Source organism: Arvicola amphibius, chromosome 8 (assembly GCF_903992535.2).
Source record: "Arvicola amphibius chromosome 8, mArvAmp1.2, whole genome shotgun sequence".
NCBI classification, from domain to species: Eukaryota; Metazoa; Chordata; class Mammalia; order Rodentia; family Cricetidae; genus Arvicola; species Arvicola amphibius.
In genome coordinates this window covers 22,952,592-23,240,949 of record NC_052054.1, presented here as the reverse complement: position 1 = coordinate 23,240,949, position 288,358 = coordinate 22,952,592, and the positions used below count along the sequence as shown (strand labels likewise).

The 288,358-nt window shown below is 42.6% G+C and overlaps 1 protein-coding gene across 5 annotated transcripts; it reads right to left on the bottom strand.

Annotated features, from left to right (window-relative positions):
- Window positions 1-81,373: 81,373 nt before the first annotated feature.
- Hivep2 (HIVEP zinc finger 2) lies at window positions 81,374-272,450 on the bottom strand. 5 transcript variants are annotated; one of them, XM_038340008.1, is made up of 10 exons: window positions 271,902-272,450; window positions 229,541-229,615; window positions 161,921-162,022; window positions 103,783-103,827; window positions 97,439-102,980; window positions 96,331-96,485; window positions 93,047-93,222; window positions 89,719-89,820; window positions 88,123-89,018; window positions 81,374-83,839 (listed from the first exon to the last, which is right to left on the bottom strand). In XM_038340008.1, exons 5-10 carry the CDS (start codon window positions 102,587-102,589, stop codon window positions 83,015-83,017), a joined length of 7,305 nt encoding a protein of 2,434 aa, XP_038195936.1. In that variant the 5' UTR covers window positions 102,590-102,980; window positions 103,783-103,827; window positions 161,921-162,022; window positions 229,541-229,615; window positions 271,902-272,450; the 3' UTR covers window positions 81,374-83,014. The 5 variants fall into 5 exon arrangements, with proteins under 5 accessions (XP_038195936.1, XP_038195937.1, XP_038195940.1 ...); XM_038340009.1 differs by lacking the exon at window positions 271,902-272,450 and adding an exon at window positions 271,504-271,566 and having other exon boundaries at window positions 229,541-229,618; XM_038340012.1 differs by lacking the exon at window positions 229,541-229,615.
- Window positions 272,451-288,358: the final 15,908 nt, after the last annotated feature.

Sequence of the window (288,358 nt, the reverse complement as noted above, 5' to 3'; positions counted from 1 at the left end):
AGAAGCAGAGGGGAAGAAAGGAAAAACTAAGTTCCTGCCAGGTGTGAGCATCTTCTTAAGAGAAAAGACATTTAGGTAAAATATATTGTCCAGTAGAGACAAAAGAAAAGACATGAATGATGCCTCTGTAACTGGCTCAAAGGGATGGCAGCATTCAGTCAAAGCCAGAGGGGTTAATGAATACCTGCCCTGTGCCTCATGATCCTCAAACACTTCCACATTTAACCCTCACACTCCCAAGGAGTTTGTAAACATCAGGGCAACTTCTCACTTGAATCTGGTATCAAGAGATTTTGGAAATTTCTGAATCTGTTCTACTACTGGGCAGGCCTAGAGTTGGGGTCACACTTCTGTCTCTGGGTCACAGCTCACTCACCTGCCCCACGGTGACTGTAACTCTTCTTCACAAAATACAGCTGACTCTTCATTAGGAAGAAGAACCAGAGTGACAGAGTTAATGGCATCTTCAGCCAGGTGGGTAGGTATGTCTCTGCTGTCATCCAGGCATATCTACAAGCATGCTGTCCTGGGATTTAAACCCTTAGCCTACAGGGTATCCTTGGTGGGAAGAACAGGTCAGACCCATCTGCAGCAGAGAGCTGTCAGATACAGCTCTCAGTTCTTGCACTCCCAGGCCGGGGAGAAATCGCTGGACCATAACACCAAAGTCCCTTGTGGCCTTTGGGAAATGCTGCTCTTTCACCAAACCAGAAAGATCCTTGTCTGCCTGTTCCTGGCCAGCTAGATCTGGAAAGCCACCAATCGCCTTGGAGATTCATCTGGGTCACTCAGGAAGTTCTTTGGCTCCATCCGTGGCACCCGCGACAACAACAAAAATAGAACGGGTGTTTAAGAACCTTAACACAGGGTTCCCAGATGGCAATCTGGCTTTTCATCTCAGCAAGAGGGAAATGGCAAAGCCAAATTCAAGAACTGAAAGGTCAAGAAAGGCTCTGCTTGGGCGTGCTTCCGCTCAGCATGCTGGCAGCTTAAGGCTGGATCCCCACCTGGCAGCTCCAAGGTGTCTTCTCAGTAAAGCAGCCACAGATTTACTGGAGGGCGTTGAGTGCTTCTCCTCGGTCCCTTGGGCACAAGCAAGGCAAAATGTCTTGTGATACAAGGCTGAGGCAAATAAAATTACTTCCAATATTTTTTGGATGGAGCCTGTGAGAGGCCCATTGAGAAGCACAAGCCAGATTTCACACATATTTAATTTTTAAGATGTAAATAACATTAAGTTTTTCGACACATCCATATTGGCTTTAGCTTCATGTTATAATTCAAAGTGGCTTATTTTTTTTTTTACTTTAAGTGATTCTCAACCCATGATTATTAAAGAGAATGAATTATGCATTTACCTTTTACATTTTTCGACTGTTCATGGATTTTTCGAAGCAGAATATTTAATAGGTAGAAACTTTGTACCATAGTCAGCTATTTCAGTATTAGCCACGGGAATTAACTGGATGAAATCCCTGGCTTTCTCTCCTTGGCACGCCTGCTACAACTTCTAACCAAAGGTGTTCCCACTCCACAAGGCATCTTAAATACAACCTGTGTCTCCCCTATTTTGATAGAAATCTTTGGAGACTTTGGAGTCCAAGAAAACCGAGTTCAAACTATTTACCAACTGTGTGTGTACTTCAGTCTCCCCATGTTTATTAGAGACAATGAGTTCTTCATTACACTATGCTGCGGTGTTCATTCACTCATAAATGTAATGTGGTGGAGGGGTTCAACAACTGGCAGTCTGTTTCCATAAGCATTGGTATTTTTTTCTTCTTATTATTAATTTATTTTGCCCCAAAAGGTGAATCCTCATTCCTACATCTTACACTGATATTCACTGAAATGTCCCTACTATCAAACATCTCTCAGAGCTATTTCTCTGATGTGACTTTTCTGACCCCTATGGCTTGGTGACTCTTCCACCTAGTTCTGTGTGACCTCTGTCCTATTCTTTGATGGAGGAGTGTCTATGTGTTACTTTCATTGGTTAATATAGAAACCGCCTTGGCCCTTTGATAGAACAGAAAATTAGGGAGGTGGAGTAAACAAACAGAATGCTGGGAGAAAGAAGCCAAGTCAGGCAGACGTCTCAGTTAGTCACCATGCCTCTCTTCTCTGAGACACACGCAAGTTAAGATCTCTCCTGGTAAGCGACCACCTCGTGGTGCTATACAGGTTACTAAATATGGGTTAAAGCAAGATATGAGAATTAACCAATAAGAGGTTGAAACTAATGGGCCAGGCAGTGTTTGAATGAATACAGTTTCCGTGTAATTATTTTGGGTGTAAAGCTAGCAGGGTGGCGGGAAGCGGCCCTTCCCGTTCCACTACAATTCTTTTCATGACAGTTGTCATTATGACATTATGCTATTTTTTTTTCTCTTTGCCTAACTCTGATGCTTCCAGTTAAAACAACAGCCTGTGGACAGCAAGACACAAATGTTTCTTGAATGTGTGTTGAATGGCTATTAGAAAACTATCTTGTTTCGTGCTCATATTTTTTATTGAACTGAAATAAAAATGGCCTTCTGTTTTCATTATACCTCAGTAAGGGTTTCTATTGCTGTGAAGAGACACTGTGACCATGGCAACTCTTATAAAGAAAACATTTAATTGGGGTGGCTTGCTTACAGTTTCAGAGGTTCAGTCCAGGATGGGGGAATATGGCAGCATGTAGGCACATGTGGTGCTGGAGCTGAGAGTCCTACACCTTGACTCAGAGGCAACAGGAAGTCAATAGACTGTCACCCTAAGTGAAACTTGAGAAAAGAAATCTCAAAGCCCACCCCCACAGTGACACACTTCCTCGAACACGCCCATACTTCCTAGGAGTGCCACTCCCTTTGGGGGCCATTTTCTTTCAACCTCCACAGCTGGTTTAAAACATTTTATCATTTAAATAATTTAGTAAAGATTTGCTCACCTTCCTGGACTTAGGGGGAGCTAGGAGGACCTTGGATTTAACACAGTGAAGGAAACCCTGATGGCTCTTTGGCTTGGAGAGGGGCGGAGTGGGGTTATGGGTGGAAGGAAGGGGAAGGAAGGGGGAGGAGGAGGGATGGAGATGGAAATTTTTAATAAAAAAATGAGAAAAGAAAACAACAAACAAACAAAAAAAGATTTCATCTCAAGTTACAACATAATAATTAAAATCAAGGTGAAACACCATATTTCTAGTAGACTTAAGCTTTTGTTTTGATGAGCTTTTAGCTTTCCATCCTTGAGATCCTTCCATAGAAAGAATTCCTTCAAGAGCTGGTGGGAATGCTTCAGAAGAACAGACAATTGTGTCACTTTGAGACCCTCTTTCTCTACTTATTGGAGAGAAGAGTTCAGGTAATTGGAAGAGACTTTTCCTACTCTAAAACGTCTCTTGTCATTTTGTAATGGGAACATTGGTAATATGAAGGCTTCTTTCCCATTCTATGAGGCAGTGTTACTATCTTTTTCCCCCGATTACACAGTTCCCAGTTAGCAAAACAGAGCTCAATTTAATTCTTGGGCATTGCATCCACTCTTCAAGCCTTTCCCAGTTCCTTGTGAAAGTTCAGCCAGGGCTTTGCTTGCCTTTCATGAACATGTTTCTCTCAAGTCACTATGGATTCTGTTTGTAGTCCCTTTCATTCTAGCTGTGTCTTTATGCTGCTTCTATTTCTCCTGGTTCTACCTAGGCTGCAAGGGCCTCAAACTTTGGAGTATAATATTTTCCACTTGATTTCTTTATTTTCAGAATGAACTACATTCCAACACCTCATTCAATGCTTTCATGAAAAGTTAGGGTCTCAGAATAACAGAGTGCAGATATCTTACACTGGCAAGCTTCTCATGGTGTACAATAAGCATCATAGATGTACTATCTGAAAGTTTGTCAGGAATATTATGTTAACAGAGACTTTACCTAAAGTAATTCTTATTAGGAACCCAAGTTCAAGCTTGAAATGAATTGCTCAGTCACCACAATTACTGCGATGCGGGTGGTTTTGTGAAGTGAGCAACAGAGAGTTTAATTACTGAAACAGTGATGTCAGCTCTGTCTAGGTCACCTCAAGCACGGAGCTAGTCTTAGCTGGTGGATGAGCTTTAGGTTCCAAGGTGAACTTGAAATCTGAGAGAGCTGACGAGAGACAAAACACCTGTTTTTTCGCCCGATGATTCACACAGATCCCATGGGAGGAGGTGAGCGCCCCAGCCTCCACAAACACTTGAAGTACTTACTTGAACCTTTGTGCACACACTTACTCCACACTGTCAAAAACTCAGAGAAAGGAGAAATATGTTAAAGTTGAACAGTGGACGTGGAACATTCACAGAAAAGAATAAAGAAGTCACAAGAAATGTTTTTTTTTTTTTTTTATTTTGTTTGGGACCCCTCCTGGGTGAACTTGAATTACCCCTTTCCCTTGCAGTGGGAAGACCCTGTAATCAGCTGCTTAAGGAAAAATTGTCCTCTCCACTGCAGAGAAGAGCCTTGGGGTGCTGAAACCTCGGTGGAAACCTCCAATTGCCGATATCTCAATGGGAACCTCCAATTGCCGTGCACCGCGCCCCCGTATCTGCGTTCTATGCGCTGGCACCCAGTTCGCGAGATTCAGTCAAGGGGCTGGAGGTTAAAATACACAGACACACACAGACAGAGACACGGGTCATCCTTGAATTCCCCAAGAATGCCCCCGTTATTGTGTTCAGGGGCAGATTATTTAGCCATTGCCACGCCCCAGCCAAACCCACCAGAAACCACTCTGCCATCAGGAACTCCTGAAGGTCTCGTGCTCAGAACAGCTGTAGGCACTCAGATCAGGGGATTACAAGAAATTCAGGATCTGGGGTCTCACTGCTCCCAACATTGGGGTGCAGACTCTATCCACTCCCAGAAGCAGAGTTCTCAGAAGTAGTGCACAGGGCAATTCGTTTTCTCCTAGGAGGTGGCTACAAGTTTAAGCCCAAACCCTTGCAGGTAATAGAGAGTTGCTGCTCCCATGGCTCCAATCTTCTTCCCTCCCCAAGATCTCCAAGGATGGCAGCAGTTGGGGGAAGATTTGGAGCTGAGCAATTCTCCCCATCTCTCTCTTTCGCTCAAGACCTTATTGCTTCTGACTCTAGGCCTTTCTCAAGTGCAGCACTAAAAAGATAATGAAGCGCTGAGGCCAGACATCACTAGAAGCTTATCCTGCAGTCACAGTTCCCGAAGCAGGCTCCAGAATCTTCAAATCCAAGCTGCCCTGGGTCTCAGTTACGGCAGAATGTGAACACCCACCATCTTCTAGAAAGTGGCTCTCACCATGAGAATTGCTGCAAGCATCCCCTTCGGCTATGTAAGAAAACACAACAACTTGTGCAGATTGATAGACTGACTTCCTTACTGGAAGGGAAAATAGGAGGCGGGAGGAGGGAGAGGTAGGGGAAGAAGAAGAGGAGGAACAAGAACAAGAAGAAAAGTTTCCATCAACAAAGAATATTCCTAGACTGGATTATTGAGGAAGTATCCTTTCTGGAGATGTTCCTGTCATCACTGCACTGTATATTTATATTTTTGTATATAGAAATATTGTATATTTATTATATACAAATAATATAATGTATATAATTATGTAATAATATATTATATATTTAGTATATATAGTTTATGTATATTTCTGTACCAAGACTGCCTGTTCTGCTAACAAGGAGGTGTTAGTAAACTATAAAAGAAACTTAAAATAACATAGAGAGAGCTTATTTATAAGCAAGAAGCAGCATTGAACAATGGTCATTTTCTCAAAATTTCAAGGTAGAGAATATTTCCATTCCTCGCCTAAGCCCTCAGCAAAACCCTCTTCATTTAAGAAACCCCTTCTGGGCTCATCTTTCCATTTGTGGAGGAAACACCAGACCAAGTAAAACAACCATTTGCTGAGCACCCAAGGCTGTAGACACACCAGTAACATAAGCGTCACCCTTGTTAATTTGAATCATCTCCCCCAGGGCATTTGTCTTTTGTGCATGGAGATTCTGACAACCCCTTGGCACTTGCATTTTGTCATGTTGTAATGGAGCGAGTTTCTATTCATTTTTATCACGCCAATTACATGCAGTGAATCAGATCCTTGCTATATAGATGTGTGCTGGGAGCCCTCCCCAGAGCCACAAGCCACAGAGAGCCCTGCTCCCATGGCTGCCGGTGGCTCCTGACAGTGCCTTCCTCACCTTTTAAATAGCAGATAATTTCATTTTTTTCTCCTACTTGAGCATGGACCAGATCATTTGCATTGTAAATAAAGCCATTTCTTGTCTTTATTTCCATCATTTTTGATTGCTTTTGGCTGCTTAACTTGGATAATTTAATCGCAAGCCATATGAAAGAGAGCAGAGAGAGATTTTTAAATAAGTCTAGAAGTAAGCACAAAACAAATCTCCAGCAGGAGCAGATGGCTACTGCCTCTCTGGTAGCAGAAGCGTTGGAAGTTCTTAGAGCACCTTCTTGGGGTCATGGGGGAAATGCAACAATGTCTCTTCAACAAAGTCCTCTAAGGTAAGCTCTTCAAGGAAGTCCGCTCAGGTGAGCTTGTGATGTTCCATGTGCAGTATCATGCTGGAAGAGATTGGTATCGTATTCATGGTAGATGGGTGAGCAGGTTCTCTGCACCCAGGCCGTATGTGAGGGTCTGCTTCTGCTCTGCTTGTCCTGGAGCCCAAATAAAGTCAGAGTGGAGTTCATTTCCTGACATCATCTGTCTAGGGTGAAAAAAGGAAGAAACATTGTTCATAAGGATTTTATCTTTGTGTACTTTGACAGTTTGGAGATAGCAGCCTTTCCTTGACATAGTGAGACATCACCAAGATCATTCTTCAGCCTAAATTTCTTTAGATAGACTTCATTTTTTCTGGTATGATGCCCACGCTTATTCTTTCTCCAGGGAGTGGTACGCAGGCAAAGCTCTCTAGGTTAACATGATGATCCTGAAGTTTCTTTCAAAAGGTTGTCCTTCCTTACCCACTTCAGGTAGCTTCTTGACAATGCCAATGAGCAGCAGGCACTGAATCCCACATACCACGTACCGTCTGGAGAAGATGGAGATCATCATGCCACCTACGGGTCATGTGAAGACAGTCAGGAGTGCATGCTTGCAGTCTAAGCCAACTTTCTTCACAGTCTGCAAAAGCAGAGCTCTCTTCCGGAGAAGCAGAGATGGCCGAAGTTAAATCTTAGGGTCACACCCTCTAACTTCACTAGTGAACTCTGGCACTTCGTGACCAACTAGATCCACCATGCTTTCTCATTCCTTCCCCATTTGACTGACTGTCTTTCCTTCTGGAATATTTTATTCTCGTATCACTCTGAGTTGGTTTTTCTCTTACTCAGCCTCTTACAAATGTCTTCCAAACTTTAGTGGCCCCCAGAGTTCCATAACCATGCTTAGCTAGTTCCCTGAACCCCTCAGTTTTTCTTCTGTCTCCTAACCATTCCTGAACACCACTCTTGCTAGAGATATTTGCTGCCAGAGAGCTCTTCCAAGACGAGATTCATTGTCTAATGCCTTGTATAGCCCATGTGTGAGAGCTAAATTCTTTATTTCTCTCTGCTTCTTTCCAACTCTTCCCATTCTTCTGTCTAGTAAAAAGTCCTGCCCATCTGAAGCTCACAGCAAGCATCTTATAGTTCTGAAGACCTCTTCTGTTTAAGCCAACCTTCTAAACCTTCCTAAAACAGGGGCCCTCTATGTTCCTCATGCTGTGGTGACCTCCCACTCATAAAATTATTTTTATTGCTACTTCATAACTGTAATTGTGCTACTATTATGAACCAGAATTTAAATATTTGTGTTTTCTGATGGTCGTAGGTGACTCCCAGAGGAGTCAAGACCCGTAAGTTGAGAACCACTGGCTTAAGCCTCCAACCTATGAGAGTTGCTGCACGTGTGATCATCATGAGTGTGCCACAGGTCACACACGTGTAGAGCTCTAGCTTTTGTGTAAAACTAAAACAAACAAATAAACAAATGATGTAAGGTCACATTCCAACTTGTCATGTGATCACTTCTATAGACTTACAAATAATGCTTGCTGCAATCACAACTTTTAATACCAAAACCTTCCTAGGATCATAGAAATTGTGTGTGTGTGTGTGTGTGTGTGTGTGTGTTTTGTTTTGTTTTTAATTTGTTTGTTTTCGGAGCTTGGGTTTCTCTGTGTGGTGCTGGCTGTCCTAGAACTCACTCTATAGACAAAGATGGCCTCAAACTCAGAGAGATCCTCCTGTCTCTGACTCCTGGGTGCTGGGATTAAAGGCTTGTGCTACTCCCACCCCTCTCTATCCCTGCCCAGGAAATCATAGGATTTTTATAGAAAAAATAATTTAATTTCTTCTTTTCTTCTACCTCATATTTTTATTTCTTTCAGTTGCAATAATTTTAAACTAGTAGGCATTTACTTCTTGCTACCACTGTGCATCCAGAGTGGGCCAGGAGGGGAGTTTCGATCTTCACCATCTCCTGGGAGTTTGGGCAACAAAAGTCCTTACTGTGATACAAGTTGCCACTATTGATAATGCAGAGGAAGCAGGACTAAGCTGGTTGTCGTCTAGTGACAAATATCCAACTCATACAGTGACACCGATTGCCTTCCTTCATAGGCATTAGAACCAACCCACTGTCTGTCCGACCACAAGAAAGACAGACAGAAACATCAGTTTTCTGTGTGCCAGAGAGAGTCGACGTGATGCTCTGACTTAGCCATGGTCATTCCCCTAAGCATGTCCGGGTGTTGTGCTCATTCCCATCATAATGCAGTAGACATAGCTACAAGGTATGGAAGGCACATGTGTCTTGGAGCCACGTAGTGTGGGTTTAAAACTCTCTCCTCTGGCTTGTTAGCTGAGCCTGTGTAACATGGGAAACTCTTGACCTCTGTGAACCTCCAGTCTCGTAAGTGATAAACAGACATTTGCTAAGATCCGAAAAGCTTTAGTGTGCTAGAATGTGAAACGAGCTCATTGCCATGTCGAGCAAGAGAAGGGCACTCTGCGTGTACTAGCTTCCTCCCTTTTCTTCACCGGTATACTAACTCGTGTTTTATTCTTCTTGTCCTTGGCATGCTTATGATCATGGATTTGCTCTTGTCTTAGGTTTGTAAAAACTGCCCTTAGCAATGCCTGAGTACAGACCCCTCCATGCTATAAAACACTGTAGTCCCACCAGAGCTTCCAATGCAGCTGATTCTCCAGGGCTCTATCATTAAAAACTTCTCTTTTTAATCTTTATAAGATCTTTTTCTCTTAACCTTTATAAGATCAATTTCGTTAAATAATTTGGGGGTCATTCTTTATTCTGTCCTGATTTTAATGCTGTCAGTTTGAAAAGACCATATTCTACCTCATTATGTAAATATAAACCCTTCCAAGACAAGGGTCCCCTGTTATAAATCTTTATATTACAAGAATACAGGAAAACATGTTGTATGTTGTCATATGTAAACACGTTGTATGTTGTCATATGTACACTATCAGGTACTATCATGTGGTTAGCTAGACATATTGGTTTGCTAAGGCTGCTGTAACACCATAATTCTAATGACTGAGGTTTCTAAGTGGTGGCATATATCTGGAACCCAGCACTTGGTAAGAGGGGCAGGAACATCAGGAGTTAGAGATTCACAATTGATGACATTAGAAGTTTGAGGCCAGCTTAGGCTACATGCGACCCTATTTTAAAGTACAAAACCGAACAAGAAAAATATCTGTAAAGGAGGGTAGATTCCTTCTGAGAGGTGTGTATGAGAATCTGCCTCTGTGTTTCTCTCTGAGAGCCACAAAGTTTGCTGACTTGTTTAACCCCTGGATGTTATGAAATCATCCCAAGCAATTCTATTTACAAACTTTCATTGGAAGTGAGTCTGAATACAGGCAAATTCCTGGCTCCTGCAGGACTTCAGTGCCTACAAATGTGCCTGCAAAGAACCTATCTTCCTTCCTACCTCTAATGCCAGAACTCTGCAAGAATGGGCAGGTATTCAACTAGTTTTGTAGTGGGAGCTTTATTGGCACCAATTCCATTAAGAATAAATGTCTTGGTTCCTAGTTATGGACATACCACAAAGGTATTAGGCCAAGTAAATTCTCAAACACACTATTTCAAGTAAAGCTTTTGTTAAACAGTAGATTTGTCTAAATATATCCAGTTGAAAAAGTGGTTAGACCCTCACTGAACTTCTGCAAATAACTATACTGCCACAAAAAGCAAGGAAACCAAATAAAAATACTTGTTTCTGTGTTCTGAGATGTCAGGAAACAATAACTTTCAAAGAATGTTTTATATTAAGCCTCAGAAGTATTCCATACTAAATTGAGAAAGACCTATCAATAGAAAGAAGAAAGGGATTTGGACTTGAGGACTATCTAGTTAAACATGAGACATTAAAACAATATCAATATTTCAAAGCAAAGAAGCACAATTATTTCCCTTCTTTTCAATCCAAGTTAATAAATGTTTTTCTGATCAGGTTTCTGCCGGCAGCTGCTTTCATAAAATCAATTTATTCTGGACTGACAGGAGTTCTGGAAAGGCTTTGTGGGGGTTGTCTGAGGCATGTCAGTTCCAAAGTCCCCATTGTAAGAACCACGGTTAGGCACAGCAGCTTGTTTGGGCTGCCTTCACAAAGCCCTGCCGACTGGCACTATAGACAATGGACATTTATTTCCTGACATTCCCCAAGACAGAAAGTCCAAGGTCAAGGAGTCAACGAGGTAAGTGCCTTCTGCAATCTCACTCTCTGTGTGCATGCTGTCTCTCTTTGATGTCTGTAGCCTGATCTCTTTCTTTCAGGATAACAAGCACACCACCTCGGGCCTCAAGATGATGGCCTTTCTTTACCATCCTGTCTCCTTAAAGACCTTGTTTCCAACCATATTCTGCTGAGGTTAGGACTTCAAGATACGAATTGGCTGTGGGAATGATAATTCAACTCATAACATTAAGTAAGAAGTTCTCTACCTACCCTTCATTAACAAGCAAATGTATGGCTTCAGTCAAGCGTGAGAGGAAAGTCAGAGCAACTTGCTGTCATTAATTAAGACTGACTAGATGTTAATTCATCAAGTGGTCAGTACCATTGTCATGGAAAAATAGTAAAACTTTCCACTGCAGTAAATAAAATGTGTAAGTCTGTTAACTGCATTAGGTTATTATTCCTATTCCAAGTAAAAATGTACTACAGACTGACAAATTTTAAGACCGTCTAATCCATCTTGTCAAAATATATAATGCATGCAACACATTTATGAACCAGCAAGATGTCTCAGCAAGTAAATGCATTGGCTGCTAAACCGTGGCACAATACCCCCACCCTATCCACAAATACGAAAATAAATAAATATATTTTAACAATTAAAAATGAAGCACATGTATGTGTATTAATAGCTTTTTTGAGGCACAATATTAGCTTAGAGAAAGCTCAGCTGCTTATTTAACAGTTTTTCCATGAACTGCATACAATGTTGAACTGATTAATAATAACAGAATATACAAAAAACACTAATTATTATCATCTTTTATAACATAAAAGGTAAAGTCTTTATGATTTTTAAAATCTATCTGGACAAGTCTCAAAGGTACATTTAAGTATAAAAAGTATTTTGAAGTTTTTTTATTTAATTCTTATTAAATAAATTAAATGTGCTATTAAGAGGGGAAGGATAATTTGATTCAGAACACTGATGCACAAGAACCATGAAGGATAGGGTTAATACTGACCCAGTTTAGATACAATTCAATTAAAGTGACAATAACAAAAGTATTTTAAAATAAACTTTAAGAATAGAGTTAGAAGAAACCACAAGAATCCATGGCTGAGAAAGTTTTGTTACTTGTTTAAAAAGACAAGGACATTACAAAGTCGTTAAGAGCCACAGAAAGTAATCTTGCCAACATAATAAGACCCTGCTTTCCAGAAAAAAAAATGCCCAGTGAATACAGAATACCTTTTAAAGATTTTGTTTAAAACAGACAGACTATTCTAAAACTAATCCATCCCCGGGAGGTCTTTAAAGTGGAACACTCTTCTTGTTTTGTGAACATACTTCAAGAGGTGAGCACACTGAAACAAAATTCTTTCTCTTCTCATCCCGATGGAAGACAGAGACGGGATTCTCCTCTTTGCCTTGAACTATGGGATGCTGGATACAACCTATGGAACATGGGATAAAAGCAAAAACAGTATGCATTCCATGAAAGAAGGGCCCCCTGGAGGCAAGCTCCGCCTTTGCCTCAGATTAGTACATAGAAATAGCTGAATTCCTTGGTTAAGTTTTCCAATGAGGATACTTTTGGGTCAACACTTTATTACTTGTGGAGTTCTTCTCGACATTCAGTGAAGAAACAATATTAATTATACACAAACCACGCTAGATACCAGAAAAGATCTGCCCTCCAGATCTTTTAATGAGGCCCGTCTTAACCAAAAACCAAAGACCAATGCCTCTGTCATAAATTGAAGTAGAGTACCAAGTGGAACATTACAAGTCAAAATCCTTCATGAATATGGAAGAAGCATCCTTATAATTTTAACAAGTTTAGACAAGCAACTCATAAGATCGTTACCATGGTGAAATGTTATTCATTCCAGTGACGCAAGTTTAACAACAGAAGAATCAGTTACTGTATTTTGTCATATTAATAAACTATAAAATAAAAACACATGCCCTTCTATAGAGACATAAAGAAAATAACTTGACCAAGCTGAATACTCACTAATTACTTTTTAAAATTATAAATCACAAAGTCAGTTTCCTCAACTTAATAAGGACATCTAATAGGAATCAATAGTAACATCATGAGAAAATTAAGCACAGTCAACTAAAGAGCAGTCAGTGTGGTCAAGGATACATGTTCTTACCACCACCATTCAGCTCTGTAATAGAGATACTAAAGAATGCAAGAAGGCAAGAAAATAGGCATGAAGGGAGGCAAAATAAGACATGCAAATGAAGAAAAAAGATTCATAGACAATATACTTTCCAGGTCTCTGTATGAAATTGTAATCCACTAAAAATATTCAAACAGTGGGAGTTTAATGAAGATAAATCATAAGTAAATGATATATAGAAATCATTTGCATTTCTCTATAACAGTAATAATTAGAAATTGAAACCAACAATATCATTCATAATAACAACAAAAAAACTACTCTAACAAAAATTGGGCACAAGACTCACATACGGAAACTACAAAGTACTGTGTAAAGAATGTCTGAGACAATCAAGTAAATGGGACTCCATAAACCTGTAAGGATGACTCTTTTAATTTAGAGAGTATGTAATCTATTAGCACTTGTTGAAAGGAGAATGCATTTAAAATAAAAATCAGACACACAAAAGACCAGTCATCTCAGTTTCTTTGTTGACTTGACCAAAGCAATCCTTTCCTGCTCACCAAAGAGGGATAAGTGCACAATAAGAGATCTCAGAAAAGACTCAATTATCACTGTCCCCAACAGGCAATGGGTTATTACTTCCATATAAGCCATATTCTATAAGCATATTGCTCTCCTGAGAATTCAGTTGAGTCTAGCCCAGTACCCTGGTAACCACAAGTCTCTGAAGCCAGTTGTAGAAAGACACAGTAGCCAAGCAGCAAATGTCTTTACAAGTGATTCTCTTCCTTTTATAGTCATAGCCAGTCCAGCGAGCTAATAATTATTAATCACTGCCATGATTCTATAAAAGAGTAAAACTCTGGCCTTGATATAAACATGCATCAGTAAGCCAACAGCTGTGTCGAGAAACTAAAGATAAAAACAGAGAGGAAGAGGAAAAGAAAAAAAGATAAAACAGAGGAAAGGTTCTACTGCTACTATGAATTAACTTGAGGAAGCCCCCAAAAAATGTGCCTGGCCTGAAGGACCACCTGGCCTAAAGGACCACATGACCAGTATTTCTCTTACAACATAGTTTACTGCTTTATTTTATTTGTCTGAGTATTTTTGCCTGCATGTATGTATACCTGGTGCCTATGGAGGCCAGAAGAGGCTGTCAAATCCCCTGAAATTTGAGTTATAGATAGTTGTGAACTACCATAAGGTGGTAGGAATTGAACCCTCATCCTGTGGAAGAGCTGCCAGTGCTTTTCCTCACTGAACCATCTTCTCGGCTCCTCTTAAAACAGTTTATTTGATTGTCTCTGAGTTGATGCAATTCTACTGTGATATTAATACAACCACCTCAAAATCTATTGCTTACAATTTGTATAACTTTGAAAAGATTAAAAGCATGTTCTATTCAGCTGCTTTAATAAAATGTCACCAACTGGGTGACTTAAAGACAAAAAAGCACTCCCCGCAGTTCTGGAGGCTAGGAAACCCAAGACTGGGCTTTTCGTACCTTCGTTTTCTGGAAATGACCCATCTATCCAAAGCAACACCTTTTGGAGACTCCTTTACAAAGACACTGGGACCTGATCCCTTTCATAATAGTTATGTCTTTATGGACTGGTCAATTCTCAAAGACCCTAGTTTCTAATACCACCAATTCTAGGGTTAAGGGATAAACAAATTTAGAAAGTATACAAGGATTTAGAAACCACACCAATGATCCATACAAATGCATTTTACTCATTAATTAAGAATGGCCGATCAGGTACTAACATAGGTAACATAGGTACTGAGAACACTTTGGGAGTGTGTTTTAACGAAATACGTGTGCAATACCCAAAGAAAATTAAAACATCATAATATCCAATAGGCCATAAAACTGTAGCTTTTAGATCGCTGACCTTTTTTGTGCCTTTTTAAATATTTTGTTTTTTAAAGTATGTGTATGTGGGTGGGGTTGTGGGTGGGTATGTGCACTTGGGACCCCCACCCCCGCCCCGCAAAAGGCCGGATGTGTCACATGGGGCTAAAAGCAGTTGTGAGCTGCCTGACATGGGTGCTGCCAAACAAACATGGATCCTCTGAAAGAACAGTATCCGTTTCTCCAGCCCCCTCTTTTAATAGCTCTTAAGAAATCCACAGTGACACAGTGTAGGTACTAGTCAAAATGAATGGCAAACCAAACTAAGGTACAAAGACATATCCTCTACAGAACTAACTAATTCTTGGGGGAGACCAAGAGAAAGGATTCAAAGGACAACTTCCTTTTCTACCAATTTTCATATTTTGAACACTTTTTCTGAATGGCTTAAAGGTAAGTATTTGGTTTGGGCATGGACTATCCAGAGGGAAATCTTCTCTTCGAAGTAGCAGTCTCCCCCTCCCTACAGTTCCTACACAATCAACTGAAGCAAAGTACCAAGATGAGGATTAAAGAAACAGCTCATGATACGGGTCCATGGAACCAAATGAATCCACTGTGTGTATAGGCAATCCAGCTGGAACTGGTATATACTAGAGTGTATTGCTAACCACCTCTAAAGCTCTCCAGATTTATTTCATCTTTCATTTTTATTGCAGAATTATCTGTTCAAAAGCATCGCTCATTGGAAGCCTAATGAAGTACAACACATATGTAGAGCTGTCCTTATTGGAGCTTTTTGTGGAGACAGGAGGGCTCTTTGTTGTTTGCTCCCATGGCAACCCTTATTTAGTCTTTCATGTTCCTTGCACTGTTCCACAGAACCCCCGAAAGGCTCTGAAGTGTGTTTAACAATGTATAAACTCAAACCAGTTACCTTAAAAATAATGAAATACTAGCAAAAAAATAACATAAGTTTCTGTAATCAATGCATGTTCTTCTCAAAGTTCATAGATATCGGAACCACAGTTGAAATTAAAACACATGTGCAAATTCTCTGTCCCCCTCCTCCCAAACACTCACCATTTCTCTCTGCACTAACAACACGTTAATTTCTTTGGGCCATCACTCCTCAAATGCTAACGGGTCCTATTTGCTTTCCATTCTATTAGATGTTATTTTTGTTTATCTTTCCAAGGGACCGTTCAACACCCAGCTCTTTCTGTTGGATCACTTTCATGTGAGTTATCTGGTGAATGAAAAGTCCCAAAGAACGGCCCCTCGGGGTCAATATCTCCGCACGCTGAAGGATGTTAGAAATGCTTTGTGGAAGTTTCCGTTTTGCTCATACACACGTGACTAGAGAGTCTTGTGTGTTTTCTAGAGCATCAAGGAGCTCCTTGACAGGCTGTCCTTTGCTCTGTCCCTTCCTGCTCCTAGGTCAGCCTCTGTTTCCTGCTGGGTCTCTATTCCTAGAGAGCCTCATTTTCATTGTTCTCTTAGTGTTATCGAGCTTAATGAACTGTTTTACGACTTGAATTCAAAGAACGGGGCTTTTGTGGAGGAAGGCAAAGGGGCAGGGAGGAAAGGCGGGGAGACAGAGTGTGGGGAGAAAGGGATACTCCAGCATGGTAGGGTTGCCTTTTCCAGTCCTCCACAGATTTTTCTTCCCTATCAGATAACTTGCTGACCTTATCCTATGCTCCAGCTGATTGCAATTACTTGAGTTTGTTAGGCCGACCAATTTTAGAAACGTGGACAATGCACATTGCTGCAATCAGATCTGCATTAAAACCCAGAAATGAAGCATACATCAGTTGTTGCCACTGGAGTTGTTATGATGTATTTTTTTCCCTAAAGAAATACCCTCATGTCAGCAGGCCTGAAATAAATCCCTCCAAACTGCTAACATGACTTCTGTGGATAAGTCTGGTATCTTCTATTCAATTAACCTATATTCTCATGAAACTCAGTTATTTTTTTTTATCAGTTTTGTCTTGGTTCTTTCCTGTTCTTCTCCTTTGTGGGTTTTATAATTTGTTAAAAATATTTCTTGGTTTATTTGTACGTTAGAGAATATATGCACATACATATGTAAAGAGGCTAGAAGAAGGTGAAAAATGAGAGCACCAACAATCCCTTTGTCTATGCCACTTTCAGAAGAAACTTTACAGACATTTGTGGGGATGCCCTGTTTTTTATGAGGGTGCCGAGATCTGAATTCTGATCCTTATGATTGCTCAGTGAGCCCCCTTAACCACTGTGCCATCTCTCCAGCTCCGTGTTTTATAATTATGGGAAAACGTTTGTATTTGTTGCTTTTCTCATCACTATGACCAAACTGATAAGAAAAAAAAACAGCTTAAGGATATGAATTATTTTGTCTCATAGTTTGAGGACAGAGTCCCTTGTGGTAGGGAAAGCATAGCAGAAAGACTGGCTTCAGTTTAGACAGCAGGAGCTTGGTGTCTTAGGTAGGGTTTCTTTTTGTTGTTGTTGTTGTTTTTCCAGTTTATTTATTTTTTATTAAAAATTGCCATCTCCTCCCCTCCTCCTCCCCCTTCCCTCCCCTCCCCTCCACCCACACCCCCACTCCCTGGTTTCTATTACTGTAAAGAAACACCATGACCACAGCAACTCCTATAAAAGAAAACATTAAATTGAGGCAGGCTTACAGTTTCAGAGGCGTAGTCTATTATTGCCAAGGGGAGAAGCCTAGCAGAGTGCAAGCAGACATGGTGCTAGAGAAGCAGCTGAGAGGTCTACCTCTTGATCCTCAGGCAGCAGCAGGAGGTGGGTGTAGCTTGAACATACGGGACCTCAAAGTCCATCCTTACAGAAGACATACTTCTTCAAACAAGGCCACACCTACCCCAACAAGGCCACACCTCCTAATAGTGCCACTGCCTATGGGCCAAGCATTCAAACACATGTGTCTATGGGGGATATTCCTATTCAAACCATCACTCTTGGGGAAGCTAGTCACATTGTGCTCATACTGAGAGATATACACTGATACCCAGTCAAGCATCCTCTGGTTGTCACTTTGTATTGTCTGTGACTACATTCTTGGGATGATGGCTCTCAAATACATGAGGTTCTTCCCTCTTCATTTAAACCACTCTAGGAATACCTTCACGGACATGCCCCGAAATGTGTCACCTGGGTGATTCTAAACCATTCAGGCTGACAAAGATTAGCCATAATATCATTTAAAGGTTCAAAACACATGGAGGAGATAGATAGTGGAGAACTGTGCATTTCTCAGTTTTAGAATCTCAGTGCTTCTTGTCCACCAATAAACAATTTATATCTCTATCAGCCACCACTAGAAAGAGTACAGTGATTATGTAACCCCTTAAATCATTGTGATTTGTGGTAACCACCAAGTGGCATTTCTGACTTTAGAAATACCACCCCCAGAAATTGCCATCATCTCTACAATCATTATCCTTAGCTGCTGTAGTTGGGGTCTGGACACAGAGCGCTCATTTCAAGGGCAGGTTTGGGGCTGGAGAGATGGATCAGCTGTGAAAGGCTAGGCTCACAACCAAAAATAAAGTGCAGGTTTGTTGTTGGGGAAGACTGACTACAATCGAGGACCTATCTGCCATCAGTGAATTGTAAGTTGCCAAGCAGAAGTAAAAGATGGGGAGGAGATAGAATGGGAGGGTAGGTCTGCAGAAATAAGGGAGGCTTTGGAGCAACTACCCACTGTCTTAGGGAAGAGAAGGCTTAGGGAAAATATTTTGACAGAGCCAGAAATATAGATGGGAAACAGAAAGGTCAATCATTTGCCCTGCATTGCGACTCTCAACTCTCTTACCCTGCCTGTTGTTTTTAAGACATGCTTTAGAGTAAGGGCTCACCAAACTAATAGAAAAGAGAAAAATAACCCCAAAGGGAGCAAGGTCATGGAGCATCTTTGCATCAGCATCGAGTCATAGTTTCATGACCATACACCTCCCATTTCACTTCTTTCCAGGAACACTAGGAAGAAAGGGCAGAGAGAGCCTGACACAAAGCTGGGAGTTGGGGGCAGCCCGCAGCCAGCACTTCTTATTTCATGTCTTTCTCCCTATAGTATCTGGCTTATGAAAGTGGAATGACCCCGGAGTCTGATTAATCCTGAGTGCTTTAGAGACACTGACTTCCAGATGGGCAAATGTGTGGCTTTTAATTCAATTCAGAAAGTCCCTTTCCAATGTCTCCACGTGCTCGCCCTATGGCCCAGTATTTCACTTTTCCCTAGTCACATATTTCTCAGGTCATTTCTCCCTCAGGAACCTGCCTTTCTTCATCTGTTCTTGTCAAATGCCAACGAAGCAGAATGACTCCTGTATTAAAGTCAGCTTGGTCAGTATTAATTTTTTAACTCTGTAAAACCACACTTGAAATTAATATCCTTGAGCTTGTCATTGAAACCTGGGGAGGGAGCCCCTAAGGGTACAAGAGGTGCATATCTTCCATCTCATGCTCTCTGTAGGATGTATATTCATCAAATGCCCCTGCCCTAATGTGGGTACTTTTTCTCCTCCTCCCCTCACTTCCAACATAAAGCAGCATGACTCCATTCATATAAATTACTAGCAGGAACTGCTATATTCAAAGTGATTGATCTGCTTTGTCAATGGCCATTACGCAATAACCTCTCACCTCTTTAAGCTCTTAAATTATTTTCCTTTTAATGCGGTTATTTTATTGGAATCCTCTACATAGACTGTTAGATTTATACTATCATAGAATAGTTTCCATTCATATTTCTTGACCCTGCCAGATATAATCGATGTGTTGAATTGAATGGCTGGAGGTATATGGATAGTTTTGCAATTGCTGATTAGAATCACTTGCAGAAAAGTCACTTGACTTTTCTGGAATATAGCAGGAGTGAAGGGAGGCCAGGTGGGACAAGAAACTCCTAGAAGAGGCAACATAGCCAGGTGGTCCTGGGCTATGTAAGAAAGATAACTGAGCACAAACCACTGATCAAGAGGACCAGTAGAATATCTTCGTAGTTTCTGCTTCAATTGGTTCTTCAGCCCCCAACCTAACTTCCTCAATGATTAACTGTAGCCTGACAATGTAAGCTGAAATAAACCCTTCTCTCCCCAAACTGCATTTGCCAGGGTATTATAGCAACAGAACGCCAACTAGGGCACCAGGATATTATGTCACAATAACTTCTACTTAGGCCTAAGAGACTCTGACGATCCCCTGATTCTGTTAATCCATCCAAATCTCCAATGAGTATTTAGGAGAGCTCGATATGTATAAACTATCACTTTAGACATTGACGATAGTGTGGTCAACAAGCCTCCACTTTACCCTACCAATACTTCCAGTCAAGGGAGCACTGATCAGTGGAGGGAATTCTTTACACCAGCTGCAGCAAACAGCCGGTGTAGGGGGGAAGCTTATAGCCTTGTGATCTTGGGCTTAGCCAGTAAAGGTAAAGAAATTTAGTTAAGAATTTATGAACCGTTTTCGAAAACTTAAAATGATTGGTAAAATCCAACGGTTTAATGATGGTAGTCTCACACAAAACCAAAACAAATGACTCTGAAAAATATTAGGATTCCCTTTCATCAAACTGAGAAATCTATAAGGGCAACATTTTATAATAAGGTAACTAAATAGCAAGACAATGCCCTCAGAAGAATTATCTCACTAAATTTGCAATCTTCCTCTGGACTTCGAGGCAGCGTTTCTCTAATTTATGTGCTAGGCATTTCTTAATTTCTCCAGTCTCCTTTGACAGTCTTTGACTAATGCATTAATCTGTTGACTAAAATCCTTGTGAGGAAGGCAGCATTGATCAGAGGCTTGGCCTTAGAGAATACTTATATACTGTTAATGGAAGCCACAGTCAGGGCCCTTGAAGGCAACAGGGATTGGCTTCCCGCCTCCTCCTCGGGAGATGCAGAAATAACACCTGAACTAAGGATTCCCGATGGATCGGGTGGACCTTTCTAGTTTGCTCTGTATGAGCCACAGCTATGTATGAAAATTGCATCACAGATGTTAGGTAAAGATAGGAATGTGACTTTCCCCACTTAAGAAGCTCATTTTAAGGTAGGAAATTTGAACTTATTACGTTGTTGTTTGTTATTCATCAAAACCTTTTTTCTCTCTTGCTAAATCAATGATAGGTTAGCTATGTCTCCCATATGCATGTGACTGTGGAAAATATTTTTGTTAAGTTCATTTAGAAATACTTCATTCCCACATCAAGAGTTTTTCTGTCTTTCTTTAGAAAATAATAATATATGGCGTGCCAGCCATATTTTACTCATTTCTAACTTTATAACAAATTTTTTTACGTGCCTGCATGTCTGTGTGCACACCATATAAATGCAATTGCCAGTGGTGACCAGAAGAGGGCAAGAGATCCCCCAGGAACTAGATTTAGAAGCAGTTATGAGCCACTATATTGGTGTTGAAAACCAAACCCACGTCCTCTCTCTGTAAAAGTAGAAGGTGCTCTTAACCACTCTTAACACCAACCTCCCCAGACTTTTAACTCTTAAGTGATTATTAAATATATAAAAGGTACTGTTTTTACATTTCTTTCCAGGCCACATGCCTAACACTGAGATTCCCCAGAGGAGGTCCTGATGCCCAACTATCGACAGTCATGCCAAAGCACCAAGGACCGAGACGCCTTGGGGGTGGGGGAGAAGAGAGCTGCCCTCCAAGGCAGAGCTGGCCAGATGCTTACAGACTCATTTCTTTCCCCCGAGCACGGAAAGAAACTGCATCTCTGCCTACCTGGAAGTCTGAAGGAGTCAAGAAATTGAGTCCTAGGAGAGAAAATAAGCCCTTCTGGGCCTCACCTTGTGCAAACCTGGGCAAACTTCACCCTTTTTCTGGGCTACCCAGCTGCCCCGGATTAGGGCACCTCTTTCAAGAGGATGGAAGAGATGATGGGGCGATGATGGGGCCACTCGTCGACCTCTGGAGACATAAGGGAGGTAGGTTGATGCTGAATGAGAGACATTAAGAAATGCACATCTGTGAAGGCTCTGGCTGGGGGTGGGGCTTCCTCCTTCCGGCACAGTCTTCCCTAACACAGCAGATGAAGGGGATTGTTAAAGACAGACTCTACCCAGTTTCTACTTGGAGTCCTGTGAAGTAATTGGCCCACTGTGCTGCTCAGTTACAGCCTCTCATGAGAAGACAAAGCAATGCCCTGGAAGCTATTCTTCCCTGCCCCTGAGCAAGGGATGCTCCCAGTACCCTGAAGCCCGACCGTCTGGGGGAGGGTTTCACTACTCATCCCCAGACGTGGCAGGAGTATTCTCTGATGCCCTCCCTGTGGCAATGATCTCTCTATTCCTCAGCTCGGGGCTGGGAATGTGGAGGGACAAATCCCGAGCAGTAACGTTAGATTTTGTTGACATGTGAAGCAATTCTGGCAAACCTAATGAGCCTTGTGGTTGTGATTTATATCTAGTTGGGAGAGATGACATCTGGATGTCTGATTTATTCCCTAGCAAAATGCTGGCTGAACCTAAAATAAGAAAATAGAGATTTATGTAACAGATTGCAGAGCCTTAATTTAAGAATGACTAGGAACCCAGCAGACACTCCGCAGCGCTGCTGTGCCCGGAATCACATGCTCCGAGTGAATATCGCCTTTCTTAAAGGACTAAGTCACATGGCGAGAATAAAGGCCTTATTTCTCCAAAATTCAACACCACACCTGAATCTCTTCAAGATGACAGGTTTGTAATCCAGATAAGTCTTGGCATTCAGTAACATGCTGACTGCTATTTTTAAAAAGCAAAGAGCTCTTGAAGAATCTAGCAGAGAGCCACAGTTTATTCCAATTCTCCTTGGAAGCCCACAAGCTACTTCATAATGTTGTCCATGCCAAGAGAATCAGAAAAATCTTGGGACTTGAAGAGGAAGGAATCCTATCCCATCTATTAAGAAATTTAAAGTCACTGTCATAATTGTTAACTCTTCAGAGCCCTAAAGTGTTTTTTTTTTTCTGGACCCCATTCCTGTCCTGAGCACTAAAACACACCCGCTGGCTGGTCTGGGTGATTCTCTAGATGGTGCCTGCTTTGCCATTTGCTCTTCTTATCTTGCTTACACTGAGTCATCTAGTCTCCCTTCTGGCTTCCAGCTGTCCATGAGCTCCAGAACACTCGGAGCAGACAGGCCAGCCCTGCTAGAGAAGGCGGAGGACTCGGCATGAATGGCATGTGCTAGTCTTACTCTGACTCCCTTTTGCTGTCTCTTTTCTTGCTCTCTGTTCTGGCTCAGCTTCAGATGTTCTGATAAGGTACTAAGTACTAGCTGACCAATACATTCACCATGGTGGCTGGATGAAATTTTTTTTTTTGAATGAGAGGAGAAAAGAGGGAGGGTGGAGAGAGGAAAAGACACAGAGAGAGAGAAAGAGAGAGAAAGAGAGAAAGACAGAGAAAGAGAGTGATGAAAATGTAAAGAATGATGAAATAAATAGGGAAAGAGGAGACAGGGGGAGTGAAAGAGAAACCAGACATTGGGAAAAGACCACAGAAAGCAGGAAAGCTCCATTTCTATCTTTATGTTCAGCAGGCCAGAAAGGTAAGTCGTCCAACAAAGACTCACAAACCAGGGTGTGTTCATACTTAACTTTTACCTTTAGACAAAACTAAAGCTCTTGCTATTGTTCCTTCCTTCTTTCGGATTCCCTAAGAATGAGGGGATCACACTGAAGAATGCTTTCCTGCGGTAGCAAACCGCTGTCTGGCCCAGCAGGCCTTTGGTGTATGTTTGGGAAGGAGTTATTGCTGTAACACTTGGGGAATGCAGTCTTGTCTCTGGCTGGATTGACCTCAGTAAACTCCCTAGGGCCCGTCCCTGGCTGCAAGGCCATTTTACCTTTTGTGGAGATCTCTAGCAAGGGCCCCATGGTGCATGGTGGCTTTAGTTCTTTTACATCCTACACTCTGGGTAATACAGACCTTAGGATAAATTACAAAATGGTTCCCATGGTTCCCTCCTCTTGCATTTAGGTCTTCACTCAGGAAAAGCCCGCTGTCTTGCTGACACTGATAATTTCCTGGCATGGTCCTTGTCTCTGCTCTGCATGGAACCCAGCAAAACCAGGATGGAGACTGGGTACTTCATTGCGTCCAGAATCAAGTGCTGCTTCTCTTTCTTGGGAAAGAATATAGCAAATGGCTTTCTCCATACAGGCCCTCCCTTCCAGCCCTAGTTCTCAAAGCAGGGATGGCATAGGCAGCTAAAGAAACCCAAGGAAGGAGAATTCCTTTGAGAGGAGCTGGCACTTTAAATATCCTTTCTGTACCCCACATGTGCCCCAGGTTAGGGGAAATGGATTTATAGCTCAACAGACAGTCTGAAATGAAACAAGAGGCATCACCCAGAGGCTGCAGAGAAGGAAGTGTGGGCCGAGTGGGCATGCGTATCCCCATGTTTTCCAAGGAGCAAAGAGCCATTACCATATATGTACCAGGTGAAGAGAGAAGACACCCTCCATGGGCAATAAAGTGAATTTGGTCTTGAAAAAAAACAAAGGAATGGGTGGAAAGCCATCGTGTTCAGTTGCTTGAGTCCTACCATTTGGAAGCTGTGTGGTGTGTTGCGGGTTAGTCCCTATCCTGTTCTTTGTGTTCTCTGCAACAGAGGATAGAAACACCTTCCTCATAAAGTATTTATGAGTATCTTAACCTCTCCCACACAGACCTCTCTCCTGTGCAAATGACTCACTAGAACACAAGAAGAGGGTGGGAAATGATGGCACGGGCAAGGGGCAAGTCTCTAAAGATTTCCTCCTTCAGTGTCTAACAACCCACGTGAACCCCAGATCAAGTGAGAAGAGACTCTGGTAATAACTGTTCACTCGGCTGATCCCCCCACCACCCTCACAGCCATCCTGTCAAAGGCAGGGCTGTGGCCAGATCCCCAAGTTCATCAGACCTGTGTTGGAATCACATCTTTGGAGAGAGGCTGAGTGAGCATATGGCCAGGTACCACAATCCTCCTTGCCTTGTAATTGTTGCAAGAACCAAGTAGCCAGTGCATGGAAACTTAAGCCCTGTGTCCGTTGATGACGATGTAGCTCCTGTCATTTTTATTGGTAGCAACATCTTCTGTCCACTTACTAAGTAAGCTTTCAATAAACACACTGCTGGCTGAGAGGTTTCCTCTTTGTTTAGTTTGCTTCATTCCCCAGCAAGTTTTCCAACCCTTCCTGATGCTGTTGGAACATGTGTGAATTTCATTACTCCACAGACTCAGAGTCCTCCTGCCTCACGGCCATTCCAGGGCTGTGCTAAGACATAGGAATCCACTGTCAACATAGAACTGCGTGCTTGAAACTGAGAATGAGCATCCTGACCAGCTCAGTAAGGCAGAGTTTGCACAGCGTATGTGCTTTTAAGTGGAATCACCTTCACCTGAGATACCATCTTTATTGTTACGCTTTCTCTCTGTTTCCTCCTGAGCACTGGCAAGATGCACTAGGTGTTTTCTTCTCACTTACATACCAAAATAAAATCTCTTCCAAAAGACTGGCTTCAGAGTTCTGATGCCAGGGTGTGGGAGCCAGCCCCTGAGTCATCCAGCTGAAAGCCAAGCTGAGGGGAGGTGGTTTTCATTTTAGGAACTAGGGTTAGCTTCCTGGAGACCAAACACAGCGGCATCAATAAACAGGTAGACAGGAGGTTGTAATAAAAGAGGAATTTAAGCTTCAATTTAAGTATTAACTGGAGAGGATGCAGTGGTCAAATACAGCCAAAGAATAGGATGCTTCTCTGCACAAAGAACATGCTCAAAATTGGAAGCAAAATTAGGATGCTTCTGCTACCACATCACTAACATGGGTGGAAATAGCATTCTCTTAAATTTGCTTTTCTTTTAATGGAAATAGTCCAGAAATTTCCTAATGGGTATTTTTAAGGACTATTTTCTTATATTCATTCTATAAACACTTAATTTTTAATAACTTTTTTTTGCTAAGCTGGGAATAGAATCCAAGTTCTATTGGATTTTATTGTGTGCTATATCTATATCTATGGTGTGCTAGATCTATGACTTAGCCACATGCTAACCATCCCCTGGAAACATTTCTAAGCACGACCTATGTACCAAATGCTGGTATCATGGACAAGAAGACACCAAGGTACCTTGATGCTGTGTAGCCCTATTCCACAAAAAATAGATCCCAAACAAGCAACGCCAAGGGCTCATGAATGAGCTGTGACTCAGGACAAGAGTCTGAACCTTCTCCCCGATCCTCTGTCACTTGCTTGCTGTGTGCGCTTTGAGCAGAGTAAGTGAGCTACTCTGCTCTGCACACAGTGAGTTACAATATGTGTCTTCAGGTCAGCCTTTCTAAGTGTGACATACTCCCATCTGCACTGTGTTGGAGGGTCAAAGGACCAAAGTCTGTCATTTGCTTCTTCATCATCATGCCCAGGGTTGAGACCGATGCCTGAAATAAAAGGGGTTCTCAACAAATGCTTATCAAATGACCAAAACTTTTAAGAGTCTACCGTTGTGACTGGTGTTGTGAAGGAAATGAATAGGGTCCTCTGAAGGAGAAGAGAGGGATAGCGGGGATGCCATAGAAAAGAAGGGTCTCTTTTGTGGAGACCCACAGCCAAACATTAGGTGAACCTCTGGAAAGCCTGTGGAAGATGGGGAGAAAGGATTATGGGAGCCAGAGGGACCAAGGACACCTCAGGAAAAAGACTTAGAGTCAACTGGCCTTGGCTCATGGGGGCTCACAGAAACTGAACTGCCAGGCAGAGAACTCAGATGAGCCTGACCTGGACTCCCTGCACAGTGTTGCTGTTGTGTTGCTTGTTCTTCCTGTGGGCATCCTGGCAGAGGGACCAGGGGCTGTTTGTTGCCTTCTCGTTGGACTCTTTCCTCCTACTTGGTAGCCTTGTCTAGCCTTAAAAGGAGAGGAGGTGCCTCATCTTGCTGCAACTTCATATACCATGGCTGACACATGGGAGGCCTACACTTTTCTGAAAAGGAAAGAGGGGACTGGGGGAGGGGCATTTAGAGGGGAGGAACTGGGAAGAGAAGAGGGAGGGAGGGAAAACTGATGGGTCTTGGAAAAAATAACTCATCGATTAATGAATAAAAAAGAAGGGTATCTTTGTGAGAAGCTAAGTGGAGAATATTCTAGAAAAAAATAATGAGTCCAAATGCACTCTGTCAGGAGAAGCTTCTATCGTGGTCGTTGGTGTCCCTGTGTAGCCTGTGATACCACCATTGCCTGCTGACTGCCTTTGCCTTTCTTCTTTATTTAGTCTATTTCCATAAAAGGCAGCGTCTGGTTGTTCTCAGCTGGAGCACCTCTCCCCAGAACACCTCCTTTCAGCAGGAGTGGGGAAATGTGGGAGAACAGGAAGTGGTTCCTCAAACACTCCCACTCGTCCAAGGACCTGGCTAGCTTCCACGTGATTGTACCAGAGTTCCCACGCATCTCTCCCTGCTTCAACTCCTCTAGATTTCCTGTCGCTTTCTGAGGACAGCTTGGAATTTCCAGAATTTGTCCTTGTGTTTAAGGAAAGCATTTGGCTTTTGGCTCATAAAACTCACTTCTTGCAAGAGATTCCTATATTATGTTTCCATTCTTTGAGACCATGACTCTTCTAAAAGGTCTTACTTTCCTGACTTTAGAAACAGTGACATGTTTTCAAAGGAGATTTATATTTTAGTAATACATAAAGCACCCTTCCCTCTGTTTTTTGGTTGGGACCATGTGGAGTCTAGTAGCTTTACCTGTGACTAGGGAGACAGGAAGGAACAGAAGCTTTTGGCTCCTCCTGAGAGCTAATTAAGTGGCCAGGCCACACACGTGCCCAACTAGAGAAGGAGACACTTTAGCTTCCATCAGGCCGCTTTCTAAACTGTCCCCTCTCACCATCTGTCTCTTCAGACTTGTGGTTCCCTAGCGATGCTGAATGGCTCTGCCATTCACCAATAACCAGGATGAAATAAAGGAACGAGAGAGGCTCTAAGTACAGGCTCTGACTTCTTGGCCACGCTTGTTTGACGTCCAGGGTTCAGTCATCAGGTTGGGAAATGCAATCCTTTGGGGACAGATAACATGTTTACATTGCACAATATCTTCTACTGAAAGACAACACCAGTTCCCTCTGTCTTCTTCCAGACCCTGGAGGATATTCTCGAGGTTGGGGTTCTAGTACCAGGGGTAACCTTTTGTGCCTTTGGAAGTCTTCCTGGCCTCAGCATCCTTGCCCATACAAGAAAGCCTTAGGCTTGGTGTGTGCTTCAGTCCTGAAACATTCCATGAATCTCCTGAACAAGCACAGACTTGTGGGCGCTCTCCTGGCACTCCCGGAGAGGAATTTGCCCTGCTGGGGCTGGGTTTGGAGTGCAGCATTTGGGGTGGCTATATCAGCAGCCCGTATCTAATGCATTTATCTCCCTGGAGCAGGTTTGGATGGGATTTTTTATTAGATTGTTAAGGGAAATTATGTGTGCACGCGTGTATGTAAACCCACATGTGCACACAATCGACCCTTCAGTATTGACAGACGGATGTGGTGGAACACCGGACACACAGCTGTTTAACATCTTGCTTACCTGAAACAGCCCAGACTCACGATAACTAATGACAATCGGCCTGCAGATAGAGCTACAGGATAGTCTGATGTATCGCTTCTCATCTTTCCTTGCCAGGAACGTGGTCAGACACAACTGGGCGGTTATTTCCATCATGATCCTGCTCTTTTATCCCTCCCGGAACAAGGCAGGACCTTTCCCGTGCTCTGCGCCAGTGCACACGTGGCCTTCTCTCAAGACTGATTTGGAGAATTGCTGGTGTCTTCTATGATTTCACAGCATCACACATTAAAGTTCAGAGTCTTCATCCGTCGTCTTTATATAACTCGAGCTATTTCGAGTCCTACTTGAGAATGCACAGACTCAGGCAAACGCAAGACTGTGGAGAGCCTGGCTTGTCTCCAGGGCCGACTCTCCAATGTGGAATTGCTGCCACTTGCCTGTTACAAAATACCTTCCCCTCCTCTCCACACAGCTATGGTAAGGCTTTCGGAGACCACCCTGACTCTTGGAGAGAAAAGGATGTCTGAACTGAATATTGCCTCGAGAATTATTCCCGCGGTGTGGAAACCATTACCCCAAGGGTACATCCTGAGTCCCACCAGCCAATGGTCTCAGAAAGACTGCTGCTGGGAGAGCAAAACCATGACCTTTCTGTTCACTGGGCTTTCTTGGTGGCTCGGGTCACCTCTCACTTGTTCCACATCACATCTCCCTCTCTGGGCTGTGAAGGATTCATCTTCCTCAGCAGTAAGCGCTCAGCGGTTCACTATTTATTGAGAACCAAGGAGGAGGAAGTTCAGCAAATCCTCCTTTTAAAAGTTGGCCCAGACTTATGTAAGTGCGTTGAAACGAAGAGTAGAAACAGATGATGTTAATTCGTCTCGTCTGCTCGGTACCTGCAGCGCAGCTGCGTTGTTGGTGAGCATTGCGCATATGTTCCATTGTGCCGGTACCACGTCCCTCGGCTCCTTCAGTGCACCAGCCATCTTTACGCTGTGTTTCTTGGAACATACGCATACATTTATATATTCCATCAGTGGTTCCTTATTTCATATGGTCAGCCAGAATACACCCATTTCTGCGAAAGCGAAAGCTACTGCATGCTTCCTAAAGAAAAATGGGGATACATCCCTTAATTTTCTTCAGTGGGTCTCCACCCCCTTTCCTTCAAAATGTGTGACGTCATTCATTTTTCTCACCATCTCCTTTATTGTACTATCATGGGAGTTTAATGTAGACTTTAATGTGTGAGGTGTCTGTCTATGGCACATGTTGATCTACATAATCTAACCCAAGGTATTTTTATCAGTGTAAAGGAAAATGTCTTTTATCATGTATTATGTAGAACTAGCCTTCTCTGTCCCCTCTGCTTGATGATATTCTTGTTGAGATGCACCATAGGAAACCTAAGAAAACAATAGCCAGCATGCATACTCTGCAAAGGCCCCTCCAGGGAGGCCCTGGGATGATTTCTGCCTTCATGCCCTACCTCTCCTCTACAGTACAGATCATCAATGTTCTGAGATACAGTTGACAGTCAGATCTAGTGACCCCTGCTGTGCTGTGTGGGATGGTCTTGCCTTAGCATCTCCTACCCCTTAGAGATGCTTTCCTGGTCCTCTACTTCCTCTGCCTGTAAGGAACAAAATGAGCCCTCTTGGGACATCACCCATCACCTTCCGTTCCCCTCGAGTTTTTCCAGTGGTGTTCCTGAGTGGACTATGGATTGCAGACAGATTGAGAATGAGCCTGTGTCTAGGGACTTTAACATCTCCTAGGTCCACTGAGGGACTTTTCAGTTGTTGATTCTACAATGGAGAAACAAACATATCAATAGCTGAAAGTACAGAAGTTTAAATAGTATTTCAATATAACATTTTAAGAGAGTGCTTATTAAATATTAGAGACTCAATAAATATTGCATTTCAATAATTCAATGAGTCATATATTTTTGATGGGCCAAAGTAATTTTCCCTGCCTAGTTTTTCCCAGATGAGTAAAGTATTCAATAACAGCAAGAAGACCTCAATCTCTGTTTAGATGAATGGAAAATGTAGCACTCTGACCTGAAAATTGTCATAAATTTACACATAGCATGTTTTGGGAAATGCACAAACGTTCAGCGACTCTTCTGCAACTGAAAGCTCTAAGAATCACATCAAAGTAGTGTTTTTTTTTTTTAAACACTGTGTCACATAAAAAGTGGGAAGTATGCTCTGGCCCCTGCTGGGGGTCTCTCTCCTGCCTGATATCAGGGAGAATCACTGTCTCTGTGTCAAAAATTCAGGCTAACAGGAAGGCTGCAGTAGAATTTCTCCTTGTCTGAAGCCTCTCCCAGAATGCACTCCCTCTTTCCTCTCTCCGTGTTCTCTGCAAAGGAGCTAACCTTAAGAACACATCAGCCGGCTCAGCCCACTGTTATTTCAAAGTGCAGTTCACATGTGAGAAAGGAGCCTGTAGCAAGCCGTACAAGGTATTAAAACTGTGACTCACTGCCAGACAGAGAACAGGTATTCTCTGTATACACACACACACACACACACACACACACACACACACACAAAGTCATAACATGCTACTACTAAAATTAAAATTTAAATTTTCTCAAAACAGACCTGATATGAATGTGCTTAAATGGTAATGTCACAACTTAAACCCAAACAGAAGAGTCTAATTTTCCAGTGAATTCGGGGAAGAACGTTAGATAATACTAAATAGCAGTAGCAAAACAGAGATGCTCCCTGAAAAATGATTTCAGGGAGTGATGTCATGGAGTTATGAGAGAAGGGTAGTCTGGCTTTCTTGGCAATGTGATTTTTAAACCAAGCTTGGAAGCAATTTTCAAAAAATTACTGTTCCACAAAAATGCATCAGGCATATAATTCAGAAAAGCAGTTGCTCTGAGCTCATGACAGACCCCTCCTCTCTCTAGTTCATCGCTGGAGCTGATGCTGTCAATCAAAGAGAAACCACAGGCTCTGCTTGACAAATTCAGCTCTCACTTCCTGTTTCATAACAAGCTCCCCTTCCTTTTGGGAGCCTGCAATCTGCTTTATAAACACATATATATGATAAAATGAAGCAAAAAATCAGGGAGAGAAATTAGGCTTAGGACTAGAAAATACTGCTTTTCCTTCCTTCCTTCTTATCTTCCTTCCTTCCTTCTTATCTTCCTTCCTTCCTTCCTTCCTTCCTTCCTTCCTTCCTTCCTTCCTTCCTTCCTGGAAGATGCTGAAGGTTGGGGCGAGCAAGGAAAGATCGATACACATCTCCATCGAGTCAAAAGAGGTTGAAAATGAAGCATTCATTCAGCCTCTCGCTTGTTTATGTTTGTGGTGCAGATAAATATGTGGCTGTTTGGGAACTGAATTGGTCCCTTTGGATATTGTGAAGTGGATCTTGGAGGAATAATGAGCACACACTTATTTTAAAGAGCAAAAAGCAGTATAAAACTATGAGCAAAAATAACAGAGCCCCGGAGTGGATTTTGTACGATGTAATAGAACAGAGCCTAAGTTGCTTATCATCCAGCTGAGAGCAATTCCTAAGGACATCACCCAGAGAGCTATGAAACTTGAAAGGGCAGATGTTCACATCCTAAGCCAGAGCTCATGATTGACAGCCCACTTACAGAGCATCGGGGGTTTTGGGAAGTGTGCCCACATCCAGCCAAGATCAAACCTTTTAGGATGTAAGTCTATAAGAAGGCATGTGAGCAAGGAATCATAAAACAAAATGGTTAAGTCGATTTAATATTAACCATATTTTTTATCCACTTTAAGTAGAGCCATAAATAAAAGTTCTTCAGGGACATGGGGAGTTAACTTGGTGAGCAAAGGCTTGCTCTGTGTGCATGAGGACCTGAGTTCCACTCCCAGAATGCAGTTTAAAAAAACAAAAAAGCAAGGCATGGTAGCACACACTTGTAACATAATTCCAGTGCTGGCTGGGTCCCTCCTGAGTGCTCCCCAGGCCAGTCTAAGCAAATGAACAAGCTCCAAGTAAAAGTGAGACACCTTGCCTCAAAACAAATGAACACACTGTGGTTTCAAGATATAGGAAGCTCAAGCTAGAATCGAACTGAAAACCTCTTCCCCTCTAGCTAGCTAGCTTTCACAATGCCAGATAACGTGATGCAGACTGCTGCAGGGCTCTGGGGGACAGGGGTAGACAGCAACAGGGTGAACTAGCAGTGAACGCTACAAATTAGGCTACCAACCTACCAGGAAGATGGCCACACGTGCAATAGCGGTAGGAATGCAATGGGCAAACCAAGTACTTTCTGACTGGATTTGAAGAATGCTCCACAGGAAAGAGTATTCAACAGTTGGTATCGTGAACCTGACCAAAATCCCATGCCTAGGCAGGCCAAAGGCCTATATATGAAATTACTACTAGTGTTTAACTAAATAGATAAAATGTAAAACTTCCTTCTCAATAGCTAGGTCTATGTTTTTATGGATTTTTCCCTAATAAACCTACTCTTAACCCTAATCAGAGAAGTCTTTCTTTGTACTGAATGGTAGTAAATGCTGAGAATAGTCAAGAATTAGTGCTCAACTTTAAACAAGTCAATTCACAATCCACTCAAGGCTCAGAAGACATTGAAGAAAGGATGGAAGGAAAATACAAACTGGAAGATAAGGAGAAGAGCAGTAGATGTGGGAGGTCCTTCTGTCTTGGTTAATGAATAAAGAAACTGCCTTGACCTGTTGATAGGGCACAACTTAAGTAGGAGGAAAAAACTAAGCTGAATGCTGGGAGAAAGAAGGGTGCAGTCAGAGAGAAGCGATAAAGCCACGGGAAACAGACACTGGAAACTTTAGCCAGTAAGCCACTGTCAAGTGGCGATACACAGATTAATAGAATGGATTAAATTAAAATGTAAGAGTTAGCCAATAAGAAGTTAGAGCTAGTGGGCTAAGCAGTGATTTAATTAATGCAGTTTTGGTGTGATTATTTCCGGTCTAAGCTAGCCAGGCGGCCAGGAACTAACAAGCAGCCTCCCTTCTCCAATAGGCAGTGAACTCCCATCCTCTAGACAGACACAATAATGTAATCATGAACTTGCAGCATTCACAATTACCTACACTGAATCTGCCTAAAACAGGTCAACTCAACTGTCATCACAGATCTGGGATGAGTTTATGGGACCCAATCACTTACTGTTGAACTATTCACAACTGACAGACTCTGGAGGAGCCTACTTCAAATGTGTACCCCTAGTGAATCCAGAGGTCCCTAACGGTCGTTTTCATTCCAAGGCTGCACAATAATGCTTGTCAAACCCAGAGGGACACAAACAGAACATAGAGACATGAATGAGGAAAAAGAGATTTGTAGGAAATGAGGTGGGAGTAGATAAGGGAGGGGGAGATTACAGAGAAGAGTAAGAATATTACAGTATTGAGAGAGAGAGAGAGAGAGAGAGAGAGAGAGAGAGAGAGAGAGAGAGAGAGAGAGAGAGAGAACGTACCATGTGCATGCATGTGCCTATGGAGGTCAGAAAATGGCACTGGATGCCTATGCCTGCAGATGAAGTCATAGACAGTTGAAGGCCACCCTACATGTGCTGGGATCAGAACGCAGAAACTCTGGAAGAGCAGACAATACTCTTAGCTGGCGAGCCATTTGTCCAGCTCTAAGTCATGTGTTTTTAGCATGAGCTTCTTCAGCCTCAGAGAGACCACGCACCACCTCTGCTGTTTTCTGCGGCATCTTCCCAGGCCCCTCCCTGCAGATCACAGCTTGATGAGAACAGGAGAACAAGCCTGTCTTGCTCAACACTAGTGCCCGTGCCCATTGCAGCTCTTGTTACACAACAAATTTAGGGCAAATATTAGATTGGTCAAAGACTAAACACAAGTGTGCTGGCCTATAATGATTGATGTATAAGACAATGACTGGTAGGAGAAGCACTTTGTGCTAACTAGCAGCAGATGTGAGAGCAAGATGTGCAAGATTTAATATATTAGCAGTGAGTCGAGATATCAAGAGTCAGCACAACGAACGCTGGGTAGATGAAGCAATCCAAATTTCCAGCATAAAGGGATGAGATAGTTGTGGTAATCCCTTAAAACATTGTATCTGGCTCTGGGAAAAATAACAAACAAATAATCTAGGGACTGACTAGTGAGATAGAATCAAGAACCACAAGGGACCTGAGAACCCAAGGCAGATTAAACTTCCAAAGGAGTCTTTGATCTCTTATAAGCTGAGTGTGAGTGCGTGTGTGCGTGTGTGTGTGTTGTAAGATAAAGGGTCTAGATTAATTATTTTTGCATGTTGCTATACATTTTTCTAGCACCACTTGAGGAAAAGTCCCTCATTTTCACATTTTTCATATTCCCTTTTATTTTAAAGAAATGATCTCATATAGCTGAGGCTGGCCTCAAACTCACAGTGCAGCTGAGGATGACCTTGAACTCCTGATCCTCCTGCCTCTGCTTCTCAAGGGCTAGAATTGTGGACATGTGCCAGCATGCCCACACCTCATGGTATATTCTTGGCACTCTTGTCAAATATCCTTCAAGAAAAATTAAAATAACTCTGCCATATGACCTATTAGTTCCATATCTGAGATGTCATTTTAATAATATTCACACTGGCCAAAATATAGGACCAACCAAAGTAAATGTCCATCAAGAGTTGAATAGAAGGAATGCATTATATACATGTCATGAAATACCACTAAACATTGAAAAGAAGAAAATCCTTCCATATGGCACAACATAGATGAAGCTGGAGGTTATCGTACTAAACTAAGTAAGACTTTCACAGAAGGAAGAATCCTTTATGGATTTATACATATGAGGCATCTAAAACAACCTAACTCATAAATGTAAAGATTTGTGTGGTGGTTGTCAGGGACTGGGGAAGGGGGAAATATGGTTCATCTCCAAGACTGCAGTTACAGTAGGTGGCTGAAAGACTAGATATCTGTAGCATAGCAAGCTACTGCAGCACACAGTGTTGAACTATAAGCTTAAATTAGTTGAGAGAGTATTGTTCATGTTAAGTTTTCTGAACACAGACACAGACACACACACACACACACACACACACACAAAGGGACCTAAGCAAACTTTTTGACAATAATTTATCTGAGTGTCACCTTAACTGCATGATGGCTCATTGGTCCAAAAGCATGCCAAATGCTCAAAATTTTACTTAACTATATGCAACTATTATTTATCAAATTATATCAAATGAATTTTTTAAAGAAGCTATCTTTCTTTACAGCAGACAAAGACTATTACACAAAACCACAACTGGTCAAAATACAGAGATCAACTGTTCATGGAGGGATCAGCCCCAACTGTTAAAGCTGCACAGTTCCCATACCTAAAGGCCCAGGGAACGGTGTGGAAGAGGGATAAAGACTACAAGAGCCAGAGGACCAAGAAGTCGATATGAGATCCGGTCTCCTAGAAATGACAGGGAAGCTACACCCATGAGACCTCAGGAATATGGCTGCCTAAACAAAAGCTGAACAATGACTGTGCTATTGTGGAATGAGGAGACCTCCTGGGACCCAACCCTAGACATAGAACTACAGGAAACTAAGGAATGTCAAGACATGAGAATTTGTCTTCCCCAGGGATGAACCCTCCCCCAATTGGTTATCCAGTACCAAGTGGTCATCCCTGAGATCATGTACATGCAAACAACACTAAATGAACTTAGCAGGTTGTATTTATTTATGAGTGTGTGTATATGTGTGTGAGAGAAAGACATAGACATCATGTACACTCAACACTAAATGAACTTAGCAGGTTTTTTATTTGTGAAAGTGTGTGCATGTGTGTGTGTGAGATAGATAGATAGATAGATAGATAGATAGATAGATAGATAGATAGATAGAGTGTGTGCCTGCATGCAAAAATAATCAGAGAAAAAGAGGTCATGAATTTGAAAGGGAATCAGGGGACAAGGGTGGTGTTAGACAGAGCTGATGGGAAGGGCTAGAGGGAGGAAAGGGGAAATGGAAACGGGGAAATTATATAATTATACTTTATTAAATTTTTTTATTTAGAAAATTTTAAGGAACAGAATAGATTCAGGGAGACCTGAGAGCAGTTTTCTGGCCTGGAGAAGAAGGATTTGGCATATTATTGCCTGTGACTCCAGAGAACAGAGAACAAGGAATAGTTTGTATTGATAAAAGGAAAAGGTCCTGCTAAGTAGAGGTATTTGGAAGTTAACTGTGCTTATTCAGCATTTTCAAATGATGCTGTAAAAAAACAAGTAATGATAAAAAACTAACTTTAAACTATACACAATACACATTTTCAAAATAAAAATGTTTCTACATTTGCAATCGACACATGAACAGATTTCTGGAAGATGCAGAAGCATCCCTTCAACTGCCAGTGGTGGTTATCTCTGAGATAGTGGTAAAAGTATCTACAACTTTTCATTTTATACTTCTACTTTTGCCTTCTGAAATTATGACAGTGATGACAAATTATTTTTCTAATAATAGAAAATGCCTTAAAATAAGAGATGATTGCATTCTTGACTGGAACTATTTCAGCAAAGTTGTTGGTAGCTCACAGAGATGCCAGAGAGGAGACCCTGTTTGAGGAAGGGGAGCAGAGACTAACCTCCCACAACTGATATTTGTGGTGGTCTAGATGATAATGTGGTGATTCAATGAATAATTAAAGCTTATTTATCAGCAGACTCAGAAATCATCTGTTCCACCTCTTAATGCCAATATTTAAAAGCTATAGACAGTAAATGCATGCAGATGCTAGCTTCTGATCAATCACATCTATGCCCATTGTCTACATTGGTGTTTTCTCCACTAGCAAACAAGTGACTGTCTTAGTTAGGATTTCTATTGTTGTGAAGAGATACCATGACCATGGAAACTCTTATAAAGGAAAACATTCAATTGGGTCTGGCTTAGAGTTCAGAGGTGTAGTCCATTATCTTCATGGTGGTGTGCAGGCAGACATGATGCTGAAGATGGAGCTGAGAGTTCTGCATCTTGATCCATGGGCAGCAGAAGCAACTGCCAAACTGGACATAGCTTAGGCATATGTAAGTCTCAAAATCTACCTCCATAGTGACACACTTCCTCTAACAAGGCCACACCTTCTCCAACAAGGCCATACTCCCAAATAGTGTCACTCCGTATGGGCCAAGCAACCAAATACATGAATCTATGGAGGCTATTCCTAATCAAACCACCGCAGAGATGCAACATACTTTAAAACAGCCAGCGCAGTGTTACAGGAAGCCACCTGCATGTGCATCCTTCTCAGTCAGGCTACACACTCACGTATTGGGTGTCTTTGATACATGCACATTGGCAAACTATTTTTCCACCCACCAGTTCCCAAATAACTGACACAGAGACATAATGTTAATTACAAACACTTGACCAATAGCTTAGGTTTGTTACTACTATGTTAAAATTAAAACCTTCCTTTTTAATTAGACAAAAGGGGGGAAATGCTGTGGAATAATCCTTTTGTACACTGTGAAGATTTGTCACTTGGATTAGTTTAATAAAAAGCTAACTGGCTGGTAGTTAGACAATAAATATAGGCAGGACAGCCACACACAGAGGACTCTGGGAAGAAGGGCAGAGTAGAAGGTAGAGCAAGATGCAGACAAAGCAACATGAAGTTCATATATAAGGTAAATGAGCCTTGGGGCAGCACATAGATTAATAGAAATGGGCCGCTTTAATTGATAAGAGCTAGTTAGTAATAAACCTGAGTTATCAGACAAGCATTTATAATTAATATTTAGTCTCATGTCAGTTATCTGGGAACTGGCAGACAGGAAAAAAGGTCCACCAACACATACTTATGCACTGAGTCTCTGGCCTATGACACACACTCATTCACTAGGCTTCTGGCCCATAATACACTCACCCACTTGGTATGTGGATGTCTGGCCTTCATAAACACTCATCCATGAAGTGTCTGGCCTTTCCCTCAGCACTGCAGCCCATTTCTCATGGCAGAGCTCATGTCAAGTATCTTTTACAATGAAATGACCCATTGCAATGCAGACTTTTAGAAACAAAGTTTAAAGTCTCTTTTGTCACGAGGTTTTCTTAACTTGAAATTTTCATCTTCATTTCTTCGAGGCACATAATACTTTTTCCTTAGTATAGTGAGCCCTACTCACATCTATTTGCTTTGTTCTTTCTCTGCATAGGAAGTTTGGATGTTCTCATATGGAGTGATTACATGAACTTCAGTAGAAGTCAAAAGAAGACCCTTAGTTTTAAGGAGAGCCTTAGGTAAACATCCCAAGGCCAGGGTGTATTCATCATAAACCTTCTAAGATGTCCAAATTCTACGCAGATGCGCTCAGGAGATTTCCTTTACAACACCCAAGGCCTTTCCAACCTTTCTACTCTGCCCCCATGATTCAGAATTGACTCTAGGCAAGGGCATGAGAAGTATTTCCCGGCCAGTGTCTGTGGTAGAAACTCACACACTCATTTTGTAGAGCGCTCTCATACAGCCTTCCCTGGGCGGGAGCCAGAGAACAAACAGAAAGATACAACGGCCCATTTTCCTGCAAATCTTAGATGAAAAAAAATCAAGATGACTCAAAGAATCACAAGGTAACGGGTGGTGATGAACAATCCATTACCATCAGTTTTTTGTTGTTTTTGTTTGTTTGTAAATACTTCTTGGGTTCAGAAAACTTAGCTGATGAACTCAAAGTGCTTGCTAAGGAATAAGAAGACCATGACAGAGTAAGCTTCCAGCTGCTGGAAGGGCTGGTGGAGCCATACAGGCCTCCTTGAGGACAGACATCACCCTGCATTCTAAACGAAAGAGTCATCCATAGACCAATGTCCTTCACCTCTCTTGTGAGTATGATAAAGACACAGAGTGGAAGGACCATCTAGAAACAATAGAAAGTCTGAATGTTCCCAAGGTCTCCGAGTGATCACAGCCATGCTTTCTAAGTTGCAATTGCTCTCATCTACACACAGAAAATTCTGCCCAATTCGCTCACAATTTGCTCCTGAGCTTATCAAGGTAGCTCCTTTCTTAAGCAAGCATAGCCTAAACTTTCACAGTTGTTCATTTAACCCATCGCTCATCTTTAATCTGTTTCTAATTCTTTTTTCCACACCCGATGTCTCTCCTTCCTCAAAGAGGGTAATTAAGAATGACAGATTTTCAGGATTAACCCGATGACCCAGGAACTACTCTATATCCTACACTAGGGGGCGCGGGAGGACAAAAATTCGGAACCATCTAGGCTGGGTCCTCTCTTCTCCAGACGTGATTTCCCAATGGCATTACTTGGAAGACTAGAGTTACTAGAAATTTCCTTCACACTCATGAGCCAGATGTCTCCCAGATCTTGCTTCTTTTCTCAAGCCATTGCCGGAGATAGGCATTCAGATGACCCTCGGGTCCCTTCATAGTCCTACCCTCTTCACACGTGTTTCCCGCTCAGTCGGGCTCCACTGCTTTGCGTCTTTGACAGATCACAAGCCTACTTTCTTTAGATTCCCAACATTTCAGGTGGCCTCTGCCTTCTAAAATCGACTAAAATCTATTTTAAAAAAAAAAAAAAAAAACACATCATGTTCATTCTCTTCTTGCTGTGTCGTATGAGGGGTGAAGAATCCAGAACCAGCACTGCGGGATAAGTGTTCGAAGTTACCGTGAGGTTTTCAGTATTACAGTGGGCTTCAGCCTTCTGGAAGTTTTGATCTTAAGAGGGTCTTTATTTCTCATCAGGCTCTCTACTCAGCAACTTTAAAAATTGTGATTCTTTGAAACAGTGTGTAATCCCGCATTTAAACAAATTGGAGCCCACTTCAAAACAGAATTAAAATGATTTCAAAGAATGACAAGAAAAACATTTCTTTTGGCAAGGAATGACAGGAAGCCAGAAGGACTAGAGGAGAGATCCAGCGGAGAGTGTAAGCAGGGAGAGACCTTCCCCATATGCGTGGCCATCAAAAAACTCTTACGATCCCGTATGTCGGGTGTGCAGGACACAACTCTGTCACTGTTTTCTTTTTGTTGATTTTTTTTCCCTAACTCGGCTCCCTCCCTCCTGTCCTCACTCCATTCCTCCCCATTCCTGTGATGCTGAAAAACACTTCCTACAACAGAAAAGATGTGACAGAGCAAATGCACAAGATGAAGAGTGGGAAGACCCGGGGGTGGGCAACACATACAGTCGGCCTCAAAGGGAGACATGACATTGATTGGCACAAGGTACAGACTGGGTTTCTTCTACATAAATTTTGAAAGAAATAACTTCGTGGGCTTCTCTTTGTAACAAATGTTGTGTGAACTATTTTATGGCATTGCTACGTGGAGTAAAATAAGGATGCCTGGAACGTGCACCAGCGGCGTCTCCACTTCCATTGGACTCCCCCCAACGACATCTCAGCATCGCTGGATTCATTGTTGTTGTTATCATTATTATTTGTGGGTATTTCTCCTGCACACATGTCTGTGTACCGCATGCACCCCTGGTACCCACAGAGGCTGGAAAAGGCCTTTGCATCCCATGAAACTGGAGTTACAGATGGTGGCAAGCTACCACGCAGGTGCTGGGAAGTGAATCCTGTCCTCTGGGGAAAACGTCAGTGCTCTTGACCATTGATGCATTTCTACATCCCAGCATCTCTGATTTTATTTTCAGCAGACCGTCAAAACCATTCATCCAGTGGGTTTTACCAGGTGGCTGGTGGAGCTTATTTATCAAATCCCCCATGTTTATTGCTTGCAGAGTAGCGTAGTGAAGTAGCGTCCTCCCGTGGCGACTGCCTCTGGGCAGCAAGCGACTCACGGATAAGTGTTCGAAGTTATCCAGTGGACTTCTCTACCATGCCTGCTTTATTCCATGATGTAGTTCATTGACACTGACCACACAGAAAAAGGTCTGATAAATAATTGCATGTTTTCCATGTACCCAGACCCTGTCCCACCCTTTACATCTGGCAGACTGCTGGTGCTATTTGCCTTCTTCTCTGGGGCTAGAAAATATTCAAGTTTTCCCCCAAGGGAAGGCATTTCCTCCCCATAAGCCAAAAACACAATTTATCTCACTCACTTCTTCAGCAGTGTAAACCCAATTTTAATCGGGTAAATTTTCCATTGCTGTAAATATATGTTGTGCCCGCCAGGGGTCCATTTTCCCCAATGTGGTCATTTCTATTGCTTTACATGAAAACATAGAGCTTCCAGCCTCATCTAGAGTTCATGTATGGCCACGAGGAGAGGAAAGACCATGCCAGCCCAGGCTTTGATCTGGGGAAACAAAAGGAAACAAGCCAGAGGCATGGGCTAGAGGTGTGCAAAGAGGAGCAGAGATGGGAGAGAGCTCAATACGTGAAGGGCTTGCCTAGCAACCATGAAGACAGGCATGCCTTCTGTCCCCAGAATCAATATAAAAAGAAGAGAATGGCGGTATGCTCGTCATCACAGCAGCGGGGACGAGGTGACACCTGAGGCTCAGTAGCATCCAGCCTAGGCTATTTGGAGTGTTCCAGACCGGTGTTAGCCTGTCTCAAAAACAATCTGAACTACCCAGAAATGGCACCAGAGGATGAACACACACACACACACACACACACACACACACTGAGAAAGAAGAACATGAGACTCAAGAAAGGGCCACACAGGAGAGAGAAATATGATCTGGATTAGCCAGACAATTTAGAGAGTGCCGTGTATCTAAGCATGGGTTGTGATAGCGCTATCATAAACCATTGGGCACTGAGCAGTCAAGCTCAGCAAAGAATGACCATTAGGTTAAGGATGCAGAGCAGACTGAAGCTATGGTAAAACTTGATGAGTTTTGAAAGGCCTTTTGGTTGCAAGTATCAGAAATCTAGTCAAAGAAGCCTAATCAATAAATAGGAAATTATTATAAATGATGTCAAATCATCTTCGGAACCCAGAAGAAGGTTCTGGCTTGTCTTGATTCTTCTTGCAAATGGCCAGCGTTCCTCCAAAGTCTGTGCCTGTGCCAAACACAGATACTAACCTATGGTCATCTTTCTTAATGGTAGTTATGAATTCCCATGAGGAAAATAATGCTTACCCAGTGTGAGTCAAGTGGGACCCTGATGCAAACCATGACCATAGTAGATGTGTTACGGCAAGCCTGGTTACTTGGGGTTCCCTTTTGTGGAGAAAGGAATCGTTCTTGGAGAAATGTGGTGTCCCGGGTTTGACAGGAGCTTCAAAAGTTATTTACATCAATCTACCAAAAGTCTGCTGTTGCATTTTAATCGTGAAGTCAGCCTGAGGTGAATATAAATGAAAAGAAGTAAATAAACAGAGTTGTTCTCTTAAATAATAGGGCCAGTTTAAGAGATCCCAAATCAGTTTCTCAACCTCTGGGTCATGACCCCTTGGCGTGTTGGATGACCATTTCTTGGGGATCACCTCAGACCATCGAAAAACACAGATATTTACATTACAGTTTAGGACAGCAGTAAAATTACAGTTATAAAGCAGCAACGAAAATAATCTTATGGTTGGGAGTCACCACAAGGTAAGGAGCTGTATTAAAGGGTCACAGCATTAAGAAGGTTGAGGACCACTGCTGTAGAGTGCCAGTCATGGATGGGAATGGCACCAAAAGAAGAGCTTCTGTCCAAAAGCATATGGGAAAGATTGCCCAGTTCAGTGTGCGCTGGGTAATATCTGAAGAATCCACAGATCATTCTTGGGTATGGATGGAGCTGCTCAGCATCCTACACGTGTGCAAGTGTGGGCTGTTTTATTTAAGACTGAAGCTGGGTGAGGAACTTTGAAGCAGCTAAGCAAACCCTGGCAGCTTTAGAAACATGGAAGGAAATGTTAGCATTCAAGACATTCTCAGAATTATGAATCAATTCACCAAGTACTTACCGTGAGCCTACTTTATACGTGGTGCTATTAGATACTGTATTTGGTCAGGGATCTGAGACTAGAGGGCCACCCTCGACTATTGTAGGAAGTTACTTCAGGGGTTGTGAGTTGAATGCCAGGACATGTCCCCAACCTCTTCTCAGCCGTTCTTCTAAAACCCAGAGAAGTACGTGTTCCCTCCTCCACTCTCCTGCCTGCCAGGGTTTCCAGATTTGTTCTGTTTTGCAGTTGCATCAAAAACCACACTCGATTCCAATCCCCACAGAAGGCATAAATTAACATTTTATTATGTGTGCTTGTTAGGGTCTCTTAAAGTAGACATGCAAATTTCAGGCTCCCACAATAAATTAGGGCATACCCAGATGAGCTGAAAATAAACCCGGGTTGCCTGGGCCCAGGCCTTGGAAAGCAGGGCCCTGCAATGCTATCCGAGGACAGATACTCACCTTAACTTCTGTTCTCCAGTTGTTGACCCTGGCCTCTGACCATTTCCTGCTCTGGTTGGCACTCTGGTCCTCTCTGTGCAGATGCCATTGGCTCACAGGACTCCGGGTGGACGTTTGTTAACAAGGGACAGTTTCACAAGCAGCTGTAGGTGAACCTTTTACAGGTCTCTGGCAAGAAAGGTGTGGGGTGGGGCTGAGCGTCCAGCAAGCAGTTGTACAACTATGTCGGCCTTGGCCTTCTACCTGGATTCCCTATTTCGAGGCTACCCTTTGATCTCTGATTCCTACGGAGTGACTTTAATTTTGCACCTTATAACCTGGAAAACCTTCAGATTAGGAACCTGGGGCTACATAGAGCTCGGCCTGTCTTGATGTAGTAAGGGTGGCAGGACCGGCAGATGCCAAAGGATAAGGCAACCTGGCATGTCACCCACTTGTATAGTGAGCTCCATCAGCATCCCTTTTACAGTGTTGTGTTTTTTGTTTTTGTTTTGGAATGTAGAGTGCTTAGGAGGAAAGGCCTGGTAATAAATCTTTAAGTCATGTTATGAGGGTGGGGGGGTCTCTAACAGGAGATCATGAAGCCCAAATCCTTTCCCTTTTCTCTTTCATATCCTAACCATGAAATGAATAGCTTGTACTTTACCACATGGGACCCATACACTGGCTTGTCACGTGTCCAAAGAACTGGAGCTAAATAACCGTGGTCTGAAACCTCCAGCACCGTAACCCCAGATAAACTCTTCTCTTTATGAGTTAATTACCTCAAGTATTTGTTACCAGAGTGGAAAGCTGGCTAACACAAAAGGAAAAGAAGAAAGGAGAACCTTAGGGAACTGAAGCTGTGTGGCTGTTTCCTCCTAATTAAAACATTTTCTTCTAGAGGAAGCCTTCTCTAGACTCAGGTAAGGAAAACTTAGGGAAGCTCCTGAAACTTATAGGATTCCTAAAGCCTCTCTTCAGGGTTATAAAAACGCTAAGAATTCTGGAGAGAGGAAGTTCTGACCAGCCTGCCATCTGTCATTGTCCCCTTTGAGTCAATGCTCCTGGAAGGAACTCCTCGGTAGACCTGTAAGTAACTTCAGTAACCTCACCGGCTGGCAGAGTCACGTTTGAATGGCACCATTGCTTTGGTCTATCATCCCTGTGTTGAGTGAATATACATTTGTTCCCATCTCCCCGGGAAAAGAAATCACACTATGGCTGACAAGCATATGGTCTACAAGCATCTGTGGTTGAAAGGAGATTCTAGATCTAACACAGTGCGCAGATGAGGGGCCTAGTGATTTGAATGCACGGTACTTGAAGGGGATCCTATGAGAACTCTCCTACCATATAGAGTACCTTTGAAGCCACCTTCATGTGGGTCCTAGGTTAAGAGACTGTCGGGATGCCTCCTGCATCCAGGAGTCCTGTCTCCAGGTAAATTTTACATGGCACTCCCCTGAAATGAACAAGTTCCTTTAGCTTGCTCAAGGATAATCCCATATTCATAAAGACTACCAGGAGGTCTCAGTGCTTAGCTGTCATGTTGTTGACATATGTTTCTCCTCCTAAACTCCTTCTTAGCCTCTCACCTCCCTCCTTCCGCTTCTCCTCAGCCTTCCTACTTCTGCTCTCTCCTCAGTCAGTTCTTAGTATCCATTTTTACCTTCCTGCTCTGTAGAGAGCTGTGTGTGGTTCTTACCTTCCCCCAGTGGCATTTAAAGTGTTTCTTGGTGCAAAACATCCTATTCATTGCCATAGAAACAGGAAACTCGGTGTGGAAGAAAAAATGGGGGGAAGGAGTCTGACACTCTGTGGCTGTGCAATTTTGTTATTTTGCCCAAATCCATAAATGGCAACACGCTGAGAGATATGCAAACGCCGACCCGCTGTTAGAACGAGCGAGGGAAGGCATCTCATGCCTAGGAGACTTGCCACAGGTTTTGAAGCAGGCAAGAACGGGCTACAGGGGATGCTAGTCTTCCCTCAACCCGTCTCGGTGTCACTGGGTATAAGATGAAGTTATTATCATTCCCCTTTTATTCTTGCTGGGGTCACAGGAGGGTACCCAGTGGGACAGTTTGGTCACCTCCTGTTGGGCTAATCTGTAGCTAGCACAGGCCTGTGTCCTCTGTTCTTGACTGTGAACTCCCTGCTGTAAAACTGAGATGACATTCACAGCCACACAGGTCCTAAAGCACTGACGTTCTGCATCTCCAGGCCAACCTGGAAGGTTCGGAATCTTTTTCAAGCCACTGATTTCAAAGATGACTCTTCAATATTCTTTCAGCACTGCCCTTGTTTGCCAGGCCTCTGAGCACTCCAGTTCCCTGGGGTGCTATTATCCCTAAGCTGAGAATAGGCCTGGGAGCTGTGGAGCACAGCACTCAAGCTAATGTGTTCAGCCTTTGCTGGTCATGGGCTTTCTCATAGGAGTTCCAAAGTCCAAATTCAGCAATGCTCTTCCTCACCAACCAGGACAATGGCTCTGTGTCCCTTATGGTATATATATGTATGTGTCTATTTGGTATCCGTCAGTCACAGAGGCTGTTGACCAAGCTGTTGACCTCTCCACATGCTTGCAAGGTCTTATTGCAAGGACCTATGAACTCCATTTGCAGACCCTCCAATCAAGCCTGAGTTTTACCTACAGCTATCTTATGAAATGAATTCTCAGTGTCCCCCTACACTAAACCACTCAGTTTAGAAACCAACTGATAGGAGGAACCTGCCCAGAGTCTACCAACATAGACAGGACAAAAAAAGGTGGGTTGGGGGGGGGGGGACACTGGACAATAGTTTCTTTCACTCCTCACTAATTCTGGTCTGTCCCCAGTGATCCTATAGGAAACAGCATTCCAAATTCTCTTAGAAACGATAAGTAATAAATTCCTCTGTCGATAGTATTAACTTCTGCCAGTCATCTACCTAGATGAAAATCCATCTTTCCATGTCTGTCATATCAGTGGTGGAATATCCTGCCTCCTTACACAGCACAGCTATGAGAATACTGTCCTGGGGCCATGGTCACTTGGTGATAGGGAAATATCATCTTCTTCTAGAAATAAAGTGACCATATATCTCCTTGTGTTCTACAGAGTCTGGCTTTACCCCTGTTGACCTGTGGCATTGGGAATATTGTCCTCATTCCCTCACGGCAATTTGGGTTTTAAATATAAATAACATGGCCACACTAAAAGAAAAGACAGAAAAATAACCACCCACTAAATAGATAAATGTCTTTTTAAAAAATCAGAGAGCTATTTACATCTTAATCATTGCATCTCATATCTTCACTTGGGGAAAGGGTCTAAATCAGCAGAGGAAACTTTCCAAAAATATCCGGGTTTGTCTTCACGTCATAAGGAAGGAACTAAGAAGGAAAAACCAGATGAAGACTGTATACAAAACCATCATGATGACACTGATTTGGGGATTTTTGGTTTTGTTTGTTTGCTTTGTGTTTGGGGAGAACTGAAGACGTAGCCCATTAGAACTAAGACGTCTTCCGAGGGAAGGAAGCACAATGAGTCTACCAGTTGTCCAGTTATCTCCATGTGTCTCAATGTTTGGTATGGAAGAAACTGTCTCATTATTCATATGTTCTGGATACCCTGAGTGCTCTATATAGTATGGGCATTCACATTAGCTCCTATCCTAAATGAACTTATTCTATAAGGTAACACACTAACAAACATGGGATGAATTTCAAAAGCTGTAAGCACGGATCATTATAACCCCATCCAAAGAAGACTGTTGCTGATGCAGATAAAAGAGAAAGAACATAGCTAGGAAACTATCGCAAACGGTTAGGAGACAGTCCAGTGTCAAGGATATACAATTACACAAGTGCTACAGACCATCTGATTCTGAATTCTGGTTTGTTTATTTGCTTTTCCTGTGAAGAAATTAAGACTCTTAGGCATTGCCAGTAAGAAAAAAATTACTAAAGCCCAAATAGGGAAAATTGATTATGGCTGTTTCAGATTTTCAACATTTGCCCAACTGCCTTCCCCATTCCTTAGTAAGGAGTAATGATGAAACTTGTCCTTCAACACGCCAACCTTTGTTCCATGAGGAGAGAATTAGAGCTGGAGATGGAACAGCTCCCCCACCATTCTCCCACAGCAGTCTGTCAGAGGGTGTTTGTAATCAAGCCTGAGAAGTCTGTGACACACAGCTGCACAGACTGTGATAGCGCATACGTCAATGAGAACCCACCATTTAGCAATGCGCCACAACGAGGTTTGGTGTCTCTGCATCCTCATGAGATGCACAGTGACTTTGGTCTTCTACGGAGTTATAAATAAAAAAAAGCCAGCTTGAATGATTTGCTGAAGTGAAGCTGAGGCAGGAAGAGAAGTCCTTCTCACTTGACCTGACTTACACGATATCCCTGGTCTTGCTCTCCCCAGGTAGAGTGCATTCCTATAAAGAGAAAACTGGCACCCTGGAATTATTTTAGAGCCATGGAATGTGAGGTGATGTGGGATACTAAAGATGATTCCACCCCCCACACACACCTCCTCACACACATTTTCTTCTTAAAGATAAGGAGTACTGGAGTTTGGAGCGTTTAGTGGAATTAATAGAGTTTGGAGTGTTTAATGGAATTCCTCAGCTGGCATTTTTCTTTTGCTCTGAGTTAAACACAGTCAGATTCTCCACCTTGGAAAGCAGAATGTGCTGCATTGCTCAGCTATGCACAGGAGTTTCTGTTGTGTGACGTGTACACTTGGCTTAGATAAAAGAACAACAGATGTGTTCTGCATCCCCAAACTATTTAAAGCCTTGAAGAACAGCCCAGGGGAATCCCAAGGCACACGGTCACACCCTCTTCAGTGCCCTCCACGTGTGATCAGCTTCTTATCATCTTCCCTGTCATCTAATTTCTACATTATGCGCCTTGCTATCGAGTCCTGGCAGATGAGAGTTGCCCTCATCATCATATTTAGTTGTAAAATGCCCACTAAACATTTTTGAGTGTGAAGAGTCAGGCAATGCACTATTTTAAATGTTTCATCTTAATAAATCATAACAACTCCATATGTTATGCTGTGCCCATTTGGGGGAGGGGGATGAGGAAAATAAACCTGTGGTCATGTCATCCTAATAATGATAATGCTGGGCTTGAATCGAGGCCATTTGATTGACGAGCCTATAGTCTTTGTCTTTGTCTGGATGCTCCCGATACAAATAACAACAAAGGCAGCCATCACTTCCCCCAAGAGCACAGTCATTAAGACTGACTTCACTTTGGATTTCCCCCAGGCTTTCTGAAGTGTAACTGACCAATTAAGAAGTGTGCATATTCCAAACGGGAAGATGCTTTGTCACACAGCTGGGTTGTGACATGGTTCTCACCTTAGGTCACTGCCTTCTTCCTCTCAGTGTCTCCACTTGCCAGTTTGATTGTAATCATTTCAGATGTGTCTGACATTTTATTGTCTATGTCGGAGTGTTTGCCTGCATTTGTATGTATTTACCACACGTGTGCCTGCTGCTGGCAGAGGTCAGGACGTCAGAGCCCCTGCAACTAAGTTACAGATGTTTGTAACTTACCACATGGATGCAGGGAATCAAACCTGAGTCCTCTCTCCCAGGTCAACATGAGCTCTTAACTACTGAGCCATCTCTCCAGGCCTGGACCTAACATTTTCAAAAACTCTCAAAACGAATCCTATCAAATTGAGTGATTCTGACACTGAAACTGCTGCCACTTTTCCCAGAAAAAAAAAATGTCTGAGGTGTCAATTTTGATGAACTTCAGCGAATGGAGAGATGCCAGCGGATGAGTGGAGCGGACCTCTAGGAGTGTTTATGAGCATCGACACGGGAGAGGATCATCGCTGAATTAGGGTAGCACTATCTCAAAAGCTGGGAACTCAAGTGGGATTAAAGAAGAGGCAGAAGCTTACGGCGGCAAGCATATTTTCAGTCTATCCGTCTGTCTGTCTCTGTCTCTGTCAATCTGTCTGCCACCTTCCCCTCACTTTCTGGAAGCCAGCCATAAGGCGAACGGCTGGGTCGCACCTTTTCCGCCATAATGAACAGTCACCTCCGCAACCATGGGCCAAAATAAACCTGTACTTCCTTTAGAAAACGGTTATAATTTCTGGTTCACACCTCTAGAACCTTCTTTCAGCTGTAACACATTCTCCTTCAGCATCATTACTGCTTTACTTCCTCCCTGGAGCTTCTGGCTGACAGACAGCCCCGCCCCAAGAGGCAAGCTCCTGGAAACACTGCCTGTTACAGTAAACAGCTGGAGAGAGGAGATGATAAACTTGTCCTAAGCTGCTTCAGAGACCTCATCACCTTTTCAACTTCCCTTTCCTCCCCACTGCTGCCACTCTGAGCTTTACTTCCCAGTTGTTCACTTCCTCATCGGCAGCACAAGAAGACAGGCTAGAGGAGCCCAAGGCAAATCCCAGAGAACACCAGACAGAGCATTTCAGAAGGAAAATTGTTACACCGAGGTCAGACAATCACTGTCCTCTCTCAGGCTCTTAAGATAAGGGTGAAATCAACCCTGTGTATGCTACAGAAGAAGCCATGGGGCACCCGCCCAATGGCACTACCTGCAGGGGAACTTTATCCATTGTCGTTAACTTTCATCCTGGGGACTTCTGAGACTGCCTACACATACTACACCTAGTCAGAGCTATACCATACTGTTTCTGGTGCATCCGCCTTCAGATGACAGCACACAGACACTAATCCTGGCAAACCCATCTTCCCAGAGGGGCTATCTATCGTCATAAGGCTTCCCTATCTTCCCAGATGCTTTCTTAGGAAAGACCCCAATTTCTAGAACTCTTTACTTCACTCCCATGAGCTTCCCCTCTCCATATTTTTGGAATTGTTCACTGTCCTTGGCAATGCTGGGACATTGCTTCTTGTGAGATCACGGAAGGGCATGAGATAGCAAGACCAAGTTCTCTCTCTCCACAGCATCTGTTCAAGGCCTTCCCGCAGTGTTCACCCTAAAGAGTTCCTCAAGCTCCTCTCGAAGAGCAGGTGCCTGTGCTGCAGAGACATCTGTAGATGACTTAGAAGTTTGTGTGAGAAGTTCAAATTGGGCTAGTTGTTTAAAGTAGGCAGAAGGATGACATATCTTCCTTCTAAGAAAGCTGCTCGCAGTCTAGTTCCTGAAGCCCACGTGGATCTATTAACTCGTTCTTCAAAGAAGCCACTGCAGAGAAGCCAAGTTAGAGATGATTTTGGACAAATAGAGATGTAGCTAGTCTAATCATACGAGCCCTCCAAATTACAGAAACTGTCATGCTGAGATCAGAGAGGTGGGTAACAGGGCAACAGTGATGGCTTTGAATGATGGAGAGACCATGAGCCATGAGCAGAAGAATACATACATCCTTTAGAGAAGGAAAGGGAAGAAAGGAGGTTTTCATTTGGAGCTTCTGGAATAAATAGATCTTGTGAATACCTTCATTCTCCCCCAGAGAGAACCGTGGGACTTCTCCCATCCAGAATTGGAATAGAATACATTGGTGGTGTTTTAAACCAAACCTTTGTGGGAGTTAACTCTAGCAGAGATTGGAAACTAATTCAGCCCAGAAGCATGAAGAGACAGAGATCTTGGATTTCTGTGTCAGATTAGAGTAATAATCATCACACATTCACCTCTAAACTGGCAGGTGCCTCTCAGTCACCTAGTGCAACATGAGTTTGTTTTTAGACACAGGATCGCATGTAACCCAGGATAACTTTGAATCCACCATGTCACCAAGCATGACCTCAAATTCCTAATCCTCTAGCTGGAATCATAAATGTGTGCCAGCATGCCTGCTCATATCGGCCGTCGTTTGAGACATGGACTGAGGACAGAGAAATACTACCACCTATGTTCATCTTCAGTTCAGGGCCTTTAACACCAATGTCCTTTTGGAGAACAGCGCAGTCACAATGCAGAGTTACCCACTGGTTTCTAGGGTCTGAAGCCGTGAGCCAGTACTGAGGGTCTTTGACATAGCCTGGGACCAGGAAAATGGCTACTCTCAACTCACTCTAGAGGCCACAGGATCTGTCTGCTGACACTGACTGAACACTCATTGTGACACCTGAGACTCATGTCATCAAGCACGCTGAACAGAGACAGCTCGACGGGGTCCCCTTGTAGTTTAAAACTCAGCCTCTGGAGATTTGGTCAAAACTAATAAAGCAAGTGACAAGGTAATGGTTTTTTTTTTCTTATTTGTAGACTTCATATTTTCTCCCAAGCACTAACAGAATGAGTCCCCACCGGCACCCTGTGAGTATAATCTTGGAAGACTGACTTTATATTCTCTCTTGTTACTTGGAATCTTCAATTCTGGAGACAGAGTTATGAAACTTTAGTGAGTAACTAGTCGCAGCAGGAACTGGATGCTGGCTGTTACTTGATTCCTTAATTAAAGACCACTATTGTTATTAATTAGGCGGAGAGACAGGGGCTCAGAAACTTTAAACAAGTCTCCAAATTCACAAAAGGGTGAGGAGGCGAAACTCAGAGCGTATCTGCCACGCTGCATTCTCACACATGGTTGCCTGCGTTCCTAAGCGTGAGGAGTGTTCAAAGACAGGAAGAAGAATAACACATAATGGGTGAATAACTGGTGGTCCAGTTCTGAGTCACACGTTTATGACCTCGCTCCACTTCCAAGCTTCCTCCATTGGTAGCTTCCCTCTCAGGGAGGGATGAATTGGGAAGTAGCAAACCTCTTCCTCATTTTAAAATGGAGCGCCTATGAGTGAGTGCCTACGTGTATTTTGATCTGCAGCCCCTTGACTGTCTTGGGAACGGCTACATGGTGCAACCCCCACTTGTCACAACTGAGCTGCCTGTTACTTTGGTTGCTTTTCTGCTCCCTAAAATCCATTTTTAAAAAGAGTTTATAATATCTTGGAGGCATGGAGACTGGTGTGTCTGAAGTATTAAGGTTATTAGCTCTCCAGCGGCCACTCAACTCTACTTCCAGTCTACACGCAGAATGTACTACTTCTGTCTTAGGCTCCAGTGGCTATTGGTGAGGAAGCCCTAACCTTCTTCCTTTACTTTCCCTCTGCCCTGTAACTTTCTGAATTTTCTGGTCATTTCAAAGAAGGTCTCAGGTTCCCGGATTTGCTATGCAGATGGAACGACTCTATGATTTCCTTGTGAATTTTATCCTAATGCTTTGGTCCCCTCTCAATGAGCAAAGTACTGTCAGCAAATAGTATACAGTAGGAGTGTTTGGCTGCTACGATAATGATGAAAGAATTCATACAATAAAATAATTTTGTGTCAGTTTCACTGAACTCAATTTTTTGGGGGGCAGCAATATTTCTATTTTAGCCAATTTTTTTCCCATCTGTGTAATGACTAGCACCTCTAAGGTTTTATACATATGCAGGTTATACTACAATGTAATCCATTTCCAGGCATGCACTGTGTCAATAGATGGAATAAGTAAGAGAAATGGTTTCTCTGTGGTTTGGGAGTTTGGGGGGCTTTCTGGATTATGTTTGCAGGACAGGAAGAATCACAGAGACTTTGTACACGTAGATGGGTCAAAACGTAAGAGTAATGGGGTGTGAGAAAAGTAGGTCACCCCCCGTGGAGGCTGCCCTGATGCTGGGAACAAAAGAGAAAGTCAGCCATCTGGGACTTGGCCTTGGGGTTTTTGATTTAAGGTTCTAGTTAACAAGTATGAAAAACTGCTTCTTATTCCTGCGTTAGGCTCTTACTCCAGGGTTCATCAGCCACAGGCAACTATCAGCAGGTAGCTGTACTCAAGAAAAAAAAAATGAAGCTTCCTCTGAAGCATTGTGCAAAACTGGGCTGCTCTAAAGGTGGACAAACACAGAGCAAAGACCAGGGACCAAGACAGCAGAAAACAAAAACAAATGAACAAACCAGACAAAACAACAGGAAGCTTCAGAACGGTGCAACACCAGGAAAACCAGTTACCCGTAATTTGCCTTAATAATGGCTCATGATAAATGGAAAATAAGCAAAGCAGAGATGAAAAAAATAACTGGAGGTTCTGCAGGTGCCAGACTGTGTGCAATCAGACTTCACACACATCGAGATCACATAGCAAATGTCTAGCAGCAAACTCTTCCCCCAAGGGAAGCTGAGAGACTTCAGTCTATTAGGATGAAAGCAGGATACATTCTCAATCTTTGTTATAAGCATACCTAACAACTAGTCTTCTCACAACCTGTCCCCAATCCTTTCCACCAGAACGGCAATGACTCCTTCCTCCCACGATGCTCTTAGGGAGCTTCTGACCTCCATCTTTTCTTCCCATTCCTTAATTGTCTTCTGCTCTTTTTTGTGATCTTGAAATTCATTTGGGATGTTTTCCCGTGGAGCACTGGTCGTTTTTTGTCAATTTGACACAAGCTCTGTCTCAGCTGAGAAGGGGCAACCTCAACTGAGAAAATGCCCTCAAAAGACTGGACCTTACAGAGACCTATGCGGTATTGCCTTGATTAAAGATGGATGTGGGAGGGTCCTGAACACTGAGAGCTGTTAATCCCTGGCAAAGGGGTCCTGGTTGTATAAGGAAGCAGGATTAGCAAGCCATGTGTAGCAAGCATCCCTCTGCTTCAGTTTTTGCTCCAGCTTCCTGTCTTGAGTTCCTACTGAAATTACCAGGCCGGAAAACGGACCACAAGACACACAACGGACCCCACTTTTAAGAGTTTATTAAGAAGAGGAGAGAAAAAGGTGCTCACGCCTGTTTCGCCTGTCAGAAACTTGGTGCCAGAAGAGGACAAGAAGCCGTGGTGTCGTTTTTTTAAAGGCTGTCTAGTGCATGCGCACAGGGGTGCACATAGTCATCGCATGCGCAGATCACGTGACCACGCTTCACGTAGATCATGGATAGCTTGAGGGTCTGGGTGGCTATGTAACTTGCCTGAAGGCTTGATGAAGCATGTGTGACCATGGAACCTGGACGTGCCAGCGCTTGGGGCCGCCAGAGTACTGGCAACTTTGGGTGCTGGAAATGATGACACCCTACCTCCCTTCAGGGACTGACTTTGATATGAAGGGTAAGATTAAAGGAACCCTTTCCTTTCCACATTGCTTTCCATTGTGTTTTATCACAGCAATAGAAACTCTAAGACAGGTGCTTAAGATTTTCCCCAAATCTCCGTGCTTCAAACACATATCTCAAAGTTATGATTCTTCTCTCATTTCCAAGGTTACCAAACATACGAGAATTTCCTCAAACAGACTGTTGCATGGGAAATCTAAAGCTATGTTTTCCTCTAGTTAACTAGCTGATCAAAAACAGGCAAAAACCCGGGCAGTGATCTCGATAAAGTCAGTGATAGACTTGAGCTTCTGCCCGGCTAATTACTAAGAACAATGAAAAAATCCAGGGAAAATGCTTAAGAACCTCCATCTTCTATTCAGCGATACTGGAGGATGACTCCAGAGGAGGCTAAATTCTAGACTGGGAAATGGGAGGAAGAAAAGTCAACCATGGAGAGCTGGCCGATAGTCTGTTCTTAACTATAGTTCAACTTTATCATGGTGCAAAAGCAATACACATTTAGTAGAAGCTGCACTTTGCATTCAGCAATTTTTACCTTTGTTTAAATTAGTGGTGCATGCTAGGATGGTCTTCTGATGTCAGGGAAGGTCAAGCTACAGTCCTTGAGTACAGCAGTCAAGTCCTACATGGTCATTCTGAAGTGTGGAAGAGATTTGGCCCAGCTGAAGGCTGAAAGGTTTATGTCTGGTGGTGCTCCATAGGAAATGAGTCAAGAAGTATCACACTCATTTTTTTTTTCTGCCTCAACTTGACCAGGTAATGTGTTCAGGCTTGTTCTGAAAGGTTTTGTGGGTTGTGTCAGTATTAAACCAATAGCCTTTGAATAAAGTATATGATCATCTCTATTGTCACTGAGCCTCTTCCTGTTGATGGAAGCCTTAAGGAAATAAAGATTGACTTCTCTGGGCAAAATAACTTTTTGCTCACTGACAGTTTTTAGTATGTCAAGAGAAGGGTCTGTGGAATCAGATTTCTGTCACAGACTCAGCCACTCCGGCACATTCTCCCAATGACTCAGCCTGCCAAGGGACCATATTCTTTGTCTCCAACCATCATTCATGGAGCTGTTGATGCTGCCTACTTGCGCCCCATCTTATCATCAGCTATAGCACTCTGTTTCTGCTAAAAATCACTCTCAAAAGGATGGACAGAAACACTAATTCTAGAAACACCATCTTCCCAGAGGAAGGTGGTGCTGTAGCTTAAAGCAGCCCAACCCAGTGAATATGTCTAGTTCCCATGCCCTAATCACTCTTAGTCTTATCATAGCTACATTGATCAAATGTGTGTATATATGTGTTCAGGTGTATGACACACAGACAGAAGGACAGGCAGATAGGCAAGTAATATAACTAATATATGCTGCCGCTGAAGATAGATTAATAGATTGATGATAGCTAATGGATGATAAATAATGGTGGTGGCAATGATAGTGATGAAGATTATAGACAGATTAATAGACAGACATATAGACAGATAGAAAATAGGTGATCATGGTGATGATGAAGAGGAATAGATAGATAGATCTATGTTAGAAGATAGATGATAGAAAAATAGATATATAAATAATAGATAGATATAGATAATAGGTATTTGATAGATACATAGTTGATAGATGATAGAGTTGATAGCTGATAGACAGATAATACATTTAAGTGTACATAACCCTGTGCATGTGCATGCTCACATGTTTGTGCATGACTACTTAGGGATGATAGAGCAGAAAATAGTGGACCTATGTATTTCAGACCTTCGTCTTGTATTAGGATGCCCTTAAGGAGCTTTAGAGAAGGTAAAAAAAAGCAAGCTTTGGAGCCACCATGTTCCCCAATCCCATAAAAGCTGAGCTTCCTGATCATCAGAGTGGCATAAGAATTATTGTAGTATGCTTGCTTTAACAGCCCCTCTTATGTTAAAAGCAATAAAGATATGGGGGGGGGGTCAAGAAACAGCTTAGTTAAAGGCCCCTTGTAAACCATGGAGATGGAAAGATTGCTCTATTTATTTAGAGAAGGAACAGGAATTGAGGTTGCTTCTATACCCTAAGCATACATTTTCTATTCATGTCACAGCACCGAACAAGGGGTTAAAAATATAAAACTTGGGTTTAGGTTGCACTGCTATCACTTAGGATGCACCTCCATGGCAACTTAGGATTTAAATGACCCAGAACACTATGGAAACACTATTGTTCTATGACACATCCCAAGAAATCTCAGGAAAATCAAAGACTAAGAAGAAGGTTGCAATAGTGGACCACAGGAAATTCTTTCTAGATTCACTTGCTACTTCACAAACTATGATTTTTATAGAATAATGAGGCAACATGAATCCAGAATGGGGCTTTAGAGAATTTCCCACCAGAGGCTCAGGATGGAGTCACACCTCGTACAAAAGCAAAATTTACACCTTCTTACGTGTTTGATCCCTGTTATGTGTTCAAAGAGATAGAACCATCCTCATGAGAACAATGTGAACTGAATCTAATCAAGAAATTATTATAGGCCTAAGGAGATGGCTAAGTCATTAAGATGCTTGCCTTGTAAGTGTCAGGACCAGAGTTTGATCTCTAACATCCATGTAAAAAGCCAAGTTTGTTAGTCCCTGCTTGTAGTTCCAATGCTGGGGGTAGAGGCAAGAGGATCCCTGAAACGCATTGACCAGATGGTCTAGCCAGCAATGAAGAGATAATATCTAAAACAAACAAGCAAACAAAAACGAGGGAGATGGTACCTAAGAAATGACACTTGGGGTTGACTTTCGGCATCCACATGCACATACACGTGTACCTGTATACACACATGCGTGTATGTATGCACACACCACATACACACACATTTTTATAATTTTGTTGTACGGTTGTTTGTATGTTAGTGCTGTGTAGCAGGCTTTATTTAAGGTTGCCAACCAGCTCCTAAATAATGGCATGGAGACTTATTAATTATGAATGCTCAGCCTTGTCTTATGCTTGTCCCCCTTATTTCCCACTAGATCTCATAACTTAATTTAACCCATTTCTCTTCATCTACATCTTACCTTGGAACTTTTTACCTTTCTTTCAATCTGTGTGTCCTACTTGTTTCTGGCTGGCTGGAAGCTTTTGGATGGCTGACCCTGGGTATCTTCCTCTCTTTTTCCCTTGTTTGTTGCAAGGAGAGCCAAGCTTGTTCATCCTGGCCACCTAGCTAGCTTAGCCCCGAGATAACCACACAGAAACTGTATTAATTAAATCACTGCTTGGCCTCTTAGCTCTAACTTCTTATTGTCTAATTCTTACATCTTAATTTAACACATTTCTATTAATCTGTGTATTGCCACGTAGCAGTGGATTACCAGGTAAAATTCCCAGCGTCTGTCTCTGGTGGATTCATGGTGTCTCTCTCTCTCACTCTGCCTTTCTCTCAGCATGCAATTTAGTTTTCCCCACCTACCTAAGTTCTGCAGTATCAACAGGCCCAAAGCAGTTCCTTTATTAACCAATGAAAGCAACACAATACAGAAGGACTTCCTTCACCATTTCCCCTTTTCTGTTTAAACAAAAAGGAAGGCTTTAACCTTAACAAAGTAAAATTACATATAACAAAACAGTTATCAAGCAAGAATTACAGTTACAATATTTATATCTACTTTATCTTTTATTGTTGCAGGAGCTCCTTCCACTACTTCAGCCAATAGCTGCTGGGATACCAGCCCATTGAGGCATGGTCTCTCCTTCTTTAAAAAAAGCAGCAACTGCCCTCTACTTGCTCTCTGGCTTCCAGCAACTAGGCTCCCTTCCTGATTGCGCAGAGGGCTGTTGTCTGGGATGGTGATCTGTAAGTTTTTCCCCTTTAAGTAAACAACCATTCTATTAATCATAATTCCAAACTGATGTGGGATTGTTTGTGATTTATGCCTTCATTTTATCATAACTAAGGAAAACTATAATTACAACTATAAATTCTTCAAATCCATCAAAGACTCCAGAAGGATATAATATTACCTAAGTAAACAGGAAGTGCATAATAAACAACTTTCAAACCTCTAGAAATGACAGAGACATCTTGCTGCCTCGACAGTCACTCAACGTTCTTCTGTACCATTGGGGCATCCATCTTCAGCCTACAGGCCCATAAAAGACAGTGCCACCTATATTGGCAGTTTGTCAGTCACTTTCTTCTGTGTCCTGCAAAATATCCTGCAGACTCTTTCATGAAACAGGAACCCGCAGGATCGTCTCATCTTTAGGCAAGTTCTAAAAAGGGGAGGGGTGCTGTGGGACAATGGTTTGTACTCTCTCAATTTGTATTTTAAATAAATTGGCCAGTAGCCAGGCAGGGAGTATATTCTCAGTGACCAGGAAGGAAGTAGAGGTGGGACAACAAGAATTCTGGGAAGAAAGAAGTCCTAGTCTGCAGTCAGAACCCAGTCACACTAGTTTTCTTCTCTTGAGCTTAGATTCCTCCTCCTACTTATTTTTACTACCTACCAGCCCCTCATGTACCTCCTCTACCAGCTATTAACCATTCAGCTTTTTATTAGAGCAATCATGTGCCTTAGGCAGGCAAGGTATAACATGTTTGCCTAATTAAGGTGATATTCCACTAGAGTACTGTATTAGTTTGCTTTCAATTGCTATAAAAAAATATCCAAAGCAACGTGGATAGAAAAAGGGTTATTTTATTTCCATTGCTGTCATCAAATCCCTAACACAAAGCAAATATGCAAGGGATGATTCATTTTGATTCATTGACCACCGAGGAGAAGGCATGGTGGCAACAGTTGCTAAGGTTTGTGGCCTTTGAAGCATGCACTTACCTGGGTGGACCAGGATACAGAGTCAGGACAGGAAGACAAAACAAAAACGATGGACTATTAACCTTTAGGCCCATCCCCTAGGGACCCACTTCATCCAACTAGGATCCACTTCCTAAAGGTTCCATAACCTCCAGCCCCACCATCGGGGGACCAATTGTACAAACATGTGAATCTGAGATAGACACTTGACATCCAAACTGTAATACTATTCCATTTAGTTAGCATGAGTTGGTGAAAGTATGCTCACTGGTTCCCCCTCTTATGTGTGTGTTTGTGTGTGCATGTGAGCGCGTGCGATAGAGAGAGAGAGAGAGAGAGAGAGAGAGAGAGAGAGAGAGAGAAAGGTGTATGCAGGTAGAAACAATGGCAAGATAAAAATTCCTGGACCAACAAGATGTACCATCAGGTTAAAGGACTTGCCACCAAGCCTAAATAACTGAGTTTGATTCCTGGGAAACACGGATAGAAGAAGAGAACTCACTCCCACAACTGTCCCTGACATACACATGTACAACATGCTACACACACACACACACCTAGTCCTCTGACTTCCATCTGTATACCATGTCACATATACACTCATACACATATAAAATAAATAAGAAAATAAATAAATGTTATAACAATTTTAGAAAGTAATTCCAGGAGTATGGAATCGTGACATCTGGACCCCGTGTGTGGGATGAGTAACAGGTGTTTGTTTCTCCATCTTGAAGGCAACATGGCCACCAATGAAAATGAATGGCTGTGACATTACTGTCACTAGAACATAGAATAGAACAACTGTAGCATGGGGACGATTACTTCAAAAAGATCACAGAGAAACGTCCATGAAATTAAAAAAACAGTAATGTGTTCAGTGACTTGAGGAGTAAATAAAAAGAATCGTTGCATGTTTCCGTCCTGAAAGTATCGAGACAGCAAACTGCAGCAAGAAGCACAGCTCTGAACATTCGGATCAGCCGTTGCATCGGTGAGAATTCAGTGTTCCCGTTTACTAAACAAGCGGAGTCTTTGTTCTCCGTCTGCTGCATTTGTGCTCTGGGTTCTCGCTTCTCATCAAAATCACCCAGAAGGCCCAGATCTTGGAGAACAAGAATGATACTGCATCTAACAACTTGGCTTCCAATCTGAATCCCCAGGAATCGAATTCCCGAAGGGAGGTTTCATCCAAACGAAGCCCCCACAGGCAAAGCCTGTTGAGAGCCAGCTTTAGCGAGCTTTCCGAGCTCCTGCGGCAATGCCCAGAAATACAGGCAAACGTCAAAGGATGCCAGGGAGCCAAATGTGTTTCACGCTGTGAATGTGCCAGGGAGTGTCTGAAGGTGTCCATGACAACCCAGGCTGCTCCATCACAGACCCCAGGAAGCCCCATCGCTTAAATCTAAAACTGGCCAGAGAGGAGGCTTACATCTTCCCAGAACCCCCAACACTGTTCACAGAGGGAACCCCACGGCGTGCCCTCATTCGGAAGGTCTCTTCCTTTTGTGGGTACTGCAGGAGCTACAGGCAGGGAGCTTCCTGGGATGAACAGAAGGACCGCGTCTGTGCGTGTTCACACATCCCTTTTCATTCCCTCTCACTTCAAGAGGCTTCAGCTTATGTTAAAATTTTAGCTCTGATTTCCCAGTCGAGTTTTGAAGCTGGCAATAGTGCATCCGAGTTCAGGTATAATATAGAGCCCCTCTCTGCCTCCCGCTTCCAACCGTCGCTGGCAAGGATGCCACTCACACTTTCCCCCTTTCAACACAGACCTGGCACTTTTCATGCTTTCCTCGGCAAATGATGGATGGTGGCTGAGCTAAATATGGAGACAGGGTTACAGACACATTTTGTTCCCGTTAAACGGGCTGTTTCTTGGGGGCTGCTTCTCATCCACTTCCTGGTTTCCTTTTCCCCCAAAACTGGGAGCCTATGAGGGGAGTCAGACAAAGAACAGACCTCATAGACACAATCTAACTTCAGACTCAGGTGCCTCTGTTTGCCTGCTTTCTTCTCTTGGTAGAGAATAAAACACCTGTCACTGTTGTGATCTGAAATAAATGGGCTCCTTGAAATCAGTGACACCTGTTGTTTGGTGGCCAACTATGGCATTTCTGGAAGACCACTGATTAAAATTCTTCTCTCACCTAATTTTTTTTTGTTTTTTCACTTTTGAGAATTTCATACATGTATACAAGGAACTATCATCATATCCCTGATGTGGGATTCTCCTCTGTATGCTGTAATTACCATTAATGAATAAAGAAACTGCATTGAGCCTATAGTTGGGCAGAACTTAGATAGGCGAGGAAAACTAAACTGAATGCTGGAAGAAGGTGGAATCAAAAGGAGAAGCCATGGAGCCGCCACTGGAGAGAGACAGACTACTAAAACTTTGCTGGTAGGCCCTGACCTTGTGGTCATGTATAGATTACTGGAGATGGGTTAAATTAAGATGTAAGAGTTAGCAAATAAGAAGCTAGAGCTAATGGGCCAAGCAGTGATTTAAATAATATAGTTTCTTTGTGATTATTTTGGGGCTGAGCAGCCAGGAACCAACAAGCAGTCTTCTTACTACATATCCCCAGCCCCCCATTTAAACCCCTGCAAGTCCTCTTATATTCCCTATCCCCACACCACCTTCAACAAGCTGACCACAGGGTTTCCTGACAAATTACAAATATTGACAAAAAGTTGAACACTCAGGCTTTAGAGCTGAATACACTAGATAATTCTCTCTCTCTCTCTCTCTCTCTCTCTCTCTCTCTCTGTGTGTGTGTGTGTGTGTGTGTGTGTATGTGTGTGTGTATCTGGTGAGCTTTGACCACAGACAAACTGTTTACAGTTTGGGGATGGGGGTGAACCTCTGTCTTCCAGGTAAGGTGCTCTGTTGTAGCTAGGCTGTTGCAAACACAGGGAACCTTGGACTGATGAGGCAACATAGTGGTAGACCGCTTGCCTTGTATGCACAAGCCCTGGAAAGTGGAGGACAAGGGGAGACAGAGAGAGGCAAGGAGGAGAGTGGGAAGGAGGAGAGAGGGAGGGAGGGAGGGAGAAAGGGAGGGAGGGAGAGAGAGAGAGAGAGAGAGAGAGAGAGAGAGAGAGAGAGAACATACATTTAGTATATTCCTTGGAGAACACCCACATCATTTGGAATTTGTTCTGTTATTTCCTCATATGTTCATTGGGTTCTCAGATAAAGGCAAGGATTCTACAGAGTCAGTCCTTGCTCGTGGGATCTCATTCAGTGGCTGTTATTTCCTCATATTTTGATTGGGTTCTCAGATAAAGGCAAGGATACTACAGAGTCAGTCCTTGCTCGTGGTATCTCATTCAGTGGCGCAGAATATCCCTTTGTCCTTTCACAAAGGAGGCTAAGTTTGGCAATTTATTTATGCTAATTTCTACCAGCTTTTTCCATATGAAGGAAACATCTTCGTTTATGGTTAATAAAAACTACCCAGTGGCATCAAGTTCCAAATATCATCAAATTCAGCTCCTCAAAAATCATTCAAGTAGTGACTTTCTTCTCTATCAATCGGTCATTTATTTTTTAAGCATTTATTTGCTGTCATATAGTGATACTTATTTTTAAGCAATAAGGTATAACTATTGGATTTTTATTACTGTTCAAAAGGCCACAAACATGCTTGGCCTCTGAAAAGGGTCTTCATTAAATTTCAACTGCTGTTGTTGATAATGGTTGCCTTAACATTAATATCTAACTCGATCACGTTCTAGCTTAGATAATATATTACACTGCTTTACAAATAGCTTAAGAACTTTATAGCAATCTGTTCCATCTCTCCATGCCCTGGATGTTTGAACTATTGTCATGTGATGTATTTCTTATATATATTATCAGCACAAGAATGGTTATGGGGGGTTTGAACCAATCAATTGCTTTTAAACTGATTAAATTGAGAGGGATTTGCTTTAATTTTGCTGTATATTTTCCACTTTCAATAATTCTTTACAAAGATCCAAATGTGTATTCTGTATCTGTTGCTTCTACTTAAAGACTTTCATTGGACTTCTTTTTTTCATGTGCTGGTCTGATGACAGTGAATTCTCTTGAGCTTTCCTTGTCAAAAATTTTTCATCTGCTTTCATACCTGAAAGGCATTTTTGTTGGGTAGAGGATTTTAGGCAGATTGATTTTCTCTCCTCACTTGACAGAGTCAGTTCCTCATCTTTGGCTTGCACAGCCTCTGACCAGAACTGTGTTGCCATCGAGACAACTGTTTCTCTATCAGTAATATGTGGGTTTGTATTTAATTGAAACATGCTTTTTTTTCTTCAACACTGTCTTTAACAATAGGATGTGTTTTGATGTGGCTGGTTTGGGCTATTCCAAGTCGTGCATATTAAGCTTCTTCCATTTGTAGGTTTATGGGGGATTTTGTTTGTTTGTTTGGTTGGTTCATTCTCTCTTTTTGAAAACATGGACACCTGTATTTATAGAAATACAAATACATACATGCATACTTCATCTATTTTAAAATGCAAACATAATGGAAAAGCTTCCCATAAACTATATGCTAGACATCCAATTATTGCTACCAAATAGGCAAATTTTGCATTAAATATAGGGAAAATGAGAGCTGTAAGACATTTGTGGGATGCATTTCTGTATCCACTGTCATTCGATACCTCCTTACACTTTTACTTTTCCAACTATCAAGTGTGCTTCATTTTGGTTTGCTAAAATTAACTCTTCCTAAAATATCCTATACACAATACGAAAACAACCAATGTTCTCCAAAGCTCACTTTTAAAAGACAGATCTTTATTCTCCTTACAAATCAAAATTTGTTTTCCTCTGTCACTGACTGCTTTTGGAAAACCTCAGTTCTCTCCAAGAGGGAACTTTTGAGGAGGCCCAGGAAGGCAATTGCCCCAGGTGATATTTAACTTCCTATCCCCCCCCCCAAAAGCTTCTCTAAAGGTCTAGAACAGTTTGGATTCTGCCCTTACCTTACAAGTGGGCTTCCATGGGCCTCGAATAATGAAAACGTGTTCACTGAACAATTGATATTGAAGACATATTGATGGCATTGAATGGAAAAAGTGACGGATCATAAAAGTCCACAAATAGTCTTAGCGTGTTTTATTGGAGCGCATTGCTAATTGGAAGGCTTCATCGAAGAGTAGAATAGCTATGCAACTGAGTACCCCAGAGTGTACTTCAGGACTCCCCTGGACTTACACAGACAGGCACAGTCACAGGCACTGTTTACACTAGAATTTCCTGTGTGTCTCATGAAAATATCTTTTAATAAAGATCACAAAATATGATTGACAGGAGTACCAATTCCAAATGGAAAACGTCATTAATTTCAGGGGCTGACAAGGATTTTGGCAGCAATGTGTGGTAACCGGTTTGCGCCTGAGCCAAAGAGTCCAATTGGAGGCTTTAACCAAGAGGAGTGCTGTGGGAACAGACAGGACAGGAGGAGGTCAAGGGTTAAACATTGAAAACTCAAAGGACTTGGCAATATATAATCAGTGATACCAACATCCCACTCTAAAAAAATAAATAAAACAAGAAGCAAACATGAAGATTTCATACACTGGAGATGGGGAGAAAACACAGCCTTCTGATGGGTTTGTCCTGTCTCCTTCACAGGGTTGTCATGAGTATCAAAGAAAGGGACTGTGAAAGCTTTGGTTGTTTGCTATATGGTGCTCTTGTGATTTCTATGAATGAAAAGAGGGATAATAATGTGTTTATTTAAAGGCTTCTTTTTTCTTTATGAAATCCCGGGAGAGAAATGAATTTTGCCACACGAAGCAGTCTGAGTGCACATCTCTGCAGGGACTGCAGCTGCTGCTGCTCGGCACATTGGACCAAACACGGATTATTGTTTCCTCATCAAAAGGGAAGTTGGTGGAACCCAGACAGCTCATTTGTCCCAAAATGCAAGTGGGTGATTGAGATCTGCGCTTCCAGGAGTCTCTGCTTCCCTCCGCTGGCTCAGGGACATGGGAAGACAAGCACCACACCGCGCCCAGTTCCATTACCAACTTCAGCCTTTGCTGTACTGCATGGAGCATGCGTCTTCCAAGGGATGAAGTCCAGCCCAGATTTCCACAATGATGTACCACTGTCACCAACCCCTGTGAATCATTGTGATTGACATGACAAGGAGGTACAGGTGGCAGACTTGGCCAGTCAGCCACAGGTCTTCCTGACAGAGCTCAGCTGCTGTGCTTCTTATAAGTGGGAAAGCTAATGGGACTTAATTTTTTAAATAAATGCATCTTATATATCTGGAACCTGTTAGGAAATTTCCTGTTTTGCCTGGTTTAATTTCAGCATCAAATCACCCTCGGAGTTAATTATGTGATCTAAATTTTATTTTACTGTAGAGAAAACTGAAACAGAAAAAGATGAAATAAGTCATCCAAATGAAGCAGCTAATATCTGGCATTTTCTCACCCTGGAAGTGTGCCTTCAGAATTCACCCTTTTGACCATTAGAGTTTATTGCCTCCCGGCACTGCAGTTCAAGGGTTAAGGCCAGGAAGGTCTTAAAACAGATTTGAATCCAAGGTGAAAACAGAATTAAAGAGGTCACAGTGACTTCCTGGGTCAGAAGAAAAGGCGAGAGCAAGCTGTATAGTCCTGCTGTGGAATTGAAAACTTGCCACTTAGCAGCGCTGTGAGTACAAGGCACCCACTAGGCTTTTCTCATCTTACTTTATCTGTCGCGTGAGGGTGCAAACTGCGAACACAGCGTGGAGTGGCCAAGAGCTTTCTTTACAAAAAGAAAACATACAAAGAATCTTGGAGTAGTCCTTGGCATTAAGGATGATCACTAGTATTAAGAACTCTCTTCCCAGACAGTTTCTCTGAAGGATGTAGCTTTGGATTTTCATTCTAGATCATTTGTCCATAGGTGGCCGGAAAAAATACCTCCCAGACAGGGAAAGATGTGGCTAGAGGAGGAATTGAGAAGGAAGAGGACGCCGGAGAAATTGAAAGCCCTCCCCAGAATACAAATGTGTCCCCTACAGACTTCCTGGCCATGACCATGAAGTGACCTTCTGGAGTTCCTTCCTTCTTTCTGCTGGGGTTTCTGGCTCCCGTGAAGCAGATTCTCGGAACTTAGACTCCTTAGTAGTCAGTTCCCCTTTCAACAGCCACAGAGCAACAGGATTGCTCAAGGTCTCTGGTGTCCTCCTCTCACCGAGACACACAGAGACGTCATCTCACCAGGGACAAGCCCTGTTGTGACAGTCAGCCACCTTGATGGAAACGGAGCTGGAAGGTAGAGTTTCCCGGCACAGCTAAAGCAGTTTAGTGCCTGGAGGAAACCCATCAGAATAGATGCGGTTTCAACAACTCACTTCACAGGTTGAGGAATTGAGATTTAGAGATGCGATTAGCCCTGAGGATAGAGCTGAGTGACAAAGGCATGTGTTAACCCCCAGGTTCAGTCCCCACTGATGGAAAGGAGAAACATATACACATACACAAGAAATACTTGGCAAAGAGTACGTGGCTGGAAATGAACAGAATTGAGGCTAGGCAGGTTTCAAGTCCAGGGGTCAGTGTCTTTTACTAGGCTCCTGGGAGTAACAGGACTTCTCTGGTGTCCTTTGGAGGCCTCCATAGCACCTGCATCCTGATTTTAAATACTGTTGCCCATTAAAGGACATTGGTTGTGTTTTCTGTTCATGAAGAAAAGGATTTCGTACTTAGTGATCAGTGCCGCATTGCAGTCTGGTGAGGGGTCACTCAGTTCTTACGCATGACAATGTCTTCTCCTTCATGGAAAAATAAGGGTGGAAGGAGAAGGTTTTGATAGAGGAAGTACTGCAATCGCTGAAAGCCATGGCAAAGTCAACAAAGCATTCCAATGAAAAAAATCCATCTAGAGATTTTTTGAAAAACGATAACACATTTGACTCATTTATACAGGCCACAAGCAATGACTGAGGCATGCAGTAGGCACTTGGTAAATACTGGTTGAAGGGCTTGTTTTTATTACTCAATCGATATATGTCTAGTCTGGGCGAATTATGTAACATTAATTTTTAAAGGAATATGATTTATAAACCAATTAAATCACATTAGAAGCATCCTGAAGCTTTTGTCCTCTTTTACCTTCAGAGATATTTGAACACTTTTTATGATAGGTCAAAATAATAATTTTACTGCCTCGGTGGCCCCTGGAATACTTCAGCAAAGGTGTCATAATTAGAGGAGATTTTCTGTCTTCTTAGAAGTTGTTAGATAACGACAGACAGTCAGACAGGCAGCAAGGTCTGAGACAATGGTTTTCCCATTTTCTATATACCCTGGAATTCTTCACTCAGAAGGAATATTAGTTGGAACCTCATGAAAGTCCTGGCCTAGAGATGTAGAATTCTTGCGCCTGGGTCTGCACTATTTACCACATGGAGAGACAGATTCCTGCAAATGCCCCACGGCCTGAGTGGTCTCTAGAAAAAGTCATGTACAGAATTTCTGTGGAACAGGTTATCTGTTTCTCTTGAGCTCTGAATGAATGAATGAATGAATACCTTGGACGGTGGGGCAGTTCCCAATACTTTCTTAGCCAAGGACAGAGGGGTGTTCTTTCGTTCTTTAGCTTTTTAGAACTATTACTGCAAAAAGTAGATACCTCTCCAGATGAAGGATGCCTTTTAAAGCAAGTTATTTTATTCAACCTTGAATGAGTTTCTACCAAAAATCTGTACAGTGTTATACAGTGAGCAAGATCCCCACTGAAAAGAAAGACCACACTGAACTACAACATATGTGATAGTGTTTGGAGATAAGGTCTTTGAGAAATAATTAGGTGAGATGAGGTCATGAGGTTGGGGCCTTCATGACTGAATATGTGTCCTTTATGGGAAGAGTAGGAGAAACTGAGGCTCTTCTGCCATGAAAGGACACAGTGATGGTGAGTCAGCCCCTCAAAGACAGGAAAAGGACCCTCACTAGGGATGGAATATGTAGGCACCTTTGCCTTAAACCTCCCAGCGTCTAGAACTACAAGAAATAAGTGTCCATTGTGTAAGCTAGTCTATAGTATTATGTAACAGCAGACCAGTGAAAAGAACACACATTTCGAGTGCACTCAAGTCAGGTAACACTTGACCGGGAGCTGCTGCAGCTTCCCTTCCCTTTATTTTCGCCACCCCACTGAAAAATCTTCTGTGAATAAAGGCAGATATGTGAAGAGCTCTCAAAAACATTCCCACAGTCCTTAGGAATTGGCACTAAGGGGATTTCGAGTGTGTGAGTTCAACCCTAGCTAACATTTCAGGTCCGTGAGTATAAAAGAAGCAAGAACTGAACAGGAAAGACTTGTACCGAACTGGATGAACTGGGGCTTCTTGAATGAGGACAAGCCCAGAACACCTGCCAACTGCAAAAGAATATGACCTACACTCACTGCAACAAATTGCCTAAGAATGATTTGGCAGAATTCCAGGTAACACTTTGCTTACAACCACCACCAGGAAATGGCTAATAAAATACCAAGAAATGAAATGGATCCTAGCTGGAAGTTGCTGCCTCCTCCCCTCAGTGCGAGCTCTTTACTATTTTACATTCCCGTATACACATACATACATATATACATATAAATATGTGTGTGTGTATAAATGCACACATATTTATATGTATGTATATTTATATACATATCAAAATTGGAATTTAAAATTCTCACAAATTAGATAGATAGATAGATAGATAGATAGATAGATAGATAGATAGATAGATAGATAGATAGATAGAGGAGGATCTGTTTGACAGAATTCCCTTAAAATACATGCTGAAATTCCTTGCCTTATATAATGCCCCAGAAAGTCGGGGAATGAGGAGGGTAGGGCACAAAGCTGTAATGGGAAAAAATGAGAATGAAATCACATTCCCACAGACTTGGTCATTGTGAAACAATTGTTGTTTCCTTTGCCTGGGTTTCCTCTTCTTATCAGTCACCCCCAATCAGTTTCTCAAGTGATAGAAGGTTCAGCATCTTCTTGGCAAGTTCACTGAAGGCCTTAATGGTTCAGGACAGAGAGATCACAGCTATGCAGACTGTCTAGGGATTTGGTCATGTATCAGCTATAGCAGGAGATGTGTTAAATAAATCATATCAGCTGTGTTCCCTATTCATGCCTTGCAGGAAGTGCTGTTTCCACAGGCTCCTGTGCTCTCAGAGATAAGGAAGGTTAGCCATGTTAGAAGTTTTTAGACAGTCATTGGAATTTCAATCTAGATATAGAATATGGCAGTCCTCACAGAGCAGAGACCGACAATGTCCATCAGGACTGGAAGAACTTGGATAGCTGTGATCCCTTTGTGGATTTGACACTGGGTATTGTGAGTGTGCGTTTAGGTTATGTCTAGTACAGACCCGGCTACCAATCTCTAGGACTTCCTTCACAGTAGCAGTGTACACAGTAGGCTCACTAAATCAAACCGTGTTTTGTGGTCTGCATAAAAACATAGCAGTAGACAGCGTCTGTTAGAGAATCATTATTTATCACCCAATAAACTATTGATCACTTCTCTTTATGTGACTTGAAGCTTATTCCCATCGGGAACCAAGGCAGGAGATAAACAATAAGGTAAATAATGGCGATATGAGTTTTGATGTCTGCATTATGAAAGTTTTGTTACCTTGAGAATTACTCTGGGGGTGGGGTGAGAAGGTGTACGTGTGTGGGTTGAGGAGTGGAGTGATGGATATGGGAGTGAGCACCTCCTTCACAAGACGGAAACACGCATAGTTCCAGACAGAATAGCCGCAATCTTGAAGGTACTCAGAAGTAAGAGCAGAAATGAAAGATAAACAAATAAGGCGCGGAATGAGGCCGTCTGTGCAGAAACTGTACCCATTCATGTGGTGGGAAGGAAACATAAAGTCATGAAGCAATTATATTCTTTCGGGACCATACAACCATTGGAACTATGGGCAAAGGAATTGTGCTTTCTCATTTCTTTGGAATGTGCATTGAATGTGTGTTGACGTCAAGGAATGCTTTAAAATGGAGGAAAGGCTGGGTAGCAGTCTGGCTTTTCTACTCAGTTCCCAGAACTCTCTCATTAGGGAACACTTTCATTGAACACGTTCGTTGACCACTTTCATTGCGCTCATATTTACATCCCAAACACTTTTCTGAGGTGCCTAGAAGAAGTATTTGATGGGGATGAAAGAACACCAAAAGAGACATGGATGCTCAGTATCATATGTGACTGTGAAGTACGGTGCAGAAAGAGACATTCATGGTGCCAAGGGCATTCACACTATAGCAAAATTGCAGTAAGGAAGTGTACTGATGCCCAGTTTTCCTTAAGTTCCGTGCTTTGATAAGGTGTATTTGTCTGAGTTCTCCAGGGATACATTTCTGGAAGGAGGCAGATGACAAGCACCTAGCTCAGGTGACTGTGAAGACTAAGGAGCCCAAGGACCTGGTGGAAGCTCACCTCCCAGTTCTAAACCTTCAGACAGAAAGAATTCTCTCAGAGCGAGAGCCAGGCTTTTCTTGCCAGTTGCTCTGAGCCCACCTCCTCCAGAGACTGTAATCTGCTTTACCCAGTCCCTGGATTTAAACATTTATCTCATCTAAAAACCCTCACAGAAACACGTTGAATGAGGTCTGAGGAAATGCTGGTGCTCTAAAGCCTAGTCAAATCAACACATAAAATTATCTTCCACACACAGAGACAGCCATTTTATTAGGAATGTAATCAGATGTGTTCAGAGATGAAGAGCCATACTGTAGCTAACTTGAATGGTAGAAATGGGGTGACTGGGGAATCTCTCAACAGTAAGTGCATCTGAATGAAGAGAATGCAGATGCCCTTTCTCATCTTCACCAGCCTTGTTTACTGTGGGCAGAGACTGCTTGTTCATTTTCCCAGCTGGCCAGACTTGAAATAATTGCACAGAAACTATATTATATCAATACTGTTTGGCCAATAGCTTAAGCGTATTTTTCGCTAGCTCTTATATCCTAAACTAACACATCTCCGTTAATCTGTGTATCACCACAAGGTTGTGGCCTATCAGCAAAGTTCATTCCAGTGGGCTTTGGCAGGGGCATCTGTCTCCTGCAGTGGCAACATGACTTTTCCTGACTCTACCTATTCTCTATATATATCTCTTCCAGGCTGGCTATATTCTGTTAAGCCATTGGCCCAAAGCAGCTTCTTTATTAGCCAATGGCAATAAAACATATTCATAGCATATAGAGGAGAATCCCACATCAGTTTACCTCCTGCTGAGCTCTGTTAAGTGTTCCTCCAAAAGTTTATATGTTTGAGACTTGGTTACAAACATGGTTGTGTTAGCAGACAAATATTAGGGAGACGGGCCCAGGGCATTAGATTGAGGTACTTCTCAAGAGAGAGTGACTACAGAAAGCAGCTAGCCTGGTCCCCACTCCTTCCCTTCCTGGTTCAATGGAAAACCATTTGTTCCTACATGTGTTGTGGGGAAATAACAAGTTTCCTCACCAGACTGAACCAATGGACTCTCCTGATCTTCAATGTTTGTACTACTGTAATTTCACCAGAGAGAAATTCAGGCTGAAGGAACACAGTTTCAGCCATGTTCTCATTAGACCCTGCTGCCTGGACTCACATGAAAAAACACCTCTTTGTTTGCCTGTTAGCTCACTGAGATATACATCTTTACAAGGCCAACCTTCAACCATCCTATTGACTGCAAGTTCTCCCATATCTAAAATATTGCCCTGTGCATATGGCAAGTCCTATTTTTTTAAACAGATTGGTAAAGGTTAATATGTCTATAGGCCCCACTCTTCTGAAATAAAACTACTTAATCTGCTCATTCAATTTCTTTTGTATGTATAGACTTTTGTAGATTGTGGTAAACATTTCAGTGGTATATGGCATGGTATTGACTATTAGCACTAGCCACAGAGTATTACTACAGGGTGGTAAGTATTACTGACTGATAAAATAAAACTTTTTTTCCCCAAAGTAATTCTGATGGTCTGAAAATTGAATGATATTGACCTAGAGGATGTAAAGATATTGATAGAAATAGTAGTAAGAAAACCTCTTGGGACTGGGTCTTTGTATTCCACACATCCAGTGCATTATTTAAAGAACAAAAAGAAGGAAGCCTAAATGTTTATTGACTGCAAGAAATAGCCTATCAGTAGTCAAAAATAGGTCACCCCAGAGAAAGGACATAAGGAAAACAGTAGATGAGTTTGCAAGTTCAACACTGTAGAGTAGTAACAGCCCACTGGGTAAAGAGCTCCTGATAGAGGAAAGATCCCAAAATAGTGTGGGAGAATTGTCTGTATTCTGTCAATCATATTTTAAATAAATGCTGATTGGCCAGGCAGGAAGTATAGGCGAGTCAAACAGACAGGAAGTAGAGGCAGGGTGATGAGAACAGGAGAATTCTGGGAAGGAGGAAGCCCATTCCTCCCAGTCGAGCCCAGACCACCGAAGAAGGTCTGGGCTCTGTGTTCTGCCCAGCTGAGAAAGGTACCGAGCCATGTGGCTAACATAGATAAGAATAATGGGTTAATATAAGCTACAGGAGCTAATAAGTAGCCTGAGCTAATGGGCCAATCAGTTTTATAACTTCTGGAGACCTCCGTGTGATTTTCTTTGGGGCTTGCCAGCTGCAGGGTACCAGGCGGGATGGAAACCCCAACAAGCAGGCCCCTTCATGTTATACAAAAGCTTAAGAAAAGTTAAGCAACAGCACAAATGGCATCTGCCCCCGGGCCATGCCACCCTCTTATCATTTGTTTAGGTTTGTTTTAGGGGTGGGGTTGAGCCTTGGGGGTTTTGCACCTATGTTCAACTGATGACTCAGACTTCCCAGCAAGATATATATATATATATATATATATATGTGTGTGTGTGTGTGTGTGTGTGTGTGTATACATACATATATATGTATATATACATATATATACATACACACACATATATGTGTATGTATATATATATATATATACATATATATATATATGTCTCTGCAGAAGGAATTCACTGTGTATTTACTAGGTGGTGAGAACCAAACACAGACCAGGAATTGCTTTTTCCTTGGCTGCAGACATTGTTAGCCGTCTCCAGTCACTTTGGTGCTGAGTGCTTGCCCTTGGCTGTGCTGTGCCTGCCTTCCCTGCAAGTCCTTACCCCAGTACATCATTGCTGCAGTCATACAATGGGAGGTGTTTTCATAATCCTCACCCAAAGTCTGCTATTATCCATGGTTGGTGCATCCAGGGGAAACTGCAGGTCTTCCTCAGATCTCATTCCTTGCACACTTACTGCACGTGTAGCTTACTCTTGACTGTGCAGTCTTCTATCTGCACAGCTAGTATAGTATGTGCTTTAATACAGCTGAGCTATTCTAGGATTCATTTCAAAACTTAATGTTATCATTGGATGATAGCCTTGTAAATGTACAAATGTATGACTCTTGATTACCCCATGGACACAAAAATCGGTTTCACCACTAACTTCTCCAAAGCTTGAGACAAAACAGAATTATCAATCCAACCTTTCTTTAAAAACTCATAATATGATTAGTATAGAGTAAAGGGAATCTTTTGTTTGTTTTACTTTACTTTTCAACACAGAGTCCTTCACTGTTCTGGAATCCAGTATACAGTCCAGACTAAGCTCAAAGTTTTGACAATCCTCCTGCTTCAGACTCCAAAGTGCTGGGATTACAGGTGTGAGTCACCATAGACTAAAGTTCACAATACACAGCCCCAAGAGCAGTGACACATGTGTGCAGCTACAGAATTGTCAAAACAGCCAAAACATAAGACAGTGACCCCACCCTACCTCAATTCCAAAACGCCCTCAGGATGCTGAGATTCAATCTTCCCTCCATCACCACGTCAGACAACACTTGATCAAAACAGTCTTTGTGTATGAAGATATTGACCTTGTTCCACAATTTTATTCTAGTGAAATAAATCTTCATGAGAATGAATCAAGGGATTAAACTGAAATTTTCTCTGTAGAAGGAGCAAAAGGCAAGGGAACATTGCACCTTTGAATCTACTTCTATCATATATTTTGTTCGTTGTTTTCTCTGAATTATGTTATTAGTATGTAGGAGTCTTAGTTGATAAAAATGGATAATGGTATATGACATGGTAGCTAAGCAGAAAAACACTTTAGTACTCATAGCAAACAAATACTTAAATTATTATTATACTTATATTAATTTTCTGAAGTAATCGATAATAATTAAGCCATTTATCTAATCAGGGATGTGAAAATATACTCAATTAGATCTCTGACTAAATCTAATTGAAGTTTTGGGTTCTAAAGAACCCATAAGTTGGACTGCTCAAAGGGCACAAACAGTTAAAGAGCTTTCCGACAAGCCTGAAGATCCAAGTTCGGTCCCCAGGAGCCACCTGAGAGAATTGACTCCATCAAGGGGGAACTAACACACACATACATACACAAATAAGCTAGCATGTGACAAAATAATTCTAAAATTTATAAGAAATAATAATTATACTGAACACTGAGATTTAGGAAACTGTTAAATATTATTTATATAATATTAATATTAGTCAAAGAAAACGGTTTTAATGTCATATGCCAAGCTTTGGGAGAGGAAATGAATTTTAGGAATACAAAAAGACCTATTCAAGGTCAATCAGAAGTGATGGAGCAGGCATTTGAACTCACACATCTCAATACTTTTTGACCTGGAACACTGTGTGTGTGTGTGTGTGTGTGTGTGTGTGTGTGTGTAACACAATGCTGTAGACCAGGCCTCTGGTCTCTGAGCCATTTGTTCCAGAACACTCTCTTGCACCATGACCACCAGCTAAGATGTAGCAGAGCTCAGGTTTGAATCCATGTCATCTAGTTCCTCAACTTTGGTCTCCAACACCACACAATGTTCCCTTTAGAGCAAAGGGGCATAACCCTGTTGGGGTTGCCCACCAGATATTATGTGTATCAGATATTCACATTACAATTAATAGCAGTAGCAAAATTACAGTTATGAAATAGCAACAAAATAATTTTATGACTGGGAGTCATCCCGACATAAGAAATTGCACTAAAGGGTCGCTGCATTAGGAAGGCTGACAGCCACAGATCTAGAGAAAGACATCAGTTTGATTGGTGGTAGCTGAAGAAGGAAGGGAAATGGTTGAGGTGTTCTGTGCCTGCACTTGGTATTCCTGGTAAGATATTGAGTTAAAAGCATGACAGAAACCAATGAATCCTCATCTTTGTGAGTGCAAAGCTAAACAAAGCAGAACCACAAAATTAAAGTTGGAAAAGTAATTATTACCCGAAGCCTGTTAGTGGCACCATAGGCATGAAGTCCAAAGCCAAGTTCTTCCCGAACAAAGAAGAAATGAGGACGCCGTTCATAGGACTTATACACATTCCTAAAGAACAGCAGTGCAGAGATGAGCACATCTGAGCATGCTGAGTGTAAAACCATTCTCTAATAAAGAAATATTGGCCTTGGCTCAGCTCAAGATCATAAAGCACATTTTAAAAAGTTAAAATAACAAACAAGGATGTTGTAGGTATATTCTGTTTCCATCAGGAATTTTTAGCTAAAAAAAATGAAAACTTTTAAATTCCATTGATCATGTATATATATATATATATATATATATATATATATATATATATATCACAAATACAAGAACCAGAGGTTCTTCTTTGAGCAGATACTCATTGAAAACCCACTAGGCATGCAATTAAAAAGAAATCGCATCCACTAGACTCAAGGGCAATAGCATTATGTGTTCTTCCAAGGTGTACTGACCCCTGGTTGATCAATGTTTGCATCCTGTAAAGACTCTCAAGTGCCTCTCTCTAACTCTGACTCTACTTGTCACCTTGCCAGGTGCATCTCTAGAACCATAACCCCAAACATCTGGAAGAAGGTACCATTCAAAGGGAAGGAGACCAAATGGAAAGATTTGGAAGGCACAGCTGTTACATTATCCTATAGTCTTCAAGATTTCTCTCTTGTACAGATTGTTGACAGTTTATTTAAAAAAAACCCAAGGAAATAGCAAAGGATGCGTTTCTGAAATTTTGTTGAAAATTAAAAGATTTTAATAGGTTTAGTTCTAATGTTGAGGCCCAAAATGTTTGCTGTTTTATGAGAGAGAGAGAGAGAGGAGGAGAGTGGAGAGGGGAGAGGGGAGAGGGGAGAGAGAGAAGAAAGAGAAAGGAGGAGGAGGAGGGAGGGGGAAGAAGGAGGGAGGGAGGATTGATGGTGTAAATTCGGAAAGAAAGAAATTCGCATTCCAAAATGCCATTCCTGCTCATTCTTGCCATCTTTACCCACATAGCGGCATTGTTTACATTGGTGTTTATAGTAACTGGTTGGTTTCAAAATAGTTATTTTAATTTTGAGGTCCTGCTCATGGTTAAGGAATGTGAAAAGGAGGTTTCTGTGGTGATGATTTCATTTTAAGCCCAAGGTGCAGCTGATTAATCTCCCTCCCCGGCATCCCACCACCAACACAGGGAGATGATTAACACAGGGAGCTAGGCTAGTTAAGGGATAAAAACTGTTAATGCATATTCATTGCTGAATGTTCCTTAGAATTTTTGCTTTTGTTTTGTTATTGTTGTTCAGGAAGGTAAAACAGAGAAGTTAATTTGACTCACGAAATTTATTTAGACTGGACCAAAATCTTTGAATAGGAACAAATGATTTCAAAGAGCTATGTAGTTGCCTTTGCCTTGTGAATATGTTACTGTGTGTTTGCTGCTGCTGTCCTCTATGCTAGGACCTCTTGAGTGAATGGGAGAAATCATCTCAACGGTGGAACTGGAGTTAATGGATGGTCAACCTATAGAGTAACGAGAACATAAAGATTGATGCATGGCACTTAAAATATTGTAACTTCCACACGCACTTGCCATCTTGCCACATGGCGCATCAGTACCACCTTCCCCTCCTGTATGAGTCTGCAACCGGAACCCCAGGCAGGCAGTTAAGGGTGCTGAAGTCCAACTGTTCGGAACCCTAACTTCCAGCTGTGGTCTATGTAAAGAGAACTTAAAGACGTTCAAAAACTACTAGGTGAGGAGAATCAATTTCACTTTTACTTTCATTCATATTTTCTATATGTATTAACATAATAAAGTGACAAATTTCCAACATGTCTTCCCAATACATTTACTTAATAGGCATAGGTCTAAACATTGTTTTTGCATTCGTATTCCATACATTAATATAGGGTTTATAACTAAAGTTATACATACAACTTGCATAAAAGTGCATGGAAATAAAGTCCAACTATACCTATCAGCCATAACTGACTTCAAGTGACGGGAAGAGCTCAAAGTGAGGGAGCCTTTCATCTCAGTCTTAAGTTCTGGGCAAGATTTATCTTACTATGTCCCACACGCCCTGCTCTCTCTTAGCATGTGATCCTTCTAAAGGTTTCCCTGGGCATGTTGTCTTGTTATGTTATACTCTCACCTGGTAAACACCTTTACACCCCAACAACGTCGCTACACCCCAACACCTTCTGCTGGATGGGAAGTCCCTATTCCTCCTTGAGACCGACTTGCTTCATATCTTTGCTCACTTCACGAGTCCCTTACAAAGCCTTGCAATGCCATCGTTGCCATCTCTTGTCCCCACACCACGTTGTCTGCTTAGCAGTATAGCACAGAGCACAGGGTCACTAAATACGTTTGAATAGAGGACTGAAATCATGAAAGGGAAACTTCCTTTTTTTGGAACTTGTTTTCAGATACAAGTCAACATCAAAGGCATAAGTTACACAATGAATGATTCTGGAATCAGGTCAAGCTGGGTTTGAAATTCAGCCCGTCATCTTATACAACACGTGTTTCTTTTTTTTTTTCTAGTACTTTAGTGGTCAGGGAGATACTAACTATGATGATACTTGGTACGGACCATCAGAAGTAAATAACAGATGTCATCCCTAAAACAGTAGATACCTTTCTTGCGTAGAACACAGAAAAACCATCATCTCTGCTTTCATAGAACTGTCCAGGTATGCATCTGCCTAGGCTCAGATTTATAGAGATATAAGGGAACTTTACTGGAGAATGGAGATCAAAGCTTTCTCTAGCCCTTGTTAACCTAAGAGGTTACTGCATGTAATCGGGGAGTGAGAAAATGATGATGGTGAATATAACCCAATGGAGCTTCTGAGTACTGAGTGATAGGAATACCAAGTCCTTCCAAAAGTCCCCACCACACTTCTTTAGGCACTTGGGTAAGATCATTCCCAGGGTAAGACATTCAGAGGGGCAGACTTAGAAACTATACACTGTCCTAAAAGCAGATGGTCCCAGCCTTTTCCCCTTAGAGGGGCATGCACATTTACACTGAGGTAGACTGAGAGAGCCCACATAAGTCTAAAGAACATGATGTTGTATTTTCCATTGTAACATCAGCAAGTTACAATGGAACTATAATCGATCTCTTCCTAAGAGCATACTCTGGCTATAGCAGGATTCCCAAGGACCTAAACTCAACTGAATGAGGAGCCATCAGTAGGACTGAATAACACAAATCCCTAACTAGACACTTAGTGGTGGGTATCAGCCACGTGGTCCATGATAGATATTAATTTTGTTTTCTGCAGCCCATCATGATTTCCCTAGCAACAAGAACAGAGTTGGCATGTGACAAGTGCTGTTTTTGCCAAGTGAATGAAGACACCTAGAGATGCGTGTCACAGCATTTAACAAGAGTGACATGTAGCTTCCACAGATTGATGTCCAATTCAGGAGCCACTAGCCACATGTGGCTGCTGAAGTTTAAAGCTAAATATATTTGGAAACAAATCAACATTTTAATTTCTCAGTTGTACACACACTTCAAGTGCTCAACATCCATGAGTAGCCATGGGTAGTTTTGTGGTTAGAAAGTGCAAATATGGACTGATCTCATCACTATTGAAAATTTTATTGGTCAGTAAAGCTTTACAAATTAGTTATCCAGGGCTAGACGATGGCTTAATATGTAAAGGTGCTTAATAGATAAAGTCATGGGACCTCAGCTTGACCCCCAGAACTTACATAAGTGCTCAGAGTTGGAAGGCTGCAACTTGAGCCTTACTTCATCAACGAACGTTCTGTTTCTATCTTCACTGCTCTATAGGTTTTAAAAAGATGGTTGGGTTAATAATTTATGATATTTTTATTATAAAGCTTTTACAATGCTCCTAAGTAAACAGTTATTAAATCATTATACAGTGTTGCCTTTCTACTTAAAATTATGTATATATGGGTATTAAATATATACAAATGTATATACATATATAGTCATATGTATTATTCATATATGTGTGTGTTTGTACATACATGAGGACAAATGTTTGAGCAAATGCTTGTAGAGACCAGACATAAACATTGATTCTCATTCCTCAAGTGCTGTCCATCTTTTTTTTGAGAGTCCCTCATTTGGCTGATAGCTCATCAAGCAGACTATGTTGGCTATCTTATGAGTCCCAGGTTCCTTCTTTCTCCTGCTCCCCAGCACCATGATTATCAACATGTACAATCACACCCAGCTTTTTTTCTTAATTAAAATTTAAGGTTTTGACCATTTCATACATAAGCACTGTACTTATATTTAGCACTGTACTTATTATTTACTTCCTTTCCTCCCTTGCTTCATGACCTTTTCTATAATTTTACATATACATGTATAGTATGTAATATGTATCACACACACACACACACACACACACACACACACACAATCACTCACATGGCTACTTTCTTGCTCCAGTCTCTCTTCCTTGGCTTTCCAGACACAAAGCATGAACTAGAAAACAAGACTATGTTCTGTTTTGCGATCCGGCTCTGAACCACTCAGCCAGATCCCCATGGAACTAACTTCACTTTGCTTACTTTTTATGCACATACAGTTTCGCCCATCCTGGATCACACCACCTGTGCTTTCCCACTACACCATTCTCCTAGTGTGCTCCCTATCAGAATACAGACTATAGAGAGACCATCACAGCCTGAAACACAGCCTAAAAATAGTATGTTGACAAACTCACCTGCAATGGAGTACCATTTTGTGTGCTGTGATGGTCTCTCTCTTCTTACTTGCAAAACTACGGTCCTGATTACAAATCCTGGCTACTACAAGCCACATCTAGTGTAGTTTTTAATATTAACCTTTGCTCACATATAAATCTCTATGCTTACGTGAACTTCTGGGCAGCAAACGCATCCATCCTAGATGCCCATGATCTTCTCAGCTCATAGTAGGTACTCAAGCAGGGTTTAGCAATGAAAAGTGAACAAAAAAAACCAAAGGCCCAGACTCTCCCACCCATCCCCCCCTCTCTCACACACACAAGATGTCAAAGGAGTAAGACAAAATTCTCTATACATAGTCATAATGTGTTGGAATTTCTTAAGCTGGTTGGTTCTGCTGACCTTCAATTCACCTTTGTAAAACAGAAAAGACAGTCTGACTCATAAAACAAAACAGGTAAGTGATAAACCCACCAATTTGAGATTTTATGATAAAAACACTAAACCACTAAGAGCTTTTGACCTTTTATGGTCATTTTTATTACTTTTGTTACTAAAAAGATTCTTTTCTTTAAAATCCCCATGATTTGTAGATATGTTATGGTATATCTCTGATGGTTTTGACTTTAGACACAGTAGCAAAAGATTTTTCTAGTGGAATTTCATTTGCATATGTCTGAGACTACTCAGACACTGTGCCTGTTTCCCAGGCTCAAGCTTTGGTTTGGATGATATCATTTCTAGGACCACACTCTAGAAACTGCCTGCCATCTCTGTGATTCAGATGGCCCACTGAATCTAATAGTTGTCTTGTCTCTTGTTAAAGACTATCTGCAGTTGGCATGCCTCAGGATGGAAAGAACATAGTAACTGAAATCACTTATAGGTTAATAATCAAAATCCTCCAGGAAACAAAACCAAAAATGAAATGTAAAATATACACATACACAAGAACTAGACACCTCAAGCATGTAATTGTATATTTATTTCTCTTTTTAAAGAACACTCCTTAATGTAATTCAATATACAAACTTGGTTTCACAGAATTATAATCCACGATATAGCACAAAGATAACCCAGATTGTGTGTGCGCATGCACATACATGTGCGTGTGTGTGCACATGTTGCTGTACCCCTCTCTCTACTCCACTCTTCCAGACCTGCAAAGGCTCTTCCCACCTTCAACACTGATCAAAAGCCGTTCTGAAGGTTATATACAAAAAAACTTCCTCCTCCCAAGAGTTGCTTTCTCTTGAAGGCTTCTCTTCTTCATTCCCCCTGAGACAGCCAGGAGTGACACTCTTCCCCTGTACAAAGGGCAAAGTGGCATCCCCTAATGCTGATGTTAACCCTGTAACCATATGGACAGGCTGATGGGAAGAGCTGGGGAGCAGGTCTCCATCCCCTTTCCCCGCTTCCACACCCAACCCTCAAGTCCAAGTGCAATCCCTCCGTGCAGCCTTAGTTCCAGTCACTATCCTGTGCAGCAAGAACCAAGATTTTTAAGCCCAGGTCTTTTCCATGGGCAGCGCACAGCACTGCCTACCAAGCCACCGGGCCGGCCGATAACCAAGCTTTACACAGTCCCATGTGCTTTGTCATTTGAATTTTTAAAGACACCCTAGCATAGGTCTGTGGCAACCTAGTGTCCAACTGAGTTACACAAAACTGTACCAGTGATGCACTTGTACATATTTACATGGGGCGGAATGTTTTTTCCCATATTTTTAGATGAGTATATAGATCAACATGTTCACATAAGACCAAATACTTTTAATATTATTTATAACTGATTTATAAAGCTTTGAAAAAACTCACAATAGCACATTGTTTACTTTAATGCTTTACGGTACTATCCATTTAAAATCACAATCAGCACTTAAGTTATTGTCAATCCAGCAAACGAGACAAAAAGAATTTACAAGTTAAGAACCAACTGATACATCCTTTATCTTTTTTTGTAACTAATGCATAAGTGCAGAATAAGATATTCTAGCTTAAATATCTTGCTTACAATGGACGTTTCTGTTCTAGTTACGCAACAGTAAATCCATGCTTCACATAGAAAAGCAATCCACAACATTAAGAAAAAAATGTACAATTTATGAAACAAAATAAATATTAGTATTACAGAATCAGAGCTGTACATAAAAGCTGTTCAGTTTTTATCATATAAAAATATGTTTTAGTGCAACCTCACATATATATTGATGCTGTTTTGCTTTACACCATTTAGATCCAAGTGTCCAAAAGAGGAAAGAAATTACATTTATTACAAAGCAGATACACAAATTCTAAAATATGTACAAATTACTGCTAAAAAATGCTTATAAGAATATAAGCAAAGTAAAGAAAAGGCACAAACATCTGTACAATCTTAAAAGTACCAGACCCAATAGGTTAATTTCAAATTTTGTTTTGGTCAGGCTCAAGATGACTTGTTAATTTACCTAACTGTCTTCAAAGTAACAAAAGTATTTATAATAGCCAACTACTGTAACTTAGGACAGGCATGCTATCAACTCGGTTACCTCTATTCCTAGAAAAACAAACAAAAAAGTGTGTGGGGGGGGAGATGTGGAAATGAATGTGTCCATGCATCTCAGATCAATGTAGCTGATTCTTGTCTGACGAAGGTTCATTGCCTTCCTCTGTGCTTAAAGACAATTCCTTGCTGCTGTGGAAGTCTGCCTTCTTCTCATCCACACCGCTCTTGCTGTAAAATGTGGAGTGGGCTATTGCAGTCTGTGATGTACCCAAACTGTCCTTTTCACCATTGTGTAAGTCAGGGTGGGCGGCTGAGGTACAAGGCTGACCTGGCTCAGGCCCGCTAAAGTGTCTAATGCTGACGTGTGCACTTTCCAAGGGTTTCTGGTGGGGCTCCTGCACCCACGTGGGCTGGTCGGCCCCAAGCAGAGCTGCCTCTTCTGTGGCAATCCGGAGTGAGGCGATGGCTTTTGTGCAAGTCTGTATGTTTTCTTCCTGTTCCCTCTCTGTGGCATTTAGGCTGTCTTCTGAAGTGCTCTGTTTCATCAATAGCCGCGGGGAGGAGGGTGAACTAGGTAGACCAGATGACTGTAAAACTTGAGGGGTTTGTTTCTCATGCCGCCTGGAAAGGGTGTAGGGATCCTTAGTGAAGGCCTCCCCTGGTGCTCCTTTCTTCTCCTCAGAGCCCTCCATGGGCAGAGGCAATGTGGGTGGAGGATGTAAACCGGAGAGGGCAGGTGGCATGGAGTGAACCATCTGGATCCCACCAACTGGCACCATGGGGATAGGAGCTCGCACTTGCTGCTGAGAGTGGAGTGGAAGATGACTGAAGACAGAGTCAGTCGGACCCTCAGGGGAAAGGCTGGAGCCGCCATGTTCATAAGCACCTTCTTGGTCTCCATGGAGACTGAAGTAAGGAACCTGAGGTAATCCTCTTCTTAGATTCTACACAGGAAAACAGAGCACAGAGTCTGTTCAGATCCGACCACTTTCCATTCTTCTGCTACGCTTCCTCCCTCTCTCCCTTTCTTGCCACCCCCAGTCCTCCCTCTGGATGCCCAGCACCTAGGAAGAATTTCTCAAAACTGAATAGTTTTCTCGGCTGTCGTTTTCCAGTTCTGTAATGAAGGTGCGGGCCTGTGGACAGTGGCTTTTGTTTCTAAACAGCAGGGTGCTAAGGTAGCCAGTGAATTTCCCACAAGGTACAAAGTCGCACACTGGCTATTTTCTTCATAAGAGCAATTGAAAAGGATGGATTCACCAGGAAAACAACTAACAAACAATGCAAGAAAAAAAAATCAAATCAAACCAAACAATAAACAAATCGCAAATGCTGATGGGATCGAAACTAAAAGGAGATAGCATTATCAACTACTCATGTATTAGGCTGAGCGGAAAGATATTCCTGAGATGAGGTAGAAGTGACAAGTTGGCAAGAGGCTTGTAGGAAACCCTTTTTCCCATAAAGGATGGCTGGGCGGTTATGAGAAACCTCAAACCAGTTTCTGTCCTGTGCAATGTCTTGGGCTACAGGAGCACATCCCTCCTCAGGAGAGGCCACTTTGTGGTGAGCATCTATCTGGCTGAAGATATCCCTGCTGTGGAGAAGTCTTACTGTGCAAAGCACTGATCTACAAGAATGCACACCTACTAAGAAGAGACCTGATAAAGAATGCAGGTTTCTTCAAGTCCTTGTTCACAGCCAAATCTTCTAGAAATGACTGTGTTGAGAAGGAAGCAAGTAGTTGCTAACCATCACATGTGTTTAATAGTTAATCATTTATATTCAATTTTATAGCTGGAAATCAAAGATGATTATGCCTTAATTCCTCTGTTGATATTACTTATAACATAAATGTTTTCTTGAAAATTAAGCAAAAGTATTAAGAAACTGGAGCCAGATTTCACGGTTTTAGTCCTGAAATGAAGGTTTAATTTGCTATACTTGTTTTTGTAGCAGATCATAATTCAGATTGCTGGATTATTGTGCTCTAGTAAATATATCAGATTCTCAATTGCTATGATTCATTAATAATGTACTCCACTGTTGGCTTATATGAGAACTCAATATAGATTAAAAATTTGTCAGGTACAGTGGTAATCTAGGAAAGCAATCTTAAAATCTGTTGTACTTCATCTCAAGGATGCCTCCGCTCTCAGATTCAAGGACTGACTCCTACCATTAAAGATTCACCCAGTTCTATTTAGATTTGAGCCTGGCTCAGGAACTATAAATTATGCATATGCCTGCTACTGTGTGCCATGCTTGGAATTTGTTGTGCTCTGGGCTACATCTTATCCAAGCTACAGACAAATGGTTTTTTTTTTCTATAACACAGATGAAATGGTTCAGTCACCAGCCTTGAGATCACCAGAACCTCAAAAGCTAGGATGGGGGGACATTTCAGGACTCAAGAAGACTCCCCTAAATGCTGTATAGGGTGTGTTTCCATTCTCCTGTTATGTTTCCATTTGTTCTTTGTGCCATCCACTGCATATACCTCATGAGAGTGCAGATCTTATCAGCTGGCTGAGGAAGGGGTCAGCAGAAGACACTAGGAGAGATGTGCCATTACACAGATCCCCTTGAGATTCCCGACTCTGGGCTGATAGCAGAGTGATGAATTAGCTTCTAAAACTAGAAGACATTCTGTGTGTCCTAAATCCAATAAAATCTGGGCTCTCAATAGACACTTCAGATTCAGACTGTCACTGATCAGAAGTGAAGTGATAACCATAGAACTGGATGACTAAAACGCACAAGCTTTTAAAATTCTATTATCTAACTGAAGATGTGAGGGGGGAATCTTAGTGCTGCATTCTGCCTTCCCTAAATCTGCTCTCTGACCCTAAGTTCAGACTAAATTAATTATTTCTTGTATCAGAGTGGGCATCAGAGTCTTCTCATACCAGTCACTGTACCAGTCATTGAGCCTGGCATCAATGTTTGCACAATGACAGCAGAATTCTAGAAAAGGGACTACGGTTAGTCATATTCCAGTTTGATGTTGTCATACATTATTAGAAGCCTTCGCCTGATAAAGCAGTCAGAAGAAATACCCGTCAGAGCACAGCCAGGTCTATTTTGCTCTGACCAGGAGCACCTTGTTCATACCTCACAGAAAGATGAAAGTTTCCCTGCTTATCCAAAAGGGATGAGTGCACATCAACAGAACTGGACTGGGTAGCAGGCCAAAGGCTGTGTGATGTGGGAGAGAGTCTTCTGTTTTAATAAAGAAACTGCCTTGGCCAGTCCTTAGGTGGGTGGAGTAGACAGAACAGGAAGAAGGAAGTGAGGTAGATGGCTCAGACAATTGTCCTGCCTCTACAGCCAGATGCAATGAAGCCAGCCACCAGGTCAGATGTGCTGAATCTTTTCCGGTAAGACACCATTCATGGTGTTACACAGATTATTTGATATGGGTTAGTCAAGATGTGAGTAAGAGGCTGAAAATAATGGGCCAGGCAGTGTTTAAAAGAATACAGTTTCCGTGTAATTATTTCGGGTGTAAAGCTAGCCGGTGGCCGCATGGCGGGACACAGCCCCGCCACTCCTTCTACAGCTGTGTCGGTGATGAAGTCTATGAGCTCTGTGAGATACCCAGCCATTTTAAAAAGAAACGACAAAATAAAATAAGCAAAACCCTGCACAAAAATTAGTACAAACTCAGTAACTGCTGAAACTAATTTTCTTCCAACTACTTTGTAGTCTCAATCAGAGGGTCAAAATTAGATGAATTCTTTTATTGCTTAATTCCTTTAATTAATTAGTTAATTAATTCCTTAATTCCTTTGCTCGAGTTTAACAGCATGTTAAATCAATGTCTCTGTTTTCCCGATGTTATTGCCTGAAAGAGTTCCACCACCTCATACAGGCCAGTTATGGTTCATTTGGCCAAATGCTGAATCAAAAGCTTCAGGGATGATGGGTCAGGACTGGTTTAGTACGCCCTGCCAGCATCACCCTGTCTCCATCAGAGGAAGCATTTGATGCTATCCCAGAGAGATTTCCTGCTTCCCATTCATGATGCAGTAACTTATGCTGCACAAGATACATAGATATGCAAAGATATGGTGTCTTTTCTTAACTTGCTAGTGTATTAGGTTGAAATCAGTAATGTCCATACTGCTGGGCATGGCTCTGCAGGATTGCAACATCGGGATAAAACTTTGTACCTGATTTACGATAAAGGGTGATGAGGATACAGGGAGGAAAGCTGGGAGCTTTCCTGAAGTTGGAGAACGACAGTGTGAGCTTACGATTCAAGACAGCAGTAGGTGATGAGAAGGAGGGAACGGGCCGCAAGGGCAGGGATAGACAGAGTTAGGAGTTGGCAGTGGCTTCTATGACTGAGAAAGACCATGCTATATCAGACAGAATCCAGAGCAAAGAGAATACAGACAGAAACAAAGATCCGGAAACTAAAAGGACTCTTAAAGCAAACAAACCCAGAAGCATGCCTCTGTGCTGCCTGTCTTTTGACAGCCTTCTCCAGATGAAAAGAGACACCAAGATCTCCTGGGCTTCTCTCAAAGGCGTGTTACTAAAACCCTGGTTTCAGGATGATCTATGACTGCCACTGCTGCCACCTTGGTTTATAGTAAAGGTGAAAGGCAGACGCCTCAGAATATTCTCGAAGTTCTCTGACTGCTCATTCTCTAGGCCTACATTTTCACTTAGGCATCTCTACCAGGTGAGAACAGCAACAAACACAGAAGCCTTTGTGCCTTTAACTCCTGAGCTGCCTATGTCGCACTGCCTTTTTCTCGGCCCTGACCATTTTCCAGTGAGCACTCATGTTGGGCAATGTAATGAATATATTTTTACCAAAGCATTTTGGAAGTCAAGGACGAGGACTGGATCAGAGTCCTCACCTGCTGAAGAGTGCCTATCACTAACACGGAAGTGTCCTCATGTTTGACTATGCAGGCATGCCATCCCCAGGGCTCATGCCTCGAATTAATTAAGCTTAGAAAGCATTCCAAAGGCTTCACCTGTTCCCAGCTGGAAGTTCACTCCTGATCTGATGCAATATTATACCTGGAATAATGCCACAGCCACGTCACCAACACAGTGTGTAATAAAAATATCTTCCTGCTATTTGTATTAATAGGTTCGCTCCTTCCCCCAAGAGACAACCACATTATAATATACGCCTTACTATTATGCTACAGTAAATACCAATGTTCTGCAGCTTTGGTGGGAAGAGAGCTCAGGTCATACTTACAGGAGGCCCCAATACAATTGGCTCTGTTTGCAGATACTGTCCCATGGATAATGACGGGTTATGATATAAAGCCCTTCTGGGAGATGGTGCTCTGATGGCCGTCATATATCTTTTCTCTCTTCTGGGAGAGAGGTCTCTTCTTGCTGTCATATCTTTTCCAGGAGACAATGGCCTCCTTGGGGACAAATGCCTTCTTGGCGAAGCATCCCCTTGAGACATCTCTCTCCTCAATGCCGCTTCCTTTCTTGGTGACAGATGCCTCATGGGTGACAAATCTCTTCTAGGTGATAAATGTCTTCTCGGTGACAAGTCTCCTTTGGGTATCAGATACCTCTTTGGCGAATTATCGCGACAGGGTGAAGAATCATATCCTGGAGAAGAATGGTGACTTGAGGGGGAGAAGTCCCTTGGGGAGGAGCTCGGCTCCGAAGACAACATGGCCTCTTCATCCATGCAACTCGGGATGTCTAACCTGTCTTTGTCTGGTTCAGAGTCCGTACTTTTGCTCTGGAACAGTCTCTGATATTCTGTCATCTGGGTATCTTCGCAAGAGTCACTGGGTGTCATGAGCTGAGTAACCTGAATGCTTGGCAGAGTAACCAAATAGCTGATCAATGAAGAATGTCCCAGAGAGTTATCTGGAGGAACTCCATGGGGTACAGCGCCAACATTGACAGGCAAAGAGGAGAACCTAGGCGGCTGAGGACTGGTGCTTCTTGATCTTGTTTTGGGTGTCAGATCTCCCTGGTCATCAAAGTCATCATCATCTTCATCATCGTCGTCGTTATCATCTCCGTCTTCGCCATCAGATTCCTCAGCATCTGAGAACTGGTGATCAGTTGAAATGCTAGACATGCTATGCTTCTCAGATGTTTTGTGCAAATCTTCCATATTTTCTGAAACAATCCAATAACAGTGATTAAAATCCCACATTCGAGGCTAGGAGCTGGCATCTGCCCCAGCACTCTTTCCCAAAGTTCTCCTTGGCCCCTTAGCCCTCTGAAACAATCACATCTGTGAACTACTCTTGGACACTTACTTGTCCCTGCCTCTTTGGTTTCATCCCTGAGAAGTCCAGAACAGGATCTCATGCTTTAGACTTCAGAGATGATGCATTGGGAAACTCTAAACAAATGGGCGTGGCTAATATTGCTGATAACAAAGGCATTGGCCATCTCAGCTGCTTCAGGTGCCAGTTTGATTTAAGAGGGATGCCTCAGAAGGTTTGCTGACCTTCAGATTCTCTACTGACTGAGGGTAACCATGGATATTTTTTCTACTAAGTAACCTCTAAATAGGAATACTAACACATTAATATGCTTTCAACTTCCTCCAAAAGCTCTATAGCATATAAATCATAACTGTATCCCCTCATACACACACAGCCCCTCGCATTTTTAGATACAACTATGTTCTTAGTAAGGTCTCCCCACCTCTAAAAAAGTGACACTTGAAATGTCTTTATTTCTCATTAGTAGTTTCGAAGCAATTCAGTGTGCCATTTCATTTCCTGCAGAGTATTTAAGAAAGTGACAGACAGTGTCACTGGGCTATAAAGCCCACCAAAGAGGCTAATCAAATCAGTAAGTCACACACCTGCTTCTTCAGTTTCTGTGTCCTCGACTGATGTCATTGAGACTCCCAGCTCCAGACATTTCTTCATGTGTGCTTTAGATTTCATGTGTTTCGTTAGGTTTCCTGGGAAACACAAAGAAGAAAACAAGATAATTAACTGGCTCTCAAACTGTGGTGATTGAAGCCAAATATGTGTGATGAATTATCTTGTGTATATACATTTTTCTATGCCATGAAACTTATCGAAAAGAGATTCAGGGGTCAGCTGAGATGTACAGAGCCTGTTATTTCATTCTGATGAAATTATCACATCATTTTCTGTTGTCATCTTGACAATGCAGTAGCCATGTACCAGGATGGATCTGATTTTCAAGTGCAGGCTCCTAGCAGCCTAGCTGGAAACAACCTGATAGAAGAATTTGTTCTCTACTAGAGCTATGCTTCCTATAAATAAATCAAGAAATTACAACTATTTTTTTATAAAAATTGCTCTTATATTATTATTAATTTGTTGCTTACATATCTAAGGATTCTAAGTATTAGTTTAATACCCCCAACAAAAAATATTTCTATACCTTTATTGCTCTTATCAAAGCATATTATCTACAAATTTTTAAGTAGCTCAAAAATTTGGGGGCTATAATAATTCTTAAAGGTATAAGTTAATTAAACTTTATTAAATTTCTGCAAATTCATGGAACTTGTCTGTTTCTTGTTGGGGAATTTTATTGTAAGGTATGTTACTTTTGTTCATGCTGTGGAACATTTCTTTAATGATGTAAAGATGTGTTGCTTTTGTTTATGCTGCATTTGTTTAACTCTGTGAAGCTGTGATTCTTTGCCTGTCTAAAACACCTGATGGTCAAATAAAGCACTTAATGTCCAATAGCAAGGCAGTACCAAGTATAGGCGGGGCTGGCAGTCAGAGTACAAACAGAAGGAGTAAGGAAGAGAAGGAGCAAGATGGAAGGAAAGGAGGACATCAGGGGTCAGCCACCCAGCCATGGATTGATAATAAAAGTAAGAAAGATAAAAGCCCACAGGGAAAAGGTAGATGAAATAATTTTTAAAAAGCTGGCAAGAAACAAGCCAAGGCTAGGCATTCATAAATAATAACAACAATCTGTTTGTGATTTTTTTGGGGGAACTGGGTGGTGCGCCCCCAGAGAACAAACAATGAGCCAAAAAGCACAAAGGGTAAACAACAACAGTTTCTGCTACGGTTTTTGTGTGGATGGTATGCATATGGGTATAGATGCTAATCATGGCAATATAATTTATAGTCAGTCCCCTGTATCCATGACTTCTTTATCTGTAGACTCACCCAAGATATTAAAAAAATGAAAAACACATTATCTGTATTGAACAAATTCGAACTTGTTTCTTGGGCATTCAATACACAATATGATTTTAAAAACTTGCGCAGCAATTACATTGTATAAGGTCCAAGAAACCAAGAAATTATTTAAAGTATACAGGAGAATGTGAACTATGTGCCAGTGATACAGGACCTGGTATGGGAGGGGGTAAGTATCTGTGGGAGGTCCTAGAATCAATCCATCATAAACACAGGGTAACTGTATTTCAATTTTAGTATGCTTCTTCATATATAGTACATATGAAGTATACATATTCCAGAGAGGAACTCAGCTGGGCTCTAGAGCCCCCCTTCCTCCCCATCTAAGTAGTTGGCAGTTAAAAATTAGAAGTGGAAACAGTCCCGTCTTGGCTTTGATTTGCAGAAGCCACGGGCACTTGAGGTAGTATACAAGAGCAAAGAGAAAAAGAGAGAGCTGGGAGCTCAACAGGGGCAAAGAGGAGAATTGGATCTTCACACTACACCTGCGCTCAGAAAACAGAACTCTGAAAAGCAGGTAGTTCAGCAGCACATGAGTCCTGCGGGGCTTCCCAGAATGTTTTGCTCACCCCCGGAATTCCAAGACCTCTAGCTGCACACTTCCAAAGGCTGACAAGGAAACTCCATTAATGATGCAATGTACACAATTTCCTGCCGATGATCCAGGCAACGGTTCAGAACCAAATTTAATCGGCTACCTAGAAATGGACTGTTTCATCATCCAGTTCCATGCACCTCTCCTGACAGTGAACCACATGCCCGGTGAAGACATAACCTGTGTAATGGCTGGTGGGTTTGCAGTGTGTCCTAAAAATGCACCCTTTCAATTTTCTTTCCTCTCAGAAACTTCTCAGTAATCTGGACCACACTAAGGGAAGGGGGTATTTAAAGAATGGCATGCTTATTTATTTTGAAATACAAGTGAATATGCTCCCTCTCTCTTCTTGAACTTCAGGAGAGGCATTATGGACACATAAATACTCCCCTAATAAACGTCCAATATTTGAAGACACTAAACATTTAAACTTCCATCAAGAAAGCACACTTTAAGATTGCGGCTACAACTGAAAAAGGTATACATCTCCCTACCGGATTATCATAATTCCTATCTGCTTTTAACCGTTGACATCAGAGCAGGTTACTTGATTTAAAATTTAAAGTTAAGACTCTGGAAATGAAGTGGGGTTAATGAGGGGCTGTCTACAAGCTACCTTAGACAGACCTGACAACTGAGTGTGAAGAGTTTCATCATATCACAGAATAATAGAAATGTAAGAGCAGCAACCAAGAGCGAAACATCTCTGCATAAATCAGCCTACTGAAACAGATATTTGGAAATGATAAAATGTTATTTCAGGGCAGGTCCGAGACTAACTGTTGAGGTCTAAGAGTCAGCCTTGCCTCCATGTCGATGAATACACAGCAGAAGCTATCAAATCTCTATACATAATTAATGCAGCTATGGATGGAGGGGGCCCACCGGGGAGTCGGTAGGGCGTTACATTATTTATACTCTTGAAACTGACGATGGCACATATTTTCTTCCCCGTTGCTTTCCTTGCTTAGCCACTGCCTCTCATGTACTGTCTCCCTGCAGAATTTCAATATTGGTGCAAATATTATCTAGCCCACATAAATTTCCCACATGAAGTAATGGCTATCCAGGCACTTCTAAGCCACTTCCTTCAGAGACAACCTGCCTGGCCCTATGTCTGTAGCTCTTAATTAGTCATAAAAGGAGCCTTCCAGTCTCACATACATCCTTTGATCCTGGGCAGAAAGGAGGAAATAGATCTCAGGGGGTCATATTTTTCACAAACAAAATACTCTTTTCTGTTGGTGAAAGTGAATTAGAAAATAGTATTCAGAATCCTAAAGTAGCTAGAAGTTATCCTGAAACGTGCCCCCATCCCCCGCAAAACAACAACAACAACAACAACAAATACAAAACGAAAGCAAAAAAACCAATGGCGGCAAAAATCAGGCTTTTACCTTTCGTCTTGAAAGCGAAATTACATAACTTGCATACATAAGGCCGGACATCAGTATGAGTGCGTATGTGTTTTTTGAGCATGCTTGGCTTCTTACAGCGGATCCCACACTCTTCACAAATGTACTTTCCACGTCCACGTCCTCTGACATACACATAATCTTCGTTTGATTTGTACCTATTTGAAGAAGAGGCAATCTCCTATGATTTTAAATACTCTTAGCATGTGATACATCAAGCCAAAAGCTAATCATTGCCTGACTTCAATTTTTATAAGGGTCTTTTCCTTCTTGACTTCTATGAACCCTGGGAAGTTTATACAGCAAATACTTGAGACGATTATGTAACAGATTCATCACTGTAAACAAAATGTCCCTCCATATGGAATTACACATTTACAGATGTAGTACACAGATGTTCCAATAGGTTTACATAAGCCTAAAGAGATACAGACCTCGACCTGTATCTGCATTAGTATTGCCTCCAATCAGGGAACCTTGCTAAAAGCATAGCAACATATTAGAATAATCATGCTTCATGCATAATCTGCTAACATGACATCATCTACAATATACGTGTGCAAGCACTCCTCTACACTTGCTAAAATAAGCACAAGCGAGAATAGACTTCTTCCTTGCCAGCTTCCACTCGACTTTTGCAATCCTGGCACATGCGCGCCTCAGAAATTTCATCTTTACACAGGCTGAGCTCACTTCACCAACTGCTGTCTACAGGTTTGACCTGTCCTACCTAGGACCATGAATCTGTACTAACGTGGAGTCTGAATGCCGACTGGTTTCTTGAAGGCACGGTTGCATAATGAAAATGAGAGACTCTGGAATAAAATTTGTATTTGTTTCCTGAAGGACTTCACAGAGAGGTTTGAAGGGGTATCTGAGGTCATCCACTTCCGTGAAACTGAGTAGAGGAAGACTTAGATAGAAGAGAAGAAACCTACCCAATGGTCTGCACTCTCATTTTGCTTAGAGAACACCAGCACATGAGATATAAGTCAGTACCCCATAGGCTTCTACCGCACAATCAATGAGTAGTATGATCTCCTACACGGCAGCAAGACTAGAATTTTAGATCCCATATCATTCTGGGAAGAAAGCATTTCTAAGGGTGTTTTGGGTAGCTTCCAACAGTAGGCTAACATGCAAAATTCCTTGTTCACCTGTGTATTTCCTTACTGGTATTTAGATCTATAGCTGATTTTCCATTCTAAAAGGCTGGTGAGTATTCCCATCTTGCTCTAGCTAATACCCCAAACAGGTATGAAGACCAATTCAAATTTTCAGAAAGCTTTTCAAAAAGAAAAATATCCATCGACCTACTGGGAGGCCAACTCTTCTATGGATAATACTTCATCTTAGCATGCTTGACATTTTGGTCAGTACTAACCTCGGGGAAAAATGAAGGTCAACAATTTTGCAAGCCCTTTCTCTTTTTATAAAACTCTTAACTTTGGCTTGGTCTTCAAACCTGTTTTCTTTTCACATTTGAATTTTATAATAAATCAGAGTAAATCCTCAAGATACAGAAATACCCTTAATACCCTTTTCCGTTCAATTTCATCCTCTGTTGCTAAGGCAGTGACACTGCTTAAGGGGACACAGTGATTTTACAGAAAGCCAATATTCTTCAGGGAAGAGTACTCCAGGTTTATCTATAGCCTGTCATCATAGCTGATTAGAAACACATTTTATCCTCTAACGAGAACTTGTTTTCCGTTTCTTATGATTAACTCACTTCCAAAATGGAATAAAGTAAAATTCTACATAAATCTATATATGAGCTGAATGTGTCCAGATAGCTCTTTATAATAGTTCTGCAGACCCACAAATCTACCTGATACATAACGGATTTTGAAAAAAAGAGTAATTTAAAGAAATACTTATTCACCATATCTGTTAGGTAACCTGGATAATCTGGCAATGATTCTTCTGTGTTGCTGTTACCACTTTGTAATCAACAATACAAGAGGTGGGAACACACTGTTTGCAATGAAAGCCTGGGTACCAGAAATGGCTAGAGAACTGGTTCAGAGATTTAAAAGTGATTGGACAAGGGAAAAAAATAAAATGCATGTACAAGCTTTCTGAATCATCAAAACACAGCAATGAGAGATTCTCAAACATGCTTTGACTTATGTTCTCCTTTAGTGGAGACGGACTCCCAAAGCATATAGTAATCCTGATGGCTCCTGCAAGCTAGCGGTACATATGCAGTTCTCTGAAGAAGGCTGCTGCACAAAAGTACGGTAACTGATTCACAGAGACCATGCTGTCTCTCAGGAAAGATAAAATTTCCACGTTCTTCTCATTCGCATAATGAAATGAGGGATGTCAAAATTTACTGAGGCCAAGTTCATTGCCTACATGCAACTGTGGCAAAAAGACTCAATGAGTAAATGGGGCAAAAAAGCCAAGGGCAACTCAATTATAATAAAAACTCCAAATTGGTCAAACTACGAGAAAATTTCTGTAGTAAAAACTAACATTGTTATCCTTCACATACTATTGGAATGAAAGTATGTTCGTGAAACTATGTAATTTATTGATAGGTTGGTGAGATAAGACTAATGGCATGAACCCCAAAATGTAATTAATTTTTTTTTATCTAAAATCGTAGATCTAAACTTCTTCCATGGATTACATCAAATAATATATTTCTATTGAACCATAAAACTAGCTATTACATGTACATACTTTCTCTTGATATACACATAAGAAAACCACTGGGCCTTACTACTTGAGTTTTAGTGGCTCAGAATGTTAGAAAAGAGATTGTTATCTACCAATAGAAACAGGGAACAATGTGATAAGTTGACTTGAATCAAGAGCAAAAAAAGGAGATGGGGTGGGGTGTGAAGCTCTCAGTATCCCATGAAAGTCTGCAGTTCAAAGAAACGTTTTCTTAGGAATATAGAGAAGTATGCATGATTCACTAACATCATCACAGAATACAAATATGCCCACATAGTAATCCAAATGCCCTTAAAATATTAAATAATGAAGGAACTTAAGTGAGACAAAAGGCTGCCAACATAGATTTCATATAAAATTCGAGATGTGAAACTCCATGCATAGTGGAGCAATGCTCACTGAGGACAAGACCTAGAAGATAGATGTGGTTGCAATCTGTCACCAGCCAGAGTTTATACATTTGACTGAGAATGGAAACTTCCTTTGAGATTCTGCAAGCGTGCCCACTATTTACCACAGGCAAACCCTCAGGACCTTCCACACTAACAGGAAACATTTTACATTTGGGTTTTCCTTACCCCCCTTCAAAGATCTTAATTCGGATTGGCTCGGTTTGTTTGGATCCAAGATCTTTATCTCCGTGCATCTCTCCTTTCCCTCTTTCCTTTAAGACGTTTCCCACTAATTTCCTTTCTAGTTTGCTGCCAAACAAGAAGGGTGCATCCGGTTTCATCTGCAGGGTCAAAAGAGAATCATTTCACATGCTTTCTCCAGGATACACTGGTCCGTTCATCCCACACCCCTGTTAGCTCAGAAGTTAGTTTCAATTCCATAATGAGAGGCTGTGGACTGAATGAAGAAAACAAAAGGACACTGGGGGTAAAATCAGAGGGAAGACGGGTTTCCAGAGGGTGAATTCAATGTTTGTTTAAATGCAGGGGCACTGGCTGGTTCACACTTCCTCTGCCCGGTGTTGAGAGAGACTTCAAAGACACATTCTACATTTTTGAAATAGCAAGCCAAACAATCCATATTAAGACGTGATTTCAAAAATCACTGAAGGCAAAATAATCATGGACATGCATGAGAAACATATTTTTTAAATCTCTATTTTTCACATTATTAATTTGGTTTATTCTAAAGTTATTTATATTTAATTTTTTTTACGTGTAAGTACTAACTGTTTGGGAGCAAACCAAACCAGCCAATAACAATAACTAGGGGGAGCCATTTTTGAAAAGATATAGAGAATATAAATTTTAGCCAAATACACCACTGGATCATGGATGATGGCATTCTCTAATCTGAGCACTAACACCCTTCACACTTTTTTTCCCAATCTTTCCTCAGTATCCATTTTTTCTTAATTCCCCATTTTAAAAGCCCCTGAATTCCTCATGTCTGTGCTATCACTCAGAGGACAGAGGAAAAGCGACCAATGGACCTTAGTCCCAGTGGGAGAATTTTCCATGTCTGGGCTGAAGTAGGATTTCCTATCCCCTGAGGCTTTCCTGGGAGCCCACAGAGCTAAGCGCAGGCTATGGCTTCTCCACCCCTAGGTAAGACCAGATCACTTAGTATTCCCCAGTTTGTTTGACGCTTTTGATCTTCTACCCTTCACGGTACAATCTGCCTAGTATTAGACCCACAACCCACTGTGTTTTCTGACCCTGGGTCTGTCCTTACCTGTGCAAATTGCTTCCAGGCACTGGAGGATGTGAGCTTGCCAGTTCCGGGCCTGTGCATAGCAGCCAGAGTATAAATTTCTGCAGTGATTTTTTGTTTGGATCTCAGAAGGGCCAGCGTGGTCTTGGTGTTCAATCCTGATGGGTTTGGGTTACAGGAACTAATGCACCATGAAGCATAGACTGAGGACTTGAAGGTGGCCTGTTGCACAAAATTGGGTTTTGTATAATTTAAGAAGCACCAACTCACAGTAGTTGTTGTCCGCAGACTGGGGAACTGAAGGATCTGCTGGAAATCTGTCACGTCTGTGAAAAGAAGAGTGGAATTCGCCACGTTTCCTCCCGGGCCAGAGGCCATGTGAACCAGCATGCCGACAGGCAGCTTGCGGGCCTTCCCTTCCTCTTCCTGCTGACTGCCTCCCGTGGGCAGCGAAGAGCTCTGGGGGCTCAGGCTCATGTCTGACGCCGTCTCATCGATGTCCAACTCATCCGAGGACTCTCTGCTCTCCGAAGGCCCGCTGAACTTCCGCCGTGGAGGTGCCCTGGAACCCGGAAGTATCTCCCTGTTGGGAGGGAAAGGCCCACTGGCGGACGGGTGGTCTTGAGAAGAGGAAGGCGACAGGGAGGAGAAGGAAGATGACCTTGACTGGGAGCCATCCTTGGGCTCCGAAGCACACCCTTGCCTCACCAGTTGGGGTTTCTGGGGGCGGGAGAGGCCCTTCTTGATGTCTGAGTTGGTCAGCTCCACTGCACTGAGCTCTTCCACAATCTGCCCGTACATCTTCTCCTCTTTCACCCGTTTCTGCTGCTTTGTTTCCATGAAGAGCTCCAAACTGCTGGCTGGAGACAGCATCCGCTTGCTGCCTCCGAGAGAGGCTGCGCTGTCTGAGGTGGATGGTAAACACAGGGGGATGGAGGATTCTAAGCCCAGAGGTAAGGTCTGAGGTACTTTCCAAAGAGGGTATTTCTCCAAGCCTGTGTGCTGCCCAAGCACTTGGGCTATGTTCAGTCCTATCCCTTGCATGGCTGCGTTGGTTACCAGTGTTCTTTGGGTCATATTCTCATCAACCTTGCATATGACAATTGCGGGGCTATTCTGTCCGAGTATCTGAGAAATGCTTGTGTACATGACGCTGCCGTAGGATGGGACATGGGTCTGGATCCGAACAGGAACCACCGTTCCCGGGAGAGACTGCAAAGGCCCGGCATTTTCAGAGGCAAAATCTTCTCGAAGAAGCTGATCAGTGGGCGTTTCAGTGGATTTACTGTTTGGGTCTGACGGAAACTTCGGAGGGAGGTTCTTGCAGTGTAGCCCTGGTGTTGCGGAATAACACGGGTATGTCTGCTCTTTTGCATGTGGGTAGTCAGCGGATTTCTTTCCAGTGTGTTCTGCTACGTGCTCTAAGGGGTAGCTAGAATGAATGTCAGCTTGGAAAGAAGGCTTGGTATAGCTGTTCTGAGGGTGAGGAGCAAAGGGATGGGGGAAATGTGCCTGCCACCAGGGAGGCTGCTGAGCTGGCAAATGAACCATACAGACAGTCGGGTACTGAAACTGAAACAAGGCATTCTGGATAGGGGAAAATGGGACCGTGTCTTGATGTGGAAACAGATGTGGCTGCTCGGGTAAGTGCTTGCTTGCCATGTAGGATGCTGGTGGCATCAACGGATTTCTCAGAGATTCTTGACTGTCCATGTGCATGATCTGTTGCTGGGCAAGGTGGAGTGGTGGCCCTGAGCTCAGCTGGCCACAAGGGCCGACCACCTGCTTTCCTGCGTCATCCCCGGGGAGAGGTGGGAGCACAGAGGACCATGCAGCCCTGAGGCCAGCGTGCAGTTGCTCCATCTGCTCCTGCTTGACGCTGGGGTCAACACCGGCTTCACCTTGGACAATTTCTGGGGAGCCGCTGAAGGAAGCCTGTCGCACCAGAAAGCATTTCTTCCTCTCCCGGGATGGTGATAATGTTGATGGAGATGCTCCCACCACCGGAGCGTGGGACAGATTCCCATAATCAAATGATTTACTCCGTATCTCTGGGACTTCTGTCGGATGAGGACAAGGCATTTGCTCGGAGGAGCAACGCCGCATTTCTTTCTGGTGGTGATGACCTGGGACAGACAATGAGTATGTGCCCGCGGGAACAGTCAAAAACTCAGAATGTTTGCCACTCTCATCCTGCTTAGGGGGTGCCGTGAGCTTAACCGTTTCTTCTCTCTCGAAGGACATAGAGAAGCTGGAACTGTGTGATAAGTTACTTTCTTGGCTGGGACTTCGAGAGAGGCCGGTGCCTGTGGACTCGAAACTGGACTCCCCTGAGGAATGCTCCATGTCTGCAAGCCGCAAGCGTTTCTTTTTGGGAGGCAACTTCTCAGCAGGGAGTTGGGAAAGGGTCTCACTTCTCTGGGGCCACTGGAATTCCTCCACAGGTTTTTCTGGCTCCTTGGCAGGAGCTTCCTTCTCCTTCTCAGGCTTGTCGGGTTCCTCTGTGACTCTGATTTCGGGAACCTGAATGTTGTGCTGGCGAACAAGCCTCGGCTGTGTATGGTAGGATTGCTGTGGCACCTGCTGGGAAGGGGTTGGCTTGCTTCCACTTTCTGCACCATCCCCGGGAGGAGCCCACTCTGGGCTTACAGGGGCTTCTAAAATCTCACTGTCACATGTCTCAGAAGGTGAGGGGGTCTTGTCCTGCGAACCAGCCACCATTTCTGCCGACTCAGATCTTTCAAAGGAATTGGGCCGGCTCAGCGAGTTTGTGTGCTGAATCACTGAGATCACATTTCCAGGAGGCTTCCTGGCCAGGTCTGACATCTTGTCAGGATCAGCAGCTGAGGGCACATCCTCTGACCCAAGAGATGAACTTCCAGATGGCAGCTGGGGACGAGCTGGGTCAAAACGTTCCGAGTGACCATGCGGAAGGTTCTCGTGGCCAGGCATGGCAAAGCCACCCCTTCCTCCTTCCTGTATCTTGGGGTCATACTCTGAAGACATCATGCCCACAGGGGCGCTTCCCATGCCACCACAGATCATGGGTGCATCCTCCTCATCCCCGACGCTCTTCTCCTTCCTGCGTTTTCTGTTCTCGTAAGGAGTCCCAAACATGGTTGTCACTCCCTGCGATGGCACGGAGGGGTCCATGAAGTAGTCCCCTCCGTGCTTCAAAGAGCTCAAGCAGGAAATGTCCCGGTAGCTTGGTTTTGGTGTTTCAGGGTCTTCCCACTTCTTATATGGTTTACGGCAGACATCGTAGTCATAGCCAACCCTGTCTCCAGGAACTAATTTCTTGTCCTTCACAGATAAGCTGGCAAGGCTCTTGGACATCCTGGCAGGGTGCTCAGACTCCATGTGCCCCTCCTGTACTGACGGCAGCTCGAAGGCTGCTTGTCTTCTTAGCATGCGCTGGGGAGGTATGCCTACCGTGCCGGGATAGAACACATCATCTGATCCTGTCATCCGTTCATCAAATGAGTGACTTCCTCTCAAAGAAGGAGGGATGCTTAAATTAGTTGCTGAGGAAGTTGGCATTGAGTTGCTTCTAATGAGGGGTGAAGAGTCCACAGGCGCCTCTAAGAGAATCGGATTGCTGCCGGGGAAGTTTCCTGGGTAGAGTTTTCCTTCATTCCTGATGGATGACGGGATGGCCTGCGATTGCCTGCACTCACTGTTGAATTTTGTTGGCCTCAGCATGCTTGCTTGAGTAGGGTCCATTTCTCCTTTGTTGGAGATCAGCTGGGAGACGGGATCTTCAAACATCTTGGCCTCCAGCCTGGTGTTCACATGAGGTAATGGTTCCATGATGCCTCTCCGCCCCATGGTGGTGCGCTCCTGACCAGTGGGAGTAACACTGAGCGTATTCCTTGGACTAAGTCGACAGTATTTTCCAAAGATGATTTCTTCATAAGACTTTGCATTTGTGTTGGGTGGGCTTATCTGCTGCTCTGCACTTTCTGAGCGAGAAAAGTAGCCTGAGTCAGTGCTTCCTTTGCTGTGCGGGCTCAGAAGGTTGAGGGATGGCTCAGAGTCTTGTCCTTTCTTCTCTGAGAGTCGCAGTGCAAGCTTCTGTTTCACTGTGTGAGAGTCGTCCGCCTTAGCATTTAAAGACGGATTTGGGAGCATGTCAGAGCTCAGATACTGAGAGCTCTCATTAGGTAGCGGGATCCCGCTTTTGGGGATAATCAAAATTGGCACCTTCATTGGACCGCCCAAGGATTCTTCCAAGGACCCATGGTAGCCACCCCTGCTAGCAATATCCAATGGGATGGGAGGGCCAGGGCTCATTTTGTCGGGAGCCTCAGCAAATAAAGAGCTCTCCTCATCCGTGTCTGTACTCTGCTCGCCATCCGAATGTATCTCTGCTTCTACATCAATGAAACCGGCCTCGAGGTCCAACTTAGATACAGATGACTCAGTGAAAGGTACCAACCCGGCCTTAATCGCGTGGGCATGAGACTTCCTGTGCTTATATAAATTGCTCTTGGTCTTGAAAGAGAAACCACAAGGTATGCATGGATATGGCCGCTCACCGGTGTGTGACCTGATGTGTTTCTTCAGGACGCTTGGTTTGGCACACGCCCTGCTGCAGTACGGGCAAATGTATTTGCCGGGCTTTTTGGGTTTGTGCTCCTTCCTGTGAGCATCTTCCGCCTGTTCGATACTTTTCTGGGAGTATTGGCTGTAAGCAGGGCTGAGACTTGAGATCTTCTTTCTAGGATAACCACCTCCATGGCTGTGGACAGGAAAAGGGAATAAGTCCTCAGAGGCAACGGATGGCAAAGGGCCAGGGTAAAGCCAGGGAGGGCCTTCTAGGCTCTGGTGTGGCTTGTTGTGCATGATGCCCTGTGGCAATGAGTGCTGAGGGAAGGAGAGTGAGTGTTGGCATGGGTAGGGGCTCGGACGGTGCGGCGGGTATTGCTTCTCTGTGACTTGATGGACGCCCTCGCCAGGCGAGGCCAGCTTCCCAGAACCAAACAGTTGTGCTGACGCGGCATTTCCGATTTGCTCGGGATCTATTTGCGGCTGCCGCTGTCCTTCCTGACTGCCGAAAGTGCTCATCTTAATAACAGCTGATTGTTCCTGCCTCCATCCACCTGACACACTGTCAGTTTCTCCAGACCTTGAGGTAGCTTTTTGTCCTAGAGCTGTGTCCCCCGTGTCCATTTTTGTTACACAAGGTCTTAAGTGCTACTTTGCCTGGAAGCCAAGCAGACTCATGGAGTGTCTCCAAGGCTGTGCTTTTTAAATCTGGGTTGCTTCCATGTTCTTGGTTGTCTGCAAACCTGTGGATTGTTCCCTCTCTCTGGAACCTTCCACACTCACACTGTAATCGGTGGGCATTGGATGGAAATGTCCTTGAACCAAGCTATACTACAGTTCTCTCCATCCTACAAATGTCCATCTTCAAAAGCAAAGTGCAAAGCTGCAAGGGTTCCTTATGGCATTTGAATTTTTTTTTAACTAGGATGAAATTAGGGTGCTGAATAGTCCAGGAGAAATTCTGCCCATCAGCTACAGCAAAGATCAACAGCCAGCTTCACCAAAGCACAGGGACCTGAAGGACAAGAAAGCAAGTGGTCATAAGGGTCTCCAAATAAGACAGCAATACCCATGCTAAACCATCAGTCTGGAATTGGATAAACTACAATGTTTTTCATTCCGATAAATTATTTATGGCTATTGCATTGGTTACCTAATTCAAAGATATTAATTTCAAACCCAGAATTATGTCATAAGCATAAATTTCCTCCATGCCTAATATGCAGACAAGTTTTATAAATACTCCTTAATTTTGTTTAGGAATTGTATGGGGAGCCTGAATTCAGTGGCAAAGCAGCATGCTTCTCAGCACGAGTATGAGGCCCTGGGTTTCATCCGCATACACATCCCAAAGCATCTGAGGGACAGTGTACTGTAAATATTACTTACAATATATGATTTTTAAAGCCTTAATTAGAAACTTGAAAGCTATTTCTAGCCAAGATTTTGTGACTTGCATGCAGAAGTGTATTTCATAATTTCATATAGCTTAAAATAAATTATACTCATATATCTGTATTAATATAAAATATAAAAGTAAATAATAAATATAATCAATGTTATGTAATGCATGTATAACAAAACATAACTACTTGGGATTTTATACGTTACTACAATACATAAGTACATTTATAGCTTGAAAAGAGCAATCAGCAGAGCTAGATCAAAGGTTGACAGAAGATACAAAGATCTTCAATGAACTTTGGTGACATTGTATCAAACTGTCTTAACAAAACAGTCCTAAAACTTTCATAACCTGGAAAGCAAAGCCAACTTGGAAGACAGTTTAAAAGGTCGTTTAAAAATGAAGACGTTACCTGAACAGTTTAGAGTTCTCATGGGCATGATTGTCCTGACGCGACCTGTGTACAAAACAACCACCATTAGGAAAAACTACTGCATCAAACTACAGCATTATTATACAAACATAATGTTCAGTGCACCAAGGATGGGAGTCTCAATGCTATGTGCCTAAATCAATGACAAAGATTATTTTACAATGTACTCTCCTAGAGTGGTAAGCCTTATGCTGGGCCACCAAAATAGTCATAAGAGTTGAGCCAGTGCTTCCTTTGAGAGATCATACAAATTTTTTCCAAGTAAACAAGCTATAAAAAGTTATGTGAGGCATATGCCAATATGCTAATTATTTGAAATGGAAATCAAGAAAGTAATCCCATTTGCAATAGTTTCAACAACAACAAAAAGAATATATTTAACCAAAGAGTTGAAAGATCTCTACCATAGAAATTATAGAACATAGATGAAAGAGACAGAAGAGAATACATAAAAACTTGGAAAGATAATCTAGCTTCATGGTTAGTAATAATCAATATAGTTATATAACCGTACTACCCAAAATAATCTATAGATTTAATGTAATGCTAATCAAAAATACCACAGACATTCTTCACAGACCTAGAAAAATAAAATTCTAAAATTCACATGGAGACATACATGTGAGGTATAAAAAGAATGAAAATTTGGGGGCCATCACAACAGTTCAGTTGGAAAAGTGTTTGCCACACAAGTATGAATTTGAGGCCCAGAGTGTTGAGGAGGCAGAGACAGAAACATGATTATCCAATCAGTATTGCCAACTCAGCAAGTTCCAGATTCAGTGAGAGACCCATGCCCCAAAATAAAATAAAAGAAGGTGGGAGTGATGGATGAAGACACGTGTTGTTGCCCCCCACTAATCTTCACATGCACACATGTACATGTGCACCTGAACACACGTGTGTATATTAACACACAAACATGAACACACAGAAGGAGAGATCCCATTGTTTGCAATAACTCATGTAACTGAGGACCATTACAGGATGTAAAATAGCCCAGAGATGGAAAACAGTGAACCATATAATAACATCCCTATGTGGAATCTAAAACGCTCTCATGGAAGAAGAGTTGAGAGCAGAGTGGAAGCATCCTAGCTATTCGGAACGGTTAAGGGAGATGGGGATCACTGGGTATTAAGGAATGTTAGGAGCAAAAGTTTTACTGTGCTATGATATAGTTAGGAGATCACAACATGCCATATAATTCAAACTTGAAAAAATGATCTTGAGCTGGATTTAAACATTACAGACTTGCATGGTGACCCTGTAATTAAATGGATTTCGTTTTATATAAGAACTTAAATTTAATTATTAAAGTTTTAAATAGTAACTTTCTAATTCTCAAGACTGATACATATAGCAAAGCTTGACCCACTACTAATTGATGATTGACCCACTGCTAATTCCTTAGATATCAAAAATTGAAAATTGGGCTGGGTGGTGGTGGCACATGCAGGGAGGTGGTGGTGGCGCCTGCCTTTAATCCCAGTACTTGGGAGGCAGAGGCAGGTAGATCTCTTTTGAGTTGGAGGCCAGCCTGGTCTACAGAGCTAGTTCTAAGACAAGTTCCAAAACTACAGAGAAACCCTGTCTCGAAAACAAACAAACAAATAAAAACAAAAAAATTGAAAATTGTGGCTTTAAATTTTTGAATAATTGACAATTTTGAATATTTAAGATTTGAATATTTAAATGGGCTGCTTATTTTCATAGTATTTAAATTACAGAAGTGTGAAGGAGTCCCTCAGAGAAGAGTGAGGAGGAAGCCACTTGGTAATTGTGAAGATTTTAAGTGAATCCTGGACTCCCAAAAAGGAATCCCGAATGTAGTACCCAGTGGATCCTAAGGCTTTGGAGCTAAGTCCTACCAGTCAGGATAAAAGCGCAGATGTCTCCATGATAGTCTTTGTGGTAGTCCTTATTGAAACAAAACAGCTAAGTTAATGGCTGAGAGTCCCTTCACTGGAAGTTTACCTGTAAGTAAGTGCTTGCGCACAAAGAATTGTGTCAAAGGACTCTGAAAGCAAGGCTCACAGAGAAAACAGGACCATAAGAAAAAGTACAGGTGTGTACTGCTACCAAAACTTGCTCAGGAAACAGAAATTGAGTGAAGGAAAACTTACTTCATATGAGTAAGCATATTATAATCCTGTTTTAATAAAAAGAGATTGAAAGTGGGTGGTGGTGATGTACATCTTTAATCCCAGCACTAGAGAGGCAGTGGCAGGTGGATCTCTGAGTCCAAGGTCAGCCTGGTCTGCGAAGTGAGTTACAGGACAGTCAGGGTTGCATAGAGAAACCCTGTCTTGAAAAAAAAAACAATAGAAAAAGAAAAAGGGAAATAAAAAGAGGTAGAAGATAGGTTTCATAAAGATGCTACTGTGTGTGTATATGTGTGTGTATGTGTATGTGTGTGTATGTATGTGTATGTGTGTGTATGTGTGTGTGTATCTGTGTGTGCATATGTGTGTGTGTACATGTGGAGGTCAGAGAACAGCCCCAGTTGTCCATCTGTAGGTGTTGCCCACTTGTCTGTTTGTTCTTTTGAGATTAGGGTTCTCATTTGCCAAGTGCTCTGGGCCGGCTGGCCAAGAAGCCCAAGGATTGGATTGTCTCTACTTCAACAGCGTGTGCCCCCATGCCTGCCCTTTCTATGTGGTTCTGAAGATCAAACTCAAGTTCTCTAGGTTGTGCAGCAAGGTCTTTTCCAAATGACCTATCATCTCTCCAGTCCTCCAGCAACTTTTAATAGTAGTGAAGTTGTAGAGAGCCAATCATTTATAGCCAGACATTTTAACAGGAAGCTTTTTCCTTAGTAGCTATGTGGCATAATAAATAGATCTTCAAATCGCCTGTATAGAAACTAAGTCACATACATATTAATGTTGATTTGTTGGAAAGTTTTACATTGAATTGAGGTTTGTCTCCTCACAGTGATTTTCTTAATTTCAAAGAAAACTGATGGCCTCAAAGTTTATCAGTGAGAATTTACGTCAATCAATTCCAGGAAGGAGACTAACAAAATGCATGGCATTGCCCTTAAACTGGTGAAATTCTGTGCATAATTCAATATTTAAGATCCCTGTAATATAGCTTATTTGGAACTTTGAGAGGCAAGTATGGCCCTCTAAAATGCAAGTGGAATTTGCCTGTGATTCATGAAGAAGTATGCATATCCTCAATTGGGATTCAGAGCTGGAAACAATTTCCAATTTACTTCCTAGGTTTAATAGCTTATATTTATATTGATCCATAACTGCAGCCCCAATTCTCACACTGCTTGAATATTCCTTGATAAATTCTGAAATTCAAAACACTCCAAAATATGAAAGTTTCTGAGCACCAACATGATGCCAAGAGGTAAAAATTTTCATTCCTGGCTTCATGTGATAAGTTGTGCTCAAAGGGAGATACACTAAAAATATTATATAAAATTATCTTCAGGCCGCATGCATAATTCATATGTGAAATATAAATTAATTTACACTTGAATTCCCAGAACATATCTCTCTCCATATGTGTGAGTGTGTGTGTGTGTGTGTGTGTGTGTGTGTGTGTATTCAAATATTACAGATCTTTTCAAAAAAAGCTAACACTTGATACTGGTCCTGAGCACTTCAGGTGAGGACAACTCAGCCTGTGGTGACAAGAGAAGTTGTCACTCACTATGTATTTGTTCCTACACCAGCACAGTTAAAACTCAAAAGATCTCATATGTTTTTTTCATTTGGTGTTTATGGCGCCTCTGGACTATAGAATGATTATATCTGCCCCCATGAGGAGGAAGACATCAAGGCCCTGGGAATGGGAGCTGGAATCCAACCCAAGCTTGGCTGACCTCCAAGCACCATGTATCTCACATGTTCTCTCATAAACCTCATCCCAACTTCAAATACTGCATCTTCAATGTTTTTCAAGTGTTTTCGCGTTATCTCCGAAGTTTCAATTATTGTCCATCTTTGTAACCCTCAAGTTTTGAAGGTTTTAGAAGAAAATATCTGACCTTACAGGTTAGAGATAAGAAAGTAGCCACAAATGTGACTTCTTAGGGGAAATGACCATAATCTAGATAGTGATCAACATGTAACTTAGGCAGCACCTTATGAGAACACTGGAAACCTTCAAGACAAACTGCTCTCCTTTGTTCTTTGAAGATCATTTCTTTAAGGGAAAACATCCACCTCAGAGGTGAAAATCAACATTCATCAGTTCCCATTCTTTGCATGACATACAATATGTAATTTTGTAATTTCAAGTGAAGTAAGGGCAGATTTTTATGAAAAGAAAGACTGGGACGGACCCGTGTTTTCATTTGACAGTGAGGGCTTATCTCTCTAAAGGAGACAGCTACTGCTCCATTCTACAGCAAAACAGTTAAAACTATTACACCAGTGACTAGATACATCCTTTCCAAAGACAAAACACCCAACAAAAAAATAATAAAACTCCCGTTAAAAACTGCACCTCTTTTGAAAATAAGCTTCAGAATGCGGAGGGAAAGTGCCACATGCAGCTCACAAGCAGACTTTCTGGATAAGAGCCTTGTGATACCCCTCTATTTAATCCAGAAACACCATTTTCCAGAACTTCCTTCCTATCCCAGGACCTTCAGGAAGAGCGGGCATCCCAACACAAGGACGCTCTGATCCATCTTCTTCTAATAGCAAAGTCCATCTTCTTGTTTCAGTGAAATGCTTGAGACGTTTACTAAGGAGGGGGCTCAGGAGATAACTCAGAAGAAAGAGTGTTTCTTTGGCAAGCGTGAGAACCTTAGTTTAGTCCATTTAAAAAGCAAGGCACAGGCACACTTTACAAGTGCACTCACACACACATACACACGGGGAGAGGAGGGAGGGAGGAGGGGAGGGAGAGAAGAAGGGAGGGAAGGGCGGGAGGGAGGGAGGGAGGGAGGGAGGGGGGGAGAAAGGGAGAGAGAAAGAGAGGGAGGGAGGGAGAAAGAGAGAGAGAGAGAGAGAGAGAGAGAGAGAGAGAGAGAGAGAGATATCCTATGAGCCCTTCACACAGGATTTTAAGCAGCTGACATTGTTCTTCGGAGCACTATTTTGGGGTAGCCTTCAGTTCACTGCTACTCATGAATCACTGGGACTTTCTGAGACTGGAAAGGTGGAAAAGAGCAAAAAGTACTGGTCCCTCGAGGAATCCCAGGATCGCTCTGATGGATATTACAGACAAGGAGGATTTTATGGACTGCTTGTCTTGAGCTGCTTTTTCTTGGACATGAGAATAAAATGTAATAGAAACAATGCGCATCCCTGACCACAGACTGCATGTGACGGAGCTTTTCCTTTACATCGAAGTAGGTTCTGGGTATGCTCAACAGTTTATGCGCTGTTTTCCCTCCCTGAAGCCAAGGAAAGTAATTCACTCTAAAAAACCATAAGGCTTTCAAAGTTCAATCCAGCATTTGATAAAGGCATGTCTTCTTATGTTATTCTTAACTGATATTTTCACTAAGAGGTTTAATTTATCAAAATAAATAAATTCTTTAGTTTGTATTCTATTACTAAAATGTATGATTATGTTAATAAATGGGGAAGCATTTATTATATTAGAGTATATCAGGGAGGAAAATATAAGAGAGAAAATGCACATCAAATGGATCACTGAGTTCAGGGAAATATTTTTGGACTGAATATTATTTCAAATTACCAAATGTATTATGTATATTTTAAGATTTTAGTTTAACTTTTTGATATAGATCTGCTAAAAGCCAGGGAGCTCTATAGCAACTTCATTAGTTACAGCTAGATTATTTCCTTATGATCATATACATCCATTTTTCATAATTTCAAAGAGCATGTTGAATGTAAATACCAGTTTTCCCCAATCGATTAATATGCTAAAAATTCAATAGCAAAGCAATTCTTACAAGGAAAGAAAACAGCTAGCTATCATTTTGTTCACTGGGATTTCTTTTTATGGCAACCAAACCCACACAAAGTCATTTTTGGCACCCACCGCCAACAAAGGACTCGCTATTCTAAGCACAGTCTCACATTCGCATTTAAAATTCCCCCCCAAAGTGTTTTCAGTGCACCGAGGATAAAATTTTGAGCATATGGGTTTAGGGGTTCCTGTGGATGGTGTAACAGACAAAAGGTGTCTCTGTCAAGGGAGACATGCTCCATCCTGCCAGACAGCAGCACTTTTCAGAAGATGGTGACATTCGAAAGGTATCTGTCTTTGCATGGCTATGTCAGAATGTGTGTGTGTGTGTGTGTGTGTGTGTGTGTGTGTGTGTAAGAACGAGAGCACAAGGAAGTGACACAGCAAGAAAGAGAGGATGGGATAAGCAGCAAGACAGGCTAGTTGGCTCTGCTTAGCATTGGAGGCCTACCCTACCAGGCAGGGAAAAACAATATCTCAGAAAAAAGTTAACCTAGGACTTCTTAATTAAGTTAAATTAATCATTACTTTAGTGGTAGCAAATGCTAAGTAATCATCACTAGATAATAACATCCCACGTAGTGGAATGACAGCGGGCAGCAAGCTCATCCTCTTTCCCGACAGTATTTTACCTACAAGACATTGCTTAAAATCAAGATGGCCTCTTAGTTATCTTTTGCTGTTCTTATTGTTTTGGAGACCTGAGTGGCACCATATACTTATAAACAAGTATATGGACTTTTCTGTTGCTATTGATCATTAATTAAATATTTTAAGAAATATATGAACTGGCAGAGGCAGGTAGATCTCTGTGAGTTAGAGGTCAACCTGGTCTATAGAGTGAGTTCCAGGACAGGCTCCAAAGCTATACAGAGAAATACTGTCTCAAAAAACAAAAGAGAAATAAAAGAATGGAGGGAGGGAATAGGAGAGAGAGAGAGAGAGAGAGAGAGAGAGAGAGAGAGAGAGAGAGAGAGAGAGAGAGAGAGAGAGAGAGAGAGAGAGAGAACAAGAACCACATGGGCTCAGGCATAGTGTCCTTCATCTGAAAATCCAGCTCTCAGGGGGAGAAGGCAGGAGGGTTAATAGTTCAAGGTTATCCTTCACTAGTAGTGCAGAGCCTGGGCTACACGAGGGCCTGTCTAGAAAGGAGACAACACACACATACATTGGCTCACAACTACTTATATATAGGTGTCCTGCTATCTTCACCACCTGCTAGGGAGCAGCAAGTCAGAAAGAACCAAATGATAGAGGACCTCTCAAAAACAGCGTGGCCAAGGCCAAAGTCCAAACGAACATAGTTTCCCATGAAACAATTTCAAGGAGGTACTTTTTTGAAATCTAAATTATGCAAAAATGCTGCCTTTAGTTAAAAAAATTACTCAATAAACTCAATAATATCTTTAGTCATTCTTAAGGGGGACCAGTGACCAATAAGAAGAGGGTGCTATGTATCTTGCGACACCCCACCAAACAACTGGGAGAGCTCTGGGAAAGGTACACCACTGTGATGTCACTGGGATGCACTTTGACATGTTTGCAGTCTAAACTGCCATGAAAGAGTGTCCGAGAAAACGGAGCCACATTTTCCAGGTGGGCTGCAGGGTGGACAGCACGGAAGATGTCATCAAGACATGGAAGACTTATTTTGACTCTAGCATGGCACCTTTAACATACTATCACAAAATGTTTGTAACTTCATACTTGTGATTTCACATTTCCGGTGGCCTGTGCTCCTATCATATTGTTCCTATAAGGATTACTAAGAACGGCACATGGAAATAAACTAGGCCAGAAACAGTACTCTCAGATGAGACTCTCCCAGTTAAGAAGGTTATGACCGAAATGGTTCTATCATGAAAATCAAAAGAAACAAAGCTGTACAACATATTTCTATCTAAATGGAATACACCCATCCGGTCAAGGAAGTCGGTAGAGGCATTCCCTGCAGGCCCAAACTGCTCTTCAAGTTACATGTAAAATCGAGAGGCGAGAATAATAAATTTTAGCTATTAACCCATTATCCTCATATCAATAAACCGCATCACAATCATCTTAGCTTCCCAACTCTCTCCACCGAAACTCTTGCACTTCTTGGAATCTGAAAGATGAGCAAGAACATTGAAGATGTTGACGCTTACAGTTCAATCAACAGGCGGGCTTATTCTTCACCCACAGGAACTGCCTGCCCTCAAGAAATAAAATTTGGGATTATATCCTTCTCAAAAAAAAAAAACCCCACAACATTTTAATTTTAAAAAATTCTTTTGTTTTAACACAACATATATCTTTGGATGAATACTGGTATTAAGGGGGAAATACTCATTACAGAGCAGAAGCAATTAAAAATACAATTCTATAGTTAAAAGTTAATGTACTGGGGCTAGGCAGATAGCTCCGTTGACAATGTGCTTGTCTGGCATGTATGAAGACAAGAGTTCCATCCCTAGAACTCAAGGGGCCCACACTTGTAATCCCAGTGCTAGAGAGGCAGGGATGGATAGGTGGATCCTGGCTCACTAGCCAGCCAGTCTATTATGCTTGGTGAATTCCAAGTCAGGGAGAGACTGTCTCAAAACCTAAGGTGGATAGTGCCAAGGAAGGACGCCCAAAGCGTGTCTCCACATACATGCATGCACAGGCATGCCTGCACATCTGCACACATATGAGCACTACACACACAAAATCAAATCAAACCAAAATAGAGAGCCCTGGATGTGGAAGGTACAGCACTGGAGAACAGGCTGCCATTCCACTTGCCAGCTTCAGAAAGTCATCAGCTAAACTTCATATTCGCAGGTAACCTCATAAAAATTCCTTTTTTCAGCGGCTATGTTCTGGGCTAAAATTAATTACTGAACTAGGAATCCAACGCCAAGGAAGAAAAAAATTTAGAGCCTTCCTAGAGGCTAGTATGTAGTGAAGAAAAGGACTCCATTGTACTTTGAATTAATGCTTATCCAAATCTAATCTAAAGAAATTCAAGGAAGATCAAACTACTTAAGCTGAATACATGAATTAATCATCTGAGATGGTTTGATTCTACATATAAGAGGCCAGCAAAAAAGAAAACACTACTATACATCTTGGTGTGGTGTTGCAGGGCAGCCATCCCAGGAGTCAGGAAGCTGGGGCATGAGGATTTCTAAATTCTAACAATCTGGGCTATACAGCAAAACACTGTCTTAAAAGCAAATGACTATCATACCCACAGATGGACATTGTATATTTGCTAGTTGAGATACTAAGGACAACACTGTCTGCACTGCTGCCAAGATATTTCCAAAACTTTTGCAAATAGAACTAAAGAATCACAAGCCAGCTGTGAAAATGTGCCTTGTCCCTGGACTATTTCTTACAAGTATTTAATGGGCTTTCACTCCCTCCTGCCTGACCCGTCATCACCTTACTGCATCCCTGAAGCAGGACTTCAGGACACCCTGTGCACTTTAAGATATGAATCACTACAAGCAACAAGCAACAGGCCCACTTGGTTCCTCCCAAAGACAAAAAAAAAAAAAAAAAAAAAAAGGTGCAAAAAATAGCTTCTGCGACTGAAGCAGAAGCCACGTCAGCAAGCAGATGAACGTGGGAGGCCAGATAAGACTCCACTGCAGCCAACAGTGAATTATTAAGCACATGCTAGATTTATTTTCTGTTTTAAACTTGATTCTTCTTGCCTCAAGTCAACCACTGCTAGCACTCAAAATGTCCCCTGTCAAGCGCCAGTTTTTGCTAAACGGGAAATTTCATCAAAGACAAAGAACATGACTGGTAGCCATCAGAAGAATAGTGATGATGTCAGAACAACAACCACAACACCCCCCCCAAAAAATCAAAAAGACACCATGTTCTCTATTGTGATTACATATATAGTTCAGCACATCAATTATCATCCCTTTAAAAATAAAATTAATTTCTGAGATTGTGTGACAATATCAGAAAGAAAAAAAACTTGTTCTCTCTCATATGTAGAATCTAGTCAATAACATTTATGTAAACATACATACATATGGGTAAAGTATCACATGAAGAAAAGAGAACAAGAAAGGTCTAATATAGGGAGATGAGGAAGGAACTGAATGCAGATAATGAACACAAATTATAAAAGAGGATATAAAACTAAGTGTTTTTCTAGTTCTAATTCTGTCGTGAATTTTTGGGGGGTTAGGTGGTGAATAAGCACATAAAATATATTTGAGACTAAAAGTGTAAAATTTAATGTGAAGCTCCTCCAAAAGCCTATTCTAGCTGCATAAAATGTCACAAAGTTATATAGACTTTTGGGTCTGGTTAATTACATTGTGTGATGTGTTTTATTTACTTGCATCCTTTTCTACTAATAAAATTTAATTTTTAAAGAAAGAGGAAAATAATGTCCCTTGATAATAGGAGCTTAAGCTAAAGTAAAAAATATGGCACCCTCAGAACAAAAAGGACGACAAACATTGAACTGTTTTGCATTCAAAGCAAAATTCATCGAAGACATAAATGGGCCAAGATTCCATAGATATAGCTATTCTTAGGCAACAAGTTTTTTGCAGTTCTCACCGAATACCTGAGACTGGCCATCTACTTGTCACTACAGTAAGAGGCAAGAAAGGTAACGAGAACTCAGTTCAGAGTAGATCAGGACAAATTCCAACTCGCTATTCCTGTCAGCCTCCTCCACAGACGAAGCAGATTCTGTGAACATCTGCCAAGCTGGGACTGGGGAAACGCTCTCGGTTCTGCCTGCACAGTGGCTCCTGGAAGTGGGACAGACTCCTCTGATATCATGTTCTTATCTCTGAAGTTCCAGATTAGATATCCTGTTTCACCCAGGTGGAGGATTTCACACCAAGAAGAGGAAAATGGGTTCAACAGATTTACAACCATGTGACTTAACCTCACTTACTCCATGTTTAGTTTCTCTCTTGAAAATCAACAAACCTTTTTGGTACTGTTACGGCTAAACTTGTTTTTGACCTTGTTGCACCTTCCCAGGCATTACTGTGATTTTTAAGCAAAGATTCAAATGATATTAACACAAATGGCATAGAATTGATTGAAGTGATTTTGCCCAGACAGGCAATCAGTTATGGTCCTGCAAGCTAGGCAATTATTTTCACTATTAAAATGAAGACATGGTGAAACTGTCCAGGAAAATTAATTTTCCCATTAATTTTAAGTGAGTTTTTAAAGTTTGGGTCCTTCGTCAAAATAAAAGAAAAATATTTCACCAAACTTCTGGTTTACAATGTTTACATTTCATAGAAACCAACAGTTTATGGGTATATTGTTAATATACCCATAATGAAAATGGGAAATGAAAGAGGGAAGACGGTGGTTTAAAAAAATTCAGATTATTAGATTCATATGTAATTACCAGATGAAAACAATCATATTTAATAAATACTGAGTTTGTCCAAAAGAGTAATAGTAAATCTTGTTTAGAAATCTCTGGGTCACAGAAACCTACTCAACCACCCAGGGCTAGTGATGTCATACATCCTGGAGGAGAGCCTACAACCACCACTTTACTACACTGGCATAACCTTTAACTACATACTAAATACTTGTTGTTATGCCCACAGAGAAGTGTGGTCCTCATCCCCGACCAGGAAACTTCTCAGTGAAATAGATGGAGACCACTGCAGGAAACCTCAGCCATTCAAAATGCAGACTTGTGGAGCCTAATCCTAACGGATACATCTAGAAAACAACTCCCACATCTAAACTTCCGAAAACATCATGGAAGAAGGGCAGAAACATTGTAAGTTCGCCCCAACACCAGAGAATCAGGGAATTTGCTGGGAGATCGTGTCTTCTAGTAATGTCAGAAATGACACCCATGAAGCCTCACCAGCATGACAGCTTAAACATGACCTGAACAAGGGACAAGACATGGAGGAAAGCCCATGAGGTCTGACCCTTACATAAGGACTTCAGGCAACGAAGGAATGCCAAGTGAAGAAGAAATAGTCTTCCCCAGGGGAGAGAACACCAATCGGTTACCCAGTATCAAATGACCATCCCTGAAAACACGCCTGTGAGTGACACTATACAGACTAGGCAGTTTACACTTAGGAATATATATGCCTACACATATACATTTATGCATGTAAGAAAAATTAAATGAAATAGGAGGCCATGAATTTGAAAGAGCAAGGAGTGCTAATTGTGAGGGCTTGAGGAGAGAGAAAGGAGGGGGCAAATGGTGTGACTACATCATAATCTCAAAAATAAAAGAATGAGGAGAAAAATCTCAGGTTCATTTAAAATGGCTTCCTTAGCAAGACGTGAGTATAGCTTCACTTAACGATGTACAGGTTGATCACTCTGTCATGAGCACATTGTTTCTTCCCTCCCTCCCTTCCTCCCTCCTTCCCTTCCTCCCTCCTTCCCTCCCTCCCTCCCTCCCTCCCTCTCTCCTTATTTTTAATTACTCTTGAATGTATTTTTTGATCACTCATCTCTAATGTGTAATAAAAACTTAGAAAGCCCATGTATCACCATTTCCATCTGAGTGCTTTCCTGGCCTTTCTAGTCTCAGAAGAAAACACCCATGGCTTCTTATACATCCCTATCACTAAGACAGCGAGAGTTTCCTCATAGACAGGTAGAGGATAGAGAAATGAGTATTTGAAAAATATCCGTTGTTTGTAGGATTGTTTCTTCCCAACCTCCACTCTTCCCAGGTTATTCTAAAAGAAAATTTAATGTGACTTCAACGAATTTTGTGGGGGGCTAATATTTCACTGATGAGCCTCTCAGGCACACAGAAGGACCGCCGTTGATCTTCATTTTGTCCCTCAGGCTAAAAATAGGCTAAGTCGTAGTTTTGGGGAAAGACTAGAATACAGCAGTTATCCTTAAGATAAGAACTCTCCAAAATAAAATCAGTCGTCATTTACATAAATCCTATGACAATGGGACAAAGAGAACATGACTGAGACAGGACCCCTGTGTCTCTCAGTGACAGGGACAGTTTGAGCATGGCCTGTCTAACAGAAGGATGCCTGCTCCTTCTTAGCTACAGAATGGAACTGTACTTGAGTTGTGCCAAGTAGAAGAGTCAGAAGTGCTGGTGAAAGATGATTGAAGGGCACTAAGGGCGCTGCTCAAGATACATTCCATCAGTCTCACGGGCTACGCTTAGACACATCTTTCTCCTCATGAATAAAAGAGAAAGACTCTTGTGACTCATTGCTCAACTCTGGAGTGTGAGGAGTGCTAATTTCAGTGTCAAGTGGCGGTGAGTTGCTTGTTCTGGAGACACACGCACACACACACATTCAAACACACTGACATACCAACACACATCGGCACACAAACACATGCACACAGACAAACACACAGTACACCCACATATACACACATAAATACATGTACACACACCATACACACACACATGAACTCACAGCCCACATACACATACCCCACACAAACACAGCATATATACATACACACACAAACACATGCAAACACCACACATAGGCAGAAGCACACACATGAACTCATACACCATACATACATGTACCACACATGCGCATAAACTCATGCATACACATAAACACACACATGAGGACATACACACAAACTCACATACCATACACACATACTACATACACACACACACACACACACATGCAAGCATACATGCACACAATGTTGAATAGGGTACATTAGAAGAGAGACTGTTACAGAGTCATCACAAAAAAAGGCTTAACAAGTGAACCCCAAATACCTACTCTGCCATTTTGCATAGTGTCCTGGTTCTAGAAAAGATCGCGTTCATGTGTATGGAAGTACCACACTTTATTCCATAAAAATGTAAAATTATTATTTAGCAATCAAATAAACTTGTGGGTTGGCAATGCCATTCAGTGGCAGAATGCCTGCCCAGAATGTGAAGGAGCCTAGTTTTTTTTTTTAATCTAACACAGGAAAGAAAAGAAGGAAGAGATGAAGGGAGGGAGAGAGGTCAATTGATTGGAAATAATCCATGAGTTACTGCTATTCTGAAATAGAGAAAAACTGAGTATCAAAGCACTGTGAATTACAAGTGTTTTTCTTTTTTAAGGTAAAAATGTGCATTATAACTACCATCTATGACTCTTTCCCTACTGTTTCTGATTATCGTCTCACATTTTCAGGCATTTATTGTTTTGCTATGATATGTTACTAGGCTGATGAGCATTTAAACATGATTACCAGTCTACAGGACATAGCTGGATGTCTGTTTGACACTGGTGTCCCCCGGGCATCAGCCTGCAAGCTGCTGTGCTCTTCTGATGTTGGTGTCACCAGCTCTCCCCATAAGTCCATCAGCTCACACAAGGTCTACCAAGATCAGAGCTACAGCTAAGGTTCAAAAACATACTTGACATCAAGTAAGTCAGATGGCAGGTTCATTTGTTTCAGGAACAAATAATTATAAACTCCTGCTATCATTTAGATTTTATGCTTACCCAAAAGTATGGATAGTGTGAATTTCCAAATCATTAAATTCATCACTCAACTAGGAGGTGAAAAGGAGGAGAGACAGAAGTCTGTCTTGCTTTGAAAGTCAAGACACACCGTGGCGTTCTTGGTCTGGGCCAGTTCTTCAAGCTGTAAGTCAGATCTTCTCTTTTTTGTAACTATCCAAACTCTTTATTGTTCGACTATTAATAATCTGGCCTTGTCACATAAACCAACTGGGTACAAAAATGGATCCTAGACAGTAAATGACCTTCACCTTCAAAGGAGAGATGTCGATAATCCGTAACTTCAATTCTAAAATTATTAGACATGGAAGATGGCACAAGAAAAAAATCAATGGCCTTTGAATTACTTTCCAGTTTTATTAAAAAATATTTGATGAAAAATTTAATTTTCCCTAAAGGAGTAAAAGTTGGCAAAATTAGATGTCCGCTTAATCAATTTTTACAAATAGTACATTATTTAGTATCCAAAGCAGAAGCAGTGATTTAATTAACAGCCAGTTTTCTGCAAGAGCTATTTTATGTCAAGTCATTGCTGCAACTTTTCTCATCCCTGTGCTTTCCTTCATTTTTTGTTTTCCATCTCTCCATTCCACTGGGTTTTTTTTTTCCACTTTGGAACTGGCTCTCTCTCCTTAAGTTCCCACATTTAACTCACTCCACAGACCTAGTGGCTTTGTCTTGGATTCCTTTTCCCCCTGGCTTCCTGTTTCACTGATAATAATGAAAATAACAATAACAAAAACACTTTCAAAGTAAAAGTTTTAATCCCGGAGATCCCTTTCATGCAGCCACCATAGGTGAGCCTCATGGTTCCTTATACTCAACTTTGCCACAGAGGCCATCAATATGATATAGCCCCACCCCACTGCTGTGGGTCCCCCTGCTGAATGGTGGAGGTTCGACTATCTTGGCAAAATGGCAGAGATAGGCAGATGGTGTTTAGCTTAATTAAATGTCATGTTATCTGACAATGGTTGCATATGCCTCTAATCCAAGTGCTCAAGAGGCTGAGACAGGAGAATTGGGAGTTGAAGGCTGACCCAGGCTCTACAGTGAAACCCTGTCTCAAATACAAATTACTCTTTCTCATTTTGTAGGACATTCTCTAATGCTTGTTTGTTGCCCATGCAACTCTCTCTTTCCTACCCCTTAGTGTTGTAGTAGGTAAGCAACTACTTCATTCCAGGTCATCTCAGCATTAACTATTGAGCTATGTATGTAGAGGAATAGGGATAAGATGAAAGAGGTTTATTTGAAGAATATACATCAGTGAGGACTATGACATAAAGTTATAACTTCAGAGCCTTGTTTTCATGAATTTACCTGAGGTTTGCTATTTGGTTACTGGTGTGTATGCCTGCCTCTCTCTGTGTGTTTGTGTGTATGCATGTGTGCATGTGTGCATGTGTGTGTGAACTGATTTTAATGACACCAAATACGAATCAAGACCCACATATAGGTTGGCCTCCAAAAAGTTTACCGCGCAGGGTGGGGAGGCAGTGCACAAAGAAAAAGTAAAAGCAGTGGAGACTTAAGACAGGTGAAGGGAAACACAGAGATAGCTACGGGATGCCACATGTAAAAAGTACTATGGTAAGCACAGAAGGAAGGCTTGGGCATGACAGATGACCACAGCGCAGTGCAGCCGGCAAGAACAAGGGATGCTGGCTAGCCCGCTCAAGAGTTTCTGGAGGCGATCTCGTCTCTGACTCTGCCTCCTGAAGGCAAGAAGAGATCACAAACTCTGGCACTACCACATCTGGCTCTTCTGTGGGCTCTGGACTCAGGTCACTAGGCGGAACAGCAAGTGCTTTTCATCACTGAGCCATCTCCCAGTACCTCACTTTTTCATGAGGCTTCTGGGCACTGAGCTCAGGATGGAAAGCATTTTACTGGTGGAGATGTCTCCTTAGGTCCCAGTAAACTCTTACACAGTCATTTTCAAGGTTTTGTTGTGTTGTGTTTGTTTGTTTGTTTGTTTTTGTTTCGGAATATATGCCAATTTTATCTGTGCTGGTAAATCTAACAATTTACTAATGTATGCAAAGTTTTATCATTTTTATTTCAATAAAAGTCTCTAGATGATGAACCCAAAGCCATTATCTATATCAGATTTTGGCAATTAAAAATTACACATATATTTTTCATTTAAGGATGGGGCAATTTCCTTTATATTTTAAGTATGAAAACTGAGCTATACTGATTTCAGAAATGTTTAGTAGGTTTCAGAAACATAAGCCATTATTTATTACTTCAAATCCAGGCTCTTGGCTTTATTAAATTAACTGTGTACCGTATACTCAACCACTTCTGAAGCACATTGAGAATCACAAAGCCATTTGTGGAACTGGGGACAGAGATCAGGCGGTAAGAGTGCAGGCTCTGGATGCAAGTTTGACAACCAAGTGAAAAGCCAGGCATGGCTGCAGATGCCTGTAACTCCAGAGCTGGAAGGCAGAGACGGGCAGACCCAGAGAGCTTTCTAGCTAGCCAGTCTAGCCTACATGTCATGCTTCTGGTTCAGTGGGAGATCCTGTCTAACGAAAACAAGGCACAGAGTAACCCAGAAAGTTACTTAATGTCCTGCTGCGGTCTCTGCAGGGCACACACATACACGTGCAATCAGGGTACACACATATGCACACAGACCCATACAGCCAGGTGAATGTACCAGAGCATACAACAGTGGTAAGCAGAGTAGGAAGTTGGTGCATATTTTCACGAGTGAAGGGATAAATAAATAGACTTAAAAGAAAAAATGAACTAAGAAATAGGTACGAATTCGCTGATGAGTAACCAAGACCTGGAGAAAACCCTTTCTTGTTTAGTGCTCAAAAATGGACCTGCTAGACCCTGAGACATGAACATGGAAGAGCAGGAATCTGCTCACGGATATTCACCCACTGAACTGCCTCACCAGCACAAGAATTTTATTTTTACATCAGAGTAGACACTCTATTTTCCAGTCTATTTGGTGGCCCCCTTTGAACTGGTAGAAAGCTAACATACAAATGTTCGTCCTCTCTGAGGAAGCATCTAGTATTTTCGAGGCATACATTTGATCACCAACATCACTTCCACCATGAAATACTTGGTTTTTATTGTTTCAGCCACATAAAATACACACACATCTTAATAATGGGAAATATTAGAAAAAAAAACATCCTAGGCACAGTAAGGAACTGGTTCCAGAATTGAATTGATTTGTATCTTATAATCATGACTGGGCAGCACAGCTATGAAAACTAATTAGTTCCAGGTCTATAAAAAATAATGGAAACTCCCCAAGTAGTTTTACCCTTCCGAATCCTTAACTATAGGATATTGATTCTAGAAAGGTTTACAAGTGCAACAGGAAAGATTCATGCAAACAATACTTCTCAATAGAACAAGTCTTTTTTTTCCTTTTCCAAGAAACTGCAAATGAATAACATAAAATAATATGGTCAAATTATATTATCTCTGAGACATGGTCAAGTTTCCAGCTACTGTCAAGTCTCAGCAGGCGGCACTGAAAATGTATCTGACATATTCTTGGACACAGATAACTTATGCTGGCAGATCCGCACCCCAGCCTTCTGCAGTTTACCAGAGGGTTTGGATGAAGATTCTGTAGAGCATGCACAGAGTTAAAAATCAGACTTAGCAGCCAGTACTTTAACCAGATTTGAATCCATTTGATCAAGTCTCAAATCTTCCTAATCCATTACCGTGCAAACACTAATGATCCAAAGTGCTATTACATCCTTAAACAATGAGGAGTCTGAAAACAAAGCGTCATTTTGATTAATCAGTTGCATGTGATTTAAGGCAATCTTGCCTCTCAAGTAAATGTAAATACTACAGGATGTGTGCTTTAAATTCCCACTTGGGGTTTAGCCAACAGTAATGATCAGTGCCCAACATGGGCTTCCTGGTGTAATGTTGGTGTTTTTAACACCCACATAAATCATTAGTTATCCACCCCAAGAAAACCATAACAATATGGCAGGCTACATTCGTTTCTGCTAGGAGAACAGCCAAAGTGTGCAAGCCCTCAAATACCATCAATTCACTCAATCTCGGTGTCTCCATGTTGACTGATACTATTTGGAATCTCTCTTTCATTTTTTCTCATTTATCACTGAAGGAAGAGGAAGTTACTAGGGACAAACTTAATAAAAATCCTTTGGGGCTGGTGTAAGGTGCTTGTCTAATAGGAATAAAGCTTTGGGTTTGATACTCAACCATGTAAAAAGACTAACTAGCCATAATCAACTTCATTAACTTTTTTTTTCTTCTCAAGACAGGGTTTCTCTGTGTAACAGGTCTGGCTGTCCTAGAACTTACTCTGTAGACCAGGTTGGCCTAGAACTCATAGAGCTCTGCCTGTCTCTGACTCCAGATCGCTGGACTAAAGACATTACCACTACTGCCTGGCTTTAAGATACTTTCTTTAAATAAAACTAATGGAGGAGGGTCATCTGTCTGTGTGTTACTTTCATTGGTTAATAAAGAAACTGCCTTGGCCCTTTAATTGGACAGAAAATTAGGTAGGTGGAGTAGACAGAACAAAATTGTGGGAAAAAGAAAGCAGAGTCAGGCAGACGCCTCAGGCAGTTGCCATGACTCTCCTCTCTGAGACAGAAGCAGGTTAGGATCTTTCCCGGTAAGCCAGCACCTCGTCGTGCTACACAGATTACTAAATATGGGTTAAATCAAGATGTGAGAATTAGCCAATATGAGGCTGAAACTAATGGGCCAGGCAGTGTTTAAATGAATACATTTTCCGTGTAATTATTTTGGGTGTAAAGCTAGCTGTGCGGGAGCCGGGTGGCGGGACACAGCCCACTGTTCCTTCTACATAAAACAAGAGAAGATAAAAGACAAAAAGAGAGAGGTGGATATGATGGTTCATGTCTAAAAATCCCAGAGCTTTGCAGGCTGAGAAAATAAGAATGTCAGGAGTTTCCAGCCTGGCTTACATAGTGAGTTCATCCTAATCTGGACTATAGAGCAAAATCCTGTTTTAAGGAAAAAAAAAAAAGACAAGACTAAACCCTGTACATAACAAAAAAGCACACAAAAAGAACATAAAATTACAGAATTAAGAATTGTACTGATTCCTAGGAACCTTGCTGTGCTTTTGCCGAGAAACTTAGACAAAGCACCCAGACTAATTTTATTGTAGCATCTGCTCCTTGATTTTTAATAAGGATATAAATTACTTGAACAAGCAGATTATAATATTTCTTTTAGAACTGAGCAATACAATATGAAGAAAAACATATCAGAAATGCCTTTCTTATGCAAAATGTATTACAGCCTCAACTCTAATGCAAAAACACATGAAGGAACTGAGGCTCAGAACGGGCAAGCAGTGGTCAGCCCAATTTCTGGAAGACTACATACGAGGGGCCTTCCAGGCTTTCTACTTCCCAGAGCAGGACTACATCCATGGACACAGGTGCTCTCTCTCCTCTCAAATGGACCGTGTGGTCCATGGACACAGGTGTCTTTTCTCCTTTCATATGGACCAATCTTGAGTGAAAAACCCTTATCTCTCTGAGCTTGAATTTCTTAATATGCAAAACGGAGACAATAAAGTTTTTGACCTCACTTTCACACCATGTTTGTAGCTATGTTGGCAAGTCAAAATTGAGATGACTTGATAAGGTCGCCTGCTGATTTAAGTGGAAAAGGAAATGAAATCGCTTTAAATGCCAAGTAAATACTGCTGTTGCGATGGTACTAACAAACATGGTAGTTCTGCTGCCAATGGGTAAAAAAATGTAGAAAAATTCCAAGGACTAACTACTAAGTTCTGCTTTGTTGAGGGCACCAAGAAAGTTCTGAAACACAAAAACCAGTTACAAAGTTTTTATACAATAGGGTAATGTGATTATTTTAGAGCTAATTAAGGATAATTAAACCTAATGCTACGACCCTTTACTATAAATACAGTTCCTCATCCTCTGGTGACCTCCCTACTTATTTTTGTTGCTACTTCAGAACTGTAATTTTGCGACTGTTATGAATCATAATATAAATATCTGATATGCAGAATTTCTGATATTCAATCCCCGTGAAAGGGTCGCGACCCACAGGTTGAGAACCACTGCTGTAAACCTTCTAAATGCATCCATTAGCAAATTTACTTGCATTACATACTTGTGTAGTCAGCACCAGACCCGGTATTTATTTTGGTTAGTTTTTCTTAAGGCATTAGTGAGTGAAACTTCATCTCAACAAGTGGAAGTACCAAGCTGAATTAAAGTATAATTCAATTCTAAATTACTTCATAACCCCTCCATATACCAAAGAAAATAGTAACTCATCAAAGGCAATGGATTTGAAATATTCTCTTCAAGGATGAATTCATTTTAAGATTCTAAATTAGCAAGTATACAACACCCAACCGACACCCACACTGTAAACAGAGGCACTACATATACAACAGTTTCCCCTTGTCTATGAAGTCTTTCGTGAGGCCAAAACCATGGTAACGTTACACCAGGGGAGGAATATTTGAAATCATCCTGAAGTGGGCTCTTAAGAGCAGCAGCTTTCAGCCTGGCAGTGGTGGTGCACGCCTTTAATCCCAGCACTCGGGAGGCAGAGGCAGGCTGATCTCTGAGTTTGAGGCCAGCCTGGTCTACAAGAGCTAGTTCTAGGACAGGCTCCAAAAGCTACAGAGAAACCTTGTCTCAAAAAAACGACAAAAAAGAGCAGCAGCTTTCAAACGTGAAGGGAGATTTTATCCCACAAAGACACAGAAATTCTCTCCCATTTGGATCTGTGGGTGAGACGAGGAAGTCACGAATCTCTTTCAGTGCATCTGATGGCACATCTGCCAGCCAAGAAGAGAGAGCACGGAAGAGGGAACTCCTCCAAAGAAAGTAGACAGCGAGAGTTCTTGCCCTCGGCTAGCTGAGATCAGTCCAACACCTTCTCTACTGATTTGAGCCATCTGGGTCAGGAACTCCATGCTTGTCATTATGGGTACCAAACAATGCTCTGCCTATAACACCTTGCATCCGTAGGATGGTGCTGTCCTCTTCCTAGATCTCATACGTAGCCACAAAGAAGGTGTGAGAAGTAAGTCACAATCATTTTCTTGGATGTGATTTTCTGCATAGCTCATTTTCTCAAATGCAAACCAATTCTGCTTCTGACTGTTCTGGATCAAGATTGACCCCATGAAGGCAGTGGATGTTGGGGTGACAGTACAGCTAGGTCTCAATCCTCACACACTATCCACCAACTATGAGACCCTGGTTAAATGAATGACTTCTCCAACAAGTTTCCTCATCCTAACAGTTTTGAAGGTTGTTTTGAGTATTAAATGAGACGCTGCATGCAAGTTATTTAGGACAACAACTATCACTCATAAGATGGCATAAATTATTGTCATTGTTTTTGTTACACAGGCAGGTTAAACTTCTAGAATTAATACCTACAATGCAAGGACAAAACTTAAGCTACATGAGTCTAATAATAACATGCACATCCATAGCTGAAATGGATTTTGCAAGTATATAAGCCTATGTGTATGTGTTTATATAAAACATACAGATTTTTTTTTCTGGTATCAATATAACTTCAATTATGCAAATATTTAGAATATATATTTAGTATGCTTTATCAGCTTGTTTAATGGACTATCACTAGCATAAGAATTTCTGTTGGGGGACCTTTTGTTTTATGACAGGAATAAACTCACTTCTCAACTTGCTGGCAGGCAGCCACTCTTGCCATACTGGGTTTAGCTCAGAAGTGCAACACCGTCCACTGTACCAGCCTACACATTCCTTAAGGTCAAAGGGGAATCAGGACCTTAGCAATCTTGGGGAGAGTCATTTATCTGCACAGCACTAAAATACTCAGAGCAAGAAAAACACCAATAGACAGCCTCCACGCTATTCCGACATCACCGAGTAAAAACTCAGGACTGGCCAGCAGCTTCAGCAAACTATTTGAAAAAGTAAGACCTGAGGAAAATCTCTCCCACCATTCCAAACATTTCAGCGTCTTCAACAACAATTGTTCAACTGACGTCAATGAAACCATGAATGGAGTTCAAGGCAGAAGAGGAACAAGCTGGTGACATCAGAAAGCAGGGACACCTCTGGGCTGGGATCCAGCCAGTGAGCAAAACCAGTCCCTTTCACAGGAACGAAAAGAATGCTAACTGCATGGCCACAGCAGATACCCAGCAACATGCGGTAGCTGGAGTTTCACCTTACTCCTTACGCACGATGGCCCCACATACACAAATTACTTAAGGCCAGAAATTCCAGATGTTTTTCAAATCCAGGTCAAATTGCTAAGGGCTATTTATTCTCAGAATTTTTTGCCTGAGAAGTTCCCCAGATATTAGATTAGGTAGCAAATACTTTCCTTTACTTCAGACTTGGTGTCTGGGTTGCAGTACAGTCGGGCGGCACCACGAAAATACTGAAAATGTCTGCATTTGACTGGTGTGAAAAACCTGTCTTAATTGCTCACCCACATACAAAAAAAAAACCCTGTAGAATTCAATCCAGGAAGAGCATCACCATGCTCGGCTGCTGAAGTGTGTCTCTATCACTGTAATTTTTAGATACTTCTCAACATTCAATTAACATCTGTGATATGATATTAGTCATTATTAACACTTATTAAGCACCTCTGCCTCTGCTCTGAGAGGTGCAGAATTCAAGTGTAAGAAGGTGGAACTCGAACTAACAGACGGCCTCTTCACTTGCTTTATGCTCGCCTCTGAAACACCTGATTCCTTCCAGCGTTCAGACTCCTAACGACTCAGCCTCCATTTCCATACATGCCCCGTATATTCAGAAAACAAAAAGGAAGGCTTCACCACAATGAGTAAATCTATTGGTAGAAGAATTTTTACAAATACAATATCTAAAAGATTTTTTTTCCGCTTAATTAGTACCTATTGGGTGTGACAGCGTTTAATCTGTGGAGGGATTCAAATTTAAAGGCAAGAGAAGAAATCTTAAACATAATTCTTTTAATACCACCATAGACGGGAAAGAAAATTTTTTAAAAAGAGGACGAAGGTTTAGAAAGAGAAATCTCCCTGAATGCATGGAACGTGTTAACGTCTATGGAAATAACACAATGGAGTCATTCGCTTCTCTAAAACTGGAAATGTCCTTGTTCGCTAGGGCTGAGATATCCCCTCTGGCCATGAATGTCACAGAGTGACCCATCCAGCACCTCTGCCGGCTCCCCCAGGCTGTTCTGATGCTAGTTCATATAAGACAAGAGGGCACCCTCCCTGGGTCTCACCATGTATGGTGCCAGATTTGGGGGAATCCAAAAAAAAGTGGCAGCAAGGGAGCCCACAAGACACATTTTAGTAAGAGGACACCAATTAAGCAAGTTGGAACAGGCTCAGGATGCTTTATCTCTGATGGTTCTCACTAGAGAAGGTTAGATAAGACCAAGGACCACAGAGCCAGGGCAGGGACAGGGAAAGCCAATTTTTTTTCACTCTAGGCCCCGTCCCCCAGTGTTTCTGGGGATGGCGGACACCTCTGTGAGAACACTGATTCTATTGTGCATATTATATATCCTTAGATAAGCCACTTCATCTGACTGAGCCTCCCTGTTTAAAAATGGGTACAATCATCCCTGCCCTGCTGGCCTTGATTCCTGTAAAACTAAATGACTCTTATGTGCCACATAAAGACAGCTCCATCAACAACGATTCCATCTACAGTGGTGGCCACATCAACTGACCTTGCCTAGCAACATCAAGGAAGTTTTGTTTATGGAAGGACATGCCACGATGTTCATTAAACAAAGTCACCTGACTATGCACCTATTCTATACATGCTCCACCAAGAAGCGGTATGTGAGTGGCTGTGGAAATGGCAATCACTACATCACTGTAAGCTCTGAAGAATGACTTTATACAACCCTCGGTGGCAGTTTTAGCAATGACACAATACAGACCTTTGTGCCTTAAGTTCTTCATTTGAGTCTTGAAGTCTTATGGCGCCGTGGACTTGTCTGGCCTACATAATATTCTGAGTGGAATCTCTATCACAGAAGCCTCCCCCAGGCCTCTCCTGTCCTCTACAAAATAGACATTTCCTAGTGCTACCTAACACCATGGCACACTTCGCTCACGCAGCAGAATGCCAGTGTGAGGCCTGGAAGGCAGGGGTTCTATCTGTATTTGTTAATACTCTGCTAGAGGTTGTAGCCAAAGTGGGAAATGGGGTGGGACACAGAATGCCCTTTTTACAACAGCAGCTTGAAAAGAGTGATTGACAGGTGGCTCTATCCTAGGGGTAATTTGGGGATCAAGTATCCTTCAAACCAATGGACTTATATTCTACAATAATAATTCAACCACCATCTAAAGTTCAAGCTATGGATGGGGGTTGGGGGTGGAGGGGAGAATCACTCAGGGAGAGTGGTAGGAGTTAGTGGGGACGTTTATCACATGACCTACCCACATTCCAAGGATAAGTGCTTCAGCCACACGGTTCCTTCAACAGGTGGAGGAGTAGGTGAGCTCAGGAGCTGCAGTCTGTGAGCCCTAGCAGATAGGACATGGGTTTGGCAACTTGCCAACCAGCCCTGTGCCACATACAAAAGGTTAAAAGATGCTCTCTGCTGTGTAAGTGCATCGGCTTATCTTAGCGGTCATGAAGTAATTCTATGAAAAGAAAAGTGCCATGCGCAGAAAACATCCCCAGCTCTACGTCTCCTAATTTCACAAAACATTGTTGGCCTCTCTTTTTCTAATCTACTCAAGCTTAGTTCTAAGTATCAAAATTACAGTGCCAAAAAAAATACATAGTGCATTATAAGCAAAGTCTAAAGCTTCCAAAACAGCATTATCCCCTAATAAGGGAATTCCCTGGAGAGGGAGCAGTCATGACAAAGACACACTGACTTGCAGTGTTTCAAAAAAAAGGTAGACAGCTGGATGGAGTCTGCTTATTGTGCAAATGACTTCATCAATTTACATCTTTTAATATAAAGAGGGAGAGTCCTGCCATATGTCTAAAGCTGAGCTAGATGCTGCGATCTATAAACCTTGATTCTGATGTCCTAATAACTGTGTCATTTTAAAATCAATGGAGCTAAGAGACTGATCCAGTACGTGGATGAAAATGACATCTAAAACATTTGGTTGACACAAAATCACTTACAAACAGCAAGGGTGGCTGTGCGGTCTTCCAAGGGCATCAAAGAAAATATGCGCATGGAAAGTTCTGTGGTTTCGAAAACATGCCACCATTTGACCAGGTCGAGATTGCAGTGCATTTTATTCTTCATGAAAGAAATCTGTCAAGGGTCTGTTCCAGGTCCAGAAGGAAACTGGGGGGATGGCCTATCACCATCACCTGAACTTACAAGTGATAAAATGCTGTCATTCAGGCTCCAACCCAGAGGATCCCTTTCCTTCAGTGGAATTTGCTTTACCACACAAGCTCTCAAAATAGGTTCATTTCTGCTATTTTTCTAACTGTATTTTAAAGAGAGGTTTTGCAGAGGCTGGTGAAATAATTACAGCTGAACAGGCAAGGCATATAATTAGTTGAAGAAGAGGGCTGAGGGGGGAAAAGACTTCTCCTACACTATGTGGGCACAAAGACTTAGGGTTCAACTGTGAAGCAGTTGCTGCTTGCATCTTCTATGGTTGCAGTCAACAACGGGGAAGAAAATATCCCACAACTATGTATAGACACACACACACACACACACACACACACACACACACACAGGACACAGGCAGAAGACATCCTCTCTGGGCTCAAGTAAACACAGACACTTAGACTGAAAATAAGCTCAATAGTTACCCTGACCCCACAGTTGTGCGACTCACTCAGGACAGAACCAAGGGAAAGGCCAGGTGCCTTTCTTTCTGCATTAGAGGGCCAGGACATCTTCCCCAAGTCGCCTCTAAGTACACCTTCTTAGGTATCTTGCTCATAAGAATACTTCTCCTGATTCGTGAAGGGCAGGAGGATCCCAAACGGTCTCCTTTCCATACAAACTTGTTGAGCTCAGGAAGGTTTCAAGATTATCACTAGAAGATCCCTAATGTAAGAATACCAAAACTAGGTCACCTGTCTCTCCAGTTTCCTTTCATTATGGCATGACGTTGGCAAGCCCGTTTCCAATGACACGGTGCACAAAGCTGAGCTCAGAATTTAACTGCACATGGAAGCACAACGCCAATTTATTTTTATCCAACATGCACACATTTTAATTGGAAGAATTTGCTCACAGCCTCACCAGCCATGCCTTCGTAGCAAAGAGCTCAAAGGACGTGTGAATAATTACAAATGAAAGTCCCACATGTGTGGCCTGGCCAGCTCTACGAAATTTCAGAGAACAAAAAAAAAATAATCACACAGGTGCTGAAATAGGCCAATGGGCTCACAGACACGGAGCTTGTAAGGTACATTGTACAGTGAAGTTCACGCTTTCCTGGGCCTAGCCTGATTCCAAGATAAATTTCAGAACACCAAGGTTCACAGCTCTTTCCTTCAGGGGCCAGGCAGGTAATAAAGATCTGGGGAGGGGGTTGGAGAAGAAATGGGAGGAACGGTAGCCAAGAGTCAAATGGAGAATGAATAACTGACGTCAACGTGAATCAGCTAAAGGTGATACTGAACCGACTAAGTATACTGACTTAAAGGTCCTCGCTCATTGCCTGGGGCGACTAGCAGACACACACTTCTCTCTAGTGACTTTTGCTTAAGGTACCTTAGTAAAAGAGTAAGACAAAAGCTGTTCCCTGGAGGTTGGGGACTATGCCTAGGCCATCAATAAAAAACAAACCCAGTATTCCAGAGATCCTCTGAGAGAAAGAAAACAGAGTATTGGACTATGTAACATCTTCGTGTGGAGAAACTCCCATACAGAAGCCCAAATACTTACTCTGAACAGACTTTAACAAGATGAATCCTTCCAGTTGAACTCCACCAAGTCTCCACCAACATAACAATGTCGCCCTTATCCAAAAAGAGATAAAAGAAAAACACAGCACACAAAATCCTTTAACGACCTACTGACAGAAAGCTAGCAGGTGAGGTTATCTGCTTCTGAAGATGAACTCAATGCCAAGTGGACGCCAGAGGAGATGAAATGGACCATACGCAGGGGGCCAGCAGGTGGACTGGTGAGATCAGCAAATGCCCTGAAAGAGCCCAAGGGGCCAAAAGTACAGGTGCATAACCCTGGGCCACTTCTTCTAGCTGGTCCCTGCACAAAGGGGACAGCCTGTGCTTCTCACCAAGAGCAAGGGAAGCAAGTAGGAAGAACATTTCCTTCTCAAGATACTCCCCACCCCGGCATTCCAGCCAACCTCTGAGAACATCGTGGTTAGGTGCCAGAGCTCCCTCCACCTAACACAGGAATCTTTCCACAAGACCCGCTCTTCATCTCCATGGAAGGGGGGAGCAGATAGGCCATGAGAACCCGTCTTCCTCTGCTCTCCTTTGGGGCTTGGCCTAGTCGAGCTGAATTCTCCAGGAAGAGGTCTTCCACTGCTCTCCAGGGGTGGAACTTACTGAGATCACATCCTCGTGGGACTGTCTTTTGTATCCAAAGCTTCAAGTTGTATCAATCAAGACCTTTGCAGTTTGTTCTCCCCTTCAGAAATCACACTGGGTATATACACATATAGGGAATACTTGCTGTGTTCCTGGAACTAGGACAGACTCAGAGATCGCTGGAGGCAATTGCCTCCAAAGATAACTAGAGATCGCATGTGGCCTCAGAACTTCTTCCCAGAGAAGAAACGAACTGACCATTTCCTGAACACACATAATTTAACAATAGGATGCTTAGCTTTCTGCATACATCATCTCATTTCGTTATCAAAGTACTTCTGCGGGGGTCAATGGTATTGTCCCCAAATTTTAGCTAGGGTTTATAGTGGTTAAATACTATTCTAAGGTCACAGGAGTGAGTTGTAAGGAACTGGCACTGGAATGAGTGCCACAAAGTCTCAGAGCTTACTCTTAATAAGAGCTACAAGGATCATTCACATAGCGAGCATGGGCATTTCTGGCCACTGCCGTAATCAAGGATGGCTCAACAAAGGACACCGATGTTCAATACAGGTCTCAGCACGCAGACTCAGGAAGACTCTGAAAGCCAGAGATTGGAGGGAGACGCTAGCCAGGTGGTGGAACAATACACCAATAGCGAAGAGCTGGCAAGGACTAGGTAGGAGGCAGAATCAACTTGGCTAGGACATCAGAACCATGGGCTGGAAAGGTCATCTTTGCCTTCATGCTTCGTTTGACCAAATTCGCCCTCAGTTTGCATGTCATGAATATAGTCTACATTCTACTTGCATTGAGGCCCATCAGTGCATACAAAGCAAGCTGTCTCATGGACACAATCCTCATACAACTGGACTGAAGGGGCCATATGCGTCATATGAAGACAGTCACTTGTCAAACTGTGTCTCAACATTGTTCAAAAAAAGTCCTTTTACATTGAAATGACATGAATTAAGCTTACTTTTCCCCATAAAAATACACTAAATAAGAAGCATACTTCAAATCTATGGCTGGATACCTATGCTCTATATTAATCTAGTATTGTAATTGTATATATTCAACAATAATGTTTTGGGGTATGTTCTATAATTCAGTATTGAGAATTGCTGAAGGATTGTGGGTCCAAATCAGGAGGAGATTATACAACAGCTAGGATGTTCACCAGCTGGAAGATAGATGCAGTTAACAACGTAAATTCTGGGTATAGGGGGATGGTTCACCGGTTAAGAATGTATACCACTTTAGCAGAAGACCCAGGTTCAGCTCGCAGAACCTATATGAGGCAGCTCACAACTGCCTATAACTCCAGATTCAAGGGGATCGTAGGCCTCTGATCCCCATGGGCAACACACACACACACACTTAAAATAATAAAAATATTCTTAAGGATATAAGTCCTGACCAAATGATCCAAGCCCACAGGGGCAAGCCTTAGAAAAACTGATCAGAGTAATTCAGGGTAACTTCACAGCGTGACTCCAATTCCTAAAACCCAGGTCTACCATTTAAGATTCTGTAGTATTTATTGCTTTACTGTCCAGTCAACCTAGTCTTCACCTTCTACTCAAGTTTCTGCAGCTACAGAAAAATGGCTTAAGCATTGTTCTCAAGCACAAACAGGCTTTTCCACCCGTGTGTCTTTACATAGGCCATGGGGCTCTGTTTATTTTCTTCATCATGACCACCATGATATTAAAAACAACACAGACATCACAGTCAGTTTACATGGTAGCTACTCCATGAAATCTGACGTGTAATGAATGATCTGTTTGTGTACGTGGCCTGCCTGGCAGACTGGACAGGTGACTATGATAGATGGATGCGTGAATGGTTGGGTGTGCAAACCCTTCTGCTGGCAATAACCATCCCACCGTCAATGTGCTGAAGCATATTCCTGTTGTATCAGGAGACCCTACATTCTGTCTTATAAATACAGGAACACAATTTTTTCCCTTTTGTATTAAAAGTAAAAGGCTCATGAAAGCTAAACTATATTTGTCTTTGAATATTCCCTCCCAAAATCTGAGATATCATACAATATATGCTTAAAGTATTAAAATGTAGATGGTAGATGTGCATTAAGGCAGCTACTGTTTAGTTTAATGTTTGTAATGACCACGGCCGAGGCTGTACCCACTGTCGGGGCTGGCTTCCCAAACCAAGTTCTCAGTTACCCTTTTGACAGAGGTAACGAAGGCTATCACCTCTTTCTCCCACTGCAAGACACCACTCAGGCATCATCTCTTCCTGATATCATCTGAAGACATCCTCATCTTCATACTGTACCCCAAGACCCTGGACCCTCCATCTCAACACTGAGCCCACCCCACACCATGCCACTGCACTCTCCCTGGGCTTCTCCAAGGTAGATGAGTCATTTCTACTCGCATCTGCTACTTTTCATCCCTAGAAAACAATCTAGGAAACACGGGGCTCTCAAAGGGGGTCCTCAGTACTTTATTTTACAGGGACTTGGCCAACTTTCTGAATTTTCTTTTATTCTACCATGTGCAATCATTGGGGAGTAAACAGAAATTCACTGTCAGTCTTGTAAGGGAAAAGAGCCTGGCATGAATTCCAGTCAGACATACTCATGTAGGATTATCAGCTCTGCCACTTACTCAGGCTATGAACTTAAATGTCTTGTCCTCTCTGGGCTGATTTCCTCATGCTCCACCTCCCCCCCCACTCCATAACCCCACCCCACCCCATGCAACAATGCCTATCCTGCAGAGAACTGTGAGGATGAGAATTTTGTAAATCAAGAACGTAACAGTTTCTGGAAATTGGTTATTGCTATATAATGGTAGTGATTATAATTACCATATTACAAGGCCAGGTAAAAGTAGATTCTGAGATGAATATTTCAATCACCACATATATAATAGTTTTAGTGCTTTTTAAAACCATTGTGAAAGTTATTCAATAACAAAATACAGACATAGTCTACATATTTGGGGCTGCAATTATTTTCTTATGCTGCTAGTTAGGAATCGGGATGCAACTGTCATGACGACAGAAAAGAATATACAAGGATACATTGATTTATAGAAAAAAAAAGGCAAGCTATGACACGAGAGATATGATTGCACAGCCGGCCGAGTATGATTTCTTCTATGTGGTGTTACAAGGAGACCAAAGAAAGAAAAAAAGAAACAGCAAGGAGAAAACGGGGTGGCCTCTTCTCTCAGCATTAAATATTTAGAGTCGGTCGATGAGAGCACTACTCTCAGGAATTCTTCTGCCATCCTTCCTCAGCCCTCATACCTCCCTGTCAGTGTAAGTGGTACACACACCCTCCTTCAGGAAAAGTCTACATGGACCCAGCCCCCAGCTCTGCCTGTGTAAACAAATGCCATTATCTTTGAAGAGTAAATCAAAACATTCTCTGGAAAACACCTGTTCTCATGAGGGGTGTGTGTGTGTGTGTGTGTGTGTGTGTGTGTGTGTGTATGTGTGTGTGTAAAGAGAGAGGGGAGGAGAGGGAGAGGTGGAGGGAGGAAGGAAGGGAGAAAGAGAGGAAAGGAGGGAGGGAGAGAGGGAGGGAGGGAGGGAGGGAGGGAGGGAGGGAGGGAGGGAGGGAGGGAGAGAGCATTCCACCATGGAATGACCTCACTAGCATTGTAAGACAAATCATTAAAAATGCAACATGCCAGCCCCTCCACTGCAGAAAGGTTAAGGAAATCGAAATGATCACTTAAGAACAATATAAGAAACCAGGCCTCATAGAAATATGGGTAAGTATATGATTTGCTCAAACCATGGCATTTGTATCTTCTACACCCAAGCATTTTGTTCAATAGCTAAAATTTCTTGCATGTTACAAATCTCCCTGGCCATAGGATGTAAATGCTATGTAAATTGCTGAAGAATGTCAAACTGGGACTAGAAAGAAAGGGTCACAATTCAGAACTCAATTTACATCACGTGACTTTTCGTTTACAAGCTTATCAACGTGGAGGGAGTTTAGAGAAAGAAACAATTCTTCTGTCAACGGGACAAAAAGGTTTCCTAGCACATTCTCTCCATGCCGATTTCACAACTCTCGCTTCCAGGGTTGGGTGTGTACATTAAGTTCAACCCTATATTGAGAAATCTCTAACAGCATCCTGAGTTCTTCAGACTAACAGATAATACATACATGAGGAAATAAAGCAAAAATTGGCCTTATTCTTCTATCATCTATATACACTTACAGGAGAAAGAATGGCCTGAAAATCCTAAGAACAATGCCAGTGTTCAAGAGGACTAGATTGATGTCCACTTCTACCAGCCAGAGCCAAAAAGCTTGTACGTATGAAGCATGCGTTGGATGAGTACTATGAGGGCTCTTGTCCTGATAGTGGGAGAAGGGAACCCAGGGGGAAATGCTACCTATGAGAGAAACAAGCTGTTCCTACACATCCCAACTCTGACCACAAAAAATAACGCTGAAGAGGACTTTTAGGAATGCAAAAGTTTTGAGTATGCAACAAGGTAAAATTCTGATATCTGATCTCAAATCTTCAATTATGAAAACAGGTGTGCAAAGAATATCCACGAGGAAGAGAAAAATTAAATTAGAACTGTATCCAGGAATGACAAAAAGATAGAATCTGCAGGAAAGGATATTAGAATGGTCAAAATTAGATTCCATACGGTCAAGAGAGTAAATGTTGAGCCGTGTGTATGTTGTATGTAATGATGGGTATGGTAAGTAGTGATGGGAGGGTTTCACAAAGCTCCAACAGCACTAACAGGAAATCCTCGACAGCCAAGACAATGAACGACAGAAGATTAAATATCATAAAAGGTAACAAGTCACAGAAGAAAAGGTTAATGAACTTACACATATAACAGACACGAACTCAAGAGAACAGTTAAAATACCTGGCCTATTCCAAACCCACAATTTAAGCATCTGTCTTCTGTGGTTTAGATGAGGTTTGAGCATACCCCCTAAAAGTTCACATGGTGGGACTAGTCCAAGTACAGCCATGTGAGAGAGGGCAGAGTCTAGTAGGAGGTCACTGGAGGCTCCACTGAAGAGGCTACATTAATACACAGGAGGGAGCTGAGTCATCTCACTGTTCTCCAGCAAAGATTCGTATTCTTAATATTTTAAAACCTACTATTCAAATCAACCATCATTCATAGCTCCCATTTTCTGTTTTTGAACATTTGAGATTCTAGAAGATATTGACATTCAAGATTTTATTACTATACATGAATATATGTATATCCTACATATTTAATTTTCCTTGTTTGTCCCTGTAGTAGATAAGATGTAGTATAATATTAAACCACTTAAATTTGATGATTTATAAACCAGATCATATTTATACCTTAAGAGAAAGGAGAAGGAGCAGATCTGAGGGAGAGGGGAGGTGGTGGGTGGGAGAGACTCAGAGCAGACTCTGGTTTTCCAACAATTGTAGCATAAATTTTATATTAATAAGACCAAAACCGTTACCTGGCGTATTTCACTACAAGCATTAGTATTCTGTTTTTGAATAGTTACATATTTTGAATATTTTTATTTAGTTAGCTATTGAGAGAGAGTGTATGTGTGTGCACGCGCAGAGGTGTGGTGTGGTCAGAGGTCAATTTGCAAGAATTGGTTCTATCCTTCCACATGTGGGTCCTAGGAGTGGAACAAGTCTTCAGACATGGCAGCCAGTGCCTTTACCAGCTGATCCACTGCACTGGCCTCCATCAAAGATTCATGTTTGTAATATTTTAAAATCTACTATCTAAATCAACCATCATTCAGAGCTCCGATTTTCTGTTTTTTGAATATTCGGAATTGTAGAAAATATTGACATTCAAGATTTTATTACTATACAAGAATATGTATGTGTGTGTGTGTATATATATGTATATATATATATCCTACATATTTAATTTTCCTTAAGTTTGTCCCTGAAATAGATAAAATGTAGTATACTCTTACACTTTCAACTTGGTAATTTATAAACCAGATGATATTTATATCTGAATGCACCATCACTAATTTTGATGTTTTTGAAATAAGCCATAGGTTCACTTTCTCTTCCCTTCTACTTTGTTAACTTATGAAGTAGATCTCTGGAAATATAAAAATAGTAAGACAACATTATCAAACACCTATGGTCTACAGTCAGGTAAAGGACAACTATTTTTACGCATATACAGTTAAGTAAGGACAAATCATTAAGAGTGGAGTTGAGTGGGTGTTTCCATGCACTGAAGGAGAGGATATGGGAGATGAGCAAGAAGCACTGCCTAAGAGGAGGGGACTGGCCATTCCGCCCTGAAGCACCTGTGGAAGTGCACCCAATAGAAACACTGAGTAACAGCAATAGCCAGAAGGCAAAGAGCAGAGAAGTGCAAAGGAACAAAGTGCATTCTGGGAACTAATAAACATGGGCATTACTGAAGGCTAAGTTGGTGAGAAGGAAGGGTGAGGTGGGTGAAGAAGAAGTCATTTATGGTAACAATACTAGCTCTCAGCTTCAGAAGATGGAAAGTCTGAAATCAAGACGTTGGCATCTGGGAAAGGAAGTCTTGCTGCATCATCCCATTGATTACAGTGTGTGTGTGTGTGTGTGTGTGTGTGTGTGTGTGTGTGTGTGTGTGTGTGTGTGATAGAGAGAGAGGGGGGGGCACATTCATATCCTGATAAGGTTCCCACTCCTTTGATAATGAGGCAACTTCCATAATAACAGCAGTAACCCATTCAATACGGCAAATCAAATCCCTTACGGTCTCATAACCTGTCAACAGGCCCTGCCTCCAAACACTGCCGAACTGCGGACTCAGTTTGCAACACATACTTCTGGAAGGACACACTCACATCAGAGCAAAGCCAAGCTAATGACAGACTCTATTCAGGTGTTTAAGGAATACGATGCATGGAAGGACAAGAGCGAGGGTGGAGAAGGATGATATGATCACACAAAAGAGTTGGGAGACAGTTATCCAAGGAATAGATAAAGCCTTCAGATTCAAAGTGTCAAGTAAAGATCCGTGACTCCTGTTGTATGATTACTTCCTGGAGGAGCCTGTGACATGGTTCCGCAGGGACAGCCTTTAGAGGCCAGGCCTGTGGATCTGAATTTGATCCCCATGTCCCACAAGGTGGCAGGAGAGAACTGACTTGGGAGAGCTGTTCCCTGACCTCCAAGTTCACAACAACTGCAACCCTAACAAGTGGGGAGGTGCTTATCCATTACACTCCAAGGCATTCATCCTCTAATCCCAAACTGTTGGTCGTACTGCTAATCTCCTGAGCAGAATGCTTAACTCAGCTATCGTCCTCTTAATTGAAGACTAAGGATTGTGTGTTGTATTTCTTCCCCTCTGTCCCAGCTAGTAATCCCTTGAGGACTTAGTAAAGGCTCAATCTTTCCTGATTCCCTAGTACATACACTGAGATCTTGCCATCTGCCTTCCACATTAAAGAAGCACACACACACATATATGATATATATATATATATATATATATATATATATATATATATATATATAGCGATTCTGCATCAGTCTGGGATCTCTTTGAGAAGACAAGTAGGCATGCCAATGAAAATGCAAATTATAGCCTTGAAGATCAAGCTGAGTGCCATTGCATTTATAATAGTGCTATACAAGTGCAGTAGAGGGAAGGTTGCTATGAGCCGCCGTTGGGAAAGAAATATTTATGCAGCTGGGAGATGTTAAATTAGGGCTTGAAAATTCTGCCAGGCTGAGATGAGGCTCGGAAACGCCTGAGCACAACGGTTGCGTGTCTCAGGAGAGCCAAGGGTCCATGACAACGATTTAATGAGCGAAATCTCCAATTCTGCTGCTCTTTGCCCTCAACTCAGCCACGTCTAGCCTGTATTTTTTCCTTCTTTGGATTTCCTTAATTAATTTCTTTATTTGCATTGCACAGGCACAAGCCTCTGCAATCCCATCCCCTTTCAATTCCTGACACTCGGACCCACTCAATACTCTCAGCACCTGTAGGGATTTTCAGCCCCCCGTGTGATGAAGACCCTTCCGTCAGTGTGCTCCTCCTACACGCCACATCTTCCTGTGCTGTATTGATGGTTCTCTAGCATATTAGAACCAACAGCTTCTCTCTCCGTCAAAGACTCAGACCATCCAACACCATCCATTACCTTCTGCGTTTTTCTCCCATATACTAACTTGCCATTTACCCCACACAAATTGGCTCTAAGACCTACTACAGCCAAATACACATTTTCCTCCTCCGAGACCCTCCTGCTTCAAAGTCACTTTTTTTGTGCTCAAGACTCTAAATCATAATTTACGGCTTGTAAGCCATTAATCTACAACAGCAAAGTAGAGAATTTGCTGCCATTAAGTTGTTGGATTACTAAGACAACCTGCTTCTCGATACGCTTTTATTGAAATTGCTTTATCTCAATGGCAGCAAGGATGATGGAAAGAGAAAAATGGAGGGAGAAGAGGGGGAAAGCAATTGGGGGGCGCATGATGGGAGAGGAGGGGGAATGAGAGTAGCTGAGTGACTGCCATCTGCGAACAGAGGGAGTCCTTGTGGAATGTAACTGGAGAGTACTAGTTCAACATTTGAATGGTTAAACAATCCTAAAGCCAGTAGATCTGTTTGACCTTCAAAATATCTTTGCTCTTAGACAGTAAATATAAAGTATGAACCAAAGCTCGGAGGCCTGAGTTTTCTCCCAGAAACCTAAGAGTGCCTGTTTTTAAAAATCACTTGGTAATTAACCAGCGTGAAAATTCTAACCAAAATACTATGTCTTGGGCTTAAAGCACACTATGATGGTAGTTAGAGCTATATAAGAAGCACTTGGTCCTGGGTGGATGGCTCAGTATGTAATGTACTTACTGTACAAGCATGAAACTCAAATTCAGTCCCCAGAACCCAGGGAAAAAGATGAAAGTGGCAGCAGAGACCAGAGATCTCCAGGATTGCTCGTCTGTCAGCGTGGCCTCATCAGGTACACCCCACGTCCTGTTGAGAAACCTTAGCTCAGAAAACCCAGGGTAGATGGCACTGAGGAATGAGACATGAGGTTGCCTTCTGGCCTCCACATGTGTGTGCACACACAGAGGTACGCACCTCCGTGAGAAAGGCCCTTGACTGGGGGTGTGGCTCAGTGGTAGAAAACACTTTCAGAACTCCATTCTCTTACCGCCTTCACTTTCCCTCTATGCTGATGCTTTGCTCCTTCAGTGATGACTGGCGGCTACACGTATGCACGACCCCAAGCGGAGACCTAAACACTTCTTCCAGAAAACACCAAGCGTTTCCCAGCAGCACACAGGAAGCCCCCGATGGCTTCAGAAAGAAGTTGCGCTTAAAGTTGAGTGTGTTGGACAGAGGTAAATAAAGCTTTACCAGCAATGATAAGACCCATGAACTTCACACTTTTCCCCATGAATGGTGAGAGCCAGCACAACCGAAGAGTAAAGAACTATGCCAACCAGCAGAGGAACACCAGGAGCAAAGTGTATGTGTCATAGAGGAAATCTACCCTGAAGAACTGCAAAAATGATGGGCAAAGAAGTGATGTCTAAACTACATCTTACAGCAAAGATGAAGAGAGCTACAGGTAGAAGGAAATGATATGCAAAGACACATAGGTAACACAGATATAAGTAGATGTATCTGATAGAGAGATGCTGAGTCTGGGTCATTTACACGGGTTATAGTGACTGATTTTCTCTACTGCCACCAATTGAGAGATGGTGAAATTGAAGCAGGACAGCTAACATGACACAACAGAGTGTCAATGAGAGACCCTGTCTCAAAACAGTCGGATGATGGGCTGTGAATGATGACACCTGTGGTTGCCTTCCGGTCTCCACACTTAGATGCCCGCGTCCACCCATCCATCCACCCACCCCTCCCCAACACAAACACAAATAAAAAATGTACATGAGAGATTGCGTTTCTCATACGAGGAAATGCATTTCCTATGTCATGGGGAAGATTAATATATTTCATTAATAATGTAATGACTTGAGAAAAAAACCACTCAAGTGACCCTCAGCCATGTTTCTAACAAGGACAGGATACCAATAATGAAAGGATCATTTAAAAAGCTGATTTCCTTTTCATCATGCCTGTTAAGTGTTTACTCGGTTCACATCCTGTGTGACCCTATGGGAAAATTTTGAACTAATGCCGGGGAAAATCCCATAGGGTTACACAGGATGTGAACAGGGCCTGGGCTGAGCTACCTTCGGCTTGAAAAATAAACTCAGATAGGTGAGTTTCACTTTCTGTTTGTCATAAATTCCACATTCTGTCTCCTGAAGTTCACGTTCACAGGGCATCAGCCTCTCGGAGGTGGCAGGTCAACAGAAGGCCAACCTCACTGGTTTTTTTTTTTTTTTTAAGCAATTTTTTTTTTCTGTTCTACGCACAGTACAACACTTCCGGCACAACGGGCTAACAGTGGTGTCAATCAAAGGCAGCCTGCCAGAGCACCCCTGGAGCAGCCCTGGAACACCCCTGGAGCACCCCTGCATACCCGCACTGCACACATTTTAGCTGCTCCTTTTCCATTTCCTGTGGAGAAGGCATATCATACCACTTCCCCTATAGAAAAAAAAAAAAGCAGCCCAATTTACTTGCTGATGGAAACATTGTCATACTTTCCACTGGCCAAGCTTGAAACCATTACTGATTTAACCTTCATTAATTTTTCCACAACAACTTGCAGAAATGTCAGGAAGCAGCTGTACGAAGACTGATTAATTACCCTTATCACGGCTACTTTGGCCAGGCACTTGGGCCCCCTTCCCACTGATATGTGTATGTGTGGAAATATATGTTCTAGCATAAAAGTAAAAGTTAGCCCGTTTCCTTTCCCTGCTGTTTGATGCGAGTGGTGGGGGATGTCTCACTCTGAAAAAAATCTAGATGGATCTTCAATGTCTTCCAATGGCCCAAATCTTTCAGATCTGGAGGCAACCCCGTGAAGTTTGGAAGGGTAGCCATGAAGGAAAAGATTGCTGCCTGCCGATTCCTCAGAGCTGTTCAAGCAGACGCTAATGCATTCAAGTCTCGGAGCCCACACTGCATGTGTTCGTCAATCACAGGAGCTAGAATTCACTTCCGAACTGGGAATTAAAAAATCAAATGCCCTTTTTCCACTTTTTTTTAAAAACTTTTCTCTCCTCCCTCATCATTTTAGTTTGCACCGTACCATCTGTCTCAGCCCATGTAGAAATACGCTGTGCATGCCGGGCAACAGACAAGGGGAGCGGCACACCTCACAGCCCCACGTGTCAAGCGTGGAGCATCTATCTCTAAGGCAGGTTTGCCTCCCAGCCTGACCATCTGGGGGACTGGTTCTAGCTAGCAAGCTTGGCTTCTCAGCCAACACTCAGACTTTCAGATTTTTTTCCTAGTTGACAAAATGTCAAGTAGTGTTCAAGAAGATAAACACTGGCAAACTTATTTTCCCTCTAAAACACAGCAGTGTAGACAGAAATATTCAAAGTGTACCTACTAAAGCAGCCAACTAGGAGGCTTTGATGGCAAAGGCAGAGGCCTTGTCATATCCCTGAAATACACAGACAGTCCAAATCTGACACTTTCCAATACGATTCGAGTTTGGGCTAGGAACCCTCATACAGATAGGGAATTAAGTAGAACAGGCTTTGAACCAAATGACAACAGTATCTTCAGAGGCAGCTTTGAGAGATGAGGGAAGGAGTCTTCCTCCTTGAGCTAACTACGCTGACAAGCTAAAACATCCAAAGGCCCCCTTCTTACACTCATTCCCCCAAACCAAAGTACAACCAAGACTGGAAATCCCTGGCGCACAGCACGGAAGTAATCCCGAGAAGCACGCAGCAGCATCCTGGCCAGGTCATGGGCACTGAGCCAGAACTTCAGCTTTCAATCCCATCCCTCACTCAGTGAACAACTCAGAGCATCAGATGGGGACTCGGGGTTCTTAACTGGTTAAGTGGGGATAAAAGCAATGGTGCCCTTAGACGTACTAAGAGCTTAAAGGTGGCACCATGGAGGGAGATGTTAGCCATTAGGTCTGTATTTTCCAGTTCATAGTTCTGACACAGATTTATCTAAAAGTCAGGGAGAAACAATGTAACAGTGTCAGAAGAGTCCCTGAGTTAGTTTAAGCAAGCCTGAGTTAGTTTAAGCATTGTTGAAAAGATTTGGCAATCATAAAGGAAGACCTACAGAGTTTCGAATATGACCACTGAAGCAGAATAATCTGGGGCTAATAGATTATTTTCTTGTTTCCCATAGGACAAGCACGTGATGCTGGGGTACACTGGGGAAAGCTTGGGTGGAGACTGCCACAGCTCGCCCACCAGGTCTAGAAATGGCAGGTGAGATGAAGACATTAAGGCCAGGATAGGTACAGTCTTCCTTATAGTCAAACATTTACAGATGAAGAGAAAGGCGCACGTTCCGTTGGCACTAAAATCAATGGTAGCTGCTAGAAGGCACCCAGCAAAGAAAGGACACTTCTTTGAATTCCTCTTCTACAGTATGATTTTAAGTAACTACCAAGTCATAAGGCCTTGATACCTGAGGGTAAAACAGGAGATTTTGTCTGGTCTTATACATTCCTGTCCTCTTCCCATGAGGATCCTATTTCTGCTTCCTCCATAGACAAGAGTCACAGAGAGAAATAAAACCATACCTACCCTCTCCAAACAATGGATGTCTAGAAGAATCTTTTTCAATTTCTATGGAAGTGAATAAGAGAGAATTTATTGCTGTAAAAGAGAATTGTTGGCATGGTCAAAAGGCTGGTGATTGTATGCTTCGGGAGAGTTTGAGAATGGACACCCGGAAGAGGATCTACTTCCTGTTTCTCTGAGCTCTTCCTATCTGCCTGCCTCCCTAGGAGTTCCACTGTCACAGAGGGAGAAGAGAGAAAGGAAGAAAGGGAGGCAAGGTGTTTCTCAGCAACCCGAGGAAAATCCAGTAATGAGTATATAGTATGCCTATACCAGAACGAAGAACAAAAAGCAAATGACCAATCCTATCCTGAATGAATGGATGAATGAATGAATGTTCTAGATGCACACAAAAGACCAGTTCTGCTGTCTTTCCCTATCAGATGTTTCTGGATCTTACAAGAGTATAACATTTTTAACTATGCAACAGAAAACACGCTCGATTATATTTTTAACTATATGAGACAGCCACATGGAAATCATAAGCAAAAATTATGAACAAGAGATAGTACAGGTCTAATGCCTGCATAATCTTTACTTGCCATATCATAAAAGCATTTTGTGAAGAGAGAGGACTAGCAGCTAGGACCTCTGTTGGTAGCAAAGCCATGGACCCTGCTATACCTGTTGCCACAGGTTCTCACTCTAATAAGAACAGGAATGCAAGCATGTGGTTTAGAGACCTGTGATACCTATTTTTTCCTCAACTGAATTCTGTACATCTGTAGTTAAGGGTCCCAACCTAGGTAAATGATGAAGTCCTTTATAATTCCACATAGTTACAGTCACTGAGCTGTGTCCTTGTTTCCTCAGCAGAGAACAATCACAAGAAGAAATAAACCCACTCCTCTCCTTCCCAACCACTCGAGGAAAACAACAACAACAAAAGCCCATTTCTAGAAATGCCCTTACTTTTCGCTGTGACTGGGAAGGAGGGAGCATTTGCTGACTTGGAAATAAATTGCAGACACGACCAGGCCTCCCCATCATACCGGCAAGTACATATGTAGCTACATTAACCCCAATTAACTACAACTCCCGTTCCAGCCCCCACCTGCTCACACAGGACCTCTGGTCCCCTTGAAAAGTCCCAACCAAATATTTCTAGGACTCCAGCAAGGGAACCTTCAAGGAGCCCACAGGCAATCTGACAGCCAGTCACAACACCATCTGCAGCTTCCTCCTGCCGGTGCCAGCTCCCTCTAGTGTCCTCAGGAAGGTAGCCCTCTGCCACCTCTGCAGATGGTGCCCATGGCAAGAATGCTAATGCCCAGATGCCCCACAGCCAGCAGAACCCTGCACCCAGGCAAGACAAGTTCGTGCCTTGAGTCTCATGCTTTAAAAGAGCCACATTCCATAAACACACACACACACACACACACACACACACACACGCACGCACACACACAATGTATACAATAAATGAAATGCATTGAAAACTACATGGCACCTTTGTCACGAGCATCAAGTTGCCTATAATCATAAATCATGGCTTCAAGAGTTTTGGTTCCTGGGGGATCCTTTAGCTCAATCTCTTTGCCCCAGTTAAAAAAAAAAAAAAAAAAAAAAAAAAAAAAAAAAAAAAAAAAAAAAAAAAAAAAAAAAAAACAAAAAACAAAAAAACTTGAAATGAATGCCCTGAAGGTTTACAGGTGGGGCACTCAAGAGTGTGTAGGTAGACACCATTCCAAGTACAAAGGTGTAGGCTACCTAATGCTTGGGTTAAAGAAAAGTTATAGTGCCTAGCTGTGGCTGTGAGCACAAACACAAAAGATTCTTGTGTAACAAAAGACAGCCACACCAAGCATCTCCCTGCTTCTCTCGCTCAGTGCTCTATCGGGCCAGCGGCTCCCCAGCTGCCGCTGAACTACTGCAGTATCTACAACAATTCACACGACACTTGACGAGTATTTTGCAATTAAGCATTCCTTCTTAGTCTGCTGTTAGTAAAGACGTCGGCCACAGGAAACATGATGTTAATTATTTATAGTCACATATAAGTCAACACTTCAGACTAAATCTGCACATGGCTTTAGTTCCACCAAAACAGCTTTAGACTTGGTTACACTTAAATACACACATAGCAGTTGTTAGAATAATTTATTAGTGTGTGTGTATCTATCTATCCATATATATATATATATATATATCCACACATACACATATATATCCATATATATATATATATATATATATATATATATGCTTGAACTGTTAGAATAATTTTGGATCAAAAATGTTTCACTTATTTATTATAATGCAGACTTGTTTTTAATGAATAATTTTGGATATTTGCTAAAACAGCTTTTTGAAATAACTTACAAAATTTTAAATTCTCATACTTTATTTTCTGAAGAAATATATTGATGTTCTTGTATAACTTTAACATTATTAAATTTTAGTATTGATTGGTTTTATGTGTGTGCATACACACATAGTGTGTGTGTGTGAGAGAGAGAGAGCTCATGTGTCTGAAGGCATGCACATTACTTTGGGGGTACAGATGTGTGTGCACCACACTTTTCATTTAAAAATCAGAAGGCCACCTCAAGTATCCAAGTCCTCACCTGCTCTTTGCATGAGACAGATTCTCTCGTTTTCTGCTGATACATAAAGCTAGTTGGCTCTAAAGTTTCTGTGAATTCTCCTTCCTCTGTCTCCCATCTCTTCATGGGAGTGCCAGGATCACAGACATAGGCAAAAGTGCTTGGCTTTTATTCATTCATTGAGCCATCGTCCCATATCCCCCTTTTGAGACAGGGCTTTCTGTATCTCAGACTGGCTTCAAACTCACTATGTGACAGAAGATGACCTTGAACTTCTGAGTGTATGGGCCACCATGCTTGGCTTATAGGGTGTCAAGGATGAAACCCAGGCTTCCAGACTGCTAGGCAAGTACTCTGTTCACTGAGCTGCATTCCTGGAACTATTTTAAATCTTTTAGGTCACTGGGAACAGACAAAGTGAGAACCTTGGCATATGTATCTTCTTGTTCAGAAACAGAAAAAGCACCCCCGCACAAAACCTAAAAAGAGGCATTCTGCTCCAAATCGAAAGCTTCAGACAATGAAAAGTAAACAAGCTTGTCAAGCTGACCCACGTAAAATACATTAACAGGATAGTTCAAATTCTTTAGCTGATGAAGATTTAATTGCTGCTCCAAACCATAAAAAAGATGCCAGAAAATTATCCCCAACAAATCTCCAACTTGAACAACTAAGAATAAATCCCTAGCAACTTCATGATTTTTATAGATAAAGATTTCATTACTGATTAAATTTAAAAAAAAAAAATGTCGGGGAGCCTTCACTTGAACTCTTACACTTGATGCCCAACAAATCCTGGCAGCTAGGACTTTCTCCCAAGTTATAAATTCTTAAGATCCAACCTAAGCGTGGCTTGCAATCCTTTCTCCTTTTCCACCACTGTCAGAAAATGAGTGCCACCTGGGAATTTTCCCGTGTGGCATGTTCACTCGGCTCCAGGCAGAGGAACTAAGGTGGCAACACCCATGGCCCGCATTGTCCCTCTGGGCAGCCACCTCTGCTTTCTAGCTAAAAACTAAACCACAGCTGATCCTCGAGTGGGAATGTGTCCGAAGAGTAAGGATGGATGGAGTAGCCGGAGTCTGATAACGTTCTTACTTACAGGCAAAAATGAAGACTTAGCTGAGCCCCTCTTTCATCTTTGTTCCATCTCTCTTCCGGCACGGCTCCTCTCCATCACCTTCAGACTCATATGTGTGCCCTTCTCAGACTTATTACAATGAGCGTCTAGTGGGGTGAACACCAGTAACGAAGGCCAACAAGGATATAGCAGGCTTCCAAAAGCATCACTTCATATTTCTGGCCATCGTCCATTACTTAAACTCTGAGGACAAATCTTGGACCAAGCATTTTAACAACTTAATGAACACAGTGAATATTTTGAATAGGATTGTCTCTTTTCTATTTCAAAAGCTGGGGGAAAGATGTTTCTTAGTCATCTAGATTGGGGGACTAACTCAGAATAATCTGTATTAATGTTTGGTAAAAGGAATATTGGCTTTCTTGTCTCAAACATAGAAGGAATTTTAGAGGTTTTGAAGATATATAATGAAACCCACTTTGTGTGTTTGTGTGTGTGTTGTTATGTTATGTGAAGGCTTCCCATGTTTGCCAATGCTGGGGCTACATATCCAACTCCTCTCTCAGGGCTGGGGATTCAAACTTAGATCTTCAGGTATGCATATGAAATGTTCCTCTCCACTGAGCCGAGCCATCTTCCTCACCCTGAAGTCCAGTTTTACACACACACACGTGCGTACACACACACACACACATACACACACACACGCACATGCATAAAAATGCAGATATATAAATGTGTATGTATTCACACTTACACACAAAATCAAAAAGCTGAATAACAACCGGGGAAGAGATGAGCTTCTTGCCAAGGTCTATAAGCTACTGTACAGCACAGAAGCAACCTTGGCTTCCTGGCAGCTCAACGTCCTTTCCAGTTAATGATGGTTCCCTCTCCAGCCCCATAAGCTGACATTGCTGCCAAGATATTGACACTCACACCCCTCCAAAAAAAACAACATGATTTTTAAGGATTTGAAAATGCTAGAAAATCAAGCATATAAATCCTATATCTCCTTACATTATTTTATATAATTAAATAAATAATTCTAACTCTTTATCTAATTATGGTCATTACTGAAATTTTACAGAACACTTTCAGATTCAATTCTCTTAGAAATCTTAAGAAAAGGCCTCAGTAACAATATTATCATTAGTTTAAAAGAGTTGAAAATGTGTTCTGTAGAAAATATTAACTAATTGCTTCTATTCTGAAGAGTAACTCCCAATGCCAAGCTTAAAATGAATTAATTTTTGCAATTTAAATTTTTTATCAGATTTCTAAAATATATAAAATCTGTGCATGTAAAATATACCATGAGTAAAGCAGATAAAATGAGTTATTATAATTCTAATAAGTATCATTTATACACATACATATATATACACACATATAAGTGTGTGTGTAGTTTTATTTTGTTTTTGAAACAAAGTCTCACTATTTATCCCTAAATTGTTTGGAAATTGCTATGTAGTCCAGGCTGGCCTTGAACTCACAGAGATATGCCTGTTTCTATCTCCCAAGCAATGGGATTAAAAGAATATGCTACCATGCTTGGCTCAGATACACAAATACATACATATATACATATATTTAAATTTTTTTCACTTCTGTGCATGTGTGCACACATGTGTGTGTGTACGTGCAAACTTGCACACATCCTAAGGAAGTCCAAAGAGAGCAGTGCACTGCTGAAGCTGTAGTGAGAGGCAGTTGTGAGCTGTCAAGTCTGGGCTGCATCTGAACTCAGGTTCTCTGGAAGAGCAGGCAGCACTCTTGACTGGCTAGCCATCTCTCCAGCCCCCTTTAGATGTATTTTAAGGTTTTCTTTGCATATTAGTTCATTTCTGAATTCTAAGGGGAAGGGTAGAAGAATGGAGCTTGTACCCTCCACGTTGCACCGGGTAGAATGGTTGTTGAAAATAACGCTCCCTCAAAAAATACAAGTTTGGTTTTGTGTATTTGATTTAGAAATGTCTTTTCAGCCTCTGAATTTGGCTTTCTAAAAATGTCATTTATTTTTTTAATTCTTAGAAGACTCTCTTCCCTGCTACATGTATATTCAAGGAACTTAGGAATCAAAACTTGGTCTCCAGACTTTGTGTAGGTGCTTGCAGGAAACTCAGAGAAAAGTTGATAAGTAACCAAAGCACTTTAAGTCTGGTGTCTGTCATCTGGAAGAGGTTCAGCTCACAACATACCCGTCACCCCAGCACCTGGTTAGTGGAGGCAAGACCATATGGAGTTCAGGGCCATCCTTGGCTAAACAATGAGCTTCAAAGCTTCCCTAAGCTACAGAAAACCGTACTTCTCCCCCCAAAACCCTAAAGAAACAAACTAATTAATTAATTAAGTGCACTTATGTTTCTAGATATGCCATAATGCTACATCCATTGACATGCAAGTGTTCAAAGAGAATTTTGCAGTTGGCTGAAAATTTCCTACACTTCTAGATCAGATAGAAAAGTTCTCTCCATCTCCACCCCATCCATTTTCATGTGTTGCTTAGGCCCCCGACAACTCAGTTACACTGGTGTGTCTTGCAAAATGAAAAGCAAAAGTAGCTGACCAATCCCTATCCTGAATCAATGAAGGATCTAGATGCATATATCGGACTAGTTCCTGTCTTTTCTCCAAAGTCATATATGTAAGATGCAAGAAGATACAGAGTTTGAAAAGATAATGGAGGTGTAAATGTATAATATTTAGAAAAATAATATAAAAATGAATTTTTTTTTCTTTCTAGAATTCAAAATCCACATTAACATTTTACCATAGTTAAAAAGGAAAACCTTCCAATTCTATTTCGGGGTGTTTTTAAAATACTAATATACTTCAAAATTAATAATAAATTAAAATATCTTAGTCACTGTAAAAAACATATGTTAATATTCACTCACAATAAGACTCTGAGTTTAGCCTTGGCATAATGAAAATTATTGCCACTTGTGCTTATAGCATAAAACACATTTTTATTTGCTTCAGAAACAAAAGAACTAAGGATTAAGAGCAAAGCCCCCTAGCCTCTTGGTTAAATCTGAATTTCTGATTATTTGAAACAGAGATGAACCTGCCAGTCTGCTACACATAACTAAACATTCACGTATCTGTGCTACAGAACAAGCAAGGAGGAAGAAGTGAGGGCCTTGTTTCCTCATGTAACATAAACAAGCTAAAATAAAAATGACAAATCCTGCAAGACCCAAACTCGTCATTCACAAAAGAAAACTACAAAATGATGAACGTGAGACAGGGACAGGATACTAAAAATGCAACTAAACTCTGGGAGTCTGGATTTAAGTCTCCAGTGCAAGCAGGTCCTCGGCTCTGAGCTTGGCCACTGGTTATAGCATCTTTACTGATGCTTCCAGAAACGGGGAAAGAAGGGAATCTGTGGGGACACAGACAAGCACCTGGGCCCCATCTGCCCTGGGGCTTCAGCTAAGACCTCAGCGGGAAGCCAGCACCCTGGGAGGCACCTTGTCCACCATATTCACCAAGGAGAGAGTCCCAAGGCTGCAGGAGTGAAGGCTGGGGCACCAGGATCTCTCCGGAAGCCTAGCTGTTTCCACTGCCTAGTTAAGAGTTCTCACAGGCTCAACAAAATGTGGGGTCCAAAGAAGCAGGAAACAAATCACGGGGGGAATAAGTACCTAATATTCACCTTATAAATGGACTTTCAGACAAACTCTCTTCCTATAATCTTGGGAAGCCTGCTTACATTGGCTCATTCCCCATAAGACACTTTGTTTAAAATTTTGCAAGTCTCTGCCCAACTCAGTTGCATTTCCTACTCATTAGCCTGGAGAAAAAGGGAACTCAGAAAATGCTCGGTGATTAAAGGCTCAATCAGTAAGTGGACACATGATTACAGATGTGTTCATATTCTCTGTGCACTTGTGGGTTACAGAACTCACGCTTTTTCCTCCCTCCTGCCTTTCCTTTAAGTACTCTTCCTATTTCTTCAAAATTAAAGGCTATATCAATACAATTGAATACATCCACATAATTTTAATAATATGGGTAGCTGCATGAAAATTTCTTTGTTGTGCCAGTTGCTCATAATAATTTCTTTAAAAATATACAGACAGGAAAAACCAAACAAAAGATAAATTCTATTCCTCCTACTCGTTGCTTGAATTCCACACCACAACCCTCTCCTTCTTCAGGCTATGACACAATGTGCCCTTGTATGTGACTGTGTGGTTTATCTAGTCGTCTGTCCATTAGTATCCCTGAGAACAGGAAAAGAAGTAGTAGGTGTGCGCATGCGCGTGTGTGCGACCGCGTCTGTGTGTGTCCTCCCACACCCACTTCCCTAGATTGTTCTCGGCAGAAATCTCCTACGTGGGCCATGGGCCAAGGAGAGCCCGAGGACTTCCCTGACCTAAGCCAAGGGTGTATAGTGCACTAGGCACCGTCAGCAGGGTGCCCAAGGGACCACGTGGGAAGGAGGAACTGAGGAGGATGCAAGGAGGGGGTGGGGAGCTGGTAGCAGGAAATCCAACACTTTCTGCAGTATTTTGAAATCGGCAGAGACTTTGCAGGACAAACACATTCTCAAGCGATGCCTCTAAGACCAGCCAGAACACAAAGATCTACCCTGGGTTTATATAAACTTTACCCAACAAGGAGAAAACACGGAGAAAAATCTCGGTCCTGCTCACGGATGTGCTTGATTACATTGTCTTCAAGACAAGAAATAACTTTCAAAATGCTTTTGCCCTCATTTCAACAACTTTCCAAACATGCTTACCTCCACTGTACACTGAAACTTTATCATGGTTGTTTGGGATTCGTGGCGGCAGCCACTGGCCCTTTCTTGGGTCCTGGTATTGACTGACACCCGGAACCTTCACACACCTAGCATATCCCCTGCTCCCCACCAAGAAAACAGGGCCCTCAGCTCAGGATGTAACTTTCAGTAGGAGCGCTTCTCTCTAGCAAGCTCCTCCTCCCTCAGCTTTCTCAAGCTTTCCTGTCTTATTTTCAACTGCATTTCAGAGAGCTCTGCGGTCTACAAACACAGCATCCCCCAGGAGTTCCCAGCTGAGGCATCCAAACATCATGGGATTGGATCATGAGGGCACTGTTCTAACAAACAGAGCCAGTAATGGATTCATGATGTAATGGCATTTGGGAGGTAGGAGCAGAGGCCTGACTAGAAGAAAAAGGAAGGAACTTAGGGCTGGGCTTTGAAAAGGATCGTGTCCCTAGCCTCTTCTTCCTGGTCACCACAAGGTAAGCAGTTTTGCTCTACCATAGTCACACAGTGATGTAGCCAAGTGGCCCTGGACTGAAGCCTCTGTAATTGTAAACCAAAATAAATCATGTTTCCTTTTCATTGGATTCTTTTAAATACTTGGGACAAACATAAAAAATAGACACGTAACTAAAACACTTTCAAGTACTGGATTTGAGTTTCAAGGCCAAGTTGCACATCTGATTCCTGCCACATTTCACACCTTTCTGGTACAGAATTAACATTATTCCCACGACCCTTGTTCAGCTCCCACCATTGCAGTTAGAGAAGTCTGTTCTGAATTTTAGGGAACGGAGTCCATATGTAAAATCCCCAAATAATATTCATCTATTTTTGGTAGAATAATTCTCATATTCCTCAATACATATTTCAACACCCAGGATAATGTATGGAGCTGAGCTGGTATTCTGTAATTTGGATTGGCTCCCTGACATTTACTAAAAACACTGAATTGAACTGTTATCTTCCTTTTGTGTCTCAGCCCTCAAAGCTGGACAAGAAAATATTCTGCAGAACAGATAATTTACTTACTGTGATCTCTCGGAATTGTCTCCTTATTTGTGTTCCTACAACCGTCTGAGCTCAGAACTCAGAGAGAACTAGTAGCCTCCTGGCTTGTCTACCTCCAGTTTTTCCCATTTTTCTCTTCAATGTTGTCATTAAATAAGACTTAATTAGATCCTCCCCATAAGCCAGTTGTGTGTTTCCTTAGCTGAAACGTGTGGCAAGATTCCTCCAATTCTCTCTAAAGCAAAGCACAGGGTATAATTACTGAAAGGCTCTTTCTACTCTTTAGCCGGCCTCCACGTCTCTCCTTTCACATCTTCTCCCAACTCATCGATGCTATGTCTCAAATACGCAGCTTCCTCCCTATTCCATGTTTAAAACAATAATATTCATCCCACGCCTTGCTACAGGTGGGCACAATTCCTCCCATTTGACATGATTTTCCCTTTGTTTAAAGTAATCCTTAGGAAATCCTATCTGATCCTCGAGGCCCCCTCCCCCAACCTGAGACATCCATGAGAGCACGGATGTCACAGAGCGTTCTCTTTTGACATTCCTGACTCATGGCTACAAACTCCCCTCTATTCAAGTCAGGTAAATACTACTCCTAAATCCGTTCTCCTCTCTACTTCCCGGACACTAACCTGCACATGGCAGAACTGCATCAAATAAATGCTCCCTAAATTTAATAAAACTAAAGTTTTCACAAGTAGCCAAAAAAGCTCAAGTTCTATGAAAAAAATGGGGGGGGGGTGGATGATGGCTCAATCCAGCAGTGTTGGCGGTTGTGATGATTGGTGTTCTCCAAATTTCCACTTAAAGATGATGACAGAATCAAGCTATGCTGCAGTCAATGAATTATTTATTTGCGCACAAATCACTCTGTTAATGGAAATCTTTCATGGCTTGAGATCTAAGATATGCTCGCTGCCCTATACTTACCACATGTTCACTTTCATCATTACTGCACAGATAATGACAAAGGTAATGGCAGTGACAGGATCATAGGATGCTCGTAAACTAACTCAATCCAGAATAGCTCTTCTGAGCTGAAAACGCACCTCTATGGTTGGGAAGAGCAGTGGATTATACCAAACCAGTCAACTCATTGCTACCATCAAACGTAAAACCTAAGCTTTTCTGGTTGTTAGATACATCAGCAACTGAAAGAATAAAGTCATTCAAGTAGCTGGTATATTTGTCTTTATTTTGGTGCTTAATACTCCCCCCCCCATTTCCCTGATCCATACTGTCAAGTGAAATACATCACAGGAAAAGAATGTGTCTGTGCACCACCTAGGGTTGCAAGGGTCAAACTGTCCCTTTGCTGTGCCACTTCAGCAAGTCATGAAGGGCAGGGGTCATGCTCCTCAGAAGGAAAAGGCAGCTCTGCCCCAGTCTGTCTTATTCTGGAAGGCTGAAAGAGACACTCAGGCTCATGGGAGTATTGAAAAGTAGCGTGTTCCCACGGAGGTGAATTCTTGGGAAATCTTGGCAAGGGTTAGGGATGAAAAAAACCTGAACCCCTCCTAAACCTTTGGGAATATTTAATGAGCTGAAGGAAAAGCAAGAAGAGGAAGAAGACACATCTTTTCCTGTGAGTTCTTACTTTTAAAGATGAACCCTCATGAAAAAATGTAAAGAATAAAATACACGGCATTTTGTCTGTTATTATCTCAAATACATAAAATCAAGTTGATCATGCCACTCCCCAACCTGGCATCTCTCTTCACTTTCCTTTTATGTGAAAAGTCATTATTTTAACTCTAGGTTCAAAGCCTCCTGCTCCCACCTCCAGAGCATATGCATGAAAATGAGCACTTTGAAAAACACAGAGAGTGAGTGGGGGGGGGGGGGGGGGGGGGGGGAGGAAGGGAGAGGGAGAAGTCTCCATCCAATCAGGATCCCTATATACTGCTTCCTATATACTTTTCTTCCAATTGTCTGTGGCCTGTCAGTCCTTTGTACTGCCCTGTTATTCCAGCTCAGGTCCCCAACAACTGCCCTACCCCCCACTTCACAAAGAAGTCAGATGACAAGGCCCACTAGGTACAGCTGGCACCTTTTCAGTGAAGGACAATCCTGGGCATGCTGCCCTGGGACACACAGGGTACAGTAACAGCTACCAGGGGTGGTGACCTGTACTAGTGTAAAGAGAACCTGAAGGAAGGAAGTAGGGCCGAAGGCAGCCACAGAAGCCCGGCAATCAAAACCTGGAGTGTGAGGAACTGAGGAAGAAAATCAAGTGAGAAAGAAGTCCCTGAGCCTAGGAAACAAACATTCACTTAAAGCATCTAGGCAGGGCCTTTGTCTGTGTTACAAGGGTGGGAGGAGACACTAAGTGCATGCCACTAGGTGACAGCCCTTGAGTGACTTAATGTGAGCACGCCCTAAGTCCCCAATGACTGCTACACCCTTTCACCCTACCCTGCTCTGCTCCTACCAGGGAACACAACTCACAGGAGCCTCCTAAAGGGCCCTCTACTCAAAAACACTCAGCACCTCCCCACCCAGGGCTCCAGGAAGCATCTAGGCCTTCACCGTGCAGTCAGTGCCAGTGCGGCAGGGTCATTTTGGCTCAGCTTTTTACCCCTAAACCTCCCAGTATCCTACACATTCATTGGTTCACTGGTCCCACGTCATTTCGTCTCAGGAGTCTTTGCACAGGTAATTGTTTTTTGCTGCCATGGTATTTGTTTTACGTTGAGCATTTGTATTTTACATTTCAAGAAGGTACTAGACCCAAAGACAGCATAACTCAAGGAAGGAGGAAACCCAGGGTGGAGTTCCATAGAGCAGCCATTCCGAATGGAAGTTATGGACTTTATACTTCACTATCGAATATATTCATATATACTTAAACTTACCGTCTTTGGGTTTGGTTTGTCTTGGTGCATGATTTTTCTTATTTGCTGCCTTTTTATAATAAAGTTTCAAATGAGAACATTGAAAGGGGCACTAAACGCTTGGAAATTTGTCCTTGCTGACCCTGGTGCGGATATTTAGTAAGATTCAGACCTACTGATCCATAGCACTAATGCCATGGAGTCATTATCTATGTATCGATTTCTCAGACTCTAACTTGAATTTTGAAAGGAAACTCACAAATATTTTCATGAAATGCAACAAGTAGTTATGGGATGTCAACTATTTTGCTCAAGCCTTTTTATTTTCCCCCAGGCTGAGAAAGATACGGATATAACAAAGATCTACTGTTGCTCTCAAGTGGGGCCTTTAGATACACAGCACAACAAACACACAATTCACATAAATTACTTCGCCATAAGGCGCCCACACGCACGTGTGTGCACACACACACACAAGAAAAAAAAGTCAAGAGGTTACATGAGAGGAATAGAAGGATTGAATGGATTCGGAGACCAGATAAGATAAAACAGAAAGACCGGTAACTCTACGATGAAGGTGTTCACCAGACTATGACATCAGCAAAGTTCAGCAATCTTTAGTGTCAACAACAGACAGGGCAGATAGTACAGCAGGGAAAGTAAACTCATCATTTGGGAATTCATGGATAAGAAATCACTGTGGCATTACATTAAAACATAAAATGAGAACCTCCATGGAGGTGGTTTTGTCAATTACCCACTTTAAGCATTTATAAAAAACGCTGAAACTGACCAAGGAGCCTGGATCCAAGAATTCATTTTGAATCGGGTAGAGCATTGCTTGAAGATGACGAGAGTCTCAGGTAGGGGAGAATGACTGGGTAAACTAGATTGCCCCTGTCAATGTCAAGGCACATTCGGATGCCATGTTGGTATTCGATCTTCTGGGCTGGCTGGAGAATCCCAAAAGTCTGATACTTCTCATAATTTCAGTATGGCTTCTCTTTCCTTATATGAATCAGACTAAACAGAATGTACTGACCATATCTGCAAAGCTCCAATATTTGGATAATGTCTGTCAACTAGACCCATGCCCTCATGGGGACTGTGACATGCTAGCTGACATTAGGTAAATCAGGGTTGTGTTCTGTCTTGGTGATTGATTCACTAGGGCTGTGACTTTGACTAAACCACTATCTGTATCACCCAGCTCTCTAGCCATAGCCTTCATTTTCTCACACACAAACTAAAGCATACGGAGTTGTTTTCTCCCGGGTGATAATACAGGTGAACACTGTTTGCAAATGATGAACCACGACACTGGGTGTTAACACATACAGAAACAAGGCACCCAGAGCCTCAGTTTCACAGTGGAGGGGTGGAAGTAACTGATAAGAAGTTCCCCACACAGCCATCATACAGTTCAAACCAAAGGGAAGAGGCAGAAATACCTCTACAAAAGAGAACACTGTAAAATCAGAGAGCAGCCTTCCATCAGGGTACTGAATAGCTACAGAACAGACATGGGCTGAAATGTGTTGCTCGTATGACTGTCTTAATGGACGCTGATTGACTAAATTGATTTCATGAATGAATGAAATGTGTGGCCAAGTGAAATGCTTGAAAAATTCAGGGAAATACTTTTTGAAAAATGGAACCAGATAGCTCATAAAATCGACTAGACTCATGGACTCCATATGGGTCTATTATAATCATGAAACAAAGTGAGGTCACTGGAAATCATGTACTGATGCTCTTAAAAGCCAATGTTCTGGTTCCTCTTGTCAATACTCAAACATGTATGATACCCTCTTCAGTTATAATAAAAAAAGAAGGGATTTACATTGAAATGGCTTCCATGCACATGAAAATCTACAGAACTGCCCCGTTACAAAAGGAAACAGTTCGTCAGCTATACTGTGACAATTGACAGGAGCTAATTGCCTGCAAAGACAGGAGAAGCCACAGTAAGCACAACAGGTTTGATGGACACCATCTGAGCAGCTGAAAAGTGTCCAAATACAAGAAAGTGTTTCCTTTTATTTCTTCCGAATGTTTAGAAATCAGAAGAATTTTAAAAATGTATATGGGCATAGCAGAAGAGAAGGGAGCTATGGAAGGCTAAACAACGGGTCTGAGGAAATCACAAAAATAGCAATTTTGACAAATGTCAGAAATAGGAATTTTGTACTTCTTAACATAAGGCTTCAGCAATTTATGATTCTAAATATTAATAACTGTAGTAGTTATATAATTCTGGGAAAGCTAACTACTACTTTAAAATCCAATATTCCCAATAAATATGGATTCTTAATTCTTCCTTTAAAATGACCGTGAACTTATAGCTAGGATCTTGAATTATACAGCTTGCTCAATAAAGGCTAAAATGTTTTCTCTTCCCTCCAATGCAAAGACAGCACTTATCAAATTCCTAAATAAATCTACCCATTCAATGAAGGACACTTCCACCTGAGAACATAGATCAGAACCCATGGTTACAGACCCAGGTTTTAGCTAGAAATATAATGTTAAGATTGGTCAAAAGCATTACCACCTTGAAGGAAAACAGCAGTGTATAAAAACCAAGATTATTATAAAGATGAAATAATTCACATTTCTTATTCTTGACAGGAATTACCATAAAATGAATATTCTAATGGCTGCAGAATTTCCTTCTTTGCAGTATCTTTCTATATGCCACAAATCTGTGTTGGGGGATATTTTATTATTTAGAGGATAAGCCCTTGAGTGAGAGGTCATGGTCAAATTTCCCACTAAAGTCTATGAGAAGACAATGACCTTATTGTCTGTACACATTACGAGCAAAACGCAGAGCGGGAAACCCTTCCTAAAACAGCAACTGGATGAACTGAGAAAACAGGCCATCTCTGTGAGGTAGGTCCATGCTGGTAGGCTAAAGAACGACCAGGCATGGAGTGGACAGAATGTAGTTCCTATACAGTCCAAACAGTTCCTGTTCAACTGTTAGCACTAACCACCGTCTTCGTGATCACCCATAGTCACTGGCTCCTTCTAATAGTCACTGGCTCCTACTAATAGTCACGAGCTCACACTTCTGCTCAACCATATATTTTATCTTTGGAGAATGTTGTGGATTAAGTAGCACACTTATGTAACACAAAACAAAGTTTTTTTCAAGGAGCTAACGTCCAAGAGGCCCAGGGCTCAAGCAGCAAGGCCATGTCTACTTTCAGTCTCTTCTGCATAGCTGACATTACACGTCACAACTTGAAACTAAACATGAGCACTGTGGCGCACACATTGGAGGAAGTATAAAAGCCAAGCCTGTGAGTAATATTAAAGTTGATGGTTTGGGGTATTAATTTTCATCTTCTGACATACACAGAAACTACTAAACACAATCAAGCTTTGCTTTTGAAACTTTTTAAACATCTCTCTTCCTGATGAGAGTTTCATCTGACTCCTAATTTCTCTTTAAGTATCCAAAACTGTCCCCAAATGGCACTATGTGTGCATAGCAATGAGAACTTGGAGTCACATATGAGTTTTGAATACTGAACCTTACAAGGCAGGAGGAAAAAGATTCCTTGCAGTTTTTAGATCCAAAGTTGCTCCTCTCCTGAATGTCCAGAGACTACACAAAGGAAGCAAGATCTAAGCCTGAGACCTCAAGGCAAATCACCTCAGATAAGGCAGCTGCTGGTAGCCAGTCCAGACAATATTATCAGCGAGAGACTACCTAAGCAATGGCACCTTTAGGGACTCACAGCCAAACAAACATAGGTGTTTGGTTTTGTTTGAAACCGCCTCCCTGAGTAATTAGACACTTCCTTCTCTTATTCATCAACACTCGCTGGATTTTTAAATGACTCTGGTTTATCTGAAGAGAAATTAAATAGCAATGTATACAATTTTAACATCATGGAAAACGTGTAAGACTTCAATAATTCCATTCTTGTGACCTAAATTAGGAAAAGTTTCCCCCAAAATTCTCTGTTACTATGAAAAGGGTTAATTAAAGCATGAGTTTGCCTGTGTTAAAAAAAATCATCAAGCCCTAAAATCAGAATCATTTAGACTTTCTGATGCCAAAAATCTGTTTGAGAGAGCAGGCTCTACTACGCTGACATTTTAAGAGTAGCCAAAGTCCTGTTCCCACTAAATTCTGGCAGTCCCTAGCGATCTGGGAACAGCCCAAACTCCTCCTGGTTCTCAATTTTCTGTTTGCTATCTAGCAGAACATGAAGGTCAACTGAGCAAGTCCTAACTTACATGTCTGATCATGTCACACACAAACCGAAATTTTCATAGCATCAGAATGGCTTAATATGGCAAGATGTGGGATTTCCTTAAAAGCTCATTGTATCTTAGATTTAAGTGCAATAAGATGCAGTTATGCACATGCACACCACACACACACACACACACACACACACACACACACAGATTTTCCCCAAAGCAAAATAGGATATTCACATATTGATCCAAGACTACAAGAAAATTACCAATAAAATAAAAGGGGTTCAGTAGAATCTGGAGTTAGCATGTGCAAGGGGTGTGGGCTCAATCCTCTGCATCTAACATAATACAATGAAATGTAAAAGAATTATTGATAAAAGGAGCAATTTCAAATAGTAAATTTTTCCATTGTTCAAGCAAAACAGAGAACAAAGACAACAGAGATGACTCAGTGGGTAAAAGTACTTGCTCAGTAAGCATGAGAGTCGACGTTCGGATCATAGCTCCCAGGTAAAAAGTCAGGCATAGCCTTATATTTGCTTATAACTCTAGTATTGAAGAGGAAAAGCAAGGAGAGCTTCAGGAGCTTGCTGGCTCCTAGTCTAGTCAGTGAGAGGCCCCTCTCAAATGATTAAGGCAGGGAGGCATAGAGCAGAATATATTGACATCCTCACCTGGGTTTTGTATACAGAGGCCTGTGTACCTGCATGCGTATGCACATACACCCTACACACACACATCACCCATGCACATATGCCACACACACACATCATACAAATGCACACATCCCCCCACATCTCACACACACACACACACACACACACACACACACACACAGACATAAACATACACCAGCCAAACACATCAAACACACAATTTTAAACCTGAAATAATTCTTAAAGCTGCAGGACAGATTTACAAATACATTCATTGAAGTCACAGCCCCAAGGTCTAGCACTGATTTTGAGGGCTTCAAACTATTCCTGTCGAAATCTCACTTAACGCCCACTTAACATCACACCTTGGTAACTGAAGTGAAACCACAGAAAGCATGTACATTCACTTACCTATTGGCTGACTGTTGAGAGAAGATTCCAATCAAATCAATTCACTTAATCTTTCCAGTAGGTCTGATTATCATTGTCTTTGACAAAACTCACAGACTTCACCTAAGGAAAACACACAGAGAAGAGCACTTCAATAGGGAGCTGGATGCTCTCTATAACTTAACGATACAAAATTCAAATCGAGACTAGAAATATGTCTTTTCTGGTACCACGCGACAAAGTAACAAAAGTATTTGGTAACTGACTTAAATTTTATAATTGGGACAAAATGAATGTTCAAGCATAGAGAGATTAAAGTCACGGAGTGAGATGAAAGAGTTTATTTCCAACCCCGATAGGCACATGGGAACAATTGACCACATAATGCAAGGACATTAAAAATCACATGCAAGCAAGCATGGAGATCGTTCTGGAATAACCCCCATTGATTACTGTAATTGGCTGACACAACAAAGATGTAGGTTGTGCTTCACCAAAGCCATTAAATCTTAGCTACATCAATTTCTGCTGAGGAACAGACACTAGCACCTAGATGGGTGACTTATTCGTAAGAGCGATCAACCCATCTTGAAAAGAATTCAGCAGCATGGGTTTCCAGACCATTCCGAGCATGCTGTCTTGTTTCCCCCGGCAGCTGTTCGCAGCAGTGAAGCCCCATCGACAGCTGATTACAAGTATAACCAGCACATTCCACTCGTCTTGCCAGCGCAATGCCCGTCCTGAGGTCCAGAAATCAAATTACTGTCTCAGTTATGGGAGCAGTTCCAAGAGAAAGCGAGCAATAGCTCACCTGGAGAGAAACTAAAATAGACACTGGAGGATGGGGGATGGGGCACGAGCACAGATGACAGAAAATTACACAGCTCCCAGGGAATCCTGAATCGGGTCTCACTGGGGCAGATTCAGTATTTCCAAACAAGCCGGTATTTTGAAGTCACAGAACATAAACACAACCCCATCCTAGTCAAAGTTCAAGCCTATATTCCAAAGCCATAGTATATACATGGTTCTTATTGCACAGTTTGGATTATGAGACAGCCACTTCTCTAGTCTTGCTCCACAAGCTAATGAAATCAATCAGTGTTTAGAAGAAACCAGCATGAAATAAATTCGCTATCACTTCTAATTTTAGAAGATTTTCACTCCAAAAAAAAATTGCTGATAATGGGTAATAAAAATAACAATAGCCACATCCAAGAAGAGCCTATAGTAGTCAAAGGAATATGTATGAACTTTCAAGAAAATCTATGCCAAGATTCTGGCCTCATAGCTGTTCACTGAATGGTATTCAGGAAGCTCACTTGGGCATAGACTCAAGAGACTTCTTCATTAGCAAAGATAAACAGTCCTTATTATCCTTGCAGAGTTCCTGCCATTAGTATGACAAGACAAATGTCATGTGCTTTGCTTATTAACTTATCCATCCATTTATTTCTGTGGTGTTGGGAATATTACTCAAGGCCTTGCACTTGCAAACTAAGATCTCAACCACTGCCCTGCAACCCCCCCCCCACCCAGTTCATCCTGTGAAAGTGTGTGCGCAAGCGCACATGTTTCCATATCTCTGTATGTGCTGGTGTCTTGTGAGTCTGCATCTGTCTGTGTGCGTGTGCTAATTTTGTTGAATCAATAAATAAATCACCATGCGATGAAGTGCAAGATGGCACAACACAAACACTATGTCTTTGAACACTTAAAGCTGAGAAAATATCTATCTTTCCTATTTTGTTGTTATCTAAGCATTTCGAAGGCTTTCAAGAGACAGTGCTACCTAGGTTTGTGGCACAATTTGTGAATGTAGAGGCTGGTGCCTGATTCTTTCAGTTAGTCGTTTTCGAGACTAGACTAGGACTCATCTCCTCATGAGGCAGAACACACTTCATGATCCCTTCTTCCTACACAGTTTCTTTTCATTGTATGTGGCTGTGTGTCATGTATGTATGTGTATTTATGGTACCCGTGTCTTCTGGGCACCACTGTATATTTTGGGACAGGGACTCTTGCTACATCGGGAACTCACCCACTGGCTACGCTGCTCCCTAGCAAGTGGTAGCAAGCCCCCTAAGATCTCCATTTCTACTTCCTGGCACTGGGACTGCAGATGTGCTCAGGCACACCTGGCTTTGTGTGTGTGTATAGGTGCCGGGGGATCTGAAGTCGGGTCCTCATGCTTCTATACCCAGTACTCTACCCACTGAGCCATCTCCCCAGCCCTCAAGCTTGACAGTTATTTAAAAAATTTTTTTTTAATTTGTACAACGTAAAAGTGACCTGGACAAACATTGAAATCTAACATCCCTTTCCAGTCTTGCTCGCTTCTTACATAGAATAGGGTTTCCTTAAATTATATAATTTTTTTGCCTCCTAAGAAGTCTAAATTTTCTGAATACGACCAGTCTTTAGGCCCATCTGTTATCAGGCTCAGATGCTAAAAGCCTTTTCACCTACACAGCTACAAGCATCTTTTCTCTATCTGTGGTTGGGGAATGAGCAGTGATTTCAGATGACTTAAGGACACAGTTACCTCCTGTCAAAGTTCAAGAGTGGCAAGGAGGATACACTCTTGGCCGTGACTGGCATGGTGGCATGCCTGCCAGTGATGAGCACAGAAGAGACAATTATATTGCCTGTAAGCCTAGGTGGTGGCATTTTAAAAAAAATGGTCATTTCCTTCGAAATAAACAGTGACACACGGCATTACAGTGGCCGACAATCCTATGCTGCAAAGCAAAGAAACACAGAAACGTTTTTTACAACTAGCTGAAGAGCCTGTGTCTAAACTGCCTCCCCCTCTACCTTATTTCATGGCTGCCTACACCACACTAGGCACTAGTGTGGCGGGAGACGCTGCTCAGTCAGAGGCATTTTGGAACCATCAGAAAGGCAAAGTTCAACAGAACTTTGCGTTTCAAGGTCTAGCCAGTAAAATCGTCTATCATTAGCTAATACTTGGCCGTGCTTGTCACAAAGTGGACTGTTTTAGCTATTTACATCTGATAAATCAGACAAGCCCACAATGCTGGGCTTGTATGGCTGGGACTGGACCGATGGCTTTCCCTGCTCGTACCCAGGGCCCAAGCTCTGCAAGCTCATGGAATACTCCTTGGAGCAGGGTAGTGCTTCTCTGCTGAAGTAGCCCCCAACAGCTGGAGTAACCATGAGTCACCCCGTCCTTCCACACCTGGGCTAGCGTTGCACAATCTTCCAACACTCTCCTTTCCCTGACAATGAAACCCAGGCTCAGAAGATCAGTACCTCCCAGGGTCTGCAACGAGAAACGGATTTCCTGGTTTCTTTTATACGGTGTCTCCTTTCAAACTGAGGCATCTCACCTTAGAAAAAAAGCCGACTGAGTATTAACTCTGTTAAAATTGTTTCTTGGTTTGGGAGAGGAAAAACGAGTGCAAAGAGAGAAGGGACGCCAAACACGGCAAACTTCAGACCATCCCGTCACCACTGGCGCCACCGAACAGCCTGGTTAGCACAACCACCCTGTTTAGTTACTTATATTAGCTTTCCTTAGAGCTAAATAACAAAATTGTAAATATCTGAACCAGACAGACAGTCCTATTCTATTACACAAACTCAATACGCGTACTGGCATTTACACAGATGCCCTTGTACTGCATAAGCACTCTTGATTCTTTTTTTACCTACTATTCTGTAAGCATTTCTTTATTTCCATGTATTCGAGCTGCTCATCTTTCCTAGCCATGTCCTAGTCCACAGAGTCTGCATGAAGTCACATCTTACATTAGTCTTGTCCCATATGGGGAAAGACTTCACATGTTTTCATCTGTATCACGAGAAATACTATTTTCCTTAAAATATTATCAGAAAAAAATTATTAAATCAAAAGGCAGGAATATTTTATGAACTCATATTTAACCCATATCAAAGGATTTATCATTTCTTACAAAGCAACCAACAACAAATAGGTATCCTACATTTAGCAAATGATCTAACTTTGTACTTGACACATAAAAGACGTTTATTCAATTCAAGTTGTACCTCAGTTTCTTTTTTATTATTATTTTAATGGTGACAGCAATTCTGCTACTGTTTAATTTGTCTTTTATCTCTAATTAAAAAAATTAAATAATCATATAACTTGACCATGTTTAGGTCCTGGCTTTACTTTTACAGTTAAATGGCTTTGTATGCAGGGTGTATGTGCGTGCGTGTGTGCGTGCGTGTGTGCATGTGTGTGTGTGTGTGCATGTGTGTGTGTGTGCATGTAAGTGTATTATCCTGTAGCTGCAATTATAGGCGGTTGTGAGTCAACTGCTATGGGTGCTGGGAACTGACCCCAGGCTCGCTACAAGAGCCAGCACCATCTTCTCAGCCCCTGGTTGCTGGATTATTTTGTATCTTTACCTGGAGTCTGTGGAGTCAGTTTCTCACTTCTATTTTTATTATCTCAATCCACATATTGAAGACGGAACGTTGATTCAAACTGTAACACTATGTGATCGGCACTGCACTAACGATTCTGTGTTGTTGCATGAACATGCATGCACATTTTGGGCTGCTTCAGGTACTTCTGCTTGTGGTGTGTCTGAGTCTGTAGAAGGACAACCTTTGCTCCTTGTTTTTCTTGTCCTAACAATCTCGGATACACCTGTGTGCTTGCAACGTTCTCAGCTGCTTCGCTCCAGGTTATGCAGCCTTCATTCCCTGTATTCTTTACCCCTCATTTCAACCATACACAAAAACTTCCATTTGGATTGTGGTTAAAATTGCACTTATCATAAATGCAATATTTAGGTGTGATTAATGGGAATGTCATTTTAGGACTTTAGCTTTCATGTTTCCATGTTAACCAAGTACACTGTATTATAAATTATCTCTGTGTGGATGACACTCCGACTTTCACATCCCATAAATGTTCACATTCTGTTAGCCTCCCCTTCCTCCTTTCCCGTTCCTATTTTACTTGCTAAAAATACATCATGCCTATCCAGCAACTAATTGTGCTAATTCCTTTTAAGTCTTCCAGAATAATATCCCCTGTATGTGGTTAAACAGTGATTAAGTAGACGATAAGTATTATAAGTCCTATCTTAAATAAACCAGCTTAATTTTTTTTTGACAAAACTGAGATCAAACTATACATAAACATTACCACATCCACAAAGTACCCCATCAGCCATTTATTCCCCCATCTGAAGAATCCTTGAGCTCATTTAAAACAAAAACGAATGCCTCAGACAGCCCAGTGCCAAGTAACTTCCTCCCTCCTCATTCTCCAATGTCTCCCGCCTCTTCTGTCATCTAGGCTTGGATTCAAAGACAGGGGAAAACAGAGTACAAGTGACCTGGAGACATAATAAAATACCAGGCCTTCGTGACACAGGTAGAGACAGGAGGATCAGGAATTCAAGGTCAGCCTCGGCTGCATTGCAAGTTTGGGACCAATCTGAGCTACATAAGATCTCTTATAATACAATATTTTGAACCTATTTGTTTGGACTGAAAACAGTCTACATTTTGTTGTGCATGCTAATTATAACCATACACCATCACCCTTGATTTAATGGATACTCAATAGGTACTGGGAAGCAATGTTACATTTCAGATAGCATAAGTGGTCCGTATATCTAGACGCTGTGTTGATGGCCAAGAGAAGGCCGACACACACAAATGAAAGAAGGAAGCATCTTCATTGTCCGTGTGAAAATCCTAAGGAGCAAGGCTGGTTCTGTGTTTACTTTAGAAGCCACACCGTGTGTTCAGTGCTGTGAAAGTACAAGAGCCATTTCTCTGCTTTACCAGAGAAAGACAATGCATAGAGAAAGTGGCAGATATTTCATCTGAACCATAGTTCCTCAAAGACTGCAAGATGTCTACAATTTTTTTCCCCTGGAGTTCAAAATAGCAAGCTGGGTGGGCGTGAGCAGTTCAAGGAGAAAGGAAGGGGGGGGAGGAGGGGAGGAGGGGGAAGGGAGAGAGAGGGGAGGGAACTAGTAAAAGGAGGAGGAGGAGCTATGGAAAGAAAGTAATCATACTGTCTACTCCTTGATGAGCCATCTACAAGAGGCCATCTGAAGAGCTGTGTATGATTTGCGTGAAACGATAGTTTGAGCCAGAATAAAATACAGATTATGACTTCACACAGAATCTCTTGTTCGTATAATATGTGTGTACGTGTATAAGTGTATGTATGTGTAGAAAAGAGGGAGAGGAAGAGAGAGCACACACACAAAGGTTGGCCCTGGGTGTCTTCCTCAATAGCTCTCCCTTATTTGGGGGGACAGCATATCTCTGAACATGGAACTTGTTACTTTGCTAGACTGGCTGGTCACTTAGCCCCAGAGATCCTCCTGTCTCTGCCTCACCCAATCTTATTTTTTTTTACATGCATGCTGGGTATCAGAACTCATCCTCATTCTTGCAAGGCCAGTGCTATACAGATGGAATGATCTCGCCAGTCCGAAGTGGGACCAGTCATACTTCAAGACTAAAACCAGCATCATCATCACAGGAAAGGCCAGCAGCACTCCGCTATAGCCAGATACCTTTCTAAGTCACAACAGCGCCTCTGCAGAGAGCTGAAGATGGTGTGGTCTTGACAGTGCATTTTAAAACTTTAACAGGCACATGGTCAACAGGGGAGTTTGTTAAATTGCAATGCTGGTTCTAGATCCTGTAAGTCTGAAATGAAACTAAAATATGGATCATGTGCTAGGATGAGGGCTGCAGTTTGAGCAGCAAGATTTTAACTAATAGCCAACCAGTTACGTGTCTGCCTTTCTGCTAGCCATTGCCGGAAGTGATAAAGTCTATGACCTGAGCAACAACAACATACACACATACACACAAACACATCACATGTATGCAGGGTGGGAAGAGAGCATGCACACATTGTTTCTTATGCATGGTGCTGCAGTTGGAGAGAGGGCTACTTGGCTAAGAAGTGACTCCTCTTCTAGAGGACCCTGATTCAATTCCCAGCCTCCATTTGGCAGCTCACAATTGTCTGCAACTCCAGTTCAGGGAACCTGATGCCCATGACAAAAAAAAAAAAAAAAAAAAAAAAAACCTCACCAATGAACATAAAATAAAAATAAATGTTTACAAAAAGAATAGGTGCTCAATGCTAAAATGAACAGTGAAGATCCTAAGGCTAATAATTACTGAGAACAGGGAGCATTCAGTTTAGTCGACTGCAGCTACCAAGGGCTTCAAATATGCTGAAGGTACAGGTCCCAGGGTAAAATGGGAAGTAGACAGGAATGAAGAAAGAGATGGACCCCCAGGGCGAGCAAGAGAGTAGAGTTCAGACAATTACAGCGCACCTGCTTTGAGGTCAAAGATCTCATCGCTGGAGACTTCCAGCAAGAATCCACTTTGAACCTAGGTAAGAGAGACTGCAATTCAAGCATTTTCAGGTCTGAGAGTTAAAATCCTACCCGAGGATGGAGAGGACTGGATAGCTGGCCTTTGTCCCATGCAAATTCGTTCCAATGGCAACAGTAACGGTGTTAGGGATGCCATTTTGGGTGTAAGCCTGGGAGCACAAAATTATCATTTTTGTATACATATTTTTGCACATGTATGTCTCTGGTTAACATTCGTCTTTAATAACAGCTTCAACACCATTAGGCCACAACTTTTTAACATAATTTATGATTTTCTGTTAGTGTTTGAATATTACTTTTATTACCAAAAAAAAATGAATGTTTCTTCTACAGTACTTTGGGACGGCACATACCCACACAACACCCTCAGCTACAGAATCTTCTTCCTGTCCTCCCACCCTGGCTGACAACAGGAAGAAACATTCCCAGAAACAGAATGAAATCATTCATGAATTATACCTTCTTTTTTTTTTTTTAAAACCTCCTCTGAAACATTTTCCTGCTGGCCCACATAATGTTGCACAAAGTAGTCGATGGAAAAGCAAGAGTGAACTGAAAAGATCTCTATCAAAGCAGAAACTCCAGCAAGAGGCCATCTGTGAAGATGGTAACATGCAGCTGTGGGGATGTAACTGCCACCAGCAAGTGCAGGAGAAGCATTTGAAAAAGAATCAGGACAGGGCACCATCCCTAGGCCAGGTTAACGACCTTACTATTCTACTTCCATTGGCTGTAGAGCATACTCCATCCCCTTAGTGAAGCGCTGAAACCACATTGGGATGCTCCATGTGCCATATTTCACAGTAATGTCAACTGGCCAAATGCATTAACCGAAAGGATTAAAACAAAAAAAGCAAAGAGGGTACCTTTTGGTGGGCCTTGCCAAGGTATGCCACTAAGCAAATATGCCCCATGCAACAGAGTTAGTGCAAGAGGTTGAATGGCGGAGGAGGAAGGGAGGAAGGATATGAGGGATTGGCCATCTAGAAGTGGGGACATGAGAGAGGTGGGTGGCAGACAGAGAGAACAGGCCAGAAAAGAAGGTAAGAGAGATGCAAGCGAGGGCCACTGTGACTGGCAGGCACTTTTAAAAGGTGCACCTGTCATAGCTGATGATGGAAAGGCACCTGGAGGCAGGCCATGATGTCACTGCCTAGGTATTGAGGCAGGCTGCTGCCGCTGCAGGAACGAACATTAACTATCCCTGGGACTTGCTTTTCCTACCGAACTCCGTCACTTCAAGACTTCGAGGCTTGAACACTGTAAGACACCTGTAATCATAACCCTTGTACTAGGCAGAGCCCTGGAACTCGGCTTCCTCCAGTGAATTATTGACTTCCATCCGCAGGCCCATCCCAGACCTGGACATGCAAGCCCTCACTAACAAGGAGAAAATGTCATCAGCATAAGGAATCTAAATCAAGTCCAACTTACGAACAGCTTCAGAACATGACATACAATGCGAATGGGATGCCCTGAGGAAACCACAAAGCCTGCCTTCCCCCAAATCTCTCTACTCAGAACCCTTCCGGGTACCCTCCCCTGAGTCATGGGACCAAGACAACTTCAACTATTTCATTTCTCCAAACCCACAACAGCAAAAGAGCTCCAAAACCTCAACGGAGGGCACCAAAGAACAAAAACAAACAAAACAAAGGAAGTTTTTGTGGGGGAAAAGAAAATTTAGAGGAAAACAAAAGCAACCATGAAATCTTGGGGCTTTATCAACTCCCACATAAAGAAGTAAACAGCTGTCCCTGAAAAGGAGATGGGCTTTGCTAGGGCAGCATGGAGAAACTCCTCTTGGCAGGAAATCTAGTGAGATTCACAGCAAGTGCCTCTTATGACATAAATCAGGACAAAAGAGATCTCTTTTGCTTTTCTGAGGCAATTTCTGGTTGAAATGAGTTGAAATGAGTTGGCCTTCTGAACGCAGGACCATCGGTGGTAAGTCTCCCTCACCAGACAACGATAAGGTGTGCATAGCTTTGGGCTAGTTATGAAACACAGGACCATTTTATACTCCTTGGAGCCACCACTGCAATCCTCTAGTCTACCTGCTTTTAGAACCGCCAAGGGGGAACCACCAGAAGTCACAGACTTAGATCTGCAGCAGCACAGCTTCTAACTACACCCCTAGACTTGCGGTTCACACAGGGTTCAGCTGAGAAAGACTTCCCCTGCCAGAAATGATGTCTTCAGGAATCCAACGGTTAGGCCTAGACTAAATGAAGGTCAGTGCAGCCCCCAGAGGAAGCTGTTCAACTAGCTGGGTTGGATCTCCCAGGGAGCCGGGCCTAGAAAACCCTTCAGACTAACAATGGACCTGGCAGAGAGAGCTGCTGTCTTCCGCCACACAGAAGGGCGGGCCCTCCTCCCAAAGGACAGGCAGAGTGCAAACCTGTCTCCAGCAGACACCAGAAGAAGGCACAGCAGAGCAGTCAGGGACAGGCACTTGTGGCTGACACAAAGACAGACTCAGCCTCAGGACTAAGGCTGTGGAAATGTATATTGCAGACAGGACATCCCTCCTGGCACTCGGTGAGTGAAGCCCAGGCCACAGCAACAACAACCTGGCCAGAGGACAGCCTGCACCACACATCAAAGGCAGAGGCACTGGGAGGCTGGCCAAAGACTCTGGGAGCTGCTGGGGAGTGCACTGCCAGGGACAATAGGGAAAGGGACCTAGTAGGATCTATGAATTCCCAGCACTGGGGAGGTCTTCTCAGAGATCCTGCCCTCTCCTGTCAGAGCTGTGATTTAATCTCTTTGAAGAAATAAAAAAAGGGAAAGAATATACATTCTTCAACATTTCTGTTTGAAAGACCGACACCACAAGGCAAGCTGAATGCACTCTGGTCCCCATAGCCTGCAGCCAAAATCCAAAGCAATAGAGCTGAGTGAGATATAGCGCATGCACACACACACACACACACACACACACACACACACCTTCATTTTCAGTGAAGGAGTAATCTCAAACATTTAAATGCAAACATCATGGCTGCATTGCTACACCCTCCCAGAAATTTCCCACCAATTCTATTTAATTAGAGTCACATCGAATATTAATTATAACCTGACAACTCTATGATCTGGCAGGGCACAGCAAACAGTCCCCTTGTAGGTATCAAGGATTTAAGGTAAGACTGCAAACTCTGGTTCACAAGCATGACACAGCTCTTGGGACTGAGAAGGTTCTGCTGGAGAGACTTAGCCACTTAAGTCAACAGAAATAGAATCTGCTTCAAACATGTCTTGGGCTCACATTTTCTTACAGAGAACCAACCAGGGACAGAAACAGACAGAGATCCCTGCCCTGTAGGAGGACCCTGAAAACAGCTCAGCCTGGGTTGGCAAAGGGTTCCAAGCATAGGCCTAAAGATCTGGGTTCTGATCTGAGGCACTCCACATGTATTAAAAGCTGGTTTGGGGAGACCTTCTGGCCAGCTAGATTTGCCTAATCATTACCCTCAGGGAGAGACTCAGACTCAAAAACATAAAGCATTGAGTGAGTGAGGAAAATATCCAACGACACTGACCTCTTAACTTCATTACACACGCATGCACACATGCAATACCCCCCCCCCTTCACCCACCCACACACAGCCTCTAAGTTAAGGAAAAACAAATAAATCTCTTGCGATGTGATGTCTGGAGCTGGCTGCCCTTTAAGGTAAAGCAAACAGCTGAGACATGGGACCCCTGCAGCCCTGAAGTGACTGGCTTCCCTGTAAGAGGCCACCCTGCAGGAATGCTCTTTAGAAGGTACAGAGCTTGTCGGGTCTCTTTTCAAAGGAAATGTATGTGAGTTGAGGTCACTCGGTACTAATCGAGCCTGTACATCATGGCTGTATGGCCAGCAGCACATGCTCCATTAAGCCAGCAGTTTGTCAGAGCTCCGCCTGTCATTCCTAATGGCATGCTGGGGGAGGGATAACTTCCAGCTCCTTGCTAATCCGGTGTAGGGATGCCAAGGTAGAGAGAGTGTTTTACTTGATTGCCTAAAAGGAAGACTTATTTTCAGCTTGTAAATCACCATTCTGGCTCCTTCGCCAGCCCTGATGCCACATTACAATCGTTTCAAAATATATTTTTCTCATCAATTTTCACTCATTTTGACATAAGCAAACATTTAAAGGAATCCTGGTGAGCCTCCGAAAGATGAAACTACCAGAGGGAAGAGGTTAAAAACAAAAACAAAAACAAAAAAACAGGAGTTCACAAATGTTTAGCATTTAAGATGGCTGTTGTTACACAGTCAGTGGGCAGCCAGGACTTAGCAGGACTCTAGAACCCGAGGACACCACGCAATTTTCTTTAAGTCACACTTCTGAAGAGGACTTTAAAGGAAAACATAATAATAATGGAAATTTTAGAGCTTCTAACTGATATAGGAGGAACCCTAGCTATTTCTGTAATTATTCCCCCGAGACTGGTGCTGACTATTCTAAAAACAGGATGTGTTGCTTGTTGTTCCTTACAAAAGACAACCAGACCAGTATCAGCCTCAAAAACATCCCAACTACAGATCCATGTAAAGTCGGGCAATAGCCAAAGAGCCAAACGGAATTTTTATTCATGTATTTAAATTATTTTCTCAACGTGAGATGACCTCAGGAAGTGTTTCTTGTTTTTATGAATGCCAAAAGGGAAAGACAGTTACATAACTCGGGTCTGCTTCATCGCTCCAAAAATTCCAGCCAACCTAGAGATGAGTCTTCACAGCTAAGGCTTCGAATTTTTTAAATTAGCTTGGGTTAATCTGTAGTAACTAGGCACTTGTTCTGTGTAGTTAGAACAGGCTACATTCAACCAACCCATAAGGCTTGATGACTTTTAATTTTTTCGGAAACCAAAAACATCATTTTAATATCTAACCGCTTAACAGACTTCATTGTCTGATGAAATACAACTTGCTTCCTGTTTCAATCTCTGTAACATTATAATGACTCCAATAGCAATTCTCCCCTAAAGTTACTGTACTGTGAAGAAACCCTTGGCACAGAAAGATCAGCCTAATAGCAATGGATTTCAAGACAGTCTTAAATGAGTACAGGCCACACACAGAGAGAGTGTCACCTCTGTTTGGACTGGGAATGACCTCCCTAAATGACACTGATATTTCCCCCCTCCTGTGTCTTCAGAAATGGAAGTGGCTTACCTGGCCCCCTCCCCAATCCTGACCCACATGAGAATGTAGGATACATAGGAAGTAAGTTATATCCCAGCTTCTCAAGCAGGTGGTTGGTTTCTACCTCTTAAAGCCACTACTTTTACAAATACCTGGAAAAAATCAAATGAAAACTGCTTACTGACACCATCCCATCATGGATGGTGATTAAAACCAGCTCAAGCAGCAATTGAGCTCTGCTCTATGGAGACAAGAGAAGTCTCTTCTCTTCCAGAGTTCTACAGGCTAAATTCAACTAACAAGACTGAATGATTTCTTTAAGTGTAGATAGCACTAGAAAAGGCAGCATTCTGATAGCTAACTATTCCAGTCTCTCTAACTGGTTATTTCTGTGATCTGTTATTCTATTACACACCATGCTGCCACAGAAGAAGGTTGCAAGTGTGGTCTTTAACCTCAAAAATCACATGACTGGAGGAAGTATGATAAGTGTGGCCCATCAGGTTACAGTAGGGCCCAAGAAAGGGTAGATTGCTGGTGTCAGGGGATATCTGAGAGGAGGGAACTTTTAATACTCATCAGCAGATGGTTGTCAAGGAGACAGGGAGAGCCCAGCATTTGAAAAGGAGATATGTTTAGTCTGGGGACAAACTCAGCTTCAGGAATATCTTAGAAATGTCCAAGAGAAAACCGTTGCACTTCCAGGTACGGAACGCAGGGAATGTGTGTGTGCACACCCAGTTGTATCCATGATCCTGGAGTGATGCTCAGGACAGCGTGCCCTGGAAGACAGGACACTTCGGAAACCGTGGGCAGGAAGAGGCCCAGTGCCTGAAATGTGGTTGAAGTCATAATGAGGGCAGGTGTGTAAAGAGGGTAAAAACAACAGTGTGACCTGGCTCCCAGGGCACAGAGCCACTGAAACAAACAGAGGAAGAGTTGGGCATGGGAGTCAACTGCAAATACGCAACAGCTAAAGTCAGTCACGGACTGAAATGTGTCACTGGGTTTCAAAATTAGGAAGCTGCTGTGATAACAAGTTAGGTGGTCAAAATGATGAAGCCATAGAAACAAGTCATGCAGGAGCGGTGAAAGCCTTGGGAGTTGTTTTATCCTTTGCTTTTTTTCTTTTTTTTTCTAAGATGGAAGAGATTTCCACATTTTCTTTTCAGTTTTCCACGTTTAGTAAAAGAAAAGACCTGAGGGAGGAAAATAACAGCGTCCTAATAAGATTTTACAAGATTAAATTTTGGCCCGAGTGAAGAAATAATTATGACTTGATTGTGTTAAAGTAAAACTTCAAATTCTCAACAATTAGCTAACCACTAATATTGATTTATGGACTCGGGGAGCCTTTAATCAAAGGGATACGCTGTTCTGCCATAAAAGGAATCAGGAAGAAATCAGACGGAACTGTGGAAAGGGCACACAGGAAAGGAGAAGCAGCAGTGTGGCTCCACCAGAAGAACTTTAAATAGCAGCAGCAGCATGCACTCCTGCTTTTAAGGCTGTTTTGTAAATTAATGCAATAACTACCACTTCCATTGGAAAGTCTAACCAGTCTTTATAATGTTTCAGGTAGTATCTGAGACAAAGAGGAGGCCCAAAATGCCCGGCTGAAGGAACTCTTCAAACATCGTCTCTGGTGGAGGTTAGCCCTAAGCCTGAGTATGGAAGGCACCAGTGAACCACTGACATCAGAAGCAAACATGAGAGAAAACACTGGAGGGTGCCTCCCATTTAGCACCAAGACAGACAGATGCACTCTGTCCTACCACGTTCTCATTCTGAAAGTCACTTCATAACAAGGAAACCATCACATCGAACACGTTCAACAAGAAACGGTTCTCACCAAAAAATACAAGCGTGACCGTGTTTGTGTGGGTCTAACTGAAAACCTAGTTTTTAATTCATGGGATGAAACATTCAGGGAAGGGTGTGTGTTCCTCTAGACCTGAGAGCATGACATATGAGGTTGGTGTCTGGGGAGTATAAAAATAACAGAAGCACTTTCTTATTTTGTTTACAAGTTAGGAATTTTCTAAGTACTTTGCTGTTAAGTCTTAAGAGATGTCAAAAAAAATAAAATAAAATAAATACAAAACTAGACCAAGAAGAAGGAGCAAGGCCTAAAACACATAAGCCCTGGAAATGGGTTCTGGCTCCTAGCCAAGGGTAGGGTCCACTTGGCCTTCTGTATGACTCTTTGTATGTAGGCTCACACAGATGCTCCAGGCATTGCCCGGTTTCTTTATAAAATATACCAAGTCGTTTTGATAGTCCAGATTCTGTTTAGGACACTCTAGCTTCTACAAAGTAAATGCATAAAATCGGACCTTACTACTAGAAATGTTTAGTAAAAGACACACCTAGAAATAATAATGAAATTTGAACCATCATCAGAGAAAAATCAAAGCAGCCAGCATCTACTGATTCCCATGGGCTTTGTATTAAGTAATTGCTGTGTGTTTCCTCTTAATGTTTTTATGAGGCAGGTGAAATTATTTCCTAACACCACCTCCCTGTTGCCCACACAGGACCTCAGAAGTCTAAGGAACTTGTTCATGGAAGCAGAGGACGTGCTGAAGATGGGTATTCATGTATTTGTTTCTTTACTTTTATTCATTTATTCATATTTCAACATTTATGTGTACTTGCAGGAATCCGCTCTCTTCTACCACGTGAGTTTCTGGGATTGAACTCAGATTGAATTCAGTTTCTGGGACTGAACGTCCCTTTACCTCTTTACTCATCCCAACAGCTCTGAAGAAGAGTCTTAATTCTCTGCCATGAACCCACAACTTACAATCTTGAATGGACAGATACACAGATTGGGAAGTTAAGAAGATACTTAGGTCCAAGAAAGACAAAACATCTTGCAGTCATACACACCCCATTTTCAAATTCAAGTCTTAAGGACTTCCGTGGCAAAGGGACTCCTTGAACCAAGTGTGAAGAGTTAAAGACATGGCATCATTCCTGGCCACTCACAGAGCTGATGGGAGGGGGTCTTTTGTCACCAGATTCTACATGGGGATGGGTGCTTTTAGACTTAGAGCAAAGCTCAGTACTCCATAGTCGGCAACAAAATCAAAATCTTTCTTACATGTCCCAAAACATGGCTTCCCCTCGCTCACTGTCTTAATTTAGTCTAGCTCTAAAAAGTGTTTCTTACCCTAATGTCAGTTTAAAAATCGATGTTTAGAAGATTTTCTGTGCCTGTGTTCCTCTAGATGACATTTGGAGAGTGTGTCATGCTCCCTGTCTCTAGAAATGGCAATCTATTCCTGTTGTCCTTGAATAAGAGCCACTTTTTTTTTTAAAGAAAAATCACTACATGCTGCTCTTTTAAATTTTGTAGTAACTTCATTATTGGGAAATGTCTTTAATTTTTCCAAAGAAAAATAGCATTTACTTTTCTTTTAAAAATGTTTCCTGGTAGGTTGCCCACGCTCCAATGGATGGCCACGTACAACTGAGCAACACTAATTGGACACAGTGGACTTTAAAAAAGCAAAAAAGGACATGATTTGGGAGGGGGATGTGGTACCGGAGAGGGTCAGGAGGGGGTGGAGGGAAGGATTGAAAGGGATATGAGCAAGCACCTTGTCTATACATATGAAATTCTCCATGAATAAATAAAAACACCCTTTAAAAAATGTCCATGATGAACATTTTCTTCCCCTCGTTTATCCAAGAATTCATTCAGCAAACAAATGTGTGCTACTGAAAGACTTGGTTCTGGCCCCCGTGAATCTCTGAATTAGTGAAGGATAGACATTGAAAAGCAACTGTTTTCTGGTTAAATGCCACAGCTAAAGGTGTCTATGAGTCTTTGAGCTTGACAACACTCTGCTAATGGCATGTCCTCCAGAACTCAGGACCGGAAGCTGCGTAATCAGAATTACCCTTCATTTCTACAACTATCCCATGTCCCAGCACACCCTGAACCCAACCTCAAAATCATCAGTAAGATGTTCTAGAAGTTCCCCGAACTCTCACATTCTAGCTGTAGAAAATTCATCTATCTAAAGTGTCCATCTACACAATTTGACAACTTTGGAGGGAAAGCGGGAAAGTATGCAGGATAAAGAGAACCCTTGAATCTCTTCGGGTCCAGGAGCAACAATCCCCTCTGTGATTAGTCCTAATGTAAAAAGGCAAATGTCCCTACCCTGACAAACTGGATATAAGCCTTTGTCATCTGACATACAAAGACTCGGGAGTCTGTGCTTCCCTTGTAACTAAACTTTCCTTTAGTCCCATCACAATCCTGCATAGCATGCAGCTCCTGTTTCCTTCCCCTTTAAAACTCACAGGGCCCAGTTAGTTCTTACTGTCTCTGGTGAGCCGGGATCGCAATGCATAGCTGCTGTTCCTTTCGTCTCTTGGCAGCCGAGTGCGTTTCTTAAAGACGGCATACCACAGCACGTCCACAAGGACTCCAAAATATCTCCATGTGTCCTCTATTCCTCATAAGGGGAGCCGGTCACAGCTGTTTCAATTCGTCCATTCTCTGAGCTTGGGACTGAGAGGGAAGGTTCTGCCCCATGGGAGTGTGAACTCTGACCTTCCTACCCAGAGCATCTCCCTGTAGTGTTACGGAAGAAGGCCTCACTTGTAACAGGTGCCAGCTGGGCTAGGACAGCCCTTCTCTCATCTGTCTCTGCTCAGCTATCTCTCATCTCCACATCTTATCTGAAAGAAATCACCTTCCCCAAGTTCACTTGTCCAACTCGTATTTGGAGTCTGGACCATGCTTCCCCTCCAGACTAAAGCCACAAATAGTAGTAGGTACTCCAGGCTACCCTCCTAAAGCTTATATAACTGGATTTAGAATTAGCCTAGGGCAATGGAAGAAGAGCGCCACAGAGCCTGCCAACCTTACATGGCACAGTTTCTTGCCACATAGCCAAACTGAGGACTTGAGTCAATAGCAGAGAAAACTGTCTTTCCCTACACGGGCTACAAAAGACCAGGAAGAACTCAAAGAAATAAACAAAGAAGTAAGAATAGCAAGACCCGTTGTCTAGAGGCAGAGTGACCTACCGCGGCATTGACGGGAACATTCTCAATGGCTCCTATCTTTGTCAGAGGCAGCAGGGTTGGTACAATTACTGGCAGCAATAGGGGGCAGAAAATGGAAACAGGAGAGAGAGAGAGGAGAATTAAGTGAGTCAGAAACAAGGGCCGTCCTTGAGCAGGGAGTCCCGGGAGCTCAGGGCAAGAGGGAGAGGGAATTCCTGCCACAAGCCAGCAGGGGAAATCCCCTGCTTGGGGTTACCACTCACTCCGTCATGGACTAGGAAGACTCACTATTTAGAAATTTAACCCTCTCCGTCCTTGCTTTCCTGCTCTGGCCTCTTCAGTTCAGCCTTCGTGTTGTTGATAAAAGGCTGGTTCAGGCTGGCACGTATATAGGCCTCAGGCTCACTGGAAGCCTATGGTGGTCTACGCAGCAGAAAGTTGACCTCCCAAGGGACACGGAGCAAAGGCAGGGGCTACTTCTGACAATTGAGATTGGGAGGAAATCAGGGCTAGGCTGCTGTCATCTAGTGGGTGGAAGGGAGGGATGTTGGGAACTATTTCACAGTGACAATCCGGTCTCTCCACCACAAAGAGTACCCAAAAGAAAAGCCTACCAAACCCAAATACTGTTTAGATTTATCAAAGCGTAATGTCTGGTCTTGAATTAAGGACATGAAAATCAAGGCAGCTCAGCTTCTGGATGCTGGCAGGTGGACTATGCCATGGATCCAGTCTCACCTGGCTCGAAACTGAAGTCTCCTCCAGCAGGTTCTTGGTACTCTTTGGAGCCGAGAATCCCTGCCACAGCTGTCCCTAAGCTGCAGCTGTGTTCCTCATCTAGCGTCAAACGACAAGCAGAAGAAGAGAGCATGTTCTGGCAGGGCTGGCTTATAGCCAAGAGGTATTAAAGCAATTAATTTTCCCCTGCAAAGGTTTTCCGCAAGCAGCAATGACTTGCAGGGCGCAGGTTCCAAGAGGGCCCAGGCCCTAGTCTACTCGGCCACAAATGGCTGACTGACCCACGCAGGAAATGTCAGCTGTCTCGGACACCCCTATTTTCAGCTGAGCACCATTTTACCGACAACTTCCTTTTATGAGTCTCATCCACCACCAGGATGGCTTCCTTCTGAGAGCTCAAGAGGCAAGGGTGTTGCTACGAAATAGGAGATAAAAGTGAGCAGGGGAATCCTCTCCAACCTGGGCTCCTACCATCTGGGTATCTGCAGGGCAAGGCAGCCACCCGCCTCCTCCACCCCTACTGGGCCATGAGCAATCACACCCACTCCCTCCACCCCCAGAAGACAGTGAGTTATCCCTCCAAGGGAATATTTTCTGAACAATCTAGACAGGCCAGACTTTCACATCGCTCTGAGGTATATTAGAAATGCTGACCTTATAAAATCCGAGAAGATCTCTGTCTGTACAGAAGGGGAGAACTACTCTGTTCACTGCATCTCCTCAGGAAAAGTCATACACGGGAGTGGATGGGCACCACCAAACTGTGCTTAAGGAGTCTGTGGTCAAATGTATACACAAATGTTGCACTTTTTAACTCTCGAGGGGGAAGTTCAGTAATGGGAATGATGGAGAGGGACACTTCGATCACTCTAAGAAAAGTATCATTTTTCTTAAGTGTTCTCTCAGAGAACTTTATAAAAAGAATTGTTTTTATTTTTAATTATGTATGTGCATGTGTGTTTGTGGGAGGTTGGTGTGTGTGAGTGCAGGGCCCACAGAGGCCAGAAGAGGGCGCTAAGTCCACTGGACCTGAGCTGGAGGTGGTTGTGAGCTGCCCTTCAGAGATTCTGGAGATGAAATTCTAGTCCCTCAGCAGAGGGTCAAGTGCTCCTAAGCCCGGTCATTTCGCCAGCTCTGTGGCCTGAGTTTCTATACTGTGTTCCATTCACAGGTATAGCTTCACTCAACAGGTAACTGTTAAAACGAGGTGGTGGCAAAGGTACACTGTTGGGAGTATGGGAAAGGTTTTTAATTATATTTTAAAACCTGAATATGGAAACGTACAGAAAAATATACCACAGCGGAAGCATGTATAAAGTTAAAGTAACAATCCATTTCCCCCTGCCATTTCAGCATTATCATAATGCCTCCGGGCTTTGTTTTCTAGCAAAAATACCAGATGTTAGCACGCATTGGAAATCCGAGTCTCGATAAAACATGTTTGTTTGTTAGATCCATTGTTAGCTTTTCCCCCAGTAAGGGCTGATGGTTTTGGAACTATCTCTCATTTGTGTCTGAGTGTACTTGACAGCATTATCTCATTGCCTTTATTACATCCTGGTCAGGGCTAAGTGACATCCAGTCACCGTCTTCCCTGCTCAATGAGAAGTCGTGAGGGGTTAAAAAGAAAATGAGACCTACACACAGACACACAGACACACACACACACACACACACACAAACACACAGATTCACTTACTGCTCCTTTGACTATCCAGGATTCTGTCCAAGCTGCCTCCAAGGGAAGGAAAACATCTCCCTGGATCAAGATGAAGACAGCCTTGCTGTACAGTACCCTTGTGCTAACCCTAAAAGACAGATGCAAGAGGCTGACTCCTCTCGTTGTAAATAACTCTCCCATGAGTGATGTGCCACGGAAATCAATAGCAGGGACGACGATGGCCTTTTTTGGAACTGCCCAGGCAGTCAGCTGGAGAGGGGGCACTGCTAAGCCCAGGCACATTGCCTGGATCAAGCACTGAAAACAATCTTCTCAATAGCGAAGGGTGAGTAATTTACTTATTAAAGAGACCACTGTAAAGACCGATGCAATCAGACAAGCATAAAGCCTTCACTACCCAAACAGAATCCTTGGCTTGGCAACCAAAACAGCAAAAGGCCGTAAGCGGTGAAATCTCCGCTGTAGTACTTCACTTCCCAAAGTCTAATGCCCCCTTTGTCCCTAAGATGACACAGAGACACAGAGAAATGGTCTGCAGGGAGGGCTCTGCTGGAGATGGGCTTCCCACTAGCAGGGAACCCACAGCAGGAAGTGGAGGGGAAGCCTCAGCACCACCCTACCCGCCACCCCATCTGACACTAACCTGTTCTTCCGTGAAAGACTGCAGAGAAGATGATGGGGATTTCTCCTTTCGCTTTGGTTCTGAAACCATCTACATGTTTCTCAAGGCCAGGAGTCTAGCCGACCGTTGCCTACATCACTTTTTCCCATGGTCATTTTTTTTCTATCTTGGCCACAAATGCAGTGATGAGGGAACCTCTGGGAGACTGAGGATGACAAATGACTCTCGCTGACCCCAATTTTAACTTTCAACTTATCTGACTGCAACCAGACCTGGAAGCCAGCAACAACAAGAAGTCGAAAACATTGCGTGACGCTTGAGCTGATGAGCAAAGCAAGGAAAACGATATACTGTCACCCAGTGCTGTACGACGACCTAAAAAATAAAATAAAATGAAATAATGATAGCAGAAACTCCATCGTCTCTCCTACAGTCAACCATTCTATGGCTCCCGGGCCTGGTTCATCTACAGCTCCTGGAGATAACTATGTGTTGGTCAAATGTTCCTATTTCATATGTTCTCAGGGGCTTTCAGGACCCAGGCAAATTGTTTTCGAAGCACCATCCGGCCATAATGACCAGGTTACCACTGATAATTACGCTCGCCCGTCTATAGGTTTGTCAGCTAAAGAAATCCACAGACGCCCGTCATAATGAGCAGAAACCGACCTCTGGCACAGCTGGCTGACCACATCACATTAGGAAAACAAGCTCTTTGCAATAACCAGTTCTGGGCATCACTGGTTAAAAAAGACTAGTTTCCTGTTTTTCTCAGACTTCAGAATGTGGGTGTCGCTATTTTTTACCCCACCCACACTTCTTCTCTTTAATTGTTGAAGATTAGATGCTGTAAACACCTAATCATGGGTAGTGTATACATATTGAAACCCTGCTTTAATTTCAGGCGGGGTTGGTCCATTCTGAGCCAGGGCCTCTCCTTTGCTGAGACAGGACTCAGGGCTTAGGGGTGAATTTCCCTGAGCCCCAGCTATCCCCAAAAGCTGCCCTTGGGCCTGGGCCTAAGCTAGGATGTTGCTGCAATCTCCCTGCTAGGTCCTTGTAGCTGATCCTAGCTACAGGTTGGAGGAAAAGAGGACTTGGGGGTTGTTCTTACAGATGGAATAGTACGTCAGATTTGCCAAGTGAATCCCAGTTAGGAGCCTAGTGCCTGTCAAAGAAAGTGAACATAAGATACCAACCTAGTGTCTACCTATAACCACAGAACCATCCTTCTCCCTCACTGGGCAATGCTATTTTTCTTTCTCTGGGGACTTTCAAAGACATGTCCGCCAAGTAAAGAAATAGCCTGTCACTTCCTCCCAGGCCCTCCCCAAACTTATCAACGCATGTGCATGTGGGCTCATGGCCATGCATGTGCAACACATAAACATGCACACACACACACACACACACACACACACTCACACACATTCAGGCATAAACACATGCACGTGCGTACATACATACTTGTGCAGGCACACACATAGGTTCTGCGGGAGGAGTACAACACGATCTTTGCATCTCTGTAGCCACCAGCACCTTAAGCTGAGCCTCAGTCACAGCAAGCGAGAGATGAATATTTCCCGAGCATTCAGCCTGGCCTCTGGCCTCCGCTCTTATTTGTAACCTGTGCCTTCCCTCCTCGATCTACGTTCCCACACATCTCTCTGGAAATCATCCTGCGGTTTGTTTGCATCTGCCTTTCTCATGGACCAAGAGCTCTGAGAGGTTGCATGCTGCTCAGCACATATGGAATGTAACAGGCTCAGCACATCTGGAATGTAGCAGGTGCTCAATAAACACTGGAAGAAACGGGACAGGGAAATGACTTCTGATTGACAACTTTGGGGTCAGGAACTACACAGACCCATCAAAAAGAATATGAAGAGGAACTAGAAAGACCCTATTAGAAACAGATTTCTCGCTATAATTCTTTAACCAACACTGTGACTTTGGTTCACTGCACAAACAGTCTGAGGCGCTTCATTAGCCAAGAATATATGCTCAGCACAAGATACTAAGCTTGTCTAGAAACAGACCAAAGAAATAACTGTTCCTTTTTTTTTCAAAAGAAATAATTGTTTAAGAAATGGTTACAAGTAAAATGTTCATCACTGTATTGCTAAGCAAGAAGTTGGGGTGCTATTCTTTAAAAGTCATTGAAGACAGAGGACTCTACTGTGAGGGATTGGGGAAGAGCGAGAACCTGAGCTTGAATCTGCAGAACCTGCAGAAAATGCCAGGCACAATGGTTGTTACTCCCGGAAAGGAGAACTGAAGGAATTTCATTTTTGGGCTGAGTCTAGCCTAATCTATGAACACTGAAGAATACACTAGGGAAACTGAAAACAGTTTTTTTTTTTTCTCTTCTAACTTATCTTAAAGGAAAGAGAAAGGGTTCTATCCATTCAGGCCTCTATTTCTCTAAAGAGTAAAATAGGTAAGAAAATCTGAGTCACAATCACACTTAAACATACACATGTTGATTCTGTATGGCCCACTCCTGTTAATTACAACCAAGAAGAGAAACACTGAAATGGACCCTTGATGTGGATAAATAAATATACAGTAATTATTGTCTGCTTTGGGGATTTTTTAAATTGCTTGTACACATGCTCACAATGCTCTATAACCTACCCATTTCTGTACCTCCTATCCATGGGAGGGAAGCAGGCTTTAATCCGTCACAGTTTCTGAAACTCAACTAAGAGAAACAGAAGCTATCGACCACCATTTCAGAGAAGGCATGGCTGTGCTATCAAGGAAATCGAAACTCACTGAGACTCCACTTGCCTACATCAGATAACCGGAAGATGCCATGAAGGAACCGCCCACCAATCAGTTACCAATGATGTCAACCGAAGTCAAGTATTTTCAAATGTTCAACCCAACTCCCAGAGGACAGTGACTTGGACAGATAATACTTTGTCAATGTGTATGGTCACTGTCTCACATGCCAACGGGCAAGTCTTCCCCGGTCACTACATCAGTTAGAATGGCTTCCCGGACTACTCACAAGAATGACTCATAACATACCACTTATGTACATGTGGAAACTTGAGGAAACCAGTTTTTATGCATAAAAGGAGAATACTGTATCCCAGTGAACCAGGTATGATACAAAACCACTCCATACACAGGCGGTGGTGGCACACACCTTTAATCCCAGCACTTGGGAGGCAGAGGCATTCGGAATTCTGTGAATCTGAGGCCAGCCTGGTCTACAGAGCCAGTTCCAGGATACAGGGGCTACAGAGAGAAACCCTGTCTCAACATATACTCATAATGCTCAAAAGGAAAAAAATAAATAGCCCAAGACCAGTCAAACAGTATCACTATTACTCGTAGGCTTTAAACCACTGCCTTTCGCCCACAGTTGGGTTTTGCGTTGCTGGGGCTTTCTGTTTTGTTGTTGCTGTTGTGAATGTGAGGATATGCATGTATGTATCCAAGCCAGAGGTCAACATCATGAGTCATTCCTTAGAAACCATTCCTGCTTTTTTGATTGAGTCTCTCTTTGCGAGTGGGGGCTCTCTTTTGGCTTGACTGTCTCACTGGCCAATAAGCCAACAGGCTCCAGGGATCATCCTGTCTCTGGCCTCAACACCAGTGTCAGAGGCTCATGCCATCACACTCTGATTTTATATGGGCGCTGAAGGTTGAACTCGGGTCCCCACGCGTGCATGGCAGGTACTTTACTAAATGAGCTACGTCTCCAGCTCCTGTTTCTGTTGTGCTCTGGTCTAACATGTACACACATTCCCACTATCCACTGTTGCTAAAATGTAATGAAGATGAGAACTTTTCAAACTATTAAGTTTGAAAAGAAAGAAACCAGATCTGTCCAAGTCCTCAATGGACTGACTGCCTTTAGAACTGGGCCTGTCCTGCTAAACCATCTCGCTCACGCCATCTGAGTTCTAAGTTACCAGCCCCGCCCTTGTGGATTATAAATAGACAGCACTTGGTGTGTGGGGCTTCTGCTTAGGAAAGGATTCCATTTCAAAGGGGGCTCCTAAGGAAGAGGGGGATAAGCAAGCAGACCAGACAGGACGGCAGCCTTGCTGGAGACTAGAGTCCCGTCCACCTGAGAGAACAGATGGCCACCCTGGACAGCTGCGGAAAGATGGGACGAAAGCGAGTGAGCGCTTGCTCTCTGACATGATTTTGAGCCACCAACAATGAGGAGGCAGTACTTGAATTTTCCCATCGTAACTTAAAATCCTTTTTTCTAATAAAAAATAAAATAAAAATAGATTCAGAGAGTTAGTGCGAGGGCTAAGACCAGCAGCACTGTCTGTCAAGACTCTGTTATCAGTCGTTGTTGCTGCATCTCTGCAAGCCTGCCTTCTCCTTTCGCGCTGCTGCCGTCTCTAAAAGAGCAGAGCCATGCTGCTGGGCTAAATTATAAAAGAGAAGGGAGCAAATGTCACTTATATGCTGCAGAAATGAGGGACCAATGCCATCATCCCTCCAACAGTTTCTACACGTGCACTGACTTCTTTAGACGTACTTCTATAGCTTTTAATTATGCGGATGTGTGTTCATCTGTGCACAAGGAGGTGCTAGTGCTGGCCAGAGGTGCTGGCTTCCCCCAGAGGAGGAGGTACTGGAGGTTGCCAAGTGTCCAACTTGGGTGCTGGGAACAGAACTAAGGTCCTTGCACTAGATCTCTGAGCCATCTCTCCAGCCCCAAGGATAACTGATTTAAGAAGCACGAACAACAGACTTGCTACTACACCGAATACATGGGCACATACGTGAACATGTATACATGGTAAGTACAGATTTGGTTATATTTTTTATTACATTTTTTCCACAGCTCTATTTTATACCATCAAATATAATGGGAAACGGCTTACAAAAGAATTCTTATACATTTAAATAAACTCCTAATTATAGTAGTCTGTCTTGGGCTGCTTTAGTATAAATCCTAAAAACATCAAACGTTTTCTCTGTCTTGTCCTGACACATGAGACTGAATTGTTTTAAAACTTGATGTTTTTATGGAAAAAAACTTCTTCAAATTGCTACTGGTTTTTAATAGTTATCCTGCATTAATAAATATCACCTCCTGAAAAATCAACAGCAGAGAAGGTACAATATTGCAAGACGTAAGGGCAGAGCCCGGCAAATACCAAGTTATGAATGCTATTACAGACTCGGTTGAGATCTCGGAAGTAATGTAGAAATCAAGTAAGCTTAGAAAGTCTTTCACCAAAAAAGGCCAAATTCAATAGTAACTGTCATCCCAGTTTAAAAAGAAAGAAAAGAAAAATGCAAATTCAAAGTCTCACAATACAGTGCCTTACAGCCACACTCAGTTATTCACTTTTGCAAGATGGACGAGTCGAAGTCCTTGCCCCGTCTCCATCTCTGAAACAGACTTGAATCTCATACGGAAGAACACACGGTTCTTCCTGCAGGAGGCTTCACATCCCAGCGACAATTCAAGAAATAGCCATAGTCCACAGGTCCCTCAAACATATCTCCAAACACCCTCCTCACTTCAATCTCATCCCAGGGATGTTATGCAGCTTGTCCCACTGTAGAGAAATGTCTGCCCTGCTACAGAGGAGGGCTGCATCAGGAGGCGATATGTGTGTTAGCAATTTTCAAATTAAACCTGCATGATTTACCTTTGTCCCCTTCTTTGGAAAGGGCCACCCAGTAAGCCAGGCCAGAGAAAGGCTGCGGTTGGGGGCGTGTGGGAGGGGGGCGCTGGAGTGGCAGTGGCTGGGTGTTCCCTCTTCTCTCTTTGCTGGTCTGGCAGAGGGTTTTCCTCTTCTGCCCCCCACCCCCACTTTGAGTTCTGCAGTCTGGAACTCAAACCTAACTTAATAGCTCTAACGTTGTTACCTCCGCCTCCAACAGCCTCCAGTGGAGCACCAGAGCCTAGACATCCTTCCTGCCAATTCTAGGAGGAGCTTAGGACTTGACTTCTTAAACTGTGGGTTACAACTCCATACTGTGGTGGTGAAAAATTTAGCAACAGAAACAGGTTTCTGAAGCTCCATGACCAAAACTGAACTCAAGAACGAACGTGCGGTACACCCAAGGCGTTTAAGGCAGTATTCACCTGTGTGACGACTCACAGCGTCACTGCAGCCTTGGTTCCAAACACACAGCACACACCCTTTGCATTGGGCTGCCTGAAACACACTGGCTCAGATTTGAGACTATTGTCTACCATGGATTTTTACGTTTCTTACTGTATTTGCAAAGATTTATGCTTTTATAGAAACATGAGTCCGCAATAGAAAACAAAGAATTTTAACACTTCCTACCATCATTCTTCCGCATGAAAGTATCTATCTCATCAACATTCTGTTGGATTGGATTGCTTTCGAATATTTGATTTTTTAAAACTGAGTTTGAGCTGCTGACTTGGGTCAGCAAAAATAATTCTGAATTTTGGCTTGGAGTTAGGATAAAATGTCAAAACATATTTTTAAGTGGCCCTAAACATTTTATGCTAGGCAATTATACAGTTCGGAGTTATCAGCATGGACAGGTTATAAAATTAAAATATTTATCAACTCTGAAAAATGTAAATTATATTCTGTATCTGATAGTATCAAATAATCAGCTACAATTTAATTATATATATACATATATAAACAAATAAGCCCATCCATCTCAATATACAATTTTGTTTTACCTTTGATAATTCATTTTAATTTATTAATTTATTGTTTTTGTTTGAAACAGGGTCTCATATAGCCCAGTCTGGCCTCATAAACACTATGTAACCCAGATTAGCCTTGAATGCCCAATATTCTAGCCTCCACTTCCCAAGTGTTGGGATTACAGTTATGCAGCCCCACACACAGTGATAATAAAATTACATATGTAGTAAATAAGTGCTTAACAATAAATTTCTACATGGTTTATCACCAGTAAAAGTTTAATTTGTGCACCCAGTTTGCATGTCTATATAACTAGGGCTGCAAGTAGAAAATGTTTAGGAAGGCCTGGCCTACAACACAAATCGGGAGAGCTACTGTTGCCTATGATATAGGTATATAGGTCCCAATATCACAGCTACTGTTGCCAGTGGTATAGGTATATAGGTCCCAATATCACAGCTACTGTTGCCAGTAGTATAGGTATATAGGTCCCAATATCACAGCTACTGTTGCCAGTGGTATAGGTATATAGGTCCCAATATCACAGCTACTGTTGCCAGTGGTATAGGTATATAGGTCCCAATATCACAGCTACTGTTGCCAGTGGTATAGGTATATAGGTCCCAATATCACAGCTACTGTTGCCAGTGGTATAGGTATATAGGTCCCAATATCACAGCTACTGTTGCCAGTGGTATAGGTATATAGGTCCCAATATCACAGCTAGCCCTTAGAATGCACTGGATCAAAGACACTGACAATTAGGCTATGGCTGCAACACTACTACCCACACTCCAGTGAGTCACAGGACAGGTCTATGACTTAACAAAGAGGAATAAAGGTTTATCAAGAAAACTGTTTCCAAGCCGAGGCCATTTACCAGCCTCCAGAGGGGCAGGAAGGTCATGAAGAGTACACACATGACGATGGCCCCGTTCATTCGGTAAATTCTAAGCAGGCGGTATACACACGTGCTACGGCTCACCTTGATTAAACGCCCAATTCCCCTCTCTACTGCCCCGTGCTTCGCTTTTTAAGACTGCTTGTTTCAGAAATACGGTTCAGTTGAATGTCCCTCAAAGGAAAATAGCAATGAAATACCCTGAAGAGAGAAAGGCCACTCTCACGGGTGAAGCTCAACCGAGTCCTTCACTGTTCTCTTCTCAGAGGCCGTAACCCTGCAGGAGTTAACACAACCACCTCGCACACAACCTCCCAAGTTGTCCGTGCGCACACCATAAACATTATCTAGATCCATCTGTCTGGGGCTTAGAGCACAAAACTGGAATCTTCAAAAATAGATTCCTTTAACAAGCTTGCTCACAGTCCATTTGTGAATTGTGTTCTTGCTGTCATCGAGTTTTCATTGAACTCAAATTCAGCTGTCTATTTTTATAAACATCTATGTAGTGAGGGTGCGAGGTAGGGGTACAGTAATGCAATCAGGTATAGTATGAGAAACACTGAAAATAAGAAAAATCTTAATTTCATTTAAAAATGACCCAAAAAATAGTCATGTCGCTAATGAAGCTCAGAAATCATTAAATAGAAATTACCAGAAAAAGGAAAAAAATTAAAGATTTTAAAGATTTACTAACTTCTTTTACTGAGCTCAAAATCCCTATGTAATTAAATGCACATGGACACCTCGAACCATTAAATCAGGTGACTGACTTCAGGCATCCTATAACTTACGATGGCAATTTAATTGCTTTTTTTAACGTGCACACTTCAAAGATTCATAAACAGGAATAGTGGAGCCCAGTATGCTGAAAATAGGCAAACTATTGAAATCAAGAAGCTCCAGGATGGAGAGAGAGAATGGGGATCAGACATGGCGGAAGCAGAAAGGCCTTCACAGTCTTCTGTAAATAGGACTCTACCGCCTTATTGGGAAGTATGACACACCTCTGGGTGTCTTCAAAACCCTATCTACCCTTACGAGGAGGGAGCCAGGCATCCCTACAGCTACAACTCTGAGCTTTTGCAAGACAACGCCCCCACCCTGCAAAAATGAAGAGCAAACCAATGGGGAAATCAGGCCTTAGTTCAAATCCTTCCTCTGCCCTTGGCCTTGCCAACAGTAACCTCTGCAGATTTCCATTCTTTATCTGTAATGTTGTAAGACAAAGAACACATTCACTTTGCCAAGGAGGTGTCAGAAGTTAAATTAGATGGATAGCAGGCATGTTGTAAGTCTGACATCTGGCTCTGCCCCAAATGAACTGCAGCAAAACCTTGGGCAAGGCATATACACTCCCGGGGACTCAGGATGGTAATAATGACAGTAAATACTACAAAAGCCAGTTGGAGAACTAAATAGCTTCATACTAGTTAGTCCAATAAATACCTAGACAGCACTCCAGGCTCTAAATGCTCAAGAGATGTGAGCTATTAGGAAACTATCTGGCATAGCCACCAGCTCACAGGAACTGCTCAGCCATATGTAATTCCTCCTCCCTGTCCCAGCCCCCAGCCACACAGATATTTTCTATCAGTGATCAGTGCCTGAAACTCTACTTGGGCTATGGAGTCTTCCTGTAAAACGGAGGAAGCACTAATTCCTCCTTAAGCCATTAGTTGTCTGTGTGTATTTCTCCATCAGACACACACAAGTACTCAGTTCTGGGAGGCCTACAACAGCCCACAAAGCAGCAAGTACTTTGTAGTTAATGATAGTGGGGAGAATGACTGGGAGGGTTCTGTGCTGGCTAATCTTTGGTCAACTTAACACAAACTAGAGTTATCTGAAAGAAGGGAGCCTCCATTGAGAAAATGCCTCCGTAAGATCTAGCTGACAGGCATTTTCTCAAATGGAGGAGGAATCAGCCTGCTGTGGTAGGTACCACCCCTGGGTTAGTAGTCCTGGGTTCTATAAGAAAGCTGGCTGAGCAAGCCATGGGAAGCAAAGCCAGTAAGCAGCATCCCTCTATGGCCTCTGCATCAGTTCCTGCCTCCAGGATCCTGCCCTGTTTGAGTTCCTGTCCTGACTAGTCCTTCACTGATGCACAGCAATATGGAAGTGTAAGCCAAATAAACTCTTTCCTCCTCAACCAGCTTTTGGGTTTCAAGGTGTTTTTTTTTTTTTCACAGCAATAGAAACCCTAACTGTAAACCGAAGTTTCTGGTCCACCTGGTCTCTGTGTATTTCTTTGGAACTGAACGGGTGTGGGACCGGGTGGGATAGAAACTTCCATTTATACCTAACTAATTCAGAGACTAATGCACCAGACTGTGTCAAGGGCTTTCTTCTCATCATTAAGGCAGTCCTTGGAAAGATCTACTTGAAGTACATAAAGATTTCTCTTAAACCCAACAGTGTTAAGTGCAGGAAGGGTAAGTGCTGTGGCTATGTCTCCCTAACTGCTTGTAAAGTCAATCCCTTCCCCTCGCTTTCTTTATAGAAAAACACATACGAAGCCATGCCGTTGGTGGAGCTTTTCAATTCTCCCCCAAGGGCACCCAGAGAAGAAAGACTGAGGCACGAGATCTAAAGAGAAATTATGTGAATTCCAAGGTGAGGATAATCTGAACTTTGTCTGCCAAACCTATAACCTATTCTACTAAGGGTGGCCAGACTAGTTTCTACACTAGCATTAGAACATGTGTGTGAATATAAATATTATACACAAGTATGCTCTCTGTATGGGTTTGTTTATATGAACAGAGTTTGGGCACACACGCATGCACACGCAGAGGTCAAAGGTCAACACAGGGGGTTCCTCCTCCCTCACTCTCCATCAGTTATTGAGACGGAGTCTTTCAAAGAAGCCGGGGCTCGTCAATTTTGCTGGGTGGCTAACAAGTCCCGCGGATTTTCCTGCCTCTGCCTTCTCAGTGCTGGGATCACAGGCATGTGGCACTTTGCCTGGCTTTGTATGTGGGTGCCAGGAATCTGACTTCAGTAAGGTCCCCATGCCCTATGCAAGAAACAATTTACCCCTCAGCCCCAAAACATTTCTCATTATTTCTAAATAAACTCCTTTAGAAAACATCACTGCTCGCTCATAACACAGAAGCAAACGTTTCCCTCTTTTATGATGATGCATTTTTCATCTGTCTATTTTTCTTTTGATATGTTATTTAAAAAATCAAGGTTCACAGACCGATAGCTTTGCAGAAAGACTGGTGGCCCAAACCAATCCACACTATACATTCATGATTCATCCCATTTTTTTTACTATGTCTCGGCGGCATTTATCACTGTGACATCCACAACTGCGTATTTGGACAAACTACATGCAGAATAAGCGTCTGGCTTGAGCTGTCTTCTGCAAGCCAGTTGCTATCAGCACAGATTGACGGTGACAGATATGCTCTGAGACACAGAACCTGAACCCACTATCTCTGCCCCTTCCTCGGCCCACTTCTCAGGCGCTCTGGTCAGCAACAGCTGCAGCTGATAGGCTAACTTGCTCAAGAAAGTGGCATAAATATAGAGATTAGATGACACGAAGCTGTGAATATTAAACATAGCTCTTCTTATAAAGTCTTCCTGAGTTACTCAGAAAAATCAAACAGGATGTATGGTAGAAGTCACACACGCTACCAGTCACTTCTTTCAGTCATTAATGCCTTAATAGAACAGTGTGAGACAATTGTGAGATGCTCTAGCCCATTGGCGCTCATTCTTCCTAACGCCGCGCCGAGACCCTTTAGTGCAATCCTGTATGTTGTGCCGACCCGCAAACAAAAAATTATGTTTGTTGCAACTTCCTAACTCTAATTTTCCTACTGTTATGAATCATCATGTAAATATCTAGTAAGCAACCCCTAAAGGGGTCACAAGACACAGGTTGAGAATCAATGCTCTAGAGTTTTTACAACACTAGAAATTTAGGTAGGATTCCATACGCAAAAGTATACTAGAAGAGATCATATATCATTATTCCACCAAACAAAAGAAGTTTCCAGAAGTTTCTCAGTTGCCCATCTATAGAGCACAACTTCAGGCCCTAAATTTCACCATTTTATACCTGTAACCTGACACAGCTTTAGAAGGGAAAGGAAACACATGCCCATAATTGAAAACCAGAAAGACATCCCTTAGTGATACTGCTGTGTCAGTATTTCCTTTCGGGGGGGGGGGGGAGTTACACAACGCCCAAACAATAGTCATCCCACTGCACTCTGGCTCACGCAGCCTCGCAGACCAGCTGATGACTGATGAAGGGGTCAAGAGGGCAGCAGACTTTGGGTGCACAATATTCAATCCTTTATCAAAGATGGCAAGAGGCCAGGTGCTTCAATAACGGAACAAGTACTTCCTTTTACCATCTAGCCAGTTCCTTCCTCTGATTGGCCAGAGATTTAGCTCCTGGGTCACAAGTATGAAAGCATGCTTTATCATGAGCAAAATGTGTTTGAAAGAGCAAACAGTTCTCAGGCCAAGAGAATTGCCTACCTGCCTCCAAAAGTTAATAACCAGGTGAGTCTACTTGTCACCGTATGCTAAACTGTCTTCCAAAATGTCTAGAAATGAATTTCTAAAACTCACCCCTTCAGCACACATTCTCACTCATCCCGACGTGGATCCACCCAATAAGGCAATGAAGTTCTTAGGAGACACACAAAGAATAGTCTAATCAGATAAATCTTGCAACATATGGCAAACTGCAATATTATTTGCAATTATTTGAAATTTTAAAGAAAACAAATTATTATTATCAACTCATTCAAATCGCAGGGATCTCTACATTTTGAAAGAGAAGAGACGATATAATCAAAATGTTTAGAACTATGATTATCTGGAATTCTTTATGGGGATTGGGAGTTGATTACAAAACACTTATTCTCAATCCAAGTTGGGTTTGTTATAATCTTATGCTTTAATAATTGATAAGTGTATCTATAAGTATAACATCTCCTTTTGGTGAGCTTGTCAGTGTCTATTCAAATTTGTAGGCTAACACAGACAGGTAGATTTAAATACAATGGGGAAGATCTGTGTCAGTAGCTCTCAGCCAGCCATGGTTTCTGTCAAATGTTAAGGCACACTTGACAGTGTCTGGAGACATGTTTGATGCTCACTAACAGAGAACGGCAAGGACTGTTGGCATTTGCTAGCTGACTGACAAGGGATGTTAGATGCATCTTACATTGCGCAAGATTGCTCCCCACAACAAAGAAACATCTGGACTCAAATGTCAACAACACCAAGGTTGAGAAACCCTGCCCCAGATATCTTACTTCAAAAAGGCAAACCATTGGCAGTGTCACACCTTCAGGAAACCTACTACTTCTCTGCAAAATAAGGCTCATGAAGGCAAGGTTTCTCTTAAAACATTACAGCTACTCTAAACCGTATTGAGTAAACACAAACATGGTTGTTTGACAAGTATATACATATCAACCATGCACAAATTTCAGAAAGATATGACTGCAAAACAATATGTAGGGGAAACGATGCATTCAACTGTATCACCAAAGTCAGTTTAACATTTACCCTTTGACAAGTATGAAATAATTTTTCCACATTTAAATTTGGAGTTCAATCTTTTAAAATTTCTAAAGTACTATGCTAGACTTTTTTCTGATCAATTTCCCACATCTTAACCCATTTGATATTTGAATATGCTGTATAAGACAATGTAGTTTTTTGGTTTGGGAGTTGAGGGGGGTTGATGTTGTTTCAGTGTCTGGGACAGTAACCAGAGTTGTGCACTCAACTTCGGCCCCAGCCTGAAGCCCAGTTCCTAATGCTGGTCACTATTTTCAACATAAAGAACAAAACTAGAAAACCATCTTACTGCCTCCAGCAATGTAAAACATCCACTTAGCACACAAGTAAAAGACCCAGTTGAGTTCAGGCCTCAATGATATGTACACAAGTCATTTGCTCACCAACTTCAAGGTCAGTGACACCTTTACCCCAGAAAGCCTTGGGTTAAAAAGTGTCAATCTGCAGTCCGCAGTCTTTCATAGCGTAAGTTACACCACTAAGCACAGGCTCATTATCTTCACAGCAAAAGGAAGAGTGGCAGGGACTAGGGAGATGGCTCAGTTCATAGAGTGCTTGCCTTGTAAGCTCAAGGACTCAAGTTCAAGCCCCAGGACCCATGGAAAAAGAAAGCCAAGCTTGTGCATATAAGCCCAGTACCGAGAAGGAACAAGTGATTCCTGCGAGTTGCTGGCCAGGCAGCTTAGGCAATTTGATAAGTTCCAGATAAAATTGAGGGACCTTGATTAAAAATCAAAAACAAAAACTTAACAAGGTAGAAAGTACATAAAGAAAAATATCAGAGGTTCTCCTCTGGCCTCCACAATCATGAGCGCACATAAGCACCTGCACACACAGTGGCATACACACTTATACAAAAACATGATTGCACACACACACACACACACACCAAAAAAACCTAACAGTTTGTACCCCCAGAACATTGATCTCAAACAGCACTTCACAGAGATTAAACATAATTTGTCCTAAGAGGTCAGAAGAGTGCCTGACAATCCTCAAACAGCGGTGGCCAGGCCAGGCCAAGAATGGCTGTGGATTCTGGCTTCACATCTTACAGGAGGAAGGGCCCAGATCCTCACTCATGCCCACCTTCATCTGCTGAAGCACCACCCCCACCCCACTCTCCTCCGCCCCAAGACCGCCACATGGCAGAGCAGGATCTATGAACTGGGATGAAGGGAACAGTGGCCTGAATCCAGGAGTTCTCCCTCCCTACCTTCCCTGTACCATGCACAGACCACCTGCCTGTGAGCCAGTCACTAAGAAGTTCTGGTACACAATCTCATATCTGAAAAGGAAGGGTTGTCATGAGGAGTCAATAAAATAGATGTAGCCCTATGTAGTAGCATCAGTTGGGTTTTGTTGTGGTTTTTTGTTTTGTTTGGCTTTTGTCCTCAGGAGGTTATGCTAAGGCTCGCCCTTCTTTCTCTAGCTTTCCACAACACCTTCCTTCTCACCGACCTTCTTGCCCCAACTTTCTTCTCAAAGACCAGATTCCCACCAGGGCATGGACACACCTGCAATCCTCGCACTGGGAGCGTGAGGAGCAGGAGTTCAAGGTCATCCACAGCTATGTGATGGGGGTAGCCTGGACTACATCAGATCTTGTTTCCAAAGAAAAGAACGGAGAAAGAGAAACAGGCAAATAAACTATTCAGTAAAATCTGAACTAGCCCGAGGCACAGTGTTGTAAACACTACAGTGGCAGAGAACATCTGCCCTCTTGTCACACACAATGAGTACCCAGCGCCTCAAGTGTTACAGCCGCCCTCACATGGACCAACCATCTGATCCTAGAGTTTAAAAGCTAAGCATAGAGAGATTTGACACATTTTCCCAGTTGTCCCTTGGCTCTAAGGGGACCAAGATGATGACCACGGCATTAAATCCCAGAGCCTACACACTTCATCACCATGCGGAACACCCCATTTTAAAAATAAACATTACCTCCAAAACCAAACACAAACCAGTGTAAAGTGAGCCTTCCAATGAGCAGAAACCAAGTACACACACGCACATGCGATACTCATCATCCTCTACCTCCATCACCTTTTCCCTATCAGGACACTGTTAGCACCAGGGAAATCATTTGCTTGCTGACGCAGCCTTCCTCAGGTTCAAGAAGAAAGCGCCCCCTCCGTTGGACATATATTCACAGCCATCACAGAGAAGGCGGAGGTGAATAGCGGATGTGTTTGTTATGATGACACAGAGCAGTAGGTGAAAACAGGGCTAACAATGACCATCGGAAAACTCATTTGTTCCTGATCCCTCCCAGCTCACACAGAGTCTTTACACCCCCTATCTCAATATCACCTCCGTCTCGAAGAGTGCAGCATCCAGCCATGAACAGAGAAGGGGGAAACTCCCAAGCCAAGTCCTAGGAAAACTGATGAAGTGAGCCGGTGTGCTGGCTCAACAGGCAAAGGTGCCTGCTGCCAGACCCAGTGACCTGGGCTGGATCCCCAGACCCACACTGAGCTGGATCCCCAGACCCATACTGAGCTGGATCCCCAGACCCACAAGGTAGAAAGAGACAACTAACTCTGGCAAATTATCCTCTGACTCCCTCAAATGCACATGAACACACTAACTACACACACACACGCACACACACACACGCACACACATACACACAATTTATTAATTAAAAATACAACTAAAAAAAATAAAGCAATGAATAAGGACCTTAGCTGCTTGTTTTATAGCTCAAAATGCAATTTTGTATGCTGTGAAAGACCAGAAAACATATATTTTCTAATTCCAAGCTATTTTTCAAATATTTCTTTTAAGGAAGACAATGGGATGAATGACAGCTTCTACACAAATACTATCTGCATTTTCGTGTTACAAATCAAATCCTAAAATAATCTCCATAAGGAATATTGTTAAAAATCAATCACTAAAATACATATTTATAAAAGCATGAGACATATGCTCCCATTAACACCCTATTTGGCGCTCATCCATATTTATCACTCAGCTCCCCATCTCTACCACTGGCCCTTGCAGCCAGCCATGGCGCCTCTCTTTGCCTGTGTCTACCAGACACAGAAGAACTTTGCATACGGTTGAAACTCAGGCAAAGTACTGACTGGTTAGCAGATTGAAATTACGCTCTTAGCCCATCAGCATATAATAAATTTCAGGGTCTCACGATTCAGCCCTGGCTGGCCTGTAACCTCATATGCAGATCGGACTGGCTTGAACTCTGAGATCTGACTGCTTCTGCTTCCTGAGTTCCGCAAGGGAAGGCGTGCTGCGCTGTGCACCCTCATGCCAGACCTAAACAAAGGCCTTTCACAGCTAGAAGTAAAAGTACACAAACAAGCAACTCTAAACTGAGTTGTGTCGTTACAAAGAACGACCACAGATTCAATGGTGGTACAACAAAATGCTCCTCCTGAACTCGACAGTCCCCACATTCAGACCCAGAGGGACTCGCAGGGTGAAGTCCGCGGTATCTCCTGAATAACTGCTACTGTAGGAGAAAACCCCAGGAAGTGGCTGATTGAGTGGCTGGACCAGTGTGTGGGAATCAGCTGATGTCTCCCACGCTATGGGTCATTAAAAATGGGGACACAGTGAAACCAGGAATAACCTCCCTTATCTTCTGTAGTTTGGGAAATCATTTCTAACCCAGTGAGTATATAACTTGGGAACAAGTCAGTGGTTAATTATTTACTGATAGCTTAGTAATTAACCTGCTTTTGACCAAGTGTTCCCGAACCGGAGGAACAAGGATGTCCGATGTCTAAGACAATGAGGCTTTGAAAGCACTTCCATAAAGCAACAATTTTCTCTGATACTTATGACCGACTCAGAAACAAGCCAGACAGAAAAAAAAAAAGGAAAGAGCAGGAGGGAAAGGAAGAGGGAGAAGGAGAAGAAGAGAAGTAGGAAAAGAGGAGAAATAATTGAGCAAAATGGACAGTGGGAGGTGACATCACTATAAAATAAGAGTTGATGCATCTTTTTCTGCTTGAGTAAACGGCTGGTATTATTACATCTGGTGGGTGAGAAGCCAGTGAGCTCACAAGGAAGATAATATCAGACTCCATCCTCATTTAAATGGCATTCAAATCATTACCTAAAGACAAAAAATGCAAAAGCCCCTACCTGAACGAAGCTAAGAGATACATAGATATCTCTTATATCTCCATGTAGATATCTCCTACACGGAGAGGCACAAATCAAATGGTTACCACATCTCTTCAATAGGAGTTAATTAGCCTTTTTGTGACCAAGATTGAAGGTTAAGTTAGGATTTCATAACCAGCGGGTTTCTTAGTGATTCCCACTACACAGTTTTCAATGTATTACCCCAGAGTTTCCCACAGTTTTAGATTAAGCCCCACTTCCCAATCCACTATCCTATATCCCTAGAATCTTGAGGTCCCCAGTCCCAATCTATACAGGTGTTAATTCTCCAGGGGGCTTTAACAAGGTTATAAGAGCAGCCATAGGACATACACACTAAGTATTAGTTCCCTTAGTTCCATTAAAAACAAGTCTCTTTCACAGAAAGAAATTACAGTGGCAATACTAAAGTATTAGACAACACATGAGTTTTCGTATAGCAGGGAGCCAGCAGAGGACACGGCATGGGAACACGGAATAGATTGCCCTGCCAGCAATACCTGGCAGTGAACCTAACACGTACTCCACAAGTTGCCATGCTAATTCATGGAACCTTCTGGAAATCCTTTACATCGATCCTCTTCAATTTTTATAATGCCATTCACCTCAAATCCAAGCAAGATAAATACAGCAATAAGTATCTCCTTCACCCCTGTTTTTCTAAAATAAATGAATGCCCTCGAAAAATGGTAAGGCAGAGGATGTGGCTGTAGTGGAGCACTGATCTGGTATGCACAAGACGCTGGGTTTGATTCATAGGACTTCTACAGCAGAAGAAAACAGAGTTACACAAAACCGCGCATTCCGGGGTAGGCTATTATTTATAATGACCGTAACTGGGTGCCTTTCGTGCTATCAAATGTTTTTCTTTCTTACATCTTCTTGAAATATTTGAAGAGTTATCTTTGGGGAAAGGAGGATATGGTTACTCCTAACTCAAAGTAAGCATTTTCCAGCCATTCTGGAAGGGAAGAGCTATGCCATTTAAGTCCCCTGAATTCGGCCAGATGTCATAGCACTGGATTCCCATAACTGATCAAAGGAGCCTGCAACTCTTCAACTCCTGTCTTCCTATCCAGGCCCAGGGGACTTTCAGAAAAGTTTCTAAAGGACAACAATAAATCACCATCCACATAAAACGCATACATGAGGTGTCTTCCACTTCCTGACTGGTTCAGCGCTGAGCAGGATCTCTCCTAAGGGTCGAAGAGGAACGAACAGCATCCTTCTGAATCAGAGTTCTGGGGGCCTGCCCAACATCAAAGAGAAAACACAGCTCAGTCTCTCAGGGAGCCCCGAGCAGAGCCCAGGACCTCAGCTGGGAAGTGGAGGACACACTGTACTTACATCTTCCCACTACACATGGCTCCCCTGCACTCAGCCACTCGCTATTAAAAGCAGCAAGCTGTTCTGAAGATAAGCAGGAAGAGGATATTCAAAGCGTGTAGGCAGGGTATTTTCATAGAGCTTCTCCGCATTCCAAATACCTGAACAGAGCGAACCAAATTAAAAACCCAACTCGAGCTTTGACCCGAGTTAATTGGAGAAACAATGCCTGTCTCCCTCTCCACTCTCCACAAACACATCTCGAACAAAAACAAATATCCGTAGCAAAAGCTCTCATAGGTTCGGTTACACATTATTTTTAAAAGGTTTTTGTAATTGTGTCTCGTCTTTAAAATGTATATGAATTTTGCCTGCATGAAAGCTAGTGTATCACATGCATGTCTCTTGCCTACAGAGGCCAAAAGAGGACATTGGATCCTCCAGAACTGGTGTTATAGGCCATTGTGTGCTGCATGTGGGTGCTGGAAATCAAATCTGGATCCTCTGTAAGAGCAACAAGATCTCTTAACTGCTGAGTCAACTCTCCAGCCACTCATCTACAGATCTTTATAAAACACTGTATCCTAATCTACCTAAATTTCCATTCTCAGATTTTTTTCTCCAGATCAGGCTTCTTAAATATATACTTATTTTGATTGCTGTTTGTGAAATTTGTTTGTTCCATATCAATAACTACATAGGCAAATGGTGGGTGAAAGCATGGGCTTGTCATCAAATTAGAAAGCAAACGCATCGTCCTGGATGCTGAAACCCTTGAAGCATGGACTTCTGGAAGGGGTAGGGCTAAGCTACAGCCCATGCGTTAACACATCTCAGGGTGGACTACAACAAGAGCAGATCTCAGGAGAAAAGGAGTAACTGAGCAAACTGGTCCCAGTCTATAATTCTAGCTCTCTGGAGACTGAGGCAGAAGTATGAAAAGTCTGAGGTTAGTCCGACTAACTAAATAGTAAGGTGGAACGAGAGAGAGAAACAGCTGGGGAATGCAGCCAACGGAAGAGAAAAGGAAGGACACTCAGGAAGGGTGAGCCACAGGCCTGCAAACCTGAATAAACAGGGTCCATCTAGAGGGAACTATGGCCAACTGGACGAGTCAGGGACTTGGAAATGAGGTAAGTACTAAAATTGAGAAGGCAGGGCCGATCTGGGGTCACTGAGTTAACCTGTCTAAAACCTTTGTCTTAGATAAGTGGAGGGGGCACAAGAAGGTGAATGAGTCAGCAAGAACCCCTAAGTACCCTCTCCCCACTATGCTCTTGGCTGAGTCCTGAGATACAGGCGATAATCACACATGTCAGGAACCTGAGGAGCTCATACTGGAGAGACACACACACAAGGAACACATCTGGTCATCCCTATAAAGAAACGGATGAGATAGAGGAGCAGCCAAATGGTGGGAATGCAATCTAGTCCTGCCACTATGGAAATCAGTATAAAGGTTCCTCAAAAAAAAAAAATCCGAAAATGGACCTACCTGGCCCATCTGTACCCTTCCTAAGTATCTGCACAAAGGACTCCACGGTGTCATAACAGAGATGCTTGCCCATCAGTGTTTACTGCTGTGCTAAGTTATGGAACCAACCTTGGTAGACAACAACAGAGGACTGGATTGTGAAAACGGCTTATATACGCACAGCAGAATGTCTCTCAGCCATAAATAAAGAACAAAGCCATTTGAAGGAAAATGGACACCTGTGTTAAGAGAATTTAACAATTTAGCCAATCTCAGAAAGAACTACCAAGTTTCCCTCACATGTGTTTTCTAGATTTTAAATAGATACACAAGATCATATATGCACACACACGGACATATACACACATATATGACAAAAAAAGCAGAAGTGAAATTGTGCGGGCAAACAAATGGCACAACAGGGCGGAGAAGGCACTCAAGGTATAATGTATATCCGGATGAAAAGCCCTCACGGAGCGCTGTGCACAATGGCTAAACACAGTGAAAAACTTTAAGGGTGAACTGAGGACAGAGGCGTCTGCTCAAACTTGAGTCACAAACAGCCTGTATAAAATGACATCCGAGACTTTAAAAAGGAGACGTCGTACCTGAGCGGATGAAAGTGAAGAGCTTTGCATCAAAGGAAAACAGTTCACTGCAAAGACCAAAGCAGAAACAAACTTAGCAAACTTAGGAACAGAAAGAAGCCATACGGTGAGATCCTAATAGGGTACAGGGCAATAAAAGGACGGTACCTCAGAAACGAGCCATAGCCATGGGGAAGAGTCTGGATTTCTATTCAAAGGGTAAACATAGTCTATTGGGGGACTTTTGGCAAAAGAAAAAAATAATTGTTATCAATTTTTCCCAGGTTACTTCAGGGAATATAGTCAAGAAAGACAGTTAACACCTTCTGGAACAGACTATGCCTCTAAATGGCGGCTTTGACAGAAGCTGTAGCAGAAGAAACTGTGAGAAGCTCCACCATGCTGCATATCTTTTGGAGAATGATACAGAAAGACTTACCTTGGGTTATAGGAAAGGAGTAGACTCAAGAATGAATTCTCAGCTTGGAGATAGCTCTGTCAATAAAGTGTTTGTCTTTTACGCATGAAGAGCCAAGCCTGACCCCGGAACTTACATAAAAAGGCCAGAACCTGGCGGTGCACTGTTGTAATCCTAGTGATGGGAGGATAGAAACAGGCAAATCCTGGGAGCTGGGTGGTCAACCAGCCTAACCTTCTTAGTGAGGTCCAGGACAATGGAAGACCCTTTCTCCAAAGAGATAGATGGAGCTTCTAATCGTACCAACGAAGTTGTCTGTCCTCCACAGGCATGTGGACATATACACTCGATTCACATAAGCAGGAGTTCATACACACACACACACACACACACACACACACACACACACATACACACACACAGAGGAATTTAAAAAAAGAATTTGTAGTTATACTCAAATTACTACTTGAGCATGGGTGATATGTGTAATTATTCTATGTACTAGAAAGGAGTTTTTGAAGTGCTTTGTGGGGAGAAGAGCTGACCAGAGAGATATTAACCATCCCCCTTTGTTAACTGTTTATATTCAGCAAGTAGACAGGTTGAGAACTCACAGGAAAATCTATTCATAGAGATAAAACTTTAACAGTGAGCAACTTGAAACCACATGCTTACTTGGCATCAGCTCTGAGAGTTGGTCAAACAAGGGGACCGAACACTAGGGTAGAAAGGAGAACACGGAGGCGGGTGGGAGAAAAGTCTCATGAATGTCACAGAAGCTAAGCGAAGGGAGTGTTTATCATCGTGGTCAGCTACTCCAAATGCGTAGAGTTGAAAGGAGAACACAATGGCCCTGACTTTGGTCAGGATGGCTGGCGAGTGAGAAGCTGGTGACAGCAATGCCATGCAAATGGGAGGCATTAGAAGAACAAGGCAAATAAGAAGCCATGGGAATAAGGACACAGGTCTCTCCCCGAAAATGCCTTGCTACCAAACACAACTTGTATCTCATTTCAAAGAATTGTGACTCATGATACCTTTGGTACATCAGAGAAAATAAAGAGGAAAAACATCTAGTTTGATAGTGGAAACTCTTGGAGCCAATCTCCCTATATTTCTGGAGCCTTTAATTCCAGCAATTGAAAGCATAAGAAATATTAAGAAAGCCGTTCCTCTGCCTTCCACCTCCTGTGCTGATTTCAATTCTAAGTTGCTCCCTACACCGTGAACAGTAAAGACCCCCTCAATAATTCTGTGTGAGAAAGATGAATGCAAGTAGAGAGTTGCAAAATTGATCAAACAGTAGTGAACAAGATCAACTGGAGATAGAAGAGGGGTAGGTAAGTGTCTGGGGACAAGAGAGTGAGGCCGAATTGGGACAAGGATGATGAAAAGGACACCAAAAAGCTCTGAAGAAGCACCAGGCCAGAGAAAGTCAGAATGGTTTCAGATACCTGAAGGCATCCAGAAAGTGACGGGAGAGAGCAGTGAAGTAGAAAGACTACGCACTTCTGAAGGATTCTATCTTGGGCCATGCCACCTGAGGTCTCTTTTCAAGAAGGCACAGTATTATCCACCAACGTGTCCACTTGGTCCCTTATTCTCCACTGTCATACATTTTGAGCAGGCTTCTATTAATGTGCTACTCATCTTTCAACTTACTGTGCCATGTACGTAAGATCAAGCTCAAAAAGCATACATCTGTTCTTCTATACAACGTGTCTGCTTTATTCCATTAACAATGTCATTCGTTAGTATTATTACTAATTATAATTAATAATAATTTATCCGTTGAGCCTCGGATTATTAAATTATCGTGACTACCTAGATCAATATTTCTAATATTACTCTGGTGAATTTTTTTCAATTACCTACAAGTTACATGATGTACCTGCTAAAATGCTCAAAATTTAAATCCCTTCAGGAACACTTCCACTCAGCAGTATTTGGAATTGACACGATACTGCCCCCCGAAAATGCCTTGCTACCAAACACAACTTGTATCTCATTTCAAAGAATTGTGACTCATGATACCTTTGGTACATCAGAGAAAATAAAGAGGAAAAACATCTAGTTTGATAGTGGAAACTCTTGGAGCCAATCTCCCTATATTTCTGGAGCCTTTAATTCCAGCAATTGAAAGCATAAGAAATATTAAGAAAGCCGTTCCTTAGCCTCCTGGAGACCCGTGCAACTGTTCCCAGGTGGAAAGCATCATCCCAAGGGGACAGAAAGGTGTAAGAATGACAACATGGGCTGTAAAGGTATGAAGACTCTCTACCTCAGCTTCTGTCATTGCAAAGAGGGACCTCTTGGTCACGGAAACCTGCCCACCACCAATAGATATGAACCATGGATCCAAACCAATGCCAAGATCCGGGGGTGGGAAAATTATTATAGATTAAGGCAGTGCAGCCCTCTTGAAGTATGTCATGTAATTCCCATCACATATTCACTCCACTAGAAGAAATTCTTGATACTCCAATTAATTGTCAGACTTTTTCTTGATCATTTGAACGTCTGAGGCAGTAAATTGCCTCCAAAGAAACCCTGTCAAAATCCAAACTTTTGACTTTAGCTTCCGTGCAATGAGAAGCTGATAGAATGTCTGATAGAAACAGGGCATGTTGTAAGATGATGTTAACACAGATGCATCGATCACTGCACTACTAACAAATGTTCCTGATTCTAACATGTGTTTCAAAGCATACCCTTCCATATGCAACACTTCCCAAAACAACCTCTGTCTGAGTACCTTGTATAAAATGTCCATTAATAGCACAACTGAGCACACATTCTGAAACCAGTATTGAGACCTATAGTTCCTCTAGGTGCAACGCCTCATTCCTTGGCGTACCACCCTGAAGAGTTTAGAGAGTGATCCTGGCCATGGCCATAACCCATGCAAACACCAATGCAGGGACAGGCAAAAAACACTCCCCATGTTCCAAAGGAGGCCAGCAGACACTGAGGATGGCATCAGGGGAAGTACACAGTGGTTTCTGTGCCTCCCCAGAAGTCCTGGCAGGAAACAGGCTTTTCCCAATCTAGGAGAAAATCAGCTGGGGAATATGTCTCAGCTGATAGCCCCAGAGGGCAACTTCTAAGTAGTGTCAGCAAGGGGACCTCAGGGACACAGGGAGCCTTCCCTGCAGTGCTGCTGGAACCAAAGATGCCACATCTCAGCATCCTAACTCAGAAAGTCTAGGCTCCGAAGGGAGACAGGGCTTCCAGGCAAGCTGAGTTCACGGTGCGACAAACACCTTAAACTTGACCTCAGAAGACCTGACATCTATTATTGGCTCTGCCTCTCCTGCACAGTGAAGCACTCGCTAGGTAGGTTATTTAACTTATTTAACTTGTCTGATCCTCAATTACAGCAGCTATAAAACGAGAGGAGAGAGCAGTATCTGTCCCATCTACCAGATGGTCTCTGTAAGGATTTAGCAAGACTCTTCGTTGAAAGTGCTTGACAAACTCTAAAGGCCTCTGAAAACGGGGACTTCTACATTTTTATGAAGAAGAATGCCTTTCATTTACAGGCAACAAGTAGCTAGAGAAGGCTATGAACCTTCACATTCATCTACTTGAAATGTTATTTTAAGATGATTCTTGCAACGGATTCAGGAACAGCCTGATTTGAATCAATTGAAATATCCAGTAGATTTTTTTTTCAAGAAAGAACACGGATACCCAGCATAAGAGATAGGAATAAATTAGAGATACATACTTCATGAGCTGCTGCTGCCCGAAAGCCCTGACCTCTGGAGGCCTCCACTAAGAGTCCATATTTAACCCCATCGTCTTCTCACACCCTCTTCTCCTCTGTCTCAGACTCAAAAGTCAGCCTGCTAACACCAGATTCCTCGCCCCCCTCCTCACCTCTTTCCTCTCCTGCTGAACTCTCAGCTCTTGTGCTCCATCCTGGGCTAACTGACTTTGGGTATCTCTGCATGGCTGTCATGGCTGGACACCTCAGAGCACCTTCCTCAGAGTTTCACAGTCTTGCTTCTCTAAGTGACACTCCTATGCTCCTCTCCAAACTAGGCCAGCCTCGTATCTTTTCTGTTTTCCCGGGTTATGTTGTAATCAGAGCAAGGGCCTTGATCCTTGACTTCCAATGAACCCTGAGAGCAGCGACTATGTCTGGGTCACTGTTCTATCCAGAGATTAGCACAGACCACCACCAGTGTGGTATGACTGCCTAAACCTGAAAGGAATTGAGGACTCTGAAAACCACCCATCCTATTACTGTTTTCTCTTTGGCTTCCACCCCTCCCCGGCCTCTTTGTAGTCTACTTTCCTTCCCAGTCTTAGGATGGGACATTTCCCTGGATTCCAAGCTCAGCTTTCCTATTCCTTTAGCTCTTTCCAACAGAGATGAGTTCCCACCAACAAACAAGAGGAGAATGTCGGAAAGTTGCTGCTCAGTATAGCTCCCCTACAACCAGAATAGAATTCCAGAGCTTACACCAGGCTCCGAGAGGTGAGGCTTTACCCTGGTCCCCAAAAAGAGACTGCAAAGAAGGAACAAAGATCAGAGAGGAATCCAAGCATCCCAGTGGGGACAGCAGAGCCTCAAGTGGGACGCTCAGGCAAGCCTTTGCCACCAGAGACAGTCACCAATGTGTCCTACATTGGTGACAAAGAGGCCTCTCTTCTAGGAAGCATGACCGGCCTTTAAAGGCGCAGGTTCTCCAGGGCCCGGGTGCTTTACAGTGGTAAAGGTACCCTGTTCTCTCCCTTGGAGGCAGGCTTTCCACAGGAAAGAGAAAACTTTGCTTCAGCTACTCATTTCAAATGGGAAAAGCTGGTCTGCACTGGCGAGACCTTGCCCCAATTCCTCACGTGGCTCTCATGCATTGACTAAATCTTTACACCTGTAAGTTACTAGGTCCCCTTCAAGTCTTCCCTTAGTCGAAAGTCAGGGCAAAGCTCCAATTACCATCCCGTGCCCATATTCCCATCTGCACAGAGAAGTCCTTGCTCCACGCCCATTTTAGAATTCCATTCTCCTTCATTTCTTGAACTTGACTTTGTGTCCCAGTCTTCTGTTTTAATCAAGTTTGAGACTTTGTTAGACTGAGGTTTCTTAAGGGCAGACGTTTTGCCTTGTGTCTTGTACTTGTGAAATACTCAGATCCTTTCTCACAGCTCATACTGTATGTTCCCAGCCGTTCATAATGTATTCCTCCAGGAAGAAGATAAATTCTTTACTGGACTAGGCCGTGTGCCCTTATGAATTACCTACCTCTTCACACACATAAACTAATCTAAATAACACAAGAAACCAATTGGGGATCTGGCCTTACCTACTTGGCACAAGAGTATGGTTTTATAGGAAATGAGACATTTGTGGGCAATCCGTTATTTACATACCTATAAATCTCCATGGGAGGAAATTTTAATCAGTTAAGGAAAACAAAGGCTTAGAAAGGGCAAGTTTTGCATGGCATTCTATAGTAAGTGAACTGCAAGCCGAGTAAGGAAGCCACTCGGTCTGAGATGGGGCAGGAATCCCCTCGGCACAGGGTGACAGGTGACTCCTTGCAGCTGTCTTAACTTTTTTAAGGCAAGTGAGTAGTGTCATCAAACTTCAGTGGACTTAGAAGAATGTCCTTGGTGCAATTCCCTGAACCCCAGCACCTGCTCTAGAACCCTACTTTCAAATCTCAGAACAGTTAGATCCAAGGGTTTTTTTTTTCAGCTCCACGCAATTCCTCTTTCTCCAATTGAAGAAAAAAAAAGAGTACAAAATAATATTTCCAGTAAGAGTGTACTTGGCCCATCTACTCCACCTGCCTCGTGTCTCCCCCACTCACCTCCTAATCCTCTCTGCCCTATGAAAATATTTCCCCAAAGCCATCACTGGGCAGGAGTTCCAACCCCCGCCCTGGCTTAAATGATGACATCTTGCTATAGAAATCTAAGTACATCCTGGTCTATCTAAACATCAGTGGGGGGGGGGGGGGCTCTGCCAATCCTTGTCATAGGATGATTAAGATAATGCACTCGGGGTCAGACACAACCTCAACCAATTACCAGCTCGTTACCCTTATCGGGGCCACAGGAGGAGTCTTCCCACTCTTGGTGACATCAGACACATGAGCTGAGAGCTTTTCAGCTCCTCAACCCTCACAGATAAGATCTTATGAGTGGGCCTGCCCCTGAACCATTGTGGACAGAATGGGCAATTTCCAATAGAGTCCGTCTAGAGTGCCTCCTGGGTCTTATCTGTGCAATGACTTGATGTGAAGAGCCAAGAATCCTAAATCACCAAGGAAAACTCACACAGCAGAAGCATCAAATACCAAACAAAATATAACGCCCCCGCCCCCCCCCCCCCATGAGCTCCATCATAAGTCGGCCCTTCCGATTTGTCTGGCACTTCGGCTTCCTGACACAGGCATCGCTTTCCGTAGGTGCCTCTGAGGGGTTTCTGTTCATCCAAATACTACGTAAGAGTCAAGTGCCCTTATTTAAGAAAGTTGTTATAGGACCTCCGTGTTGTAGGTTTCCTCATGGTTCTGTACAAACAACACGAAGCTTAGTCAGTGGATTGCTTCTGGGGACAAGGGGCTAGCAGCTGAACACAGAACCTTCTGGTGTTCTTCCCCTGAGCTCCTCTTCCAGCAAGAAGCACACATTAACCAGAAACCCCCATCAGCGGCTCTGACCCAAGCTTACCCTATACCCAGACTGATCATCTATCTACAAGCAATAAAAGTGTCTCCATAGAAACCAAGTATACAATGACATCCACTCAGGGTGCAGGATCTGCTTTAGCAGAAAGGCCACTTGCAGCCAAGATCTTGCTCAAACTCAGGTTTGCACATCAAATGCATATCATTATGTCTTACACCTTTAGAGTTTTGCAATACTGAAGATTCCAGAAATAAACATACATGGAGAGAGAAAGGCAGGCTGGGGTGGGAGGGGGGAGATAGATTTGCATACATAGTTACAAAAATGCCAAAGCAGATTCTATGCTAAGCGCTGCCAAAAAGAGAACAATTACTCTTACCCATCAGCATGTGGCCTCAAAATTACATTCTCTTCTCCAAACCGAGGCAGTCATCAGATTACCAAAACGAGGCTATCCTGCCCAAACTCACTCAGCTCTTATGGAATAAGCACAATGCAGTCAAGGGACAAGCAGCTATTTCTCTCCCACACAAATTACAATCTTCTGTGAAATATATTTTTTTAATGAAGAATACATAATCCTCCTACGTGTTTGGTTCTGCCCTCACACTCCTCCACATGAAAGACTACATGCATTTTAAAGAAAGGGAGAACTGGGTACCTCCTCATAACATCCCCATAACCCAGAGCAGAGGAGAGTGGAAGAGTCTCAGCTAAGCCCCACATGCCTCTTTGCACACAATGTCACTCTTCAGTAAGCAAACTGAGCTGCCAGTGGCTCCGAGGGCATACTAAAATGAAATCAACGAACAATGGGTCTCACCCATGCCTTAATGATCTCCTTCTAAACAGATGCGGTAGGAAAAAGCTTAATTCATTATATTACCACTGACTCAAAAGGCATAGCTCTGAATTTCAATCTCTCACAAATTTCAAGTGATAAATCGCTTGCTGTGAGTCATGCTGCTTATCCAAGGAGCAAGTTTTCAAAAGGCAAGAAAAGTGTTTTTGCAGGTGAGGTTTGCAATGGCACTCATTTCGCTCTTTCTCCTTCAGTCATTTGAATTGTAAATGTCGCAAACTGAAACAATATGACTTGACAGGAGATAGATTTTTACCAGGAGGAGAGCTCCTTTGAAAGGAAGCTACAAAAATAGTTACAAAATGTCCCATGCCCACTTCGAGGAGAAGAATGAAGCAAAAGCTCTGTGAACACAATGCATCCACGATGGTTTCTTCACCCCACACATCTTTTTCAGGGTACCAGAGTCTGGGATTATCTCCTAATTTGGTTCTGAGGAGGCAAACCATCAAGACAGTTGTTGTAGTAATACTGGTAATGCTTCATTAAGAGAAAATGTCCTTATTTGGGAGTGGGAGGATAATAAAATTGGTAAGCAAAATCAGTAATTTCTTTTCATGATGAAAGTCATCCTAAAAAAAAAAAAAACAGAAAACTAATTCTACCTAAATGAGTAAATGTTATAATTGCATTACAGTGAAAGGAATGTTTTAATTTTGTCTGTCATTTAAAGAAACCAAACTAATGACTAGAAAAATCACCATATATAGAGAGCCCCTGACTCACATATGACGCCCACCCACCTGCTCAAGCCCCGCCTCCCTTCACTCCACAGGAAGTCAGTCATTGCTTCTGCAAACAAGTAGCACTGGAGGAAATGATCAGGAGAGTAAGATAAGATAGAGAGAAGCAAAGAAGCGGTGGGAGGCAGATGGACAGACAGACAGACAGACAGCAACCACTTGGGAGACAGCAGCACATATAGTTACTTAGATGCTGGGACCAATCTCTCTGTAGTCATCTTACACACGTGTGAAAGGAAAACAATGTGGGAAAGGAAGGAAATGAAAAAAAACATTCCTGTGTGTTAGTTATAATTCATTAATTCATTTCCATACAGAGACACACATGCACAGTTCTTTCCATAGCTTGTCAAAATAAGATGCAGGTAAAAAAAAAAATAGCACCAGATGGATAGCCAAATATCGTCAGACGAAACACAACACAAAATTCCCATCACTCTGCTGTGCCTCCTGGACATCTTAAGTTTTAAAGCCTCTGTTCTTATTCATGATAAAAAAAAAAAATAATCCAATTGCTCATGGATAAATCGGGTCGATTTGAAAAGCAACCCCTCAACTAATTTAAAAGAATCCCATGCTGCTCTAAGATCCACCCCAGAGTTAACCACCCGCTGCCCACAGCAAGGTTCTAACTATCTACTTTCTCAGGTCCCGGAAATGCACCTTTCCCCACAGGCAGCCAAGGAGGAGGGCTAAGGAACTAGCTGAGCCAGGGCTGCTGCAGTCCACAAAAGGAATTCCCCTCCCTTCCCCTCTTTCTCCCTCCCTTTTCTTCTCTTGTCCCTCCCCCGTCATCACTGGTGAATGACACCCCTCACTACCTGCCTTGATCAACACCGTGAGCCCCTGTCTTCAGGCATGCAGGGAATTTAACAGCCTGGAAATTCTTGTTGTCCATTCGCTGAGGTCACAGATAAGGCTAAACAAGAGCCGTGGTTCCCATCAATCATAAGTCACTCGCTGGTAGAATGTATGGAAGGAGACCTGATGTAAGCGAGTCACCGGAGAAAATACCCACTGATGACGCATATCCAGGCATAAAAATAGTCACAGGGCCCTCAAAGGGATTATTCAACAGCCTACATTTAGACTTTCTTACAACAGACCTGAAGTCAATGTGCCACAGTAAGTGGTTGAGTTTAAGTTCAACAGACACAACCGGGAGTGCTTGCTTTAAAAATGCTCAAACCTTAACAAGCTGCTTAGTAAATTTTAGCATAACTTTAACAGCATCAAACCAGTACCAGCCAGCTAGCTCATAAACAGCCTTCAAAGGACAACTCCTGCTTAGAGCACACCCAAAAACACTCGTCTCAAGTAGTCCAGAGATACATGGTCTTGACTGCTTTCTAAATCAATGTTAGGAAAATAATACAAACTGCAGTTGGGCATCTTTTGTCTGTCGAAAACATGTTTTTAAAAAGCACAAAGCCTAATTACAAGGTGCACCAAAGAAACTGACACTTTGCCCACTGTCTTTGCGGTTATGATTTTTTCAGAAGTGGTTGGATCATTTATAGAAATAATTACGGTGTGTGTTACATACACCTGCTACATGTGGAATATTACATGCTAATTAAGATTAATAATGCATAAGCACTATAATTGTTCAACAAATGGGTGCACAAATTAAGTGAGATATGCAACTATCTTAACTGAGCAAGAAACGAGATATTAATGGAGACTGAAAGCCTGGGTGGTTAGGCTATTTTTTATTATTATTCTTTTATGAGGAGGAAAATAACTTTTTACATTTGTCACAATTTTAATAGTTTTCAAGTCATCTGTTCTTTTCCCCTCCTACTCAAACATATGCACAGCATGCTACCCGGCAGAACGGGTCCTTCACAGAATTTGCAGATCAGCAAAGGCTGGATTTGGGCATATTTTCTAGTTAAATATCTAAAAATGTTCCCGTTCAAGTTTCCTTTAAGCAAATGATCCACCACAGTGAACAATGCAGGAAGCTGTCTAAGACAGAGCCTAAAATTCAGCTTCGGAATTTGAACACCTTGCTGGCTTGCTCTGCCCACCTTGCTAGCCTTAATTAACAATGCTTTCCTAATAATGGACAGATTTCCGTTGCTACCATGCAAATTGTCAGCCAAAGAATATGGGTCTGGGATGCAGTCCATCTCTGGTACCCAAAGTTACTGACTCTTCTGCCCACGCAACCAGGGAAAACCTCTTAGCAACAAGGCTGTAACTTTGACAGTGTATTCTGGGCTTTTATTTAGAGGAGTCTGACTTCTCTGAAACAGCTAAGATGACATCTTCCTCTACGGGTAAGTTCTCCACCACTTTCCTCAAGTATGATAACAGGGCTATAAATACAGGTGAAAATTATTTTTAGTTCAAAGATCTCACAGAGGGCTCGAATTTCTCTCCTATGCATACGTGTCAACAGCATGTGGCCTACTTTACAGAACCTAAATGGAAATGTTCACTGGTGCCCTGGTAGAGAATCTGTAAGCGGTGTTGAAGAAACAGGCCTGCACTTCCATCATTCCATTCATCCATTCCAGCATTCCCGAGCAAACAGCTCACATGTATATATACATACACACATACACATATATAATATACAACAAAGAAAATTTAAGAAACAGAAAAAATAATCAGTTGAGACATAGTCCCCTTTATCAAAATGAGAATGTTCCATAAATTAATGACTCAGAAGCCGAAATGATTTCACTAATTTTACACAGCTCTTGCCTTTTAAATAGCTCAGAGCAAGCTAAAGTGCCCAGAAATAACCAGGTGCCACTGTACTTCACACACCTGACAGCCTATGGTCATGCTAGTCTGTCTATGCCTAGACAGGTCTACCAATGTCAAGTCTTTTGCAAGTCCTTTTTCCAATCACACAGACACGGCAACTGTCAACACAGGGAACAAGACTGTGTCCCATAAATTGGCTCCTTCACCATTCCTGGTTTTAATAATTCCATATCCAATATTAAATTTGCTACCAGCAAAACATTTTTTTATCCCTGTGAGAAATGGGAACTTGCTTAGTTTAAATCAGAAACTACACTATCATGATGAGTTTTATATTTCAATTTGTGACATCACTTCCTGCATTAGGTACGACAATTAAGAGCTTAAAGAAAACACCACCCAGGCTAGAGAGATGACTGGGTGGTTAAGAACACCAGTTGCTCTTCCAGATGACCCAAATTTGATTCCCAGAACCCACATGGTGGCTCACAACTATCCATAACTCCAGTTCCAAGGGAACTGGCATCCTTTTCTGGCCTCCAAGGGTACCAGGAATTCAAGTGATACACAGGCTTACATGCAGGCAAAACACTCTTGCACATAAAATCAATCAATCAATCTTCAGCTGGGCTTGGTAGTATATACATTTAATCCTGGTACTCAAGAGGCAGAGGCAGGAGGTTCTCTGTGAGTTTATGGCCAGGCCAGCCTGGTCCACATAATGAGCTCCAGGCCAGCCTGGTCTACATAAGGAGCTTCAAGCCAGCCAGGGATATACAGTAAGACTCTGTTTCAACATAAAAATAAGTTAATATATAAATAAATAATAAAAAATAAATCTTAAGGGAAAACATAGCTTGAATGTTTTAAATGTAAATGTACAATCAATAAAGCAATCGATTTCATCTTTTGACACATAGCCAAATTCACAAGCTCTCTAACCTAAAATCAGGTTATTTAACTACCTGTAGTGAACTGGAGGCACGGAGCGAGACATAAACCAGCATAGCATAAAAGTAATACAAAATAGGAGAATAAATCCCTTGTTAGCATTAGACCCTCCAGAAGCCATATTTAAGTTCCTCCTGGAATGGTTAACCTCGCTGGGGTTGATTGATGCTTAGGCTATTAGCAAGACATAGTTCTGGTTGTCTCTGTAGAGGAGTTTCCAGACAGAGTTAGCTGGTGGGAGGGGTCTGCCTTGATGGTGAGTGACGTCATTTAGTAAACCGAGGGTTCAGATGGGACAGATGAGACGACCTGGTAGGATGTATTCCCCCCACCCACTTCCTAGTCTCCATGATGTCAGTGACATTAAGCTGCCACACCACACCCTCTGTGTCATGATGAATTAAAACTTCTCTAATTGAGAAAGAAAGAAATTCCTCCTCCTCGAGAAGTATTACCCTGGATATCTATCACCACAAAGAAAGGCTACGATAATCCTATATCTCACTCATGAAAAACCACACGAGGAAGTCTTTTTTACACATGTTAAATATATCAAAAGTGGGAAAATACATTCCAGTTCGATATATCATGCTTAACAGAGGACGGTGAAATATCCATTTGTACTGTAGGGTTATCTGCCCGTCAGCCTCAGAATCTCAGTGAGATTTTTGTTTTCAAATTTTTTTTATTGTAGCTTTGAAAAGTTTCAGTGTTTACTAGCTGTTTTTCCTAATGTGGCAAATATGATTACTTACTGAATGTAATTAAGTTACTGTCTTCTCTTTCAACCTGTAATGTACCTAGAAAAGCGTGCGCGCACGCATGCGAACACACACATACACTCTTCATCGCGTATCTCATTTCCTGTGATAAGGCCAAACACTCATGTACCAAAGGTGAACAGTGAGAGTTACCATCATCCCAGTCTTAACCCTCAGCTCCCACATGTAATCACCACAGCAGTCAATTTTTATCAAGTTTCCTTTAGTCTGTCTTCTAACTCCACTGCAGCGACCTCAGTTGTAGCTTTCGCTGTTTCTCTTTGGGTGAGCATAATACTCATCCTTACGTCCTCCCAAACTGCACCATCCAGAAATGTACAAAGCCAAGGGTGGGTTTAATGAATCACAAATCTGTCTATGGCATGACTTTCGCTAAAAATCTCAAAGCGGCCAGAGATAGTTCAGCAGATAAAGACGCTTGCCAGAAACCCTGAGGGCCTGCGTTCAAACTCTAGAACATACACGGTGGAAGGGGAGAACAGATTCGTGAAAGCCGTCTACTGACTTCCTCCACACAGAGGCTACAGAACATGCACACACACACACACACACACACACACACACACGCACGCACGCACGCACGCACGCACGCACGCACGCACACACAATGGAAACTATTTTGTAAAAAACCTTTCCACAGCTCTGGGTTTTGGCACATGTAGTCTTGTATCAGGACTCGCTTATGCTGTTGTGATTATTAACTCTTCTGTCTAAGCAGCCTGTTTGCTTTTGAACTTCCTGATATCAAAGGCAACTGTACTCATTAGTTCCCCTCCAGCTCCCAGCAGAGTGCAACCCATGTAGATTGAACGATAGTACTCTGCACTGACGTTATCACTCTTCCTATGGTCTCAGAGCAAACTATTACATCGGGTATCCTGGCTGGCTTCGTGGCCAACTTGACACAGATAGAGTTATGGAGAAGAAGGGACCATAATTGAGAAAATGCCTCCCTCCGTAAGACTTTCCTGTAGGCAAGCGACAGGACATTTTCTTAATTAGCGGTTCGTGTAGGAGGGGCCACCCATAAGCAAGTGGTCCGAAAATGTATACGCAAACAAGCTGAGCAAACAATTAAGCAGCAGTCGTCCATGGTCCTGCTGCAGCTCCTGCCTCCGGGTTCCTGCCTCACGTTCCTGCCTTGACTTCCTTTGATGAACTGTGATGTATAAAAGAAACAAAACCTTTCCTGCCCAAGTCGCCTTTAGTTATGGGGGTTCTATCCCAGCAACAGAAAGCTAACCATGACATTATGCAATGATGTAACCTCTGGGGCTCTTGTGCTCTCAATTTTACAAGGAGTGATGTTAAACTGAGATTGCTAAAGTTTGCCCTGCTGTAGCATCAGGCACCTATGGAGAATGCGCTCAGCACAGGGAAGCGATGACCATGTTTACACTACAAACATGCAACAGAAGAATTCCCTTTTTCTTCAAGACAGGGTCTCCTGGCTGTTGTGGATTTCACTATACAGACCAGGCTGGCCTTGAAGTCGAAGAGATGCACCTGCCTCTGTCTCCCAAGTTCTGGGATTAAAGGCGTGTGCCACCACCGCCCAGCCACAGATTTACTCTTAAAAGGGGCAGAAAGTACTCTATGCAGCCTCTGAGGATCATGTGACAGTCCCAGTGCATCACCTTCCAATAAGCTCTCTGAACACTCGATTTTCCAGAGCTACTGAAGTCTCTGACTATAGATGACTACAGATTAACATACGTGCCCTGCCTACTGTCTAAGGCTGCAAACTCACTAAGAGTCCTGTCCCCTTGCACAATGGAGCGCCATGTTGGGAGTGAAGGACTGGATGTATGGGGAAGGTAAACCAGCCAGCATGACGTGGAGACAGAGACTACAGCAGCAAGCACACAGAAATCGAGAGGAAACCTCAGCTCTGAGGTTCCCGTCTCAGATCTGCATTCTGTGGGAGAGTAACATTTGACCTCCTATCTGTCAGGTACTACTACTTTAATTACAGCTTCTGCGCCTTCTCTAATAACGATCAAGTGAAATAAAGCAGGCATATAAAGATTAATGCAAATGGTATAACTGAGAGTCATAAAAATAATGTTTAACTCTCCAGCCCGTGTTATTACAGAGAACAATGCGCTACAAATAGAAGAACATCATGCGTATGCCTTGCCAGTCTGAGTGCACGTCTATAGGGAAGACTCGAGCTTGAAATAATTACAAGGATGGTTAAACTTCTATGCGTAAACTGCATTAAAAATGGGTCTATTCTAGTCATCACCTGCAGTGCACAGCCTTTGGTCTTCGTCACCACGGGGAGACAATGTTTAAGTCAGCTCTTATGTATATGAACTATCTCCTTAACTACACCAGAGGTACTATATGGACAAGGAATGCTAGCACTAGGCAGTATCTGAGCAGTAGTTACAGTTCATTTCTCTTCGACGACTTGCAATCATGAATTGCTTTCCACTGGATCCACAACATCTGGGTCAGGACAACTCCAAGATGGGCTGAGATTTTCAGGGAAGGGTATTCATAGAGTCGGTCAACAAAGCCATCGGGTCAACTGCCCTAAGTTGCTCTTCTCTCTATACTCCAGAAACTTCGGAGGGTTTCATGTTTCTAAAACAGAACCTGGGTTTCATTTATTTGTTCCCCTTAAAATTTTAGCCAAGTATTAGAGATGGTACCATATGCCTATATCATCACATACACGTGAGTGTGTGTATAAGTACCAATCCATTAAATTAGTGGCTTTTGAAAGTATTCTCCCCATGCTCACTTAGCAAATCTTTGTAATACCTTATAAATCCAGTGTGCCATGCAGTACAATTCCCATTTATAGATACGAGTTGGGGCTGGAAGAGATCCTGACTGAATCTGACTGTATTTTCATGACAGAGAGGAGTGATGTGTGTACTTGAACTGCGTGTGTAGATCTACTTCTAACCAGCTGAGTGACTTCCCATAAGTCACTTACCCTCTCCGGGCCTCACCCTCCTTCTACATAAGAGGAGAGATGGGGTGACTCACAGATGCTACCTACCAGTTAAAATCCCATCCTTCGCAACTAGCTCTCAGGCATCATCCTCGAGACAAGGCCCCAGATGGTAGACACCTAGATGGGTCTTGGTTTCATGTCATGCATAGTAATGTCTCTTATCGCCTCTCCCTGTTGTTCCACAGCTGAAAAACTGGACCTAATTTAAGGAGTTCACTCCGTTTATGTTCATTTGTTTTTGTTTGTTTGATCTTTATGGAGCATCAGATCCTACTTATTCTTGGATCCCACAGCTATGCCCCGTTCAGAAAGCCAAGCCTCCACAGAAAGGCCATCAGGAGTAGGCACGTGCAGACAGGTTCTGGGGTCCAAGGACAAGGGTGTGTCCTGGCATGACATTTTCTCCCTATTCAACCACATTCTCACCTGGGGCAGAGGTGTGATTGTTTTGATAGGATTCAATTTTTTTTCCATTTCTGTTTTCAATGAAATAATACAAAACCCAAGATTATAGCAAAGAGTGGTTCATACCCTCAGGTCCTAAAACAGGGCTCCAATGAACTTAAAGCAATGTAAGGAACCCACTCAGGAAGTCTTCCACACCAAAGGAGGAGTCATGCCCAGAGGAAAACAAGTCCCCTTGAGGGTCCACAAAAGATAGGGACATATGAACACACACCAATGCACGGCACCTCCTCTGTTGGGGCAGAGAATGCTCTCCCTGCACCCCTACAATGGAAGCTGGACAGAAGCAACCTGACCGCCTGAAGTCTCTGAGGCCTGGCAGTAACCTGAGCTGCTCTAGGTTATTTTTTACTGATGGCTTGCGGTTCTTAAAGGGACTGTGTTCTAAGTGCACATATCTGGACAAGAGATGCCAAATAATGACAAGACAGACGTGATAAGCCTATCTTCATTACAAGCAGTGCATAGAAACTAAAGAGCCCCTCTAAAGTGAATACCCCAATGCCCTCTCAAAGGGGTCAGTCCTACATCTTGTGGGGAAGCATCCCATTTAAAATGCGAAAATGCTAAATGACCAAGAATCCTACTGGCTTAAAAATGTAAAACTATGCCTAAGGCTTTGTCATCAGTGCCAGCCAACTTCTTAAACAGGAGTAAGGAACAGAGATTAGAATTGGAGACAGTGCCAGGATTGGCTCTGCAGTTTTTTATAAGAAGCATAATTATTACATTGTACAAAAAGCGAAGTTCAGTGAGGGTTCACAACAGGCTCAAAAGTTGCAGGACATGGCTGTTATACACACGAACTCACAGCAGCCATAGCTACCTACACAAGACCTATTCAAGATCAAGTCAGTTAAAAATTCCAGCATGGAGTAAGGCAGGCCTTCCAAGGCTTCCACCCCCCCCCCAGCTGGGGAGCTAGACTGGGTTTGTTTTTGGGGGGATAGTGAGTTGTTTTGTTTGATTTTGTCAAGTTGACACAGACTAAAGTTACCTGGTATAAAGGAACCTAAATTAAGAGATTGCCTCCATAAGGTTGCTCTGTGAATAAGGGATGTGTGTATGTTGAGGGAGTGCTAATCTTCTTAATTGATAGTTGATATGAAAAAGCCCAGCCCGCTGTGGGTGGTGCTACCCCTGAGCACTTGGGCCTGGCTTGTAGACAAAGCAAGTTGAGCAAGGCCATCAGCAGCGTCCTCCAAGGTCCCTACTTCATTTTCTCTGAGTTCCTTGAGTTCCTGCCCTAGCTTCCCTTGGAGATGAACTATGACCCAAAGCGTAGAAAAACCCTTTCCTCCCCAAGCTGGCTTCAGACACTGTCTTTGTCACAAGCTAGCTAGGACAGGAGCTGTTGGCAGATGACAACTGTTGGGGGAGGGAGAGTCATTTTTCTTTAGGAGGTGGCTGTCCTAATACACTGCCCCTGCCTCCAGTGATTAGCGCCACACTTGTGCACATTTGAACAGCACAAACTAGGCATGATGGTTTGTTTATTTGTTTGTTTGTTTGCTTGCTTGTTAAGGGTCTATTAAGTTGGGAGGGAGAAGCATCGGAAGAGCTGGAGGGAAGGAGGGTGGATATGATTTAGATACCTTGTACATATGCATGAAATGGCCAAAGAATAAATTTAAAGTATAATTTGAAAAGAAAAAAAGTTTGGGTGACCGATGAGTACAGGGGTCTCTTCCATGACTCTCAACAGAAATGGTGCTGATTCCAACAGCAAATACCCACTGGAAGAAACGATTCCCATGGGACAGTCAGTCCTGTTACCTTCCTCCCCACACCGCTCTACTGACCTGGGAGGAACAGGAATAATTCAGGAACAAAGGAAATGAGATCAAGTTATCAATGCTAAGGATTGTAAACCTGCTGGTGACCTTGCCCGAGCTGGCACTACCGACTGAACTTCAGTGGGAATCACTGGGTACACAGAAGGGCCTCTGCTACTTTCAGAGATCCAATGAGATCAATACACGTGTAATGTTTTGGACTGGATCCTGGCGCGAAGCCTCCCCCTCAGTGAAGTGTTGTTGGTATCTGGGCTCTCCATATTCCTCCTCAGCAGGTGTGTGATTCGATTTGCCTTGAAATCTGACAATGTGTAATCAGAAGACAACAGCTACTTGTCGGGGAAACTTGACAGTGTCGACTCTAACACTCAGAACTTGGTCAGGCAAGTGACTGACGCTCCTTTGGATCTAAGAGAACTGGTGCTAAGAGGTTTTGCTAAGTTGTGTCTAGGAAAGGATAGAGCAGGGATCTTGACTGGGGTCTGACTTCCAAGTCTGAGCTGTCAATTCCCTCCTCTCAATTGGGGACTAAATGAAGGAAAGCCCTGAAGACGTCACAATGACCCCCCAGGCCCTATTCTGTTCTGCACCAGTTAACTGTACCCTCAGCTCTTCCCATTAACCTGTCCCATCTCTATTCTATCTTACAGCCATAATTTTTTTCTTTTGAACTAATCTCTGAAGGAAGTTAACCATCCATTATCAGACTAGAGATTACTCTACAGAGAATAAGGTCCCCTGTAATCCTCTTAAAGTTACATTATTATAAATATTCATTGTTGAGCCATCAGTCTTCAGCAATGCAAACAGAAGAGCACTTAAATCGTGCCAAACCGCAGGTGCACCGCATCTTATGGTTCATAAAGCATCTTTACAAATATTTGTTGATTTAACCGTTCTGACAACTCAGCAAGATGGTACTGAGCCTGTCACTCAAGTGAGGAAATCAGTTACATATAAGATCAGTCGTACACAATTCAAAGAGTCAGTACTATCCTAGGGTCATCCCTTGAATGTCAGATATTTTAACAGCGTACCTATCTGCCCCCATCCATCTTATTACCTGTAGCTCTGGACAATACAGCAGATCTTTCTGGTGTCCTGCGCTAAGCTCATTATTGTCAAGATGAGGTGTGATCCCAGCCTCCCCTGTCCTTAATGTCACTACCATTCACTTGTGATGAGAATCTACTTTCAATTAACTTCTCAGCTGTTTCTCAGCATCGACCAAGTATTATCCAAAGAAAACAGACCAATAGGAAAAGAGCCCAAAGCTTGAGCACTCGGAGAGTAGAAGCCATGTCTCAAGCATGATCTTATGACACAGAGCACATTTTATGCACTGAGGAAGAAGTGGCCAGTGATTTTTAATTGAATAAAGCTCAAGAGAACTGTAACTTAACTGTACCGAAACTTAACAAAATTATATATATATATATATGTAATATATAACATATATATTCTTTAATAGTCTATTTAAAATTGTATGTGCCTTTAACAGAGGATATGACAAAACAAGCTATATTTCAGAATAACATTTATTGAGTATCTACAGTGTTGTTTGAACTATTCCAAGTATTTTACTCTTATTAGTCTATCTCGGAAGCAATTCTGAGTAAGCACTGGTACTTCGCCTATTATACAGGGGAGGAGACTGGCTTCAGCTAGCTTTGCCCAGGGTATAGCTGGTGAGTAGTGGGGTGGTATTGTGAGCGCAAGATGACGGCATTCAGGGTAGAAGTCTGTAACCATTCTTCTACAAGTCCCCATTGCCTAAATATCAGACATTGCCCTCAGACCTCACTGAATAGTCACAACTACTCCAGCAACAGGCTTGATCTTGTAGAAATTGAAGGTGGCCTGGACCATTGACAATTCAATATTCTAGAATATATACAACAATCTAGTTTAATTACTTACACCTATCTTATTTCATGACCAAAAGCATAACATGGAGCACATTTTAAAAGTTGTTGGAAAAAAATAAAATTTAAAGTTTACATTTTGATTTCAATAATTATATTTTGACTTTGTAGCCAGTTTGCTTTGCCATGAGCCGTACTTTATTTTATTTCCCCCCGTACAGTCTTAAGTCTTCATATTATTTTTCATTTGTTGGCCTAAATTCATCTTGAGTCCAGCCAGCGTCCACTGAAATTTCCATTCTACAATGAAAAAGAGCGAAGGGAGATTTCTAGGATCTTAAATTCCTAACTCTCTTATTACCTTCCCCAATCTTATTTTCTCACCCTTTATCTTTTTTTCACTTTCCTTTCTTGTTCTTTAATTTGTTCCTTGGCCAAAATGCAAATAATTGGCTACCAGTACCAAATCCTATAGCTTTCTTTCAAAACATGGTACTCCACAGTTGGCTTTTCAAAGTTGTGTCTAGGACAAACCTACAGCATCTGCAGGGCCAAGCACCAAGTCTATGTTTTTCAGACAGTTTGACCATAAGTGTACTAACATGACTTCTTTTTCTTTCTTTTTTTTTTTTTCTAACATGACTTCTGTCTCCAAGCTCGGAGCACAGTGGCTATTCCAGGATTCTGCTCAACTGGTTGTCACATTTCCCTTAAAAGACTCAACTTTCCCTCCCACTTGTCCACACATATCAATAGGTTCACATCAATAGGTGTTTCCTGGCTCCCCCTCTTTCACTGTCCAGCCTCTCACCCCTCCTACACACAGCTAGTCATTCAATGATGGAGGAGGGCCATCTGTCTATGTGCTACTTTCATTGATTAATAAAGAAACTGCCTTGGCCCATTAATAGGACAGAAAATTAGGTAGGCGGAGTAGACAGAACAGAATTCTGGGAGAAAGAAAGCAGAGTCAGGCAGACACCTCAGGCAGACGCCATGCCTCTTCTCTCTGAGACAGATGCAGGTTAAGATCTCTCCTGGTAAGCCACCTCTAGTGGTGCTACATAGATTACTAAATATGGGTTAAAGCAAGATGTGAGAATTAGCCAATAAGAGGCTAAAACTCATGGGCATGGGCCAGGCAGTGTTTAAAAGAATACAGTTTCTGTATAATTATTTCGGGTAAAGCTAGCCGGGTGGTGGAAAGCCGCCCGCTGCTCCCATCACTACAATTCAAAATCACAACCTTCAGGAGGGCATAGGGCACAGCTGCTATTATATGGTAATCCCAGTTCTTGGCAGGTCCTCAATATTATTTCTCTTGTTCAATATTGATGCTTCCAAAAGAAGGAAAAGCCAATAGGAAAAGCGACAAATACTTCAACGGGCTCATTATAAAACGGAACAGCCAATAGCAAAACAATGTGAAAAAAGGAGTCAACTTCATAAACCAGCAGAAAAGAGAAATTCTCCAGGACTACACCAAGGCATGATCATCAGATGGGCAGAAGTGCAACATCAGAGTGGCTCATTTGGATCGCACATGCCCTGCTGGGACAAGAATAAACTGGCACATCCCTTTTAAAAATAAGTGGAAGAAGCTACTACAATTGGTACACACAAGTTCTTGATGCAGTAACTCCATCTCCTAGGTTACACCCTACAGACATGTCTTAGATGTTCACAGAAGTACCATTCCTTGTGCAAAGAACCCAAATTCATGAATAGTAAAATGGCTCAACTGCATTCATTCAATGGAACCCAAATCTGTCATGAGAATGAATTGCTGTTACACACAGGAAAAATTCATCTCATCCAGGTGATGGTTGTGCACACCTTTAATCTCAGCACTCAGGAAGCAGGGGCAGGTGGATCTCTGTGAGTTCAAGGCCAGCCTGGTCTACAAGAGTTAGTTCCAGGACAGGTTCCAAAGCTACAGAGAAACCCTGTCTCGAAGAGAGAGAGAAAGATAGAGAAAGATAGAGAAAGAGAGAGCATTCATCTCATTAACATATATTGAGTGAAATAAGCCACACACACACACACACACACACACACACACACAAAAGCAGAGCATCTGATCTCATAGTTATAAATCACAAAAACAAGCAAAACTAGAGGAGGCAGTGTAAAAAAATCAGGATTTAACTACTTTTGGGTTCTACAGAGACTAAAAGGGACAAGAAAGTGCCCTCAGAATATTGAGTACATTCTAGATTTTGGTAGATCTGATGCTCAACTTCTAAAACATTTTACATTCCTTTCTGTCCATGTTGTATTACGCACACACACACACACACACACACACACACACACACACACATCACTAGATATGATTTGTCCAGGTCCCTTCTTTAGAAACTCCTTGGTTTCCATCCCTCTCTTGTGCAGCAGACACTAAGACCCTTGGGCCAAAGGCTAAGTCTGTCTTCTTAGACATACATGCTCTCAATACTGCCTAGTGATTGAGTCTAGGAGAGGCGCGCCCCTGGCCAGTTCTGTTCGTTTTCATTCCCTTGACTGTGAAGTCTGTGTGTTCAACCTCTCTGCTGGCCTCTCTGACTTGGAATGAGCCTGAAGACACCGTGGTAATAACAATCTGCTCTTGGAAGAAGAACTGGCTTTGTGTCCAGAAATCAGTGTCGACTATCGCTTTCACCTCTCCTAAGCAGCCTGCAAGTCAATGTCACCCCCACTTTGCAGAAAAGGAAACCGAAGGTGCTAGGGGCAAAGGAACAGCACCCCAGTTAGCAGTTGGGGAAGTAAAGTGGAAAATCAGGTCATTTGAGTGAAAAGCCACGCCTTTCCAGACTGTAAGACCACAGATTCAGCAAACGTCCAAAGTGGGTCACTGCTTTCCTCAAAGACCTGTCTGTCCTTCTCACCTTGAGCGGTCTCACCACTGCGCTACCCTGTCACCCAAGCCGTAGTCATGGGGACCACCTCCTCTCTCATGTTCTTCACACGGACTCGGTTACTCAGTGTTGCGTTCCAAGGGTGACAATCCACTCTGTATCCATCACTCTCCACACTGCAGCATTAGTTCAGGCCTCAAGTCTCACCTCTCTTTGGAGGAAGACTGTCATGGCCTGCATGCTGTGTCTGCCAAATCCAAATTCAGATGCTACCAAATTCCTCTAACTTGTGTTCCCGTGATGTTGCCTTACAAGGTCTACATCAAAATCTAAATCTGAGCACGTCTCTCTTCCTTATCTACAGGATGGAGGTCACATCCATCATTATGGCAAACCCTGATGGGCAGAGTCACAGCCAAGCTCTTCCTCAAGATTCTTCCCCTTGTGGCTCCATTCCTTCTCCATCCACCCAGCAAGCTAACCACATGTACATGTTGCTCACCCTGGGCAGTGCCTTGCTGTTTCTTTGTCTCAGTGTTCTACACGCCACCTTCCCAGACCTCTAGAATGCCCTTATCCTGCTTGCTATCAAATTTCCACCCATCTTGCAAAATGCAAACTAGGCATTTATGTCCCTGTCAAAGCCTTCAAGCAAAGCTAGGGTATTACCTTTATGGCACGGCTAGGTTTAGTGGATGCTCTGAACCTCATATAGCCTGTTGTGTAGTGTATTGTGGGTTGTTGTTGTTGCTGCTGTTGTGTTTTGTTTATTTGATTTTGTAGTGTGCAGTTCTCACAGTATATTATGTCAAGGCAGGTATATATTTTGTCTTTTTTATGTGTGTTGACCAGCACAAAACAGTTAACCAAAAATACCTGAAAAAATGAATTAAGAAATGAAACCAGTTATATGTATATAAATAGCCTGTTGCATAAAATTTCTTTTTTATTATCCTTAGTTATTTGTACATGTGTTATATGTGTATACATGTTCATGTATGTATGTACATGTGCATACACACATGGAGAAGCCATAAGTTGATGTTAGGTATCTTCCTCTATTCTCTATTTACTTATTGAGGCAGGGTCTCTCACTGAACTCAGAGCTCACAATTCAGCAAGACTAGTTGGCCAGGGAACTTCAGGGATGTTCCTGCCTCCACCTCCCCAATACTGGGATTTCATGTTTATGCCACCATGACTGCCTTTCCCTTCTTTTCATATGCATGTGCATGTACCATGCCCATCTGTAGGTATGTATGCATGCTGACATGTGAGTGTGGGTATGTGAATGGTTGCAGCTGGGTCTACATAGAGGTAGAACCTCTCAGCCATACCTCAAGCTAGTCTTCTAGGCAGCTGGCTCAGGAAACACACTGTTTCTACCTTCCTAGGCATACTCTGCATTTACATGGTTCCGGGATCCAAGCTCAGGTCCTTGTCCTTGCACGCAGAGCACTTTATCAACTGAGGCCTCATCTTTGTTTCCATTAAGTCCAGTGAGACTGTTCACAACAGAAACATCACTAGACCGCGCCACTTTTCTCTGTGAGTCTGCTAGCAAGGACCATCCCGTGAGATGTGAAAACACCATTTGGCGTTTGCACAAGGATCTTCCGAGCACAGTCACTCCCTCTCAGCCTGACCTCAGCTCTTTCTACCCCTGGAACCATCCACGATTCCAGACAGAGATTAAAGTTGAGGGATGAAAAGAGTGAAGATCCACTGGAGGCTGGGAGCGGCGATACATACTTCTAGCACCTGCCATGCTGAGGCAGGAGGATTTCAAATTCCAGTCCAACCTGAGTTAAATAGCATAACTGTCATACCAAAAAGGGAAAAAAATCTGTACAGAACAGGATATTGTTTTTATTGCTAACATATGAAGCCAGTGGAGGTGATAATCAACATTCAAGTTCAAGTTTTCCACAGAACAAGAGTAGTCTGAGTCTTGCTACAGATTATTCTCACAGCAGCGAAAAGAGCAGAATATTGCTCCTTTATCTCCTGGATTGGGGAAAGGAGAACGGAGGTTGCTCCACTGGGACACAGACACGGGAGGTGTCATCTACCCTAAAGAAAAAAGGAAGCAAAGGGCAGATGGGACTTCTGGGGATGGGTGTGGCTTCTGGGAGTGGGTGTGGCTTCTGGGGATGGGTGTGGCTTCTGGGGATGGGTGTGGCTGTGAGACCCACTGGGGGCAGAACTTCTCACTCCATGAGCACTTGCTCTGCCCTTTCCCACAAAGGAGAAAACCAAACTCAGTGGTCAGCAGCCCCTCTGTGTATAAAGTTACCATTTAGCAGTGCTCTCTAGAAAAAGGCTGGAAATGGGCAACCAAATGCCCCACCCCCACAGACACCCAGAGTAGCAGCATCCTTGCTGATGTTGCTATAGGGAAGAAATGCAGCCTTCCTGAGCTTCCTCTCCTTGTTCCCTTAAAGGGAAAGAGAAGAGGAGAAGGAGAGTGACCCTGCTTGCAAGTGGAAATGACCCCTGTGGGCATCTGTGGTCTCTTATCAAACCTGATCACCAAGTACGCACGCACGTGTGCGCGCACACACACACACTATGTGAGCAGGACTCAGAGTGCTCCACTTCCTTCCCCACAAACTTCCCCCCAGCACCATGTTATAAATGCATTGGTGTACACATCCCCTCTGAGAGACTAGAGGCTGCCATGCGCCTAAATCTCTGCAGTGTAGATGGATGCATCATCCGCCCTTCTACGTCTAAGGCAGAGGTCAGCATCACTGTGAGTAGTGACTGCACTTGCACTTCAGATTTGCTCTTGATTCATCTCTCTTAACTTCACAGCATCAGCACCACAAAAGCAGCTGGTGAGCTGATTCTCGCTTCTCTAGCATCCATATGTCAATTCGCGAGCACATACATGACACATGAGTGTCCCTGCACCTTCTAGTAGAAGGTGTTTATGACCTCATAACATCCAGGGAAGTTTGCGAGAAACGTAAAATATAAATAAGCCCATATTTAATAAGAGCGCTGAGATACATATCAAACATCTCATAGCCAGTAGGTGTAATCTCTGGCAGGATAAACCTAAATATTATTTATATTGCGATAATTACTTTTTGAATAGGTTTCAAGAATCAAAATCATGTCTAGAATCCATTTTGAAATACATATATGTCTGCAAGTTCTTTTTGGACCTGGTTTCAAAGCTCAGCAATTATCCTGCTGTTTGGACACTAAGTAGCAGAATCTGAAAAAGAAACGGTGTGATTTCCTTGCAGAAACAGCATCTCTGTCACCCTCCCCCCACCCCCCTTTCTAGGCTTCGCATCTCAGCTTCTGCTAAAACCAGTGCAAAGGAGTTAAAGAAAGCAAGTTTGAGTTTCCTACCTGGACATCTGCTTCTGGTCCTAGTCACACCTCCTCATACTCTTGACTCTCAATTTCTCAGGTAAATTCACCAATCTGCTGACAAGAAGTTTCGTATTATAACTTCTCCATCCAGAGTGCACACATTAAAATGTGGCTATAAAAATGACTGAATAAAGAGGAATCTCCAGGTTTGAATAATGAGAGGAAAGACATGTAGAGAAAGGAGAAGCAAGATGTAGCTAACACCTGCTGTGCCAAGCTCCGTGAAGGTTCCAGGTACTCAATGAAATAAAAATGTTTGCGTCATAGAACAATTTATAACAACAGGCATGGGGCTGCATGCCTTTCATCCCAGCACTTGGAAGTCAGAGGCAGAAGGATCTCTGTGAGTTCAAGGCCAGTCTGGACTACGTACAGAGTTCCAGGCCAGTCAAACATGAAACCTTCTGTGAAAGAAAGAAAAGAGAAAGAGAAAGAAGGAAAGAAAGAAACAGAAGGAGAGATGGACAGAAAAGGAAATACTTAATGTAAGATAAATGGCAATGGCATTGAATGATAACCCAAGAATAAAATAGACACCCATGAATCCAGAGTGAAATCAATCAATCAATAAAATGTGTTGATAAATGCCCCACCCTCACCTCTGCACACACTCTTTGAGAGAAAAAGCATAAGGTTTGCCCAATTAAGAAAAGGCTGGAGCCGGGCGGTGGTGGCGCCCGCCTTTAATCCCAGCACTCGGGAGGCAGAGGCAGGCGGATCTCTGAGTTCGAGGCCAGCCTGGTCTACAAGAGCTAGTTCCAGGACAGGCTCTAGAAACTACAGGGAAACCCTGTCTCGAAAAACCAAAAAAAAAAAAAAAAAAAAGAAAAGGCTGGGAGGGAAAAAAAAGTAGTAAATTTACAGTGGAAAAACTTGGTAGCCTCTATCTCAACCAAGTGGTCAAGGCTGATGTCATCAGAGGGCAGGGATGATAATGTCACATACCCCTAACAAAACATAGTATCCTATACCTAAACTCATAACTTCAGTCTACAAATCACTAAAGAGTCAATCCTATATGAACCAAGTGGTGTGCATCATGGTATATAGTATGCTATCGTATGTCACACTGTAAAAAGGCAAACCAGATTCTTTAACTTTTAATCAACCTTGAAATCGACAAGACTCACTCTTTTTCTTTTCTTTCTGTTTGTAGGTGTATAAATGTGTGTGTGTGCATGTGTGATGTGTGTGCTCATCCATGCATGCACCTGTGGAAATCAGAAATCCATATCAGGTATATTCCTCCCTCCCTCCCTCCCTGCCTCCCTCTCTCTCCCTCTCTCTCTCTCTCTCTCTCTCTCTCTCTCTCCCCACTTAAACTTTTCCAAGACAGGGTCTTTCAATGAACCTTGAGCTCTCTGTTTTAGTTAGAATGGCAGACCAGGGAGCCTCAGGGATCCATCTGCCCCCACTCTACCACATCTGGAGTCATAGGTGCATGCTTCCATGCTCAGCGGTTACATCAATGCTAGAGATTTGAACTCACGACCTCAAGTTTGTGCAGTCATCACTTTACTCACTGAAAAACTCCCCTGCCTAAGACCAGTCTTTTTCAATGATGATCTGGTAGCTTTTGGCTTTTGTTTTCATAGTAACTTTTCTTCTTTGATCTGAATATGTCCAAAACACCCAAGAATGACATCTTCCACTGTTGTACACCAGTTTTTTTTTCTCACCCTCAACAGTATCTATTTTCCTAACTACTAACTACCATGCTCCTAAAATTGGTGAACCTGGCATTGACTTAAACAGACACACCCTATTTCAATGGCTCCACCCTGCCAGCAACCCAATGGTTCAAGAACTTCTGAGCAATGTAGCTAGAACCTCATGCTATTTGAACACACGCACTCCCATCTTTGGCCAGAGTGACACAAAGTGCACAGCACAGGTAGCAGAGTGGTAAATAAATAACAAATATACATGATCAAACAGGACACTGACAATGACAGCAGGAAAAGTAGCATGTGCAACTGTTGAGCAACCGAAGTTCCGCGGGACATCTAATGATCCATTCATGAGAGCAGTAAAGAATCGGGTCTTTTCCCAACGTTTCTCTTTTATAATAAATAAGTTAAAGGACTTTGCAATATATCACGCAGACATTTAAAATGTTGGATATTAACCATCATACTCCAACGCATTAAGAATACTTCAACAATAATGTGAAAACCAACTTCTTTTGGGCCAGAGAGCATACTTTCTACAAATCCACCCTTGCCATTGAATAAGTGTAGCCATTAAGCCACTGCTTCTGCCCTATTCCATTAACAGATGACAACATTCACAGGCTTAAGAGCTTTCTTGCTAAGAGGGAGTCAAGAAACCTGAAACATAACTTCTAGGGCATGGTGTCAACAAAGAAACTCCATAAAATCATCAGCCCCCTCCCCACCAGGACTGGGGAGTCCAGGGGGCTCCCAGCATTCACCCACTGACTTTGATAACTGATTTCAAAACTCCCTAGAAGGTGGGAAAACACTGTAGTGGAAATTCTTTTGGACTGAGTTTTACTTTTAAAAGTTCTCTGATTTTTAATGTCTTCTCAGAGTCTATGATGCTCCCCCATAGATTCTTCTCTCCACTTTCCTTACTGAAACAAAACGAAGTAGAAAATGCCAACACTAATGCACATCACACTAACACTAATGCACATCACAGTAGCAATCTGCAGTCTGGAAAGATTATTCCATGGCAAGTGGGCCAAATGTCATCAGCCAATTTGCTGTATGTGTAAGGAAGCAGAGAGAATGTCTGCATGCTGCTACACAATGAGAAGAAGGGCAAACTCACTTACTGAGAGTTACAAACAAATACGAAAGGTTTCATCAGGATGAGACCAGAATTTCTAGTAGCTTTTAGACTTAGAAACCCTACTCTTGTATGTGAAATTCAAGTAGTATTTGTTGAGTAGCCCCAAATGACAGAGCAAATGAAATCAATGAAATGGGGACATACATGCCCACTTCTGCTTTTCATGTTTTGAATTAATCACCTTCAATATATCCACCCATCTCCTTTAGAGTTGTTTTCAGAAAACCCAGGAACTAACATTTCGGGAAAACTGGCCGAGAAAAAGATTTCAGTGTCATATTTCCCTTATAATATGTATTTCCTTAGAAATGTGAACAATGCAACATCCAACTTTAAAAAGTTAAACATAAATAAAGCATATGAGAAACACAAGAGACGAATGTGATGTTTCATTCCACACATTATTACACACACACAAATAATTTCTTATCAGTATGCTAGAGTAGAAATCATAACTTGATATAGATTTCAGCTCACATATTTTTTTCCAAATGAAAATAAGACAACCCAACTGGGTGCATGGCCAGAGTCTAATAAGCAGGCCTTTCTTACCCGAGAGAAAAAGAACTGGAGAATTCAGAACTTCAGTCTCGAGCTCTACTAAGTAAGCATCAACTACACCCATAACACTCTGTGGGAGAGGTTTACTATCTCCATCCCCAAACTCTGCTCAACCTAAGTGTTTCAGAAATGCTCTCCAACACCCTCATGCTATGGGTTATCGGTTTAAGTAACCATAGGCAACCCATGCTTTCATATCTATGGATCTGGGTAACAGTGGGCTGTATGTCATATGCACTGTAAGCAGGGCTCCTTTCCTTCATGACTATTAAAAATCAATTAAGCTGTGTAGTACTCCATTGTGTAAATGGACCACATTTTCCTTATCCATTCTTTGGTCAAGGGGCATTTAGGTTGTTTCCAGGTTCTGGCTATGAAAACAATGCTGCTATGAACATAGTTGAGCACATGTTCCTATGGCATGGTTGAGCATCCTTTGAATATATACCCAAAAGTGTTATTGCTGGGTCTTGAGAAAGGTTTTTATCTAATTTTCTGAGAAATCACCATACTTTGCAGGCAAATGGATGATGCTAGAAAACATCATATTGAGTGAGGTAACCCAGACCCAGAAAGACAATTACCACATGTACTCACTCCTAAGTGACTTTTAGACATAAACCAAAGAAAACCAGCCTACAAATCACAATCCCAGAGAACCTAGATAACAATGAGAACCCTAAGAGAGACAGACATGGATCTAATCTACATGGGAAGTAGAAAAAGACAAGATCTCCTGAGTAAATTTGGAGCATGGGGACCATGGAAGAGGGTTTAAGGGAAGGGTGTAGGAAGGGAGGGGAGCAGAGAAAAATATAGAGCTCAATAAAATCAATTAAAAAATAGAAAAAAAAATAAGCTATACATTTTCAATAACCATGTAGATGGTTTTCTTGTTTGCTTATAATATTCTTAATACAGATCATCCTTCAAAATGAATTAAAGAAAAGCAATCTTCCATTATTTTCAAAATGTTAGTTCTCCTATGGAAAGACTGGAGGGTATATTGAATTCTTATCATTAAGTCAGAGTTGAGAAACAGTGTTCAGCTATCAATAAATTGTATTTATCAGATAACAGGTTATTTTAACAAGATGGTTTAAAAGTCAATTGAACCAATTAAAAACAAATGCTGGAGTGCATTATAACTTCCAGAAGCACTTCCACTTAAATAGAGTCTGTACCTCAAAAGTAGTATAGCAATGCTTACCAGCACATGGGAAAAATAATCCCCAAACATGGGTTGCTTTTAAGCACTAAATAAATACAAAATGTATATTTCCTAATTTACCAGTCAGATACACTGTAGTTAGAAATGGAGATCTATTGTTTGTCTTTTTGAGGCATGATCTCCCTCTGTGACTCAGACTGGTCAGAAATTCACCCTCTAGGGTGCTGACTGCGCATGCCCCCCCCCCCCAACTAATGCAAAAACTTCTTGAATAGAGTTTTCATCTACTATCCAAACTCTCGGTCAATAACTCTACATTTAGTCTGTACGCATATGATTAATTATTTTCCAATGAACAGCATGGGCATTTTGTGATTCTGACAGAAGACCAAGTATCCACTTAAATATTAACAACCAGGATCCTATACTGCCGTTAGGATTTTTCACAGAACATTGGAAACAGTGATGAGAAGCTAGCCTCAAACAAATTACTCAAATACCAAGCCAACACTCCCAAAACCTGTGAGTAACAGAAAAAATAATTAACTAAATACATCATACCAATAGTAGAACTAAGTTCAAAATTAAAAATTATTATTTATGGGCCAGCAAAAGGGCTTAGAGACTAAAGTACTGTCACCTGAGTTTGATCCCCAGGCCCATGAAAGAGGAGGAGACAGCCAACTCCCTACAAGTTGTCAAGTGGTCCTCTGACTGTCAATGCGTGTATTATAATGTGTGTGCGTGCACATCCAGGTGCACGCACACATGCATGCACACACACACAGAGAGAGAGAGAGAGAGAGAGAGAGAGAGAGAGAATCAGTAGACTGGTGCAATGAAAATAATTTAAAGAACATCAGGCATAAACAGAGTTCAAAGAGACCTCTTTGAAATTAACTGAGAAGTAAATAAATTAGAAAGGTGGAGGACTGAGAAACCAAGGACAACGGCGATGGGCTTGGACTCTTCAGCATGGACGGGCTCACTGTGAGACTTGTCAGTTTGGTTGCTTACCTTCCTGGACTTGGGAGTTGGGAGGACCTTGGACTTAACATAGTGAAGGGAACCCTGATGGCTCTTTGGCCTAGAGAGGGAGGGAGTGGGGGTATGGGTGGAAGAAAGGGGAGGGAAGGGGGAGGAGGAGGGGAAGAGATGGAAATTTTTAATAAAAAAATGAGGAAGAAAAACAAAAGAAAACCAATATGACTAGTAAAAGGAAGTCACCAGGACTAGTAAAGAAAAGTCACCAGGACTAGTAAAGGAAAGTCACCAGCTTTTTTTAAAATCTGAAGTACAATGATGAGGTGAATTTTTTTTTACTCTGGTACAATTTTGATAAAAATGGGAAAAATACTTGTAAATAATACCGGGATTGTGTATAATTAAACAAGTGCTCACAGTATTTCACAAACAGACTTTAGAGAGAAGTAAAATAGTCAGAAAAAGAGACTTTTTTTAAAAAACTTTGAACATTGTAGTCAAATGTGTGTGGCCATTAAAACTAAAATATGGCAATCAGCAAAAAAAAAAGTAAATGTTTTCAACAAGACTGAAACTAAGGATTATAGGTAACTATTTCAAATGTACATATGTAAGCAAAATGAGCATATAGAAGGAGATTTTTTTAAATCAAATTGCTACAAGGCAGATGTTTTCTGCATCCCACAATACTGCTGGTGAGATAAGTTGGAAACTTGTCAAGAACAACTGACCTACAGGATCCTCCCAAGCGGATCAACGTGTAAATTCCATAAACCTGTGACTATTCCATCAGTGACCAGATCTCTAAACCAATCAAAACTCAGATCCACCTGACATGAGACTGAGTGTTCACCAGCACAGCCATCTTCTTACTCGTTCACCCGCACCCAGGTTTTTAAAGTTTTAGACGAATGTGATGTTAAAGACTGTTCACTTCATCCCCTCAGTTTCCCACATTCATTACGTCCATGGGAGGTCATAGATGCCACCAAATCACATTGTTTGACTACAAACAGCTCTCAACTTACAAACACCTGACAAAATCCAAAAATAAAACCAGCTGCCACTAACACCATCAGGGGCCTTGCTCTTACCCCTGGGTAATCAGCTGTCATGTAGAAATCGCAAAGCGGTTGACAGAAGAAAGACAGAAGCAAGAAAAGCAAGACCCGATAAGAACACCACACGGAAGAGACTCACCTCAGCAGTATGTAATAAACCATAAATGGGTGGACAGACAGACGGATGGATGGACATCCATGTTCATCTTCAGAATTCCACCCTTGTTACTTGGCCCTTATCCTGCTCCCAGTACAATGTTAATAAACCTCCTTCTTGGGCTCCTGATCCACGAACTGGAACTAAAATTAACTACAAGCCAAAAGTAAAAAACTGTGACCAACACAGGAGAGCCCAGGACCAACCCACAAACAGATGTTTGGGTGGAGAGCAGATGACAGTGACCGGCATACAAGGAAAAAGTTGGAAGCTGGCATCTTTACTTAATATCTTAATTATTATACAAGAAAGCAGAGTAATGAGCCTTCTGTAGAGGGCATACACAAAAAGATACAGACTAAGGCGAAAGTTGATGCGAGGCCTGGTTTGCTGTGGGTCTTGCATTCTCTCCCCAAGAACGCCAGTTTGATGTGTTACTCCGGCTTTACTTGGAAGGCCATAAAGAATCATTCTGAACCCATCTGAAGCCTGGTCGCATCTCAATTCATTTTACCATGGTTACTGCTAGTTTACCCTGACTCTCCCAAAACACTTTGTCACTCTGTCGTTTCAAATATCACCCTCAGCTCTCTCTCCCCAAGGAAATCCCATCCTAGCAGCACAAAGTTCAGAGGCATTAGGCTATTTTAGTTCAATGACCTTGACAGAAGATCCATCAGTATATTCAGTTGTCCAGCCTATCCTATCAACGATTCCCTGGGCAAACCCCTGCCCTTGTCATTCGGAAGCACGATGCTGCTCACTACAGAGACCATCATTCACAGGGCAGGGCATGTGGGTGGCGCTCTGAAAACTTCAACACTACCCAGGTCTTGCTCAGCCCTGTAAAGTGATCCTAATTTTGTCTATAACTTTCTGTCTTCCAGGAATGTCATCTTCCAGGTCCATTTTTCCTTCAAAAGATGGGAAGCATACTTCAAGGCCTCTATCTTCAGAGACGCTTGCCTGCTTCCTTCCTGCAACGGGTCTTGATCTTCCCCTATGAACTTGCCCTTCTTTCCTGCCTCCCATTCTGTCTTTCAGCGTACTGAGTTCCTGTGTGGATGCCTCACTCACATTAGCTTGCATACGCCCTGCCCCTGCCGACCAAACAACACAAAAGCCGCTGCCCTTCCTGCATCATGCCTAGCCCATTGCCGGAATCAGACCAGGTATTTAAGTTGTTCTTAGCTGTGGCTGTGGTTTCTAATCAGAAAGGGAAAGAAATGATGGAAAAAAGATGCAAGTTGGAACATGTAGTTTTGAATGAAATGAAATACAACACGGTGAGACCGAGAGCTGGTTAACTGGGTCCTTCCTCCCTGGCGAACTGATTCAAGTCTAATTGGCAGGATGTTACTGGAAGGAAAAACGCTCTACCTATTTCAGGTTTTCACTAGGACCTAATGTATGCCTACAGTAAAAGACTTCTCACCTCTTCCTTCCTCTCTCTGACTAAAATAAATTCTGAGTTCTACAGCCACTTGACAACAGAATTCTGCAGGGAGGTGGAGAGGAACTCAAAGCAAGTTAGCTGATTTTAAACAATATTAGAAGCGATTTTTCCGTTGGGTGCGGTGACACACACCTGTAGCCCCAGTTACTCAAGAGGCTGAGACAGCGGATCACTTGAGCCTAAGTGTTCAAGGCCAGCCTTGGTTTTCTTATGTATGGGCTGGCACTAGTGTGCATTTTTCTAATTAGTATGTATGCTAAAATATCTACTTCTAATAGATGTACCATTCCCCAGGGAAATCATTATGATCTATTAAAGGATAATTAGCCACATAAAATATGATCCAATGTTAGCTATGTAAAAAGAGACCTCTTCAGATCTATATGCAACAAAAAAACCTATTGAACTTTATTGATGACTTTAAATTAAACTGTTTGTGTGAGGTAAGAACACTGCATATTGAATAATGACTCAAAATTCTTGAGTGTTAAAACTACATAAATGGGATTTGAAATCCAAAAACATATATTCTATGTATTTTAAGGTAATTTAAACATGAAAATGGAAGGTGAGAGGAGAGCAACACTAATGAGCAACTAAGAGTGGAACAGGTACCAAACATGTATAGACTGAAATATCTGAGACTGTATGGACTAAAATAGGAAAAGTATTTGCCCATCTTTTCAGTCGGCAATGTCTTCATAGATGTACCTCTCATAGTTCATGGATTTGTGTGCTTGTCCAGCTGTTTATTTCAAGCTACTCTAAGATTCCTTCAGGGCAGCTCCCAAGAGTCACACCTCTCATTAAGCTCTGGAAATGCAGCATCCGATGGAGCAACAGATCACTGCTAGCTCCTGAGCCCAACCCAAGGGCACCTCCGTGCTCTTGCTGGTCCCTCCATCCTTTGGTTGCTCCACCTAGTCTACATTTCACTTCTGCCTTCTACATGCCTTTTTTTCTGGTTTCTTGACGTCTTCTGTCTGACTTTGAGTTTTTACTGTCTGACTGTCAGTGGTTACTTTTGCAACCAAGGTACCACCTGCTGCCAGTGGCACTCTTCCTATGTGCTTTCCAGACACTGCCCTAATTGTCTCTGGAGGGTCAGATTGCGAAGCCTGTAATAACTGATCCTGGACAAACAAACTGAGTGAAGGCTCGGGGGCTGCTGTAGACCACTGTGGCTTGAGAAACCATCTATGATTACCCGCCCTTTCTGATATGATAGTCTAGTGTTCAGCTGAAACTAGCTGACATGAAAATGATTTAAACAGATGATTTGTGTTGGGGTGAGGGTTTTGGGAGTTGTTTGTTTGTTTGTTTGTTTGTTTGTTTTGAGACAGGGTATCATGTATCCCAGGCTGGTCTCAAAGTCCCAATATACTTAAAAACTGGCCTTGAACTTTTGATCCTCCTGCCTCTACCTCCCTAGTGCTGAGATCAAAGGCATGCAGCACCATGCCCAGATAAGCAAATGCTTCTCCTACAAAATCCTCCACCTCATCTTCTCTCTCCTCCCAGAAGAAGAAGAAGAACAGCACCCCCAAGATCTTATATTCTTTAACAGCAACAACACTCCTTACCACCAAAAGTCATTCCTGGGTAGAGGCAAGAAGTGGTATCGTAATATACAGATGACTATTTCTCAGAGAGCAGCAGTCAGAGCAGCTGTATGCACACTGCCTGGTTTACTCCTTAAAATTCAGGCATCTTGCACCCATCTCAAATCCACTAAATCACCTGTGTTATTGAACCTTCAGACCTAAATCCTAGAAGCACCCCTAGAGATTGTTGGGCATAACACAATTGGAAGCCTCTGCTTTAAATGGACATTCAGAGCTTATGAAAGACACCGGTCTATGCCCTGAAATTCCCATGCCCTCTACTTAACTATCACAGTGCAGCCTTCATGGAAGGCTACTCTCTGCACGCCACTGGATAAAATTAATTCTAAAAAGCTCACGAAAATAAAGATCAAAGTCAGCCTCCACCCTGGGAGCTTCCATTATAATGAGTGCAAAACAAAGCACAGACATAAGAAAGGAAAAAAAGCATCTAGAAGCAACACTGCAGGGTATTCCAGGGCATAGTTGGCTACATCCATTCTGGGGGAGTGGGCACAGCCAAAACTTGGACCCAGAAAGGAAGTTTCTCAGGCAAAGCTGGCACAGAATGTGAAGAGGGAGACTTTCAAGCGGGTCTGGAAGGGATGTGGAGATTGCCAGACGACACTGAAGACCGAAGAGAAAATATGTATAGCCATGTGTCTTGGTACCACAGTCAACACAAGGAGAAAAAGAAGTGTGCTGCAGGATTATAAAAAAATCTAAGATACTGGCTTAGACAGAACACCCTAAAAAGAAGCTTTATAAATATACATTATCTTTTGAGGCAGATAGGTAGCACTGTGACCCCCAGTCTATAGCACAGAAACTAAGGACCACTTGAACTCTTAAGGGAGTGTCTGTCATTGTAGGTCAGGGATGAAAACTACCTAGTATGAACTCTTTTCCCAGCCCGATATTTCCCCCAGTAGGAGACTTAATAGTCATTCTTATTCCTTCCAAAGGATAAATCATCCAGAACCATCTTCTTTCTCCCTTTCTCCATATTAAAAGGCCAAAGGAGAAAAAAAGATCACATGAAAGCGTGCATCCAAACCCATACATCCATGAGTCAGCTTGCCCATCTCTGTGTGTACATGGAGGCTTGCGTGTATAAACTGTGTGCTGGTACAAAGGTAGACGATGTCCCTAACAAACTACACATCATAGCTTACTGCATTGTTCATATTTGTTTGTCTGAGTGCCTCCATGCTAGCGTTTGTAACAAACTACATTGAAAAGTAAAAGCCAATCAAATTCTCTATGACTTATGATCAAGAGACTTATCCAAATCCATAACACTGGCTTAGTCCTTTGCATATTTTTTTCATCTGGCAACGCAGTTCAATACGATAGCCACTAATGCCATGGGACTTTATATTTTAAACTTTAAACAGCACTGAATAAAATGTAAAGTGTGGTTTTTCAACTGCTGTAATAATCATGTTTCAAAAGCCCTAAAGAGGGCCAGTGGCTCTCATCTCAGGCAGCGCAGATATAGGATATGTCCATCATCACAGAGAGCTGTTTGAAGAGCAATTCTGTGAAGTGGCTTTTATCCTAGAAATACAACTACAGGTCCAAATATAAACAATCATTTTTGTTTCTATCTAAAGGTGCACTTTGCTCCCTTCCATGTCTCCCCAAGCTGCTCTAAGAAGATCATGTCTTTTTCCTCAGCAACTCCTTAGTCCCTGTATGTCATAGCACTTCTCTGTGTTGCCATTTTCCTCTTCATCCCATGGGAATGAGCATTGCTCTTCACTGCTGTAATTAGCGCTGGGTGGCCAGTGGGGGCATCCCGGAACACTGAGTTCCATCGTGAACATGCTATGGAGTCAATAATTATAAGTCAGAGCGCATTCTGGGAACAACCTACAAAATAAAAATATAGATGCAAAGGAAATATTTCCTAAATTTTAGACATTGTCACATGATGTAATCATTCACAAAGACCATATTAAAGAGCAGTGAATATGTTACCTCTCTCTCTCTCTTTCTCCCTCTCTCTCTCTCTCTCTCTCACACACACACACACACACACACACACACACACACACACACACACCACACACAAATTCTCATGTTTTTAGTAATAACTCGCTTTCTGTTGCTGTTATAGACATTTTGACCAAATAACAATTGGGGGAGAAAAAATGTTTATTACAACTTAGACTTCTACATCCCAGTCTGTCATTGAGGGAAGCCCAGGCAAGGACTCCAGCAGGAACTGAGTCAGGAACTGAAACAGACCACGGAGGAAGATTGCTTATTGGCTCACTTCCTCTGGCTCCTTCAACTTCTTTTCTTATAGCCTGAGCCCACAGGCCTACAGGGGGCACCACCCATAGGGCTCTGGGCCTCCAACATTAGCAATTCAGAAACCATCCCACAGAGAAACCCAAAGGCCAAAGTGAGAGAGAGTATTCCTCAACTGAAGCTCCCTCTTCCCAAGGGACTCTAGTTTGTCAAGTTGACAAAAATCAAAGCCAAACAAGTCAGGTTACAGTTTTGGGTTGGGCTGTGGTCATGCCTATCCTGGGCCACGAGAAGCCCCAACATTGCAGACTAGAGACACGTAGGTGGCATGGTAAAGTCTATTGATTATTATACTAGACAACTGCCTAGGTGGGTTTCCATGTTTAAGAAAGAAGAAATCAAGTCATTTCAGAAGCGAGAATGAAAATGTACTTAGTACACGGCATCCAGAAAAGTCCTGTCCTCTAATCCATGATACAGCATTGGTCTCTTTCCTGCAGGATGGGCAGAACCAGTGTTCATGGCGCCCTATAGGACCCGGCTTCTTAGCTTAGGGCCAGTTTCCGTTCTGATTCTTCATCAGACAGTTACATCACCTTCAAACCTCAAGTCTGAGGACCCAGAACACAAGACTTTCACTCCAAGAGCTGCCTCTAGACCACGGAAAGAGAAACTTCCCTTCGTAATATCAGTTGGATAGATCCAAAGCACCTGAAATATGAGCCATTATCTGATTGTCAAAGCCAGCGAGGGGGAAAACCCCACATCAAGAGCTGCGGCATGGAAAGTATTAAAAAACGGAAGGGTAAGCTAATCCACAGCACCTCACTCCTGACTGTTGTTGATTCAGCCCAGCAGAGCACACTTTCCCGTGCTGAACTGTGCACACGGGCAGTTTCCCACAAGCCTCGGAAGCTCGCAATACCGACAGAGTCACCTAGCGATACCTACAGGGTCACCTAAGACCAGAGGTACGGGAGCTGCACAGGAAACGAAACCAAAGCAGCATAGTGACAGCAACTCTGATGACAACTGAGAGATTGAAGATAAAGATTTGGGTGTGGGAGACCAAGTGCAACCTCCAGAGGAAGTGAAACCTAGAACGGGGCTGAAGGCACCTCATTTTCCACCAGAAGTCACCCACTCTTATCCCATCCCCACCTACACCTGCACCTCTTGGCTTACGTGTGGGCCTTCTTCACTGTGGCCACTACTGGTGGCTCCAAGGACCCAGCAAAGGCCCTCAGCAGCCTCACTCACCTGCGCGATTCCTGCCTGCACACAGCACCTGCACTGTACCCTGAAAGTTAGATTCAAGCCTTTGAATGCTATCTCGTCTTCAATTGTTACTTTTTTAATTAAAATATAGCCGCATCATTTCCTCCCTTCTCTTTCCTCCCTCCGACTCCTCCTGTGCTCTGGTCCCTCTCAGATTCATTTTTCTTTGTAACCATCACGTATCAACAAGCATAAACACACAAATACAACCTGCTCAGTCAATTCTGGGCTCTTCATATGTATATGATTCCAGGGCTGACCAAATGACATTGGATAACCAATCACGTGGCTCATCCCTGAGGAAGGCTACTTCCCCCACTCCCAGCACACTCCCTGGTTGTCTGTATACCCCATGTCTGCTTCTTTACTGATGTTGAGCTTGTTTGGGTCTTGTTTAGGAAGCCATTCCATTGAGGGATCATGAGTGAAGCTTTCCTGTCACATCTGTGAAATCTCCCAGCACATTTCCAGGTCCTCTGGCTCTTACACATATAGGAACCATAGAAACCAGGAAAGTAACAAGGGTCTATGGAGTGTGTGTGTGGCGGAATGTTATCTGAGAAAGAATGAAAAAATAACACTAAGCATGTTTGAAAACACATTTTTTTTACTAAAATGGCACATAAGATGTATATGAGAGTATGTGTATCTGTGTGTGCGTGTGTGTGTGTGGCTTAAATGAAGTTATACCTCTAAGACTGACAATATTCTCACCAAGAGGGTTACTATCTAACAAAAGAACCACTGTCTGGTGTGAAATGTCTCTCTGTATCAGTAGCTATTTCTAAAGGCTCCTAGAACTGCTCAGTGTTTGCTGTCGTCACAGCACACAGGGGTGTGGAACAGAAGGTTAGGCACTGGGTTCTGGCGTAGCTCCTTGGGTAAGAATCTGGACTCTACTGTGCATGGATGTGGACACTCCACAGCCTGCCTAGATTCCTTGAGCCTCCAGTTTTTTCATCTGTCCGTTGTGATTTTACACCATCGAACACAGGCTGCCCACCTATTCTAAGACAGAAGCATTTATCAATATGTTAAATTTCCTAAATCAACATGAATCTTACTATCAACGGCTTCTTCCAACTAACCATAAACCTCGTGCTTCCTCATTAAAGCAAATAACACCTTTGGTGGTGCTTCAGTCGGTATGAAATATGGGAGAAACGACATCCTAAGGTTTTAGTAAAAATTAAATTTGTAAATGTGGGTGACATATTTAGATTGGCCATCCTTGAATAAGCTGATAAGTTATTATTAATTATTATTATAATTAAACTAATAATTATGAACATGAACACAATCATAAGACATAATTTTGCTCACATATTGTTCATTAAAATGACATAGGGTACTGTGGTAGTATATACTTAGAGTCCTAGTTACTCTTGAGGCTATAGAAACAAGTTCACTAAAGCCCAAGAGTTTGAGGGCAGCCTGGAAAACTCTGCGAGACCTAGTCTCGGATTTAAAAAGAAAAATGGTGGTAGGTGCAGAGACGGATGTCAGGAAGCTGAGTGTCTAATCCAAACATCAGGGCTCCCCAGCCCCTGGCACACTGCCTGCTACACAGGAAGGTTCCAGAAGCTAACTGAAGACTGAATGAATACTCTCCTTTCCGCAGACCCTCTCTGCCTCCACTGCCCAGAAATTTAATTCCTAATCTGCATCCACCAAGGCTCAATTTGAATTTCACCCTCTTGTGAAGGATGAGGAAGAGGGAAAGGAGGGAGGGTGGAGGGGAGGAGGAGGAAGAAAAAAGGAAGGACAAATTTCCATTTTATTCTCCTCCCATTTTGCCCTCTTCCTATTGCTATACATTAAGTTCGATCTGAGCCTTACTGGGCCAGACTGTGTCTCTATTGAAGCTACATGCCACAGAAGGCCTTACATAAGAAGAAATCCTCACACAGCTTAGAGTCCTCCTTATATACACTAAGCTTTATCTACTTATATATTACACACACACACACACACACACACACACACACAAACAGGTCTTGAGCGCAGACGCCCCCAGAATATCACCTTATTTAGAAAGCGAGTCATTGCAAATGTCATTAGTGAAGATGATGTCATATTGGAGTGAGGTTGCCCGTTAATCCAACATGCCTGGTGTCCTTAGAAGACAGACACACAGAGAGAATGTTATGTGAAGACAGGGACAGAAATGAGAGGGATGACACGCCAGAACATGCCCATGATCGCCAGCTGTCACCAGGAGCTGGGACTGAAAGCTCATGACCGGCGTCTTCCTCCCAGTCTTCGGAAGGCCCTAGACCTACTGACAGCCGGACTTCATATATTCAGACCACAGAAGAAGCCTGTGGGAACCTATTGTTCCGGCCTCCTTGTGTGTGGTACTAGAGCCCAGCAGTCTTCATAAACAAGCACATAGTTCAGCTACTTACAGCCTGCCATGGTGGCTCCCCTGCAGGGCTCTTTTCTAGACAGTGTTGCCTAATTTGCCTTGTGGCCTCACCTCACATCCAACCTCAATGCCGGAATGCTTCAGGGCCAGCCCCGCACCCTTTCTTACGCCTCTTGCATTCCCATTGGCTACCATCAAGGGGCTGGTGGCTCCCACATTTCAGTCTCAACCCTTTCTCTCTTCTGGACCTACAGATTCAGCCTGGTCACTTGACACTGGATCACTTGCCAACTCGGTCATTCAAAACCACCTTAAATCCAGCAAAACCAAAGCCAGAAGCCTGTTTTGCTTTGCCTTCAGTGAGCCCTATCTCAGTGAATGGCACCTCTACCCCGTCCAATGCAACAGTCACATGCCTATAGTACGTTCGGGGTGATTTCTCTCTGTTTCCAGCCCGCCATCAAGTCCTGGAAGATTCTCCTTGGAGAAGTCACTCTAACTTCTCATGTCTGTCCACCTTCCTCTACCCTCCTCCTCTACCACTCTATTAGGTGATCACAGTAGGCTAATCCAGTCTATATTCAGTATAAAAACATCCCTCATGCCATGTACAAAGAAAATTTCAAAATGTAAATATGGTATTGTCCTGCCCATTTAGACAACTTCTATGGCTTTTCCATTTATTTTAGGGCAAAGGCCAAAATTCTAACATGGGTTTACAAGGTGTGGTGGTTTGAAAGAAAAGGACCCCCAAAGGGAGTGGCGCTATTAGGAGGTGTGGCCTTGTTGGAGTAGTTGTAGTCTTGGTGGAGGAAGTGCGTCACTGTGGAGGCAGGTTCTGAGGTCTTATATAAGCTCAAGCCAGGCCCAGCGAGACAGGTCACTTCCTGTTGCCTGCAAGCCATGATGTAGAGCCCTCGGCTACTTCTCCAGCACCATGTCTGCCTTTCGCCATAAGCCACACCATGATGACAATGGACAAAACTTCTGAACATGGAAGACACCTCAATGAAATGTTTTCCGTTTATGAGAGCTGCCATGGTCATGGTATCTCTTCACAGCATTAGAAACCCTAACTAAGACAGAAGGCCAGACTAGAACCAATGCAACCAACTTCCCCAGCTTTCTTTCTCTGCTTCCGGATGCTCTGACCATAACCATGTTTCCGCGTGCCTTTCACCTGTAATTCCATCCACCACAGAGCTGGTGTGCAAGCATTTCCCTCAAGCTGGCGCAACCTCACTGGCCCGAGGTCTCTGTCCTAACACAGTATTCACTGCACGCCTGGGCTTCAGCATGACTTGTTCTAACGGAGATGAGTGTCCCCAGCATGTGTTAAAACCAAAGCCAGACTTACCCTGTCCTACTACAAATTCAACTCTTAAATCAGTGCTTGGCACAGAAACGACACTCGGCAAACACTTGTAAATAAGTTGAGGAAGAGTAAATGAATGTGTTGAAAGGAGACACTGTGTTCTCATGGTCTCCATTATTATGCAAATTCCCCATTTAGAAAGATGTATATTGCATGCTTTTAATTTTCCAGGGAGCCCCTACCATAGCACAATGGATATACAATAAATGTTTTTTGCAGTAGTTTTATGCTATTTCTCTAGATTCAAGTGTCTTCTCCAGTGAAGTATTAATAATAATTATACAGCCATCAACAGTTCAGGACAGCTTTGGCTTTAACAGCAGTGAGCGGTGCCCCGGCACTCAGACATTCTGTATTCTCTTTGCAACTCTGCAGGCCTGCGGCTCGTTCAGAATTGTCTCATGCCCATGAGGTCATGCCCAGCTGACCTCTTCAGAACGTGATACCCCGAAGCGCAGCTGTAGAAACAGAAAACTCTCTAACAAGCTTCTTGCTCTCCACTGAACAGCAGAGTGTTCTCTAGACTTTAGGGAACCAACGCATTCATAATAATCAAAACAAATACAAGAGGAAATGAAGGAAAGAGCCTTAAGTTATATAAATGTATTTTCTTACGTACAAGCTAATTTCTAAAAATGGACGTAAGGGCTCTAATCATTTAAGGGGATTGCATAAATCAACCCAACTGTGAGTTTCTAATGTCTCAGATTAAAACCACTGTCACCGACCGCATACGTGCTAACAGTTCACATTTGTGTACTGCTTCATAGAACACAATGCCCTACAGATTACTTTTGAGTTGTCAAGTTAGGCTTGTTTGTTTGTTTGTTTGTTTGATTGGTTTTTGATTTGGAGTCTCACTACAGAGCTTTAGCTGTCCTGGTCTCATTGTGTAGACCAGGCTAGCCTTGAACTCACAGAAACCTATCTGTGCCCCCCACCTCCGTCTCGAAGGTGTGTCCCACTACACCCAGCAACACACTGGGTATCTTGATCAATTCTAGGTTTTCCTATCCATCCTGACACTCTAGTTTAATGACACTTTCAGTGGTTCACAGTGGCTTTCTTAATTCCGGTATGTGTTCAACATATGTTTTATACACTGTGATAAATAAAACAAACCTCCGAAGGGCTACAAAGACCTATGAGGCAGGTCACCACGCCCTCTTTTTTTAATGAGACAAAAGTCAAAACAAAAGGAAAAGGGAATACTAGTAAAGACTTTATGAACTGCCATTTATAGATGTAAAAATACAAAATCATCTGTATTCTTTCCAGAACAGTTGTTTTCTTCACCAGGTTCGAAGATTTATATATCCTCCTCCTTGATTCATTAGGGGGTTTAAAAAATTAAAAGCTGCATCTTACTTAGATGCCACTCCCCAAGCTCAGAGTTAAACCAGGAAGTACCTACAAATATCTTCATGCAAATCTAGGTCTACAGTCATCTCACACACAGGCCTATTTCTGCAGATCAAATTGTTCTTTGTGAAACCCATGCCCTGGTGCAGCAGGGACCATGAACAGCTCCCCATCATGCCAAGGCCCATTTTTATAAATATTCTCCTTATCGTGTATATTACAAAATAAACTCTATGTTCAAATCCATTGAGCTCCTGAAATGAAGACGTAAGGCACATTAACTCTGTGAGGCCAGTAAAATGACATATAAAATATTGGTGACTGTAACTTAGTTTTGTTGGTTGAAAATAAACACACCTGACACAACTGTCCTCTGTTCCTCGCACACTTAACCTTACTACTCTCAAATCATATCAATAAACTGTAAATGAATCTACCACTCCACAGGAATGACGGATGCTTAAGTGTAAAGAATCCACGTCCTCAAGGGAGACAGACGGGTCTATTCAAATAATGTAACAATAGGCTTAAAAACACCGTATTCTGGGTCTGTACACAAAGCTTCCTAAGGACACTGCTAAGACCCGGAACATGAAATAACTTTTTTAAAAGTACTTCTTTAACAGAAAATTGGTTCCACAACGTCAAATTATTATCTCTTGTGAAGATACAACTTTTCCACAAATTTTTCCCATTTTATATAACAGATAGAGATGGTCAGAGTTATAGCCATAAAGAAAATCACGAACATGAAGAATAATGTCCTTTCTGCCTATTCAGATACTCATGTGTCACTTAGTTACCTTGGCATCTCCCGTGTCCTGGCTTCCAGAGGTCAAGGCGTTAAGGGCTGGCATTGGCCCAGACCTACATCACAAGCTGAATGGGGATCACAGTTTGACTTCCTGACAATACCAATGGTGGTCCACTCTTGTACCATCCAGATGACCAGTTGTAGTGTCAGTATCAGCCCCAACAACTAGGAGCCCATGATCAACACCAAAAGAGATAACGCCCTAACGGTTGCCCGCACACCAGAAAAGCAGTGCCAGGTCAAGCGGTGTTCTTAAAAGAAGATGGGTGACCTCTTAAGTGACAGGGGGAAAAAAGCCTTTTAGAAAAAGAAAATGCACTTTCCTCAACAGGAAGACCGTTTGTTTAAACTCGCGTTTCCTACTCTTGTTAAAGACAATATTGCTCCGTGTTTGTCTCCCTAACCCAGATATGCCTTCACCACTGACACCGCAGATCCGCAAGAAGGCAAGTGATGCCATTACAGAAAAAGAAACCTAGTCTTAAATTCAGACGACCTGAGCTTAAAACTCAACAGCTTAGAACCCACAGGCTGTGTGACCTTGGTTAAGAAACTTAACCTCTCTGTCTATAAGATAAGGAGATTAACATCCTTCCTCATATGACAAAGAATTTAACGTGTAAGATAACTAAACATAAGGAAAGAATAATAAACACACCAAGTGCCTAACGATTTCCTTCAGTCCTCATGAATTAAAAATCCCAAGGTGTTCTCTCCACAGTGACAACGATGAGAAAGGCACATATGGTCCCATTCAGACCGAAAATTACGAGTAAGCAGGGCGATGAACTCATTAGAAACTGGTGGTTGTAGCCTACAACGAAAAAATAGAGAGGAAAGGACGGATTAAACTTGTTTTGGAAATTCTAGGAGTTTATCCTCTTTCATATACTTCGGTGTCTAAATTAAATGTCTCCCTATAGCTACCAAGAGCCAGGGCATAAATAATCATTCGCAATAAACAGGAAATGACAGATTTGAAAAAAAATCAATGCCAGTCATCTCCAAACTATTAAATCCCTTTCAATGTTGACATGGAGTTCCAACTCTCCATAATGTCCTCGTTACAGAGGCTTACAGTCTCCAGCAGGGAACTCTCGGTTCTGATGGGTTCTAGAATAAAATTCTTGATTAACTTACTATCCTACCTCTCTGATCTGGCCTCAGCTAGCATCCCCATGTATCATGGTCTGCCACTTGTCCTTTAGACTCAGCTAATGGCCCATACTCCTGTCCTTGCTCCCCACCATGCTATCCGGGTGTCCAGGATGCTGCAGCCATTTCATGACACCCCCAGGGAAGGGAGGAAGACTCGTTCTAGGCTCCTTCATCTCCCTCAGCTTTTATCTACGTTTGCTTTCATTCCATAATATCCTTATTCTTGCATGCAAGCCAATTCATTCACTCAACTGAGATGTAAGATCTCATCTGGGATCCAAAAATACAGTAACTGTCCAGAGTCTATAATCCCACAACTCCAGAGATGGAAGTTATAGAACCAGGAATTTAACATCAGCATAGGAAGTTTGAAGCCAGCCTCATCTACAATGGAACTCTGTATTTTAAAAAAAAATTGCATACATGTTGTACACGCACATAAATCTTTTTATCTAATTTTTTTAAATAATAAGATCCGGAATGGTCTAACCTTTCTTCACCATCACTGGGTGCTTTTGAAAGACCAAGAACTTCAACACACTTAATGCTCAGGAGTCTTGTTTAGGAGTTTACCCAGGTGCCTAGGCTACAGATCAGGAAACTGAAGCTAAAAAAAATGACATCACCTGATCAAAATCACAATGACATCACCTCCCCAAAATCACACAAGGAGAAGCAGCTAGGCAGCATTCAATCAGAAGCACGTCAGCTTCTCAACACACAGTCCTGGACAAGCACTCTTTTCCCGCTCTGAATCTGACTAGGCAGTAGTGCTAGCTCTCGGTAAGAATTATGAAACTTAAATCCCTCAAGTATAGATTAGTACAGGAAAGTCCCATCCATGCATGGGCACATAAATACATAGTGTTCTCCAGAAAACAAGGGTGTTTTGATTAAAATGCTGCCAATATATAACATGAAGATAGCAACAAATCAATAACTAGCTGTAGAGAGGCAGATGAGTCTCAATGATCAACACCACCAGTAGGGAATAATATTTTATCACTTAATAACCATTATAAAATTATAAAATTATCGCTGAGGATAAGAAAGGCAACAAGTTAGTTTTAAGGAAGAGGAAATTAGTACAGACATGCTCACTCCTACTGCTCCACTCCCAGCTCTCTGTCAGCAGTATTCAACCTACAGGCTGTCGTGAGAGCTTCAGGGAAGGATTTCCTCTCTAAAATTGTGCTTGTTGCCAAGTGGTGGTGACATATGACTTTTCCCAGCACTCGGGAGGCAGAGGCAAGCCGATTTCTGTGAGTTCGAAGCCAGCCTCGTCTACAGAGTTTCAGAACAGTCAGCGATACACAGAGAAACCCTGTCACGAAAAAAAGGAAATAAAAGATTTTGCATATTCAACTTCAGATACACTGACACTGAGGAGCCTCACAACACAGATCTCCAATGCCTCCTTTCCAGTTCACTGCACCTCATCAAAACAGAAGGAGCAAAGCCTCACGATCAAAACGAGTGTTTTCAGGATTGACAAGGATTGACATCTATGTGTCTGTCTTACAAGCCAGACATTCATTTTGTCACAGACACCGACAGGGCATCGAGATCAGCTACATAATGTGCTGCGCCAATACAACATGAACACACAGAGATCCTTGCTTAAGACTGAACCAGTAAAGGCTAACACAACAGCACTGGATCAAACTGGGGCCCCTTCTGATCCTGGGGTCCACTGTGATGGTACAGAGGGCACGCAGGAGAAACCTGCATTGGGAAGCGCTCTACTAGGCAGTGGAAGTACCACCATCAACATTAATCTATGATCCTGATTTCCAGAAAAACTTGATGCAGCATCAGCAGCAATCATGTTAGAGAAGAAAAGTCAAACATGCATTAGGTTTAAAGTCTTCAGCTCTCACACTGTTAAGCAGAGCCTAAGGGTTAAGTGCTGCTAAATATTATTCCTATTCAAGTGGATTGCTTGTTACTACCCCTCCCCAATGTCTTCTTTTGTAAATCAATAGAGCAAGGTGATGCAAAAAAAAAAAAAAATGACTCTCACTCGATGAAAAGCAGTTCGTAAGTGACTAAAACAGTGAACAGAGCGCCGGGCCTGCGGGCTTGCCAAGCATTGTGTGTCTTTCAATATTTCAATTTAATAAACATTTATTGTGTGCCTATTATGCTTACATTTCATTTTCTGAAGCTTCAAGTATTGTCTCATCGCTGCTGAGTTTAAAGCACTTGACAAAGAGAATCCTGAAAGCTGGCCAGGAATGCGAACCACATCTGCAATGTGACCAGGACCTTTCCCTCCCATTGCTCCATTCAGCACCTGTGCACGGAGCCAGACTTCAGGGCGAGGCACAGCTCTGGGTACTGGAGCTGTGGCAAGGACAGAGCAAATTCAGCCCTTGATCGCACGTTTCACTGGGAAAGGTTTACAGTACACAGCAAATTCTTTGTATAAGTAAACAGAGGTGTTTACGTCCAACCCTTAAAATATCTTTAAATAAATTTTTTAAAAATATTTCAAATTATAGTTCTGAGTGCTAATGCAGGATTAAAATTATTTGAGGGCTTCCCCCCAGGAATCCAACTTCCCAGGCTGAGAGTTGAAAAGGCATTTTCTACTGTTCTCGTGAGATCAGTAGGGTAGCTTCATGAAGACGCATGATCTTTCCACAGCAAAGAAAATATAACCTCCAAACTATGTGTATCTAATTCATGTATGAAGCAAAATGCATGCCTCTTAGCTGCCAAAGTAGATCAAGTGTTGAGTTTGAATTAATGTTATAAAATATAAATTTGGTGCCACCCTGAAGTACTTCTCACACAACGGTTTTTCTATGCAACAGTGTGTTAATCTCCTGATGATTATGAGATTCAATTAATATGTCTGGGATCCTACTTAGCACCCTCCAACAAGACGCTACATAAAAAATACTGGGGATTATTGTTAATACAAATCTGGAGTAATTGATCCTTATAAATCTATTACTAAATAAATACTTTCATAATGCTAATGTTATGAATGGACAATGGATTTGGAAGCAATTAAGTCATATTGAAGAAACGGAGTAGAGTGGATTCAAACATAATGTGACCACGAGGAGGAAACTGATGTGTACTTAAACAGTTTTCATGATGTACAGTATACTTTCTGACTAATTTCACGTGACAAAGAAAATCGCCTTCCAAAATTAATATTTCACTCACGTAATACTCTTCAATTCCACAAGACATTTTGATTCTGGCCCTTTGCTCTTAAATCTGTTTAACAATTAAAAGTGTATCATGGGTGTAGCTCAGTGGTAGTGAGATTGCCTAACATTATTTAGGCTCTGTGTTTCATAAAGAACTGCTAGCAAGTCGTAATGACGTCTAGGCAATGAAGTCAACTCCCCTCAACTACTCCCTGGTTTTTCAGTTCCAAGTTTCTTTTACTAAGTAGCCTTCTATAGTCTGCAAAGTTCAAAAGAAAAAAAGCTACCCACCCACCCCCCAAAAAGACATATTTTTTCAAGATCCACAGGTCTTATTCAAAAATCTTCTCAGATAGCCTTAAAGTCCGTCGCTGTACAAATCAGTTGACAGTTCCCCAAGGCTGATGCCATCGTATGCTACACAAAATCATTAGGGACGCAGTCACTGGTCAGTATAAGCTTTAACAGTAACAACGCGAAGAATAAACAGCGTTCGTGTTCCGCAAGACTTTCAGGTTTGCTAGAAACTACTACCCAGTATTTTCATCTAACAAAAACTCTTGTCAAGTATGTGACACAAGAAACCTCGGCAGACCTCCTAGTGAACTTTGGCATTTTGGCTGTGTGGCCAGAAGAACAATCTACCATTACAAAGCCTATTCATGAGTCAACCACGGAAATTATCACAATGCCTGCTTAGCTGATGGCTCTTCCCTTTATCGTGCTTGCGAGCATGTGAGACGCAGGCATCCATGGTATGAAATCACAGATCGTAATCTTGATTATCACTTAGAAAATGTCATTTTCAAAGATCTTGCCAACATTTCTTATCAAAAAGCCTAGGTTGACTTTGCTTGTTTTCAGTTGTTTTAGGTCTACCAGGGAGGTGAAAAGTCAACACAAGTTATCGGCAACTTCAAGATAATAAATCCACGGCTGCTGCCGTATTGTCCTTAAGTTTGCAAAATGGTTTGCATTTTCAAAAGCAAACTTGACTTTACTTAAATAACATCTTAAATGACTCCTGAGGCAGATTGCTGGCAAGGAGTGTGTGCTGCAGGGTCGCCTGGCGTCATGTTTATGCTCTGTCCGGCCCATGTCAGTATTTCCACAACAAAGTGAAAAGGTGGCCTTTAGAAGGAGGGTTAAAGAGGAGGTTTCCTGTGAAGACTTTGCAACCAGAGAATCAGCCCAGGCCCTATGAGATCAGCATTACTCAGCACCCAGGGCCTTCTTTCGGGGACCCCTCCGGATGCTCGGGGGTCCCCAGGCTGGGCAGTCCGCGGACAGTGCTCAACCCGGCTTTCCACCCTGCCAGGCCCTGCACCCGGAGCCCTTGCGCAACCGGGGTGCTCGCCGTGGGCCCCGAAACTAGGTCTCGGCCGGCTGCCAGGAGCAGCGAGCCCCACTTTCTCCCGGCAGGAAGGGGGAAGGTGGAGAGCATTTCCTGTTGTGCACTGACAGCAGCGGAGACGTCATCGCAGTCAGCTACTTCGGGTGGCCGCCCCAGGGCCAAAGTTCAGCCGCGAGCAGGGCGGGGGCGCGCAGGCGGGGGCGCGCGCTGAGGCTCCTGCCGCATCCCGGGGTGTGGGATCTACTCTCCAGGTCCAGGCCACTTGACGCCCTGCCCTCTACAGTGGCTCTCTACTGCAGGGTTCATTTCCCCCACAAAGAGGCAAGCATCTTCAGGGCTCCCAAGAACCACTTTTCCTGGCTCAGTCCTGATTCAGTTTCCCTGACAGGACTCTCCACTGGGAATCTTTTCTGAAGCATCAAAAGCGGAAACCACCGAGGCCAGCCTGGTCTACAAGAGCTAGTTCCAGGACAGGCTCTAGAAACTACAGGGAAACCCTGTCTCGAAAAACCAAAAAAAAAAAAAAAAAAAAAAAAAAAAAAAGTGGAAACCACTTAAGTTGCCTGCCTTCTCCCATACCCCCCACACCCATCCAGTCCCACTTTCTGTCTCTAATATGGATTCCTTAAGCAACTGTCACATGGCAGAAGAGAAGACATATTTCGAAACTGCATACCTCCAATGAAGTCAAAGATAAGAAGAAATGCTGTTTTCCACTGAACAACACAGAAACTTTCACTTATTAAGGTTTTAATGCTCTTAACTCATTTTTTTTAAAGTCTCCTAAGATCTGTTCAATCTTATATTTTATCCTGGATAACAGCAAGAAAATACTTGACCAAAATATTTTAAAGGGCAAATACCAGGTTCCTAGCTCTCAAGCCACTGACTCGATTGCCTTTATCCTCAAGTTCTAGCCTGCTATTTAGTTTCACGTCCTAACCATGATAACCCTAGGTAATTCTACAAGTCAGTAGGTTAAGGTTAATAGTGGTTAAAAATAAGACCATAAGGTATTGTATAATCATTATGAAACAAAAAATGAAAATAGTTTCATTTCAGTTTGCTAATGAGATAGACTGTTAATTACAAGAAAAACGATGCCTTCTGTTCTCATGGTGAGCCAGTCTGATATGCATTAACCACGTCCCTAAAGTTTCAGCTACACCATGTATCACAGGATAAGACACGAGATGTTTACAGCTTTATACCATGACCTTCAGTAACGGCAATTTCTCAATATAAGTCCTTGGCTGGAAATATATCTTCCTCATTGGTACAATATTGAAGAAGAGAGGCAGGACACACACAGGTAAGGTATACAAGAATTCTCCAGTCTTCTCAATTTGCTGTGACCCTAAAACTAATCTCAAGACACATATTTTAACATATTTAAGATTCTATTATATGATAACATTACTTAAATGTAAACTTCCTTGTGACCTAGGGAAATAGGAAAAAATGAAGAATTGATACAGAAAGCAACATTTTACCACTTCTGTAATGCTTACCATCCAGGCCTATTTCTTAATAAAGAAGTCTGTCGTTTTTTTGTTTGTTTGTTTGTGACCAATTTTTTTAGCTAGATGACCTTGAACTTCTGATCCTCCTGCCACTATCTTTTTAGTGCTAAGATTACAGATATGCACCACGGCAGTGCTGGGCTCAAAGCAGGAAAACACTTTAACTGGGCTATGTGTCCAATCCAAGAGCCATCATTTTAAAAAGGAGACTATTTTTTTCTGCTAAAGGGGCATAAACATATAATCTGATAAATGTCAACTGTCATTCCAGTCCTAAGACAATATATTGAAGGGAACCTAGCATGCCATTATAGTGTACCAAATCAATGTGTCTTTCTTTCTTTCTTTCTTTCTTTCTTTCTTTATTTATTTATTTATTTATTTTATTTTGAGACAGGGTTTCTCTGTGTAGCATCCCTAGCTGTCCCAGAACTAGCTCTTGTAGACCAGGCTGGCCTCGAACTGACAGTAATCCTCCTGCCTCTGACTCTCGAATGCTGTGATTAAAGGTGTACGCTACCACCACCTGGCTATCAATGTGTCTCTACTCTCTTGTCTTTTTATCTGACACCTGAAGAACAAAATCAGCTTGTTGCATAATCAGTTTAAGCCCACACAATATTAAAACATTCCGTTTATGACAGGCGGCGGTGGCCTACACACCTTTAATCCCAGCACTCAGAACACAGAAGCAGGCAGATCTCTGTGTGTTTGAGGCCAGTCTGGTATACAAAGTGAATTCCTGAAGAGTTAGAGCTGTTACACAGAGAAACCCTGTCTCAGGAGAAAAAAGAAAGAAAGAAAAATCTTTTTTTCTTCACACATATTTATACTGCCATCCAGAAATAAGCTCTGAGTACTTAAATGTGCACCCTGTCCGAGTCAACAGACTTGAGAAGGCCTGAGCTCTGCTACTGTCAATGCTCCTGACAAGGAGCGCCGCGTCCTTGTTCCTCCGGATGCCTCCACTGCTCTACCTCAGGGAGAAGGGAGACAATTCCCCCTGTGAGTCCTGGGAGGGTCTAAGAAATGATCGCTCCAAATGCCTCATTTCCTCAGCATGGACACAGCAACTAAAAAAAATTCATTTTATTTATGTGTGTGTGTTTTGTCTACACCATATCCATATAGGTCAGAAAAGGGCTTTGGATCCCCTGGAACTGGGAACTGAACCCAAGGCCTCTGCGAGAGTAACAAGTGCCCTTAAATGCTGAACCATGTGTGTGTGTGTGTGTGTGTGTGTGTGTGTGTGTGTGTGTGTGTGTGTGCGAGAGAGAGAGAGGGGGGGGGAACTTTTAAATAACTATGAATTTTCCAACAGTGTCAAAGCATTCTTGATTGTAAAGGAGATTCCAGTATTCCAATGTGTCCAATCCTGGAGGACCTTCAGTGGTTTGTCTTTCTCCTGAGGTTTGTCTTTTTCCTCACCAGCTAGTTACAATGTGTGTCCCTATCTCAATCACTGCTTTATTCAGTAAGTCTACACTAAACATTGCTTTATGAGTGCATATTTTTACTTACTCTTTCAAATTATGTCACTGGTATATAATTAACATACCACAAACTACAAGTGACTGCCCAAATGCTGTCTAGGCTCAGTAAAGATTTTTATTTAAACCTCATGCTATCCGGTTTATGTTTCATTGTTGATGATGACACTTGGAAAGAACAAAGCTAATGGCTAAAAATTCTCCTATTTTATAATCCTAATTACAGGCTAAATGAAATTAATACTGCTACAAGTTTAGCACAGACTAAAGATATAAAAACCAGTATAGCAGCAATAAAATACATCAACTTATGAATAAACATAAAATTGAAAATACAGACCATAATATTAAACTATGAGTTCTTCAGGTTTTCGAAGCTTTTTCATTATGTGAAAAAGAATGAATGATTGAGAGACTAAAAAGTAATTTACAGGACAACTTATATAACATTTTATCATTATGTATATATGGTCATATATATACATGTGTGTGTGGTGTGCTGTGTGGTGTGTGTGTGTGTGCGCGCGCGCGTATGGCTGACTGGGTAACAATTCACACTGAAGCACCTGTAATTTAGATAGTCCCAAGAACTACAAGTGGTCCAAGGAGCGCTTGCCTCTCCCTTCAGTGATGGCAGGATGAGGTGCTATCACCATCCCCTCAGGCCTTTCATCTCTAGGAAGTGTGTTTTCACACACACACACACACACACACACACACACACACACACACACTGGTGAAACAGTTAGAAAGCATACCAGTGTGGGACAGCACACCTCTTTTGTCAGCAACCAGCTCCATCTCATATTTCAGAACAGTATGTTTTAATTATATTTTATAAATTTTAGTAAAATTTAAATTATAGGGCTTAACATTATAGTGCTTAAACATTATAAATTATAGTGCTTAAACATTAGAGTCCTCACATGTAAATTAGAGTCCTCACATGATAGCTGAAAAGTAACGATACACACATTACTTTGCATTTACACTAACCCCACACAAAGTATATTTCTCCAAAAATTTAAAACACGAAGAAAGTAAAAATATCATAATCTCCACAATCATTAAGAGATCCAAAATCAAAATACCTATTCAGTAAACAAGAACTCTTATTCTAGTAATATGTAATCATTAACTCTATTATAAGGCTAATCTGTCACCTTTCTATATAGATTTGCTTGTTCTATGACATACATTCTGCTTAAATATTGACTTCCCTGGCTATTCACTTTATAGATTAATAAGCAATCTAAGCAGGTAAATTAAAACTTGCTTTCCTGTAGACACTACAGGCAGTGGAGAGTTCACTAGGAATATTTTTCAAGGCTGTTGCAAAAATGCAAAAATAGGTGAGTATTACACTGTACTATCCAGAGGTTGCACAGCTAAGACACATGAATGGAAATGCCTCCAATATTCTGTACCCTCGTTTTTGATGAGTAAATATATTGCAGAAAACATTAGTTTATTCTATCTTAAAGTGATAATAATTTAAACTAAACATGTCATTATTACTCCCCAAAGGTAGGAAGTGGAAAGGGGTAGGCCTAAATAGCACTCGAGTGGATAGCAATGAATTCACCGGCCACACATTGGCTTCACTCTGCCTTTGAGACTGAGGTCATTATCTGAGACAGCTCCGCTTGTAAGACAGGTAGTACAGAAAGCCTGCACAGAACCAGTGTCTTTACATGTCATGTTATTTACAAATATAATTGAATTTCTTGCATAGGAACTTCCGAATCCATTTCTTTTCCCTATTTGGTTCACCTTTTTCAACTGAATTTGCAAAATTATGAGGCTCAACCTCTCACCGTGGTACAGCGCATTTCTCACTGCCTACGGTCTTGGGTACCTAAACGCAAGTTCTTAAGAAAATTGTCTTCCAGTGTCTGTTTTCAGCTGGCACTCTCCTCCTAGGCATTTCAAGCTGTCTTCAAAGCAGAGGCCTTTCTGCATGCACTGCTGACACTTCCCTGCACTGTGGTGCTCATGCCTGTCAAAGTCAGGCCTCACTCAAGCATCCCTTCTTCCGAGAAACCTCTCCCGCATCCTCAGCATCCTCCGCCAAGGGTTATTTTGCACCTTTTTAATGTATCGTCTCAGCCTCTCTGGTGGTACTTCATCTGTCTCTTTTAAAAATAGCTTGCTTTCCACAGTTCTTTTCGGAAACATGTTGGATTATACAGGTTTTGATGACAGCGGTGAAACATTCTATTTTCTACCAGCTTGTACTTATATTGCATTTTATTTTCTCTTACATATAATACCAGAATCTTGTTATCACACTTGCTAAAATATGCTCGAACTGTATGATTCTACAAGGTACCTCTGCACTAGATAAGCTATCTAAAAAAGGTCAACTAGCATGGCTAGGCCCTTTCTATGAAATATTTTTAAACCAACTGGATCATCATCCAAACTTTAGAACTTAAGAGTAAATAGAATTAAACAACTTAGTTTTGAGGTCTGATTTTTTTTTAAAAAAAAAAGTTTCAAACATGAATATCCAATCCCGGACAAAATGATGAACACCCAGTCCCATACAAAATAATAAAAATGAAAATATCCCGTGAGATTTAGCTGAAGGAACTATGAATAGTTAGACTGGGAAAACAGAGAGTAAACAAAGTGAACACTATTATCATCTAAATAACTGTAGGAATGTCTGCCAGACAATGGTAAATTTATTCTGCACTGCTGCTGAGAACTACACAGAAGTAGGCAGGGCCTCCCAAAGAAAATGGTGTTTAAGTAGAGGCTGAATCCAGGCAGTTCAGCGTGAACTGTCTTGAATCCTTTCTTCCATGGCTGGGGATTAAATAATGGCTTATCTATTTCCTAGAATCACACAAGAGACTTCACATTGCAAAGCGCCCCGTCACCAGCTGACAGATCAATACATCGGATCTTATACTTAAGGTACTGATCAGCATCATTTTAGACACTTGAATGGGCTAAGTCACCACAGCCATACTTCCTACACAATGTACCACAGAGAGAGAAGAAAAACATCTTATGAGATGTTCTGCTGCCACTAAAGGTGCAGCTGGCTCATATATAAACTCTAGAACACTAGGGGAAAAAAGCACAGGAACTAACTAACCTTCATGGGCTGAAACACCAAGCCATAGGCGTATTCCAGAAGACACTATGCCTCAGCCTTCTCCCTTCTTCCATCTCGTTTTCCAGGGGCACTCACATGTCAAATACAAATAACAGCTGTTCCCTTTATGCTATGGCATGGCATATTATGAAAACTTCAAAAGAAACTTAAACCAGTCCAGTTGGCTCAAAGGCAATCACAAGTGTTAAGATACACAGGGAAACACTGTATATAAAAAAATGCCATACAATCTTAGTCAACTTCAAAACCACAGTAATTATTATTAGTTTTGAAATGTCCTTTGCTTGTCTTCGACTGTCCCCTCTGGTATCAACCATAAGAATGAAAAAAGGGTGGTCAGGGCGGTTTCTTCAAGACATAAATTCGTGGGATCATCCACTAAGGGGTCAAACTTTTCCAGCTGCTAATGACCACTGTCGGGCTTCATTAGGTTTAACACCAGCAAATTCTCCCCCAAACACAGCCAAAACACAACTAATGACTTAACAGATTTGGAGTTTGTCCATTACAAAAAAATCTAGCATCCACATTTCATGTCCAATTATTTGTTACATGCAATACTGATGAATGCTGTGTTTTTTTCAAAGGTCATTTAGAATATTCTGAACCCCTTGGCCCATTTTAAAGGCTATACTTGATTAAATTTGGGATCAAGTTCATCATGCATATTACTAAGGTCATTTGAACAAGTAAATAGATTACACATTCAAAAACAATTGCCTTCGGATGAATTTTCCTTCCCTCAGTTTCCCTCATTTTTTTTTTACTTATTTATGGCTTGAATACATATGTAACTAGCTTGATATTTTATTAGCCTTGCCTGGTAATGATCTGTATCAAGTCAAACCCATCAGGGGTTATCAAAAGCTAGGGACATTCTGATCATTATCTCTCGGAAAACACATATTCTGTAATAAACTGCAGCAATAATAATCAGTTACCTCAAGAAGAGCCTGCTAACCCTTGTCACAAACATATTGATGTGTGTTGAGACATTTTGGGTTTTTTTTTCCTCCAGCAACCGAATTACCCTCAAAAGTCAGTGTTGCTCCGCACTCTAAATACAGTCCCTATGATTCTCTTTTTTGCCCTGCTCCGTTCCCAGGAGGCAGAGGAGAGCTACCAGCAAAGCTTCGCTTTCACAGATGGAAAAAAAAAACCAACAAAATATGATAGAGGTACAGTCACTTGGCCTGAGTCATTTTGAAAATCAATAATGAGGCAAGCAATAAAGTGCTGGGGTCAGAGTGTAGAGCCATCCATTCTGGTGTCTCTTCCAGCCCTGGTGTGCAGTTTAATGAACACAGCCCCGGAAGAGCAGTGCTGGCATCTGAAATCCTCATTTAATCCCCAAAGTTCTAGACGTCAAGAAGAAACTTTGTCACATGGCTAAGGACAAGAAAATAAACTGAATGTTTATAACCTTGTGGTTTTCTTTCTTGCTTAAAGGAAGGGAGATTATCCCAGATGTAAAAAGCAAGAGAAGAAAAGAAACCAAGTTTGCTCATCGCTCCATGGGCAATTAGAAGCTGAACTCCTCATGACCTGTCTATAAAGTCTTGAGCTGCCCATCAGAACTGACCCAAGGGACCACTGCACAGTGTCCAAGACAGAATTTCACCACCAGCTTTGCAAGACAGGGCACAGTTTCACTCCAAGTCTGCCCTCCTCTATTTTTCCGCTTGGCCTCCATGGCACAGGGTAAGGGGGGAGAAAAGGAACATACTTCCTCTTTTATTCCATATTTGTTCTAGCTGACCCACCAAGAAACAGCACTTCCTCACAGCCTGACCTGTGAGCAAAGACCCCTTCATACAACCCTCTTCCTTAGAGGCTCTTCAACAGGAGATGGGCAAGGAAAATTAACTTCTCACACGGACGCCCTGTTCAGTTACAAAGTCCCTTTCTAAGCCAAAAAACGGCTCAGGCTCCTGTTCACTAGGGTGAAAACAGACAGGAGATTCAGATCATGACTTCAAGAGGCCTTTGCAACTAGAGAACATAGAATAAAACCAAAACCAGCAAGATCCACTAGTGGGAAGCATACAGGTGGACTGGCCACTGGGACTGAGTCTAATCAAGACCTGGATCCGTTTAAGGTTCCTTCACATGGCTGTATGTGTATCCCACCTCGCAGAGAGATAAAGTTTCATTCCTAGCCTTCAATGGATGCTTCTGGAGAGCCAGCAAATACAGTGTCACACACTGTGGTCAGCAGACTTTCATGGAAGTGGGAGCCAACCTAATCTTCTAGAAACTTTATTCATTGAAATATTAAAATATAAATTCCAAATATAATCTTTATGACAGCAAACTCACAAGTGCAATTTATAATACATTGTGATATGCCATTTGCAAAAGAAAGAAATGGTGTTCCATGTCTATGCCAAAGCCTGATAGCACTGAGTGTTAAAAACTATTTGAATTCCACTTTTTTTTATTTTCTTTTTGCAGTAATAGGGATGAAACCCTGGTTTGGGTGCATGTTGTGCTGTACCCTTAACCCTAAAAAATAGAAAGAAATAGTGCTATAATATAAATACATATGCTTAAATCAGTGGGATATTTTAGGAGCGATTGAAGTAATCTTTCAGTGTTTCTTTAAATCCCATTTGGGCTAAGACACTCATTATATAAGTAGGAATTATCAAACACCTTGAAAAACATACAGCATAGAAACTGAATTTGCCAGAACATTCCTAAATTCCTCTACGAAAATACAAATCCCCTAAGGATCAGGCCTTCTCTTTTACTATTCTGTTCGCTGGTGATGCCTCCGTGTCTAGACCACCACCTTTCCCAGACGACCAACCTTTGCTGAATTGGTAAGGAAAACATTTTAAAATCAGCAGTCCCCAAAACTGCCCCACGAGCGGACCCAAGGCCTCAGGGGTGAACACTGCTTCTCCTTGCTATTGAAACTTAGGCAAAAGTTCAAGTTGGGTAATTCAGGCACCAAAGGCTATTTTTAGCCTGAACCCTTCCCACACCAGAGAATTCAGTTCACTTCACTGGTACACCACGCTGGCTGAGCGGGCTGAGGAATATCCAAGATCTTAATTGGTGTTTCCATTTGTTAACTGGCGAAGCCTTGTGCATTATGACATTGTTTTCTAAACCGTTTCAATCAAGAGTTTAACGGACCATTTGAAAATAGTTCAGGAACATTTTACTGTCACGACAACTTGAGTTCTTTTGTGTTTTCATTCCCATGCAATCCCTTAAAAATAATCCTAGCCGCCGAGCACTATACACGCACTGAGAGCTCACAGGGATCTGAGCACACAGTCCCACAGAAGCTTCACGGTGAACCTCCAACACATCCTTTCTCCTTTCATAACCTCAGAGCTGTCGAGTGAGGCTTCAATCACCCACCCCACCACCCACCCCAGCTGGAATACACCCAGGGCCATTTCACCCTGCTCTGATTTCAAATCGAGGCTCCCGACCCAGAGAATGCCCACTTCAACCCCTGGTAAGTACCCACAGGCTGCTGAGGGAGGCCTGTACTGGGTGGTAAAAACGGTTAGCTGGCTTTTTTTTTCTTTTTTAAGTAACTCTTAACATGAACGACTACACCATGAGCTGACACAAAGCCTTGAGTTCAAATGCTGCCCCACAGGTGACTCAGTTTCTTCACTTGCAAACAGAGATAATGACACCAAATCTCAGGGTGGCCCTGAGCTCACAAGTGGCAAGTGGTTCCTGCTATGGAGCCTGTCATAGGACCAGAGTTCTTTAAGCCCCCAATCCCTTCCTCTTAACTGATTTGCTCGATTGGCCCTGTGCCAATTTTTTTAAGTGTTTTGTTCATTTGGGTAATACCATGGTCACAGAATAAAATGACGTTGCAGCCCCCTGTAACAACGCAGTCGAATTTTAGACTGATAAAATATATGATGAGAGAGGGTGTAAAAGCCATCTGTTCCCATCGCTTCTGTTTCCAAATGAAGTCCAGAGAGCTCGAATGACGAGCTTCTAGTTTGTCACAAAAAGTTCCCTGAAAAGACCAAGCCAAGCCTTCGTCCTCTGCCCCGCACGCCTGTGGTCCCTTCCCTGGCTCTCGCCTCCCACTACACAGAGATGGCAACACATGTAATTTTCAGACAATTAAGAGGTATAAAATAACCTCAATTTAATTGCATCCAATTAACAAGGCAAATTAGCGTTTCATATGTACACTATTAAACCAGTTGTCTGGCTTCCAAAAGAAATAAAGCATAGTTTCAAATGAATCTCCCATTTTGGAGTACAAAACTACTTACAATTTAAATTACCTTCCCAACAATCTTCCTTCTATGGAATTAGACAGAATCTCGATTTTAAAATAACTCTTTTCTGCCACGATCTAGATAAGAATTCCTGGTGTTATCTTGTAACTATCGATATTTTCTTTCTCACTGAACACATGATTTTCTACCATGTTGATATGTTTGAGGGATGGGGTGAATACTTACAGAACCTTAAGTTATGATAAATGAGGGTGGGTCCAAATTTACCCAAAGCCTAGTTGCCAAAGTTCCAGATTTTCCCTCTACCTTTGACATAAGTGAATCTGCCAACAATGCAAATAAGATCTTCTTTCTTTTCAGGGAAAACGAAACCACCAAACAAAACTCTGTCGAGTCAAGCTTTGCATTTCCAATTCTCCAGTATCATGACTTGGATACAATAGTTACCAACTAAACACCATGTTCTAATGACTTTCCAGCGAATCACCAATCCATTCCTTACACATTTCCACCCCACGGTGTAAACACCCTGTGATTTAACCAGGATCACTGTTACACACTGGTGTTGGATGATCGGCTTCATGACATCATCGTGAATATTTTTTTAGGGTGAAACTTTGTAGAGCAACTTAACTAACATAATAGTGATATACCTCACTTACATTGCTGCTCAAACCTGAAATGGCAATGTTTAATCGAATATTTTAATCACTTTATTTACTGCCTGTTACGGTAACATTAGGCTAGAGATTCATTGTCACACAACATAGTCCACCTCCATACTGAATGTTAGGGCAATCTGACCAACTCCTAACTACCAAGGCCTTTAGAACCTTTCTAAAACCCACACTTCATAGCATGGTTGCTCTGCCCCAACCCTCAAGTGCAACCCAGCTTCCTCCAGGCTACTATGGTCCAGGGTGACAGACAGTCAGCTACCTTCCCAAACTCCCCCTGACTCTTCCCCTCCCTGGTAAGCACTGCTCTGCCCCCATCCCACTCGACCACACCACACCGCTTATTTTACTCAGCTTTCAAAGCTTCCAGTTCCAAATCCCTTTTCCTGTGAAGACCTTCAGTTCGTTCCAGTTTAGGGAGCAGGAAGCTTCTGACTCTACTCTTATTTGGAAGTTTTAACGCTGCTTTATAATAAGGCTTCTAATAAACCATATGTCTTCTCCAGATTGTAAAACAAGCCTTGAAGTCGGAGATAATTGTCTTGCTGTCTGGTGATGAGTCTGTCGATGGAGTCCAAGCTTGGACTGCCACCTACGGTTTTCGATATTATACGAAGAATGAGACGGAGAGTGCATTCACAACATGGTACACATGAAAAAGGAGGAGGGAGATCTTCAGCAGCCTGTGTTTCCAGTTCTTTTCCTTCAACGTCATGTTACACTGATCCCCAATCATGTGAAATTGAATCCTGATTTTTGCAGTCATGTAGATAAATTATCTAGAGAATTGTAAGTTTCACCCTTTACTAGTCATTGAGAGATAGTAGGTCCAGCTCATTCAAGGCTTCAAAGATCAATTGGTTACTTCACACAAAGACCTTGTTTTAAGAAGAAAAAAAAAAAGAGCACTCTCTGAACTGGTAGTTATTCATCAATTGGATCAATGATGCAGGCCAGTTCAGTTTATTAGAGCCCCCAAATAAACATTTTTTTTTGTTTTGTTTTTTCGAGACAGGGTTTCTCTGCAGCTTTAGAGCCTGTCCTGGAACTAGCTCTTGTAGACCAGGCTGGTCTCGAACTCACAGAGATCCGCCTGCCTCTGCCTCCCGAGTGCTGGGATTAAAGGCGTGTGCCACCACCGCCTGGCCCAAATAAACATTTTTGAAATTTAAATTCCTTATGATCACAAATACGAGCACGCACTGAAGTCAGTTCCTGCACTGCCATTCCAAACCCCGAGAGGGTCAGAACCGATTGATAACGAAGCTCTATGAAGGCGAGATCTGTGCCACAGCTCCATCCAGTCCTTGGGAATTTGCTTTCCCATGACAACTATCCTCTAACACGGCCAGCAGGAAGGACATCACAGGGCCTGATTTGCCTAGAGCAGGCCTCCTTTATGCCTGATTGGGCAATCACTCATGCGGTCACCTGCCTCCCAGGGCTCACCCTCCTCCTCCGGACTTATCTTGTCATCGCTTCTTTCTCTTCTTTCTCGTTATCAGCCCTCCAGCCCCACCGGCTTGCTTCCAGCTCCTGGACACACACACGTCTCCCAACCTCAAGAAAATGACGCTTTTCTTTCGACACTTGCCCAGTCACTTGGGTGACATAAACTCCATTATGTATTTTCCATAGCAAACAGCACATTATTACACAGATACATTGACCACATGGCCAGTGTCTATCCACTCACTCCCTTTCTCATTTGATCCAATCATTATAACCTTAGTAGCTAGCATAAGGGCCGACCCATCAAAACTACTTACTGAAAGACTAGAATATCGATTGTGATGATAAGACATCAGTGGTGGTATCCGGAAAAAGACAGCTAAGATTGTGAGTGGCAAATTTGAAAAGGCAGGGGTGGGGGGCTGGTTATTCCTAACCCTGAAGTCAACCATCCTGCGACCCAAAAGTGATAAGACTCCTCCTGCTTCCTATCCAAATTCACCCTCAGGGACCAAAGCATTATTTTCTTCCTTTCTTCTCCATGTCTACAAGTTTGCACTCTGCTTTAAGCTAACAGGAAGTTTAAACGTATGGATTAACTAAGACAATAGATCACTTGTAGTTGATAACCTCAAATGATGGATCATGTGAATGTATAAGATTAGCACATCTTGGTCCAGACCAATAGTAGATGAGACAGCAATTCTGGATCAGCCCTAAGGCAACCATGTAGCCAGTAAAGGCCCATGTCATTCTAACACTGGCTCATCTCAGAGAAGCCTAAGTTGCACGAAGCAAGAAACACATCCTCTTTCTGTGAAGTTTTGGAGTTGTGCCACAATAATTAAGTGCTAACATATTTTTTTCCAAATCACCTAACAGTGTCTGACACCTTTTGCAAATCCTGATTTTCAAACTCATTCTTCCGGGTTTTACCATAATTAGCACAAAGGGAGCACTGCTCCATTGTGATATCAGGAACAAATAAGAAAGTAAAACCATTTCTCAGACATTGCCTTCAGACAAGTACAACTATGTTAAGACAAAATCTCCCTATGTCTCAATAGTCTATGTCCACCCCTAGCTTCACAGCAAAGCCCCCACTTAAGTATTCCCTTGGTGTCATTGAAGACTTTCAGTGGATAAAGCCAGCCCACTTACCCTGGACGGTTTGAAGGGCCATATGAAACCTGAGCTCCTTAACCTGAATTAGCAGACTTCCTCTGCCCCACTCTCTGATATCACTCTGAAAGTCGCAGCACTTACATACCAAAGTTTAGCCAAAACATGAGCTCAGTGAATTCACATGAAAGTTCCTAGACAAGAAGTCTACCGCTGAAATATTCAAGGGCAGGCACACACTTAGAGCCCCTTCTCCACCCCCGGGATGGATGCAAAGGGCTGATGTACGAGAAGGCGCTCCCTGTGCTGATATGAACTAAAATGTGAAAACCGTATTTTTAGCCAGCAGGAGAGTTGCAACCCGTCTGCCCCACAGCTGTGTTTCCAGCTGATCTGAGCCCCTTTCCTTTCATTATAATGCTCACCACAGAGGTTTGAATCACTCCACCGCTAATACTGGATTATACTTTCACCAGGCCAAACAACATCTCCTACCAATCTTTTCCTACACGGTACTACATTAAGAACTGAAAAGAAACACTACGAGTAGACTGATTGGCGGCTGTGGCTGAAATGAAGTCCTTCCCACTTAAAAAAAAATGGCAAAATATAATGTAAATTTATCATTTCACTAGAATAAGCGTAAGACACTCAACCCAGTTTCCGAATAATGTCACACTGCCAAGAGTTCAAGCCGACACATGCACCAGTATCCTCCAAGGCACGCCTGTATATATGTTGTCTTCTGTTTTGTTTCATGGTAACAAGAACATTTGTAAACGCATCCAATAGAAAAAGGAGCTGATCAATCAAAACATTCTGCTAGGTAATCTTTCAATGTAGTCCAACAGGACCATTCTCTTATGTGATATGTTACCTATAATAAATTCTTCATATGTTGTGATGTCTTACAGAAATGTCTAGTTTAATATTGTTTAGCCCACCAGCCCCCAAGGATCCACCCAGCTAAAATATAAGCTAAATCCTAAATATGAAATAGCCTTAATGTATTACCATTCTCCCATCTGTCCCCCAATCAGTTTTCTCTGGTTTAATCTTAAGCAATTTCATATACAATACGTTACTGCTAATAAACTCAATCTAAAAAAAATGCAATCACTGAACACACCACAGATGCTAATAGGAAATTTTGTGTTATACCCCATCTATTCCCAAAGCAATCAATGATCTCACACAATCTTCAGAAGATGCAGCATTGTGATACCACATTTTTCTGCACAAGAGAAACACAGTGCCTATTTCAAGCCTAGTGGTCCAAGAGATTATGACACTTGAAGCACATTGTCGTTATGTGGATTTTGGCAGCCCACTCCCCTCTCAGAAGACAAATGCAGTTTTAATCTGGTACCATGATTCCTGAGAGCTCCACCAGAATTTCCTCTTAGCAATAAAAATGATTTCCACATTACTCAGATGCAATGCATTCCTGCTTTGATAAACTTCTACAACCAACAACTCAAAACCAACAGGCTCATTATACAATCCTCCTGGGTAATTTGCAAAATTTTATGTTGGCATGCCTATAGGACAAACAAACAATCAGGCATTCGCAAACCTTTAACACATATTTATACTAAATAATGTAAGGATATACTTAAAATAAGTTGGTTTGCTCAAGGACAAATAGCATCACTGTATCAGTACAGGAAATGTGTCTAATAAAGTTCCATGGCATTTTTTAGGAGGATAGATCACAGCAAATTTAATTAGTATGAATCTTATTAATATTTCAAGTAATTTCTTGGTTTGATTATTCACGCAAAAGAAACAACTGTACTGAAGAGAAAAAAATCAATAGCCCTTGATGAGGGCTCTGAGTTGGCAAAACAAAAAAATAGTCCTCCTGTGAATTACTGAAGTCTAGTTTTTGGAGTGGAAGAAAGTACCAATATAGTTTTTAAATAAATTGAGATATTTTTAAAATGGCAGAAAAGGAAGGAGGAAAAAAATCAGTTCAATTTTTCTAGTGTAATGAAAGTACCGGAAGCAAGCCTCTCTGTGTTCATTTTAGGCCTAAATAACTGTGCACAGCATAAGGGTTTTGCAATGTCAGTTGCACAGCTTCCTGTGTGAATTCTAAGCCATTACAGGTGTCCTGGGGTTTCCCGTGTAACCTATTACCTAGAGATTCCTCTGCTTGCCTCCGCGCTAGACCCCTCTGCCCCCAGCCCAAGCACGTTACTGCGGGTGTCCTCCAAGCGTATGTTTTACGGACCCTCTCTATTAACTGCATTTCTGAGGTGAGAGCGCCCACTTTCCCTTGGCGATGCAAGTCAAAAGCTTTCGCATTCGGAGGACTAGTTCCTGCAGTCCTTTGCACTTAGATGCTTTCAAGTAGGCAGGCGAGTGATGAGCCACTAAAAGAAACCCTCCTTCCCCTGTCTCTTCCTCACTGGGAGCCGCATCCCTAAAGCACAACACCCAGAGACCCTTTCCGACCTTCTAGCCCCCACACAGGGTGAGCCTGGAGGGTTGGGGTCTCATTTGCTCCCGTCCTCTGCTGCACTGGGTCTGTTATGTAAGAGGGACAGGACGCGGGAGGCACATGCGTATAAAGCGCACCGATCTGTGATAACAGCTGGGATGGCAGGGCATATCTGGAGTCGTCCCCCCACCAAATACGACAGACACCACACACGCACATCACCCTCCACCACACACACACACACACACACACACACGCACACGCACACGCACACGCACACACAGAGCTATGTTTTCCTGTCTTAGCCCTACCAGTACCAGACGCACAGAATGGAAAGGAGGGGGGACTGGGGGTGAAGGGAGGTGAGAGGTGCGGCAACAGCAGCACATCTGCTTTGATAGCAGCCAGCAAAGCCTCCGCGGCAGAGAGCCCCTCGTTAACCCCCTTCCTGTGGCTGCACCACGTCATGGAACATTCCCGGAACGGGCCAACGTTCCACCCACTTCAGGGAACAGACATAAAGGCGCAGACCCAGCTCCTCACGGTGCACAGCCCAAACACACATGTTTCTTCCCGATCCCCCAAGCAGAAGCACAAATAAGCATGCAATCCGCCCCCACCCGTCTCCATGCGCCCGGGGCCAGCCGGCGGCGGCTGGAGCCGCTCTGCGGCCGGTGCACCCGCAAGGCGAGGGCGCCTCCGCCTGAACCTTCCATGGAGACAGTCCCCTCCTTCTTCGCTTCCTTCCTTCCTTCTCTCCTTCCTTCCTTCCTCGCTCCGGAGGAGAAAGGAGTCACCGAAATGCCCACAGCCAGTGCCTCCGCAGTTCTCGCTCGGCCGCAGGCCGGCGGCCCGGCCCTTGCTGTCCGCCCGCCCGCCCGCGCCGGCCCCGGCCCCGCACCGCGCCCCCTCCCCCGCTACCTGACAACGGGCCGCCGGCCGCGGCAGCCACAGCGGTGGCCGGGCGGTGCGCGCCGGTGCACGTCCCTCATTAGTAACCAGGCACATTCCTGCCTCCAGCGCTCCCGCGCGGCCCCCTCCCCCCCTCCAGGACATTACGCAAAGCAGCCTCCCCTCATCTGCATAGATCCTCGGCCAGGGTATTCCCCGCATTTCCCAACGCGCCCGACCCCCCTCGCCGAGGTCTCCCTCCCATCCCCTCCCCCCCTCCGACCCTCACCCTTGGGCCACCGGGAAACCGGCCTGGGTCGCGCGCGGTGGAGAGGGCGATGGAGTTGGGCGAAGGCGATTTCAGGGTAAAGTGAAACAAGCTCTATCTCAGGAGCAGGCAGGATAAACCCAGCGCCGAGGCCACTTACCGAGCCGAGGAGGGACCTAGATTCCCGCCGCTCTGCTCTGCCAGCGGCCGGTGCGCCCTCCACGCACCCCCGGGCTGCACCCAGTACCCAAGAGTCGAGGCGTGGAGAGAGGCTGCTACCCAGCCAGGAGACCTTTCAAGTTGCTCGAGCTCCCGGCAAGCTTTAGTGTCCAAGACTCAACTTGGCAAATACTTGTGCCACAGTCACCGAAGATTTCTCTGTCTTTTTCTTTCTTTTTCTTTTTCTTTTTCTTTTTGCGGAGACCCTCCTCCACCGGAGAGAGACAGCGCACGGCGGCGCCCCGCTCTCCAGCTCTCCACCCCCTCACCTCCAGCCCGCCTCCCGCCGGCCGCCAGTCTCCCGGCCGCGAGCCCCTCGGGTGGCTGTCAGTCCGGCAGTCCGGGTGACAGCGGCCGAAGGAGGGCGCGACGCGGCGGGCTGAGTGGGGGGTTCCTCGCAGCCGCGGCGGCCGCTCACCTGTAAAGTCACCGCTGCGCAGGAGGAAGAAGTGGAGGGAGAGAAGGGGAGAAAAGCCCCCTGATGCCCTTGTTCTTGCTGCCGCGGCCGCTCCTCACCCAGGCTGAGCGTGTCTGGTGGGGGGTGTCTGGTAGCATTTCCTTAAGGACAGAGGGAGGGCGGGCGCGGAGGGAGGGAGGAGGGAGGGAGGCGATCCCCACCGCCAGCCCAGGCTCCTCTAGCCTTTATATATATATATATTTATTTATTTTCGGACACTGTAAGGAGATGGAGCCAGGGCCGGGGCCGAAGCCGCCAGAAAAGGGCTTGAGCCGCGGGACCCGGGCCGCAGTTTGTCGGCGTGCGGGAGCCGCAGCGGCCGCCTCCCCTCCGGGCTGTGGACGCACCGGGTTATTCCTGGCAGCGCCTCCCCGAACAGAAGTTACTAGGAGGAGTGCGCGGCGAGGGCGGGCGGGGGAGAGGCGCGGGGAGGGAGGGAGGGAGGAAGAGGGAGAGACTCAGCCAGCGACGTCATCGGATCCCCCAGCGCGTCCCTGGGAGGGAGGCTGAACCAGAAAAACCAGTCTGGAGCTGGCCAGTGGGGCGAGGGATGTTCGGTTCGCCCGGCGACCCGGACTGGCCCCGTTGCGGGCGCGCGGGGGAGGAAAGGTCGCCACTGAGCTCCCCTTGCTTGGAGCCGGGATCTCCCCTGAGACCTGGTATCAGCTTGCCACGCAGAAACACTGGGGCGTCTGGAGCAGTCTGAGAATTTCCTACTAGGGTGTGGAAACCTCCTTCGTGCCCATCCCCTTCCCACCCCACCCCCCTTCCCACGTACCGGTTCCCCGCCTTCCTAGGGAACGGAATTAGGTGATCAGCGTGGTCCTCATATTTTGCCCCATCCCTCGTCTCTTCCCCCGCGTCTACTCACGATTTTGTTATCAATCGAGAAAACAACAACAACAACAACAAAATTAATACTGCGGCCCCTAGAACTCTCAAAGTGTTTTACTGGCATTTTCCGTACCCCGGCGGAAGCACGAAGTTTTCACGCGCTCTAAATGCCCCTTTTGCTTTGCCTGGGGGTCACTCCCCAGGGCGCCCCGGGTGCACCCTGCTCAGGAAGCCGCCCGCCCTCGCCGGGGTATTCAAATAGGCTGGGGCAGCGGAGTGGGGAGCAGCTGCCGGTTTCCTGGGGGCGCCGCGCGAGGAAAGGGGGCGAGCTGCCACCTCCAGCTGCGCGCTTCTGTTTCTTTGGTAGGGACTGAAATCACACCCAGCCCTGGGAGAGCTGGGCGGGGCGTCGGAGAGGTGGGGAGGGAATCCCAAGCGAGTAGGGGCCGGGACTTTGGCTTCCTCCCCAACCCGGCAACACCCGGGGGACACCGGGGCTCCCTCGGGCCGTTACCCAGCGTGTGTGGACTCGTGTGCACCCTCGGGGGAGGTCCCCAGGAGGTCGCTGCGCCTGAGCGCAGACACAGGCTTCTGGGCGGCGCCGTCGCCCAGAGCGTCTTCTCCGGGTGGGCTAGTCGCAGAGCCCGACCGCGCGCCACCCACCCGGGGCACCCAAGCAGCTTTGCCCAAGCTGTCGGAACCAAGCGTCCCGGCCCGCCCCGGGCCGTAGCACCCTCTTCCCACCCCCAGTCCCTGCCACCGCCCAGCCTGGGGCGGAGTAAACAAGAGACGTACAAGATTTGACCTGGCGCGACCCGGTTTCTGGCCGGGGTTCCCCAGGAGCAGGTGACTCCGTGGGAGGGGTGGAAATTAGCCTCTGGAATTCGGGCCAGAGAGACTAGAACTATGGTTCTGCTATTAAGGCCGGTATATCATCAACAACTATGGGATATTCTCCGTCTCCAGTCTCAGATTTCGCAGTTACCAAACGTCAAGACATAGAAAAAAAAAAATCGCTAACCTTCTCATTAAAAGTGAAGGGCCGCCTCTGTAATGAGTTGAAGAATAACGCCTTTGGTTTCGTTTTGGTTTTGGTTTTCATTTTGACCTATAAACAGAGTATTATGAGAGTCCCCGTGTCGTGACAGCATTACTGTGAAGAGCGACTCTACAAAAATGAAATGGTAAATAAAATAAAAATTCTAATCACTTTTTAGAAGAAAATCTGGAGATATGGAATAAGTTTTACTATGTTTTTTAGACGAGTCTCAACTAAATTTAGGGCCTGTTTCCACTAAGCATCTTTTTCTTTCATTGTACAAGTTCCTTGATATTCCGCCCCTTTTGTCTTAACTGGAAAGCCTTAATAGGAAAAAGAAATATCCCAACCATCATTTTCTTTTAAATGTCTGTCTTTAAAATATCCATTAAAATCCAAATGTTATCTTCAATTTTTTTCCACTTTCAAGCCCACCTGCTCAATGTGTCCAGAGCCGGTTTTATCTAATTGCTTAATAGGGAAGATTACTCAGTTTCTCTAAGAATCCAATTTCCCTTCAGCAAGCACTGCATAGCAGCTGCCCAAGCACTCAGACACCGAGTAAACAAAGTATCAGGCAGCAGTTTGCCTCAGTGGAATGAATGTTAGTTGATAACTTAGCCAATCTTTAAAAGACTAACAACGTATTCTGAGTCTATTCTGATTATTACAATACTCAGGTACATGGGTAGTTGAAATAAGAATTTTAAAAAGGAAGGTATTATGCAATAAATTGTGAAGGTCTGATCTTACCTTCAAAGGATTCCTGAAAAGAATGTCTTTAATCAATATTTGACACATTTGAGGGTTTTTGTTGTTTGTTTGTTTGTTTGATTGGTTGGTTGCTTGAGTTTGATTGGATTTTTTGAAACAAGGTTTCTCTGTGTAGCTGACTGACCAGGAATGCTTTTTGTAGACCAGGCTGGCCTCAAACTCATAGCTGCCTGCCTCTGCCTCCCAAGTGTTGGGATTAAAGAGATGTGCCACTGCCACCAGCTAATCATGGATACTTTTTAAATGATTACTTTGTCTGAAAGTTATCAAACGTCAAAGACGATAGACTGAACTGAGTTGAATAGATGTGAAAATATGTATCAATATGAATATAAGCAAACAGGTGACCCTGTGGGACCAGTAGAAATTAGTCTCAGGACTCCCTAGCCCGAGAAGTAACCATTGCTCTGTTTTTAAGAGACGTATATCACACACACACACACACACACACACACACGATGTCTACTGGAACAGCAGTCACTATCTTCCAATATATCAGTCATTGCTCTCTAATACATGCAAGGCTTGAGTGGTGCAAGCCACTGCTAGCCATTTCAGAGCCAGATATCCATGGGACTCTAGTAAAAGGCACGCTGAGGCTCCCACCTCTTCTCTGAGTAGGTCTCACCTGCCTGGCCTGCTGTTTCAGCTTCTATTGGAATGGTTGCGCACAGTCACAGAAAAACTCCTCCTCCAAGATAAAGCTGGCATTGGACAGAAAGCTGCATGCCACCCCGAGAAAAGCCCCATGGAAAGTGAGGCTTAATAAAGCACAGTGGACCCAGAGTGAGCACCTCTATGAAGCACCAGAAATCAGGCAGAACTTCCATTCTATCTCTCCCTACACCCAACCCCTTAGGATGTCTCAATTTCAAAGGAAAGAAATTTTCAGCATCTCGATTATGAGATATTAGAAAACTAAAATACTAGTGGCTCTGGACACACATTTTCATCCTAGTGCAAGAAAATGCTTTCAAAACATATTTATTGAGTGTCTCCTATGTACTGAAGACACTTTGGACACATCAGGGAGCAAATGAAAGAACCGTGAATTCAAGGAGTTTCTTCTAGTCAGAAGGGGGGAGGTAAAGACTCAGTGCATATAATAAAGATGAAAATCAAACTGTATAGGACTTTAACAGGTAAAGAGATTTGGGGGAAAAAAACTTATATAAAGCACATAGGTGGAGTGAGATAGTCCTGTCACTGTCAAACACTGAGAAAGAAACTTACTACCAAAGTTAAAGAAATGATTTGTCCTAGCAGATATCTGGAAGAGCAGTTATCAGGAAAAAGGAAAGACTAACATGAACCTTCCAAACCTGAAATTTGTGTAGACTGCAAGGGGAAAAACTTTGGTGTGGAGACATTGAGACAACCAGTGAGTGGACTCCAGGCAACTGTAAGGATCCCTCTTGCTCTAGGACAAGGTTAAACAAACAAGTTTTAGGCCACACACTTCCCCCTCTAACTGAATCTGTGTGAACGCCAGACTCTGTTTCTTCTTCTTCTTCTTCTTCTTCTTCTTCTTCTTCTTCTTCTTCTTCTTCTTCTTCTTCTTCTTCTTCTTCTATTTATTTATTATGTATACAATATTCTGTCTGTGTGTCTGCCTGCATGCCAGAAGAGGACCCCAGACCTCATTTCAGATGGTTATGAGCCACCATGTGGTTGCTGAGAATTGAACTCAGGACCTTTGGAAAAGCAGGCAATGCTCTTAATCTCTGAGCCATCTCTCCAGCCCTCTCCTCCTCCTCCTCCTTTCCCTTCCCCTCCCCCCTCCCCCTCTTTCTCCCCCTCCTTCTCCTTCTCCTTCTCCTTCTCCTTCTTCTTCTTTTTCTTCTTCTTCCTCCTCCTCCTCCTTCTCCTCCTCCTCCTCCCCCCTCCTCCTAACCCTTCCCCTTCTCCTATTTCTTTTCTTTACCATTCAGACAGGGTTTCTCTGTGTACCCTGACTGTCCTGGAACTTGCTCTGTAGACCAGGTTGAACCCAGAGAGCCACCTGCCTCTGCTACCTAAATGCTGGGATTAAAGTTGTGTGAACCACCAGCACCCAGCCAAAGACTGCATTTTTAATGGTTATAGCTGCTGATTATTTAATTCATTCTAATGCTTAAGACCTACTTCCACAGAGTACAAAGCCTGATCACCAAGAAGACATTGTCCATAAAATGCCTAGAACCTAGCCTCAACTCCAGCAAGTTTTAAGGAAACAGGATATATTAATTACTCTTTTGCCACTGCAGCAAAGAAGCCAACTGAAGGAACATAAGAGTGAAGTGATTTGTGTGCATTCACTCATATATGAATCATGGTTGCCTGGCTCCATGTGCTTGGACAGAATGTCATGGCATTAAGAGTATGTGAAGGAGGAGGCTGTTTATCACGTGTTGGACAGGGAGCAAGAGGAGTGTGGTGGTTTGTATGAGAATGGGCCCCAGAGGCTCAAATGTTTGAATACTTGGTCCTCAGTTTGTGGAACTGTTTGGGAAGCTTTAGAGGGTGTGGCTCCATCCATCTGTCGTACCCCCCCCCTTTACCTGTCCATCATGGACTCTCACCCTCCAGAACTCTAAACCCAATTAAACTCTTTTTTGGATAAGTAGCTTCAGTCATAGTGTATTTTCACAAGAATAAAAATGTAACTAAGAAGAGAGGAATAGGTTTCATGATGTAATCTCCAAAGATCTGTTTCCTCCAGCTAGACTCCTGCCTCCCAAGGTAGAAACCACATCCATCAAATAGTTCAACAATCTGCGTAACCAGTCTTCAATAAGTAAGCCCTATAAGGGCACTTCAGATTTAGAAGAGAGCATTCCACCCCTGGGTCCCAAGGTTTATGATCATTTCCTAATGCAAAATGTTTTTTATTTATCAAAAAAATAATCCCAAAAGTCTCTAGAGGTGGAATATTACTCAAAAGTCCAAATCAATGTCTCCTCTGACACTCATAGCTAACTCTTAGCTGTAATGGCCTCTACAATGAAAAAGAATATACACTTAAAGATATAGCAAACATTCCCATCCTAAAAAGGAAGAATGGGAGAACAGCAAGAAAGATCAGACCTAAGCAAGACTGACTCCCAGCAGGACAAACACCATGTCCACACACTGGGGGGTGCTGAATGAACTGAGTTCTAAATGCTTGGGTAACCTTCATTCTCCAGACTTCTGCTTTACAAGCAAATGACTCCTGTCTCAGGATGACTCAACTCCATGCTTGTTCCTTCCCTTGGTAGATAGTTCATGTCCGTGTCCTCTACAACTGCCTGGGGTTTCCACATGAGTTTTCACCATCAGAGCTTCATACCAACACACACTGCCTGGCCTCCCAGGCTTTCCTTTGAAGTGTGGATGGAATCCTCATGATCCCTTAACTCTTTCCTTCTTCCTGTAAGATTGGCAACACATGAATGAAGCAAGGTCTGCTGCCAACTCCATCAGTTAGATCTCTTTTGGCCATAACTGCAGTGGCTTTCGAGTATCTGAGCGACTAAACATTATGAAATGGGTCTAGAGGAAACATCTTCGTAGGTGGCCCCAGCCTGGCCCTGTTTGAGCACCTCAGAGTTCTCTCTTTACAAGGGAAAATGTTTAAATGAGCTCACTTTTTATATACTTGAGTTAGTCATGGGTGGCATATGGCCAATTCCTGAGATACCTCAAGTCATCTTTTCCCTATTGTCCCCCTTGCTATATGTGTGTGTACACATGTGTATGGGCATGTTGTGTATGTGTGTTTGCGCGTGCGCGCGCGGTGTGTGTGTGTGTGTGTGTGTGTGTGTGTGTGTGTGTTTACGCTAGTCTTTCCAGGAACCACGTGATGCTAGGCTCTAAACTTTATTCTCACTTTTATTCCAAAACTATGTTTTTTTTCACCGTTCTACTCTCATTTTTGCTGGCACTTCTCACTATAAACCAGCTAAATGCAGTCAACAATAACCATGTCAAAACCTGAGTGCTATGCTGGTTTATAATTTTCTTTATCAGATTAACTAGTTTAGTAATTTTACACTTTGCATCACCTAAAGCCTCTAGGCATGAATATCAATAAATTGCTTGCCAGAATGTAACACAAATAGTCTCTTTTCAAATCTCCAACTCACTCCATAGTTCTACCCGAGATCACAAAAAAAGCCAACTGTACTGACTGTATTTTTACTTGGATTCTGTTCCTCTGAGCCTTCCACCCCATCCCTGAAACACCCTGTTGGTTTTCTTTGCAACACTTTGGGCTTCTTTAACTCACTTCTCTTAATTTCCAATTTCCCCTACAACCCAGTTCCAACGCCTTATGGGCCACGTGGTTAGGCTTAGCAACAAAGAAATCCCCAATTGTCCACTTCAAATTTTCTGTATTAGTTATTTTTCTCATCACTACTATAAAATAATGGTCAGAACAAACTTAATGGCACAGATTTGGGGCTCATGGTTTTAGAGGGTTCAGTCCTTGGTCACTTGGCTCGATGTGTTTGAACCCATGTTAAGTCAGAACATGGGGTAAGGTCATTCATCCCGTGACAAACACAAAGCAGAACTGAGTCCTAACCAGTCCCTGCCTTACAGCTCCATCATATCTCAATAGAGTGTCACCTCATCACATACACTTGCAGGAGCATCTCATTTTCAAACCACAACACAGGGATTTCATTGTCTCCTATAGCTGGATGTTGGGAGCTCAGCAAGATCCTCAGTGCAAATTGTTCTTCTCCTAGTTAGATCTTTGTCTGCCTCTCAGAAATTTTTATCTCTCTGTTTCTTTTGTCCTCTAGACAAACATTTGGATGCATGGCAGTAGCATTCCCAGTTTACTGGTTGACTGTTTTAGTGGTTACAGTGAAAGAAGGTCTTCCCACGTAGCTTAGGCAGCTCCAGCTGTGCCTTACACATGAACAGCCATTAGCCTTGGGTGGGTGATCTAGTTGATCGTGCTTGCACTTGGAAGACTGAGAAATTCCTCATGAAGGAAGTGTCACACAAAGGAGGAGTCACAAAGATTTGTCTACTAAATCTCGAATTCTGCCTTGTTGTTTACTTAAATTGAGAAGTTGACCATAATGATGTATCCAGTATCTCCAACTGCATAAATTCTGACTGCAATAATAAATCCTCCTGTAAAATTGAGAAAAAAATGTGTCTTGGGAATAACCTCAGTCGATGAAGTACTTGCCTTGCAAGTATGAAGATCTGAGTTCAGTCCCCATCACCCATATGACAAAGCCTGGCACAATGACATGCACTTGCCATCCCACTGCTAGGGAGGCAGAGACAGGAGGATATCTAGGGCTTGCAGGCTGTCTAGTCTAGACCACTTGTGAGTTCCAAGCAGGAGAGAAACTGTCTCAAAAATAGGTGGACAGAGCCTGAAGAATTACACCCTAGATTGCCCTCTAGTTTACACGCATGCACACATGCCCAGGCACACCCACACATACATGTACACATGATCCCCACTCACACAAAAATGCACACACACACACATATACACACTTGTGCCATTTACTCTGACTAATTTAATGCTCTTAAAAATTAGCAACACTAAAAGGATTGCCTGCTATAATGTTGTGATGAATAAATGGAATATAACAGGCAGTCTTAGTAAAAACTTAGAACTGCCTGTCAATGGATCATCCATTTTCATCTGTTTTAATTGATATGTGAAGAAAATAAGTAAAATCATAATTAGCTTTATGGAGATATCCTGAAGTAAAAGATTTTAAAAGAAAATAGTCTTGTCTTTTAAAATCATTAATAGAACACAAATCTAAACATCCTAACATAGACCATTGGGTTTATTCAACTAGTAATATCCTTTGCTTGCAAAGTGGAGGGAGGTGATAGTAATGAAGGTCTAATTATCCAGGACCACAGTGTGATTTAAGGCGACATCTTTTAGGATTAAATGATAAATTGCTTACTCCCATGGCTTCAGAACATAGACAGAAAGCTGATCAGTGGTGGTGCATGCCTTTAATTCCAACACTTGGAAGGCAGAAGCAGGTGGATCTCTAAGTTTAAGCCCAGCCCGGTATACAAAGTGAGTTCCTGGATAGTCAAGGCTACACAGGGAAATCCTGTATTTAAAAAAATAGAAAAAGGAGGGAGAAGGAGGAGAAAAAAGAAGGAGGAGGAGGAGGAGGAGGAGGAGGAGGAGGAGAAGGAGGAGAAGGAGAAGAAGAAGAAGAAGAAGAAGAAGAAGAAGAAGAAGAAGAAGAAGAAGAAGAAGAAGAAGAAGAAGAAGAAGAAGAAGAAGCCAAGCATATTGACAACTGTGTGCCATTTAATACTCCAGATTTTTGATTAATGTCCTTCCGAGACCTGCAACAACATCTCTTGATATGTTTAATCAAAAGTCTGTGCTGCCCCCTGGGTTAGGATCTGGAAAGCTCCATGGTGAATAAGAACTTCAGATTACTCTAGTTTCCATCAGTGCATGAGAGCCATCCCTTGATTCACTAAATATGATGGAGCTGAGCTTACTGGCTACCTGGAATTCCCTTCTCTCCTTTTCGTCACATTTTCCTATGTTCTATTTAATTCTTTATAACCAATTGGCCTAAATTTTTCTGCCTAAGGGATATTTTGATGTCTCTTGTTAAAAATTAGGCTTCATCTGTACACAAATATTATATATGGGAAAAATTCCTGTTCAAAGACTTAACCCCAGTGTGGAAAGGGTGGAGAGGCCATGCTCCAGTTCCCTTTCAGTTGCTGTGATGAAACAGGTGGGCCAAAATCAACTCAGGGAAGAAAACTTTCCTTCCAGCATGCAGTCCGTCATGGAGAGATTTCAGGGAAGGAACTCAAGGAAGAACTTGAAGAAACTATGGAAAAAAACATTGCTTTCTGGTTTGTTCACTTGCAGGCTCGTTGATAGCTTCCTTACATATCCCAGGACCATTTGCCACAGAATGTTTCCATTCTCAGTGGACTTGGCCCTTCTGTATCAACAAAATAATCCTCCAACACACATGGCCACAGGCCAATCTGCTCTAGGCATTCCCTCAACTGAGACTCCATTCCCAGGTGATTCTAGTTGGCATTGACAGTTAAAGATAGATAGGATAGAAGCACAAAGGCATGCTGGATGTGGCGGTGCAGGGACAGGAAGGCTGAGGCATGAGCTTATACAAACAGATTCGGGATGATGTTCTGGTTTCGTGTGACATGGCCCCTGCCACGATGTGTTACAGACACTGAATATTTCATATTTCATAACCCAAGCCGCTGGCGAAACTCATGTATTACATTCTAGAGAGATCGCATCTGATACCTGCAGATTTCAATCTGAGGAAGGCAATTTCCCATATATCTCATTACTAACTTTCTTAAGGGCTGAAGAATTAAAGGAAAAAAAGCAGCAGGAATAAGATTCCATCCAAAGGAGCCATGCAAGCTCCCCAGGGAGAAAACCAGTCGACCCAGCAAGTTCAATCTACCTGTAATGCCTACATGACCAGCATGGCAAGATGTTTCAAAGGTATGGTGGTGGCACTTATATCCTGAGGGTGACCAAGAGACACTGAATTGAAATGTAAGACGTGCTAGACAGAGATAACTTTAATGCCTTCAACATCCTCCAAGCTCTTCTCGGGGCAAAACATGGATGTCCAGTTTTAAAGACATTGGTACTTACAGAGTGGATGGAAGTAAGTAAAGATCTTGGGCCTAACGCAACATAGAAGGAATTCGATATGCTACATGTTAAGAGATAAGTGTAGGCAAGTCTTCCTGTCCCGACTGCCTGATCCTAAATAACCAGCAGCTGCTTCCCAAAAAACCACTCAGTCTTAATGTTAATTGTGGATGCTTGGCCAATAGCTCAGGCTTGCTACTTTCTAAATCTTATGTTTAGATATTTCTTATTTATGTTTTCCCATGTGACTCATGGCTTGTTACCTTATTTTCTACACATCCTGCTTCCTCAGCAGCTGGTTAATGTCTCCTTTAACGGCCCTGCTTCTTCCCAAAGTCCTCTGTTTGATTGTTCTGCCTAACTTTATCCTGCCTTGCTATAGGTCAGTCAACTTCCTTATTATCCAATGAGAGTAATACTTATTCACCCTGTACAGAAGGATTATTCCACAACAGATGAGAGTTGTTTCTCATGACTAGTCTTGGCGAGGGAATGTGTTTTTCTTTTACCAATTAAGCCTTTTATTTTTACTTACTATTTTGGGATTTATGATAACAATGACTTCATCCACATCTAGGCTGCCTATTGGTCTAATTTCTGATGAAGCAGAAGCTTTTTTGGGTAGCTTTGAACCTTGATTTAAGAGGGAAGACGGTGTCAAATGGTAATCAGTTGCCACTAGCTTTGTAGCAACACATGTTCTTAGCTAGAAATGGAACATCTATTAGGAGAGCAATTAAAAGCACTGCATCATGCAAAGTAATGCTAGTGTAAGTATTATTTTGACCCAGAGGAGCATGCCCGGAAAAGGGGGTTGTTAAAGTTGTGCAGATTTAAAGCAAGTGAAGAGGGAGAGACAACAGTTAGCTATGACAGGGACAATACAACCTGCACCCATGGGTAAAGGTCTGTGTGCCCATCAAGGTGAATTATGTCTGAGCCATACATTTTGTATAATAAAGGGAGGAAATCCATGCTCTGTTTAGAAATATTTAACAAGATTAAAAATGTTTTAAGTAATTTTTAAAACATTTCATACTTGAGTTAAGATTTTATTGCACTTGAAAAATTAACTCACACAGATGAGACTGCTCTTATCTTCACAAAGTAATCGAGTAATAAGATCATTTATTTTATATCTTTTAAAGGCATATTTTCAATAAATAAAAACTTACTCAGTATGTCACTTCTGCTTGGATTTCTTACATATATAAGTGAATATGTCAAAACTTTTTATTCAAAAAAATTAATATGGTCTATACCCTGCTAATGTCCTCTAATTTAATCTTCTTTCTAGTCTTTTTTCCTCAATGAGATGGTGGAATCCTCAACCAGCAGATGTGTTGATGATACCCTTTGTTAAATAAATACTTTGTATTTTTGTTTTATTTTGTTTGATACAGGGTCTCACTATGTAACTCTGGCTGTCCCAGAACTCACTATGGCGAACAGGTTGGCCTACCACTCAGAACTCACAGAGATCTGCCTAACTCTTGACTCCCAAGTGCTGAGTTTAAAGGTATATAAGACCTTGCCCAGCTAATACTTTGTATTTCAATCTTCCATTCTTGTCCTTTTTTCCCATGTATGCATATTCACCGTGGTACTGACCCTGAAATGTGTGAACATTTCTCTGTTAATAAGACTTAAGCTAAGATACAATTTGAGCCCACTCAAAGCAGACCCAGATAAAAGGAGCAGGCCTGCCAATTTGATCTCCGTCCCTGGGACCCACATGGTAGAAAGTTCTTCCTATGCTCTGTGACACAGTCAAATACACACACTATATGTAAATAAATAAACTATTTAGAATTATTTTAAAAAGGAGCAGTATACACCCTTGGGGAGCCAGCTTGTTTTGTTTTTGATGTTCCATCTTTCCTTAGCCAATGGCTATTTTCCAACATGCAAAGATTCTCGAGAAAGCATTTAGAGATGTTGTATCTGGGCATATAGTTTGAAAAGCTCCCCAAATATCATGTGGGTTCATAATCTCTTGACTAATTGGCAAAACAGTCTGTAACATCTCAAACTTTGACAAACCAAAAATGTATAACTAAATTCATGTTTACATATATGTGTTTTCATATAACCATTACCCTGATGGCAATGATTGAATGTTTTTAACACACCACACTTTCTCCTATGCCCTTTCCCTGTCAATATGCCCCCAAAGTAATCTGTATTCTAACTTCTACCTCCATAGATTGACTTTTGAGTAAAAAGACATGTATTTACATATTTACAAGTGCCCACGTACTAGGTATTGTTTAGTGGCTAAAGATAAATGGAAAACAAGGAAGATAAAAACGCTATGGTCCATAGGGAAATGAGGGTAAGTAAATCAGCTTCAGAGGAAAAAACCAAACAAACAAACAGTAAGAACAAAGGAAGTCATCAATAGGCAGTAGATTAGTAGGTGAAACAAGAGTGGCTGTGAGTAGGGGGAGCTGCAGAGTTGACATTTGGCCTGAGAACTGACTGGTGAAGATCAGGGAGAGAAGCCCTCAGCAAAAGGGAACAGAAAGTGCGAAGGCTCAAGACAGAAACAACTCAGCACCAGGAGGAACTGAGAGGCCAGTGCGGCTGGGCTCGCTTGGTAGGGAGAGGAAGGAAAGGTCCTTAGAAGCGACCAAGAGAGTAGACCAGGAGCTAGAGACACAATTGCTGGGTAGGCCACTTTCAAAGACTTGGAACGAAAGACATTGGGGTAATCACACACACACACACACACACACACACACACACACACACACACACACACTTACTTTAAAAATAAGCTTTTCTCAGAAACAACCTTTAGCACTTCGATAAACAGAGGCTGCTGGGTATGGTTTACAGCTGGGTGGCAGGTCAGGGAGGGAAGGGTTCCAAAGCAGAAGGCTTTCTGAAAACATAATTATACACACTGCATATAACAAAAGGAAAATGACTCTTCAGGTAACAAGTCCTCCGGAATGTGGGTGCTATTCTTTGCATTTTTCTAGGGCTAATTAGAGAGAACTGGGAAACATACAATGCTGCCCACAGCCTTGCCAACCCATTGTGGGCACTTCTAATTTCAGATAAATGAAGTCCTTGGTTACCACCCTCAGCTTGTCTTGGAACAGCCATTGTATTATCAGAATAGATGAGCAAAAATCATAGCCTTCTGGATATCGCTAAAGGGTACCTTTCTCTATGGTCAGGAACAAATTCAAATCATGTCACTGTGTTAATAAAACAACTCCCAAATTTACTTTGCTCTTAGAATCTTCCATCTTAAAAACTTAATTTCTTTTTTCTTTTTATGCATTGTCACACAAAATGTGATGTATTACTGCATTGTTTGACTTAATTAGAGCATTGACAGATCCATGAGTATGTCACTATAGATTTCAAATACCTGTATCAGTTTACATCTTTTTAGCAAATACCATGTGTATGTACATTTCTGCTCATATGAATGCATGTAAATCAATTTAACAGTTATCTGCCAGAAGGTCAGGTAACACCTTTACAACTCAAATAAATTTGATAAAAACTGTTTTATCAAATAGATCATAATGCTTTTCTGGGAAAAAAAACACTCAATAAGACAGTGCATGGTTAGAATAGTAACTTCTAGGGGTCAGAGAGAGATGATTCAAATTAAGAGTATTTGCAGGTCTCTCAGAAGACACGGTTGTTTAATTCCTCCTATCTATGTGACTCATGTTCCCTCGTCCTTGTAATGAACATAATAAGATCACCATCTCACAAGATTGTTCCAAAGATAATCTGAATTAAGACACGCAGAAGGACTGGGAAGACGATGGCTAGGAGGGGAACATACCTGCTGTGAAGGTGTGAGGGCTTGAGTTCAATCTATCCCCACCCCACCCCCCAACCAATTAGAATGCCAGACATGGTACCCACTGGTAATCCAAGCGCTGGGAGAAGGAGTCAGGGAGGTTACCAGACCCCAGGGCCAGCCAGTCCAGCTGAAAACTAAGCTCTCAGTTCACGGAGACCCTGACTGAGAAAATAAGGTAGTGAAGGCAATTGAGGAAAAAGTCCTGCTGTCAACCTCTGGCCTCCACACATGCCCGCATCCTTACATACATGTACATGCACACATACACTCTACACATATGCACACAGATACACAGACACAAAATACAAGCAACCTTTTTCATATAGTGCTGAGCACATAGGAAGAACTTAATACTTATTGGTTTGGCGGTAAAGGTGTGGATGGCTCCTTTTCCTAATGCTGGGCTCACTGGCTAGTCAGTTTGAGGGAACTGACTATCATTTCTTCCTTTAAGTAAGTTTCTGAGTTACCAAGACTTTATCCTTTAGGGGCTCTTCAAGACTCACCTCTGTCAGATTTCATAGCAAAAAATATATTAAGATTTCCCTTTGCAGATGTGTTTGTTGCACGGTTTTTTGTTTTCCTTTTGATACTGATGTCAGTGTAGTAAGAAGCTGGCTGACTCATTTACGGTGACCTTTTCTCTTTCTCTTTTTTTTAAATTTATTTTGAGTTCACATGTGTTCACTTCTATCTAAAATCAACCATGTCCCCCCAATTCTACAAGTGTTACCAAGCTTACAGGCTTACCTGAAGAGATTCCTGTGATCAAAAGTTCAGAGATACTTTAAATAATGCATGATTTAATCAAGTAGCTCAAACTTGCTAACATTTAATTGGTATGCGGAGAAAAGCTTCACATTACTCCAAACTGTGATTTGTGTAGGTCATTTCCTTGTTCTCCCTAAGCTTTTAACAAATGCAAAATGCCACACACAATTAAATAAGCCTGGCAAGCCAAACGAACTGGTGAGTGCATTATAAATAGCAACAAAAATTATACTTCAGATGTTAACTGGTTTGTCCTGATTTAATAACGACTTACATCATTTGACAGATGAGATAAGACCTTCACCTTTAGCCTTTCCCTCCAAACATCTAGCTGTGGAAATGCATTCTTACCATCTGATGTCTTGCTTCTGAAGTGCCTGGGTCATCTTTGCCTCATTTCAAGCAGTCGGGGCTCCTGGGCCAAAAAGGCACTCCCCTTGCTGTCTTGATTGGCAGGAAGAAGGAAGAAGGCTAAGAACGGGATGAATCATGAAGACTCAGCTCTAGCTCTGCAGAACCTTCTAGGTCAAGTTGGACTCATTGTCTTAGTCTGTGCTGCAGACAGATTGCTGCTATTGGAGTGGCTTTTTCTTTTGTACTTCCATCCTTGAGGACACAGGCCCTGCACATTTTAGGAAAGTGTGAATCTCCACGGTTGTTTGGCACTCTTTCCAAGATGACAATGATGTTAGCACCTTTTATCTTCAGAAACAGTTGAAGAATAAAGCTGAGAGTGGTGTGCAGGGAAGTGGGGAAACAGCATGATTCCTGTGGTTCTTTATTGTTTATTGTGTTATGCTAGGCAAAATGAGTCCCCCTACACACACACACACACACACACACACACACACACACACACACACACACACACATTTCTACTATATGAGAGAAGAGAATCAGTAAGTAAATGGACACAGAGGAAAAACCAAGGGCCAACCAGAGCACTGCGGATTACAAATATGAACAGTTTTTTTCGGAAGAAACTGGATGGACGGAGCCTCTGCCCCAAGATTTCATATGTTGAAACCCAAGCCCCGAACTGCTGATGATAG

Coding starts and splice junctions, on each gene's coding strand:
- Hivep2 (XM_038340008.1), bottom strand. CDS start 102,589: ATGGACACGGGGGACACAGCTCTAGGACAAAAAGCTACCTCAAGGTCT. Junction 89,821..93,046: donor TTTCGCTTTCAAGACGAAAG/GTAAAAGCCTGA, acceptor TGTGTTTCCCAG/GAAACCTAACGAAACACATG. Junction 83,840..88,122: donor CAATTGTATTGGGGCCTCCT/GTAAGTATGACC, acceptor TTTCCTGTGTAG/AATCTAAGAAGAGGATTACC.